General features: G+C 46.7%; 2 protein-coding genes, 1 long non-coding RNA gene and 1 other non-coding gene across 24 annotated transcripts in view; 1 reads left to right on the plus strand and 3 right to left on the minus strand.

Annotated features, from left to right (window-relative positions):
* Positions 1-14,663: 14,663 nt before the first annotated feature.
* c2cd5 (C2 calcium dependent domain containing 5) lies at positions 14,664-160,468 on the minus strand. Of its 19 annotated transcripts, XM_072471800.1 has the most exons (30): positions 160,158-160,466; positions 155,105-155,206; positions 151,141-151,227; positions 143,416-143,587; positions 123,930-124,025; positions 123,161-123,316; positions 120,864-121,065; positions 111,058-111,264; positions 110,304-110,455; positions 106,207-106,410; positions 102,951-103,036; positions 100,680-100,788; positions 97,820-97,885; positions 79,327-79,441; positions 75,118-75,306; positions 74,190-74,381; positions 73,904-74,090; positions 66,890-67,054; positions 63,628-63,768; positions 63,205-63,268; positions 62,899-62,960; positions 54,489-54,590; positions 51,067-51,156; positions 50,881-50,968; positions 48,564-48,665; positions 37,220-37,270; positions 36,965-37,066; positions 36,166-36,356; positions 20,903-21,049; positions 14,664-16,387 (listed from the first exon to the last, which is right to left on the minus strand). In XM_072471800.1, exons 2-30 carry the CDS (start codon positions 155,192-155,194, stop codon positions 16,256-16,258), a joined length of 3,747 nt encoding a protein of 1,248 aa, XP_072327901.1. In that variant the 5' UTR covers positions 155,195-155,206; positions 160,158-160,466; the 3' UTR covers positions 14,664-16,255. The 19 variants fall into 19 exon arrangements, 18 of the variants coding, with proteins under 18 accessions (XP_072327901.1, XP_072327890.1, XP_072327887.1 ...); XM_072471789.1 differs by lacking the exon at positions 111,058-111,264 and having other exon boundaries at positions 75,211-75,306; positions 160,158-160,465; XM_072471786.1 differs by lacking the exon at positions 111,058-111,264 and having other exon boundaries at positions 36,965-37,036; positions 160,158-160,465.
* Positions 23,788-23,985, minus strand: LOC140388690 (U2 spliceosomal RNA). The gene has a single exon (XR_011934252.1). It is a non-coding gene; the product is annotated as a U2 spliceosomal RNA (small nuclear RNA).
* A 19,860-nt stretch (positions 160,469-180,328) lies between the features above and the next one.
* On the minus strand, positions 180,329-202,848 carry LOC140388123 (uncharacterized). The gene is made up of 2 exons (XR_011934098.1): positions 201,966-202,848; positions 180,329-181,503 (listed from the first exon to the last, which is right to left on the minus strand). It is a non-coding gene; the product is annotated as an uncharacterized lncRNA (long non-coding RNA).
* A 50-nt stretch (positions 202,849-202,898) lies between these two features.
* etnk1 (ethanolamine kinase 1) overlaps positions 202,899-288,358 on the plus strand; it is a 103,185-nt gene continuing 17,725 nt past the window's right edge. The window contains exons 1-8 of one of the 3 annotated variants that reach the window (XM_072471806.1): positions 202,900-203,111; positions 218,510-218,769; positions 219,442-219,582; positions 242,302-242,444; positions 255,979-256,062; positions 258,048-258,208; positions 271,214-271,287; positions 273,223-273,371. In XM_072471806.1, coding sequence (XP_072327907.1) covers positions 202,965-203,111; positions 218,510-218,769; positions 219,442-219,582; positions 242,302-242,444; positions 255,979-256,062; positions 258,048-258,208; positions 271,214-271,287; positions 273,223-273,283 — 1,071 coding nt within the window. In that variant the 5' untranslated portion in view covers positions 202,900-202,964 and the 3' untranslated portion in view covers positions 273,284-273,371. Of the gene's footprint in view, positions 203,112-218,509; positions 218,770-219,441; positions 219,583-242,301; positions 242,445-255,978; positions 256,063-258,047; positions 258,209-262,412; positions 262,548-271,213; positions 271,288-273,222; positions 273,372-288,358 lie in introns of those variants that run through there. The other 2 variants (XM_072471807.1, XM_072471805.1) reach the window with 2 other exon arrangements.

A 288,358-nucleotide genomic window follows, 5' to 3' on the forward strand; every position in this document is an offset into this window, starting at 1 on the left:
CGCTGGATGATCTGAAAACATGACGGCCTGGTGGGGGGAGGGGAACGACGACATGTCATCATTGCCCATATCCCCTCCTCCCCCAGCCAGGTGGCATGGACCGCATGGGTCCAACTGTTGGAGGCTGGCACCTGGCCAGGTGGACCAACTCACTTGCCCTCCCATCCCCAACCTCCACCCCAGCACGGACACCCCCCCCCCAACACCAACCCCCCCCCCAACCTCCACCCCGGCACGGACCCCCCCCCCAACCTCCAGCCCGGCACGGAGCCCCCCCCCAACCTCCACCCCGGCACGGACGCCCCCATCCCCCTCCCCCTCCCCGGCACGGACCCCCCCCCCCAACCTCCAGCCCGGCACGGACCCCCCCCCCCAACCTCCACCCCGGCACGGACACCCCCATCCCCCTCCCCGGCACGGACCCCCACCCAACCTCCACCCCGGCACGGAACCCCCCCCCCATCACCCTCCCCGGCACGGAACCCACCCCCCCATCCCCCTCCCCAGCACGGACCCCCCGCCCAACCTCCACCCCGGCACGGACACCCCCATCCCCTTCCCCGGCACGGACCCGCCCCCAACCTCCACCCCGGCACGGACACCCCCATCCCCCTCCCCGGCACGGACCCCCCCCCCAACCTCCACCCCGGCACGGACATCCCCATCCCCCTCCCCAGCACGGACCCCCCCCCCCCAACCTCCACCCCGGCACGGACATCCCCTCCCCAGCACGGACCCCCCCCCCAACCTCCACCCCGGCACGGACCCCCCCCCAACCTCCACCCCGGCACGGACCCCCCCCCCCAACCTCCACCCCGGCACGGACCCCCCCCCCCAACCTCCACCCCGGCACGGACACCCCCCCCCAACCTCCACCCCGGCACGGACCCCCCCCCCAACCTCCACCCCGGCACGGACCCCCCCCCCAACCTCCACCCCGGCACGGACCCCCCCCCCAACCTCCACCCTGGCACGGACCCCCCCCCCCATCCCCGGCACGGACCCCCCCCCCATCCCCGGCACGGACCCCCCCCCCCCATCCCCGGCACGGACCCCCCCCATCCCGGCACGGACCCCCCCCCCATCCCCGGCACGGACCCCCCCCCCCATCCCCGGCACGGACCCCCCCCCCCCATCCCCGGCACGGACCCCCCCCCCCCATCCCCGGCACGGACCCCCCCCCCCATCCCCGATCCCCGGCACGGACCCCCCCCCCCCCCCCCCCCATCCCCGGCACGGACCCCCCCCCCCCCATCCCCGGCACGGACCCCTCCCCCCCATCCCCGGCACGGACCCCTCCCCCAACCTCCACCCCGGCACGGACCCCCCCCAACCTCCACCCCGGCACGGACCCCCCCCCCAACCTCCACCCCGGCACGGACCCCCCCCATCCCCCTTCCCGGCACGGATCCCTCCCCCCCATCCCCGGCACGGACCCCTCCCCCAACCTCCACCCCGGCACGGACCCCCCCCAACCTCCACCCCGGCACGGACCCCCCCCCCAACCTCCACCCCGGCACGGACCCCCCCCATCCCCCTTCCCGGCACGGATCCCCCCCCAACCTCCACCCCGGCACGGACACCCCCATCCCCCTCACCGGCACGGACCCCCTCCCGGCACTCCCCCGGAGCCCAGCCTACTCTAACCAACCCCCCCCCGCCGCACACACACACAACCCGAGACACACCTCTCCTCATGCATTCAGACTGCGGCCACGCCATCGCCTGCCCAGAGCCAATCCCCCAGGCCGTCACTCACCTCCACGCTGGTCGGCGTGAACCTGGAGCACAGGGTCACGCCGATGAAAAGGAGGTTTAATTTACGTCGACGTGAACGGTCAGCACATCGACGGGACTTCGGCCCATCGGAAGGGAGAATATCGGCAGGCCGAAAATCGGCTGCCTTGCGCAGACCCGTGACATTCTCCGACGGCAGCGGCGCCATTAACGCCCCGCCGACTTTTCTCCCTTCGGAGACTTCGGCAACCGGCGGGGGCGGGATTCACGGCGGCCAACGGCCATTCTCCGACCCTCTGGGGGGTCGGAGAATGACGCCCAAGGTGTCTATGGAGGGGGCTAAGACCAAGTGGAAGGAGAGGTTAGGGATGGCACTGGACTGTGATGTAAGGTGCTGCGGAGGGTGAATGCCTCAACCTTGTGCACAAGGCTGGGGTGATGCAGTTGAAAATGGTGTACAGAGTGTATTGGATGAAGTCCATGATGGGCCGGTTGTTTGAGGGGTAGAGGATACTTACGAACGATGTGGGAAGGGGCTGGCAAATCATGTGCAATGATCTGGTCCTGCCTGAAGTTGGAGAAATTTTGGGGTCTTTTTTCAGAACCATGTCTATGATCCTGCATGTGGATTTGGAGCCGGTTCCCCTGGGGGCCATATTCCGGGTGTTGGATCTGCTGGAGTTGCAGATGGGAGTGGGGACAGATGTCTTAGCCTTCGCTTCGTTGATTGCTCGCAGGCGGGTTCTGTTGGGGTGGAGGTCAGCTTCTCCACCTTGTGCTTCACGTGGCTGGGGGATCTAATGGAGTTCTGACATCTTGAGAAGGTGAAATGTGCCCTAAGGGGGGCAGATGAGGGGTTTCACAAGAGATTGGGTTTGTTTATTTTGCATTTCAGAGAGTTAGTTACCTTCAACTGTTAGGGGGATGGGGTTTGGTGCAGGGTTTATTGTATTCTGGGGTGTAATGTTTTTCATAGAATCATAGAATTTACAGTGCAGGAGGCCATTCGGCCCATCGAGTCTGCACCGGCCCTTGGAAAGAGCAACCCACTCAAGCACACACCTCCATCCCATTCCCTGAACCCAGTAACCCCAATTAACCTTTTTTGGACACTAAGGGCAATTTAGCGTAGCCAAGCCACCTAACCCGTGTCATGATATTCAAACACACACATCATGATGGACACACTAACAGGCAAATCAGAGTACACAACACCACAACCAATCACAGACAAGAACAATGTGGTGTTGGGTGTTCTAACACACAGAAGAGCCAACACAGTTGCATATGGTACAACACTTGTTTATTTAAACTCACTATTTACAACTTGGTCTTTGCACTCTGCACGTGGGGGGCTCCCTGCTTGTGGTGTTTCAACAGCTCTTTCATGCTTCCTTCTCCCCAGACCTACTGACCTCCAGGTGTCGTGCTCGTGCTTTTTATGTGGTTGGTGTTCTTGTCTGTGATTGGTTGTGGTGTTGTGTACTCTGATTTGCCTGTTAGTGTGTCCATCATGATGTGTGTGTTTGAATATCATGACAACCCGCACATCTTTGGACTGTGGGAGGAAACCGGCGCACCCGGAGGAAACCCACGCACACACTGGGGGAATGTGCAGACTCCACACAAAGTGACCCAAGCCGGGAATCGAACCTGGGACTGTGTGCTAACCACTGTGCTACCGTGCTGCCCCAAAATGACACAAGATGCAAAAATGTGGTGCAATTTTTGCCTTTTTATGTTTTGTAAAATGATTAAATGCCAAAAATTTAAATAAGAAAACTTTTTTTAAAAACCTACTTGGAGACATCAGCATTCAAAAGGCCCCATTGATATTTGTCTCTCCCAACAAGATTGGAAGGCCATTTAGATAACAATTAGGTGTGAATAACTTATGAGGAGAAACAGCTTATAGACAATTGGGAAAGCCACTGAGTTGATAGGGGCAGACAGCAGAACACACAGAAGGCATAGTAAAAGAGGAACAAAGGTATAATTGACCCGACATCAGAAGCCAGGTAACATCCAGCAGTCTCAGTAATCAGACAGGCCAGTTTCCAGCACCCAGCGAGCAGCCTAGAGGTGAAGTTTACATGAAAGAAGCCTCTAAGTTGAGCCAAGGCAGTGCATATCGACACTTTTTGCTGGACCAGGAAAAGACATTTTCCAGATTTGAATTTCATCCCTGTATTATGTGACAACTATTAGCTGGTTATTTAATTTGGATGTTGTTTGGGGAAACAGGAATACTTAGAAGAGTTTAACTCAGTTGGCCGGACAGCTGGTTCGTGATGCAGTGAGGCCAACAGCGCGGGTTCAATGCCCCGGCCTTCTCAACCTTGCCCCTCGTCTGAGGCGCGCTGATCCTCGGGTTAAATCAGCACCAGTCAGTTCTCCCTGTCAAAGGGGAAGGCAGCCTATGGTCAGCTGGGACTATGGCAACTTTACTAGTGACCGTATGCTATTAATTGCTTATAATAATGCAAGAAGAAAATGCCTTCATCCCGGGTTCATGCATTACACCTCTTTAGGCCTAGGGACAAATTGAGAAGGAAATTAAAATGTTTTCACAAGAACCAAGTGTTAAACAATGCAAATCAACTCCTTAAAGGTTCTTCCATTCAAATTGCAAAAGCAAATGTTGCAATTCTGATTCCAGTCTTTATGGCACAATGATATCAGTTGGATGCCGATTCATTACTTTCGCGCTTTTCATTTAGGTCAGAGATCTTTGTTTTAACCTTCTACCCATGTCCGGCAAGTGAAACCATGTTGACCCCCATCCAGGCCTGGCTTGCTTTGCACTTGGCAGACGAAAGGGCGAGAAGACAAAGGTCTTGCGTTTTCGTGTCCCACCTCTTTGATTTGTTGATCTTGTTGACAAGAACATCAAGCCCCTTTTCTGTAAAACACTGCGCCACGTAAATTTGCATTCGCAACATCTCAACTCAAGCAGCTTGTTCACTTATCAATAAATGGCTGTGCTGACTTATTTCACGCAAGAGATCATTCGCTTGCCAGGTGTATTTCTTCGACCGCATCTTGATTTGCTTGGATCCTACTCATCAAAATAGCAAGGGCCTATAAACAGCAATGAAATAAATGACCAAAGCACTTGTTTCAGTGATGTTGGTCGAGGGAAAAATATGAGAATTCTGGTTCTCCTTTCCAACTACTTGAGAGAGCAGATGGGGTCTCTATTTAATGACCCAAACAAAATACATTGCTGCAATCCCTGTCAGCCAGGTTTATAGGTCACTGATGTGCAACTTAAATCCACAATCTTCTGACATGGGGTTAAAGTGCTACCACTGATCCAAGTTTGATACCTACTATACTTACAACAGACAGAAAGCAAAACTGACCCAGAGTATTATTAGTTGTGCATTTATTTTCAGGGAAATGCTGATGTGAGGTGACGTCACAAGCTGTGAGCAATTGTGCTGATAATTAGACATATGTCTAAAAGCTGAATCGGGGGGCAAAACATGAAACTATTAAAAAGTTGAGCCAGATCCTGTCCTTTCCACACACACGGATTGGGAACTGTGTACAGGAGAATGAACAGTTCTCTCTCTTGTTGCCGTTCAACATAAGTGCAACTGACGAGTCTGAAATCCACACAGTTCTGATGGGGAGTCATCCTTCCTGAAACAGTAACGCTGGCCAGGTCTTTACACCCCCATCCACATGGGGGAATAGTCGTGGATGGGGCAGAAAATTTAACAGACGAGCAAAAGGTCCATTGCCATCGGGTGGGAATTTCCAGTCCCCGAAGTGGGATATGAAAATCCTGCCCTCCATTTTTCTCCTTAGATTCTGTCTGGTCTGCTGTTTATTTCCCTGCAATTTTCTGAGTTGATTTTAGATTTCCAAAATCCACAGGATCTTGCTTTTGTAGACAAGTCTAATGGTAGTGCAAGGGCCTTTCGCCAGAAGTGACAAGTGAATGATCCTATTAATAAAAGCAAATTACTGCAGATGCTGGAATCTGAAACGAAAGAGAAAATGCTGGAAAATCACAGCAGGTCTGGCAGCATCTGTAGGGACAGATGCTGCCAGACCTGCTGAGATTTTCCAGCATTTTCTCTTTCGAATGATCCTATTTGATCCCTCAGGATGCCCCCACCCTCACCAGAACCAGTGTTTGGCCTATTCGATCCATAGCAAAGGACATTAAGCATCAAATTGTATTGGATGCACAAAAGGCTGTGAGAGCACTGGCAACAATCAAACGATGGTACCAAAGACCTGTGCACCGAAGTTGGCAACTCACCTCACCAAGTTGTTGCGGTACAGGTATACTTGCAGTAAACCATCAATGCATATGATTGCCAAGATATATCCTATTCACAAGATAGAATAAGTCTAAATTAGTTACTTACCGCCATATTGGCCTCCTCTCACCAAGGGAATAAAATTGAGTCATTAAGTAACATCCTAGCATAGTGGTTAGCACAATGCTTCACAGCTCCAGGGTCCCAGGTTCGATTCCCGGCTTGGGTCACTATCTGTGCGGAGTCTGCACGTTCTCCCCGTGTGCGCGTGGGTTTCCTCCGGGTGCTCCGGTTTCCTCCCAGTCCATAGATGTGCAGGTTAGGTGGATTGGCCATGCTAAATTGCCCTTAGTGTTGATTCCCAAATTTCTTTCTCCGTCAGTCTGGCCTCAATAAAAGTTGAGATGGATTTGCACGTAAAAAGAAGTTATTTATTTAGCTTGCAAGCTTGATTCATCTTACAGAAACATAAGAGACATCCAGTCTCCTACACTCCAGAAAGCGAATGAACAAAGAGACAAAGGGATCTCTGCAAATCAATTCAAATGGTATCAAGTTTCACATACTCGACGCCCATAGGTCAGCCTATATCCCTCCTGACCTGTTTGATCTATTCTGATTGGCTCACTTCCAATCCCTTTCTCTGGCCCCTATCAATGCAGCATCACTCTCATAGACACACCTCTTCCTGCTTTTTCCATGTGGTCTCAATCCCTTTGTCTCTATCTGCCAGAATCAAAGTGGCTTATTTCTACATTACATTGACTAGTATCTCTAAAGTAACTATTTTATATCACATTCGTCATTCCCTCCTTTTATCATTCCATGATAACCGAACTACCCAATCCATAGCTACGGTTCCTCATCTAAAAAGATCCATCGCTGCATTTCCAATTCCTGTCTTAGCCCCCCTTCATCTGCCTCACCCTCATGGATTTTAACAGTTACATTTTTTTTCCGGTGATTGGGGCGGTGATCTGATCCAGTGCACCCCGCATTCTACCCATCACACATTTAAGGATGGCCAGGCCCACAAAGATGCAGCCGATAGCTACCACTAGATACATGGCCATATTTATCAACCAGTCCTTCCATCCTCCAAATCCCCAGTTACCCCAAGAGCCAGGATCCTGCATCCCGTCCAAGTGATCCCGTATGCGATCCATAAATTTAGTGATGTTAGCGGTCAAGTCCTGAACTCCCATGATACACTTGCCCTGTACTATGGCGCATACCCCACCCTCACGGGCCAGAAGATAGTCAAGAGCATACCGGTTCCGCATTGCAAACAACCGTAGTTGAGACAACTCCTTAGTTATTGCCCCGAGGGCTCCCAAGGTTTCATTTTCCAAGATGGTAAGGCCGCAAATAAAATAATTCCGATCACTGACGACTACCCGGGTTTTCCTCAGTTTGGCCTTTAATTAACTTAAGTGTATCTCCCGGTAACCTACGTTTCTATGTTCTATGTTCTATGTTCTAGCTGTACTTCCCTTCTCATACGCCCCATCCTCTCTCTAGTCCCTTTCTCTTTCTCATAGCCTCTTCCTATACTCTTCTGACAGCCTGATTTTACCTTTATTGTACCACTCTTAACACATCCAAAATCAAATTTACATGTATCCCAAAAACAAGGCAATGTCCATATAATGTTCCCTTCCCATCGCCGGGACCAGTGCAACTGCTTCATGACTCCTGCATTCTCCTTAACTTTGGTGACCTTCCATGAGTTGATACCATGTCCTCGTATATGGGGGCAGCGAAGAACATCACCTTTGCATAGGTGATGTATCCTTGTAGATTGGTTGGGGCTACACAGATACATAATATTCCCCTTTTCCATGTCCATCGCCAATAACATGCCAAGCGAAGTGAGGCCAAATATCAGACAGACGATGCGTAGCCACTCCATCATGCTCCACACCTGTAAAATAGCACTGGAGAAGGGAGGCAGGTTAGTATCCGACCTTTTACAGTAGTGGAGATGGACTCAATTTACAGTGATGTAGGTGGACCCAAGCACTTCGCCCCTCCACTTTAACTGCTGTGGGGGTGGTAAGGAGAACTTGGAAGGGCCCGTCCCATCGCAGCTCCGACCCCTTCCTAGTCCAATTTTTGACCATGACATAACTACCGGGCTGGACTTAAAGTGAGCTAGGTACTGGGGCAATGGCTGGTGAGCCGCGCGGACTTGGCCATGGAGTTCCTTGAGCACTTGCGTGAGGGCTAGAACATAGGTGGTCATTTCTTCAGTCATCTGATGAAACTGAACCAGTCTGGGAACCTGCAGGCTCCAGGGAGTTCTAAGAGGCCTGCCATAAAGAATCTCGGCGGGAGAGAGCCGGGCCGGTCCCGCAGGTGTAACCCGCAGCTGGAAGAGGGCAACGGGGAGCAACTTAAGCCATGTCAGTCCCGTGTCTGCTCTTAATTTAGCCAATTTAGTTTTGAGGGTCTGATTGTGTCTCTCAACCAACCCGGCTGCCTGCGGTCTGTAAGCACAGTGTAACTGCTGGCGTATGCCCAACTGGGAGCAAAACTCCTTGTTAATTTGTCCAATAAAATGAGGCCCATTATCAGAACTTAACTGAGCTGGTATACTGTACCGGGGAATGATTTCCCTCATCAAGACTTTAACCACAGTAGCAGCTTTATTATCGATAGTCGGATACACCTCAACCCATCTGCTGAACACATCCACAATGACCAAAACATATTTGTAACATTGACACCTTTCCAACTCAATGTAATCCATTTGGAGCGTCTCAAAGGGACCACTGGGCAACGGGGTTTGCCCCTTCCCACAAGGGATACCTTTTCCGGTGTTATATTGCTGACAAATCAAACACCGATTACTGATACTTTGGGCCAACCCCTGCATTTTAGGGTGCCACCAAGTGTCCAGCAACAAATCACCAGTCCCTCGAGCCCCACAATGAGTTGCAAAGTGTACACATTCAATGACCCATAAAGCCAGCACATCAGACATACAAGTCTGATGTGCAGGCGTGGTCCATAAAGAGGAAACAGAATCATATGTACAACCTAACCGTTTCCACATTTGTTTATCACTCTCAGGAGCGTCCTCCTGTAACCTTATGACGTCTTGGATGGTTGGCATTGACTTGTCAAAAGCAGACATATTTATAGTAGATCGTTTAGTCTGACTTAACATCTTCGGCACCATCACTTGCTGAATTTGCGCGGCTGTTCGCGCTGTACGATCTGCTCGTTCATTACCAACGTCAACTGGGGTTGTACCATTCGTGTGGGCAGCGCATTTAATAACGGAAATCTGCGCTGGCATAAGGAGGGCCTGCAGTAGGTCATTAACTAAACCCCGGTTGGATATTTCTGTGCCTGCCGAGGTAAGGAATCCCCTATTCTTCCAGAGTTGTCCGAAGTCATGAACTACCCCGAAAGCATATCGGGAGTCAGTGTAGATATTTACCCGGCCATCTCCCCCAAGTATACATGTACGGGTGAGGGCAAAAAGTTCGGCTTGTTGTGCTGAGTAAGGGGTCTGGAAAGCTGCCGCTTCTAAAATCAGACCATCCTGATCTATGATTGCGTAACCGGACAGTCTCCGGCCACTGGGGCTTACTAATGCACTGCCATCAACATACATAATCATGTCAGGTTGTTCTAACGGAATATCACTCAGATCGTCCCTTATTGTTGTAGTTTCCTGAATCAAGGCTAAACAGTCGTGACCAGGCGCGTCTTCATGGACAGGGGGACCGCTAAGAAAACAGGCTGGATTGATAGTGGTACAGTATTTAAATGTCAGACGTGGATTGTTCAAAAGGTATATCTCATACCTATTCTGACGAGCTGCGGTAAGATGCTGAGTCTGCAGTTGCCTCAGTAGTGCGATGACCGAGTGGGAGCTATACACCGTAATATCCTGTTGGAGAGTGAGAGCATGTAATGGCTATGCGATGGCATTGATTGAACGTAAATCCTGTACTAATTGGTACTGGTCTGGTTTGGCTGGTTTAGGCACAGCAAGTATGGGCGTGTTACATTCTGATTGGCAAGGGACCAAAATACCCTGTTTCAACAGCTCTTGAATTAATTTATCTATTGATGGAGCAGCTTGAGATTTCAGGGGGTATTGTCAAATGGAAGGTAGCTTTACATGATCCTTAATCATCACCTTAATAGGTGTAACATTCGTCTTTCCCACTTGTGATGGGTATTCCGCCCAGACCTGTGGATTGACATATTCCAACACATCATGTCCCCTGTGATGCTGCAGTCGAGTGTTAATCGTTTCAGGGACCTCAAAATATTTTATGGTAGTGCCGTCCGGCATGACTTGAAGTGCGTAGTCTGTTGGATCTGAATGATCCACTGCCCTCCTGACCATTCGCCCCATATCCCTGGCATGGTACTGGTCATGGACCTGACGTGTAATATGAGGGCTTACCGAAGCTGACTATGGCCATAAATGTGGTGATATTGTAACAAAATCGGCTGTACCTTCTTTTCCCGTGACTGTGGCTGTAACCTTGACTGGCCATTCGGTCTCAAGTAATGGCCGGTATTTGTCCTCCAACTCCCTGTTTCGTCCAGTTCTGTCATAGGCCAGGGTAACATGATGCAGTGACTGTTCAACGTCTAACGTCCACCACTGGGGGGTGATAGAAATATAGCACTGTTGTCTCATCCTCCTCTTCGCTGATCCACCCATCCAAAGTCACTATATTGGGGCTCCTGCTGGTAAACTACCATTTCTGCCGCTTGTTGGGGTCGCAGATCATCCTTTTTCATTACATACTCAGTCTTAACCTTTGTAACTGAGCCTCCTTCTTGGCCTACACCCTCCTTCCAGTAAAATCTGACTGCCCTTGCCATCTGGGAAGGGTCGTTCTCTGTCCAATTCATGTTATTACATTTCACAGCAGTAACCACAGAAGGTGGTAGGCAATGCATTAACATAGCACAGTATTGAGGGGAATTCTGACCATTTTGATACAGCAAATAGCCTGACTGCCCCCGGTAGATTTCATTAAAACGCTCCAGAAATTCCTCTGGCTCTTCAGTCTTCCTAGGTTTTAGGTCTAAGATAACAGAAAGATTTATGGGCCTTTGAAATGTGCTATTCAACGCATTCAAGATCTGTGTCCTTCTTTTCTCTATTTGCTCCTTTTTTTTTTAAACTTAAAAATGTTTGAAAATTCTAATTGAATTACTGCAACTTGCAAGCTTAGCTCTGATCTCAACTCAGAACTAAATTTACAATTTGCTTAACACAAACTTGTATAACATTTACAACTTAATTATTTCTTTATCTTAACAATTTTTCTTTTAACAAGTTTTTTTTCTTTTACATACACATAAGTATTAGCAAAATCAACTACCATCTCCAGATTGACACTTTTTAAAATGGTGTCCATGATCTTCTTTAAGTCTCTATTAATCTCCAGATAAAATGAGATAAACCTTATTTCAAGTAAGTAAAACTTAAGATTCTGGCAATTTCAATCAATTGCTTTCGAAAATAATAACTTTTATCAAAGAGGTGGAGAAACCCACTGGTTTCCTTTAATTAATTCAAAACGTAACTTTGCTGGAGTTCACTGACTCAAAGGAAAGGTATCCGATTACACTAGCGACTGGCGCTGTTATCTCAAGGCCTGAGTGAGAAGCACTGTCTGGCATGTCTTTGCCTGCTGCTGTTAACCCTTTGAGAGACTTCTGCTTCAACCAATCTGCAGCATTCCCCACAATCTCAACTAGCCCTCGGAACTGCGTTTTTCGCCAATACAGTCCAAGGAGACAATTTTAGCTTAATCAACTATATTTTTAACACACAGACATATAGAGGTGAACCATTTTCAATTTCAAATGTTACATCTACCTCTCATAACGTAACCCAACCGAATTAACTCACAAATAAAGTTGAACCATTTATATTTTAAATGTTACATCAACAATACAGCCTACCCCAGCCGAATTAACTCACAAATAAAGTTGAACCATTTATATTTTAAATGTTACATCAACAATACAGCCTACCCCAGCCGAATTAACTCACAAATAAAGTCCCATCAATTAAAATGCTAATCCCCAGACTGACCTGTGATTTCGTCGAGGCGGTCTTTCTGTGCCAACCGCGAGTGACCAGACTAATCAGACGATAAGAAGAGGGGAACAATCAATGCGCGGTCGTTTTCCAGTTCTACATTGAGGGCCCTTTGTTCCCCATCCTCCTGTTCATAATCAGTCTAATTCTGATTTCGCAGTTGGATCAGGATCGCCCTGAGAAATCCCGGTTTTCGGCACCAAATGTTGATTCCCAAATTTCTTTCTCCGTCAGTCTGGCCTCAATAAAAGTTGAGATGGATTTGCACGTAAAAAGAAGTTATTTATTTAGCTTGCAAGCTTGATTCATCTTACAGAAACATAAGAGACATCCAGTCTCCTACACTCCAGAAAGCGAATGAACAAAGAGACAAAGGGATCTCTGCAAATCAATTCAAATGGTATCAAGTTTCACATACTCGACGCCCATAGGTCAGCCTATATCCCTCCTGACCTGTTTGATCTATTCTGATTGGCTCACTTCCAATCCCTTTCTCTGGCCCCTATCAATGCAGCATCACTCTCATAGACACACCTCTTCCTGCTTTTTCCATGCGGTCTCAATCCCTTTGTCTCTATCTGCCAGAATCAAAGTGGCTTATTTCTACATTACATTAACTAGTATCTCTAAAGTAACTATTTTATATCACATTCGTCATTAGTGTCCAAAATTGCCCTTAGTGTTGGGTGGGGTTACTAGGTTATGGGGATAAGGTGGAGGTGTGGGCTTGGGTAGGGTGCTCTTTCCAAGAACAGGTGCAGACTTGATGGGCCAAATGGCCTCGTTCTGCATTGTAAATTCTATGATCTGCTCAGTTTGAGCTCCGCCACAACCCCTCAGCTCCAGACTACTCGACGGTGTATGGTATGAAAGAACTGGAGCAAAACTGGGGTCCAAGAGGAAAAGCCTCCAGTCGCTTGAGTTAACCTGAACGAAGGGAGATGGTCATGGTTGACTAAGGTCGAAGCTAGTCCTTATGGCCACATTACTGTAGGAGTAGGGTCAGGGGACTGAACTCAGTCGTATATCTTTAACAGTTCCCTCAATAACCTTAATTCTATTGAGATGCCAGAGGGTGAGCTCCACAGTGCTCAGCAACATTCATAACAAAATGAAGTCCATGCCTGCCTCAGAACATGTGGATTGTTGAAACTTTAACTCTGCTTCTCTGCACTGGTCCAGTTTTTCCAGTCCTTGTTTAAAGTTTGCAGCATCCAGTGTTTTTGCATTGTTGGTAGTTTGGTCAGGTTAGAATTTGCAGCACAAAAATGCTGGGCAATTGCTATCCCAAATAGAACACTTAGAAATGTTCCTGGACCTTCAAAAGTACCACCATCACCACCAGCAGGTTATTCACCAACATACATGCACTGTATCTCTAATTTAGACTTTATTACTTTCTCTCTTATGCTGAACTCACCTAATAACTTGCTATTTTTTTACTCTGGTGTCACCTGGCGATCTCAATATTCTTTTGCATCTTCGTCTCCTTCTCTATTATTACCTCCTGGTTCTCACTACTCTGCAAAGTTAGTTTAAACCCTCCACCAGCAAATCAATCCCCAAATAACTCACGTCCCCACTCGTTTAGTTGCGACCCATCAAGCTGTACAGGTCCCATCTTCTCCACAACTGATTTCAATGTCCCAAGCATCTAAAGCCCTCCTCCTCCTGCATCATCTTACCAGTCACGCATTCATCTAATCTGCCTTTTACAATACTCACTTGCACATGGCACCGAGAATAATGCAGTGGTTAATAGGTCTCGCTTGTGATTTTCCGACCAAGCACCCAAGATTTTGAATGCAGTACCACATCCCTCTTTCTACTATGTTGTTGGGCCATGATCATTAGTTGTTCATCCTCCAGGATGCTCTTCAGCAGTTCAGTGACATATTTGAGCCTGGCACCAGGGAGGTGACATATCATCCGGGGTTCACGTGTGCGGCCATAGAAGCACATGTTTGTTCTACTAACAATCAAATCACCCATTAATGTTCCTCTTGCAGTCTTCTTTTTGTCCCCTGGACAGCTGAGCCAGTTGTGCTGCCATACACTGGCTCTGGCTACACTCCTCAAATGAATGATCCCTTTCATCAATATTCAGAATTTAATACTGGTTAGTGAGTGATATGCGCTCAGGGGCCTTGCACAATATTTGCCTGTTAAGCGGTTATCCATTCCCTCAATCCCAGCATATTCTTAAACTGGAGGGTTACTACATTTACGAATGTGTTATCCTCAACCTCATGCATACACCAGTGATGTCATCTGCTGTCCGAGCTTCCAAATCTGGAGCTCAAGCTGCTGTGGCGGGCAACACTTCCTGCACATATGGTTAGCTAGAACACAGGAAATGCCCTGGAGTTCCCATGCGGAACAGGGTGCGTATTCCAGAGGGTCAGAGGTGCCCTGCCCATCTTCTATCTATTAGTCGGTAAAATGTACTACTTAAAAACTATTTACCCGTTACTCAGTTCTTCTGTTGTCACTTAATGTAGGGAAGTTAATTGAAAAAGTCAAGTAATATTATTAATAATAAAAATCTTTCGAGGAATATGGAAAGTTCCAAGCCAATTTATTGCAAGGTAATTTGAGGTTTTTTTTCACTCTCATTCAAGAGTTACAACATTCTCCGGCCTGTGGTCAATACTACTCAAAGAGAAAATGAGACACAATCAAAAAACATTTTTCAACTCTCAGCTCTGTTTCACAAAAGATCACAGGTGGTTGTGCTGGAGCAATTTATTTAGAAGCTGAATCTGGGTTCCTGGTTAACATTGTATTATTCACATGCCAAATATTTTTTGGTACATTACTTTGATTTAACAACTATACAAGCAGGAAATGACTCAATTTCAAATTCAGCTTACTGCAGCAGACCAAATAGAATTCTGAAGTTCTGAACATTTGACATTCTTTCAAAATGTGATAAATGTATCCACCAGCATAGTACCCATTGAGGTTGAGTTAAATAAACAAATTGGACCACTTCCATTGATTAACAAAAAAGGACCCATTTATAAATATTCATAAAATATTTATTTCCCAATGGAGTTAAGGGAACAATTTTCTTTCATGCTATTACTTGTTTGTTACAACCTGCAAAACTACTGCAACAGTGAATTTTGTTGTCATGCACTTAAGTGTGCAAAGCAAGTGAATTGTTGAAACCCTTACAAATTAAGTGTTCTGTACATTCAAGTCTTCAATTATGCACTAAATTTGAACAACCACAATCAAATGTCCTCTATATGCACTCTGGTTCTGCAATTTAACAAGTTGCAGATTAAGAACATTTTAAATGCTTTCATCTTCTTACAGTTCCACCTTGAGAATTATAAAAATACCATCTTTTTTGATTTGTAGAATTTACAGTACCATTTACTGGGTGTGGTAACTACAAATGTGATTAGGTACTTTATTCCTAAGCCCTCCAACATTTTCTAATTTTAACAATCTTCGTGAAACTGACAATTTCCTGAATAAAAGAAAACTTGTGGCTCCTTACATTAAAACATCTATGAAGGATGTACATATAGATAAAAGCTAAAACTCAGGCAGACTGGCACTCCCATGTTGATATAGCATTTTGATCGTGGCACTTCTAGTTTTCACTGAAGGCTAGTTTTTAAATTTACAAAGAACAGGACTTGCAAATGAACATCCAGTTTTACAGGTCAGCATTGGCTTAAAATATACTTTAGTACCATTTTGAATTTTAATACCCTTCTTTCTATTTGGTCTTGGTGCTTAGTATGAAACAGTACATTTCTTGAAAAGACATCTTCAACAGAAATAAACTGAATGGTTTTTATTTGTGCCATTCTTACGGTACATCTTCTAAATAATTTCTACACATCGAGCAAAAGCTCATCTCTCGTCTAATGCTCCAGATCGTAAATGGACAAGCAAAGTAAATTCCTGGGTAGCTGAATATTTGACAAGGTGACCACTATTTGTCCATGGCTATCACAAGTCTACAGATCGAGGACAACAGAGGCCATTTACATACTGTGCAATGCAGCGCGGCAGTTACGTACACATATCCATACAGAGGATTATGGCCAATGAGGATGAAAATACAAATCGATTGTCTTCCATCATTCCGAGGAGTACATGCACCGACAGCAGCAATCAATCTGTACCAGTTTCATGTGACTACGTCTCCACTACCATTTCCTATCTGTAAGCCACTGGTCTGTGGCTGAGAAGGTGCAGACTCCACATCAGCATCTCTAAAAAGGCTCACGGCATCGCCACTTACATTGATGAGGCACTGTGCCTAAAGAGAGACAGTAAAGTAACCATTATGAGCAAAATATGGAATGTTCATACAACATTGTCAAATAAGCAATCTTCAAAATGACAGAACTTCAAAACTTTCTTTTTTTAAATCTTTACATAAAAGCCAATGACAAATATCGCAGATCACCAAAAGCAGCAGTCTCTGTATTGCTGTCTTTGGAATTGCCACCTTAAACCTCGAGTTCTGTCTCTTCATTTGATGTTCTTAAAACATGCTTGACCTTAGGACTAGGAGACGATCATTCAGCCCCTTGGGCATGTTCCGCCATTCAATTGGATCATGGTTAATTGGCACCTTAACCCCATCCACTTACCTTGGTTCCGTAACCCTCAATACTCATGCTGAATATAAATCTATCAATCTCGATTCTTAAACTTTTAATTGACCTCAACAGCTTTTTGGGCGAGAGAGTTCCAGGTTTCCTCTACCTTTTGTGGCCTAGTTCTAATTTTAAAGTTATGCCTACTTGTTTTGGGCTCTTGCACCAGAGGAAATAGGGTAAATAAGAGAGGAAGCAGCAAATCCTTTAATCATCTTAACACTTCAATTAGATCACCCTTTAATCTTCTATATTCCAGGGAATGCAATCCTCGTCTTGAAAACCTATTTTCATAATTTAACCCCTTTAGCCCTGATATCATTCAGATGTATCTGTAATGGACTCCTGCTAAGATCAATACATACTTCCTGACATTCAGTACCCTGAACTGAATGCCGTGTTCCAGGCGGTGTCCCTAACTAGAGCTCTGTATAGTGTTAACATAATTGGCACCTCTTTAGAGATGAAGGCCAGTATTTCATTAACCTTTTAAATTATTTTTTGTCCCTCTCCACTCAGTGATTTCTATAATTGAGATTCCAAAATCTCTCTGCTTCTCCACAGTTTTGAACTTTTGGCCATTCAGAAAATACTCTCCTTTATCTTTCAATTTATTGGGGATGAATTTCAGAGTGGTTGGTCCCCTGTCCTAACTTGGTGCCAATTTGTGTCCGACAATGAAGCACCTGGTGATGTTTTGATATAATAAAGGCACTATATAAATGAAAATTGTTACTGATGTTATAGTGAAATACTGCATAATAGTATCTGATACTAATGCAAACTATCATCCCATCGTCAACCTCCCTTTCTCTTCTAAGTACCTGACTGTGTTGTTGCTTCCCAAATCTGTTCCCATCTTTGCCAGAACTCCCATGTTTAAATCACTACGATCAGGCTTCTGCCCTGCCACAGTATTGAAACAGCTTTTACTAAAGTCACAAATGACATCCAAAGCAACAATGACAAAAGCCAACTTTCTCTTCTTGTCCACGATGACTTCCCTGCAGCCTTACAGATAGCTGACCATGCCATCCTCTGCTCTCACTTGGTTCTATTCCTATCTCTGTAACCATAGCCACAGAATGGCTTGCAAATGGCTTCTCTCCTCCAGCTCCTGCACCATTACGTCTGGTGCCCTCCATGCATCTATCCTTGGTGCCCCCATATTTCACACTATATGCTGTCCGTCAACAACATCATCCAAAGATACAGCTTTGGTTTGCACATGTACACTGACCATTATTATGGGCCAGGGTTGAGAGAATACTAAAGTATATCATGGAGTTCACCTGACCCACAACTTTGAATAGATTTTGGTTATGGGGAGCACAAGGGCCCACTTTACAGGTGTTGCAACAGAGATCTAAACGTATTTTTAAACAAAAACAATGTTTATTCTATGAATCCAGTTAACATTTATAAACTCACAGTAAACAGTTTATCAACTGGGCATTTAAAAAAGTTTATTGGATAAACATAAACATATGGATGATAATGGCATAGTGTAGGTTAGATGGCTTTTGTTTCGGTGCAACATCGTGGGCCGAAGGGCCTGTACTGCGCTGTATTGTTCTATGTTCTATGTTCTAACTACCAATCCTGATAACCCACCAAAAGATACAGTATAGATAACTCTATAGAAAACCATTAATAACTTTCCAAACAACATCCATAAGTCAAAAAACCCTTTTTAACAAAGACAGTAGGTTTGCATTCCTTACAGAAACAGGTATTACTTTGAAATCATCAAGTGATCTGGAGACATTCTTTAGATTGCAGAGAGAGAGATCAATACACACATCTGCTTGGTTTGAATGCAGCTCTCCAGCTGAAAGCGAAACTAACCACAGAGCCAAAACAGCTCCCAGCTCAAAGCAAAAGTAAAAAGCAGAGCAGAGCTCAGAAGACAAAGATTTCTTAAAGTGACATTCATGTGATACAACATCCAGCCCTACCTCACCACCACCTCTCTCCACTCCTCCACTGTTGCTAAACTATCAGACTGCTTCTCTGACTTCCAGTACTGGATGAACAGAAATTTCCACCAATCAAATATTGGCAAACCTGAAGGCATTGTTTTTGGGACCTGCTCCAAACTCCGTTCCCTAGTTACTGTCCCTATTATCCCTATCCTTGGCAGTTATGTGAGATAGTATCTACACAATATTTGGTGTCACATCTGATCCCAACTTTAGCTTCTGACCTCTTATTTGTGCCATCACTAAGACGAAGTATTTCCACCTCAGTAATATCACCCGACCTCACCATTTACTGCTGAAACCTTCATTCATGCCTTTGTTACCTCGAGACCTGACCGTTCTAATGCACTCCTGGCAGGTCTTCCACTCTCTACTGCCATGTATTTGAGGTCATCCAAAGCTCTGCTGCCCGTGTCTTAATTCGCAGCAAATCCTAGTCCCATTTTACCTCTGAGCTCACTGACCTCCATTGGCATAAACAACACCTTGATTTTAAAATTGTCATCCTGGTTTCTAAATCCCTCTATTTAAAAAAAATTTAGAGTACCCAATTTATTTTTTCCAATTAAGGGGCAATTTAGTGTGGCCAATCCACCTACCCTGCACATTTTTGAGTTGTGGGGGTGAAACCCACGCAGACACAGGGAGAATGTACAAACTCCACATGGACAGTGACTCAGAGCCGGGATTGAACCTGGGACCTCGGCACCGTGAGGCTGCAGTGCTAATCACTTGCGCCACCGTGTTGCCCTCCCAAATCCTTCTATGGCCTTGCCCCTTCCTAGGTCTGTAATCTCCTCCAGCCCTGCAAACTTTCTGTGCGCTTCTAATTCTGACCCCTTGTGCAACCCCAATTTTAATTGCACCACCATTGATGGCCATGCTTCAGCTGCCTAGGCCCAAGTTTTGGAATTGTCACCCTACATCTCTCCTGTCTCAACTCAGTTTCCTCTCTTAAAACCAACCTCTTTGACAAAACTTTTGGTCATCTGACATCTCCTTATGTGGCTGAGTTATTCTTAATTTCAGGGTTTTTCAAACCATTCTGGACACGGAACTCTTTTGATCTCTCAAGGGCACTGAAGTCCCCAAACATATTTTTTGTGAAACAGAATGTAGAAAACAAATAAACAGAAGTCTTTTGTAACTAGGTGTATGCATTTATCATTTAAAACATTATTTTGTTGAAGAGTACTTAAGTCTGACCCCACTCATCACTCTCCCCCCCACCCAATGGCAATCTCTCTCCATGGCCTTCTACTCTCCAGTGCCCTCTTCATCCACCCAGTCACCCCTAAGGCCCTCTCCCACCCTACCCACCATGGTCCATTCTGCCATCTACCCACTCCACCATCAGTTTCCTGCTCCACCACCCTCTGGGCCTATGACCCGTCCCTGCTTTGGACGTTTAATGCTCACTTTAGCACTTTTCTGGCTTGTCCAATTAGAGGCTGTCTTCTCAGTGCACTGATAGGCTTACTGGTGCACCTACAAGGAGCCAACGCAGGGTGAAAACCATCTGTGATTGGAGAAGCTGAATGACAGCCTGTTGTCAAATTTTGAGCAATTGCTCCTGTGGAAGCCTCCCATTGAACCCAGTTTGGGAAACGCTGCTTTATTTTATGTGAAGCGCCTTGCCACATTTCATTACATCAAGAGTCATTACCTAAACAAATTGTTGCTGTTGTTACATTTCAGATAGGCCATTAGATTGGCCTACGGTACAAGACTCTAATTTATTCAAATAACATCACATCAATTCCATTTGTTTGTTGATTTGGTCATGACTGCAATTCAAGCATGAGAAATGGATAATGGACTGGTGAGTACTATTCTACATTCCAAAACTGCTCAGTAGAAATTAAAAAATGGAATTAGGTTGAAAACCTTTAAAGATAAACTGGCATCCAGGATGGTGGATCCGAAAGGATCATGAAGCACATTGGGGGTAGGCTTTTGAAGGGCATTCTCCTGGTCTCTCTGTAGCTTTGAGCTTCGGCAGAAATCCTCTTTGACAGTGAACAGATGTTCTCGGGGGGGACGGGGGGAGAACTGAGCAGTATTTGTTTATCCTGACTATGCAAATACTGTCATGATTTAATTTAATTTATTGCATTTCATAATTCTTCAGGAAACAAGTTGAATATTCCTATAAAACGGATGAGTAATTTTTCAAACTCAAGTACAGACCTGATTTTTGTTGGGATTTTCCATAAACACACACTGTTTCATTATGTAAGATACGACCGCATTCCCTCCCAAGGCAGCAACATGGGCACGCACCATAGCGAACACTTCAGCGATGAATGCATGAAGGAATCCGCTAACTCCTCCCTCCTGCACAAAATAGAGCAATTTTAAAATTAAAATGCTTCTGCCTCTATCTTCAGTTTTGTTTAACGTGTAATGCAACAGTTCCGCGCTCAGTAAGACAACTCACTGCCCAAAGTTATCTGGTTCATTCTTTCTTTCAAATGGGTTTTTGTAAAATGGGAATGAGATTTTAAGTGAGGTTCCAGGGTTTAAAAGGAGTGTAATACTGCACTCTTCAAACATGTCCATTCTTTTAAAAACACATTTCATGCTTCTCCAGAGTAAAACATCTTCCATATTCACAATAATGAAGCTGCACAAATTCTATCTCAATTTCCGTGTCCTACTTTTGTCCATTCTGTAAATTTGTTGGATGCCCAATTGAAACGTCGTTACCCTGGTAATATACTTTTTGGTTGTTCTCCATCACTGAAAACGTTGCAGCCAACTTGTATTGCACAATTGGGTGCTCTTAGATATGGCTGTAGCTCAGTGGTAGCTTTGAGTCAGGAGGTGTGGGTTCAGGTTCCAGTCTGAAATAAAGAACTAGGCTAACACTGCATTATTATTGAAAGAGTGCTGCTCTGTCAGAGCTGTTCATCCTATTGGGTGAGACATTAGCCTGAGACTCCATCTGGCCTTTTGGGTGGATGCACCAACAACAACTTGTATTTCTATAACTTCTTTAACATAATAGAACATCCTAAGGGACTTCATATGAGTATTATGAAATTTTAAAAAACAGATATTAAAGCAGAAGATGTAAGTTTTAAAGGCCATCTTAAAGGAACAGAGGAGGCGAGTTAGAGAGGTTTAGGGAAGGAATTCCAGAATTTAAGGTTCTGGCAGCTAAAGAAAGGCATGACCAATAAAGGAGCAATTAAAATTGGGGCTAGTCAAGAGGCCAAAATTGTAGGAGCATAAATATCTTGTGTGGGCAGTGGGCTGGTGAAGATAATAGAAATAAGGAGGGCAAGGCCTTGGCGGGATTTGAAAGCAAGCATGAGAATTTTAAAACCGAGATGCCGGTTAATCTGGATGTGGTGAAGGTCAAAGAGCACACAACAATTCAATGTATGTTTAGGCTGATACCTATCCCCTCAACCAACATTACAAAAGATGATCATCTGGCTGTTAGCACATTGCTGGTTGTGAGAGCTTACTGTGTGATAAAGTAGCAATCATGCTTCCTACAATGAAGCATGTGAATACACTTGAATAAAACACTTCATTGGCTCTAAAGCACACTGGGACATCCTGCATTCATCAAGCCTCCCATGGATGCAAAGTGAAATGCTGCCCGCTTTTTGAACAATGCGCACTCACCCCAACTTTAATGGAATACTCCAATAACTAGTGGGTGGCACGACCAAACATTGCTAAATTTGAGGTGCTTGTGAATTTTTCGACCATCACTACTTGGAGCTAGATTTAATTCCCAAATCATTTCATGTTGGTCAACATGGTCTGAGCTGAATTTAAACACACATCCCAAAGTAAAAGGTTAGTGTCATTCAAGCCCTCTCCAAATGATGTTGAAAAAAAGACAAGGCTCCCTTTATTGTAATCTTGCATACGTTCCACTTTAACCAGCAAGAAAGCGTTGAGATGACATAATACAAACAGACCCATCATTCAACACAACTGTCCACAATTCATTTTTACAATCTATTTTTTGCTTTTGTAAATGTATAAAATAATCAGAAAGATTAATAGCCCACACATAGCAGCTCTCGAGAATGGGAGATGTTTTAAACTTCTAGACTTTGGGCAGACATTCATGTGGGCTATAGGTTTGTGGCTCCAGTCTTCCATGGTTCCTAACCTCGTTCATGCCTCCCAGAGAAGGAGGCAGAAGCAAATTAAGCATTATCCTGAACCACAAAGAGAAAATGCTGGAAAGAATCAAACAGATCTGGCAGCAGCTGTGGAAAGAGGAACAGAGTAAATACTTTGTGTCCATTGACCTTTCTACAGTTCTGTAGAAGGGTCATTTAAAACTGTAATGTCAACTCTGTTTGTCTCTCAACAGATGCTGCCAGACTTGTTGAGTTTAGCCAACATATTCTGTTATTATTTTAAATTTCCAGCATCCACAATATTTTGCTGTTAATTTCCAGAACTAGTTGATATATTTTATATAACGCGTAATATATGTTAATGACCTCAGGGCATTCTAAAGTACTTCACTTGCAATTAAGTTGCTTTGAAGTGTAGTTGCTGTTGTAATGTATGCTGCAAATGAGTCAGTTTGTACATAATAAGCTCCCTCAACAGCAGTGACATAAATGACCACAATCTATTTTTACCATCGCTGGTTAAAAGGTAAATGTTGGCAAATCCATGTGAAAGAGCAGACAGAGAGTTCAATGGCTCATCTGAAACTTGGTACCTCTTGACAGTGCAGCACTTCCACAATACTGCAGAGGTGTCAGTACAGATTACGTAATGAGCCTTGAACCTACAGCTTTTTAACTCAGAGAGCTACCATGTCCTAGTCACTCTTACCACACATTATTATATAGAAAAACATGTTAAAAACAGCAGTGTTACCCTCAACTTGAATAAATTATTCAAAAAGTCATATGTCACATGGGAATGAATTTGAAGGAGGATCAGGTTGGCTCAGTCGGTAGAATTCACAAAACCCATGTCCGGGATTAGTTAATATAGGCAAATAACAAGCAATTCAATCTTGTGCAGGATAGTAGAACCAGAGGCCATGACCTGTACCTGAAGACTAAATACAAAACTACTTTTTAAAAAATTACTTTTTCAGAGTTACAAAGCCAGGGCTCAGAGTGTGGACGGGGATGAACCCCTAATCCAGCTCCTTGCCTGCTCCAAAAACCAATTCAAATTGAATCCAATTCATGGTCCCCACAAGAGACAAACCAGATCTTAGCCAAAAGGCCGAGCAGATACTACACTTGATCTTAGCCAAAAGGCCGAGAAGTGATGATTAAATACAAAACTAATCGGTGGAAATAATGCTTCAGTGAGTGACTGGTCGAATTACGGAATGGTTGCCTTCCGAAATCAGTTAGCATTGACTCATTCAAATGCAAAAAAGGTCAAATTTATTTCAAGAAGCATTTTGGAATACAATATTTGAGATTATGACATGGGTTAGTGTAGCATGCTCGGGTGGGAACGGGTGACCTTTGACCCTGGCTCCCAAAGCTTTTCACCACAGAGGCTATCCTCATGTCAGGGCTGTCTAGGTCTGATGTATTTGTGGACATTATTTGAGGAAAGATGTAGTGGCACTGAAGGCAGCTCAGAGCAGGTTCACTAGATTGATTCCAGCGATGGGGGGCTGGATACTCCGCCCCGCCGCGCTACATTTCTGTCTCACCCCGCTGGCGGGATGCTCCATTACGCAGGGTGCTCAATGGGGTTTCCCATTGTGGGGCAGTCCACGCCGTCGGGAAACCCCCGGGCTGCCGGCAAAATGGAGCATCCCACCAGTGGAGAATCCAGCCCGAGGGTGTTGTTGGGAGGAGAGATTGAACAGTTTAGGCCTATACTCTTTAGAGTTTAGAAGAATGGCCGGGGGGGGGGGGGGGGGGGGAAGAGATAAAATCAAGGTATACAAGATGTTAAACGGTATGGATAAAGTAGACGTGGAGCAGATGGTTCCTCTTGTGGGGCATTCTAAACGAGTTGTCATAATCTTAGAATAAGAGGAAGCAAATTTAAAACCGATTTGAGGAGAAACTACTTCTTCCAAAGGGTTGTGAATCTGTGGAATTCACTACCCCAGAGTGCAGTGATCCAGGGACAGTGAGTAAATTTAGGGAGGTGTTAGACAGATTTTTAATTGGTAAAAGGTTGAAGGGTTATGGAGAATGGGCAAGACAATGGAGTTGAGGCCAAGATGGGATCAGCCATGATCAGATTGAGGGTGTTTAGTCTTGGGAGGCTAATTGCCTACTCTTGCTCCTAGGTCATGTGTTCTAGGGAGGAGATGCTCTGGCTGATTTTGCAATCCAGCTCTTGGTCTGTAGCATTGTAGGCAACAGATGAGGAACCTATCAGCCATGATAGAATGGCGGAGCAGACTCGATGGGCCCAATGGCCTAATTCTGTCCTATATCTTCTGATGTAGGCCACTGATTGCTACTGTTCGTCACCAGATCTATTATCATTGCTTTATTTGACTCCCTGGATGATAGAAAATAAACCAGATGGACAACAGTACTTTTTCACCACATAATTTATTTTCCTAATCTAGGCTGACATTCAAAAGTAGATCTGATTTTCCACTGCATTGAGTAGCTCTGTACTGCAGGAGTGCTGCACCGTCAGATATACCATCCATTAAAAGAGACATTTAAGTAAGGTTTTGCCTGCCTGTTCAGGTGAAAAGGATCTTTTTGAAGAAACTATCTTCATACAATGGTTCAGACTAAGAAATTGTGAATGGTACTGAACATTGTGCAATCAACAGCGAACATCCCCACTTCTGACCGTATGATGTGCAAAAAGCACCGATGAAGCATTGACACTGGTTGGGCTGAGGACATTATCCTGAGGAACTCCTGCAATGTTGTCTTGGAGCGGAGATAATTAGTCCCCAACAAGCACAAGTCTCTTTCTTTGCGCCAGGTATGACTAACCAGGACAGTTTTTCCCTGATTCCCATTGACTCCAGTTTTGTAGGGCTCTTTGATGTCAGACAAGGGTAAATACTGCATTGCCGTCAAGGTCAGTCATAGAATCACAGATTTTACAGTGCAGAAGGAGGCCATTCGGCCCATCAAATCTGCACTGGTCCTTGGAAAGAGCACCCTACTTTAGCCCACACCTTGGCCCGATCCTTGTAACCTGGCCTAATCTTTTGGTCACTAAGGGGTAATTTAGCATGGCCAATCCACCCAACCTGCACATCTTTAGACTGTGGGAGTAAACTGGAGCACCTGGAGGAAATCCACAGACACGTGGGGAGAAAATGCAAACTCCGCACAGTCACCCGAGGCCGGAATTGAATTGAACCCGGGACCCTGGAGCTGTGGGGCTAACCACTGCCTCCCCACTCATGTGTCACCTCTCGAATTCAGTTTCTTTGTCCGTGGGTTAGGACTGAGGCTGTAATGCAGTCAAGTGCCTTTGGTAGAATCCAAACTGAGCTGGTGAACAGGCTTTTACTGAGTAAGTGCTACTTCATAACACTGTCAACAACACCTTCCAATGATACTTTGCTGATGACCGAGTAGACTGATGGGACGGTAACTGTCCAGATTGAAAGTCAGTAAAAACATAATCCCGCTATTCAAGAAAAACAGAGAGAAAATAGAGAACTACAAGCCAGTTAGACTGACATCAGCTATCAGGAAAATGCTGCAATTTCTTATAAAGATAGCCTCATCGATTCACTTAGAAAATCATGATGAGACAAAGTACACATAGGGATTTACAAAAGGGAAATCAGGTTTTACAAATTTAGATTAGTCTTTTGCGGATGTAGCTTTAGGTAAGATCAAGTTTATCCAATTGGCAGACTACAGAGCGCAGAAGCCGCTCTGTGTGGCCCACAGAGCCACAGCTCAAAGGCTGGCAAGGCAGGGCACTAACTCCAATCAGTGAAGAATTTGCCAGGTGCTGCTCCTCCAATCATCATGTCCCTTTCCAGTATTTACTGCTGATAAGCTCAGCTGTGAGCCTGGGTCTCAAGGTGCAGCGAGGCTGGGGCACAGGGAGCCAAGGCGCGGCGAGGCTGGGGCACAGGGAGCCAAGGCGCGGCGAGGCTGAGGCCCAGGGAGCCAAGGCGCGACGAGGCTGGGGCCCAGGGAGCCAAGACGCGACGAGGCTGGGGCCCAGGGAGCCAAGGCGCGACGAGGCTGGGGCCCAGGGAGCCAAGGCGCGACGAGGCTGGGGCCCAGGGAGCCAAGGCGCGACGAGGCTGGGGCCCAGGGAGCCAAGGCGCGACGAGGCTGGGGCCCAGGGAGCCAAGGCGCGACGAGGCTGGGGCCCAGGGAGCCAAGGCGCGACGAGGCTGGGGCCCAGGGAGCCAAGGCGCGACGAGGCTGGGGCCCAGGGAGCCAAGGCGCGACGAGGCTGGGGCCCAGGGAGCCAAGGCACGACGAGGCTGGGGCACAGGGAGCCAAGGCACGATGAGGCTGGGGCCCAGGGAGCCAAGGCGCGGCGAGGCTGGGGCCCAGGGAGCCAAGGCGCGGCGAGGCTGGGGCCCAGGGAGCCAAGGCGCGGCGAGGCTGGGGCCCAGGGAGCCAAGGTGCGGTGAGGCTGGGGCCCAGGGAGCCAAAGTGAGGCTGGGGCCCAGGGAGCCAAGGCGAGGCTGCGGCCAGGGAAGCCAAGGAGCAGCTGGAGTCAGGGAAGGGCAAATGATGTGGGGATGAGACAGCGTCCGGGTGAGAGTTTCTGTGAGCATGGGAGTGTGAGTGTTTGTGTTTGTGAATGAATATGTGTATGAGTGACTGAGTCAGTGTGTGTTTGCGAGTGTGTGTGTGTGTGAGAGAGAGAGTGTGTGTGTGTGTGTGTGAGAGTGAGTGCGAGCATGAGTGCGAGTGTGAGAGTGCGAGTGTGAGTGCGCGAGTGTGTGAGAGCGAGTGTGAGTGGGAGTGTGAGTGGGAGTGTGTGAGAGTGCGAATGTGTGAGAGTGCACGAGTGTGAGTGTGTGTGTGAAAGAGTGTGTGTGAAAGAGTGCAAGGGTGAGGAAGAGTGCAAGAGCGAGAGTGGTGGGGTACGAGTGTGTAAGAGTGCAAGAGTATGTGATAGTGTTAGTGGGGGAGTGAGAGAGAGTGAGTTTGAGTGAGCGTGTGTGGGCGAGAGTGAGTTCGAGTGAATGTGTACGGGAACTAGAGTGAGCATGTGCAGGAGCTAGAGAGACTGTGTACGGATGCTAGAGCGAGCGCCCCCAGGAGTTAGAGCAAGCACGCGAAGGAGTTACAGCGAGCACAGCAGTTACAGCGAGCGCAGGTGGGAGTCAGAATGAGTGTGCGTGGGAGTGTTTGTGAGTTTGAATGTTTGTGGGGGTGAGAGTTAGTCACGTGGGAGTGAGCAAGTGAATGAGAGTGCAAGTGGGAGTGAGTGAGCGAGCGCGTGTTGGAGTGAGAAAGGGAATGAGAGAGGCATTACTCTCAGTCTCAGCTTTCTCACTCATTCCCACCACCAAACACCACTCACAGAGTATGGATGAGACAGTGTGAGCCAGACACAATCACACACACTGACCCTCTCACAACTTGTTATTTTTATTAATTTCGCTTTTTGTTTTTAAGCGTAACAATTTATTGTTATGACACTGTTTTACTTTTGCTCAGGAATAGTTTATTTTTTAATGCCTCAACATTTTTCTTGAAACTCACGTTTATTGCAGCAAACCGTATCGTTCCAAAATTTGCTCATCAGCCCATTGAACCATAGAATCCCTACAGTGCAGAAGGAGGCCATTCATCTAGTCTTCTCTGACCCTCCGAAAGAGCACCCTACCTAGGCTCAATCCCCATAACCCCACTTAACCTTTGGAAAATTAGGGACAATTTTAGCATGTCAATCCACTTAACCTGCTCAGCTTTGGATGTGTGAAGAAACCGGAGTACCCAGAGGAAACCCAAGCAGACACGGGGGGAACGTCCAAGCTCCACACAGACAGTCACCAGAGGTCGGAATCGAACCTGGAACTGTGATGCAGCAGTGTTGGCCATTGAGTGAGAAAAAAATATAAATATGGCTCCCAGAGTGAAAATGTTGAACAAGCCTGGGTTAGTTAGAACTATCTACTGAAGTGATAGCTAACCAAGACATAATACACTTCATTTCCAAACGCACAAAAAGTTAATACAAACGATAAAGGCTCATGGATTTGAGGGTAATATTAGCATGAATAGAGGATTGGTTAATGGACAGAAGTCTGAGAGTAGGGATAAATGGGGCATTTTCAAGTTGGCAGGATGTGACTACTGGAGCGCTGCACGAATCATTGATGGGCACCAGCTATTTATAAGCTATATTAACGATTTAGACAATAAGAGCAAGAGTAATTCATTGATATTTGCCGATGATACACAGCAAAATGGAATGATAGATGTGAAGACACAACAAGGCTGCAAAGAGATATAGACAGGTTAAGTGAGTGGGTAACACGTTGGCAGATGGAGCATAAAATTGGGAAATGTGAGCTTGTTTGCTAATTAGAAAAGTGCAATTGTTTTTAAAAAGGTGTGAAACTTGTAAATATTGGTGGTCCAATTGTATAGGGTGCAGGTGAGGCCATATCTGGAGTATTGTGTCCAGTTTTGTTCTCCTCATTTGAGGAAGGATGTGGTGGCATTGGAGGCAGTTCAGAGGAGGTTCACCAGATTGATTTAGAGGATGAAAGGGTTGACGTATGAAAAGAGGTTAAATAGTTTGGGTTTATTCTCGCTGGAGTTTATAAGGATGAGATGGGAACTAATCGAGGTGTATAAAATACTAAATAGAATTGATAAAGTAAACGTCGATGAAATGTTTCCTCTTGTGGGGCAATCTAGAACGTGAGGTCATGGATATAGGTTGAGAGACGGTAGATTTAGAACTGAGATGATGAAGAATTACTTCGCGCGGAGGGTGGTGAATTTGTGTAACTCACATCTAGTGCAGTGGAATCTGAGTTATTAGATGGTTTCAAGAAGGAGGCAAGATATATTTCTGATAAAAAACGGGTAAAAGGGATATGGGCAACGGTGTGGAGGTGGATTTGAGACCAGGAAGAGATCAGCCATGATCTGATTGAATGGCAGAGCAGGCTCGAAGAGTTGAATTGTGCACCTCTGCTCCTAGTTCCTATGTTGAGGGACTTGGGTGTACTCAGACAAGGAGCAGATGGTACCTGTACAAGAAGGATGGGTTGCATATAAACTGAAGGGGCAGCAATATCCTGACTGGGAGATTTGCTGGAGTCACTCGGGAGGATTTAAACTAGTATGGCTGGGGAGTGGGAACCAGAGCGTTAGCTTAGAAGGCGTAATAACTGAAGGGGAAATAGAGAACAACAACATCGCCCTGTCTGCTCAAACGCAGTGGTCTGAAATGTATTCGTTTCAATGGCAGAAGTATATCAGGTAAGGCAAATGAACTTAAAAGCACTGATTAGTACTTGGAACTATGATGTTGTGGCTACCACAGAAACATAATGGTAGCCATTGGCAGCTGAACATTGGAGGATATCGAGGGGGATATAAAGGGGTGGGGGAGCAGCATTACTGGTTAAGCAAAATATTATAGCTGTTCTGTGGGAGGACACATACAATCTGGGGAGAGCTCAGGAACAGGAAGAATCACAATGTTGAGGGTTTAGGCCCTAACTGCCTGCGAGAGGAGGCAGATAGGTAGAGAGATTTTCGATAAGTGCTAAAGTAACAGGGCTGTTGTGGTAGGGCATTTTAACTTCTCCTATATTGACTGGGACTCACTTAATGCTAGGGGCTTGGATGAGGCAGAGTTTGAAAGGTGTCTCCAGGAAGGCTTCATGATGCAATATGTAGATAGTCCAGCTCGGGAAGGGGCAGTACTAGACCTGGTATTGGGGAATGAGCCTGGACAGATGGTTCGGGTTTCAGTAGGGGAACATTTTGGGAGTAGTGACCACAATTTCGCAAGTTTTAGGGTACTTTTGGATAGGGATGAGGGTAAGGTGCTAAACTGGGGATCGGCAAATTACGATAGCATTAAGACAGGAATTGAAGAATTTGGATTGGGTGCAGCTGTTGGAGGGTAACATCGGACATGTGGCAGTCTTTCAAGCGACAGTTGATTAGGATTCAGGAAAGTCACATTCCTGAAAGAACGAAGGATAAGTATGGGAAATTTAGGGAGCCTTGGATAACGAAAGATATTGTGAATCTCGTCACAATGAAAAAGAAGGCTTTTGTACAGTTTAGAGGAAGAAGGTACTTAAGTGGGAAATTAAGAGGGCTAGGAGGGGGTCACGAAAAGTTCTTGGCAAGTAGGATTAAGGTGCATCCCAAAGCTTTTTATTCATATGTAAAAAGCAAGAGGGTGGCCAGGGAAAGGATTGGACCAATTAAGGACAGTGGGGAGAATCGATGTGTTGTGGCAGAGGAAATGGGCGAAGTACTAAATGAGTACTTTGCACCAGGGTTCACCAGAGAAAAGCACTTTGAGGAAGATGATTTTTGGAATGGGTGTGTGGATCGTCTGTGTCGTGTTGACATCACAAAGGAGGTTGGGTGTTTTAAAATATATTAAGGTAGATAAGTCTCCTGGACCGGATGGGATTTACCCCAGAATACTGAGGGGAAGCAATGGAGGAAATTGCTGGGGCCTTGACTGACATCTTATATCCTCATTGGCTATGGGTGAGGAATAGAATAGCTATTGTGGTACCACTGTTTAAGAATGGTGGCAGGGATAATCCAGGAAGCCTCATGTTGGTAGTAGGTAAATTATTGGAGAGAATTCTCAGGGACAGAATTTATACCCATTTGGAAACAAATGGACTTATTAGCGATAGATAGCATGGCTGTGTGAAGGGAAGGTCGTGCCTCACTAACTTGATCGCATTTTTTGAGGACGTGTGATTGATATGGGGAGGGCGGTGGATGTTATTTACATGGACTTCAGTAAAGCCTTTGACAAGGTGCCGCATGGCAGACTGGTACAAAAGGTGAAGTCACCCAGGATCAGAGGTGAGGTGGGAAGATGGATACAGAACTGGTTCGGTCATAAAGGCAGAGGGTAGCAGTAGAAGGATGTTTTTCTGAATGGAAGGTTGGGACTAGTGGTGTTCCACAGGAAGCGGTGCTGGTGCCTCCGGTGTATGTAGTATACATAAACGATTTGGACGAAAATGTGGCTGGTCTGATTACGAAGTTCGCGGATGACTTCAAGGTTGGTGGAGTAGCAGTTAGTGTTGAGGATTGTCAGAGGATACAGCAGGACATAGATAGGTTGGAGACTTGGGCAGAGAAATGGCAAATGGAGACAAATGGGAGGTAATGCATTTTGGTAGGTCTAACAGAGGGGAAATATACAGTAAATGGCAAAACTCTTAGGAATATAGAAAGTGAGAGAGATCAGGGTATACAGGTCACAAATCTTTGAAAGTGGTAACACAAGTAGACAAGGTAGTCAAGAAAGCATATGGAATGCTTGCCTTCATTGGACGAGGCATCGAGTATATAAAAATTGGCAAGTTATGCTACAATTGTATCAACCTTGGTAACGCCGCACATGGAATATTGCGCACAATTCTGGTTGCCACACTACCGGAAGGATGTGGAGGCTTTGGAGAGTGTGCAGAGGAGATTTACCAGGATGTTGTCTGGTCTGGAAGGTGTTAGCTATGAGGAGAGGCTGAATAGACTTGGACTGTTTTCATTATAACGACGGAGGTTGAGGGGTGACCTGATAGAGGTCTACAAGATTATGAGGGGCATGGATAGAGTGGATGGGCAGGCAATCTTTCCCAGGGTGGAGTGGTCAGTCACTAGGGGGCATAGGTTAAGGTCCGTGGGGCAAAGTTCAGAGGAGATGTGCTAGGCAGATTTTTTCACACAGAGGATGGGAGTGCCTGGAATGCACAGCCAGGGGAGGTTGTGGAAGCAGATAAATTAATGGCATTCAAAAGGCATCTCGACAAATACATGGAAAGGATGGGTATGGAGGGATATGGAGGGTTTTGGCCAAGGGTGTTATCATGACCGGCACAGGCATGGAGGGCTGAAGGGCCTGTTTCTGTGTTCAAGTGTTCCTTGAACACAATAAGTGAGCATGCAAGTGCAGCAAGCAATTAGGAAGCCAAATGGCATGTCGGTCTTTATTGCAAGGGGATCAGAGTACAACATTAAGGAAGTTCTATTACAATTATGTAGAGCATCGGTCAAAGTGAGCGAAAGTAAGTAGCTTCATTGGGAACAGGGGCATCAAAGGTTGAGGTGAGGGTTTGGTTGAGCAGATCAGTGTTGTGGTGTACAAGGGGGCCTAAATTGGGATCTGGAGATTGTAGCTGAAAATGAATTGGAGAGAGTTTTCCCCAAGGATAGATAGAAAGGGACATATGATTTGGAAGAGCAAGCAAGATGTTGGGTGGAGAGCAATACAACAAAGTGATCAAAGATAGCCTTTTCTGTGATTGATATTATGCGTGCAAAGGGGTCAAGTGAAATGGTTGTGAGTCTTGTGGGTGTGGATGGTCATGATAATGGGTTGCAAAGTTGACATGGAACAAAATGGATAATGGGTTGCAGTTGACATGGAACAAAATGGATAATGGATTGCAGAGTTGACATGGAGGGCGGCACGGTAGCACAGTGATTAGCACAGTCGCTCCACAGCTCCAAGGTCCCAGGTTCGATTCCCGCTTGGGTCACTGTCTGTGCGGAGTCTGCACTTTCTCCTCCAGGTGCTCCGGTTTCCTCCCACAGTCCAAAGATGTGCACGTTAGGTGGATTGGTCATGCTAAATTGCCCATAGGTTAGGTGGGGGTACTGGGTTACGGGGATGGGGTGGAGGTGTGGGCTTAAGTGGGGTGCTCTTTCCAAGAGCCGGTGCCAACTTGATGGATCGAATAGTCTCCTTCTGCACTGTAAATTCTATGAAGAGATTAAGGGAACATAGGAGGGCTGTGCATTGAGCAGAAGAGGTAGACGCTGATGGATCAGATGAGGGTTGAAATCACGGAGGGTGATAAAGCACTTGGTGCATAGACTGATAGAGGATTGCAATAAAGCTAGCTCCTTGAGAAAATTGGCCTGGTACCTGGGTGGGTGGTAGAGAATGAGGATTTTAAATGCGGTGCAAGGGGTGAAACAATGCGAGGTACTCAAAAAGGGATATGGTGGCATCGGAGAAAGGTGACAAACCACAGTGTAAATTGGTCACAAGAGCCACACTGCCACAGTGACGGTCACAGAATCTTTACAGTGCGGAATGAGGCCATTGAGCCCATCGGGTTTGTACTGGTTCTCTGAAAGAGCATTCTACCTGGTCACCTTCCCCTGGCCTTATCCCTGTAACCTTGCATTTTCTTTCCAGATAGCAATACTCAGTTGAACCTGCCTCCATCACCCTCTCAGGAAGTTTGTTCCAGGCTCAAACTACCCTCTGGGTAAAAATACATTTTCCTTACATCACTTCTACTCCTTGACCTACTAATTGAATCTGTGACCTCTAGTTCTTGACGTAGTCTTGAGAAGGAACAGTTTCTCACTCACCATTTACTCTGTCCATACCCCTGAGGATCTTGAATATCTCCATCAAGTCTCCTCTTAGTCCTATTTTCTCCAACCTCTCCAATCTATCCTCATTGTTAGAGTTGCTTATCTTTAGAATCATTCTTGTGAATCTCTTCAGTACTTTTGCCAATGCCTTCAAGGTCCTTGCTCAAGTATGGTGCCCAGAACTGGACGAGGCAAATGGCGAAAGAGACAGTCGGGCCACGAGGTTTCAATTAGGGGGAAGGCGTCCATCATTCTTCAGTCAGGTTTTCGTCAAGGCTGTGATATCGATGCAATCATTCAAAACAAGCTAATTGATTGCATAGGCTTTATTCGCAAGGGAACAGACATTCTGGAGGGGATGTGGAGAGGATCGGTCCGCACCGGTAGAGTTCACAGGAACAACTCCCAGCCGGCAGACTGGCCAAGAAGATCAGCGAGGGAGTATAGGTCAGGGCAAAATGGGACTGCTGCTCATAAGAACCAGTGACTAGTGCCTTGACTAACCCTTCAGAGGTCATCTACCAAGGCATGGTGAGAAGCCATAGGCTTATCTAAGAGGAAGATAAGCCCGGCGTGGTGGCCGGAGAGTAGAGGGGTCGAGAAGTGCTGTAACATTAGGATAGCGATTCGGGAAGGCAGAGTGCTTGAGAGGTGAGAAGTGAAATACAAGCAACAGAGCATCAAATCCAAGGCAAAGCAGTAAATAGGTTGATATGCAAAATTATTTGTGAAAAATTGTACAACGGCCTTTCACATTGAAACTACAGGATAAATCTGCGTAAATTCACTAACATTTTGAAGGATTTGTCCCCCTAGCAACCTAGAGAGAATAAGAGAACCCAAAATATTTTCAAGTGAATAGAAGATGAATGAATGACAATTCTACTTCTTTCTGAGTGAGATAGCTGCTACTAACAAAGAGAAAGAACTAAAAATTGCATCCAACAGTAAGGGTAAATACAACAGAGCAGAGGAAGATATCATAACTTGGGCACGTATTTGATAAATTACTGTGCATCTTTATGGAGGATGACAAAAAAAACATATTTGCATTTGAAAGCTGAACTGATGAGGAAAACTATGGTCTCATGTGCCTTTCAAACACAAGTGCATATGTTTAGTGGCTTACATCACCTCGTACTATAAAAGCAGCCCTAGCGAGTGTGGAAGAGGTGACCACCTGGGTTTAAATTCAAACCAGATGATGAGAGGAGATTCCATGGGTCTATGGGCTGTATGACACAAACAAAGCTCAGTCATCTTCCAAGAGGAATCCTCTTATCTTATATCTTTTTACATAACGTGGCTTTAGAAAGGATAATGTAAATTAAAAATCAACGGTTTTTCTCAAATTGCTGTCAGGCAAGGCAATTGTATGGAAATATTTTTTTTTGACCAGAGGGACTGAATGAGGTGAGCTGAGTGTGTGTTTTCTAGGAAGGTTTTAATTCCCATGCTTGGGCATTCAGTTTTTAAAGAGTATTTTCAGTTTTCTCGATAGGTGAACCAATTGGCATGCATCACACCCAATCTACTTTTCCACATCCTACTAGTTCAGTCCTTGGGAAAGGAGTCCAATGGGATTGATGCAGTAGGCAGTGCACATTGGAAAAAGTTAGTCACTTCACAAAAAGCTACTTCTCCAAATAATGTTCTGATATTACTGCAACAGTTGTAAACAGAATTGATAGGAGGCCAATGCAAAAGATTCCTTTTTCGAATTAATTAAATAATTCTGTGCTTAATGTCACCTGGACAGGTACAACCCCACCCACCTCACATCCATCAAATAAGGGTGAAGGGGGAAAAAATGTCACCAGTAATTTTCTGGAAGGTTTCACAGTATGAAGGTAAAACACAGCCTAAAGTAATTTTTTCCCCTATTATGCAACACAACACAACACAAGAGACTTGATTTCATCTCTCTGTACAGCTCCCGCTCTCAGATTTGCTGCTCACCTCACGCAGTGAAGTGGTTTCCCGAATGAAGAACATGTTGATGATTCCAAGGTATTTGGCTATTTTGGCACCAGGAATGAAGGAGAGAGGGGTCATTTCCACAATAGTGACTGTGGAGGTTGTGCATGATATTGGTGAGCGATGGTGTGTATGGGCTTCAGCCAGTGGGCTCGCTTTATCAAGTGAAGCAACTACAATGGGTGGAAGAGAGACAGAAAAAAAGGAGAATGCAATTAGTAGTGAAAGACCAACTTGTTTAGATGTCTATGTGCATTGTCATACTTTTTCAAAGCAGCTGTAAAGTGATATTTTCAGCACCTGAAGCTCAGTGATGGAGCAGGCATGAGCTACATTAAAGAGTAGGTGATCATGCAGAACATGCAAAACAAGAGGCATAAACAGCTGGAATGGTTTTTTTTAAAAAAGGAAGTGGCATTCCATTGACAGGCGAATTTTTTCACCCACAAGGGAGCATTTTAATAGCGATGGCTGCATTGGTGGTACCTTAATATAAAAAGAAATCAAGGAAATAATTTATTTGCTGAAGGGAAGTTTTGATCAAGAGTGTGAAAGATGTTACTTTAGCAGAATGCACTATTTTCACAAGTTCATCCCAAGGTGAAAGTTAACTAATTTCTGTTAAACATTCTCTGGACAAAGGTGCAGCTTTCACACTCAAATTGCGTGTGTCATTGATTTGCAATGCCATTACTGGGTAGGACAGTCCATCCTTCACCACTGGGGATCATAGGCATGTCTCAGATTATTATCACCATGATAAACTGTAACTTGTGCCTACTTGTTTTAATTGATCCACGCCTTATGGTCTGAGCTTTCTGTTTAATGAACTCTATCCAGCTGCTGCATCTGTCTGCAAAGGAACTGTAATCAACTGAGGTGGCTAAAAACACACACAGAAAAGAAAAAGAAAAATGGATGACGTCTATTGCCCAGTGAAATGCTCCTATGATGAACCAATCATCACTGCATTAAGGGTCTGAGAAAGAGAACAAAGACCCTTTTCTTGGCTGAGTTGACAGCCTGGTTTACTCACCTCTTTGTGCTGCTGGAGTGACTTGTTGTAAATTGCCACTTTCTGTGATCCCTGAGGAAAATATTTAGTGGTTAAATATTGAATAATTTTTATGCGACAGCACACCAAAGGATTCGGTCATCATCTATATATAGATGATGGCAAAGTATAAGACCTTTATCACCATCTTGGCAAGCCATCTTAAACTACAATTCTACAGTTCTGAACTTTATAATTTAACTAAAAAATTCAAAATAGATTCAAAGAAAGTAATCAAATTGATTAGATAGAGGCGGTCAAAGAAAAAAAACTGTACATCATGTGATTGAAACTAATATGCACTTTGAACAGCAAATTTCAAGCATAAGACACTGCAGCCTTGTTTATGTCCTAAATGCAGAAACTGAGAACATAGCATTCCTTTTCATTCGTCATTTCCCGCAACAGCCTCCCCGAACAGGCGCCGGAATGTGGCGACGAGGGGCTTTTCACAGTAACTTCATTTGAAGCCTACTTGCGACAATAAGTGATTTTCATTTCATTTCATTTTCATTCATTTCATTTCATTCATTTAGGACTTACAGGTACACAGCTTAAGTTACATCACTTTTATTCAGTCACTAAGGAAATAGGGCAACCTGGAAAGATCAGTGATAAATGGCACATGTAATGAGTGTGCACCAGTGCTTTCATTCAGTGCTACAATTTTTCCAAAACACATTCTTTCTTATGTGTATTTTCAAACCATATTACTGGAGTGCCACCTATTGGTAATTTCAGTTGTCTACTTTGCAAAGCATTAGCACAGTATTTCCCAAGGAACATTAATCTAAAATAATGGAGGTGACGGGCGTAGTGGTAATGTCACTGGACTAGTAATCCAGAGGCCCAGGTTAATGCTTGGGGGTCATGAGTTGAAATCTCACCATGGCAAGTGGAGGAACTTGAAATCAATCAATTAATCTGATATTGAAAAGCTATTCTAATGGTGACCATGAAATCATTGTTGATTGCCATATGTTTGGTTCAAACATGGACAAAAGAGCTGAATGCCAGAGATGAGGTGAGAGTGACTGCCCTGGATATCAAGGCAGCATTTGACTGAGTATGGCATCAAGGAGACCTAGCTAAACTGGAGTCAATGGGAGTCAGAGGAAAAACTCTCTACTGGTTGGAGTCATACCTGGCACAAAGGAAGATGGTTGTGGTGGTTGGAGGTCAATCATCTCAACTCCAGGACACCACTGCAGGAGTTCCTCAGGGTAACGTCCTAAGCCCAACCATCTTCAGCTGTTTCACCAATGATCTCCCTTCCATCATAAAGTCAGAAGTGATGATATTTGCGGTTGACTGCACAATGTTCAGCACGATTCGCGACTCCTCAGATAATGAAGCAGCCCATGTCCAAATGGAGCAAGACCTGGACAATATCCAGGCTTGGGCTGACAAATGGCAAGTTACATTCGCACTGCACAAGTGCCAGACAGTGAGCATCTCTAACAAAAGAGAATCAAATCAATGCCCCTTGACATTCAAAGCATTACCATCACTGAATCCCCCACTATCAACATCCTGGGGTTTACCATTGATCAGGAATTCAACTGGAATAGCCATTTTAATACTGTGGCTACCAGGGCAGGACAACGGCTAGGAATCCTAAGGCATGTAACTCACCCCATGATCCCCCCAATGTCTGTCAGGAGTATAATGGAATACTCTCCACTTGCCTGGATGAGTGCAGTTCCAACAACACTCAAGAAGCTCAACACCATCCAGGACAAAGCAGCCCGCTTCATTGCTCCCCCTTCCACAAACATTCAAACCCTCCACCACCAACAAAGAGTGGCAGCCCTGTGTACCATCTACAAGATGCACTGCAGTAACTCACCACGGTTCCTTAGACAACACCTTGCAAATCCAGGACCACTACCATGTAAGAAGGACAAAAGCAGCAGATACCTGGGAACCCAACCGGAGGTTCCCCTCCAAATCACTCACCACTCTGACTTGGAAATACATTGCCATTCCTTCACTGTCCCTGGGGCAACATCCTGGAACTCCATCGCTAACAGCACAGTGGGTGTACCTACACCTCAAGGACTGCAGCGGGTCAAAAAGGCAACTCACCACCACTTTCTGAAGGGCATCTAAGGATGGGCAATAAATGCTGGCCTAACCAGCAACGCCCACATCCCGTAAATTAATTAAAAAAAATATATACATTTATTGTTCTTTGGAGAAGAAAATCTGCTGTCCTAACTGGATCGGCTGAGATGCCAGACACACCATGTGGTTGACTTTTAAATGCCCTCTTAAAAAGTCCAAGCAAGCCACTCAGTTGTATCAAACCACTGTGAAGTTTGGGGGAAAAAGGAACAAAAGCGGACGGACCGAGGCAGCAGAAAGGGCAACGGCACACCCAGCCCTGTTGACCCTGCAAAGTCCTTCTTATGAAGATCCGGGGATTTGTGCCAAAATTGGGAGAGCTGTCCCACAGGCTAGTCACGCAAGAGCCTGACATACCCATATTCACAAAATCATACCTTACAGACATTGTCCCAGGCACCATCATCATCATCCCTGGGTATGTCCTGTCCTACCGTTACAGGAGACCAACCAGAGGTGATGGTATCATGATAAGGAGATACTAGAAATTTGGGTTCAGAAATGGAGTCCAAAAATGAAGCAGATAATGTAAAGGTTTAAACAGATTGAAGGAAAATGCTGTTAGCCCAAACTCAAAGGGATACACCCATATCTGGCTGAGTTACATGCTCCCATTCAGACTTAAACTCGTTTGATGCATAATTTGATTCAAAAAGGACGCATAGTCATTCGTCGCGCGACATTCCTGCATGACCAGGCATTATCCCATTAACTGAATCTGATGACCTAATTGTCTATCAATGGAAGTTAGTTACATATGAATGGCATGGCTCTGGCCTTGTGTGTGTACGGGAAAGGGCTATCAGCAAAATAACGAGAATTGATTCAAGTTTGACCACCTATGGGGAGAAGCTTTGTTTTAAAGATTGGGTGGATCTTAGGGAGTTTGGGAACAAAGGCAGAAGCAGATGGGCAGCCAAGGAGGCAGGTTAGGAAACCTGGAAGCAGAAGGCGGTGGAGAGCAGACAGTCAGGTCATGAAGTATGCTAGTTAAAAGATGGAAGCAGCCATGGAACAGGTGATGCAAACTGCCACGGAGACAGAAAGCTTTGAAAAAAGGATTCTGCAAGAAATGTCGTAACAGAAGAAAGGTTGCTTCCAAAATGAAAGTGTTGCCTTTGCCTGGATATGTAAATGGAATGAGAGCTGTATTTTAATGTCAAGTGTTGTTTAATGGAACCTCGTATGTTAAATTTAAGAAGCTGCAGATAATCTGTTAATGTTAGAACTGTGAAGTTTGAAAGTTTAAATACTGATTTATTTTGTTTTGTTTTAATAAAGTTTTGTTTGTAAAATAACACTGCCCAATTTCTTATTATCACTCCCGGAATGAATCCATCTTTTCTGCACAGAAAAATTTAAAAATGTTATGCATCTGGTTCAGTATCTTCGTCATTGTTGAGGTCCGACCAGGCATCTGTAACAATGGCACCATAGTATACAGTCAGGAGGAGTTGCCCTGGGGTTCCGCAACATTAACTCTGGAGCCCATGAACTATCATGGCATCAGTTCAAACATGGGCAAGGAAACCTCCTGGTAATTACAACCTCCCTCAGCTGATGAATCAGTACTCCTCCATGTTGAACGCCACTTTGAGGAAGCACTGAGGGCACAAAATGTACTCTGGGTGGGGAACTTCAATGTCCATCACTAAACGTGGCTTGGTCATTCCACTACTGACTGGTCTGGCCTTGTCCTAAAGGACATAGCTGCTCGACTATGCCTCCGGCAGCTGGTGAGGGAACCAGCATGACAGAAACCCTTCATCGTGTTGTGTGGCAGTATCCCTGTGTTAAATGGGACAAATTTCGAACAGAGCTGGCAACTCAAAACTGGGCATTCATGAGCTGCTGTGGGCCATCAGTAGCTGCAGAATTGTATACAACCTCAACCTGTAACCCCATGACCGAGCATAGACCCCATTCCACTATTCCTATCATGACAAGGGAACAAGCCTGGTTCAATTAAGAGTGCAAAAGGGCACGCCGGAGCAGCACCAAGCACACCTAAAAATTAACTGTCAACCTGGTGAAGCTATAATACAAGACTATTTGCATGCCAAACATAAGCAGCAAGCAACAGACAGACCTAAGCAATCCCACAACCAATAGATCAGATTTAAGCTCTGCAGTCCTGTCACATCCAGCAGTGAGTGGTGGTGGACCATTAAACAGCTCACTGGAGGAGGAGGCTCCAGAAATATCCCCATTCTCAATGATAGGGGAGCCCAGCACAGCAGTGCAAAAGATGAGGCTGAAGAATTTGCAACAATCTTCATCCAGAAGTGCGAAGTGGATGATCCATCTCGGCCTTCTCTGGAGGACCCAAGCATCACAAAGCCAAACATCAGCAATGTGACAATGTCAAGCAGCACTCATTGGGCAAGAACCTGCTCACTGGCACTCAGTTTAGGTTCCTGACCTCATGACAGCCTTAGTTCAAACATGGACAAAAGAACTGAACTCCAGAGGTGAGATGAGAGTGACTGCCCTTGATATCAAGGATGCATTTGGCAGAGTATGGCATCAAGGAGCCCTAGCAAAACTGAAGAAAATGGGAGCTAGGGGTAAAAGCCTCCACTGTTACAAGTTTGTAATAAAATACATATTTTTTAAACCCTCCACTGGTTGGAGTCGTACCTAGCATAACGGAACTTGGCTGTAGTTGCTGGAGATCAATTATCGGAGTCCCAGGACATTACTGTAGGAATTACTTGGGGCAGTATCCTACACCCAACCATCGTTAGCTGTTTCATCAATGACCTTCCTTCCATCATTAGGTCAGAAGTGGGGATGTTCACTGATGACTGCACAATGTGCAATACCACTCAGGGCTCCTCAGATACTGAAGCAGTAATAATAATAATCTTTAGTGTCACAAGTAGGCTTACATTAACACTGCAATGAAGCTGTGAAAAGTCTTGCCCATATGCAGTAAGACCTGGACAATATACAGGCCTGGGCTGATAAGTGGCAAGTAACATTCATGCCAAACAAGTGCCAGACAATGACAGAATTTAACCATTTCCCTTTGGCATTCAATGGCATTGTCATTGCTAAATCCCCCACTATCACCATTTTGGGAGTTATCATTGACCAGAAGCTTAACCAGACAAGCAATATAAATACTGTGGCTTCAAGAGTAGCTCAGAGGCTGTGAATTCTGCGGAGAGTAACACACTTCTTGATTACAAAGCCTGTCGACCATCTACAAAGCACAAGTCAAGAGTGTGATGGAATATTTTCCACTTGGCTGGGTGAGTGCAGCTCCAACAATACTCAAGAAGCTCAACACCATCCAGGACAAAGCAGCCTGCTTGATTGGCACCCCGCCCAAATCTTCAATTTTCACTCCCTCCACTACTGACACACAGTGGGTGCAGAAACACAACAAGGCTTCTCTGACAGCACCTTCCAAACACGTGACCTCTACCACCTAGAAGGATAAGGCAGAAGATACAAAGGAACACCACCACCTGCACATTCCGCTCCTTGGCACTCACCATCCTGACTTGGGCTATAAGCTGTTCTTTCACTGTTACTGGGTCAAAATCATGAAACTCCTTTCCTAACAGCACCGTGAATCACCTATGACACATGGACTGTAATGGTTCAAGGCAGCTCATCACCACATGTTTAAGGGCAATTAGGGACAGGAAATAAATGCTGGCCTAGCCAGTGGCACCCACATCCCATGAACAAAGAATAAAAACAGGAACAAATTTGTTCCAAGTACAGCAAGTAGTGATATGGTGCATGTATTTTCACTGATTGAGGCTTTCTCAATGATGCACTCAGAAAATCCAGCCATGCAGATTTGGATTTTTTAATACATAACTCACTTTGGATGGCTAGGTCATTTCTGCAGTGGGTGCACTGTTGCAGAGCCGACCATTTCCAACATGCAGAACAAATAAATTGGGTTGTCATTCCAGGTCTCATACAGAACTATTTAATATGCATAAAATTTAAAAATGTTAGAAGATTGTGATTTGGGCTTCACATGGGCCAGCTCAAAAAGTCAACATTCCAAATTGGGATCATGGGCGGGATTCTCCGAAAACTGGTGCGATGTCCGGGACCCGGCGCCAAAATCGGCACGGATCACTCCGGCGTCGGGCCCCCCAAACAACGCAAATTCTCCGGCCCCGAATGGGCTAGCAGCGGCGTGATGCCATTCACGATGGTGTCACCCGACATTGACGGCTCAAAAGATGCGTCCCCTCCCCCACCCCGGAAGACCCGATAAGATGGCCGCCTGCCGCGCAGCCCCGAGGTTCCAGGACCGCGACATCGAGGCGCTCCTGGACGCAGTGGCGGAGAGGAGGGAGTCCGTGTACCCCGGACACGGCCGCAGGGTCGCCCCACGCCTCAGCCGGCGTCTGTGGAGGGAGGTGGCAGCTGATGAGAGGCCATTCACCGTACATGAGGAAAGGGCCCTGGAACTGGCTGGCGGACCCGAGGACCGGGAGGTTGTCGATGCAGAGGTCGGGGCCTACCAGCAAGTGAGCCACCGACAGCCCGTCCCCATATCCCCCCTCCCCATATCACTGCTCCCCATATCACCGCCTGCGTGTCTAACCATGCATGCTTCATTGTGTATTGCAGGAGCAAACGTCGAGGCATCCATCCCCGCAGATGCGACCGCCCACAGGATGCCCCAGGGCGACCACGGGATACGGAGATACCCAGGCCCCCTGGCACGCGACGCCCACAGGATGCCCCACGGCGACTACAGGAGACGGAGAGACCTGGAGCAATAGGGAGACGACGCCCCCTTCTCATGCGGGTGCGGCGCGCAGGCGTGTGCCACCCAGCAACGAGGGGGCAGCCGCAGGCCCCCGTCGCAGCCAAGCCACAAAACCACTACCCAGGACAGCCCTACCCAGGACAGCCCTACCCAGGAAACCGAAATACAGGACAGTGACACAGAGTGGATGGGTGGAGACGAACCGCCAACCCAAAGTAACATGTACTCAGAGTCGGACGATGCGCACGACACAACGCCTCTGCTGACTCCAACACCCTCCACCATCGCAGAAACACTCACCTCGGTTGGGCACTTCAGTGATGAGGCGTCTGGTACACTCACTGGTGCGCACAACACAGCCGTACAGGTACAGCAGATGGAGATAGGAGCAGCAGAGGGGCCGGGAGGTCGGAGGGCACCCTAGCGCAAGTGAACATCTGCCGCCCAGATGGATCCCGGGTTCCTGGAGTTACCACGCCCACCCATAGCCCCGATGCAACCACCGAACCTGGGATGAGTGAAGAGGGTGACGGTCGGCTTGCAGCGGCTGCAGTCGCAGGTGGAGGAGTGCACCCGCGTCCAGGAGCTGGGAATGGTGCGGGTCATGCGCGCCACCCAGGCCGACACCGCACGGGTGGCGTCCGCGGTGGAGGCAATGGGTGCGACGGTGTCAGACATGGGGAGCAGTATGCGAGGCCTCGGGTTTTCCGTGTAGGCGGCGTCTGTGGCCCAGGACATGGCTGCCCTCTCACAGGAGGCCATGAGCCAGCGCCAGCGGCAGATGGCAGAGGCGCTCAACGCCGTGGTCCTGTCTCAACAAGCCATGGCCTAGTCTCAGCAGGCAATAGCCCAATCCCTGCAGGCCATGGCCCAGTCTCAGCCGTCCATCGCTGAGGGCATCGGCGCCATTGCCCATGTGCTAGCCGGCGTCGCACAGTCAGACAGGGATGGCCAACTCCGAGCTCCATGGCTGCAAACCTGCAGACCCTTGTCGATACCAGTACGGGCCTCCAGGACTGGCAGCGCCAGGTGTCGGAGGGGCGTCGGATGGCCGGTCCGTTCTCACCCCCGACCCATATAGAGGCCTGGGGGCCAATGGGCACCCCGAGGGAGGAAGAGTTGCTGGCGCCCGTCCCTGGTCCCCCTGTAGGGGCGGTCCAGGAACACTGTAGCACCTCGGACCCCCCCCTTCCGTCCTAGGTGCATCGGGTGGGCAACGGGCAGGACAGGCAGGCAGCTCGCCATCCCAGTCGCCCAGGCCGCAGCCCGGCCCATCTAGGCCAGGACGCCCCAGGAAACGGCCGCCAAATGGATCCCGAGTCAGAGGGCAGGAATCGCAGGAGTCCACCTCCAGTTCTGCTGTACCGTCTGGGGAACCAGGCGTAGTCAAAGGGCCCGTAAGGCCAAACAATTAGACACTGAGTAAGTTGGCACGGGTGCAGGGCACAGACGAGTTTTAGGGGCGAGGGCACGTGTATGCACGGTTTGTTATTAAAATCATATTAACACCTACAGAAGCTGCCTTTGTGCTCTGACCGAAGCATGCGGGGGTGTCATGTACGTTGAGCGCCAGTGTGTGTGTGAGGGGTGGTCTTACGTCGGCCTCAGGTGAGTCTGCCCCCTTCCTCCTGGGCCGCCCTCACCATCCCCCCGGGCAGAGGATGGGACCGTGCGCTGCAGTGTCACAGCCGCATGCAGGGATGGTCCGGGTGGATGGTGGTACTGTGGCCATGGGTCAGACATCGTCCAACGATGTGGAGCCAGGAGCTCATTGCAGAGCGGGTTGTCATCATCCTCCATGGCCTGCAATAGACACGCTTCCAATGGCGTCCGTGAGAGCCCGGCCGTTGTGCGCAGGTGGATCTGCAATGGAGGGGTGGTGTGCATGCGGGTGGGGGTGGGTGTGGTTTGGGGGGGGGGGTTGTTCGGGTGTTGCCATGGTGTGCGGCCATACTCGCCGATTCCTACGCCCCCTAGTCTGTGAAGCGGGCGGCTATCAGCTTGTCCCGTGCCCGCTGGCCCAGTCGGTAACGGTGGACAGCCACCCGCCCATGACTAGCCCGTCTGCCCAGACCATTGTCCCCATCCCCCTCATCTGGGGAGGACTGCGCCTCTTCCTGCTGCTCCTCCACTCTGCGCTCCTCTGCCTGCGGAACATCGCCCCTCTGCTGGGCTATGTTGTGCAGGACGCAGCACACCACAATGATGCGGCCGACCCTACCTGACGGATACTGGAGAGCGCCCCCAGAGAGGTCCAGGCACCTGAAACGTATTTTGAGCACGCCAAAGCACCTCTCTATCACACCCCTTGTCGTTGCAAGGGCATCATTGTAGCTGTTCTCCGCGTCATTCTGTGGCCTCCGTATAGGCGCCATCAGCCACGACCGCAACGGGAAACCCTGTCGCCCAGCAACCAGCACCTCAGCCGGGGGTGGCGTCCCTCGTACATGCCGGGGATGTAAACCGCGACAGCACGTATGAGTCATGTACACTTCCCAGGTACCGGGCCCAGGATAATCATGCGGTGATCGCAGACCACCTGGATGTTCATCCGATATCTGCGCGATGCCGGACATGTCCCCACCTGGCATCTGGAATGACCCCATGGCATAAAGGTTCAGGGCCACCGTACCCTTGACGGACACGGGGAGAGGGTGTCCCCCCCAGTGCCACGCGGTGCCAGGTGTGCCACGGTTTCCCGGCTGATCCGAAGTCTCCTCCTGCATTCCCGGTCCGTGAGGTCCTGGTACGACAACCGGGGCCAGTACACATGGGGCTTCCTCGGGTGCCTCCGTTACCGTGGCGGCGCGACGTCATCCTACCTCTCCTCGTGTTCCTCCTCCACTACGTGCTCCCCCTCCTCGTCCTGTCGGGCAGGTATCCCTTCCGCCTGGGCGGCTGCCGCCTGCCCCTCTGCGGCATGCTCCTCTGCGGCAGCCTGCGCCACCTGTCTGGCATGCTCCTCCTCCTCCAGGGCAACATGGAGAATAGCGGCTGCCGCCATGGCGGCCAACATCGCTGGCTGATCAGGAAACATGACGGCCTGCGGGGGGAGGGGGCGGGAGACGACATGTCATTATTGCCCGTACCCCCCTCCCCCAGCCAGGTGGCATGGGCTGCATGGATGCGACTGTTGGAGGATGGCACCTGGCCAGGCGGACAAACTCCCTTGCCCTCGCCACCCCCCCCCACCCCCCGGCCTCAGCAGTGCGCAGGACCAGAGCGGAGCGAGGCAGACCGCCTCCTCCTGACCTCAGCGCGTTGACCCAGGAGCAGATTCCGGAGTCTTCTCTCCAGAAGCGGCGGCAGAGACTAGGCCATGCAGCCCATACACTGATGTTAGTCCTCTGGACGCAAGAGATTCCTCCATTTTGTAGCTGCCAGCAATGCTGGTGAGAGCTCCAGGGCCTCTGGTAAACAACCCATTAAGGAGAAGCTGAATTTTTTTTCTTTGTTTTAAAATAAATTTAGAATATTCAGTTCATTTTTCCAATTCAGGGGCTAAATTGCCCCTTAATTGGAAAGCAGGAGGCAAAGTTCATGTGTGTTATATACAGGGAAGTACTGGCAAATAAAAGATTAAAACCCTCAAAACTTCAAAGTCTGTGGAATTCATTGCCACAGAGGGCGGTGGAGGCCGGGATGTTGAGTGTCTTTAAGACAGAAGTTGATAAATTCTTGATTTCTCGAGGAATTAAGGGCTATTGAGAGAGAGCCGGTAAATGGAGTTGAAATCAGCCATGATTGAATTGTGGAGTGGACTCGATGGGCCGAATGGCCTTACTTCCGCTCCTATGTCTTATGGTCTTATTTGAAGACTAGACATGGCGGGCCATGTCCTGAGCAGAAATGTAACATTGAATGACAAAGCAAGTGAAATCGTGAGTACCAAGCAGGCTCTCCTGTCACAAAAAAGAGAAGCAAAAATGGTGAGTCACGAAGGTTGGCCGGTTGGTAAATTTTGGTCCCGGGCAAAAAAGTTTGGAAAACACTGCCTTAAAGCATCTTATAAAGCTACGTCTGCAAGATTAAACACATTTTTAATAAGGCAAGGTTTTCCTTCTTTGCTCTAAAGCATATCCCTTCTCACGAAGACAAGGTTGGTACAATCTACAGGCATCCTAGTATCAATCGCATTATCGTTCATCGGTTAAATTATATTTAACCGTTGAGAGAGAAAACATCTTTCTTCACCTGGCCACATTTTCCACATTGATCTGCTGGGCAAGATTCAAAAATAAACACTTACAGAGACTGGGACTTGAAATGAATGCTTTTAACTGGATTTCACCATTGTGGAAACCGGCCACTTGGAAGAACAGTTTCTAACAATTCTGGAGTGAAATGTGGTACTATAATGATGTTATAGGCCTTTAACATGCATTTGGATCACAAAAATATTCCATTTAAATTGCTTTTAAATCTCCGATGTGCAGTACACTGCCTTACCTACAGTCTTACAAGGTGAAAAGTGCAGCGCAGATTGACTGGACTGCGATTCCATGCAGAGTTCCAAAGTAAACTGGAGTTGGTCTTCATTTTCTACAGAAGCTTTAGATCAATGATGAAACAGAAACAATTAATTTCAATTAAGTGAAGATTTTTAAGGAAATCAAAATTGTGAGGAATACTGCTTCATGACCAGTTGAACAAATATCATAGAAGAATGCAGCACAGAAGGAATCCATTTAACCCAATGTGATTGTACTGACTTTGACTTATCCAATTGATCCCACTTCTATGCCCATTGCACGTAGCCCAGCAATTTTCTTTTCTTTCAAGTCTTTATACAATTCCTTTTGAAAGTTTTACTAAATCTCCCTCCAACAACCTTTTAGACACTGCGTTCCAGATCATAACTCAGTGTAAAGATATTTCCTCTCACCATGTTTCTGGTTCTATTACTAACAGCTTTAATCTATGTCCTCTGGGCTACACACCTGTCTGCCACTGGAAACAATTTCTCCTTATTTACTCAATATCAAAATATTTGAATACCTCTATTAAATTTCCCCTTAACCTTCTCTGCTCCAAGGAGAACAAATCCCTGCTTCTTTAGTCTCTCTAGATAATTGAAGTTTTGCATTCTTGTAAATCTCCTTTACATACTCAAGCTTTGAGGAGCTTCCTGAAGTGTGGTGCCCCGTTTTGGTACAATACTCTAAAACTGAGGCCTAACCGCTTTTGTACCTTACACCTCTATTTATAGAGCCAAGGATCCTGTATTCTTCTCCAACAGCTTTCTCAATTTATCCTGCTGGCTCAAAGATTTGTGTTCACACAATCCCAGGTCTCAGTGATCTTATACACCTATTTCAATTGTACCATATGATTTTTATTGTATCTCTTTTCAAACTGCATTATTTCATGATTCTTTGTGTTATACTGCATCTGTCATACGTCTGCCCATTTCATTTGTCTATCTATGTCCTCCTGACATCTACCACTATCGTCTTCATTTTTTCACTACATCTTCAAGTTTCATGTCATCTGCATCGCCTTGTATACCCAAGTCCAGGTCAACAAGAGCAGTGGGCTTAACAAGGACCCTGGGCAGCACCACTGGATACTTTGGGATTGCTTTGGATATTGCCTTAATGCCTTCCATTATAAAAAATATAAATTGATTCTATAGACAATACATTTTACATTGCGCTCAGAATACCGAATGACAGGGCAGCACAGTGGCGCAGTGGTAGCACGGCAGTCTCATGGCGCCGAGGTCCCAGGTTCGATCCCGACTCTGGGTCACTGTCCCCGTGACTCCCCGTGTTTGCGTGGGTTTCGACCCCACAACCCAAAGATGTGCAAGGTAGGTGGATTGAACACGCTAAAATTGCCCTTTAATTGGAAAAAATGAATTGGGTACTCCAAATTTATTTTTTTAAAAGAATACCAAATGAGTGAAACATTCTATGCCACAATTTAAGTGAAAACGTTACAGTACCTCAAACAATACATTACAGAAATTTTACACTGTAGACTACAAAGTTTTTTTCTTCCGATGTGAATGATCACCAGCAAACATACAGCAGAAAAATTGAGTCTCTGAACTACAGTGTGCGGTAATAGTGGAAATAAATATAGGGTAAACTAAGCAAGTTATGAGAATTTTTAACTTGCAAAACTACCTAGAGAACTTGGAAATGGGAACTGATGTTATCAGTTGTATAAAGGTTCGGGTAGGTTTTTTTAACCAGGTCCTTCTGAGTGGGCAGCACGGTGGCGCAGTAGTTAGCATTGCTGTGTCACGGCGCTGAGGTCCCAGGTTCCATCCCGGCTCTGGGTCACTGTCCGTGTGGAGTTTGCACATTCTCCCGTGTTTGCGTGGGTTTCATCCCCACAACCCAAAAGGTGTGCAGGGTAGGTAGATTGGCCACATGAAATTGCCCCTTAATTGGAAAAAATGAATTGGGTACGCTAAATTAAAAAGTTTCTTCGATGCTAAAATTCAATTGTATACTCCCAGATTTAGCCACAAAATCAAAAATGAATAAACTAAACAATTATACAGAGGGGATCATTATCTCTTCAAGGGTTTAAACAAAACCTTGGATTCACAGATCAGAACTTGATTGTAAATGACTATTTCCAAATTTTACATGATGTGGTGACACTAAATTAAAGAATAAGCTATCCAAGCAACTTTTTTGGTACATTGAGTACCAATATTCAAGTGTTTCTGGATCACATTGAGAAATCATTAGCATTGAATCTGACTCTTATTTAGTAACCAATATTATATCTTGACCATGAAATACTTCACCTTTCAGGATGGTCTTGTCTGTGCAAACCTTAGTCACGTATTGGGCTTGGTCCTTGTCATATGTTATTGCAACAGCTGTAACTGCAACCTATAAAAATAAACCAAATGTGAGTCATAGCCACAACCTAATTATGGAGGCTGGATCAGGAAACAATACTGTCAATGTCGGCCATTTATCAAACGTACCTGGATTAATTCATCCTCTGGTAATGCGACGTTGAAATTCACATGACAAAGACAGCAAGGTACCATGGATCGTAATTTAAAATACAGCGTCTGGAAAATTAGGGAAAACACTTAATTGATCAGATAGTCAGACAAAACATAGCTATGACATCATTTTCATGCAAAATATATCTAAAATTGTACAGCACCACTGTATTGTTTATTGTGCCATAACTTCACCTCGTCACAGGATAGCAATGGATCAGCATTCTTGTTGCACCACCTTGGGGAAGCCAATGATCCTCCCAGTAAATCAAAATCAACACGGCGGCAGTGCTTAGCACTGCTGCCTCACAGCTCCAGGGACCCGGGTTTAATTCCGGCCTGGTCTGTGTGGAGTTTGTATGTTCTCCTATTGTCTGCGTGGGTTTCCTCCGGGTGCTCCGGTTTCCTCCCACAGTCCAAAAATGTGCAGGTTAGATGGATTGGCCATGCTAAAATTGTCCCTTAGTATCCAGGGATGTACAGGTTAGGTGGGGTTACGGAGATCGGGTGGGAGAATATGCCTCGACTGGGTGCTCTTTCAGAGGGTCTGTGCAGACTCGATGGGTCTATTGGCCTCCTTCTGCACTTTAGAGATTCTATGATTCTTTTTTTAAAAATGTATTTTATTACAAACATGTATCAAAACAGGTTACAGCAAATAAACACCCCGGAAAACATATTTCCCAACAATCAATTATAGTTAGTCCAACTTTTTCACCACCCACCCTCAGTGACGAACAGCTCCTCAAATTTCCCCCACGTTTTCGTAAACCCCTCTGTTGAGCTCCTTAACTCATATTTATGAAATATTTATACTGTGGAGAGAGAATGAAAGATGAGTCGTAGCCACAGAAACCCAGGGAAACGGGATGCAAAGAGCCACAGAAAACAAAGGTTATTTCATGGAATCTCTATGGTCCGATATCACTCCTTCGATCTCTCAAATCTGCAACCCCTGCACCTCCAAGTACTTTTCCACCCGTTCCATCAAACTCTTCAGGGTGCCACAGCTCCTTCGATGGCCTTTGAGAGATCTTCCTGCATTTCCTTCCTCTGCTGGTGGAATTCCTCCTTAATAAAAGCTATCACTGCTCCATCTGGGGATTTCCACCTTGCACCAGCCCCCTCCCCCCCGCCGCCATTCTTACACCACCTGCTGTGCCACAGGTTTCCTCCAACTCTTTGGTCAGGTCTCTCACCGTCTTCTGCTGGGTTTGATAACCAGCGGACATACCACTCCTGGGGGAAACTACTCCTTCTACCTTCAACTTTTTCATCAAAATTCCACCCAATATCGGGTTTTAAAAAAAAAGCTCTTTCCAAAGCCTTCGAGCAGGAGCTGCCCTGTGTGTGACCACTCACACCATGGCCCCCACCGGAAGTTCCAGGTTCTATGGCTCTATGAACAAGTCTGAAACCTGGTACAGCCTAGAACTTCCGCCTCTGCTGGGTGGAAATGTTACTGCTCTCCTGATTTGGGTCAGCTCAGTATACAGTAATTCATTTCCAGTGTTATGCAGGTCCTGCCCAACTTTCCACACAGTCAACACATGAATGAAATTAAATGAAAATCGCTTATTGTCACAAGTAGGCTTCAAATGAAGTTACTGTGAAAAGCCCCTAGTCGTCACATTCCGGCGCCTGTTCAGGGAGGCTGGAACTGGAATTGAACCGTGCTGCGGGCCTGCCTTGGTCTGCTTTCAAAGCCAGCAATTTAGCCCTGTGCTAAACAGCCCCAGTCTGATCCACAATGGACTTAACAACCATCGACACAAGCTCAAAGAAGCAGTGGTGGAACCTGCAAAAAGATAACTGGGAGGAATATGGCAAGATGTTGGTACAAAGTATTCCAATGACAATATCTAGAGCTGGAATACAGTCACTTCTGCAGAGCCATCTATAAACCAGTCACCAGAACCATTCCAAGGGGATATTGTCCAATGTATATACCTTGCCTGGAAGAGGAGTCTGCTTCCCTGACTTTTCCAGAGACCCGGATATGGCAAACTATCTGAAGAAGCGATATCAGACTCTATGTTAACTCTGTTTTTCTCTCCAGTTTCCCCTCAGCATTTTCTGTTTTTAATTCAGATTTTATTATGGCAAACCATCTAATTGGATGGATTGTACTCGCTGGGCAAGATGGGAAGAGGCAACAAAGAACCTGGACATCACTCACTCAAATCAGAAATGTTGGAGATTTCTACCCCACCTTGGAGCAGCCCAGTAACCATCAATGCCAAGCTGCCCATCTGTTAATGTCAATTAGGTAGTCAGTCATCTCCCAGAGAGTGGTGGGTGCCTGGAACCCGTTGCAGAGGATGTGCTAGAAGCGGGCACATTTGCAAATTTAAGAGGCATCTCGATGGGTACATGAATCAGGAGGAAATAGAGGGATATGGACCGAGTAAGGGCAGAAGGTATTTTTTAAGTTAGGGAACCAAGATTGGCACAGGCTTGGAGGGCCGAAGGGCTTGTTCCTGTGCTGTACTTTTCTTTGTTATTTGTTTGTTCTCTGTTCACATGGGAAGAGCACTGCTGGGAAAAAAAAGGGTGAAGGAACAAACCTGGAGTGTGTGGAGATCTTTCCATTGGCAGCACAACTCCAGATTGGGATCCTTTACCACCCTGGAGTTGGACAAGGTATGACAAACCATCAAGCGAAGTACTACTGCTGGTTATGACACCATCTCCCCTTTGGCACATTGGCCCAAGGCCCAGGTCCTGGCTGGCCCAATTCTTTATAATGGCCACAAAACTTTATTATAATTACAATATCAAACATTTTAATTTCACACCCAAAAAGAACAGCTTACAATTTACACCGTAAAGACAAATACTCAACTTCCCATTAAACAAGGAAATGAACTTACAGATTTCAATCTATCTTGCTATGGGGGAATTGTAGACTCATCAGGCAGATCAGAAAGCAACTCCTCTCTCCAAAGTTTCTCCATCAACTCCTTCTCTCATGCTTTCAGAAAATTGTCTCTGACTTCCTTGGCTCCACCCAGAATGGACCTAATCTCCCCAAGCTCAAAAACAACTTATCGCTGCAGGCAGCAAAGCACACTCACTCCCCAAGGACTTCCTCAGGCAAACCACTATGCATTAGCCCAATCAGAATAACAAATGCCTTTGTCAATTTCACCTGCTGGCTGCTAAAACCACCCAGGTCCTGCAGAATAGAACCCTTTTTTAAACAAACACATACTAACCCCAGGCTTTTAACCCATACATTGCCCACTACACTTATAATCCTAACATCTTCCAATCATCACAAGTGTTTTGTTCTCACATCTCATGAAAAATGCCTCAAAGCGTTCAATGTCAAAGCAACTACATGGGTATAAATTATAGCTGATGTTGTTTTCCCCTCATTATTTTCAGCCTCTTACCTTCAACAGATTTTCACAAAGATCACTAAAAGCTTTATTGAGCCCATGTGATGTGAGACCAGTGACATTGTTCAACCGGAACACTCTCACTGAAGTGAACATCTGAAAAGGAAAATGAATGGGGAAAGCACAAGTTAGTCACAATAACAGGCACATTCAATTGGTGGCTAGAAATACAAAATTATAAATAATAATTGTTCAGGTCGTGACTGGTCATTTTCTAAATAACCCACTCTTATGCTCGTTGTGTTCATAAATACAGTGCCCTCAAATTTCACCGTTTAAAAAAAAAATTTTATTCAAATTTTCACAGAATATCAACAACAAAATACAGAAAGAAAAGAACAACCCCCCCCCCCCGTATACATCAATAATAAATTAACAGCCATCATCAACACAAAAGCAAATATACACACCCACTCAAGAAAAATGAACCAACTGCTGCTGCTGACCATCTTCTAACGCTCTGCCAGGCAGTCTAGGAACGGTTGCTACCGCCTGAGGAACCCTTGCACCAATCCCCTTAAGGCAAATTTCACCCTCTCCAATTTAATAAACCCTGCCATATCGTTGATCCAGGATTCCACTCTTGGGGGCCTCGCATTCTTCCACTGAAGAATAATTCTTCGCCGGGCTACCAGGGACGCAAAGGCCAGAATACCGGCCTCTTTCGCCTCCTGCACTAGCGGCTCCCCTGCAACCCCAAATATTGCGAGCCCCCAGCCCGGCTTGACCCTGGAACCTATCACCCTCGACACCGTCCTCGCTACACCCTTCCAAAAGCCCTCCAGCGCTGGGCAAGCCCAGAACATGTGGGTGTGGTTTGCTGGGCTCCCTGAGCACGTAACACACCTGTCCTCGCACCCAAAGAACCGGCTTATCCTTGCCCCGGTCATGTGAGCCCAATGCAGCACCTTAAATTGTATGAGGCTGAGCCTCGCGCAAGAGGAGGAAGAGTTCACTCTCCCCAGGGCATCCGTCCACGTCCGCTTGTCAATCTCCTCACCCAACTCCTCCTCCCACTTACCCTTTAGCTCCTCCACCAGACATGTTGCAGAGATCCTCCCCTCTCCAACTCACCCCCCCGACAGCACCCTGTCCTGGAACCTGCGTGATGGCAACAGTGGGAACTCCACCACCTGCCGTCGAACAAATGCCCTGACCTGCATATATCTGAAGGTGTTCCCCGGGGGGAGCCCAAATTTCTCCTCCAGCTCACCCAGGCTCGCAAACTTCCCGTCCACAAACAGGTCCCCCATCCTTCTAATACCTGCCCTGTGCCAGCTCAGGAACCCACCGACAACCCTCCCCAGGACAAACTGGTGGTTCCCCGTATCGGGGACCACACCGAGGCCCCCACCTCCCCCGTGACGACTCCATTGCTCCCAAATTTTGAGGGTAGCCGCCACCATCGGGCTCGTGGTATACCTCTTTGGTGGCCCAATAATACCCACAGAGGTTAGGCAGCGCCAACCCCCCCCCCCCCCCCCCCCCCCCCCCCCCCCCCGATCCCTGCACCGCTCCAGGAACACCCTTCTCACCCTTGGGGTCTTCTGCGCCCACACAAACCCCATAATGCTCCGATTAACCCTTAGGGATCAGGATGGGGAGGCACTGGAACAGGAACAAAAATCTCGGGAGCACCGTCATTTTAACTGACTGCACCCTACCCGCCAGGAAGAGTGGCAGCACGTCTCATCTCTTAAACTCCTCCTCCATTTCCTCCACCAGTCTCGTGAAGTTAAACTTATGCAGGGCCTCCCAACTCCTAGCCACCTGGACCCCCAGGTACCTGAAACTCCTCTCCGCCCTTTTTAGTGGGAGCTCACCAATCCCCCTCTCCTGGTCCTCTGGGTGAACAACGAACAACTCGCTCTTCCCCATAATTTAGCTTATACCCGGAGAAATCACCAAACTCCCTGAGAATCCTCATCACCTCTGGCATTCCCCCCACCGGGCCGTCACAGATAGCAGCAAATCGTCCGAATAGAGCGACACCCGATGTTCCTTCCCACCCCGCACCAGCCCCCTCCAATTCCTCGACTCCCTCAATGCCATGGCAGGGGCTCAATCGCCAGCGCAAAGAGCAGGGGGGACAGGGGACACCCCTGCCTCGTCCCCTGGTGTAACCGAAAATACTCTGACCTCCTTCTGTTCATGGCCACACTCGCCACCGGGGCCTCATACAGCAACTTAACCCACCTGACAAACCCCTCCCCAAACCCGAACCTTTTCAGCATCTCCCACAGGTACCCCCACTCTACCCTATCAAAGGCCTGCTCCGCATCCATCGGCCTCACTATCTCCGCCTCCCCTTCCACCGCCGGCATCATTATAACATTCAAGAGTACATTCGTACTCAGCTGTCTCCCTTTCACGAGCCCCGTCTGATCCTCGTGAATGACCTGCGGCACACAGTCCTCTATCCTCGTGGTTAAAATCTTCGTCAACAACTTTGCATCTACATTTAGGAGTGAGATCGGCCTGTATGACCCACATTGTAGGGGATCCTTGTCCCGCTTCAGGATCAAGGAGATCAGCGCCCAAGATATCGTCGGGGGCAAAGCTCCTCCTTCCCTTGCCTCGTTAAAGGTCCCTACCAACAGAGGGCCCAGCAGGTCCGCATACTTCTTATAAAATTCGACTGGGAACCCATCTGGCCCCGGTGCCTTCCCTGCCTGCATGCTTCCCATCCCTTTGATCAACTCCTCCAACCCAACCAACGCCCCCAGCCCCGTCACCTGCCCCTCCTCCACCCTCTGGAATCTCAACCGGTCCAGAAAGCGACCCATTCCTCCCTCCTTCAGTGGGGGCTCGGACCGATACAGTTCCTCGTAGATGTCCCTGAAGACCCCATTGATACCCACCCCACTTCGCACCATGCTCCCTCCCCCATCCTTAACTCCCCCGATCTCCCTAGCTGCCTCTCGCTTCCAAAGCTGGTGCGCCAGCATCCGGCTCGCCTTTTCTCCATATTCATATACTGCCCCCTGCGCCTTCCTGGTGGTCAACAGATCGAATTCGGCCTAGAGGCTGCGCCGCTCCCTAAGCAATTCATCCTCCGGGACCTCCGCGTACCTCCTGTCCACCCTCACCATCTCCCCCACCAGCCTCTCCCTCTATTTCTTCTCCCTCCTCTCCTTACTGGAGATCAGCTCTCCCCTGACCACCACCTTCAGTGCCTCCCAGCCCACTCCCACTTGGACCTCCCCATTGTCATTAGCCTCCAGGTACCTCTCTGCGCACCCTCGGACCCGCCCGCTCACCTCCTTGTCCGCCAGCAACTGCACCTCTAAGCGCCACAGCGGGCGCTGGTCTGTCTCCTCCCCCAGCTCGAGGTCTACCCAATGCGGAGCGTGATCGGAAATGGCTATCACCGAGTACTCAGTATCTTCCACTCTCGGAATCAGCGCCCTACTCATAACAAAGAAGTCAATCCGGGAATAGGCCTTGTGGACATGGGAGAAGAATGAGAATTCCCTGGCCTCGCAAACCTCCATCGGTCCACACCTCCCATCTGGTCCATGAACCCCCTCAGCACCTTGGCCGCCGCCGGCCTCCTACCCGTCCTAGACCTGGAGCGATCTAGTGCCGGGTCCAGCACCGTATTGAAATCCCCCCCCCATTATCAGGCCCCCTGTCTCCAGGTCCGGAATCCGGCCCAGCATACGCCACATGAAGCCCGCATCGTCCCAATTCGGGGCATATACACTGACCAACACCACCCTCTCCTCTCCCCCTGCAGCTTGCCACTTACCATCACATACCTACCGCCATTGTCTGCCACGATGCTCGACGCCTCGAACGACACTCTCTTCCCCACCAAAATCGTCACCCCCCCGATTCTTTGCATCTAACCCCGAATGAAACACCTGGTCTACCCACCCCTTTCTCAACCTTACCTGATCCGCCACCCTCAGGTACGTCTCCTGAAGCGGCTTTTCACAGTAACTTCATTTGAAGCCTACTTGTGACAATAAGCAATTTTCATTTCACATCTGCCTTCAGCCCCTTCAGGTGCGCGAACACCCGGGCCCGTTCAGTCCGGTTACGTTCCAGGTTATCAGCCAGCTACCCGCCCTCCTCCCCCACCGACTAGCCATATCCCCTCCTAGGCCAGCCACGTGCCCGCGTGGCCCGTTCCCCACAGCGGCAGACCCCCGCCCCGACTTCCTCTACCGACTCCAGCTCCTCCTTGGCCATTCCAGCAGCAACCCGGTTCCGCACCCCCCCCCCCCCCCCCCACCCCCCCTAGGTTCCCCCCTAGCTGCATCGTTCCCCCCATTGCACTCCCGTAAGTCAGACGACTCCTGCTGACCCCGGCCACTCCCTCAACCCCTCCCAGTGTGGAACTTCCCCTCCCCCGCCCCATTGCCCAGCAGCAGGCTCTCCCCCTTCCACTCCCAGCATGGGAAAAAGCCAGCGCTTCCCAGCTCCGGCCCCGCCTCCTCTGGCGCAGCTCCCTTTTCAGGCCCGGTCCCCTTGCCCCCAACTCAGGCCTCAAAACCACCCCCCCCCCCAACCCCCTGCTGGCCATCAACCCCCCAAGCCGTTTACCTGCCCCCCTCTACGAGCCCACCCGGCGGATCCAACCAAAGCAGTGCCCAACCAACCCCCGAAAAACAAAGAACCAACAATGAACAAAGAACCCCCCCTCAAAATACAACACAACAATCCCCAACCATCCCTTCACCGCGGCCCCCCGCCCCTCACCCTCAGTTCGAGTCCAATTTATGGGCCTGGACAAAGGCCCACACCTCCTCCGGGGACTCAAAATAATGATGTTGGTCCTTATAGGTGACCCACAGACGCGCTGGCTGCAGCATGCCGAACTCCCCCCCCCCCCCCCCCCCCCCCTGTGCAGCACCGTCTTCGCCCGATTGTACCCGACCCTCTTCTTCGCCACCTCCGCGCCCCAATCTTGGTAGATCCGGACCTCCACCTTCTCCCACCTGCTGCTCCGCTCCTTCTTGGCCCACCTTAGCACGCACTCCCGATCAGCAAACCAGTGGAACCGCACCAGCACCGCCCGCGGCGGCTCGTTGGGCCTGGGCCTCCTCGCCAGCACTCGGTGGGCCCCTCCAGCTCCAGGGGCCCCTGGAAGGACCCCGCTCCCATCAGCAAATTCAGCATGGTGACCACGTAGGCCCCCACGTCCAACCCCTCCAATCTATCCGTGAGGCCCAGGATCCGCAGATTCTTCCGCCTCGACCGGTTCCCCATCTCCTCGAACCTCTCCTGCCATTTTTTATGGAGCGCCTCGTGTGCCTCCACCTTCACCGCTCGGCCTAGGATCTCATCTTCGGTCTCAGAGACCTTTTGCCGGACCTCCCGGATCGCCTCCCATTGGGCCGTCTGGGTCTCCAGCAGCTTATCGATTGACGCCTTCACCAGCTCCAGCAGATCCGCTTTCAGCTCCCTAAAGCAGCGCTGAAGAAACTCCTGCTGCTCCTGCGCCCACTGCATCCACGCTGCCTGGTCTCCACCCGCCGCCATCTTGGTCTTCCTCCGTCGCACCTTATTTTGCTTCACTGCCACTTTTCTGATCGCCCCACTCCTGGTCCAAGCCATACACTATTGGGGGAATGTTGCTATCTCCTTCCCACACCGGGAAACGTCAGGCAAGCGCCGTTACGGGCTCTAAAAAGAGCCCAAAAGTCAGTTTCTAGTGGGAGCTGCCGAACGTGCGACTGAGCTCTGCATAGCCGCAACCGGAAGTCATCCACATTTCACTGTTTGAAATGCACTCCTGAAATGTACTACTCTCATTCCTTAGGACCACTTGAAATAATCATTGTGGAAAAATACAAATACTGAGTGGCTATTTTTATACACAAGAATTTGACAAGTACTGATGGAATTGCAAAACTAGCATTGTGACTACAAGTTGATCTGATTTCTTCCACACTCTGAAAAGCAAACAAATACTGTTACGAAACGTAAAATGTCAGAACTGCATGCGTGGGTAGCGGGGGGCTATAAAAATGCAGCTTTATTTCAACAGTTGCAGCACTGCATGTAGATAAATGGCCTGCTTGTGTCTTTTCATGGTCTAAATGCACAGCATTGTTTACTTCAAACAAACAATAATCTAGTTATTAAAAGAAAATGACTTCAAATGGCATAATACAAGAGAACCATTTTTGGGTTAGCAACATTTCTGTTCACATGCTACATTGTACTTCCATAAGTTTACTGCAGCTTCAAAATATTTTGATGCAACCGTCAGCAATTTTATACTAATTGTTTTAAAAAGTATATATTTTTTCTTATTCAAGAATGCAGTCAGACGGGTAGCACCGTGGCACAGTGGTTAGCACTGCTGCCTCATGACACCAAGGTCCCAGGTTCGTTCCCGGCCATGGGTCACTGTACATGTGCAGTTTCCACATTCTCCCCATGTTTGCGTGGGTTTCGCCCCCACAACCCCAAGATGTGCAGAGTAGGGGGATTGCCCCTTTATTGGAAAAATGAATTGGGTACTCTAAATTTAAAAAAAAAAGGAATGTAGTCAGACAGGTTCTAAGGAACTAAACGGGGCGGCACGGTGGCACAGTGGATGGCATGGTTGCATCACAGCGCCAGGGACCCGGGTTCAATTCTGGCCTTGGGTGACTGTCTGTGTGGAATTTGCCCATTCTCCCTGTCTCTACGTGGGTTTCCTCCGGGTAGTTTCCTCCCCCAAGTGCAGGTTAGGTGAATTGGTCATTGTAAATCGCCCCTTAGGGTGGGGTTGCAGAAATAGGGCGGGGGATTGGGCCTGGGGAGGGTGGTCTTTCGAAGGGTCGGTGCATTCAATGGGCTAAATGGCCTCCTGCACGGTAAGGATTCTATGATTCTAAATTGCCCCTGCAGGTCAAGTGAATTGCGGGCATAGGGCGGGTGAGTCAGCCTAGGTAGGATGATCTTTCAGATTGTCAATGCAGAATTGATGGGCCGACTGGTCTCTTCCTGCACTGTGGCATTTCTATGATTTTATCGTTCTAAAGTGAGCCCAAACAGTAGGTGGGGGTTAGGGAAACCTATACAGCTTGCTTAACTGGGATGAGGATGTTTGAATTATAAAGAGTTAAGAATCTTGAATAGGAAGGGAAAAAAAGATATGGGGCAACATATTATGGTAGGGGCTGGACAGATGGTTCATCATCTGGGAAACATGGTTGGCATGGAGCCCACTCCCTCCTGCATGCTGCAGGAGGGCTAAATAGCCTGCTGTGGGACCTCTGGTCACCCCCTACCGCCTTGTGGCTATTGGCCAATCAGACCGGTAGCAAACTCAATTGACCCTTGATTATTTATTTAAATATGCCATATTATGAGGGTGACCTAAGGGGTGGGCAGAAAGGTGGTGGGGTTTGCACCCGTCCTATTTTACGCGCCTCCCTACCGAAAACATGCCCACAAGGGCATGCAAAATCCAGCCCATGATTAACCTTACATGTCAGTCAGACAGACACACACTGATGCATTGTGAAACAAAAAATTCTAGTGCAGTATTAAAATCTTTTTTTTTTTAATCCATCCACTGTATGGTGTATGCAGACCAGTTGGATTTAGCTGGTTACCTGCCACTCAAATGCATAAAAACTCACAATTGTTGGCAAAAATTTATTTTCTAGCTGTACGTTACTCTGTTGGCTTTTATTTACCTCACTAACATGCTCCGCCAACTCGAAGACAGTTGCAATGGGCATTTTCCTTCAAGGATTGATACTTGACTACTCCCTTTATAGTATCTGCAATTGCTGAATTACCAATATTTCAAAACAAAAAGGCCTTCGTGTCCCAAAGCCTCATTCTTGGGATTTTTATTCATAATGTACACCTGTAAGCTTAATATTCAAGATATCCCACCTCTTGTTTTGCACTGGAGTTCTAAAACAATTGATCATTTAATGTCACCAACCTAAGATATAGAAATCTTCAGAATTGCCATATTGTGTCCGAATGTTAGATAATTTGCAGTCTGAACAAACCTCAGTTTCCATTACAATTAAAGATGCAATGAACTAAATGGAGAGTTTGGCACAAGAAGGAAACTGCACACAGCAAAGCAGCTTTGGCCAAATTAAGAATCATGGTGCAGATGCAGTTTACATGTGCTTCCACTCTGTGGAACATAACGTAGCCTGCTATTTTGCTGAACCATTCAGCTTCCACATACAAATGACTTGAGCTGAAACTGTGCAGCAAACTAGGGTGGGAACTCTCAAAGCCAAATGTTAATTGCCAGTCCGAAGCTGATAATCAGCTGTCACATCAAGACAGTGGTAGTCCATCAAACATGTACATCATTGAAAACATGGCCAGAAAGAAGCCTCTGGCACCCATATCATGGGCGCTCACCAGTGGGGCAGCAAACAATTTAATTTTGCAACTACTTTGCTTTACAAACGCTACCCAGGCTTACCTGTAAATCAGAGGTCCAATTGTTGATGCCTGGCATAATTTCTGTATTACAACTGTAAAAGCCTGTCAACATCAAATAAATCACGAGTGAGGAACACAAGTACAAATCTAATGAACAGAAAGCTCAGCAGAGACAAAGAACTTACATTCTATATCTGGGACACTCAACTGACCTTCAATTTCTGTCCATGTTGAAAGAAAAATATTATGAAATGGTACAGAAATCAGAAAACGATAAAAAGGTTTTTGTTTCTAAAAAAAACAATGTTAAATAATCCATTACATTAGTATCTTCCTGTGGCCTTACCAGCTGGTGTGGGAGTGTCTGTCAACAATGAGTGAATATCCTCAACAGCATCAGCATCATCAATCTGAAAAACAAAGCAATGTTATATGGCCCTGAGCTGGTTCAGTGGAACATTGCACAATGTTATTAAAAATTTCATCTGGGCCAGTAGAACAACACCACTTCTCTCTTATGTCCAATGGAATATAATGCAGTGGTATTAAGGTCTGGGCCTGGTTGGATAAACAACTGCATTATTAAAATCTTGATCTGGTGGAATATAGGGCACAGATATTGAAGTGAGCTTGGAGAAATATAATGCAGTTTTTTTAAGATGTTTATCTGGTTCAGTGAAATATAGTCCAATTAAAAAAATCTTCAGATGTCTCTCTTCATACTCTGAACAAGAGCCACAGGGTGGTTAACTAATAAACATTTCCTTACCTCCAGCACAAAGGCATCCTTTTTTCCATGTGAAAGATCCAGTTCTGAAACATCGTCTGAACTTTCTGATTGTGACCTAAATAGCCTGGAACGCTGCCTTGTTTCTGGGATTGGGGATCCAAGTAGCTCCTCTAGGATCTCCTATTGTCAGAGGTGTATTGGACAGGAAATAAATATTGCTGATAAAAAGATTTCACTATGCATTTCCTCTCCTACTTCATTAAAGTACAGATGTACTGCAGGGGTACAGTTCCAAGGGATCTGGTCACCCTTGAGTACCTCATGTAAGTAAATATCTGAGACTAGACATTGGATTGTATAACTGCCGCTGGAAGAATGGAGGGATCATCCATCACCCAACCTGATCCTGTCTTCAACTGGTTCCCAAGACCATGGACTTACACCAGGATCACTGTACAGTGATCAGAAATGGGAACCTCACCGTCCCTCAGCAGTGGTGCCGAGACGAACTGCACTCACCCAGTTATAGAGCTTAGATTGTCTCACATGAACTTCCGACCCTCCTGGTTTATATGGCTGTCCTGCTCATTGTTAACCACATGGGATTTGGTGCCATATTTCTTACAATTTACATTTAAGTTTGTCGAATCTTGGCTAGCCACTTCAGATTCTGCAGGATTACAGTCATTTTTGCTTACTTCCAAATTTATACAGAAGTCTTCAAACTTGTCTTGTAAAGTATTGTGGACCGATCATTTCCCAATTAAAAACATTCTCCACGAGGTTTTGGCAACCTCTGGTTCTTAGGGTGTTGAGCTCAAGAGTGATGGGTTCAGTGGGCCTACATCCACTAGGGTCTTTGCTGGTCTACGTGCAATTATATACTTAAATTGGAAAATGCCAACATTAGTTGTGGGTGATGTTGTGTTATGTTACAGCTAAATAGAGGGAAGCAGCTCTAAGTGAGAATGATGCATATTTGCCAGCTATAGTGAGCCTCTGACTCTTGCATGACGGAATAAATAGGCATTGCATTTTGGGACCAAGGCCAGTCACAAATCTGGTGGATCCCATTGTAACTGCTGTGAAACCAAAGTGGTTAAAAAAAGCTACTTTAAGGTGGTCTCCCACTGTTTCCAATAATCAACAGGGCACAAAGGTAGTCAACCCACAGGCTGTGGTGGTGCAACAGGAAAATTGCACGGAATGAAGGCAGGAAACATAGTATAACTGGCCTAGTAATTACACTTCCAAACTTTGAGAGATATTGCCACCTAGAACAAGCTTACACAAAAAAAGCCAGAACTATATTAACTCGATAAACTATTTCCAGACACATTCAGCAACCTTCTGCCACTTGTGTTCAATGTTCATGAGACAGGGATCTCCAACTGACATCAGGTTCTTATAGGAAAACTCTAATTCGAGATCACCACTACAGCCTTCAAGTTATATTAGGCGGTCGATGATCAATTTCAGCCAAGGGTACATAATGTGAATCTTTTTCTTTTTACAAAGTGATGTGTAAAGTGTGACCAGAAACTTGTCACATCACAGAGTTGCACCTCCTTTTGGAACATCTCTGGCTGCGAGTGTTCTACACAACTTAAAAACATGAACACACACAAAATTCGTTTTTGTTTTAACCAAGTCAGTCAGGTTTCCATTGCACCGCTTACTGTTCAACTTATTTTGCTGGGATAACATATAATGTGCAAAACATTTTTTCTGCACCTTCAATATGACATTAAAATAATATATATAGATATATATCCACACACACACATACATAAAAAGGGGCTATCCATGACCATCATTTTAATAAGGCTTCAAAATGTGTACTTTTGTTTATCTTTCCTGCAAGCACTTCTCCTTACTATTGGGAGTATAGAGTGCCTGCTTGTTGCTCAGTGATCCTAACGACAACCTGTTTTGCTATTCAATTACAACATGGCTGATCTATACCTCCCCTCCATTCATCTGCCTTATTTTTCATAATATCCTTAACCAACAAATATTTATCAATCTTGTTTGAGAACATTTTAACTGACTTACAGAATCAACCAACTTTTGGTAGAGGATTGCAAATTGAGAGGGATGCACAACTCCTTGCATGAAGTGGCCTTCTTCATGCAACTGGATCAGTGCGAACTGCATAGTATCCAGCCATGTGGTCACCACGAACCAGACTGCAACAATCTATTCCACAGTACATACTGCAGTCATCTTGGATTTCTGCCTATTTCAAGTTATTTTTTGATCCAACTTTTTAAAATTAGCTTATAGTTTAAACGGAGCTAAAATATAACAGTTTGAGTGAAGTTTTAAATTTCTGTCATTTCACTTCTCCCCACCAGTTGCCCTCTTAACTCCCAGATGGCAATCACTCTGCAAGGATTCTCTCCCACTGTATTTGGGGCGGGGCATTATGTGTGTGGAGGTATTTGATTAAGGATTAAGAATATATTTCATATATTCTTCCACCAAGGATGGCACAGGGGTTAGCATTGCTGCTTCACAGCGCCAGGGACCCAGGTTCAATTCTAGCCTTGGGTGACAGTGAGGAGTTTGCATATTCTCCCCATTTCTGCGTAGCTTTCCTCCAAGTGCTCCGGGTTCCCCCCCAGTCCAAAGATGTGCAGGTAGATGGATTGGCCATGCTAAATTGCCCCATCGTGCCCAAAAATGTGTAGATTAAGTGGGGTTACGGGAATAGGGTGGGGGATTGGGCCTAGGTGGGGTACTCTTTCAAAAGGTTGGTGCAGACTCGATGGCAAAATGGCTTCCTTCTACACTGTAGGGATTCTATAGATTCATTACTACTGCCCACGTTGTTCCAGGACCGGAAAACTGTAAGTGTTCTAACAAGGGATGAAGGCACTTTATTTTCTGGCTCACTGGAGGTCACACTGTTGATTATCTTAGAGTGTAGAGTATGCACTTGTAACCTCAGGACGTTGTGGCCTTTAATGTCACTTACCACCCAGTTACCACCATATTTCTGATTTTGAAGATGCCAAAGGCATCCAATATCAAGTGACATTGATATATGAAAGTACAGACCTAAACCTTTGATTTTAACTGCATTCTTATAATTATATCTTTAAAGATTGTAATTATGAAAGTTTTCACCAACAACGTTTACCCTTTAATAAATGGCTATGCAATTCTATCTAGTAGAATCGATCTGCTTGAAAATGAACAAGCTGCCAATACCATTCCGCACCCTCCCCATCCACAAAGTCTATGGGTGTTTCTCTTTGGTTCATACATACTCACACACAAAGATGCTCGTACTTACGGGAGGATTAATCTCATAGATCTCCCTGTTCTTTATGATCATATCATTAATCTTTTTCTGTATATTTGATATATGTTGTTCATAAGAAGAGTCATTTGGAGTCTTCCCTGCTATCTGTATACCACCTGGAGAGGGCAGTGCAGTCAGATATAGGCCAGTTGCAGACTAGAACAAGGGGTGGGGTTAGTGATGGTTTGGAGGGGCGGGGGAGGGGGGGGGGGCGGGGGAGTGGAAAAGAGAACACAAAAAATAGTAAGTATCAGGAAATATAACGGCAGTTTCAATTATAAATACGGACACGGGGTTTATAACAGAAAAAGGTGACGAGCAGTGTGCACAGATTTTAAACTCAATATGTTAATTTAAATTAAGAGTGCTTTCACATTGCCATTACAACATTGAAGCTGGAAGCTCAGTTTAGACAACTTATCTAATCTTAGATATCAACAGTGATCAACATGCTAGCTCTGTTTCCATATTCTTTTATTTTTTTTTATGCCCATCTCACAGATTCTTAAATGACGGTCCCACCCTCCCCCAAACACACATGGGAATCCGCACAGCTCTTCTCTGTGCATGCCTTTTTAAGACATATGTGGAACATTAGCCCATATCTTCCGTTCAGATGCATGACTTAAATCATTGGGCCGCCACACGCACAGCGCGACGACCCTAAAGTGTGGACGCACGGGCAAGCGCATGACATTTAAACGCCATGCCCGCTTTTTTTGACAGATCGAGTGAAGCGCTGCATGCAAATTAAAGGAACAGCACTAACTTGGTCGACATGCCCCGATGTTGGACAAGTTTTAATCTTTTTTATTAACACTTATTTCTTGGGCCCAGATCATCTATCAGAGGCAGGAAATATCGGAAGCCATTTTTTTGTACGTTAATGTTTTATATTATTAACGCTTAGCGTTTATAAAAATGTTAAAATGCAAATGAAGTGCAAGAAAGATACATCTTCCAAATTTTGTAAAGTTTGATTTGTCATGACGATGTTATTCCATTAACGGAACTATAATGAATAAAATGCGGTCATCACTCGCTAATGAGTATGATTATCCATCAAAGATGCTGTGTTACTGGACACGGGTTCTGTGGGTCCTTGCGTGGTTGATGAGCCTGATCCTAGAGTCACATCTTCAATCACTCACTTGGCTGGACTTTGAAAAAGGTGACACTGGTTCTTGGATGCTAAGTTGCAGGCATTACTTTCTCAGGCTCCTTTTCTGGGCCTCCTCCTGCCATCAGGTGCTCTCAAAGATTTGTGTCCCTTCAATCAAGAGGTTCCTCCAAGTATGTCTCTTCCGAGCAAAGGTCTCCCATGATTGACGTCTACGTTCTATTTTTGAAGTATGCCTTCACGGTGTCTTTGAAGAACTTGTTGTCCTCCTCATGTTCAGGATCCTTCCTTGTGCTGGGTGAAGATTTGCTTTGGCAGTCTGGACTCTGAGACCCTAAGCTTATGGACGGCCCAGTGGAGTTGGTTTTGAACGACCATGGCTTTGATACTGGTGCTACTGACTCATAACAAGGACACTAACGTTATTATGCCTGTTCTCACAGCCGATTCAGCACATTTGGATTTTGCAATGCCTTTTAAGTTGTGCTGTTTAAGAGTTTCCCTGATGTAAGGTTCATCCTTACAAGCCTCAGTGATCACTTCAAATGCTTAAATAAAGTTTAATGCCTTAGCTGACATATGCAAGCCTCCTGTAAGCTAATGTGAACTCTCCATCTCTCTCTTACAGGTATTGCAGAATCCAGTGCAGATTCAAAATCTGTAGTTATGCTTCACATCCACTGGGTCATCACACCAATAGCTTGGTTTCTTAAAATCCTTGAACTTCTTTTCAGATTTCGACATTGGCGCAGGGATCTTAACAGACAGGCTACATCTCTGACTGGCGAGGAAGCACATCAATTACCCAACTCTAAGAGTGTGCAGGCAAAGGACATCGCAAAATGTCAGAGGAGATGTGTGCCAGGCTACTGTGTTTCAGCAGCTGCTGCTTTTGGACTTGAGCTTGTAAAATTAACTGATATGCCTGAACCCTCTCTCGCGCTCTCCTTATCTTACTCCCTCCTCATCTCACTCACTCCCGCTCTCCCCTTCTACACCCCGCCCCTATCTTTGGGCACAATGGGGAAATTGAGCATGGTCAATCCACCTTACCCTGCACATCTTTGGACTGTGGGAGTAAACCGGAGCACCTGGAGAAAACCCACACAGACATGGGGAGAATATGTAAACTCCACACAGACAGTCATCCAAGGCTGGAATAGAACCCGGGTGCCGGGCGCTAAGGCAGCAGTGCTAATAACTGTGCCGCCGCCATTTCCTCCAGGTGCTCCGGTTTCCTCTCTCAGTCCAAAGATGTTGAGGTTAGGTGGATTGGTCATGATAAATTGCTCCTTAGTGTCCAAAGGTTAGGTGGGGTTACGAGGATAGGGCAGGGCCTCAGTAGAGTGCTCTTTCAGGGTGTCAGTGCAGACTCGATGGGCCAAACGGCTTTTTTCTGCACTGCAGTGATTCTATAAACATAAATCAAAAAAAAATCAGATGTTACAAGGACAGTGACCGCAAAAAGACATGGAGCGCTTTTAAAATCTTATGACCATAATCTAAATTAAAACACCCAAACATGTTACATGTAAAGTTACATAATATAGTGCAGATTTAAATAGTTTTACAGATTTAAAACAAATAACCAAACCTATGTTCACTTATAAATAATCACCTTTAATCATTAAAAAATTTAAATTAGTTTGAAAGATCCAATGACAACAGCAATGCCTGTATAAAGAGCAAAAAAACTTTCAAAAACTTCTACATATTTTAAAACATTTGCCAAACATGTTGTCTTCAATATCAATGTGCAGTTTAAATGCCTGCCCTCAATCGGCATTGCCAACCTGGCCCTGTCACAAGGGGTGGGGCTGCACTCCTCCTGCATTGAGCTGGAGCCTGTGCAGACTGTCACATCGGAGGCCCAAGACTGCCGCAGGGAGGGGAAGGTACGCCGTGATATCTGAGCGCAAGTAAGGGCACATTTTTCCATCTTGGAATCGGTGGTCCGTGGTTTCCGCTGCTAGCTAGTTTGTTTCAGTTCTTCACCCTTTGTCCAGTAAATTGAAAACAGTATAGGGGTTGCTTCCTCTTCTCACCTCAAACTAGAATATTTAATAAATTGTGTTCCCAATCTCCAATCTTCCACCATCTTCAAATGTTCATTGCCAGCCCAGGAGAGATTAAACAATTTGGGCTTATACTCACTGGAGTTTAGGAGGATGTGTGGGGATTTGATTGAGATATGCAAGATACTAAAATGGATTGATAAAGTAAATGCAGACCAAATGTTCCTCCTTGTCGGACAATCTAGAACGATAGCTCACAGATATAGGTTGAAAGGCAGTAGATGTAGAAATGAGATGAGAGGAACTACTTCTCGCAGAAGGTGTTGAATTTGTGGAACTCGCTGTCCCCTAGTGCGGTGGAATCGGAGTCATTAAATGGTTCCAAGAAGGAGACAGATATATTTCTGATTTTTTAAAAACTGGTTAAAGGGATATGGTGAACAGGTAGGGTGGTGGATTTGAGACTAGGAAGAGATTAGCCTTGATCTGATTGACTGGGGGAGCAGGCTCAAGGGGCTGAATTGCCAATGTCTGCTCCTAATTCCTCTGTTAACCGTTCCCATTCTAGATTTCTCCATCTCTGGCGATAGGCTGTCAACAAATAGCAGCGAAAGGCTACTAATTCCCAGAACTCCCTGAAGAACAAGCTCTCACACTGTTCCCCGTAAGGGCTCTGTTCCATTCTCCCAGTTTTTCAATCTCTGTAGCACTTGTTTTGAAAAAAAAATGTTCATGGGGTGTTGGCATCACTGGCTAATCAAGCATTTGTTTTCCATCCTTAATTGCCCTTGAGGTGGTGATGGTGAGCTGCCTTCTTGAACTGCTGCCGTCCATATGGTGCAGGTACTCCCACAGTGCTGTTAGGAAGGAGTTCAAGGATTCGGATCCAGTGACAGTGAAGGTGAGATCGTTCTAAGTCAGGATGTGAGTAGCTTGCAGGGGAACTTCAGGGTGGTGGTGTTCCCATGTATCTACTGTCCTGGTCTTTTTAGCTGATGGTGGGCAAAGCTTTGCAAGGTGCTAGCGAAGGAGGCTTGGCGGGTTGCTGCAGTGTATCTTGTAGATGGTACACATAGTTGTCACTGCACCGGTGATGGAGGAAGTGAATGTTTAAATTAGTGGATAGGATGTAAATCAAGCGGGCTGCATTATCCTGGTTGTTATTGAGCCTCTTGAGTGTTGCCGCAATCATCCAAGGAAGTGGAAAGTATGTCACCACACTCCTGACTAGCACTTTGTAGATGGTGGACAGGCTTCGGGGAGTCAGGAGATGATTTATCCACTTCAAAATTCCCAATATCTGACCTGCTTTGTAGTCACAGTATTTATATGGCTGGTCCAGTACAGTTTCTGGTCAAAGGTTGCCCCCTCAGGATGTTGATAGTGGGAAATTTGCAGCGGTAATGCCACTAAATTTGACGGGGAGATGGTTAGATTCTCTCTTGTTAGAGATGGTCATTGACTGGCACAGGTGCGAATGTTACTTGCCACTTATCAGTCCAAGTCTGATATCTGCAGAGTAGCAAACTGACCTTTGCGAAATCATCAGCAAACATCCCCAATTCTGACCTTATGATTGGGGGGGTGAGGGGACAGTGGGTGCAAGACTATTGATGAAGCAACTGAAGATGGTTGAAAGTAGGATATTACCCTGAGAAATTCCTGAAGCAATGCCCTGGGGCTAAGAGTAATAGCCTCTAACAACCACACCAATCTTCTTGATTGCTCGGGATGACTCCAACGAGTGGAGAGTTTTCTCCCATTCCCATTGATGTCAATTCTGTCCGGCTCCTTGAATAAACGCCAAACTTTCATGTCAAGAGTAGTCACTCTTGCCTCAAGTGGGGTTCCGCACTTTTGTCCATGTTTGGACCAAGGCTGTGATGGGGTCAGGAGCCAAGTGGCCCTGATGGAACGCAAACCAAGTACCAGCGAGTTGTCTTACACACCATGTATCTTCCTTTTTCCTCAAACAAGGATACTCTGCCTGTGGCAAACAAGAGCCCCCAATCTTGTCCCACCCTTTTAGAACAACAACAGCAGACTCCGTTTCTTCAACTCCACCCCACCAGTCGCCATATTAATTAATCACCCTCTGCCACCAGGAAACACATCTTACCCTCCTCTTTCAGCAACCCAAAGGCAAGTGCACACTTCCAAAAATTAAGCCCCCTTCCCACAGCACCTTTCCATGCAAGTGCAGGAGATGCTCATGATGCGGTCTCTTCTATATTAGGCAGATCAAACGCAGATTCGATTGCCTTGCTGAACATACCTTTCTATTCTGCAATCAGGATCCTGAGTTACTGGTTGCTTTCAATTTTGATTCTCTGTTCCACTCAGACCTTGGTCACCTATTGGAATACTGTTCCAATGAAGCTCAATGAAAGCTCGAGGAACAGAACCTCATTTTCTGATTAGGCATTTCACAATAGTCTGGACTTGACAATGAGTGAGAAAATTTCAGTTCACAACTAATATTTCCATTTTTCCAGACAGCAGGTGCTAGTAATAATTCTGTGTTGTCATTTATAGGTTCTCCAGATCCATCTTTTAGGTATTTACTTGCCTCATTACCATCCCATTTTATCTTGCACCATCATCCTCTTGCTAATTTAATCACTTTCATCTTATATCCTACCACAGAACTTTGCATGTCTTTTTTTTCTCCCCGTTCAAATTTCCCTGCCTTTGTGCTTGCTGAAATCCGCAAACACTTTCCAGTTCAGACAAAAGGTCCTTGACTAGATGCTGCCTGATCTGCTGAATTTTCCTTATTACCCGTGCTTACGGGTTTCCATTGGCACCCGGTCAGGAAACATCTCGACTTTAAAATTCTCTTCCTCGTCTTCGAACCTCTCCATGGTCTTGCCCTCCTTATCACTGCAATCTCTTTCCTACCCAACAACCCTCGGAGATAAATGTCTCCCACCAGCCCTCTAATTCTGGCCTCTTGTGCATTGCCAATTGTATTGCTCCGCCATTGGTGGCCGTGCCTTTACTTGTCTGGGCTCCAAGCTCTGGAATTCCCTCCTTAAATCTCTTCCCCAACATCTCCCCAACCTCCTCCTTTAAAGCACTCCTTAAAATCGATCTCTTCAATCAAGCTTTTGACATCTGGCCTAATATCCGGTGGCTCAGTCTCACCTCTTTTTATAATGTCCCTGTGAAGTGCCTTGGGATGTTTCATTATGCCAAAGATGTTGTACAAGTTATTGTTTTCTGTCTATTTTTCAGATTTCCAGCAGCACCAGTATTTTGCCTTCATATTTACCTCCCCTTTTCTGAACAATCAATCAATGGAGATTTAGTCCTGCTTGCTTTGAACTGTTGCATAATAATAGCTATTCTTTACCATCCCATGATGTGTCATGGAAATAGGTAGCTGATTTTTTATAATCTTTATTATAATCTTCATTATTGTCACAAGGAGGCTTACATTAACACTGCAATGAGGTTACTGTGAAAATCCCCACTCCAGCGCTTGTTTGGATACACTGAGGGAAAGTTCAGAATGTCCAATTCACCGAACAAGTAAGTCTTTCAGGACTTGTGGGAGGCAACCGGAGGAAACCCACACAAAGGGAAGAACGTGCAGACTCCGCACAGACAGTGACCCACGCCGGGAATCGAGCCTGGGATCCTGGCGTTGTGAAGCAACTGTGCTAACCACTGTGCTACCGTGCCGTCCACTTTAGTTTCTGAATTCCCTAAAAGCATAGCCAAACTTAGGCTTAAACACAGTAAATAAATGAGTTGTGGCCATTCCTGGAATGAATCCATGTTAATGGAATATACAATATTGGAATGTTCGTCTGCGCTAGGGGTTTAACACTATGTTCAACTAGATTCAGAGAAATATTTACTCACAGCAAGGCCCATCAACATGTTTTCACCAACTGTAATCTGAATCCTTAGACCAAAGAGTGCATTCATTCCTCTCAGTTTAAGTTTGTTCATCAGCTGGGTGTGAAGTTCATACTCCATAAATGGCAACAGATTGCTTATTGCTGTGGCATTGGCCTCACCCTGAGTTTTCTTCTTTTGACGACATAGCCTAGATCACCAAGATAAGCAGATGTCAGTACATCTTATTCTCAGCACCCAATGGTAAAATGCAGTCAGGTTGAAATGCTCTGAACTCTGAGGGCATTACCTAGCCTGAATTAAGCAGCCTTTTCCAGTTACTGCTGCTTCCAAGGGAGGTTCAATTGTGGTGAAGAGAACATCCGGAACCTTCTGCTTCCGACAAACATAACAATATGTGAGGTGTGCAGGGAAAGGCATATTTAACTCATCATATGGAATGTGACAGAAGCTGCAGCCCAGGGATGATGCATCATCCAACCTGGAAAACGGAGATACATTCTAATGAAATCTTAAACCACAAAATAAATGAACATAATTAACTTTTGAAATTATTTTGAAAACAGCATAGGAAGCCCTTCAAAAGTTGAAAACCAGGCAATACAACTATTCTGCGCCTTTTAAATTAAAAAACCCTAATTTTGTTGCTAACTTCCTGCATTTCAAAAGAAAAGATTAGCTGTTAATCTTATTCACCCATTCAAGAGGTATTTCCATCTACAACAATCCACAAGGATAAACCACATTTTTGTGCAGTCGTGTATACATCCAAAACAATTCTGCCATAGCTGTGTTGACAGAATTATATTCTGAAAGAAATGAGAACCCCACTTTGCTTTTTATAAATTATAGTGTTGTAAACAGATGAATATACTAGTTACTGTGGGACATACAGAAATACAGGGGCTTAACATGCTGACATTAAAAAAATCACGATTCTTTGCTAATGCATTATTGAAATCACACTTCAGTTTGACTTTCCTGAGTCTTTCATCAAAATCACAAGAAACACAAGACATTTTCTCCAGTTACAAAGTGGAAAATCAGTGAGCAATATTAAGTATGGTTAGTATTTTAGAGTTACCTTGATGCAAGATGTTAGGTAACAACAACAGCATTTCAATTTCTTGCCAAATCGATGCCAAATTTCAAACTTTGTTAGTAGAACGAAATGAATTGTTTGGACCTGCCCCCTCCACTGTAATAGTTTAACCTACCCTAATATAGAAGCACTATCCTGGCACTGAAGAAAAAAATCAAACTCTCCCTTCTCTGACCCTGTGGAAAAGAAGCTAGGCTGCCTTGACAACCTGTGTTCACTGCAGCCTTCCATACTGCAGTCTTGAAGCATCTTTGGATTCAGTACAGCCGCTGTGCCTGAAGCAGACAAGATACAGACTTCCTCACTGTGGAAAATAAATTAACAGAAAATTATTGGGATGTTGTATCAAAGCAAATAAAAAAAGTACTAATTTTCAGATCCAAAATACTTGCAACACTGTTACATATGCTTTTCTCAGGATACATGTAAATGATTATGGTGAAAAAATGTGTACAAAAGTAACTTTGGAAGCTGCGAAGAAAAAGCTATCCACCCTTAAGCTTGATACTGCAATCACCTACTATCCTATGGGCAACATAATCTGAGTATCGAGCTTCTCTTCTACACACTGGCTGACATTGCCGGGGTTGTCCCCTTTGCTATGACCTCTGTCACTGCCTCCCTCAAGTCTAAAGGACTTAGACTTAAACACGGTTAGCTGGTTTATCCGCACATTGCATCCTATGTGACTATGACAGTGGTAAACTAACTCTTCTAATTTTTCCTCAGTCTGTCAGCAGCCTTTAAGTCACTTGACCACACCATCCTACAGAATCTCTTCATCTGCACATCCAGCCAGTCATAGGTAAAGAATAATTTGCAATGGCTTCTCTTTACATTCCTGCACCATTATTTCAGAGAGATCTCTCCTATTTCTCATTGGCATCCTGCCACTCAACAATATCAGCTGAAAACAAAGGCGGGTTTCATATGTACATGGATGACAACCAGCTCTCTGTCACCAACCTAACTCTCAACTGCCCCCACGTTCTCTGCGTTATCAGACCATAAGACATAGGAGCAGAATTAGGCCACTCGGCCCATCGAGTTTGCTCCGATATTTAATCATGGCTGATATTTTTCTCATCCCCATTCTCCTGCCTTCTCCTCATAACCCCTGATCCCCTTATTGATCAAGAACCTATCTATCTCTGTCTTAAAGGCACTCAGTGATTTGGCCTCCTCAGCCTTCTGCAGCAAAGAGTTCCACAGATTCATCACCCTCTAGCTGAAGGAATTCCTCCTCATCTCAAAGATCATCCCTTTAGCCTGAGATTGTGTCCTCTAGTTCTCGTTTTTCCTACAAGTGGAAACATCCTCTCCACGTCCACTCCATCCAGGCCTCGCAGTACCCTGTAAGTTTCAATAAGATCCCCCTTCATCCTTCTAAACTCCAATGGGTGCAGACCCAGAGTCCTCAACCGTTCCTCATATGACAAGCTCTTCATTTCAGGGATCATTCTTGTGAACCTCCTCTGGATCCTCTCCACGGCCAGCACATCCTTCCTTCGATACGGGGCCCAAAACTGCTCTCAGTACTCCAAATGGGGTCTGACCTGAGCCTCATACAGCCTCAGAAGTACATCTCTGCTCTTGTGAACTAGCCGTCTAGACGTGAACGCTAACATTGCATTTGCCTTCCTAACTGCCGACTGAACCTGCACGTTAACCTTAAGAGAATCGTGAACAAGGACTCTCAAGTCTCTTTGTGGCTTATGATTTCCTAAGCATCTCCTCATTTAGAAAATAGTCTATGCCTCCATTCCTCCTTTATAAGACCACTTGTTCAACATCCAGTACAGAATTAGCTGAAATTTTCCTGAATTTATTTTTCTTCATCATTCATGAGATGTGGATACTCCTGACAAATCCAGCACATATTGCCCATCCCTCATTGCCCTTAAAGCACCTATTCCATGTGGTGGAGATACACCAACGATGCTGTCAGGGAAGGAGATTCGGGATTTTGACCCAGCAACAGTGAAGGAATAGTGATATTTTTCCAACTTTGCATCTGCTGCCCCCCGTGTTTCTGGGTAGTAGAGGTCACAAATTTGGACGGTGTCATTAAAGGAGCATTGATGAATTGCTTCAGCAGTACATAGTGCTCTATTGTGCACCAGTGGCGAAAGAAGGGTGTTGTTGGAGCTGCACTCACCTCGAAAAATGAAGAGCATTCCACACTCCTGACTTGTGCCTTATAGATATGGGAAAGAAGTTGGGAGTCAGGAAGTGCGCTACTCACTGCAGAACAACCTGCTGTTTAGGCCACAGTATTCATGTAGCTGGTCCAGCTAAGTTTCTAGTCAATGGTAAGTTCCAGGATGTTGACAGTGGTGAGGTATTCAGTGATGGTAATGCTATTGAATGTCAAGGGGACCAGGTTAATTCTTTCAGCGCCTGAGATTTGTTTGGCATGAATGTTACTTGCCAATTGCCATTCCAGGCCTATTGTCCAGGTTTTCTTTCATACGGGCACAGACTGTTTCAGCATCCGAGTTGAAAATTAAACTGCATGGCTTTTCAATCATCAGCAAACATCCCCACTTTTGACTTTCCATTATAGGGGAAGTCAGTGCAGTGAAGATGATGATTGGGTCTAAAACAGCATTGGGAAGATCAAAGCCCCTGCCTTTGGTCCTTGTCACAACTATCTTCCTGAGCCTCGTCTCCATCCCTTTTTCTGGTTACCGTCTGAAGCTGAATCTTGGATTCCTATTTCACCCCGAGGTGAACTTTAGAGCACATATCCATTTAAACCAAAATCACCTACTCCAACTCCATAACATCACCTCTCAATCACTGCCTGTGTTCATGTGCTGTGGAATCCACTGTCCCGTGCCTTGTAACCTCCAGACCTGGCTAGGCTCTCCTGGTCATTTCTCATCTTCCACCTTCCATAAACTCGAGCATATTCAAACTTCTGTTGTAAACTTGCATCCATCAGTCTTATGTGCTCCCCCCGCAACCTACATTGACATTTCTAGCCACAAATTTTACAAGTGTGTACTTTTTTCCCAAACCTCTCCATTCCCATCTCTATTCCTGGAACCTCCTCAGGTCCTACAACCATCTGAAATCTCCGCAGTCTTCCAATTCTGACCTCACAAGCATCTGATTGTAATTGCTTTATCATTAGCAGTTGTGCCTTCAGGTTGCCTAGAGCCTAAGCTCTGGAATTCTCTCTATAAAGCTCTCCTCCTCTCCAAAGCTTTCTCCTCATTTAAGACCCTCCGTAAAATCAAGCCAATCAAGCATTTAACCAGCTGTCCAAATATCTCATGTGACTTGGTATCAGATTTCTGACAACAGCGCTGCCTTGGAATGTTTTACTATGTCATTTTCCTGTGTACTATTTACTAATGCAAATGAAAATTGATGTTAAATTGACATTAAATTAACTTTGTGTGCCTTGTGGAGGTCAACAGTCGGTCCCATTTCCTCGGGAGCCAGCAAGTGGTGAATAATTTTCAGATCCGCACAAACGTTTTGAAAATTCGTGCAGGGGATGTGGGCGTCGCTGGCTGGGCCAGCATTTATTGCCCATCACTCATCTCTAATAACCCTTGTCCTTGAACTGAGTGGTTTACCGGGCGATTTCAGAGGGCTGCAAGCCAAACCAGTTACGGGTTGCAGATTTTCTTCCCTAAAAGATATTCGTGAACTTGTTGGGTTTTTAAGACAATTGACAACGGTTTCATGGTCATCATTAGACTTTTAATTCCAAATTTTTATTGAATTCAAATGTCAGCATCTGCCTTGGTGGGATCTCAACCCGGATCCCCAGAGCATTACCCTGGTCTCTTGGATTACCAGCCCAATGACAATGTCACTGCCTCCCCAAATGAATGACTGCTCTGAATATGCAGAACACCACCAAAATGGATGAACAAGGGGGCCACACTCAAAACGACCTTCCAAGAGAGCAACATTAGTAAAAATATATTTACTGTGCAAGATCAGACCGATTTTCTTTCATAGGGAATCAAAAGGGATTGGGGGGGGGGGGGGGGGGGGGGGGGCAATAATATTCTGCCCTCCCCCTAACCAAACCGGTCTTCTCTTTTAATGGGCCACTAATATTACACACAAAACTATAACGTTTGCAAATCTGCCATTAATTACATATCTTTTACATACACAATTACAGATACAAAATCCACACACAGAAGTTCTGTATTTCAACTTATTCCAAACATTAAATTGCAAGAATATTGGTTGTTGAGACAGCATTTATAGAGTGTGCATAGCAAAGCACAAAAACTTTCTGCAAGCTATTCCAAGGACATGCACTAAAGTTTCATAGAAAAAATAAAACACACACCAGATGCTGGTTGATTCACTGTATCCAACCACTGCATGGCATCCCAGAGCTTTGCCATGAGACTTGATTTCTTGTCGGATTTCTGCCCACCAAGCATCACGAGTTTCAGGCTCATCTAAGCAGGGAAAGCAAAAGAGGAAGAAAAAAAAAATCAATACACCGGCAAAATTTTTAATGTGGTACAAGATATAGGCACACAAATCTCTTACAAAATCCATTCCTTCATCCTCTGCAATATTTCTGACAAGATTTTCAGATCCTTAAACCTGAAAAGGCGGTAATCCAAACCGAGCAAGATATTCTCCAACAAAATATAGTTTGATGATGATGACAGAATACAGAAAAAAGATGCTGTCACTAAAAAATGGCCATTAAAATACTGAATTGTTGTTCAACTCCACACTGCAGAAGGGAACCCACTGTCATTACTCAGTCTGGTATATATGGGACTGCACCCCACAGCAATATAGTTAACTCTCAACTGCTCTCTGGCCGAGCAAGCCATTCAGTTGGATCAAATAAGCTTACAGTTCAAGAAGGTTGATCATTTGCAGGTAAAGTTAGGGATGGTAAATAAATGCCAGTGATGCCCACATCCTAAGAATGATTTTTTGAAAAATCTTGAAGCTTTTATTTCGACAGTACATCATTGTCGCAGAGTTAAAATCCTGGAACGTGCTACCCAACAACACTACAGGACTACCTTCAACACAGACCATTATGGTTCAAGAAGATGGTTCACCACTATCTTTCTCAAGAGCAATTAGGGACAGGCAATAAATGCTGCCTTTTCCGGTGACGTCCACACCCCATGAATAAATAAATAAAAATGCATTATTTTAAAAATTATACCATGAATAAAAAGCATACTTCAATGCCTCACCATCATTGGATTTAAGTCCATTCAGGCTACTGAAAATCACTAGCACAAATTTAGAATTGTATGGTAGGAAGGCATATCGGGCAACTTCAAAGGAACCAAAATATTAACTGATGTAAGATTGTGTCATGGGCACAATGGAGCAGAGAATTTTGGTAGTACCAAGTTGAGAGTAAACTTGGCAGCCGTGTTTCCTGCTGCTATGCTCAGCTACCAGACAGAATATCTGGTTCCAAGACATACTCCTTGTTCGGATAAGGAGCACAGGGCTATTTCTTACAGTCACAGAATGTCAAGAGACTCTGATGTTTCAAATTACTCTAAAAACTGAGTACAAACTGCAACATCAAACCAATAAAAACAAAATTAAGATGCAACTACTTGGAGTCACGGTAAATGGTCTGCAAAACTGAAAATCATAATGGCGAGATGAGCATTACAAAGCAGATATCACTGTTCGGTTCAACTTTATCTATAGTCAGTGAAAGAGCACGGAACTTTGGCAACATTTATATTAGTGGCTTGCTGATTTATAATACACTTAGGCAACTCAAAATATGATGAAACATTTAAGCAATGCACTTTCAGCTCTTTTTATCAATAAATATAAAAGACTACCAGTGTTCAACCATACACAACCATTCTATTGCAAGGCACCGCATAGGATCAAAGCAATGGAGGCCATTTGGCCTACTGTGACTGCACTTGATTTTGAGGAGCACCCAAACTGTCCCAATCTCCTGCTCCCTCCCCAAGTCCAGCACCTTTCTTCTTTTCAAGTATGTATCCAATTTCCTTTTGAAAGTTCCCATCAAAACAGTGTCCACCACCCTTTATAGAGTTGATTCCAGATCATCATAACTTGCTGCTTATAAATAATCTGCATCTCCCCATGCTTCTTTGGTAGATTATATGTGCCCTCTGGTCACCAACACTCCTGCGAGTGGAAGCAATTGATCCCTATCTACTCTACCAATACCATAGCAAAATAGAAAATAGGAGCAGGAGTAGGCCATTTGGCCCTTCAAGCCTGCTACACCATTCAAAATGATCATGGCTGATCATGGTACCACAATACCATACTCCAGCGTTCATACCCCTTGACACATTAAGTCTAGAAATCTATTTTTTATTTTTTAAAAAAATATATTTTATTCAAATTTTTCGGCAAAACAAAACAGTACAAAGGTTTTTCCCCTTTAAAAATCTATTTTGTTCTTAAATATATTCAGTGATTTGGCCTCCACTGCCTTCTGTAGTAGAAGGTTCCAGAGGCTCACCACCCTCTGACTGAAGAAACTTCTCTTCATCTCAGTCCTCAATCACCAGTATCCTGAGACTCTGTTCCAGACTCCTTCACAGTACTGGAGTGCTTGATTAAAACTATTCTTAATCTTTTCAGAGTACAATTCCAACTTCTTTGGTCTCTCCACATAATTGGTACTTATTTTGCAAAACTCCTTCTGTACTCTGTCAAAAGTTTAGACATCATTGTTAAAATTTAAGACTTAAAATTTCAGCTGAAGACTAACAAGTAATCAATAACAGTTTAGCATAACTTCCTTGCTTTTGCACTCCACCAGCTCGAAGGGAGGCATGATAGTAGAAATAAATGGCTGCCAAGGAGCATGGCTGGGACTGCCATCTCCATTTCCATCCATTGCCATTTTCCTGAGGATTGGGAAGGGAGGCTTGGCAACAGATATGCGCTTATTAATTAAGTACATCATTGTTGTCTCATTAAGCCAGTCCCCAGTAAATATTCTGCATTTTATCAAGTCAGCTAGACTTTAGCAGCGGTCAGGAATCAGACCACTCAATGGAAGCAGGGACAGGGTTGGTTTTATGCCCATGTGGCAAGCGGGAGGTTGGTTAGTTCACATGGCTGGACGGCTGGTTTGTGATGCAGAGCGACGCCAACAGCATGGGTTCAATTCCCGTACCGGCTGAGATTACCATGAAGGCCCTGCCTTCTCAATCTCGCCTCTTGCCTTGCCTTCTCAACCTCGCCCCTTGCCTAAGGTGTGGTGACCCTCAGGTTAACTCATCACGAGTCGGCTCCCTCTTTCAAAGCAGAAAGCAGCTGGTGGTCTTCTGGGACTTTGGCTACTTTCATTTCCACTGTTATGTCACAACAACTCGGGGGCTATTTGAGTTCAGTTGGCTGGATAGCTGGTTCGGAGGTTATGGTTGTCTGGGACTGTGGCAACTTTACACATATGACAAGATGCTGCTGGAGGTGGCACTTCAGGCATTGCACAGGACAAAGAGACCCTAACCCATTGTATAAAAATGTACCTATTTTAAGGAACGCATCAGCAGCACGGTAGCACTGTGGATAGCACAATTGCTTTACAGCTCCAGGGTCCCAGGTTCGATTCCGGCTTGGGTCACTGTCTGTGCGGAGTCTGCACATCCTCCCCGTGTGTGCGTGGGTTTCCTCCGGGTGCTCCGGTTTCCTCCCACAGTCCAAAGATGTGCAGGTTAGGTGGATTGGCCATGATAAATTGCCCTTAGTGTCCAAAATTGCCCTTAGTGTTGGGTGGGTTACTGGGTTATGGGGATAGGGTGGAGGTGTTGACCTTGGGTAGGGTGCTCTTTCCAAGAGCCGGTGCAGACTCGATGGGCCGAATGGCCTCCTTCTGCACTGTAAATTCTATGAAAAATCATAAGCTGACCCTGTCCTGGTTTCAATCCTCCCCCAGTCCTTCAAAAAGTGGGCAATTTTTAAACTTTGCCAACCTTTTTCCTGAAATGTTAATGTGCAAACAGACAAAGTAATTGCTGTTGAAGTGAGTTACAATGTGGCCCATGTTTTTACTGACTTGGCTCCATTCCCATGACTGTACCGGATCATTGGACAACTAACCTGCCAGATTAGACAATTAACACTCAAATTTGGTCAAAAATGCAGCTGCTTCCTGTTTTGGGATGGGGCAGCTTTACAATCCAGATTCAAACCCACTTCCAGATTCCCGCCTCCAATGGAAAAATCCAGGCCCCTCTCTGTAGAAAGCCCATAATTCCATTTAATTTCTGTCGAAGGCTTCTCAATTTAACTTGCCAGATTTAAAGAATTGTGCATTGAATTCACAGTCTCTATTCCTGAAACTACTTTAAAATTGTACTGTTTCATTTATGTTGTTTCTCCTTATTCTTCATTTGAAGATGCATAATCACTTTGCAGCAGTAGTAAACTGCATCTGCCATTTAACCAGACTCTGATATCTTGATGTCTGCTACTGCCCTCTTCATGGCTTTCTACATTTCAGAATGAGTCATCTGCAAACTTTGAAATTATGTCCTGTAAATCCAAGTTCAGGTGATTTCTATTAATCAGGAGAGAAGTGGCCCAATACTAACCCCTAGGAGATATCACTTACTCCATTTCAGGTTGGTTTCACTTCAATTATGTAACATTTCCTCAACAGAGCTGAGTTTGTAAACTTCACAGGATGCGTAGATGTGACAACATGGACACCAACTATTCCGTCCCAACAGTTCGCATGGGTTTTTATCCCCAAGTAGATGTCATCCTTGAATCGAGGGCCAGCTGCCGAATACTAATCCCTGTTCCCGCTCTGTTCCCTTATTCAATTTTGTTCCTTTCCTTTCATTACCTATCTAACCTATTCTTAAAATATTGTCATGCCTTCTGCTTTGATCACTTACAACCTTCTTCAAAAAGATACCCTTTCTCTCTGTCCTACATCTCTTACATTTAATTATACATTCGTATCCCTTTATTTTCACACCCTCAACCAGTGTTCCGACCAATTCTATCCCATGTTGTCTTCACTTCGAGCATATCTGTCAAATCTCGAACAAAATAGACCCAATAATCTTTTTTTAGACAAAATACACTCACCACTTAAATGAACTTAAATGTATTGCTTCCAAATTCAGCATGAAATTTAATATTTGTGCAGCGTGAAATTCCTAGCAACACATGCTTCTGATAGCAGCCTTCCTGTTTTTTCTCGTTACAATCTTAAAATTTAACAAAGTTGTTTCAATCGAAGAACATGAAATAAAACAATTACGGAAAATTATTCCTCTCGTAAATCTCAGGTGCTTCGGTACTTTATCTTACATGGAGCAGATTTTGAAACTTGCGACGAGACAATCATTATCTGAGTAACAGCATGAGTATGAAGCATGAAAAAAGGTTACGCTTTCCAACAATTAAAGCTTCCAACAAGTGCTTAATTTTTGTACCAAAATATGTTTTTACCTTCTTGTCCATCATCAGGTTAAAAGCAAGTTACATACACAATTTTCACATTAAATAATGGAGCTTTTGAAATTAAATATTAGGTCATAAAGAACGTGTCATTATTTAGCACCCTTCACAACCTCAGCCTCCAAAGGCATGTGCAGCTTTATCGAGAGACACCTCTTCTGTTCAACACCCCTCAGTATAACACTGCAGTATTAACATAGATAATGGGCTCAAGTCTCTACAGTGGGACTTTGGATGGGAAACAGTGTTCATTGTTGTCATAAGATAAAATACACCTCTGATTTACTTAAATAAATTGAAAATGTACACAAACATGAACTATCCACCGAGTTTTATTCCGTTATTTTTATTCCACACTCTCACATTTGTACTGGAATGATCCAAAACATAATCATTTTGCTGCCTGTCATTTTAATTTTGTTTCCAAAAGGTCTTTTCATAGTTTTTAATCAAAATAATTTGTGATTTATTTTTTAAATCGCCATTGATTTAACTCGACAACTCTCAAGTAGCATTTTGAATTTTGCAACTGGAATGAACTGGAACTTGGAATTTAAGAAACTAGCTCCCATTTATTGATGATTAGGAATTTATACATTAAATAAAATCTAGTTAGCAATTTTCACCAGATATTTTTTTAAAAAACATTCCTCCCAGATGTGCTTTACAGATTACTTTGCTTTAAAAAAAGGAATAACTTGGCCTTCCTGCTCTCCAAGTTAGCTACAGCGATGTGAAACAATAAAACTATGACATGTTACTGCACAGCTTGGGAAAGGCCCTCCTTATGCCCACATTCAAATTGAAGGCACTGCAGATAATCAATAAAGGATGTCCTCCGGTAGAATCCAAGGAATCCTTTGCAATGGAAATAAGGAGGCCAGTGTGATTACTGCTGCACGTACGCGAGGATATTTATTGCACTGAACCAAGTCATTGTATGAATGCAAGTTGTTGGAAAGAGAATGATTGAGGCTAAGATGATCTAAGAAACATACAGAAAATAGAAAGATTGGGGATGATCTTCTTTGTATCAACAGCTCAAACAATGTTTTTAACTGACATATTAATACATGTTTAGCCTTTTCCTGTGCAAACATTCAGAAATGTCAAAAGTATCAAGATTGGATGTTTAAAATGTTTTTACTCAATAAAAACTTCTACATGCATCAAACATACATGCAAGAATTTCTGGTGGCGGTATGTAGAGGGAGGACGTACATGAGGTGGCTCCCGTTAGGGTACTGTACTTTTAGTCCTATTCGCCCAGTTTCTGGGGGTATTTTTGTTTGAAATCCCACTGGATTGATGGTTTTATTGGTCAGAATATTGAATATGAGAGTTGGGACGTCTTGTTGAAGTTGTACAAGACATTGGTAAGATCACACATGGAATACTGTGTTCAGTTCTGGTCACCCTATTATAGGAAGGATATTGTTAAACTGGAAAGAGTGCAGTACGAAGTCTTACAACACCAGGTTAAAGTCCAACAGGTTTGTTTCGATGTCACTAGCTTTCAGAGCGCTGCTCCTTCCTCAGGTGAATGAGTCATTCACCTGAGGAAGGAGCAGCGCTCTGAAAGCTAGTGACATCGAAACAAACCTGTTGGACTTTAACCTGGTGTTGTAAGACTTTGTACTGTGCTCACCCCAGTCCAACGCCGGCATCTCCACATCATGGAAAGAGTGCAGAAGAGATTGACGAGGATGCTGTCAGGACTTGATGGTCTGAGTTATAAGGAGAGACTGGATAGGCTGGGACATTTTTCCCTGGAGCATAGGAGGCTCAGGGGTGATCTTATAGAGGTCTATAAAATAATGAGGAGCATAGAAAAGGTAGATCGTCAACATCTTTTCCCAAAGGCAGAGGAGTCTAGAACTAGAGGGCATAGGTTTAAGGTGAGAGGGGAGATACACAAAAAAGACCAGATGGGAAATTTCTTCACACAGAGGGTGGTGAGCAACTGGAACGGGCTGCCAGAGGCAGTGCTAGAGGCGGGTAAGATTTTATTTTTTAAAAAGCAGTTAGACAGTTACATGGACAGGGTGGTTATAGAGGGATATGGGCCAAATGCGGACGATTGGGACTGGCTTAGTGATAGAAACTGGGTGGCATGGACAAGTTGGGCTGAAGAGCCTGTTTCCATGCTGTAAACATCAACGACTCTATGTATAAGGGAAATGCCAGAAGGACCAGGGCGAAGAAACCTGAAAGCAGAAGTTCGTCGACCGAATCGGAGGCTTCTCAGGGCTCTTCGTGCAGAAAATGGCAAAGATAGCTTCTGGGACTGCGGCCACTTCAGTAATGGCTGAGATGCTTTGCAAGCGGAATTCGAGAAGCAAGGGCCTGTTGTGTCAGGGGATCTCCGTAAGTCGATGGAAAATGGCCTGGCTCCCATTTGGTCGGCGTTGGAGAAGACCAGTGAGACAGTAAGGGCGTATGGCCCTGCAATAAAGGGCATGGAGGTCTCTGTCTCTCTCTCTCTGTCTGTCTCTCTCCTCTGCATCTGCGTCTCTCTCTGCCTCGAGTCGTGGGAATGCCAGAGGAAATGGAAGGCCCACATCCCAAAGAATACTTTGAGGGTGTCTGGGAAGCTGGTGGGGAGGGTGGATTAACGTCCCCTCCCGAGCTGGATCGAGCCCATCGGACACTTCGACAGAAGTCCCACCCCAATAAACCACCTCAAACTGTTATTGTGAAGTTTCACAGCTTCCAGGAGAAAGAACGGGTCTTGCGATGGGCTAAAGAACATCGTGACTATAAATGGGAAGGCCACGCCATCGGGCTTTATCAAGACGTTGGTGCAGAGTTGACAAAGAAGCGGGTGGCGTTTAACAAGATTGAAGCAGCCCTGTATAAAAGCAGAGTTTGATTTGGGGTGGTGTACCCGGCACGGCTCAGGTCGGCTTTTGAGGTGAAAGCCTATTTTTTCAATGGGCCTTGGACGGATGTTAAAAAGCATGGGCTGGGTCTGAGTTGATTGAGATTTTTGGATGATGGGCGTGGGCATGTGGGGAGTTGTTGATTTTCCTTGCACATGTTTGCATTTCTTTGCTCTTGTGTGGGGTGGGTGTTTTGAAAGTTGGATTAGGGTGGGGGTTAATGTTATGGGGTATTTTGCTCTACGTGCTATAATTGTTGTGAGAAATATATAGCTCCCTGTTGGGCTACAATGTTTTACGGGATTTTTTTAATACTTTGTGTCTTTTTTCTTTACTCTGGGCAATGGCCGTCCTGTCAGCCAAAGAGTTAGTGAATGGAAATGGAGCAGTGGGGGTGACTGCAGCTCATTATATTATTTTTGTTTGGGTTTTTGTTTTGTTTGGGGTTATGGTTAGTAGAGGTAGGTTTTAGTGTTTTTTTATTCGCAGTACTGATTTTTTTGTATGTATTGCTTTGGTATTGTTTGAAGGCAGGGAGGGGGGGGGGGGGCGAGAGGCAGGATGGGGGAGCAGGAATAGCTTGCTGACGGTGGCTACAGATTTTTCCTTTTTGTGTCTTGTTCGTGGGTTTGGCAGCCATCTTGGGTGGGCCTGGTGCCTGTACTCTCCAAGTAATTATTGGACAGACTCTCTTGATGGAAATGGCTGACTCTGGATCGAGGGGGGATGGGAGGCTGCAATTTGTTTGGTCATATGGAATGTGAAGCGGTTGAATGGCCCAGTCAATAGGTCAAGGGTATTTATTCATCGTAGAAGTTTGAATGCTGATGTGGCGTTTTTGCATGAGACTCATTTGTGGGTCAGGGACCAGATAAGGTTGCGGAAGGGGCAGGTGGGATAAGTGTTTCATTGAGGCTTTGATGGCAGGGCCCAGGGTGCAACAATTTTAATCAATAACAGAGTTCCATTTTTAGTCGCTAGGAACTTGGCAAACCCTAATGGTAGACATGTGATTGTTAGTGGGTCCTTGGTGGGCATCTGGTTAATGTTTATGCTCCAACTTGGGCCAATACGGGTTTTATTCACAAGCTGCTAGCCTCCATTCCTGATTTAGACCGTGTTTAACTCTGTGTTCAGAGGATTGTAGTATAAAAACACAGAGGTTATGCTGCAGCTAGACAAAACCATGGTTAGACCCCACTTGGTGTACTCTAAGCAGTTCTGGGCACCACACCATAGGATATTTTGGCCTTGGAGCGAGTGCAACATTGGTTTACTAAAATGATACCTGGACCAGGGGGGTTAGGTTGCGAGGAGAGATTACACAAGTTAGGCTTATTTTCGTTCGGATTTAGTAGGTTAAGGGGTGATCTGATCTAAGTATTTAAGGTATTAACAGGGAAAGACAGGGTAGATAAAGATAAATTATTTCCACTGGTTGGACTAGGGGACATAGTCTAAGAATTAGGGCTAAACCGTTCAGGAGAGATGTTAGGAACCACTTCTTCACGCATAGGGTGGTAGAAGTTTGGAACTTGCGCCCACAAACAGCAGTTGAAGCTAGGTCAGTTGTTAAATTTAAATCCGAACTAGATAGATTTTTGTTCAGCAAAGATATCAAGGGATATGGGCCAAAGGCAGGTATATGGAGTTAGGCCACAGATCAGCCATGATTTCATTAAATGGCGGGACAGGCTTGAAGGGCTGAATGGCCTGCTCCTGTTCCGATGTGTTCTGGATCCAAATCTTTGACTCCATTGGGGTTGGCAAAGGCGTTGTTGATTTTCATGGAGCAGATTGGGGGGGACAGATCTGTAGTGTTTCCTTGCACTTGAGGGATAAAGATTTTTCTTTTTTCGCCCACGTCCATCAGGTTTACTCGCGTATTTACCTTTTTGGTGGGTATGTAACTCCTCCCTTGGGTGAAGAGGGCAGGGTATTTGGTGACACTGATTTCAAACTATGGCCCATATTTTGTGGCGTTGACACTAGAGTCAGGTATTTCCCAAAGTCCGCCATGGGGATTGAATATGGCATTGCTGGAGGACAAAAGATTTTGTGAATGCATGTCCTCCTCCATTGGGGAATATATTAAATTTAATAAAAGTGAGTCTATCACACCTTCTACTTTGTGGGAAGACCTTCAGGTGGTCATTGGGGAGGGGGGGGGGGAGATAATTTGTTACAAAGCACACATGGAAAAGACTGCGAGGGTGAAGCAGCAGGGACTGGTGGACTCCATCCATGAGGTAGACCAACAGTATTCGCTTGCTCGCTTCCGCGTAGGAAAAGGCTACAGAAGAAATTTGATTTCCTATCAACAGATAAGCCAGCTGCGACCTTCGAGTGAGTATTTTTTGAACACGGGGAGAAGGCCAGTCGCCTTTTAGCTCACCAGCTGAGACAGCAGGCTGCTTCCCAGGAGGTTGTGCAGATAAGAGGCTTGGGTGGCAGTTTGGTTTCTGCCCCACCGAAGGTCAGCACGGCTATTGAAACATTTTATCGGGATCTCTATTGTTCGGAGATTGGCCATGGTGGAGCTTTTGGATGGGTTATCCTGCCCATTGGTGGAGAGGGAGAATCATGCAGAGTTGGAATCCTTGTTGGGTCCCGAGGAAATTATGAAATGCATTGGGTTAATGCAGATAGGTAAAGATTCCCTATCGAGTTTTATAAGAAAACTCAATTGCAGGACAATTGATCTCTTTAACATTAGATATATTGAATGACTTCTTGTCCCAGGGTTCATTGCCCATCTCACTTGCGCAGGCCTCTATTTCTTTGATATCAAAGAAGGAAAAGTACCTTGTGGAATGTGGGCTATTTCGACCCATTTCACTTTTGAATGCAGACGCTAAATTACTCGCGAAAGTGCTGGCACTGAGTTGGAGTCCTGCCTCCCAAAGGTGATCTCGGAAGACCAGACAGGCTTCGTCAATGATCGGCAACGGTCAGCCAATTAATGGTCGGCTATTAAATACTGCACTTTCCCCCCCCTCTACTGTGCCCAAACCAGAGGTGATTGCTTACATGGACGCCAAAAAAGCATCCGATAGGGTGAAGTGGGGATATCACTTTGAGATTCTTGAGAGGTTTGGATTTGGGCAAAAGTTCATATCCTGGATTCAGTTACTGTATATGGCCCCCACTGGTGATGTTCGCACAAATGCCTTGAGCTCAGGTTATTTTCCAGTCAATAGGGGTACAAGGCAGCGATGTCCATTTGCTTTAGCAATTGAACTGCTGGCCGTAGCTTTAAGATCTTCCAGTAAGTGGAAGGGGGTAAATCTAGGAGGGAGGGCGCATAGGATGCCCTTGTACACCAATGATCTGCTTCTTTATATTATGGACCAAATGTCCACTTGGATGAGATAACGAAGCTACATAGGAGTTTTGGCTCATTCTCTGGGTATAAGTTGAATTTAGACAAAAGGAAAAACTTTCCAGCAAAATCCACAATGAGGGGAGCCGACCTGGCCTTTTCGCCTTGCCAGATCAAGTTTTCATTACCTGGGAATCCGGGCGGCCCACGATTGTACCTCGCTCCATAAATTAAATTATGCTCATCTGGTTAAGAGAGTCAAACCTGACTTGCAGGAGTGGTGTAACCTCTCCTTGTCCTTGGGGCTGGGTTTTCAGACTATTAAAATGAATGTCCTCCCAAGGTTATTATTTCTTTTTCGGTGTCTCTCCACTTTTCTCCCCAAATTGTTCTTTGTTAAGAGTGAACAAATTAGTATCCTTTTTCATTTGGGCGGGCAAGAGCCCAGGGATCCTCCAGAGAGATAGAAAGTCAGGTGGTCTAGCTTTACCCTTCGCAGGGTCAACTCCACATCCTCTTGTGCTCGGCTTAATTTAATCCAGTTCAAGGTGGTGCACAGGGCTCAGCTACCAAAGCAAACATACATGGTGTTTTTCTCTGGGGTGATGTACAGGTGTGAACGGTGTTTTCTGGGGCTGGCTAACCATACACAATGTTCTGGTCTTGTCCAAAGTTAGTAAACTTTTGAATACAGAACTGGCTCCGTTACAGGAGGCAGAGGGTGGTGGTAGAAGGTTTTTTTTCTGAATGGACAATTGTGACTCGTGGTGTTCCACAGGGATCTGTGCTGGGGCCTCTGTTGTTTGCAGTATAAATAAACGATTTGGAGGAAAATGTAGCTGGTCTGATTAGTAAGTTCGTGGATGACACCATAGTTGGTGGAGTGGCAGATAGTGTTGAGGATTGTCAGAGGATACTGCAAAACATAGATGGGTTGGAGACTTGGGCAGAGAAATGGCAAATGGAATTTAATCCGGACAAATGTGAGGTAATGCATTTTGGTAGGTCCAAGGTAGAGGGGAAATATACAATAAATGGCAAAACACTTAGGAATATAGAAAGTCAGAGACATCTGGGTGTATAGGTCAACAGATCTTTGAACGTGGCAACGCAAGTGGGCAATGTAGTCAAGGAAGCATATGGAATGCTCACCTTCATTGGACAGGGCAACGAGTATAAAAATTGGCAAGTCATGCTACAGTTGTATAGAACCTTGGTATGGCTGCACTTGGAATATTGCGCTCAATTCTAGTCACCACACTACCAGATGGATCTGGAGGGTTTGGAGAGGGTGCAGGGGAGGTTTGCCAGGATGTTGCCTGGTCTGGAGGGTGTTAGCTATGTGGAGAGGCTGAATAGACTCGGACTGTGTTCATTAGAACGATGGAGATTGAGGGGCGACTTGCTAGAGGTCTACAAGATTATGAGAGGCATGGATAGAGTGGATGGGCAGGCACTCTTTCCCAGGGTGGAGGGGTCAGTCACTTGGGGGGCATAGGTTTAAGGTCCATGGGCAAAGTTTAAAGGAGATGTGCAAGGCCGTTTGTTTTTTACACAGAATGGGGAGTGCCTGGAACGCGCTGCCAGGGGAGGTTGTGGAAGCAGATACCTTAATGGCGTTCAAAAGGCATCTTGACAAATACATGTATATGGGTGTAGAGGGATACGGAACTAAGAAGTGCTGAGGGTTTTGGCCACAGGTGGTATCCTGACCGGTATAGGCAAGGAAGGCCGAAGGGACTGTTCCTGTGTTGTATTATTCTTCCGTCTTTGTCTCTTTCTTCAATTCTATGTAAGCGATATCTTGTGTTGAACTGGAGCCATGTCCGCTAGTGGGCACTTTTGGTGTATTGGACTCGCTGTTGCTGCAGACGGGTAACGGTGGATGTCCTTGCCTTTGCCTCGTTAGTAGCCCGGAGGCGGGTTCTGCTTGGGTGGAGGTCTCCTACTCTGCCCAGTGCCTCGGCCTGGCTGAGTGACTTCATTGAGTTCCTACACTTGGAGATGGTCAAGTATACGATTAGGGGGTTGGCAGAAGGTTCTACCAAACATGGCAGCCATTCATTTCCTTTTTAAAAGATTTAATCACTGTCAATTATCATGGGGTTTTATTTTATTGTTGGGCGTGTTCTTGATAAATGGCTGTGTTCTTTTTACATTGTAAGTTGAAGCATGTTATATATTATGTTATTCTGCTTATCGTGAAAATGTTTTTTAAAATGCATGCTAACTTGATAGAAATAATAACATGCATTCATATTTATTAATGGAGTCCTGAGTGCAACTTTTAATTCTAATAAGAAAGCAAACAGCTTTGTTACTTTTGTTTGCAGGCTGGTCTTTGTGACCTCTCAACTGTAGTGTGTAATGTTGTTTCCCTATCTGTTTGAGACAGTACACCTTTCACAAAAAAAATATTTTGCAACTGATCAGTTTTATACAAATTCATTTCAACTGTCAGCTTTTATGACCGACATGAAAGTGTAGCCTGTCTAAGCTATTAGGTTCCTATAAGAACAAAATGCAAGTTAAATTATGCAACCCTTTCAAAGGCATCTTCACGTTTTCTTTCTTAGATAGCAATTTGCAAACTTGTGAGATACTGAAGAGCAAAGAGCACATGAGAACAGGAGAAATATCAACGTTGCTTCATTGCGTTAGGAACTTGGGTGGAAACTACAGTTTTCAACAAATACACAATTGTAAGAAAGATATTGAAATGCAATTAAACAAAATGTGCACTCTGCCACAAAAAATGAAAAAGTGCGAATTTAAAAATAAATCTTCAGAAACAGCAGCCTTTTCACAGTTCAAGCCATAAAGTTTCAAGTGGGCATGCAATTACAAATCCACAGAAATTAAGCTTGAAGCCGAAGAGGTAATAACTTAGGGTGCATGATGCTAAGCACCAAGCAGAGTTTGACAATACACAAGTCTTGGCATTACTATCTGAAGCAAAAATGTAAAAATAAGAAAAAATGGCAATACAATAGGAACTCTCTAGGTGAACTGTCGTCAAAAAATACTATGCATGTTGCGCCATGCTTCACTGAACGGGACAAAACAGACAGAAAACCATGGCAGCTCACTGAAATGGTTAAAGTAATGATCTTGACATTCTTGTAAAAGCATAGCGAATGTACGCAACATCAAATAATTTATTTTTTATAAACAGTATTAACACATTACTTCAAATACCCAAACCAGAAAATCAGCTTTTGTTCCTATGTTTTAAAATATGTAGTAATGAAGGGATAAAAACAATAAAGAAGATAATGTAATGATAGGGGCATTGGAAGCTATCCAAAATCTTCTCTGGAGGCTCACCCAAGCCAATTGCCACTCTGAACAAATTTGAAGGAAACCATCTCAGTCAACAGTTCTCAAATTATTCTTATGCAGGCAAAAACAGTTGAAGTAGGCTTGTCAAAATCTCCTCCTCATTATTTGCACCTCTCCTCCTCTACTTTAAAAGTTTTCTTCCATTCTACTTTTTAAAAATCTTTTATTTTTTACTTGTCTTCTTGTCACCTATCCAATACTTGGTTGGATATGGAGTGTTGTTCAGCAGATTTGCCTCAGTCTTGGTGAAGGTGCTGCTCTCTGCATTGTGATGGTGTACACCACCACAATCATGTACTTTGGGCTATTTTGTCCTTCTGCCATACCTTGGGGTCACTACCCCACCCTCTTCCTTGCATTTGGGATTTTTGCAATATTTCTTTATATATCTGTGTGGAGTTTGCACTTTATCCCCGTGTCTGCGTGGGTTTCCTCCCACAATCCAAAGATGTGCAGGTTAGGTGGACTGACCATGCTGAATTGCCCCTTAGTGTCCAAAAGGTTAGGTGAGGTTACAGGGTTATGGGGATAGGGTGGAGGCGTGGGCTTAAGTAGGGTGCTCTTTCCAAGGGCCGGTGCAGACTCGGTGGGCTGAATGGCCTCCTTTTGCCCTATAATTTCTATGATTTTATGTCCCAGTTCTAACTCAGTCTCAAAATTAAATATAGATAACTGTGAAGTGGTGCATTTTAGTAGAAGAATAAGGAGGCTACATATTCCTTCAAAAATTAATCGCTTAAATGGAGCTGAAGAGCAAAAGGATCTAGGGATACAGGTAACACAAATCGCTAAAAAGTCGCAATGCAGACGGCCATAACAAAGCAGAGAAATCATTGGATTAATTTCTAGAGGTACATATTAATGATGAACTTGTAAAGAAACCTTGGTGAAATCACACTTACAAGTACTGTGTACAGTTCTGATCTCCATACTATGAAAGGGAAATAGAGGCAATGGAGAAGGTGCAAAAAAGAATTACAAGGATGATGCCAGAGCAGAGTGATTATACCTATCGAGAAATACTGGACAGACTGGAGCTCTTTTCTTTCGGAAGGAGAAGACTGGGGGAATAAATTAATGGAAGTCTTTACTCCTACCCTATAAAATCTTTACAGAATTTTATCGATTTTTACACTTGTGAGGAAGACTAAACTAGGGGGAATAAATACAAGATACACACTAATAAACCCATTACAGAATTCAGAAGAAACTTCTTTACGCAGGGAGTGGTGACCTTATATAACTCACAACCACAAGGGATATTTGAGGAAAATAGCACAAATGCATTTAAGGGGAAACTGGATAATAATATCAAGGAGAAAGGAAACACAGTTACGCTGATATGGTTAAATGAAGGCTCAGACACAGCTCAAGTGGAGCTTAAAGCCAGAGGGATCAGTTGGCCGAATGGCCTATTTGTGCGCTGCAATCTTCTTACATACTCTACTTCCTTCCCCCTTCCCAGTTCCAATTTTTCTACAATCAACTCAATTCTACTCCCTAATTTCTCCCCATTTTTTCTTCTCCATTTTAATCTTTGCTGCCATTTCTATTCATGTGTCTTTTAGTTTGGTGTAGAGTATAAAACAAGGGAGCTTAGACTTAAAAATAGAATTGAGCAAATAGGAGGCAACGTCAAGTGGTACTTCTTCAAACAAAGGCCAGCTGGAACCTGAAACTTCATCCCTCGAAAATATGCTGAGATCAATCGAAAAATGGAAGACTGAGAAATATAAATTTTTGCAACCTAAGAGATGTGGGGCAAAGCCAGGTAAACAGAATTGAGATACAGATTATCCATGACCTAACCGAATGGCTGAACAAACTCAAGGGACTGAGTGGCCCACTCCAGTTCCTATGGAATTAGGTCATTCAGGCCCTTTGAGCCTGTTCCGCCAATACAACTAGGTCATGACTGATCTGCATCGTAACTCCACCTACCTGTCTTTGAGCTTCCTGCTCTTTACTGTGTCGCTCCAACACATTCACACCATGTCACCAGCCTTCCCGTCCGATGCCCAGACTCAGTACTCCCTTTGTCCAATTTCCACATGAGGCACCTTTGCCCAAACAAAGATGCATACTGCTCAAAGACGGTATTCAAATACAAAAACCAAAAAGGCACAGCGGTTCTCTCCAGCTCACTCTGACCCCAATGCCAAATGGTAGGCCCCAGAAATTGGTTGCATTACTGTTTTATAGTTTAGTGTTTTGAATCAAAAAAGCTATAACAGTAACAATAGCTAATTACATTTTTTCAAAATCTAACTAAATTTGATCATTCCAAGCTGTTGCTAACTTCAAACAATCTGATTTGGTCAGAAGGAAAATTAAAGTAGATGTCTTATGAAAAGAGAACATTGCTACACAGTGGGTTAAGACATTGGTCTTTCACCTTTGGGACCTGGACTTAATCCTGCTCAGATTATTGGGATGTAAATCTGCCGATAGTTCGAAGGGGTCTGACACTCAGCCAATGGCACGTAACTGCTCCTAATTTCCAAGCAATTGGTTTGGGGGAAGGGATTAACGTACTTGTTCGATAGGTTCTGAGGTTGGGGAAAATCTTGTTGGGGCACAGTGCAGAGAGCTTTGCTCTCAATTGAGCTGCATCATAACTAACCCAAGAGACCTTGATTCGAAATTAGGACTTAAAATCTTCATCTGAATAAACACTTAGTTTTAATGTTTAAAAGCTAATGTAATCAGGATAGAAATACTTGATATTAAACCTTTATAATGACAAAGATGAAGAAAAGACCCATCTAAGTGGTTTATTGCAAAGTTTTAAAATGGAATAAATGGGTCCTTTTACTTCAATGTGCAGGAATTAAATTAAATTCTTAAACTGTTACACCAAATTGTTGTTTTATTAATAGTAAATTTCATTATCCTAAATGACTTTGAGAGCAATGCCTCTATTTTAGACAGGAAAGCTGGATAGGCCAAATACGCAACTGCAATCCAATAACAGAATTCCCTGAAGGTAAGCATCAAAATTTAAATAATAGAATAAATGTTAAATTTCATCTAAGAGTACAATTGCTTATAAACCATCAACACTAGACTCGGCTATGCTGCTAGTGAACTTGATGCCATTCAGCGCTGTACCTGAACTAATACTGGGATAGCACTTAAATTTGACAAAGAAAGTTTTCAGTATTTTAAAGATTGCTTTCATTAGAGTCAGGCATTTCCAGGAAGGTTAAATATATTAGATCTCAGGCGGCACGGTGAAGCAGTGGTTAGCACTGCTGCCTCACGGCGCTGAGGACCCGGGTTCGATCCCGGCCTCGGGTCACTGTCCATGTGGAGTTCCCACATTCTCCCCGTGTATGCATGTGCCTCACCCCCACAACCCAAAGATGTGCAGGGCAAGTGGATTGGCCACGTTAAATTGCCCCTTAATAAAAACATATATACATTCAGTCACATAATGCTTCGAGAAGCAGTTTAAAATGTTTGCTTGTGTAACTGCATCTTTCTAAACTGTACAAAGCAACTAAAACTTTGGTTAGAAATGTCCGTTAAGTATAAATACAACTTTTGTAGTTGCTCGCAGCTGGACATTTGTGGTTTAAAGTAATTAAATAAAGTCTGCATATTAAAAAATGATTTATTCCCTAAGAATGATTCTGATCTATCCACTACAGAACATTTGATTTGGTTATCATTACTTTCACAAATGTTCAGTGCTTCCAAGCTCTGCAAATTATTTACTTTAGCAGATCATAAAGTTATGATGATAAAGTTATGGAAGATTACTTCACTGAGCTGCCATAATTTCGGTCAGTATGTGTAACGTTGAAGAAGTTATAAAATACCTGCATTGAAACTATTCCAGTCTAGCAGTTTGTATGATCTTGTGTTACCCATAATTCCGACAAAGGCTGAGTTCAAAACAGCAAGTTAGTAGATCAGTAATAGGAGCAGATCGGAGTAAGCAATACAGAGAGCACAACAAGGACAACACTACTCCACAGGAACTGGAAAGACACAGACAATAGAGTTAATAGAGGTTCATTCACCAGATAGGCCAGAGAGTAAGGACCATGCTACTGCAATCTAGTACCAGCATTAGCCATTATATATTAATAAAATAGAAAAAGACAGGCTGAAAACTAGTTGCAAATATTATTCGCTGTTCATTGGGAGTGTACATTAATTCACAGCTCTATTAATTGCCAATTTAAATTTATTGCCCAAAAGACGTTATCCCAATAATTTGTCAGCCAAACACAAAATTTGTAAAATCACTTCCATCAAGGAGGGGGAAACTGGGATGGTATATCCCATAGATTTTAATCATTTAGAGATTAAGAATAGATTTGAACAAACAAAATTTATAAATGGCAATGACTTAAGTCTATATAAAAACATCAACTTTACTATTGTTACATAATTAGGCTGTTGACAATTTTGTTCTCAAAATGCATTTTAAAAATATTTTAAACGAAAAACATCGAATGTTTTATATAGCTCCCAATAAAAGCATTATTGCACTAAAAAGATAAGCTTTGTTCAAAAAACCCATTCCAATAAAAATGTGCTGGTAGAAAAAGTTGTGGAAATCATTTAACGTCATTTAAAATGCTATGAAATGTACACCGTAGCATGCAAATGTAAGTAAGGCTAGGCTTAATTTTCAACTGCCAATATACATAATTAAAGGAGAAGCCAAAATGTAACATATTCGGGGTATAGCCTCCTAATACATGTGCAACACATCAGTGTAGATATATCACCAGCCAAAGGTAGCTGAGTTCGCGGGGTGTAAATATATGCTAGTATTTCCCAAATTTAGAAACGCTCTTAACTTTAATGATCTGAACAGTGAGTTCAAAAATGTTTTCAGACTTCCCGAGCCAAGAAAAAACAAGATTAATATTCCACAGGTAAACATTAACGTGGGAATAACTGCACTAGTAGCAATTCGTAGTGAAATAAGTTACGTGCTCTCCTTGGATACATAAGCGGAATGATTCATTCATCTAAATGAGGTTAGAATTTGAAAAAAAACATGCAGGCTGATCAATAAAAATGTTAATCCTATGCATTTGGTATTTCCAGTGCTTATTAACCAATTTAAATGTACCATCACATCAGTATGATTTTTTATTTTGCACAAACTCAAGTCCTCTTACAAAGTTTGCACCAAGCTCTTTTTTCAGAAAATGAAGCCAAAGTTCAATGGATAAGAAATTACCTACAAAATTGGTCGAACTTTAATATATTGATGCAAAGTTTACAAGTATGGTAGCACAGTGGTTATGTTAATGGACAAGTAATCCGGAGACTTCAACGAAGAATTCAGTTTGTGAATTTGAATTCATTTGAAAAAGTGAACTGGAAATAAAAAGCTAGCTGCTACAAGTGACCAGAAAGCTACTAGATGGTGACAAAAATGCAACGGGTTGCCTGATGTCCTCTGGTAAGGAACCTTGCTGTCCGTACCCTGTCTGAACTACAGGTGAATCCAGTCGCTACCAATGTGGTTCACTCTTAACTGCCATCTGAAGCTGTATCAAACCGCTACAAATGGAAATCCCTTATTATTAGTATTGCGGGAGTTTCTTGACTACATTGATTCTCAACAGTTCAGGAAAAGGCTCCCCACAGCCTTCTCATGAACAACTAGCAATGGGCAGTACATGGCAGGCTTGTCAATGACACCCACGTCCTAAAAGTTTAACCAAATAACCATAGCAGTGTTCCGATATACATAGCTTTGAAATTTAACAATCTTCATGGTCAACCAAACAGCGGAAGAAACCACGTTTCAAATTTTTGTTCCTTATCGAGGAAAGCGACTGTTTGTCAGGTGACAGTCATGGTTCCAAGTACAGAACATTAGAATATATGACCAAATGCAGTAGTTCCAAGATTCCTAATTTTAAAAGAAACTCAAATGTGAAAAAAATCTATCAAATAATGTGAACATTCAGAGAACTAAGTTAATGAGGTGATACATTGCCTCTTAAACACATGATGAGCCTGCCAGTGTATGCATGCACAGATGGCCACTTTCAACATAACTAAGTATTTGATGAGAAAGACAACATTTCGGAAGCTTAGATAAAATATGATTCTATATTTTTAGGTTGCTGGGACAACAAATTGGTATTTATAATCCTCTCGCACAAAAGATCCTTAACCCCAGTAAACTGAAGCAGGATCTCATCGTGAAATCAGCAGGTCTGGCAACATCTGTGGAGGGAGAAACAGAATTAACATTTCAGGTTGATAAAACTTTCATGAAAGCTCATGACCTGGAAAGTTAATTGTTTTTTCCCCTCTTAGGAGACTGTCACACCAGCTGAATATTTCCAGAATTTTACTTTTTTTATTTCAGGTTTCCAGCATCTACAATATTTTGCTTTTGTCACATTAAAGCTGTCCTGGGTATCAGTTACTCGTAGTATTTTCAATATAAACATCTGAAAAGAAAAACCAGCAGGCAAAATAAAATTTCCTTGTTAAATATTTTCGCAAGAACTTTGCCAATATAAAACTGCTGACATGTTACTTACAGTCTGTCTGCAGTCCTCATTTGTGTCCTCTTGCTTTCTGTAAGTAATTTCTGTAGGAAGCCAATACTTTGAACTTTCATTCCATAAACCTTCAAGTTGTGACCCCCTTTACTTTATCCCAACAAACTTGCACAATCTGACAGGTCCTACTTACCAGGGTTGTGGATTCGGTCCAGTAACTTCACAGATCTCGCACTGACCACACCACCAACATGAACAAGAAACCCAGGTGGGAAAGTTGTAAGGGTGAAGAAGGGGAATTCCTATGCAGCGAGAAAGAGTTGAAATAGTGAATCCACGTACAAAATTAAATTAGTCAGGTCGTCACATTTCCATATAAAATCTGGCATATATAACCAAGTCAAAGCAATTAAAAATTTGAACAAACTACTGGGATTTTATTTCTCGGGGTGCAGGATTCAAAAGTAAAGTTTTGTTAAACCTACATGGGACCGTTCAAAGTACTAGGCACAGTTTTGGTCTCTTATTCTACAAAAATGACTTGGAAATCTGGAAAAAGTGCAAAAATATTATTAGGATGGGAATAAAAATGAAAGATTAGAGTTATCAGGAAAGATTGAACAGATTGCTTTATCCCCCCCTTTGGAAACTAAATGGCTTTTAAAATTATACATGGGTATAGGTTGGACCGGGCAGATGTGAACAGAAAGTTTCCACTTGTGGGAAAATCCAAAACTTGGGGTCATAAATTCAGGACAGTTATTAATACATTCAATAGAGAAATACCTTTCCTCAGAGACTGGTCATAATGTGGTTGCGGCAAATAGTTTTGATGCTTTTAAAAATAAAATAGGCAAGGAGATGAGAGAAAAACAAATAGAAAGAAATGCTGAAAGACTGAGGTGAGGTAGATCGAATGAAACAGAGTGGTGTCCCTTACTTCGTAGAACCACCACCAGCTTGGACTAGTTAGGCAGAATGGCTGCTTATATGCTGCGTAATTCAATATCCATCTCCAAATCAAAAATTAATCGAATTAGAGAACTGGACTGAAAAGTAGGAAGGTGATGCTTCATCTGTACAGGGCACTTGTGAGACCACATTTGGAATACATTGTGCAGTGTTGGTCACCTTATTTAAGGAAGAATGTAAATGAATTGCAGGCTGTTCAGAGAAGGTTTACTAGACTAATATCTGGAATGGCCATGTTGCCTTATGGGGAAAGGTAGGATAGGTTTGATTTGTATCTACTAGAGATCGAAGATTGAAACATACAAGATCCCGAGGGGGTCTTGACAGGGTGGAGGTGGGGAGGATGTTTCCTCTTGTGGGAGAATCTAGAACTCAGGTCACTTTTTAAAAATAAGGGGCCACCCATTTAAAACGGAGATGAGGCAAAGTTTCTTCACTCGGGAGGGTCGGGAGTCTTTGGAACTTTCTTGCTGAAAAGGCCATGGATATTTTTAAAGCAGAGGTGGATAGATTATTGGTAAGCACGTGGGGGTAGCACAGTGGTTAGCAGTGATGCTTCACAATGTCAGGGAGCTGAGTTTGATTCCCGGCTTGGGTCACTGTCTGTGCGGAGTCTGCACGTTTTCCACGTGTCTGCTTGGGTTTCCTCCGGGTGGTCCGGTTTCCTCCCACAGTCCAAATATGTGCTAGGCTAGGCTATGCCAAACTGCCCTTAAGTGTCCAAAAATGTTAGGTGGGGTTACTGGGTTACAGGGATAGGGTGCAGATGTGGGCTTAAGTATGGTGCTCTTTCCAAGGGGCGGTGCAAACTTGATGGGCAGAAAGGGTTCCTTCTGCACTATAAATTCTATGATCTATGATAGGTTATCGTGGTAGGCAGAGTGCAGATTTGAGGTTACTAGCAAATCAGCCAGGATCTTATTGAATGGCAGAGCATGCCGAGGGCTTAATGGCCTACCCAGCTTTTAGTCTTCATGTTTGTATGAGACTGGCATGGCATATGACGGTTAAAAAGTGGTTATATTCAGTTAATGAAATTTGAGCCACATGAAGTAACCGTTGTAAACTAACTAATGCATGAGGAAATAAACTTTCTGATACCAATTGACTGAGTGGCAGTAAATAGTAGAGGTGAACAATTGTTTTTTGGAAGATTTGTGGAGTTCCCCAGGAGTCAGTGGTAAGACCCTTGCTCTTCCTCATATATATTTATGACTTAGACTTTGATGTAAGGGGACAATTTCAAAATTTGCAAATGACATGAAGCTTGAAAGTATTGTTCCAAAGGACATAGATTGATGGAGTGAGTGGAATTGTGGCAGATGAAGTTTAATGCAGAGAAGTGGCATACTATTTTCCAAAGTCAGATAAACTATATAGGAAGCTGAATATTGATACTGCAGTGTTTAGAAATGTCATATTCTTCAAAAATGAAGTCTGCACAGTAACCAAGTGTAAAGAGTCCTAAGTAAAAGCCATTCTGAATGCTTACCCTGTGCTCAAAAGCAGACTGGGTTTGCTGTCGACAGAGTGCTTTCAGCGGAACTCCATCTTTCCCACCACTCCCACTTCCCATACCTAAGAGATTATCAGGCAGGTGCATTATGAGCGGATCACAATACTCAACATAAAATTTTAAAAATTGAGCAACACAGAGACATATTTTTCAATCCCAAATAAGAGTTAAAGTGGTTATCAAAAAAATTGACCTGATGCCTATTTTGCATAAAACGATAGGGGATTTACACCCAAAATGTCAATACATATTTTCTGATGTGTGCAGACCTGTTTGTACCTCTTGATTTTTAAAATCATTTGAGGGTTTTTCTCCATTTACTACTCCTTCATTCACTAACTTCACCTGTTTATTGTGTCCTGCTTTGTTCTCTTTTGAATTGTTACGTTTTCTTTCATCTGAAACATTAATGTACACCTTCAACTGCATACCAATTACACTGTCTCCAGTTGGAAATCCCAAATCCGGAAACAGTTGTCCAAAATTTTATTACCCATCCCCGCACTCTCAGACTTGCCACTCATGATCCTGCAAGAGATCGCCAGCAAGTGTCCAGAAAGTGAGGAAAACAGTCGCCTAGCTGGGAAGGTGAGTGGGGAATTCAAACTTTGTTGCATTTCTGCTCCTATCTCCCGATTGCACAGGTTCCTTATCACAGACTGGCGACTGAACTACATACATGTGTATGTGTGTGTGTTGTGGGGGGAAAAGAGGCTGATTACTGTGCGCATGCTAAAATGTGGTCACATTGGAAAACAGTTTGGGAAGCACTGGTGTATAGTGGTACTGATTAACTAAAAGTTTGAGAAAACTGCAGGTGTCGTCAAATACATATAATGAATGCATTGGAATTTACAAGCTTCAAAAAACATTTATAAATGAGTGTTTCTTAACTGTTAATGTTCAACTTTACTCTGGACTCCTGTGCTTTGGTGGATCAGCCTATATTTTCAAATGCATGTATTTGGAAATGCATGCTTTTGCATATATTGTTGAAAACAGACATGCTGTTTTAACTTTTCATCTGGCAGTCATCAGGACAGATGCAAGAATGTCCAATTTCAAAGGGAGTAACAATATATATACTGCATGAAAAAAGTGCACTGATTGGTTAGCAAGTTAAGTCTGATTAATTGAAGCATCGCCTTGGAGACAACTGACCTCAGGCTTTTGCTTAATTCAAAAAAGGTACGATGCCCGGTTACACGTAGCTTTCAGCAAGCATAAGTGAGCCACATTGCAAGCCCAGCTGATAATATAAATTGAGACATTTTTGAGTCTTAACAGTAGTTTTGGCATCTTTTATGTCTCAGGTACATATTTATATCCGGTTCACACACTTCTGGTTAGGCATTTTAACTTTATTCCATGATCCAGAAAATTATGAAATCCAGAAATGCCTTGGTCCCAAGCATTCTACACAGGTGAGATTACACTATAAAGAGCTCTAAATCAAAAATGTTAGCCATTTGTCTGCTACGTTTGGATTCATACTCAATACTTAATTAAATTGAGTTAAGAGCCATGCCCACACAAATGCTTACTCAGAATCACATTGAATGACTCATGTTATTATAAATTTGCAGCCTAACCCACTAATTATACTGCTTCTGATTGTGATTGTCGACCTTTTACATGCACATGAGTTTCCCGAATTCCTAGACACACCTTTATAATGGAAACTGTTTATAGAAGCTTGGCACACTGCAACGACACCCTGGGCGGGATTCGCCGAAATGGAGGCAGAGTGTCCGCTCCGTTGTGAACACCGTCAGGGGTCCAGCACGGCGCTGGAGCGGTTCACGCCGCTCCAGCCTCGCTTCCCGGCGCCAACTGGGTGCCACGCCAACCCACACATAGTGGCGCCACACCAACCCACGAATGCGTGGGGGACTTCCTCAACGCACCGGCCCCCGATGCAACATGGCGCTAGAGTTCAGGGGCCGGTCGCATAACAAAATTGGGCCGGGGCTGGCCAGCCGATTGGTGAGCCCCGATCGCGGGTCAGATCCCATCGGAGGTTGCAGCGATTCTCAGGTACGGGGCTCGGAGAATCCCGCCCCCTATGTCAGTGTTAGAACATAGAACAATACGTAATTATGGTGTGACAAGTTCATATACGCAGTTTCTATAACTATGGTCATGGGAATTTAAATGGAAATACAAAAATACGGACAGTACAATACTTTAAAATGGGAACTATGGATGTGTGTGTAATAGTCCTTCCAACCCTGTTTTGCCTGAAATTAGGCTAGGTCCTGATTCTTAACTTTTATGGGAAATCTAGTTTTTTTGTCTGCTGTTGATTTTTGCAACTATAATTTTTTTCTACTGAAATCATTTTCTTTAATAACCACTTTCTCTTAATTTATAAACACTTACATAAATTATTTTATAAATTGTAGGGATAAACAGTATTTAAAGGACAAGCCTAATCTAAACTTCAGTATTAAATGTTTTAGCTGTGCCTTTGATAAGGAAACAGTGCAGACTTACCGATACTTCTGTACAGGCCTTTGATTCACATAAGCTAATTTTCTTTAAAGGAATAAACAGTACAAAGCAATAGTGCACACAATTTTATAACTCTTTTTACAGGAGAAAAATGAGCTCATGCGAGGTTGCACTGAAGAAAGGGCAATACAGAATTAAAACATACTACTTAAAAATCATGAAAGGAAACATCAGCCTTAACTGGATCAACACAAAGTGCATAACCAAATTAACAATTCACAAATGAATAAAGTAAGCATTGGACTGCACACAGCAATCAGAACACACAAGACAAATATTTAATGAACTATGTAAATGTGATGCATGAATGAAGCGGTTCCCAATAGCTATCAGCCATGACTCTTTATATCCATAACTTTCCCCCCCGCCATCCCATGTTATCCCCATTGGTAATCTCTCTGATACAAAGCATTTAACTTGGGCAAATTTGTAGGCGAGTTCTAAACTTTTGGGTCACTAGCAACTGTTAAGTGCAAAGCAAAAAAAAGTTTAAATTTGTCATTTACAGAAATGTACATTAGTTTGATTTGTTTTTCTTGAATAACTTCTCATTTGCCAATTAAAGAAGTCAGAACAATTTCCATTTTTGCATGCTTTTTTCCTTAATTTAGGCACAGTTGTCTTACTGTTTTAATGTTATATAAGCACAAAAGTTTTAGGTACTGAGCAAACAGGTTTTCTAAAAAGTAGTATTTTTGTTTACATTAATCAATCCTACCAGAGGCAGTTAGAAGCAACTCTTCATTGAAAGACACAGTTTTCCTCAGACAGACTGGGCTCGCATAGCCAGAGTGAGGAGGGGTAAGGCTGTGCAGAGCCTCCGAGCGAAGGAGTTGTGTACTTTTATGATGGGGGGAACCGGAGGAGAAGGGAGGGGAACTGGGAAAGAGAAAAATCCTAGGCCCCTCGGGGGAAGGTGCTGCTGTAGAAAGGTAGCAGAAAAAAGATGAAAAATAAGTTGGAGATTTAGAAGATCACGTACAGAAGGTGAAGAAAACACTGTATGGAAAGTCATATGAAAGCAAAACAAATTAGATATACATTTGGCAAAATGAACACATATACACAAAATACACAAATAACCAATGAAAACTTTCAGAGGCTGATGCAATCAATTAAAAAACAAATCACCTTTCTGCATATTGATTTAAAATAAGGCAATTGCAGTGGGCACTGAGCAGTTCCTATTTATTAAAAAAAGCTTACTCCTTTGGGTGTTTGTGAGCAACATACTGTCTATCAAAGGAAACATTAACAGCAAGGCTTCCTTGCAGTATTGAAAAACATCTTAAGCAAACTGAAGTGAACTGGCCGCCCCTTGTCAATTAGATGCTTGAACAGTGCGCTTATCCATATGCAGATAATGACACTGTCCCCAACGGGTGTATAAAATGAACAATCTTCCTCGAACACATTTCCCTCAGCTTTGCTCTATATACTTCCCAAAAGTGTTGAGAAACACCTGCTCAACACTTGTTTTCAGAAGCCGTGTTGCACTTAAGTATTTGTTATTCTCACTGAGTTACAAATCTAAAATTAAAAAAATCTACTTTCCCATTCACACTTTAACTATGGCACTGATTTAACTGGACCTTCAAAAAAAGTGTCTGTAAACAGGCTTGCAGCTTAGTTAAAAGGACATGACTAGCTAATTCACAATCTTTACATCCTCTTCACACTACAACAAATGCACAGACACTTAATAGAAAACAAAATTGTTTCAAATGTGGCATAAAAACAAGGGAAGGCACAAATTAAATTTGGTTCACAGGCCTTGTATTTCCTTAAAGAAATTTTTTTTCTCAGTTTGGGGGGGGGGGGGGGGGGGGGGGTGAGAGAGAAAGACTCCTGCTAAAGCAGAAAATCACTGGCCCACATTTTGTAGTTGTGATAACAGTGAAACTTGTCAAGTGTTTGTCCTCATTACAACTGCAAAACTTAGAGCAGCCTTGGCATCCACACATGAAATTCAACGTGAAACCCAGAATTTCTGTCAGAGATTGCTAGCTCTTCTAGTGTGTGAAGTTCCCGCAAATGGAAATCTTTACAATATCACTTGAATTGACACAAACTTCAACTTTTATGCCATTTGTCTAACTGCGAAAACCCTTGAAAAATTACTGTTGAATGAGATGTAACTGCGGTAACAATTTACTAAGTTCATAACTATTGTTGAAGTAAAAATTTATTTTATATTTGTGGAATGTCAAATGTCTATTAAAATTAAAAATCATAAAAAAAGTTTGCTTTTGATACTTCAGCTTCTACGTTAATCCTAGATTAGAGGGAGAAAGAAAATCAGCCCATTGTACTTCCACTGGCGGGGTAGACACCAACATTGCACCAGCCTTAAAAAATAAAACCAGACAAGACCATTCAGCTTGGTATGGAATCAGGGCATGACCTGTGCACTCTGCCTGGTCTGCAAAAGTTTTTTTTTTTCCGCCACAGGATGTGGACATCGCTGGCTCGGCCAGCATTTATTGCCCATCCCAAATTACCTTTGAGAAGGTAGTGATGAGCCGCCTCCTTGAACCTCTGCAGTCCATGTGGCGTGGATCCACTCACAGATCTGATAGGAAGGGAATCCCATGACTTTGATCATCATGGAGACCAAAAACAATGATTCTGGTCTTCCCAAAAGTCATCTGGAAAACATTTCTACTCATCCAATGTGGGCAAGCCTGAGAATTCAGAGGCAGGAACAAGAAAGGTAGTGGTGAGTTTGAGCTTTGTGGCATCAGCATACAGGATGTTGTTGCTAAGGGGCAGTATGTATTACAAATAACAGGGGCCCAGGATAGATCCCTGGGTGGACACAAGAGATAACAATATGGGAGCCGGAAGAGAAGTCCCGGATTCTTTGACTATAATTAGACTAATGTCACTGCCAGACATGAGAGGAATGTATGGGGATATGGTGTAGGAGGTGGTAAACAGGCAAGTGCTGCACAGCAAAGTTTTGGGAAAAGGACAGCTGAAAGTTGAGTTGATGGAGCAGCAAACAAAGGTACCTCAAGAGGAGCAGTTCCTCCAGAATGGCAACAAGGGAAGAGGCAAAGAATTGTTAAAATGTATATGGTATTGGGGAATCTTGTTGAAGAGAATAATGATGGAGGCACTTGCAGTGGGCACTGAGCATTTCCTATTTATTAAAAAAAGCTTAATAATGATAATAACCAGTAGAAGTGAATAAATTGGGAGTTTGGTATATCAAACATATGTGTCCAGCACTTGAATTTTCACCTTAAGACCGGCATCTGAATTCTTCTGTATTGTTTCTTCAATTTCTAGCCTGTTTCTTTGGTTAGGACACTGACTGTCTGAGCTATTTGCGTATTTCTTTTCAAATGTATTTCTCTCATCATTTAACAATTTCCTGCTTATCGTCTGAGCATATTGCAGTTCATAAAACTGTGAAAGAATTGAATCATTTTTTGTCATATTTTACTCCTTGTTTCTCCCCAACCTCTTTCTTCCCATCAACCCTTCCCCCTGAGGCAACCCCCCTCCCCAAGTCGATTAAAATGCTTATTTAGTTTTTGATTTTCAGTTCCCACAGCGTTCTAACCAAAACATTTACTTGTCATCACTCTTTACATTGTGTGTTCTCAGTGTTTCTTTTGTTATGTTTCTGCAGTTTACCACAGGAAAGTAAGGAAACAGTCTAGTATACAGTTTTCATACAATAAAGGGGATAAAACTGCTGCCTGAATTTCTCCAGTTGGATCATAAAGAACAAGTAGCATCCACAAAACAGAACAGCATCATTATTAGCTATCTGCTGTTTAAAGAAAATTTTTATTTTGTAAATAAATACTGCTCATGGTCAGAAAGGTGTACTTTAGTAGGGCAGCATAGTGGCTAACACTGCTGCCTCAAAGCTTCAGGGACCAAGGTTTAATTCCAACCTTGGGTGACTATGTGGAGTTTGCACTTTCTCCCCGTGTCTGCGTGGGTTTCCTTTGGGTGCTCTGGTTTCCTCCCACAGTCCAAAGATGTGCAGGTTAGGTGGGCTGGCCATGCTAAACTGTCCCTTAGGGTGGGGTTATAGGAATAGGTTGGGGGATTGGGCCTAGGTAGGTTGGTCTTTCCAAGAGTTGGTGCAGGCTTGATGGACTGAATGGCCTCCTTCTGCACTGTAGGGATTCTATGATTCAAGTGCAGAAGTGTCAGACCCAGAACATCGAATGTTAGAAACAAGATATCTGTGCCTGTGTCCATGATCTTACTTGATGGATCTCATTTTAGTCCTACAATCCATGCTTTTACTAGCTCCATTTACTTAGCACCATCTCAAGTCTACCGATTGGCTTCCTAAGCGCACTGATTTGAAATAGCACTTCATAAAAACAGACCCCTCTTGGCATAGTTTTTAAACTGCTACTTGAACATATCAACATAACTTTAAAAAGCACATACATCCAGATTGAACAGGGTGGACACACAATGCAACAGACTCGACATACAAGTGTTCAGACATTGGTAAACTGGATTACTGTAGACTCATTAGGGGGCAGAAACGTTTTTTAACCCAAAGAGTATCCAGTTCAATTTTTATTTTCTTGAAGACAGACAATAGCTCAGCTTTTGCATTTTAAATGTGCACAGTTATAATAAAGAAATAAATTTCCACAGCATCTGAATTCATTCATTGTGATTCAAAGACTTTAAAAAAAATTCTAGTCCAATTCAGTTTTCTGCTCTTCATAGTTCAATGAGAGGAATTAGGTTTTGACAAACAGAATGAGGTGCTTCAAGCGCAAAAAAACACAAATTTACAACAAAAAAAGAAGCGGGGTGGAGGTGTCTTACCAGTTTTAGGTGTCAAACTCAAGTCTGTGTCAGAAGAGGAGGACTGTCGACTGTAGGACTTGGAAGGTGAAAAGGAATAGGTTTGATTTTTCAGTGGGGTGGAGGGTCCAGATGAATGAGTAACAGGGTTAGGATCTTCACTGAAGGGAACCCTGCCAGAAGAAGCGGGAAACACATTCAGTAACCCTGTGCTAAGGATCTAAGCAATGACGGAATGATCCAAATACAGGGGAGACAGCAGTTGCTTCTATGTGCAGGCTGGGGACGAGGCCAAAAGGCAAGGAACTGCTGTCCATACACTGAAGATTCTGGGGAGATATTTGGCTGCCCAGGTTTACACACAGGAAACAGGTTAAAAATTCTGGAGCACAAATCAAACCATGTACTAGAACCCGTAGCGTGATGATTGTGTAAATAAAACAGCATGAAATATGACTTTTAATATACACAACGCAATTTAATTAGGTAACCAAAAGAAAGCTCGAGGATGCGGAACTGAAACTCATGTTTCCTTATTCCGGAACACCAAAATAGTGCATCACAGCTAAAAATGGAAACAAAAAGAGTTGGTAAGTAAAGCTTCTGCATGTTTTACTCAAGCCATTGGTAAACTAGAAACCAAAACTCCCACCAGTACTCTATCTTCAGAAATCCTATGTTTAAATCTACTAAAATTTGATCAAAATGTCTTGGTTCTGGAACTGGGCTATTGGTTAAGCTAAAATGGGGTTGAAATTTCATGCTACCTTCCTACACTGCCTGTCTGGCTTTACTCACTGAACCCCTTTGCCTGTAGCCCGTCTCTCCCCAGCTCTTCAGCCTGTGCAGTCTCATACCAGTGTAGATGAGTGTAGGAACAGATACAGAGAAGTTCTGAGTTAGTCTCGAGCCTGTAGCAGTGTGAATTGGGCTGTTGTGAGTCGAACGGCATCCATGGCTTGGCTGATGCACCAAAGGAGACCTGACAGAGAGAAGCAGGAGCCAGGAAAAAAAAATACGGTAGAACTGTAAACGTTAAAAAAAACAAATGTGAGGGAGTCAAGGTATTCAGTAAGTATTGTCACTTTTTGGTATAATATACAATTAGGATTACCAGAAACCATGTATTACCCAACAGGAAATATCTGCAGATATAACCAGCATGCACGCATTAAAGCAGTTTAAAGGTGACATGAAAAGCTGGGGAGATTGACAGCAAAATTCATGGTTAACACACATTTAAATGAGTTTTAAGATTATGATGTTGATTTTTAGATTATTATGCTCAAAGGCTGGTAGATCTCGTACAATTAAGTTAATTTTTTAAAGCTTCGTTCCATACAATGTTACAGCTTCCTAGAATCAGCCATGCAAACATTCGTGTTATACAAAAAAAAATTCTAAGAAAGAGTAAAAGGTCTTCAGAGTTTTAGAACAGTCGATTCTTCAGAATTGTATTCAGTGGGAGGAAATTTTAAATATTTATTCTAGTTTCTGATTCCATTTTGCTTATCTACCTCTCCTTGGGTGCCACACATTATGGGCCAACTATGAGACCAGGCAACTTGCTATTCTTTTTCTTCTAATGTTGCTAGGTTAGCTGTTGTGGCATACTCAAGAACAACTGCAGTTGACACATTCGCCGAATTACTTCACATCAATCAATAAAAATGCCTCCACTTGGTTGACAAAACTCAAAAAGGTGCATTGGAAAGGAAATACGCAAAATTTGACAATGGTAACAGGTCTCCCATTTTTCTCTTAAAAATTAAGAATTTTCAAATTGAAAGTCATATCAAGTTAATCTGTCATAATCTTAAAACATATTTGCCTCTTCCCAATTAATTTTTTGAAAACATTTTTTCACCCGAGCATTTCAATTAACATTTTGCGGAATTACATTAATTTACTTAACTGACACTAAAGTCCAAATTCTAACTCAGCCTCAAAGCATCAGGCAAGCAACCCCAAACATGACTGTTATGTTTCAGAAAAGTGTTGACCAAATTAGCTGTCATTCTCGGCCAAGACAATAGGTAGTCCCAAATCAACTGAATTAAGTTAATGGATGCAGGCAAGTAACACAACACTCCCAACAAAACTGATCGCCTGGCTATGGAATTGAGAGATGATAGCATCCCTAAAGTTATGATTTGGCCAACAACTTTTTTTTTAATAAGTAGAGTATCCAATTATTTAATTTTTCCATTTAAGGGGCAATTTAGCACGGTCAATCCACCTAGCCTGCACATCTTTTTGGGTTGTGGGAGTGAGACCCACGCAAACACGGGGAGAATGCGCACACTCCACATGGACAGTGACCCGGGGCTGGGATCGAATCTGGGACCTCAGCACCGTGAGGCAGCAGTGCTCACCACTCCTACAACATTTCTTAACTGCAATTTTTCAAAAAATAAAAATAAAAAATTAACCTGCCAATTGTGGTAAATTCCGCTTTTTCAACACATCCACAAAGTATTCTCTGGCAGACAGGGAGAAGAGCATCTTTTGCACCACTGCATTTCCAGAACAGATGCACAAGAATGGCTAAAGCTGACTATTGTACAGAATGTTTCTATCTAGTATTGAGCAAATATTGTCCCTTCAATTGATGTCTCCTTCTGACCACGTAGTCTTTGCTACAGAGATTAATGATTTGTAGATAATGCAGCCTGCCATTGGTGCACCAAAATGCAAACAGGAGTAAGCCATTAAGCTCCTCTGAACAGAACCTGTTCAGCCATTGAATGAGATCAGGGTCGCTCTGAACCTCAGCTCCATATACCCGCCATTGCCCTATATCCGATTGTTCTAGAGAACAACAATTCATAAATCTCAGATTAAAAATTAAAAATTGATCGAGCGTCATTTTATGCTTCCAACTATACTGCTTTACAATACCGCCCATCTTCGGTAAACTTGGATATGAGGTTTTCTGTCCCCTTATTTAAATCATCAGCAAGGTAAATAATTGAGGCCCGAACACAGATCTAACATGACACTACTAGTCACACTGTGCCAAACAGAATTCCAGCCTATTATACCTACCCTGTCTCCTAACACGCAGGTCATTTCCTACCCAGGTCAATTCCATGAGCTTCAATGTTAGTTAACAGTTCCCTTTGAGGAAATTTATCAACTGCCTCCTGGAAGTCCATAGAAATGTCAGCAGATATAAACTGTCCACTATTTCAGTCACCTCTTCGAAAAATTCTACCCGGTTCATTGGGCATAGGGTGGCACGATGACGCAGTGATTAGCACTGCTGCCTCTCAGCGTCGAGGACCCAGTTTCGATCTTGGCCCCAGGTCAACGTCCGTGTGGTGTTTGCACATTCTCCCAGTGTCTGTGTGGGTCTCACCCCCACATCTCAAAGATGTGCAGGGTAGGTGGACTGGCCACACTAAATTGCCCCTTTAATAAAAAAAGTTCATCGGGCATCGCCTGTTTTTTTACAAAGCCATAGTAGCTCTCTCTGATCAGCTGAAAATGTTCATGGTGTATAGTCACCCCATCTTTAATTATAGACTCAAATAATTTCCTGACAGCATATATCAAGCTAACTGGTCTATCACTGCCTATTTTGCCTGTCTCACCTTTCTAAAGTAGTGGAGTGGCATGTGCAATTTTGCAATCGATAGGAATGGTTCCCAAAGTGAGAGAACTTTGCAGGCACCTTCAATGTAGTCACTTACTTTGTTCAAAGTTGTGGGATGGAAAGTATCTATCCCTGAGAATTTGTTATTCTTTAAGGCCATTATTTTCTTCCATACTATTCTTTTTCTTACATTAATTTTGGCAATTCCTTTCCATTATGCAATTATAGTTTCCTTGTGATGTCCAGTATGCTATCCTCTATCTCAATTAAACAGTAACACAAAATAATTATTCAACATGTGCATCATTTCCAATGACAACATCATCGATATCAGTTTTAAAGAGCTCACATTGCTGATCACCTTCCTTTCTCCGTTAGGAAATCGTGATATGAAAAATCAAAGAAATCCAGTAATTGGCAATGTGTCCTGCTGGTTGTATGTTTTCTTAAAAATCATTTTAAAATTTAAGTGGTAGAGACAGTTTGGCTAATCGAACAAGTGCTTTTGATAAGTTGATGAACCCAACAACACGGTAAACAGGTGCTTACTCCAAGTTGGTAACAATGGGGAATAGAATGCCAGGGTTTGAGTAAAATGTTAGAGGTTCAAAGGAGATGAGGTGTGAACTTCACAATTACATTCTAAAAGATGGACTCACAAAATGAAGGTAATTAAGTATGACTTCTGGGGCGGTTAGTCCAGATAAGGGAAGATGAAAATGGAAAACTGCATTTCAGGAGCAAATTCAGCCTTTGTAAGTTAGTTATTTTGAGAGCTCAGCCCGCAACAGGAAAAACTGTGTGAATTCCCAGCACGCTGTGCCTGTAGAAAACGCTGTTTGAACACCCAGTTTTTCTGCCCTATGTTACAAGCAACCCTCAAAAATCTAAGTGCCTGGTGTGGTAACAATTACTGATTTTGCCGATCGTTTTTAAAACCCTATAGGATGATGTTTGGGGAGGGTTGGCTCTGAAGTTAGGAAAATAAAAGGGGTTTGGAACTGGGTAAATTTAGGGATACTGTGCATAGCCATTGAGTTTGTTAAGTGTGTTTCTATTTAACTTTCTTGTTGTGTACTTGATTGGTCAACAAATATTTTTGTTTAAAATCGTCACAAAGGCATCTGGGACATCCTCTAGTTTTCACATCTTTCCTCACATACCAAATTGCAAAAATGCAGTTGAGGTGTTTCAAGTTTCCCTTCAAGGATTTGGAATGTTCTGGTGTTTAGCATCAGCTGTACTCTTAACATTCCCAATAAAATTGTTTTAAAAAATTGTGCTCACTTTGATATCGCTTTCGCACTACCTTTTGTAGCTGTATCTCTGTCACTCTTTGCTGTTCTTTGTGTCTCTCCCGTTTTTTGTATCTCTCCCATTTGCCAGAATCTCTGTTTTTATTTATATGATTGTACTTTCTTTTAGTTTTAGGTTGTCTTGTTTTTGGTTACCAATGGCTGTGTTTTTTTAATTTTTGATCAGAAGTGCTCTGGCCTTGTTGGGTTATAAACTCTGTACCACATATTCTTTTTCAAACACCTCTCATTCATCTTCTGCAATGTTTTCCATTTGCAGACTCACTCAGTTGACTATGAACAGTATCTGTCTCAACACATTGAAGTCAGCCTTCCAAATCTACAATCTTAGTAGTTGTTTCACATTTATCCCATTTAAACACTACATTAAATGCAATCATATTATGATAGTTGTTGGATAAATCTGCACACACTGATTCAGCTGTTCATTAAAACAGGTTCATTATTAAATGTAACACAGACCCCACCCCCCTCCCCATCCCAAACACACAATAAATTCATTACCTTTCTGGCAAGTGCTAGTCTGCTTCTCACAATTTAACAATTTATCACAATAAAACAACACTGCCTTTTCTACAGTTGTCTGATCTCTGCAATCATGCATTCTACCACTTAGCAGATACTACCACAGGGACGAGACACAATTACCACGACTCTTTAATCATTTTATTTTTCTTAATTCTAGCCATAAAGTTTCCAATGTCTGCTTCATCATTTCCTCTTATCACTGAAATTATTCCATTTCCCTCCACTATTCCCATTTTCTGTGCAGTACCTTTCCCATAGACATTATAACCTGGTATATCTAATTCTTAGCCCTGATGATTTTGCAGCTGTGGTTCAGTAATAACTTCTATGTCAAACCGTTAATTTTAAATTGGAACCTGCAATTAATTCAATTGTTTTTATACTCTTTATGTATTCATATAAAGAATGCTTATCTGGGCTACACACTTAACCTGTCCTTCTGCTCGAATATTTTACTCGCATATTCTTAATTCTCTCGCTTGGTTTAATTATTTCTTTTAGCTTTTCCTTTACTTCCTTCCCTTGGGTTTGTTTCCAAATTAATATTTATACAATCTTTTCCACTTATTAGTTCAACAATGACTTCACTTGTCAAGTATGGAAATGTTATAATAGGCAATATTTCAAAAGGTATTTAGATTCGAGGTCTGAAGTCAAATTAGCAATGCTTTAAAGGATGCTTTAGTCTGGTATTATTTAAAGTTGTCAACCAAGCATCATACACTATGTCATGTACCATTCTAAGATCATAAAAGGTGCTGCATAAATGCACATGGCTTTCCTTTTAATGATTTACATAGTGGATACTACATATGGAACTTCTATTTCATGAAGATGTATAAACAATGCATCTTATTAAAAGGTTCAGGTGTCGGCAACTAGTGCACTGTATATCAAGACATCTCTGGGAGCTTGGATTCAAACTGCACAAGATGAACATTGTTCTCTAATAGCTGTAAACTAATTTCAAATGTTTTATTCTTCATCTTAAGAGTTGCAAATTTAACCAGATGATAGAAATTAGATTTGAATGCTGGCACAGAGATCAATTTATGTGTCTCCTGATACAAGCACCACTGCTAATAGAGTTCATTTCATAACAGTAGCTTTTCAGGTTCCCTTTAGACTCTTCTACACCAAACTAAAGTGCCGTTTAAGGAAAAAGCAGTGCATAAATCTCCAGCAAGCATTAATCCCTTGAGAACAATTATAGAGCAGAACACTGTAGCAAAAAGCATAATATGAGTTGGCTGCTTCTTCCAGTTTAAAGAAAAACATTATTCATACCTACCAAGTCTCATGATTTTTTTAAAAACTGGATGCAGGGAACGATTATGCACAAATTCAAACCGAAGAAATGCTTCAAAATCATGAAACAGTCCGCATGAATGAAGAATTTGATTCCTGAAGTTTAGCTGTTGACATATTTGCGATTTTTAAATTTAGCAATAGGCAATAGCAGAATATCATAAAACTTAGTGTGCAAGTCATATCCTCATGCACACTTTATACATAAATGCAATTTGTGTATATGAGATTTGTGCATACAATTTGATGCACCCATGCATAGTCAGCACTACTCAAATGCAGGTCCATTATTGCCTCAAATTAAACAATGTTCAAAGGTTTAAAGGTAAGAATTTAGAATGAGATTTATCTACAATGCTTGCAAAAACTAGATAACATGTCTTCCCATACTGTTTGAATGCTATTCAACCTCTACATAAAATTGGAATGGTCATCACCCCATATCAAGGAGCAGGGACATTAACAAAGGCAGTGGTAATCTCCCTTGCACAGAGAAGTAAAGCTCAAAGGGAAACACATTACATTCAATTAACATCACAGAAATATGCCATTCGGGCCTACTGCTCCATGTCTGTGCTTCTCCTCCTTCCGCCTAACTTCATCTCATCTCATCCGTTTAACATCTCTTTCTTCCTCAAGTACTTTCCTAACTTTGAAACATACATTCAAAATACTTGTTGCCTACTCGGTTGCCTTAACCACACCCCGACACCAGAGTCACCTTGGTTACACAACTGGCATGAAAAACCATCTGCATTCTGGCAATTTTCAATCAGTGTGGGGATTACAACTTTGTGCTCTGCAGATACCAAAGTGGAACTGCCCAGATCATGGGAAATCACACCACTGTATAGTTTCAAATGAGCTACCAAGCTGGACAGAAGTTGTATGCCACATTAATACAAACACAGCCAACCTATGTTCAGGTAACTCCTTCCTTCAGGCTATTGGCACCACTCGAATAGTTCTGGAGAGCAGGAAACCTGGATTCCTGTCAGAATGGTAAGTTGAAGGGAGGTATTCGGAAAATGGGTCCAGAAATGGGATCAAAGATGTAGCAGGCAATTTCGGAGTTAAACAATGGGCAGCACGGTGGCGCAGTGCTTGGCATTGCTGCCTCACGGCGCCAAGGATTCTATGATTCTAATCCTTTATTCAAACCTAAGTGTATCTCTCTCATTCATAAATGTTCTTGTTCTCCTCTCTTTTATTCACAAGGCTAGCTTTGCTCACTGAACTTCCAAAAGTTCAATGCACTTTGGTAGGTTTGTCAAAGAATGATTTGTGAACGGCACAAAAGTAAATGGGGTATTTTAATGGTTGACCTTCCAAGCACTGATTTGGTAATGCCCACTTGCTAAATTAAAAGGTTTCAAACAACAAAGGTTGTGGGTCTGCCACCAGAGAGGGTATTTGTGATGCTTTTTGCACATTTCCAAAGCAAATTCCAGCACAGGGCGACAGGCATAAGCATAAGACTGAGACAGCCTGAGTTATATCAGATTGAGATAGTGAAGTACATCGCAAAATATCAGCGATTCGACATCAGGAATTCAGAAGGACTTGCCTTTCCCATCACCAGAAAATGAAAGACTTACAAACAAATCAAATCTAAAACATGGCACTTGAACTTGCTCCAGTGACAATACAACTAACTTTGTTGACAATTGTAGGGAGTAATGAACAGTAGAACCTGTTCCCCAACAGGCTGTTGCACAGCAGTGTCCAAAACCAGAGAACCCGAAGGGGAGTCATTTCTTAAAGGTATAAAAGTGTCAACCTTAAGGAGATGGCAATTCCGGTTTGAAAATAGATATTCAACGATTGAAAAATTATTCTCCTCTCCGCCCCCCTCCATAAATCACCCACGCTTCATCCAACATCTCTTCAAACCTGGTTTACTTCTAAAATTTTCAAAACATTCAGCACTGCCAGACTGCTCTTTTAAAAATAAAACATATCATACCTTGGAACAAGAAAATCTTAACGTCCATGCTCCAATATAGTTGTAAAATTTCAAAGAATTGTACACAAGTTTACAAATGCTTAAAAAAAGACAGAATACAGTGTATACTGCAGAAACTAGAGAGAAACATACTAACTGGAACAAAATAAAAATCCATTTAATGTTAAAATACCAACAAAGATAGTATCACATAGTGTTGTACCAACCAAACTCATACAAGGTGCAGAATGAAATGATACATGACCTGGTCTACAATTCCAAGAGTGGGGTTGATATTCATTCTAATGATTGTGGCTGTTTATTACAGGAGACAAACTGGTCACAATCGTGAGCAGGAAATTTGGAATTTTGGGGGACTTACAGTACTTGTTTACAGCTTTTTTTTTAAATTTAAAGCAGAAAGATCCCAGTTCAACCTTTGGTCTGTGCTGACTTGAAAAATCCCCACTTGTAATGATTTACCTCAAGAGCCTGGGTAGGGAAGCGAAAGTCAGTGTGGATAATCTCGATGGTTACCTGCCAAGTGTATGGCTGTCAGTCAAGAGCAGGATGAGGCTGGAGAGTTATTATTTTTGTTATGGCAGTTGCCATTTAGTTTATATATTATTTATTTACTTGTTAAAACGGTCACTGTTATTTATATTGTTTTATTGTTGTAAAAAGGGAAAACCTTTGTATTGTTTTGTTTGGCCGAAAAATTTGAATAAAATATATATTTTTTAAAAAGAGCAGGATGAGGTGTAGTTGTGCTCAGACAACTGACTTCAGCTCACTGGACTAGAAAAAGGTAGAGGGTGCTAATTGGCCATGTTCTCCATGCCTGGTCACTGGCAAGTGATCCATGCAGAGAAAGTGTGAGCGCGTGCATATGCTGATATTGGGCAAGACCTTGTGGCATATGGGCAGCAATGCCTCCACCATTAATCGGCTGCCAGTAATTTCTGTCTTTGCTCACAAATGAGCAAGAAGTGAAGAACAAACCGTGTTCTTGGTATCATACCCTAGTACAGGTCAATGTCTAGAAGAAAAAAAACAAATACATTTGAAAGAGGATAAAAAAAGAGCAAAGGTACTTCACACTCATACAGCAGTGATCTGATTATTCTGCAGAACTAGACTGATTCTAGTTACTCCAAATTGTGACCAACAACACCACTTTAACATAATTCAAGGTCAAAATTAAAACCAGCGAATGCCATAGGCCTATGCTACAACGATTTGCTGTGTCACGTACATTAATCAGTTGTCTCCAGGATTACGTCCAATTTTCATCAAGGTTTGAGTTCTAAACAGTAGCGTGAAACACTTGTTGGATTGCTACAACAACCCTATACTGTGTTCTTCCCTAATTCAAGAAACATACTAAATGCTTAGAAATGTAGATATAAGGTTTAATGAAGGTTCTTGGATTTCTGGTAACAGTTAAAATAATGCATTGTGTCTAAGATGCCATACGTACCAAATCCAGCTATTTATTTACAAAACTTGGGACTCATGGGAAAGTCAGCAAAGTAAAATACATGCACTCAGTTTTCATAATTATTATTCTAGATTTAAAATACTGCACATAACAAGTTTCAAAGTCTTGAGTAAGATGGTAGCATTATCACAATGATTTCACGAATTATATTTTTCTGCTGTCAATTTATGCTTCAATGGACCTCCTGTGTTTAGCCTGCAGAAATTTGTTTTCTACGTCATGAATTTGAAAGCCTGTCTTTACTGTATTAGCAATAAACCTTTGTACTCAACAATGTTCAGATATCCTCGAAGCACAAATAGAACTGGCACATGAATTGTTCTTGCAACATAATAGAAAGTAATGAAGAGAAAGAAACTGCACATAATTGCAGCCTTGTACTTACTCTTTCAGGTCTTTGGATGGGGAACCACATGGAGGCAGGAGTGATGTTGCTGGGTTACTCAATTTATCGAGTGTACATGCTGTCCCAATAGCACGTACCACCAGTCCAGATTCACCTTCTAAGTCAAAACATTGCAGATAGCCCACCACAGCATTGCCTCCCATTTCAAGGACCTTTAGGCCAATTTTTCGCTGCAATTCCCCTGTAAAAATCAAATATTTATTGGCACTTAATGCAATTTATATCAAATACACAAACTTTACTGTGTGGCCATGCACCATAATATATAGGCCAAAATACAGTAACTCTTGAGAAAATGACCAAAATCAAAGGATTTTTTTTAGGTTCAATTTGCTGCAGGGATGAGCTAAATTAATCATTTTTGGTTCTGAATTTCCCAAATAAAAAATACATGGAATTTTGACAAAAGTGCAGAGCTAACTTTCCCATACCCAAATATGCTTTCTCAACAATATTAGTCATCCTGTTCCACACGTTTAATACAAACCTATGGTGTTAAAAACATTTTTCATTCAAGTACTTTGGATTATTTGATGAATTATCGTGCACATTACAGGGAGTGCCTGAATTCGTCACATTTCAGATAGTACTGTGGTGCAATATTTATCATTGCCAAATCACGGTTAATAGATATGTTTTGAGGAAAACTAAACCTGGGTTGCAAAGCAGTGATATAATCGAGCTGAAGATTTATTTTAACAGGAATACATATTGTAAATCAACATTTTGCCACAAGAAATACCAGTCATTGGAATGTGAAACACGCCTGGTTTATCCGTGGAGACAGGGCACAGTGACCAACATAACAGCAACAATTGTAGTTTTAGCATTGAAGCTGTGACAAATGCTTATACTCTTGAGGCTCAGGGAACAGATGGTACTTTGCTCCAGGGCAATAATGGTTAAGTAAACATATGTAAATAAGTCAGCCAAAAATTAAGAATGACAATTTTACAAATTAAAAATAAACTTCAAATTCTAGGCAGATCAAATTAAAATAAAACACAAAATGCTGTAAATACACAGCAGTTGTGATGAGAAACATGGAGTACAATTCCAATATTTACAATTATTTGAAAGCTTCTTAAAGGGCATCAAAAATTCAAATCAAGCACAGTAGCACACTGGTTTGCACAGTTGCTTCACAGCTCCAGGGTCCCAGGTTCGATTCTCGGCTTGGGTCACTGTCTGTGTGGAGTCTGCATGTTCTCTGCGTGTCTCCTCCGGGTTCACCGGTTTCCTCCCACAGTCCAAAAATGTGCAGGTTAGGTGAATTGGCCATGATAAATTGCCCTTAGTATCCAAAAAGGTTAGGTGGGGTTACTGGGATAGGTTGGAGGTGTGGGCTTAAGTGGGGTGCTCTTTCCAAGGATCGGTGCAGACTCGATGGGCCGAATGGCCTCCTTCTGCACTGTAAATTCTATGATTCTATGAAATCTGTATCATAATTTACAAACATCGCACAATGAGAATTTAGCAAATTGGATATTCCATGACTTGTATTCCTGATGGAGATAGACACCCCAAGTTTCAGTCACTGGATTTGATGAATTATCAGACTCACAATATATTACTGCATTGTAACATACTGCTAAACCAGCTCAGATTTCTGATGTTTCAAGCTTCTGGTTACTCCCATCTCTAACTGCACTAATCACATATCATAGCTTCTATAACCAACACAAAACACCCCCATATCCCAAAACCTCTGAATATGATGTATGCAGCACAGTACAAACTAATTTCTGAGCAATTACACTTCATGGGCTCTATTTAACGAAAAAGAAACAAAGTCCTGTTTTGGGTGTATTTTGCTAAGGTGTTCCTTGGCGCAAACAACCCCGCTATTAAAAGGGACACCATGCCTCAGCAAGGCGACACTTAGTTTCATCTCCTGCATTGACTGTCACCCTGATCTCCCCGATTTACCGATTAGGGGGTCACTGAGCCCCCCTCACAAGGGCAGGACACCCCAGGCCCCTGCCAGAGTGGCTATGCCACCTGGACACCATGGCAGTGCCAGGGTGGCACTGTCAGCATACTGGGGATCAGTGCCCAGGTGGCATTGGAAACATAATTTCTGATTGTTGTGTTCTTGTTTCTTTCCTTTTGTCTCGCAAGATGTCTGAGCATCGCAAATCTCGCGAGAGGCCTCTTGCAAGATTTACCGGCCTCGTCGCATCACCGAGGCGAACACAACGAGGTTGTACGATTGAAGCCTATTTAAAATACACCTATATTAACAAATAAGAGTCAAAATATAAGATTTTTTTTACCTGACATTAGTGATATTAACCTCTGTCTGGCTTCATTTGAAGCCCTTGGTGTGCGTATCCTATCAATCCACTGATACTCTGGATCTTCATTTACGACCAATTCTTCAACAAACCCATGGATTGTCACGGCTTTATAGCACTTAGGAATGGAAGTAGCTGTGGAGAAAAAATATACCTCAAAGCTTACTCTGCAAAAAAGCAAAATGGTTAAAGCAATTTAAACAGGCAGACAGCAGTGATATTGTAATTTGAAAAATTAACGTTGCTGCCTGTGAATTGAATCCAGACATTGTAACCATTGTGATTCTACAAAAGTTTCCTTTCTCTGCTGGTTTTGTGAGGTCCTACAGAAAATACATTTTGTCCAACTCAAACTCAACTTTCGTGGCTACCTGTCTATTGAGAAAAGCTTGATGGTTTGACAGCTTGGCAGTGAATACCTTCAGCAACAGTGCCGGTGTGAAAATTGAAAACATCCAGGAATACAGAGTAAACTCCAAAGTTGAGAGATAGACGGATCTTGACCACCTCCCATGTGGCTTTGCTACCTAATATGAAATCGCACAATGCTGAAAATGGGTGCAGAGAGTAGAGAAGTGTGTTATTCACCAGCAGAGATATCTATCACCTTTGCATGATCAAATGCTCCACAGAAACGTTTTTTAAAAACGTACCGCCAGACCATGCATGTTTGATTAAACTGAATTTGTGAACTGCATAATATGTATTGAGAATTTTAAAATCACTCACGACTTAGGACAAAACTTACTGCAGAAGAACTTGACTCCACATGAAGATTGTCTAAAGCGGTTCAAATCATTGAAGAGATCTACTTTCACCGTAACATTAATTTCCCCTCTGATACCTGTTTAAAAAATATACGATTTAAATATGACAATAAAATTATAGCGCCAAGCATGGAATCATACATGGCCTTCCAGTTAACACAACTTCATTGAATTTTGAAGATAGTAAAGTGAGTTAAATGAATTACAAAAACAAAGCTCAAATTTCATTGTTGTTTTGATGTTAGTCTTATTTTGCTTTGTTCTACTTCGGAGCTTATATTTGTTTTATTCAGCTGTAATCCATTTTTTTCCACCAGCTTAAACTACATGCAGCTGATGTTAGACAACACTGACACTGAAATATTAACTGTGTCATATCAGCATTGATTAAATGATAACCAGCATATATTGTTGCAATATGTCCCTCAACTGCACATTTGCGATATCAAAAATCTGTTGTTCTGTCACATATGGGACATCACACGGCAGATCTTCCTTCCGATAATGCAGGGGCTGAGAGGTAAATAATAGGATAGGTTGCATGGGCTAGGTTTGGAAACACAATTAAGGGATAATTGAGGTGTATATGGACCTGTTGGGCCCGTTGCTAGTTAGAACCTTCAATGAGGCAAGGGATGGGGGGCCTTTCCCCCCGACGATGTCCCGGGCACTGATCTCCTTGATCCTGAAGCGGGATAAGGATCCCCTGCAGTGTGGGTCTTACAGGCCGATTTCGTTGCGAAATGTAGATGCCAAGGTGCTGGCGAAGGTCTTAGCCACGAGGATTGAGGATTGTGTGCCGCAGATCATCCACGAAGACCAGACGGGGTTCGTGAAGGGGAGGCAGGACTTCCGGGTGCGGCTATGCAGAGCTAGGTCGCACATTCGGCAGCTCCTGCTTGGAACGGACTTTTGGGCTCTTTTACAGGGCCCCCACGGCATTTGTTCGACATTTCCCGGTGTGGGAAGAAGGCGGCAATATTCCCCCGACAGTGTCCCCCAGGAAGGGTATGTCTCTTGGTTGCCAGACACACGCAGAAACAGTGAAAGATTTGGCTGCAACTACAGGATAAACAGGGCCTCTTCCAGCATGCAGGCGGGGGAAGGGCAAGCTTAAAGCTGCAAGCTGACCTGAGGGCCTGTATCAAAGGTGAATTCTAGCAGCAGAGGGAACAACTGTGAAAAGACCTCATCAAGGCCACTGAAGGGACTTCCGGTTGCGGTGATGCCTAGCTAGCCGCACGCTTCGGCGGCTCCAGCTCCGACGGACCTTCGGGCTCTTTTAAGAGCCCCAACGGGGAATTTTTCGACGACGCAACCCGGTGTGGGGCGTGTGAGAAGGGAGTCCCCCCCAAACGAAGGAGGAAAAAACCGGCGGCGGCGGCTGCAGCGCGAGGAATCGTCGACCAAAGGGTCAGAAAGAGAGAAGTACAAGATGGCGGCGGAGAAAGCGCAGGCGACATGGGGGCCTGAGCATGAAATTGTGAGACGGTGCGTGGAGCTGCTGAAGAGGGAGGTGCTGACCCCGTTGCTACAGGCAATTGAGGGGCTCAAGGAGACATTAAAGACCCAGGAGACAGAGCTCCGTGTGGTGGAGCAGAAGGTGACAGATATTGAGGACGAGATCCTGGGCCTGGCGGTTAAGACACAGACGCACGAGACACTTCATAAAAAGTGTACTGAAAGGATCGAAGCCCTAGAAAATGGAGCGCGAAGGAAGAACCTTCGGATACTGGGTCTCCCTGAGGGTGTGGAAGGAGTGGACTGTGGAGCGTACGCAAGTACGATGCTGAGCTCACTGATGGGTGCTGAGGCCCCTACGGGCCCCTTGGAGGTGGAGTGGGCAAATCGGATTCCGGCGAGAAGACCAAAAGCGGGAGAACCACCCAGGGCGATAATCGTGCGATTTTACCGCCTTAAGGATAGAGAAGAGGTCCTGAGATGGGCTAAAAAGGTGCGGAGTAGCAGATGGGAGAATGCAGTGGTACGGGTATACCAGGATTGGAGTGCGGAGGTGGCGAGAAGGAGGGCGAGCTTCAACCGAGCCAAAGAGGTGTTGCATAAAAGGAAGGTGAAGTTCGGGATGCTGCAGCCGGCAAGACTATGGGTCACGTATCAGGAGAGACACCATTATTTTGAGACGGCGGAGGAAGCATGGACCTTCATCAAAGAAGAGAAATTGGATCGGAACTGAGGGACTGATGCTGCAGGAAATGTTATTGTTAATGTTACGGTGGAAGTTAATTGAGAAGTAAACAGGGAAGGGGGGAGACATTGGGGAAATGTGGGCGCCGGTGAGGGGGGAAAGACGGGACATAGTTGGAGAATGGGGAAGGGGAGGGGGAGGGGAAAGGGAGCTGCGCCATAAGAGGCGGGTCAGGTAAAGGGATGTTCCCGCACCAGAAAGAATAAGGCGGGAAGACAGGCGCAAGGCGGATGGGAGTTCCCCACATGGGGGGGGTCGAGGAGTGAGCAGGAGTAGCCGGGGTCAGTTGAAGTTAGCTGACTTACGGAAGTAATATGGGGGGAGCAATCAAGCTAGAAAGAGATCTAGCGGGGAGGGGAGGAGGGAGGGAGAAGGGGGGGGGGGACAACTGGGTTGCTGCTGCGGAAATCCAAAAGGAAATGGCTAAAGAGTGGGTGGGCGGGGATGGTGTGCGACGCTGGGGGAGCGAGCGGGAGCGCGGAGGCGGGATATGGGACTGGCCTAGAGAAGGTAATGGCTAGTCGACACGGGAGGGGGGCAGGTAGCCCCCTAGTGAGGCTGATCACGTGGAACGTGAGAGGATTGAACGGACCGATAAAAAGGGCCCGAGTGCTCGCGCATTTGAAAGGACTAAGGGCAGACGTGGTTATGCTCCAAGAGACGCACCTAAAGGTGGCGGACCAAGTTAGGCTAAGGAAAGGATGGGTGGGACAGGTGTTCCACTCAGGACTGGACGCAAAGAATAGAGGGGTGGCCATTTTGGTGGGGAAACAGGTCGCATTTGAAGCAAAGAACAGCGTAGCAGATAGCGGAGGTAGATATGTAATGGTGAGTGGCAGGCTGGAGGGAATGGAGGTCGTGTTGGTTAACGTGTATGCCCCAAACTGGGACGATGCGGGATTTATGAGACGGATGCTGGGGCGTATACCGGACCTGGAGGTAGGAAACTTGATTTTAGGAGGGGACTTTAATACGGTGCTGGACCCGGGGCTAGATAGATCCAGCTCAAGGACCGGAAGAAGGCCGGCAGCGGCCAAGGTACTTAAGGGGTTTATGGACCAAATGGGGGGAGTGGATCCATGGCGATTTCTTAGACCTAGGGCTAGGGAGTATTCCTTCTTCTCCCATGTCCATAAAGTGTACTCCCGGATAGATTTTTTTGTTTTGGGAAGGTCGTTGATCTCTAGGGTGGAAGAAGCTGAGTACTCAGCCATAGCGGTTTCGGATCATGCCCCACATTGGGTGGACCTGGAATTAGGAGAGGAAAGGGAGCAGAGAACACTCTGGCGATTAGATGTGGGACTGATGGCGGATGAGAGAGTGTGTGCAAGAGTGCGGGGGTGTATTGAGAGATACCTGGAGGTCAATGACGACGGCGAGGTCCCGGTGGGAGTGGTATGGGAAGCACTAAAAGCGGTGGTCAGAGGAGAGCTGATCTCCATTGGGGCCCACAAAAGGAAAACAGAGGCCAAGGAAAGGGAAAGATTACTGGGGGAGATTTTAAGGGTGGATAGGGAATTTGCAGAGACCCCGGAGGAGGAATTGTACAGGGAGAGGAGACGACTCCAGACGGAATTTGACCTTCTGACCACCAGAAAGGCGGAGGTACTGTGGAGGAAGGCACAGGGGAGGAGGTATGAATATGGGGAAAAGGCGAGTCGCCTGTTGGCTCATCAATTGCGAAAGAGGGCAGCAGCGAGGGAAATAGGAGGAATTAGAGACGAAAGGGGAGACACGGTGCGAAGGGCAGGAAAGATAAATGAGGTGTTCAAGACCTTCTATGAGGAACTGTATAGGTCTCAACCCCCAGAGGGAGAGGAGGGGATGCGGCAGTTCCTGGACCAATTGAGGTTCCCGAAAGTGGAGGAGCGGGGGGTGGTAGGCCTGGGGGCACCGATTGCCGATTGGGGTGGACGAGGTTATTAAGGGACTGGGAAGCATGCAAGCAGGGAAGGCCCCAGGACCAGACGGGTTCCCGGTGGAGTATTACAGAAAATATGTGGACTTGTTGGCCCCGTTGATGGTGAGGACGTTCAATGAGGCCAGGAAAGGGGGGACTCTACCCCCGACGATGTCGGAGGCGACGATATCGTTAATTTTGAAGAGGGATAAAGATCCGTTGCAGTGCGGGTCCTATAGACCCATTTCATTGTTGAACGTGGACGCCAAATTGTTGGCAAAGGTACTGGCATCGAGGATAGAGGACTGTGTCCCGGGGGTGGTGCACGAAGACCAGACAGGGTTCGTAAAAGGGAGACAACTGAATGTTAACGTGCGACGACTATTAGGGGTGATAATGATGCCCCCAGTGGAGGGGGAGGCAGAGATAGTGGCGGCAATGGACGCAGAGAAGGCATTTGATAGGGTGGAGTGGGAGTATTTATGGGAAGTGTTAAGGAGGTTTGGGTTTGGGAACGGGTTTATTAGCTGGGTTAGACTTCTTTATGGGGCTCCAACGGCAAGCGTAGTTACAGGTCGACATAGATCGGAGTATTTCCGACTATATAGGGGAACAAGACAGGGATGCCCGCTGTCTCCATTGTTGTTCGCGTTGGCAATTGAACCTCTGGCCATGGCGTTGAGAGACTCCAGGAAATGGAGAGGGGTGATTAGAGGGGGAGAAGAATACCGAGTCTCGTTATATGCGGATGACCTATTGTTATACGTGTCGGACCCAGCGGGGGGAATGATAGAGGTTATGCGAATTTTGAGGGGGTTCGGGGATTTCTCGGGGTATAGGCTAAACATGGGGAAGAGTGAATTATTTGTGATACATCCAGGGGACCAGAGTAGAGAGATAGAAGGCTTGCCTCTAAGGAAAGTGGAAAGAAACTTCCGATACCTGGGGATTCAGATCGCTAGGAGCTGGGGAACCTTGCACAGACTTAATCTGACACGGTTGGTAGAACAAATGGAGGAGGACTTCAAGAGGTGGGACATGCAGCCTCTATCGCTGGCGGGCAGGGTGCAAGCAATTAAGATGATGGTCCTCCCGAGGTTCTTATTTGTATTTCAATGTCTCCCTATACTAATCACTAAGACCTTTTTTAATAAAATAGACAGGAGCATCACGAGCTTCGTGTGGGCAGGGAAAGTTCCGAGAGTAAGGAGGGGGTTCCTTCAGCGTAGTAGGGACAGAGGAGGATTGGCACTACCGAACTTGGGCGATTACTATTGGGCCGCCAATGTGGCAATGATACGTAAATGGATGATGGAGGGTGAGGGAGCGGCGTGGGAAAGACTGGAGAGAAAGTCCTGTAAAGGGACGAGTTTAGAGGCGCTGGTGACGGCGCCGCTACCGATCTCACCTAAAAAGTTTACCACGAACCCGGTGGTGGCGGCAACATTAAATATCTGGGGACAGTGGAGGCGACAGAGAGGGGTGCGGGGAGCCCTGGTGGGGTCCCCAATCAGGAACAACCATAGGTTCGCCCCAGGAAGAATGGATGGAGGATTTCAGAACTGGTTCCAGTTGGGAATTAGGAGGGTGGGAGATTTATTTATAGATGGGACTTTTGCGAGCTTGGGAGCATTGGAGGAAAAGTATAAGTTGCCCCGGGGAAATTTCTTGAGATATATGCAGGTGAGGGCATTTACTAGACAACAGGTGAGGGAATTTCCATTGCTCCCGACACAGGGGATACAGGACAGGGTGCTTTCAGGGGTGTGGGTCGGAGAGGGCAAGGTGTCAGAGATTTACCGAGAGATGAGGGAAGAGGGGGAGGAGTCGGTGGGCGAACTAAAAGGAAAGTGGGAAGAAGAACTAGGGGAGGAGATAGAGGAGGGTATGTGGGCTGATGCCCTAAGCAGGGTAAATTCCTCTTCCTCATGCGCCAGGCTTAGCCTGATTCAATTTAAGGTGCTACATAGAGCACACATAACGGGAGCAAGATTGAGCAGGTTCTTTGGAGTGGAGGACAAATGTGGGAGGTGTGGCGGGAGCCCGGCAAACCACGCACATATGTTTTGGGCATGCCCGGCACTGGAAGGGTATTGGAAGGGAGTGACGGGAGTGATTTCGCGGGTGGTGAAGGCCCGGGTCAAACCAGGCTGGGGGTTAGCTCTATTTGGAGTTGCGGAAGAGCCGGGAGTGCAGGAGGCGAAAGAGGCCGACGTTGTGGCCTTTGCGTCCCTAGTAGCCCGGCGCAGGATCCTACTCATGTGGAAGGAGGCGAAACCCCCCGGACTGGAGGCCTGGGTAAATGATATGGCGGGGTTCATTAAACTGGAGCAGATAAAGTTTGCCCTGAGAGGATCGGCTCAAGGGTTCACCAGGCGGTGGCAGCCATTTCTCGACTACCTAGGGGAACGTTAGAGGGAAGACAGATGACCAGCAGCAGCAACCCAGGGGGGGGGGGGGGGGGGGGGGGGGAGGGGGGGTTTAGTTTAGGTCAAAGATAAAGGGGTTTTGTTACTTGTGTATTGTTTAAAATTTCTGTATTGTTATTGTTGCGTTTGCTTTGTAAGAGGGGAAAAATTGTTGTTTGGGAAAAAATTTTCAATAAAACATTTATAAAAAAAAATAAAAAAAAATAAAAAAAAAAGTGAAGGGGAGGCAGTTGAACGCGAATGTGCGGAGGCTTTTGAACGTTATGATGCCAGCGAGGGAGGGGGAGGCGGAGATAGTGGTGGTGATGGACGCTGAGAAAGCCTTCGATAGGGTAGAGTGGGGGTACCTGTGGGAGGTGCTGAAGAGGTTTGGGGAGGGGTTTGTCAGGTGGGTTAGGCTGTTGTATGAGGTCCCGTTGGTAAGTGTGGCCACAAACAGGATGAGGTCCGAGTACGTTCGGTTGCACCGAGGGACGAGGCAGGGGTGTCCCCTGTCCCCCCTGCTCTTCGCTCTGGCGATTGAACCCCTGGCTATGGCACTGACGGAGTCGAGGAACTGGAGGGGGTTGGTGCGGGGTGGGGAAGAGCATAGGGTGTTGCTCTATGCGGACGACATGCTGTTATATGTGGCGGACCCGGTGGGGGGAATGCCGGAGGTAATAAGGATCCTTGGGGGAATTTGGGGATTTCTCGGGGTACAAGCTCAACATGGGGAAGAGCGAGCTGTTCGTGGTTCACCCAGGGGACCAGGAGAGGGGGATTGGCGAGCTCCCATTAAAAAGGGCGGAGAGGAGCTTCAGGTATTTCAGGGTCCAGGTGGCCAGGAGCTGGGGGGCCCTGCATAGGCTTAATTTCACAAGGCTGGTGGAGCAAATGTAGGGGGAGTTCAAGAGGTGGGACGCGTTGCCGCTGTCCTTGGCAGGTAGGGTGCAGTCAGTCAAAATGACGGTGCTCCCAAGGTTTTTGTTCCTGTTCCAGTGCCTCCCCGTGTTTATCCAAAAGGCCTTTTTTAGGCGGGTCAACAGGAGTATAATGGGGTTTGTGTGGGCGCGCGGGACTCCGAGGGTGAGAAGGGTGTTCCTGGAGCGGAGTAGAAATAGGGGGGGCTGGCGCTGCCTAACCTCTGTGGGTACTACTGGGCCGCCAATGCGATGGTGGTGCGCAAGTGGGGGAGGGGGCTGCATGGAAGAGGTTGGAGACGGCATCTTGTGTGGGTACGAGTTTGGGGGCGCTGGCAACGGCGCCACTGCCGTTCCCTCCAAGGAGGTACACCACGAGCCCGATGGTAGCGGCTGCCCTCAAAATCTGGGGGATGGGAGGCGGCACAGGGGGGAAGCTGGGGCCTCGGAGTGGACCCCAATACGGGGGAACCACCGGTTCATAGATTATCATAGAATTTACAGTGCAGAAGGAGGCCATTCGGCCCATCGAGTCTGCACCGGCTCTTAGAAAGAGCACCCTACCCAAGGTCAACACCTCCATCCTATCCCCATAACCCAGTAACCCCACCCAACACAAAGGGCAATTTTGGACACTAAGGGCAACTTATCTTGGCCAATCCACCTAACCTGCACATCTTTGGACTGTGGGAGGAAACCAGAGCACCCGGAGGAAACCCACACACACACGGGGAGGATGTGCAGACTCCGCACAGACAGTGACCCAAGCCGGAATCGAACCTGGGACCCTGGAGCTGTGAAGCAATTGTGCTATCCACAATGCTACCATGCTGCTACCGTCTGTCCCAGGGAGAACAGATGGAGGGTTTTCGGGGTGGCACAGGGCAGGGATACGAAGGTTGGGGGACCTGTTTGTGGATGCGAAGTTCGCGAGCATGGGTGACCTGGAGGAGAAGTACAGGCTCCCCCTGGGAACACCTTCAGGTACTTACAGGTAAGGGTGTTTGCCAGGCGGCAGGTGGTGGAATTCCCGCGGCTGCTGCGACACACAGTACAGGACAGGGTGCTCTCGGGGGGGGGGTGGGTTGGAGTGGGGAAGATCTCGGAAACTTACCAGGTGATGCAGGAGGAAGAGGCGGCCTCGGTGGTGGAGGTGAAAGGCAAGTGGGAGGAGGAGTTGTGAGAGGAGATTGAGGAAGGGACATGGACAGATGCCCTAGGGATGGTGAACTCTTCCTCATCGTGCGCGAGGCTCAGCCACAGTTTAAGGTGCTGCACAAGGCACACATGACCGGGACAAAGATGAGACGGTTTTTTGGGGGTGAGGACAGGTGTTAGGTGCTCAGGGAGCCCAGCAAATCACACCCATATGTTCTGGGTGTGCCCAGCGCTGGAGGAATTTTGGAAGGGCGTAGCGAAGACGGGGTTGAGGGTGGTAGGATCCAGGGTAAAACCGGGCTGGGGGTTCGCAATATTTGGGATCGCAGAGCAGCCGGGAGTGCAGGAGGCGAAAGAGGCCGGAATTCTGGCCTTTGCGTCCCTGGTAGCCCGGCGAAGGATTCTTCTTCAGTGGAAGGATGCGAGGCTCCCAAGCGTGAAATCCTGGATCAATGATATGGCGGGGTTTATTAAGTTGGAGGGGGTGAAATTCCGTTCTTAGACTTCCTGGCAGAACGGTAGACATTGGTCAATGGCAGTAGCAACTGGGGGGGGGGTTTACTTTACTTTATCTTTATTTTCGTTATTTACATTGGAGGGTCTGAGGGGGTGTATATACCTGTTGTGTTAAGTCGGGGTGTCAATGTTAATTTATTATTTATGTACAGTGGGGAGGGGGCTATGGAGGGTTGCTTTTCTGGACTGTGTTTCGTGCTTAACCCTGTTGGGTTCCTTTTTTCATTTTGTTATTGATATTTTATGAAAACCTTAATAAAAATTATTTGTATAAAAAAAAGGGATAATTGAGGTGTATAAGATAATTAAAGAGCTTGATGGGATAGATAGAAAACTCTATTTGCTCTGGTGGGGCAGTCCAGATCAATGGAACACAACCTTAAAGTTAGAGCGAAGCTGTTCAGGGGTGATGTCAACAAGCACTTCTTCACACATAGGCTTGTGGGAGTCAGGAACCCCAACCCGAAGAAGCTGTTGAAACAGGAGATCAATTGAATATTTCAAAACTGAGATTGGTAGGATTTTTGTCGAGCAAGAGTACGAAAGGTTTATATGGTGGTTTCCCCATGTGGTGGACGGACGCTCTGGAGTCGGGAAAATGCCAGTGGAGACGGGAAGAAGCTCTTAATTGGCCACTTAAGTAACTCAATTAATCTCTAGGCAGTCATATGCTACCTACAACTGGCAAAATGCCATGTTGGCAGAAAGGCTTCCCAACCATTCAGCCAGCACTCTTGCCTCCCAGTCTATCCCCAAAGAGCACAGCAACAGGCCCTTCGGCCCGCCAAGCCTGTACCGGTCATGATACCACCCGTGGCCAAAACCCTCAACACTTCCTAGTGCCGTATCCCTCTATACCCACCCTATCCGTTTATTTGTCAAAATGCCTTTTGAACGCCGTTAATGTATCTGCTTCCACAACCTCCCCTGGCAGTGCGTTCCAGGCACTCACCCTCTGTGTAAAAAAACGTGCCTCGCACATCTCCTCTAAACTTTGCCCCGCGGAACTTAAACTTATGCCGCGTAATGACTGACCCCTCCACCCTGGGAAAGCCTGCCCATCCACTCTATCCATGCCCCTCATAATTGAACCCGGGACCCTGGAGCTGTGAGGCAACAGTGCTAACCACTGTGTCACCGTGCCGCCCCATGGCATGGACACCATCCTGACTTGGAAATATATCGGCCTTTCCTTCACTGTCGCTGGATCAAAATCCTGGAACTCCCTCCCAAAGATACTAATAGAATTCCAACCTGGAGGTGGACCTGCACAAATGGGCACTCATTTCACTTTGATCAAGTACGTTACTTCCAAATGTTAACCTCCTCCACCTTTCAGGACTGATCTGGACTTATTTTTTTTTTTTAAATATATTTTATTCAAGTTTTTTGGCCAAACATAACAATACGTAGTGTTTCTTTTACACAACAATAAAGCAATATAAATAACCGTGGCCAGTTTTAAACAAATAAATAAGTAATATATAAACAAAAACAAAAAAAACAAAACTAAATGGCAACTGCCTTGTCCAAAATAAATACTCTCCAAAAATACAATCCAACAATCCAATATACAATTACATATACCAAATACCTACACATATACAATAACAGCCCTGAGAGTCCGTCCGATTCCTCCCCCGCCCCCTCCCCCCTGGGTTGCTGCTGTTGTCTACTTCTTTTCCATTCCCTCTACCTTTCTGTGAGGTAGTCGACGAACGGTTGGACCGCCTGGTGAACCCCTGAGCCGAACCCCCTAACACGAACTTAATCCGTTCTAACTTTATAAACCCTGCCATATTGTTTATCCAGGTCTCCACACCCGGGGGTTTGGCTTCCTTCCACATTAACAATATCCTGCGCCGGGCTACAAGGGACGCAAAGGCCAACACGTCAGCCTCTCTCGCCTCCTGCACTCCCGGCTCTTCTGCAACCCCAAATATAGCCAACCCCCAGCTTGGTTCGACCCAGACCCCCACCACCTTCGAAAGCACCTTTGCCACCCCCACCCAGAACCCCTGTAGTGCCGGGCATGACCAAAACATGTGGGTGTGATTCGCTGGGCCTCTCGAGCATCTCGCACACCTATCCTCTACCCCAAAAAATTTACTAAGCCGTGCTCCAGTCATATGCGCCCTGTGTAGCACCTTAAATTGTATCAGGCTTAGCCTGGCACACGAGGACGATGAGTTTACCCTACATAGGGCATCAGCCCACAGCCCCTCCTCAATCTCCTCCCCCAGTTCTTCTTCCCATTTCCCTTTCAGCTCATCTACCATGATCTCCCCCTCGTCCCTCATCTCCCTGTATATGTCCGCCACCTTACCGTCCCCCACCCATGTCTCTGAGATCACTCTATCCTAAACTTCCTGCGTCGGGTGCTGTGGGAATTCCCTCACCTGTTGCCTCGCAAAAGCCCTCAATTGCATATACCGAAATGCATTCCCTTGGGGCAACCCATATTTCTCCGTCAGCGCTCCCAGGCTCGCAAACGTCCCATCTACAAATAGATCTCTTAGTTGTACTACCCCAGCTCTTTGCCATGCTCCAAATCCCCCATCCATTCTCCCCGGAACGAACCTATGATTGTTTCTTATCGGGGACCGCACCGAAGCTCCCGTCCCTCCCCTATGCCGTCTCCACTGCCCGCAAATTTTCAATGTAGCCACCACCACCGGGCTTGTGGTGTATTTCTTTGGTGAGAACGGCAACGGCGCCGTCACCATTGCTTGCAGGCTAGTCCCCCTGCAGGACGCCCTCTCCAATCACTTCCACGCCGCTCCCTCCCCTTCTCCCATCCACTTACACACCATTGAAACATTGGCGGCCCAGTAGTACTCACTTAGGCTCGGTAATGCCAGCCCCCCCCTGTCCCTACTACGCTGCAAGAATCCCCGCCTCACTCTCGGTGTCTTCCCAGCCCACACAAAATTCATAATGCTCTTCTCAATTCTTTTGAAAAAAGCCTTCGTGATCACCACCGGGAGGCACTGGAACACAAAAAGGAATCTCGGGAGGACCACCATTTTAACCGCCTGCACCCTACCTGCCAATGACAGGGACACCATGTCCCATCTCTTGAAATCCTCCTCCATCTGTTCCACCAACCGTGTTAAATTGAGCCTATGTAATGTACCCCAATTCTTGGCTATCTGGATCCCCAGGTACCGGAAGTTCCTTGTTACCTTCCTCAACAGTAAATCCTCTATCTCTCTGCTCTGCTCCCCCGGATGCACCACAAATAACTCACTTTTCCCCATGTTCAGTTTATACCCTGAAAAATCCCCAAACTCCCCAAGTATCCGCATTATCTCTGGCATTCCCTCCGCCGGGTCCGCCACATATAGCAACAAATCATCCGCATACAGAGGTACCCGGTGTTCTTCTCCCCCCCACTTCCTGGAACCCCTCAGTGCTATGGCCAGGGGTTCAATCGCCAATGCAAACAATAACGGGAACAGAGGACAACCCTGCCTCGCCCCTCTATGGAGCCGAAAATAGTCAGACCCCCGTCCATTCATGACCACGCTCGCCATCGGGGCCCTATACAGCAACTGTACCCACCTGATATACCCGTCCCCAAAGCCAAATCTCCTCAACACCTCCCACAAATAATCCCACTCCACTCTATCAAATGCTTTTTCGGCATCCATCGCCACCACTATCTCCGCTTCCCCCTCTGGTGGGGGCATCATCATTACCCCTAGCAGCCTCCGTATATTTGTATTTAGCTGTCTCCCCTTCACAAACCCAGTTTGGTCCTCATGGACCACCCCCGGGACACAATCCTCTATCCTCATTGCCATTACCTTGGCCAGAATCTTAGCATCCACATTCAGGAGGGAAATGGGCCTGTATGACACGCAGTGCAGCGGGTCTTTTTCCTTCTTTAGGAGGAGCGATATCGTTGCCTCTGACATAGTCGGGGGCAGCTGCCCCCTTTCCCTCACCTCATTAAAGGTTCTCATCAGTAGCGGGGCCAGCAAGTCCAAATATTTCTTTTAGAATTCAACTGGGAATCCGTCTGGTCCCGGGGCATTCCCCGCCTGCATGCTCCCAATCCCTTTCACTACTTCCTCCGTCTCAATCTGTGCTCCCATCCCCACTCTCTCCTGCTCCTCCACCTTAGGAAATTCCAGCTGATCCAGAAAGCACATCATTCTCTCCTTCCCGTCCAGGGGCTGCGCTTCATATAATCTTTCATAAAATGCCTTGAACACTCCATTCACTCTCTCCGCTCCCCGCTCCATCTCTCCCTCCTCATCTCTCACCCCCCCTATCTCCCTCGCTGCTCCCCTTTTCCTCAGTTGGTGGGCCAACAACCTATTCGCCTTCTCCCCATATTCGTACTGTACACCCTGTGCCTTCCTCCATTGTGCCTCTGCATTACCCGTAGTCAACAAGTCAAATTCTACATGTAGCCTTTGCCTTTCCCCGTACAGTCCCTCCTCCGGTGCCTCCGCGTATTGTCTGTCCACCCTCAGAAGTTCTTTCAACAACCGCTCCCTTCCCCTACCCTCCTGCTTTCCTTTATGTGCCCTAATAGATATCAGCTCCCCTCTAACCACTGCCTTCAGTGCCTCCCAGACCACTCCCACCTGTACCTCCCCATTATCATTAAGTTCCAAGTACCTTTCAATACACCCCCTCACCCTTAAACACACCCCCTCATCTGCCAATAATCCCATGTCCATTCTCCAGGGTGGAAGCTGTTGTTTTTCTTCCCCTATCTCCAGGTCCACCCAGTGTGGAGCATGATCCGAGATGGCTATAGCCGTGTACTCCGTCCCCGTCACCTTTGGGCTCAGTGCCCATCCCAAAACAAAAAAATCTATTCGTGAAAATACTTTGTGTACATAGGAGAAAAACGAAAACTCCTTACTCCTAGGTCTCCAAAATCTCCAGGGATCTACTCCTCCCATCTGCTCCATAAAATCCTTAAGCACCCTAGCTGCAGCCGGCCTCCTTCCGGTCCTGGACCTCGATCTGTCCAGCCCTGGGTCCAGCACCGTATTAAAGTCTCCACCCATTACCAACTTCCCCACTTCTAGGTCCGGGATTCGTCCTAACATACGCCTCATAAAATTGGCATCATCCCAGTTCGGGGCATACACGTTCACTAATACCACCGCCTCCCCTTGCAGTTTGCCACTCACCATCACGTATCTGCCCCCACTATCCGCCACTCTAGTCTTTGCCTCAAACATTACCCGCTTCCCCACTAGTATGGCCACCCCCCTGTTTTTTGCATCTAGCCCCGAATGAAACACCTGCCCCACCCATCCTTTGCGAAGTCTAACCTGGTCTATCAGCTTCAGATGCGTCTCCTGAAGCATAACCACATCTGCCTTAAGTTTCTTTAGGTGTGCGAGTACCCGTGCCCTCTTAATCGGCCCGTTCAGCCCTCTCGCATTCCACGTGATCAACCGGGTTGGGGGGGCTCTTTTACCCCCCCACCCCCCCCCCCCCCCCCCCCCCACTTGACGACTAGCCATTTCCTTCCTTTTTCAATCCAGCTCCTCACCCGGTTCCCACGTAGCTGTATCCCCCCCAGGCGGCGCCCCCCCGCCCCGACCCCCCCCTTCCATACCAGCTCCCCCTTCTCCCCAGCAGCAGCAACCCAGTTAACCCCCCCCCCGCCCCGCTAGATCCCAAGCTAGCATAATTGCACCCCCCATGTTGCTCCCAGAAGTCAGCAAACTCTGGCCGACCTCGGCTTCCCCCCGTGACCTCGGCTCACACTGTGCGAGGCCCCCTCCTTCCTGCTTCCCTGTTCCCGCCATGATTACCATAGCGCGGGAACAAAGCCCGCGCTTCCCTTTTGGCCCCGCCCCCAATGGCCGGCACCCTCAGCTCCTCATCCTCCCTCACCCCCTCCCCCACGACATGGGGAAGAGAGAGAAGTTACAGGGTCGCAGGTTTAACAACTTGGGAAGTCCTCTCTTCCCCCTTTTCCCCCCTTCATCCCACAAATTCACCCCCCCCACTTTTGTCCCAGACGTTCTTTTTCTGGCCCGCTCACTCCAGCTTCTCCTCGACAATAAATGTCCACACCTCATCTGCCGTTTCGAAGTAGTGGTGTTTCCCTAGATGTGTGACCCACAGTCTTGCCGGTTGCAGCATTCCGAATTTGACCTTCCTTTTATGCAACACCGCCTTGGCCCGATTAAAGCTTGCCCTCCTTCTCGCCACCTCCGCACTCCAATCTTGATATACGCGGATCACCGCATTCTCCCACCTACTGCTCCGAGTTTTCTTTGCCCATCTGAGGACCATCTCTCTGTCCTTATATCGGAGAAATCTCACCACTATTGCTCGAGGAATTTCTCCAGCCCTCGGTCTTCGCGCCATAACCCGATAGGCTCCCTCCACCTCCAGCGGACCCGTCGGGGCCTCCGATCCCATTAACGAGTGCAGCATCGTGCTCACATATGCCCCGACGTCCGCCCCTTCTGCACCTTTGGGAAGACCAAGAATCCTTAGGTTCTTCCTCCTCGCATTATTCTCCAGCACCTCCAGCCTTTCCACACATCGTTTGTGTTGTGCCTCGTGGATCTCCGTTTTCACCACCAGGCCCTGTATGTCGTCCTCATTCTCAGCAGCCTTTGCCTTCACGACCCGAAGCTCCTGTTCCTGGGTCTTTTGCTCCTCCTTTAGCCCCTCAATCACTTGTAATATCTCCTTCTTCATCTCCTTTTTGAGTTCATCTACGCAACGCCGCAGGAACTCTTGTTGGTCAGGGCCCCATATTAAACTGCCTCCTTCCGACGCCATCTTGCTTTGTGCCTGCCTTCCTGGCCGCTGCTCTAAAGGATCCACCGCAATCCGGCTACTTTCCTCTTTTTTCCATCCGTGTCCAGGGGGGCTTCCCTTCTGGATTACCGCACAGTGTTATTTGCCGTTAAAATTGCCGATGGGGCTCCAATTAAGAGCTCAAAAGTCCGTTCCACCGGGAGCTGCCGAAACGTGCGACTCAGCTGGTCATCGCCGCACCCGGAAGTCCTGATCTGGACTTATTGATATGGATTCTTTTCCAACAACCACATCAAACAAAGAAATGACAAAAACAGTTTCTGGGTCAAAAAAGAAGCTTTGAAGCTCAGTTCTAGGATCTGCTTTTTTAGTTGAGAGAGTTGGGAAGTTCAGAATGTGATTTTACAGTTGTAATGTAAATTAGATGTAATGTAAATTACTTGTTCGGTGAATTGGACATTATGAATTCTCCCTCAGTGTATCCGAACAGGCGCCGGAGTGTGGTGACTAGGGGATTATCACAGTAACTTTATTGCAGTGTTAATGTAAGCCTATGCGTAACACTAATAAAGATTAGTATAGACTGTGATACAAATCACACAGAAATTCTTGCTCTGCCCAAAGTTATTAACATTGGTACCACTGACCATTATTGTGTGATTCAATTACCATTAAAAAAAATTCTGATGACTTTTCAACCTTTTAAAAAAATAAATTTAGAGTACCCAATTATTTTTTTTCAAATTAAGGGGCAATTTAGCATAACCAATCCACCTAACCTGCACATCTTTGGATTGTGGGGATGAAACCCACGTAGACACAGGGAGAATGTGCAAACTCCACACGGTCAGTGACCCAGGGCCGGGATTCGAACCCGGGTCCCCAGCGCCGTAGACTGCAGTGCTAACCACTGTGACACCTGCCATCCTCATGACTTTCCAACATGACTGAAAATTAGATAAATGTTTCTTTGGTCTTGCGCATTTCATGTGCAAGATTTCAGAGGTAAATCTGAACTACATTGGCACAGAAACCCTCATGCTGCACTTCTAAGTGGCAAAGCAGTTTCGTACAAATCATCGCAGCATTGTTCCATTCTTCAATGATCCCTCAAGGATCAGTGTTGGGCCCGCAGTTGTTCACAATTTACATAGACGATTTGGAGTTGGGGACCAAGTGCAATGTGTCAAAGTTTGCAGACGACACTAAGATGAGTGGTAAAGCAAAAAGTGCAGAGGATACCGGAAGTCTGCAGAAGGATTTGGATAGGTTAGGTGAATGGGCTAGGGTCTGGCAGATGGAATTCAATGTTGCCAAGTGTGAGGCTATCCATTTTGGGAGAAATAACAGCAGAGTGTATTATTATTTAAATGGTAAGATGTTAAAACATGCTGCTGTGCAGAGGGACCTGGGTGTGCTGGTGTACGAGTCGCAAAAAGTTGGTGTCCAGGTGCAACAGGTGATTAAGAAGGCTAATCGAGTTTTGTCTTTCATTGCTAGAGGGATGGAGTTCAAGACTAGGGAGGTTATGCTGCAATTGTATAGGGTGTTGGTGAGGCCGCATCTGGAGTATTGTGTTCAGTTTTGGTCTCCTTACCTGAGAAAGGACTTATTGGCACTGGAGGGAGTGCAGAGGAGATTCACGAGGTTGATCCCAGAGTTGAGGGGATTAGATTATGACGAGAGGTTGAGTAGACTGGGACTGTACTCATTGGAGTTTAGAAGGATGCAGGGGGATCTTATTGAAACATATAAAATTATGAACGGAATAGATAGGATAGATGCGGGCAGGTTGTTTCCACTGGTCGGGGAAAGCAGAACTAGGGGGCATAGCCTCAAAATAAGGGGAAGTAGATTTAGGACGGAGTGTAGGAGGAACTTATTCACCCAAAGGGTTGTGAATCTCTGGAATTCCTTGTCCAGTGAAGCAGTTGAGGCTCCTTCTTTAAGCGTTTTTAAGAAAAAGATAGATACCTTTCTAAAGAATAAAGGGATTCGGGGATATGGTGTACGGGCCGGAGAGTGGAGCTGAGTCCACAAAGATCAGCCATGATCTCATTAAATGGCGGAGCAAGCTCGAGGGGCCAGATGGCCTACTCCTGTTCCTAGTTCTTATGTTCTACCAGACGTTTTTCTGATTTATTAGGTCAGCTTAATAGCTGCTCCAACATCAGTTATGTTATGCCAAATGGATGAATTTACTTAACATCACATATTTCCAGCTGTGCATTATTATAATAGAAACTTATGGACAAAGTTTAAAGTGAAATGAAAACCACGGATGCCTTTTTATTCAGGGCTTCAGTGATTCCTCCTAATCACTTTCTCTTCCATTAATTTCCACTAACTATGAAACACTGAAAATTTATCTTATGACAGGTCCAATATAAATGCAAATTACCACTGTGAGGGGGAAGAATCTCAATACATTAAAACATCATGGCCTCTAGGTTTGCAGGGAGGTGGGGAGTGTGCAGGGGAATGTGGAGAAACCCACTGACACCAGGGGCATAACATTCTTGCTGAATTTTTCTCTTTTGCTTGGTGTCAGTAACCAGTCAATTGACAGGTTCACCAGGCACTGGGTAGAAAAGCAAAAGTCTGCAGCTGGGGGAATTCTTGGGGACAAATCCTGGCAATATCAAAGCCTGCCGGAAATAAGCAGAGTAACGAGAATTAAATATTAAATTCAGTTAAATAACTGCGGGTTGGGGAGAGGTTGTCGACTGCAGCATCCACTTGCGTGGCCATGTTAGGCAGAAGTTTGGAGCCTTTCTTGTGGCGCAGCAGAGGGGGTAGCTATCATTCCTGCAGGGAACACTGTAAAAGGCATTGACTTGTTGGAGCTGGCTGCTCCTGCTTCATTTCATTTTACTGCTGGGTCTCCTGAGCCCTGGGAACTCAGGTGTCAGCTCTTAAATTTTAAATCATGATCCAATTGCAAGCTGGATGTGAATGTTAATAATGCCCTGCATTTCCAAGGCAGACTCTCATGACTCAAAACTGATTCCCATAAAAAGCAGCTTGGGGACGGTTTCATTGATTTTTAGGGTTTGACCCTACATTTTTGACCATCTCCCTCCCTTTGAAGTAGATGTTATTATTAGCCAGCACTCGAAACACCATAGAAATTCCTCCACCAGTGAGCTTTTACGTTTAAGTCTAAATTAAATTAAGAAAAAAAATGTATTAGATTGTTTTACAAAGATATGTGGACTTTGTTCTGAAATATTCCTTTAAGTTCTGTTTCAACATTGCAGAGGAAAGATTAACACTTGGCTCAGTTTCCCTTTTATTTGCATTGTAAATTTGAAAGAATTACGATACTGAATAAATTTGCACACAAACATGATCTAAAACAGAAGTGACCACACATGGTAACAAATAGCATTGATGGAGCCCAGAAAGCAGATTTTCAACTCAATTTATATTCAGAACTTAGTGTACTTAAGTAGTATTGCACTATAAACCATATGTATGGCAGCACTCACTGAAAACAGGCAGGTTAGCATGTGATGGATAGAGTTAAAGTATGTCAGTGGTCCTCACCAGAAAAGCAGACTACCAATAGAAAAATGATCATCACTTGTCAAAAAGCATACTCACCATGAATAGTGTCATAGATTGGAAACCAGCCTGATAGAATGGCTGCAGCTTCATTGGATAACAAAGGATCAATATCAATGTATACTTTTCCAATAGCGTCATTAGCACTGTAAGTGTCATGATCCAATACTGTGATCTGCAATGGCTCATCTTGCAAGTCTTCATCGTCAACCTGCAAACACATTTCCAGTTAATAGAATTGACTGGACTGTCCTGTAATTAAACTCAGGTTTTACAGGCAGCAAATTCTGCTCTCTGTAATATTCATGAAGAATTGAGGTATCAGTTAAATTTCTATGAGAATAATTACATTCATTGTTTTTGTTCTCATAACCACATGTTAAGAGTGCTTCTTTGGCATTACTCGTCAGGAGTCCAGAATTTGTAAGGACAAGAGCATTATACCTTGCAATGTATTCTTTTGTTGCGATGATGATGTTATGCACCTTCAAAGCTACAAGATAATTAAACAGATGTGAGTTAGTTGCAGGAGGGATGGCTAAACCCCGAAAAACTGCAATCTTCCTCGACCCAACATGTAAATATCTGCTTCCATTTATTCAGAGATGGGTGGTACAGTTTGAACAGTCTTGGAGAAGCATGGCATCTCATTGTTGTATGCAAATCAGGTTCCGACAGCACAATTGGGCCACTTTTATATCTACAGTCCAAGGAATATTCAATGTTATTTTCAAAAGTGAAGCATGCCCAGAAAATGCAATGATCTGGCTTTGTGGCTTCAGGATGGATTCAGCAACTGGAGAGCAGTGGAATGGAATTGAAAACAGGGCTGTCAGCGGTCGGCAGAGACGACAGGGAGTAAAATGGTGGTTGCAGGGGAGGAGAAAATGGTGGAGGAATGAGAGGAAAAGGCAACCCGTCCACTGGTAGAGGAAATATCAGATAACCTGTCTAATGTTAACAGATGGCACCATGAAAAATACATATAACTGGCTGGTGAATACTGTCATCAGGAATCTAGTTTCATCATCAAGACCTGCCAGGCCAGATTGCACAGCACAGCTTGAAGAAAACGTAAAGCTTCCTCCACACCACAAAACTTGGGCAAAGCATGTGTCATGTTCTGTAGACTGGCCGAAGTGAAAGAGGTACTACAGAACATGTTGTTTAAAATAATTTATTATAGAACAAACTGTGTGATAACTAGGATAAACGAACTAACAAACAACGAACACTAAACAACTTGTGGAACTGGGACTTCCGGGTGCGGCGATGACCAGCTAAATCGCACGTTTCGACACCTCCCGTTTTAACGGACTTTTGGGCTCTTATCGGGAGCCCCAACGGCAATTTTCGAAGGCTAAACCCACTGTGAGGCGACATAGAAGGGAGTCCCCCCGGATGTGAATGGACAGAAGAGATAATAGTGGCCAGATTGCGGAGGATCCTCTGGAGCAGCGGCAAAGAAGGGAAGTGAGAAGCAAGATGGCGGCGGAGGGAGGCCAGTTGGTATGGGGCCTGGAACAGCAGGAGTTCCTCCGGCGATGTGTGGAGGAGCCCAAGAAGGAGGTGCTGGCGCCGATGCTGCAGGCGATTGAGGGGTTAAAGGAGGCGCAGAAGACCCAAGAGATGGAGCTACGTGGAGTGAAGGCAAAAGCTGCCGAAAATGAGGACGAGATACAGGGCTTGGTGGTGAAGACGGAGACGCACGAAGCACTGCATAAGAGGTGTATGGAGAGACTGGAAGCCCTGGAAAATAGCTCGAGGAGGAAGAACTTAAGAATCTTGGGTCTTCCCGAAGGGGCAGAGGGAGCGGACGTTGGGGGCGTATGGGAGCACGATGCTCCATACCTTAATGGGAGCTGAGGCCCCAACGGGCCCCCTGGAAGTGGAGGAAGCGTATCGAGTCCTCGTGAGAAGACCAAAGGCAGGAGAAATACCTCGAGCAATAGTGGTGAGGTTCCACCGCTACAAGGACAGGGAGATGGTCCTGAGATGGGCGAAAAAGACACGGAGCAGCAGGTGGGAGAATGCGGTGATCCGCGTGTATCAGGATTGGAGTGCGGAGGTGGCGAGAAGGAGGGCGAGTTCCAATCGGGCCAAGGCGGTGCTCCACAAGAGGAACGTGAAGTTCGGAATGTTGCAGCCGGCAAGACTGTGGGTTACACACCAGGGTAAACACCACTACTTCGAGACGGCAGAAGAGGCGTGGACATTTATTGAAGAGGAGAAGTTGGACTAGATTGGAGAAAGAGTGTTTGAAATGAAGTAGTGAGGTGGTGGCAAGGGGCTGTGAATCAGATGGGGGGGGAAAAAAATTCCCCTCGAAGGGGGGGACACACACGAAGAAATGTGGGCGCCGGTGGGGAAGGGGAGGGGGAAGGAGAGAGGGAGCTGCGCCATCAGGGGCGGGGCCGAGAGGGAAGCGCGGGCTTTGTTCCCGCGCTATGGAAATTGTGGCGGGAAAAGGGGGCGCAGGAAGGAGGGGGCCTCACATAATGGGAGGCTAAGGATAATTGCTGCTGCTAAGGGGAAGGGGGAGCTGTTACGGGATGGGATGGTCGGGACGGGAGGGCGCCGTCGGGGGGATAAGCGGGTGCGTGGGAACCGGGTGAGGAGCTGGTCTAAAAAAGGGGATGGCTAGTCGACGAGGGGGGGGTAAAGAGCCCCCCAACCCGGTTGATCACGTGGAACGTGAGAGGGTTGAATGGGCCGATTAAGAGGGCAAGGGTACTTGCGCACCTAAAGAAGCTAAAGGCAGACGTGGTCATGCTTCAGGAGATGCACCTGAAACTGGCGGATCAGGTCAGATTAAGAAAAGGATGGGTGGGACAGACATTCCACTCGGGCTTGGATGCGAAAAATAGAGGGGTGGCAATGCTGGTGGGGAAACGGGTATTGTTTGAGGCGAAGACCATAGTGGCTGACAGTGGGGGTAGATACGTGATGGTGAGTGGCAGATTGCAAGGTGAGGCGGTGGTGCTGGTGAATGTATATGCCCCGAACTGGGATGACGCGAACTTTATGAAGCATATGTTGGGGCGCATCCCGGACCTGGAGATGGGAAAGTTGGTAATGGGGGTGGGACTTCAACACGGTGCTGGACCCAGGGCTGGACCGGTCCAGATCTAGGACCGGGAGGAGGCCGGCAGCGGCCAAGGTGCTTAAGGGCTTTATGGAGCAGATGGGAGGAGTGGATCCCTGGAGATTTACGAGGCCAAGGAGTAAAGAGTTATCCTTCTCCCATGTCCACAAAGTGTACTCCCAGATAGACTTTTGTCCTGGGAAGGGCGCTGATCCCGAAGGTGGCAGGCACGGAGTATTCGGCTATAGCCATTTCAGATCATGCCCCACATTGGGTAGATCTGGAAGTAGGAGAGGAAAAGGAACAGCGCCCACTCTGGAGATTAGATATGGGACTGTTGGCGGACGAGGGGGTATGTGTAAGGGTGAGGGGATGTATTGAAAGGTACCGAGAGATTAATGATGACGGAGAGGTCCAGGTGGCAGTGGTCTGGGAGGCGCTGAAGGCGGTGGTTAGAGGGAAGCTGATCTCCATAAGGGCCCATAAGGGGAAACAAGAGAGTAAAGAAAGGGAGAGATTGTTGAGGGAGATTTTGAGGGTGGATAGGCAATATGCGGAGGCTCCAGATGAAGGGCTATACAGGGAAAGACGGAGATTGCACACGGACTTTGACTTGTTGACCACGGGTAAGGCGGAGGCACAATGGAGGAAGGCACAGGGAGTGCAGTATGAATATGGAGAGAAGGCGAGCCGGCTGCTGGCCCAACAACTTAGGAAGAGGGGGGCGGCGAGAGAGATCGGAGGGGTTAGAGACAAGGAGGGAAAGATGGAACGGGGAGCGGAGAGGGTGAACGGGGTGTTTAAGGTATTTTACGAGAGGCTATATAAGGCTCAACCCCCGGAAGGGAAAGAGGGAATGATGCGTTTCCTAGACCAGCTGGAGTTCCCGAAGGTTGAGGAACAGGAGATGACAGGACTGGGAGCGCAGATTGAGGTGGAGGAGGTGGTAAAAGGAATTGGGAACATGCAGGCAGGGAGGGCCCCGGGACCGGATGGGTTCCCGGTGGAGTTCTATAGGAAATACGTGGACCTGCTGGCCCCACTTCTGACGAGAACCTTGAATGAGGCTAGGGAAAGGGGGACACTACACCCGACGATGTCGGAGGCGACGATATCGCTGATCCCGAAAAGAGACAAAGACCCGCTGCAGTGCGGGTCATACAGGCCTATTTCCCTCTTGAACGTAGATGCCAAGCTTTTGGCCAAGGTGATGGCGACGAGGATAGAGGACTGTGTCCCTGGGGTGGTGCATGATGATGAAACGGGGTTTGTTAAAGGGAGGCAATTGAATGCTAATATATGGAGGCTGCTGGGGGTGATGATGATGCCCCCACCGGAGGGGGAGGCGGAGATAGTGGTGGCGATGGATGCAGAGAAAGCATTTGATAGAGTGGAGTGGGACTACCTGTGGGAAGTACTGAGGAGATTTGGATTTGGAGAGGGGTTCAATAGATGCGTTCAGCTCCTGTACAGGGCCCCGGTGGCAAGTGTGATTACAAATAGGCAACGATCTGATCACTTCCGACTATATAGGGGTACAAGACAGGGATGTCCCCTGTTCCCGTTACTGTTTGCATTGGCAATTGAGCCACCGGCCATAGCGCTGAGGGGCTCTAGGAAATGGAGGGGGGTACTTAGAAGAGGAGAAGAGCATCGGGTGTCATTATATGCGGATGATTTATTGTTGTATGTCGCGGACCCAGTGGAGGGGATGCCTGAGATAATGCAGACACTCAGGGAGTTTGGAGAATTTTCAGGATATAAATTGAATATGGGGAAGAGTGAACTGTTTGTGATGCACGCCGGGGAACAGGGCAGGGGAATAGACGATTTACCGTTGAGGAGGGTAACAAGGGATTTCCGGTATTTAGGGATACAGGTGGCCAGGAACTGGGGAACCTTTCATAAGCTTAACTTGGCACGACTGGTAGAGCAGATGGAAGAGGACTTTAGGAGGTGGGAAATGGCGCCCCTGTCATTGGCGGGCAGGGTGCAGGCGGTTAAAATGGTGGTCCTTCCGAGGTTTCCTTTTGTGTTCCAGTGCCTCCCTGTACTGATTACGAAGGCCTTTTTTAAGAAGGTGGACAAGAGTATTATGAGCTTTGTGTGGGCTGGAAAGACCCCAAGAGTAAAGAGGGGGTTCCTGCAGCGCAGTAGGGACAGAGGGGGACTGGCACTGCCAAGTCTAAGTGATTATTATTGGGCCGCCAACGTGTCAATGATATGTAAGTGGATGAGGGAAGGGGAAGGAGCGGCGTGGAAAAGACTGGAGATGGTGTCCTGTAGGGGAACTAACCTAAAAGCACTGGCGATGGCGCCGTTACCGTTCTCCCCGAAGAAATACACCACAAACCCAGTGGTGGTGGCAACTCTGAAAATTTGGGGGCAGTGGAGACGACATAAGGGAGTGACGGGTGCCTCAGTGTGATCCCCGATAAGGAACAACCATAGGTTCGTCCCGGGAAGGATAGATGGGGGATTTAAATCTTGGCAGCGAGCAGGAATTGCGAAATTGAAGGACTTGTTCTTAGACGGGACGTTCGCGAGTCTGGGAGCACTGACAGAAAAATATGGGTTGCCACCTGGGAATGCATTTCGCTATCTGCAAGTGAGGGCATTTGTGAGGCAACAGGTGAGGGAATTTCCGCAGCTCCCGGCGCAAGAGATCCAGGACAGAGTGATTTTGGGGGCATGGGTGGGTGATGGTAGGGTGTCAGATATATATAGGGAAATGAGAGACGAGGGGGAGACGATGGTAGAGGAGCTGAAGGGAAAATGGGAGGAGGAGCTGGGGGAAGAGATTGAGGAGGGGCTGTGGGCAGATGCCCTAAGTAGGGTAAACTCTTGGTTCTCGTGTGCCAGGCTCAGCCTGATACAATGCAAGGTTCTACACAGGGCGCATATGACGGGAGCAAGGCTGAGTAGATTTTTTGGAGTGGAGGATAGGTGAGGGAGATGCGCGGGAAGCCCGGCGAACCACATCCACATGTTTTGGTCATGTCTGGTATTGCATGGGTTCTGGGTAGGTGTGGCAAAAGTGATTTCAAAGGTGGTGGGGGTCCAGGTCAAACCAGGCTGGGGGTTGGCTATATTTGGGGTTGCAGATGAGCCGGGAGTGCAGGAGGCGAGAGAGGCCGATGTTTTGGCCTTTGCGTCCCTAGTAGCCCGGCGAAGGATTCTACTTATGTGGAAAGAAGCTAAGCCCCCGGTTGTGGAGGCCTGGATCAATGACATGGCAGGGTTCATAAAATTGGAGCGGATAAAGTACGCACTAAGAGGTTCGGCTCAAGGTTCACCAGGCGGTGGCAACCGTTCCTCGACTATCTCGCAGAGCGATAAGGGAAAATAGGAAAGGTAGCAGCAGCAACCCGGGGGGGGGGGGGGGGGGGGGGGGGGGGGGCTCTCATTTGGGTCCTCAGGGGTTTTATGTGTGTGTTTATATATATTAGTTATTTATATTAGATGTTACGAAGTTACTATTTTAGTTACTATTTCTGTTGTTTCTTATTTTGTTGTTGGCAGTTGCCGTTAGTTAGCATATTATTTATTTAAAAAACGATCAATGTATATATTAGTACAAAGTTGTAAAATGGGAAATTTTTGTTTGATCGAAAAACTTTAATAAAATATATATTTTTTAAAAACTCGTGGAACTACTGCAAATACGTCTCTCTCCGAGCACGATCAGCCCCCGTCTCTCAGATCACATGGTAACGTGATGAGTTTCCAATGCCACCTTGTGATCGGAGGTCGTGCATAACATTATGTACAAACTTACATTATGCATATCATCACAGTATGCATTTGATTAAGATATCAAAATCAATTTAACTGCTGTGCAACCTCACAAATCACACGATTAAAGGAAGAATTGAGCTCTTATATTGAAGCTCAAGAATAGGGTAAAGTGAGTGCGAAAGAATATGTCAGATGAAGTATAATGTGGAAAAATGTTAACTTGTCTACTTTGGCAGGAATAATAGAAAAGTAGCACTCTTTAAATGGAGAGTTAGCAGTGGTACGGAGGAATCAGTGTCCTGGTACGCGAATCACTAAAGGTTAGCATGGTAAAGCAAGTGGTTAGGAAGGCAAATGGAATGTTGGCATTTATTGCAAGGGGAATAGAATATAGAAATCGGGAATATTTGCTGTAGGTCCTTGGCGAGACAACATCTGGAATATTGTGTGCAGTTTTGGTCTCCTTATTTGAAAAAGGATATAACTGTGTTCGCAACAGTTCAGAGAAGGTTCAATCAACTCATTCCTGGGAAAAGAAGCTGATCTTATGAGGAAAGATTGAACAGGTTGGGCCTATATCCATTGGGAGTCTAGATCTTACTGAAACATACAAGATCTTGAGGAGACTTTATGGGGTAGATACCTGGTGGATGTAGGGGAGATTAGAACTAGGGGACACTGTTTAAAAATAAGAGGTCTCACTTTATGAGAGATGAGGAGAATTATTTTCTCTCAGATGGTCCTTAGTCTGTGGAACTCTCTTCCCCAGAAAGTGGAGGCTGCGCCATTGAGTTCATTCCACAGTAGAGTTAGACAGATTTTTGATAGACAAGCGAGCAAGGGGTATGGGGTGTTCGACACACAAAATGCATATTCAACCGTGTCAGTCAAATTTTATCTTGCCTTACCTTATGGTATGATTAAGCTGTTATGAATCTTACCTCAAATTTAAACCATTCTGAATTCCACTGGGGGTTGAGAGATTTAGGGAACACATCAGTCTTAAATGTTGTATTACCAAATTTTACCTGCAAGAAACAAAGGTTGCAGTGAGTATTATATATTTCTTTTTAAACCCTACTAAGATACATTTCCTCCTTTAATCAAAGCAGAGGAAGATTTGGAGCATTAATTTTGCATCAATCTGGAGGCAGAAACGACTTGCTAATGACCCATTCATACATTTATATATAATTTTAAATGGCCTCAAATGATCTGAAGAGTCTTGCAGTCAATGGAATATTTTAGAAGTGCAGTTACTGTTGGGAGGCAGAAAATTCAGTACCAATCTGCTCACATCAAGGTTCCACCAACAGCAAGGAGATAAATGACCACAAAATTTGACTTTCCTTGTGCTGGCTGAGGGACAATGGAAGAACTTTGGTCTTGGCGTTTCCTCTATGTTTTGTGTCTGGGGCGAAAAATGACGATCTGCATTCATATAGCAACAAACTAAAAACCATCACAGAAGCATCATCAAACAAAATTTGATGCTGAGACACATAGAGATATTAAGGCAGATGGTTAAAAGCTTAGTCAATGATGATGGTTTCATGGACACCTTAAAAGGAGGAAAGATAGAGAGATTCAGGAAGGGAATTCCAGAGTTCATAAACATGGCAGCTGAAGGGACAGCCACCAATGGTGGAGTAATTAACACAAAATGTGCACGTGACTAGAATTCGAGTGGTATAGAGATCTCATAGGCAAGGCTGGAGAAGGTTAGAGTTATAGATGGAGAGGAGCAAAGGAGGGATTTGAAAATGAGGTTGAGAATTTTAAAATTGAGATGCTGTTGGATCAGAAGCCAATGCAGGTCAGTGCACATATGGGTGATGGATAGATGGACTAAGGATAAGGGCAACAAAGCTTTGGATTTGCTCAAGTTTATCGAAAGTGAAAGATGAAAGACTGGCAAGGGGAGTGTTGGAATAGTCAAGTCCAGAGTTACCAGAAGTCTGGATGAGCGGGCAGCACAGTGGAGCAGTGAGTAGCACTGCTGCCTCACGGCGTCGAGGTCCCAGGTTCGATCCCGGCTCTGGGTCACCGTTTGTGTGGAGTTTGCACATTCTCCCCGTGTTTGAGTGGGTTTCACCCCCACAACCCAAAGACGTGCAGGCTAGGAGGATTGACTATGTTAAATTGCCCCTTAATTGGAAAAATTTATTGGGTACTCTAAATTTGTTTTAAAAGAAGTCTGGATGACAGTTTCAGCAGCTGATGAGCTGATGCAGGGGCTGAGCCATGCAATTCGATGTTGGTGAAAATAAGTAGCCCTCGTGATGGCGCAGATATGTGGTCAGAAGCTTGTCTTGGGGTCAAACATGAAAGCAAGGTTGCAAACGGTCTTTCTCATTCTCAATGAGAAGGATGGAGTCAGTGGCTAGTATTTGTTGCGGGTACCAAAGAAAATGGCTTCTCCTCTATTTAGTTGGAGGAAATCGCTGCACATACAGCCTGGATATCAGATAAGCGGTCAATTAGAGACAGTAGAGGGATTGAGAGAGGTGATGGTGAAATAAACTGGTTGTCATTAGGGCAAGTGTAGAAACAGATGGTACCATTTCAGAGGGAGTCACTGATGCCAAAATGTAAAGATGAAATAGGAAGGTGCTGGGGATAGATCCTTGGTTCATGGTGTGGGAATGAGTAGAGAACACATTGTAAGTCATCTCTGGTTTCAACTGGAGAGGCAAGAAGAGCTTGTTATGGGCCAGGGTTTAGAGAACACCAAAGTATATCATGGAGTTCACCTGACCTACAACTTTTCATAGATTTAGGTTATGAGGAGCACGAGGGCCCACTTTACAGGTGTGATGCAACAGAGATTTTAAGTATTTTTAAACAAAACAATGTTTATTCTATGAATCCAGTTAATATTTTATTACACAGTAAACATCTTATCAACTACCAACACAAATACCCCCCAAAGATACAGTACTCTATAGGTAACCCTTAATAACTTTCCCAACAACATCCATAAGCTAAACACCCTTTTTCTACAAAAACAGTAGGTTTGAATTCCTGCCAGACAACAGGTATTACTTTGTAGTTATCAAGTGGTCTGGAGACATTCTTTAGCATGCAGAGAGACCAAAAATACACCTTCTTTGTTTGAATGCAGCTCCCAACTGAAAACAAAGCCAAAATACTCAAAGAGCCACAAAGCAGCCTCCAGCTCAAAACCAAAGTAAAAGACAGAATCACAGCCAAGCTCCACCCATACAGTGACATCACTGCAGCCATTGGATAAAACACACTTTTCTTAAATGGAGCATCACATGACAGTTCAAAGAGGCAAACAGGTCAAGAAGTACAAGGACAATAGTTTACCACGGTTACAGTCACATAGGATTTATTTCATAGCATTGCTCAGGGCTCTTCTCGTACTGTGGCAGGGTGGAAACCTGATTGTTGAGAAAGGTGGACATGGATTTGGGTGGTGACAGTACATTCAAGGACTTTGGCGAGGAAAGGGTACATGGAGCTGGGACTGTAGTTTGCAAGTCAGACACGACAGGAGTCACAGCAGGCAGTCTTGGTACAAATCACTTACACCCAAAATTTCATGATCGTTGAAGGCACACAAGTGGTTTTCACCCAGATAACATGTGTCTCGGCTACAAACAGAATTTTGCATGTAAGTGAGTTGTGTGTGCAACTAACTACATGTGCCCAAATCTCTGTGATCTTTGAACTGCCATCCATCAAATCATCTGACCAAACGATGCTCCCACAAAACAGGCCTGGCCAAACTCTCAAAAAGTGAGTATCTGACAAATTTACTTACTCGGAGGGTCTCTAAACAGGAGAACAATTTGGACAATTACGAAAGTAATTGTTTTGACATTTTAGCGTAAGTTGATTGTTTTGCTTCATTTATCAACACTGAGAATGGATTCATCTTTTCTTTCAGCCCAGAATTTTTTTACACTTATTAACATTCATTTTAGATTCAAGCAAATCGAAATATCACTTCCATCTTAGCAAATGATAAAATACATACGGTAGAGGAGCAAAGGAGTCTAAGGATATTGGTGAACTAGTCACTAAAAGCAACATCATTGATCAGCAAAGCAATTACAACTGCGAACAAAGCACTGATTTATTTCATGGGGTGAAGTTAAATTAAACTTGTATAATATCCAATCAGGCCACATTTATAGTCGAGTTCTGCCACAAAACTTCAAAATTACATCTTGTGGGAGAAGTTTGAACAGATTGAGGCTCTTTTTCTTTAGAAAACAGAAAGCTTAAAGGTGTCTTGATAGAAGTCCTTAAAAATATCAATTGGTAGGGTGCTCTGTCCAAGGGCTGAATGGGCTGAATGGCCTCCTTCTGCACGGTAAATTCTATGATTCTATGGTTGGAAAAGGTAGATGCAGAGAGAATGTTTCCACTTGGGGCCCATCTAAATTTGGGGGCCTTAAATGCAAGACAAGTTACTAATAAATCCAGTGGGAAAGGAGGAGAAATTTATTTACTGAGTGGTTAGAATGTGTAACTCACTAGAATGGGTAGTGGTAAAGACAAATAGCTGTGATGCTTTCTGAATAAATCTGGATGAACTTGAGAGAAAAGTTAATAAAAAGATACACAAAAACAGAGATGAGTTTGCTAGAATGGAAGAGATGTGTGTTGAACATAAATACCAGCACAAATTGTATGGGATGAATGACCTCTTTCCATGTTGTACATGCTACTTAATTTTACATGACATTTCAGAGAAATTGAGAGGATGTTTAGGCTAACTTGACATTGATAATGTTGAACACATTTCAGTGCAACGTCCAGGGAATAAACTCCAGACCTTCCGCACTTTTATCGTGCCAAGGGACTTTTTACACTTCCCAGAGAAGGCAGACCAGACTTCAGTTTAACACTTCAATCCAAATTTTTACAAACCTCTACAAATGCATCGGTTAGGTCACTGGCCCTGTCCATAACCGGCAGATGCCGGCCAGCCACAATCCTGACTTTCAGCTTCCCCGGCATCGTTAGTGTTTGCTAGAAGAGAATAAAGGCAGGTTACTTGGCTGTATCTAATAAATCTCTCTTCAAGTACTTGTTTTAACTTCAAAACCACCAAGAGATGCTCTACAATCAGAGCACTAAAGCATAAATTCAGAAAGAAAACCTCAATATTCCACTCAGTATTAAACCAACACACAAGTATTTGACAGAATGAGGTCAATTACTGTAGCTCTCAATAATGAAGGGGCATGAGGCTATCAAGTATTTTCTGATTCAGTTTAAGTGAGCAGCTAGAAGACAGAGGTGGAACTAATGGTCAAAGTGAAAATTTCAGGTGGGAGCCAAACAAATTGTCTTCTGATTTCTCAATAAGCTATGGTGATGTTTATCCAGGGCTTGAAACAGACTGTGAAACGACAGGCTAGGATCTTGGATGATAAAAAGGGATGTCTTTAAAACATATTGCAGGTGATCCCATGTTTGCACTTGTTGCGGAGGGATAGCACATAAAGGAAAAGATGCAAGTATATGATAATGCACAATATTCGGGTTTATAACAATTTTAATACTATCTGTCATTAAAAAAATCATGCTTCCAACAAGTTGATTATTAATAGACAGAGAACAAGTCTGTTCTACGCTATCTTCCTAATGGCTGGATTTTTTTAATTAGCGTGAGACATTAAATATAGCACTTCATTCAAATAAATCAGATAGTTACAAATAAGCAAGTGATTGCATTCAATGGCTCGCCGAGAGGGGCAGTGTGGGAGGATCCTCAATTTACTGACAGAGAAATTAATAAGAACTTGGTGAAAAAATGCAGAGAGGGATCTGAGAGGTGCTGCGCAATTACCTAGTTGCTCGATTGGTTTTGAGCAATTTTGCTGTGGAGATGTCAGCGCTGGACTGAGGTGGGCACAGTAATACGTCTCACAACATCAGGTTAAAGTCCAACAGGTTTATTTGAAATCACAAGCTTTCGGAGCGCAGCTCCTTCATCAGGTGACTTAAACCTGGTGTTGTGAGGCTTCTTATTGAACAAAGTAGACAACAGTCTCTTTTGTTCCCCAGACTAAATGTTAATATAATAAGCAAGTTATCGTGCAATCATCATTATGGGTGATGTGCAGTTTGTGGCTTTGACGTTGGGGGTGAAGCACATGTGCTTGATTTCCTGCTCTGAACGTAAATCAACAAGCAACATATAAAATAATTTTGAAATATTTGATATCTACTGTATATTTCTGGAACTTTTGAACACTGTTGGTAAGGAATGGGCAAATCAAGATGCTGGGAGAGAAAAATGTATAGACGTTGAAAGAAATTGTCTCTTGTATTGCTAAGTTTTTTAAAAATTGCAACACAACATAATTGGATAATTCAACTCACTCCACAGAAACAACATCAGAAGGGGCATGTCAACATAGCAATTTACAATGGTAAATGTTGATAAAGGTTGATCAAATGTGGCATTTCTAAACAGACTAGATTTCTGATATGCATACCAAATGTTTAGCAAACAAATCAGACACAAAGCTACAGGTGCACCCGAGTTACATCAGCTGGAAAGCTGGCTTATTTTCGATACCTGTCCAAATTGTTATCTGTTTACAAAATACCGAATGAAAATGTGAAGTATCTTGATCATTGCTGTTCGAAAATCAACAATGTTCACACTGCAATTATTTACAGTACTGAATAACCTCATCCCTGAATTTGTGGCTTTTCCACTGCTGGCTTATCGAAGGTTTAACTGCTACCCATCTGTGAAGTGTCAAGGTACCTTATATTAGAGTCACGATATAACTGCAATTTGAGTCGATGTACAATACTACTAGATTTTTAATAAAAGTGATTGCATGGCTAAGTACAAATCAATTCTGAAGTTACAACCATTCTCTGACTCATCATCATTCTATCAGTGAAAATAACAAGCTCTAGTTTGGGGTGAAAGGAGCTCTTGCAACAAGTGTAAATCACTATACTCGTTTTCAATCTTACACACTTTCATTCAACTTCTCTCACTCCAGCCCCTTGTTTGATTAAAGTTACAAAGCAGATATGCAAAAACACATTATCATGATAATCTTTATTAGTGTCACAAGTAGGCTTACATTAACACTGCAATGAAGTTACTGTGAAAATCCCCTAGTCGCCATACTCGGCGCTTGTTCGGGTACACCAAGGAGGAATTCAGAATATCCATTTCACTTAACAAGCACGTCTTTTGGGATTCGTGGGACCAAACCGGAGCGCCCAGAGGAAACCCACGCAGACACAGGGAGAACGTCCGCACAGACAGTACCCCAAGCCGGGAATCAAAAGTGGGTCCCTGGCGCTGTGAAGGAATAGAGCTAACCACTATGCTACCGTGCCACCCATCCTCATTCATCAAAAACTTTGATATGAATATTCTGCCCTGCACCAGTATAACTAGCATTGCAAATGTGGATTCTGCTTAATCCGCTTTGAAATTTAGTTCAAGCTACTTCAATCCACTCTGACATATTTGAGGATTGTTATGGGCCAGGGTTTAGAGAATCCCAAAGTTTATCATGGAGTGCACCTGACCCACAGCTTTTAATAGATTGTGGTATGGGGAGCACACGACCCACTAATGGAAAAGTATTTTTTAATGCAAAACAATGTTTATTCAATGAACTCAAGTTAACCTTTTAAAAACATACAGTGAACATCTTAGCAACCATCAATTCAAATACAACCCCCAAAGAATACAACACTAATTAATCCTTAATAACTTCCCAAACAACATCCAGAAGACAAAAGAAACACCTTTTAACAGAAACACATTAGGTTTACATTCACTACAGAGAACATTTATAATTTTGAATTCACCAAATGATCAAGAGATAGTCTTTTCATGGCAGAGAGATCAACAGTACACCTGCTGTGCCTGGCTTCAGCTCCAACACTGAAAACAAAACTAAAACACACCCTGCAGCAAACAGCCTAAAACAAAAGTAAAAAGCTGACAGACAGCCCAGCTCCACCCACACTCTGACATAACTGATAAACACCCATTTCTTAAAGGTACATTTTTTAAACACCCATTTCTTAAAGGTACTCTCACATGACAGGATCAATCATTATTGCATAAACATAAAATCGCTGCGGTGCAGACCATTCGGCCCATCGAGTCTGCATCAACCCTCCGAAAGAGCACCCTTCCTAGGCCCAATTCTCTACCCTATCCCTATAACCCCACCTAACCTTTGGACATTAAGGGGAAATTTAGCATAGCCAATTCACCTAACCAGCATATCTTTGGGCTATGGGAGGAAACCGGAGCACCAAGCAGACATGGGAAGAATGTGCAAACACCCGAGGTTGGAATCGAACCTGGGTCGCTGCCGCAGTGGGGCAGCAGTGCTAGCCACTGCCACCGTGCTGTCAGAATGAGAACTTGCAGGCAAGAACAAAGGGAAATAACTTTTAAACCAAACCTACAGAGTGAAGCTAAACAGGTCAGCAAGGTCCTGCATTTGATTCTAGTTCTAAGGAAAATAGCAGACTATCAACTAAGATACGCATGGTTGTGTTAAAATTAGCACCAGTAGTCCAGGGCGAGTGAGAAGAAAAAGTTACCAAAATGGAAGGAAACCAGTTAGTTTTTAAAATATATATATCCACACCCATGGTTGCTTCCTGCATTCAGTTTTGCTAAACATCAAAATGGTCAATCACTTCTAAACAAACATGCAATATGGGGTTGCCTGGGAGCCTAGAACAAGGGAGTAGCATCTTAAAATTAGATCCAAGCCATTCAGTGCTGTAATCAGAAAGCACTCTTTAAGACAAAGCAAAGCCGAAATCCACAATTTGCCTTCGCAAAGTTAGTGAATGATTGAAAGTTTTGAAACTGGAATTTTCGGTACGGTTAAGGAATATCAAGCATCATCCATGGTTTAACTGAATGGTGCAGTAGGCTTGAGGACATTTAAATGGCTTCCTCCTGTTCCTCTGTGCTACTAGTGTCCAGTTTGTTTGTCACTCAGCGTTTAGAAATAATGTCCCTTCACATGAATGTCTTTTGCAACCTCAATTCACCCAATGAAGTACTTTTGAAGAGTGGTCAGGATTGCCACGTAGGAGGTGCAGCAGCAAATCTGCACGCAGCAAGCTCCCATAAAGCGTAATGTGAGTAAATGATTGGATAACTTCTCTTAATGGTTGGTGCGGCAGCACGATAGCACAGTGGTTAGCACTGTTGCTTCACAGCGCCAGGGACCCGGGTTCGATACCCGGCTTGGGGTACATCTGTGCGGAGGCTACACGGTCTCCCTGTGTCTACGTGGGTTTCCTCAGGGTCCTCCAGTTTGCTCCCACTCGTCCCGAAAGTCGTGCTTGTTAAGTGAATTGGAGATTCTGAATTCTCCCTCAGTGTACCCGAACAGGCGTGCGGTGACATGGGGATTTTCAGTCACTTCATTGCAGTGCTAATGTAAGCCTACCTATGACGCTAATAAAGATTATTATAAGTATTGGCTTGGGACACTGGGTGAGAACTTGCAGAATGGTGTCACGGCACGGAAATGCAAAACATCAGTGCACCTGAAACTTAAATGGGGGGAAAGGAGAGATGAAGGGGGGAGGAATCTGAACAGCGGAGGAAGTCAGTGCTTTGCAATTCGGGGGGGGGGTAAAAGGCTGTTAGGTCATCCAAAACACAGCCCAGCAGCAATGTGAGTGAAATGACCCTCCTCCTTTCTGAATGGCAGGAAACCCATCACATTTCTACCTCTCTTCGGTTCCGAATGCGTCATGTCGGACATGGGACATTAATTCTTTTTTTTTCTGTCCACAGATGCAGTCAGCCCCCTGAGCTGTTCCAGCATTTTCTGTTTTTGTGTGTGGAGATGGTGAAGGGGGCGGAGTGCAAAAGGGTTAGGGTTTCTCACTCATATCAACCGCGAACCGCCTTCTCCATAAACCCGTTTGCAACAGGAGAACGAGTACGAACCAGGCCTCGGTATCCGGGCCGCCGCCGCCCCCGGCACAGCTCAAAGGCCCCCCATCCGCCTCTTCAGCCATAACCCCGGCCGAGGCATCGGCATGCGCCAGGCCCCGCGCCTCATGGACTCCCCCAAAAAAACACCACCGGCTCCCTGCCGACCCAGGCTCCTCACAATCCCCTCCTCTCCCTCGGATATTGTTGTTATTTGAGGAGGGTTCTCTTCCCCCTCTGCACCACCGAAAAAAAGATGAAAACAAAAGCGCGGAACTCCAACTCCTCAGTCGCTGCCCACAGAATTACTTCCGGCGTCACCTGCGCCTTCACTTCCGGGGCAGCCCAGTCAGTGACCCACCCTCAAACCGAAGTCACGAACATCTTCTCTCAGTGGTCAGAGCGACACACTGTGTCTGTGTGTGTGTGTGAGAGAGAGAGCGCGTGGTGGGTTTACATATTCTCAATGTTTATACTCCAACCAGGGGTCCAGTTACAGGCAACAAGCCAATGGCTGTGAGAGAAAGAGAATATTTGGATTATTAAATGAATAACAGACTAAAAGACTAACACAGGCTTGTGGAAAAGTACTGCTTGGACAAGGAAACAGATGCACATGAGGAAGTGGAAATAATGAAGAAGTAGGTATAGCATTAACAGAAGAGATAATAATATGTCTGAATATTGAGCAAGATAGATTGGGGAAGGCTTAGCAAAATAGATGAGTGGACAGTCTTAAAGACAAACAAGCCACTGAGGCTGCGCAAATGTCCAAGGGAACCACCCACTGGACAGAAAGAGTACATAAATGTGAACATATAATGTATGATGAAGCATGAATACTGATATGTAATGTATGATGAAGGCGTATAAGGAAGAATGTGAACCTCAGTGAAACCTGATCCAATCAGGAGGAGAGGGCAGGAGAATGATAAACGAACAAAGTGGAGATAAACAGACAAAACAAGCTATTTGGTGTGCTCCTGTCTAGGAGGCACCCGACTGCAGACTTGTATAAGGATAAATAAAACTCTAACTTACTTCCAGTGTTTTTGTCCTCAGTGTCAGTGATTGTGAGCACACATTCAAATCTCACAGCTGGATAAAAGCAAATTATTGCAGATGCTGGAATCTGAAAGAAAATCAGAAAATACTGGACAATCTCAACCGGTCTGCCAGCATCTGTGGAGAGAGAAGGAAGCTCACGGTTCGAGTCAGGATGACTCTTTGTCAGAGCTGGAGATAGGGTCAGATTTATACTGGGAGGAGGTGTGGCATGGAGCGGTGGGGCTGGATAGAGGGTCAACGATAAGTAGAGATTGATAAAGGTGACGAGAACTGAAAGGCAAGGGGAATGTAAATAGTGGAGATATGGACTATGGAGGGTGCTGATAGTGGCAGATTATGAGATCAGAATGTGTGAATGGCAGAACAAATGGGAGCAGTGTACCAAAGGACAACCAGGGACAGGGAACAGGTGGCACTTGTGGGGTGGGGGATGGTGAGGGGAAAACAGATCAATGAAAGAAATGAAAATGAATTGATAGAAATAAAAAAGGCGTGAAGATGGAAGCGTGTTCACAGTTAGAAGTTGTTTAACTCAATGTCAACTCCAGTCAATCAGGCTGACCACCTCTTATCAAAATAAAAGGGGCCCTTTGTAGGGTATGACCAACCCTCCAGGAATTGAAGGTCAGTCTTCAGATGCAGCTTTTTGCAACCTTGGAGAACAAAACAGTCATTGGGGCATTATAAAAATAGATTGGGATTTTCTTTAAACATTTTCTTTGAACGCTTCCCTTCAACAAATAAAAAGAATATTGAAAATGGTGGTGGTGGGGAGGGGGAGGTGGTTTATCTGACAGTCGAGGATCATCCAATCGGTCAATGAGTTTTTCTACCCCTACAACCGCTGTGGCAGAATTTCCATCTCCCCCACCCCGCCCCCGGCGTACCCACTCTCCGCCCCCATCACTGCAAGGTCCCCCCTCAATGTCCGCTTTCTCCCCACTGATCACTGCAAGGTACCCCCTTGCAGTGCTCCCTCACGTCTGCTCCCCTGTCACTGCAAGTTCCCCCCCCTCAGTGTCCACTCCCCCCCTCAATGCCTGCTCCCATATGCCCGTTCCGCCCCGTCATTGCAATTCCCTCTCAATGGTCGCTGCTCCGTCACTGTCAAGTCCCCCCACCCCACAAAGGCTTTGCTGGTGAGAATCTCATTTCCCGACTCGCGGGATTTTGCGCCCGCATTGCCATTCTCGCTGATGCCGAAAGCAGACACAAAATCATCCCCTAAATGCTGGAAAATGGGATTGTATTAGATAGGTGCTTGATGGCCAACGCAGACATGATGGACCAAATATTCACTTTCCGTGTTGTAAAATTCTATGACTCTGCTGGCCAACGAACTCACTTGTAGTCCTGATCGAATCACTAAAACGTACCCTGGGGACAGAAGATGTCCCTTCAGAGACAAAGGACAGTTAAAATAAGGAAAATCCCTTAAAATATGGGACCTTTGGTCATCCTGCAAGTCAACCCACCCTGCTGGCACATTCTGTTATATCCCCTATTTGAGTCAGGGAGGTCCAAGTGGAACCGTTGATGTTGATACTTGGGGTTATTGATGTGCCCTCATCTGGACTGGTTGACATGGGCTGGGACACTTAACATTTGGCCACAAATCATCCTCCAAGCGAACAATAGAGTTGATAGGCCCTGCAAAAACTTGTGTGTTAGATTATAGAACTGTTATACCAAAAATTCACTGTGAGAACGAGTGAACATTAGGCTTTAATATCCATGAACTCGCCTGCCAGCGTCGGCTGTACAAATGAGTGCCACCCATAGGTGGCCGGACTATATATGGCCCCGGTGAGGGCGGAGCCAGAGGCGGAGCTCACCAGGGTTCCAATACAGTACCTGGAAGTAGCCCGTATCATCCCTTCCAGGTCATGGGTCACATCATTACACAGACAGTACAGACAGCTTATGCATTAGGTGAAATACATTTACCACATTCACCCCCTGTTAAAAAAATCAAGTCTAGCAGGGGTGACGTGGGGTCATTAGAGATTCAGTCTGTCTGGAGGCCGAATTGTTCTTTTAGACCTCCTCAGCTCTGGCGATGCACCGGGTACGATCATTGCCGATGGTGACTCCGGGGGCATAGTGTCTGGAGCTTGAGCCTCAGTCCGGAGTGTCGGAGACGTTGGGGGTGGGGGTAGGCAAGGGGGTGGCGGGTGGTGGCAGTGCCGGCGCGGGCCAAGACAGGAGACCCAGGGGGGCGTAAGGGGCTGGCTGTAGGTAGCGGGGAGGGGGGTGCGTTGGCAGGGGAACCAGCTGGCGCAGATCTCGTAGGGAGACCGTATCATGCCGTCCGTCCTGGTGCGCGATGTAGGCGTACTGGGGGTTGGCATGCAGCAGCTGGACCCTCTCGACCAGGGGGTCGGTCTTATGGCTCCTCATGTGCCTCCGGAGAAGGACAGGTCCCGGAATTGTCAGCCAAGATGTAAGCGAGACCCCGGAGATGGACTTCCAAGGGAAGGGAAACAAGCGGTCGTGAAGGGTCTCATTCATGGCTGTGCAGAGGAGTGATCTAATGGAGTGGAGGGCGTCGGGGAGGACCTCCTGCCAGTGGGGGGGGGTCAGGAGACTTCTAAACCTGAGGGCCAGAAGGATGGCCTTCCATACCGTCGCATTCTCCCTCTCCACCTGCCCGTTTCCCTACGGGTTATAGCTCGTAGTCCTGCTCGAGGTGATGCCTTTGCTGAGCAGGTACTGACGCAGCTCATCGCTCATGAATGATGTGCCCTGGTCGCTGTGGACGTAAGCAGGGAAACCAAACAGTGTGAAGATGCTGTGCAGTGCCTTTATTACAGTGGCTGAGGTCATGTCGGGGCAGGGGACTGCGACGGGGAAGCGGGAGTACTCGTCGACGACAGTTAGAAAGTATATATTACGGTTGTTGGAGGGGAGGGGCCCATTGAAGTCCATACTTAGGCGCTCAAAGGGCCGGGAGTGGGTAAGCCGGGTGACCCCCGGGTGGCAGAGGTCATCATGGATAGCCCGAAGTCGGTCATCTTACGCGCTGACGCATGTGCCGCTGGACAGGGCATCTGGGGACTCGTTGAGTTTCCCAGGACGATACTTGATATCGTAATTGTAAGTGGAGAGTTCGATCCTTCACCTCAGTATTTTGTCATCTTTTATTTTGCCCCGTTGTGCGTTGTCAAACATGAAGGCGACCGACCGCTGGTCGGTGACGAGGGTGAACCTTCTACCTGCTAGGTAGTGCCTCCAGTGACGCACGGCTTCCACCATGGCTTGTGCTTCCTTCTCGACCGAGGAGTGGCGGGTTTCGGAAGCGTGGAGGGTTCTAGAGAAGAATGCTACTGGCCTACCCGCCTGGTTGAGTGTGGCAGCCAGTGCGATGTCTGACGCATCGCTCTCTACCTGAAAGGGGACGGACTCGTCCACCGCGTGCAAAGTGGCCTTGGTGATGATGTGTTAAGTAAGTTGGTTCAATGTTGACTGCAACTGGATGCAGTGAAACTAGAAACAGGCTTCTGACACAGGAGATGGTCCAACATTGTTTCATTGAACTTCCTGATTGCTGTACATAGTCTGCTGTGAGTTGGTACGCTATTAATCTAACTGATAACGTCCTACTGGCTTGACCAGACTAACTCTCTACCTCATGGTGATAGTGCTCACTAGCTTGTGCACTCTTACTATCTCAGCTGTGTCCTGTTGAGAGAGGGGTAGTCTTTTTGCCCTGTGTGCTTTATAGTGGTGGTGTCCTGTCTGGTGGTTGGTTGTTATGTGTCGTGTGTGTTCATTGGTTATCCTGTGTGTCAATCACTGCCTGTCTGCATCTCATTATGTACATGAGTGGATATTATGACAGGTGATGTCGACCTTGATGCGGCTGAAGGCCTTGAGGCTGTGGGGAGGAGGGAGTTCCGTGACAGGGGGCATACGGTCGGGGCCAGGCCCTCGGACTCCGTTCTCCACGACGTAGCCGAGGATGGCCAGTCGTGTAGTGCGGAAAATGCACCGTGAGGTGGTCAAGTACTGGAACATGGATGGCTGGAACAGTCGTCCTCAGGTTGCAGTTCATGAGCAGCTGCGCAGGAGACAAACCAGTTGACAGAGGGGTTGCCCTGTATGTCAACAGCGCCAGGTTGAAGTCCGAGGCTGAGTCTGCAGCCTTGCACAGCAACCGCTTGACAGTATGGACCCCTTTTTCGGCCTTCCTGTTTGATTGTGGGTAATGGGGACTGGATGTGATGTGACTGAAGTGGTAGGATCATGAAAAGTCGGACCACTCTTGGCTGTAGAAACATGGGCCATTGTCACTCATTACTGTGAGTGTTATGCCTTGCCTGGCAAACGTCTCTTTGCAGGCTTTGATGACTGACCTGGACGTGAGGTCCGACAGTTTCACCACTTCCGGGTAGCTGGATAAGTAGTCGACCAAGAGTACGTAATCACACTTCCGGGTGCGGCGATGACCAGCTGAGTCGCACATTTCGGCAGCTCCCTGTGAAACGGACTTTTGGGCTCTTGATAGGAGCCCCAACGGCAATTTTGACGGCTAAAAACACTGTGCGGTAAACCAGAAGGGAATCCCCCCTGGATACGGATGGAAAAAGGAGAGGGAAGTGGCCAGATTGCAGTGGATCCTTTAGAACAGCGGCAAGGAAGGCAAGCAAAAACCAAGATGGCGTCGGAAGGTGGCAGTTTAACATGGGGCCCTGAACAACAAGAGTTCTTGAAATGCTGTGTGGAAGAGATCAAAAAGGAAATGAAGAAAGAGCTGTTGGCCCCGATACTACAGGCGATCGAAGGGCTAAAGGAGGAACAAAAGACCCAGGAACGGGAGCTTCGGGTCGTGAAGGCAAAGGCAGCCGAGAATGAGGACGATATACAGGGCCTGGTGGTGAAGACGGAGACGCAGGAGGCACATCAGAAACGATGTGTGGAAAGGTTGGAGGCACTGGAAAACAACGCAAGGAGGAACAACCTGAGGATTCTTGGTCTTCCTGAAGGTGTGGAGGGAGCGGACGTCGGGGCATATGTGAGCACGATGCTGCATTCGTTAATGGGAGCGGAGGCCCCGGCAAGTCCGTTGGAGGTGGAGGGAGCATACCGAGTGATGGCGCGAGGACCGAGAGCAGGAGAAATTCCCAGAGCCATAGTGGTGAGATACCTCCGTTTTAAGGATAGAGAAATGGTCCTTAGATGGGCGAAGAAAACTCGGAGTAGTAAATGGGAGAACGCGGTGATCCGCGTTTATCAAGACTGGAGTGCGGAGGTGGCGAGAAGGAGGGCGAGCTTTAATCGGGCCAAGGCGGTGCTTCATAAAAAGAAGATAAAATTTGGAATGCTGCAACCGGCAAGACTGTGGGTCACATATCGAGAGAGGCACCACTACTTTGAGACGGCGGATGAAGCGTGGACTTTTATTGTGGAAGAAAAACTGGAATGAGCGGGTTATTAAAAAGAACGTCCGAACAAAGTGGTGGGGCGAATGTGGGGGGCAAAGAGGGGTTTTATGTACTAATCCTGCGATGCGGTAACTTTTCTCTCTCCCACAGGTGGTGATGGGGGGAGGAGGGGAGGTGGAGGAGATGGGGCGTTGGCCATTGGGGGCGGGGCCAAGGGAGAAGCGCGGCCTTGGTTCCCGCGCTATGATAATCATGGCGGGAATAGAGAAGCAGGAAGGAGGGGGCGTCGCACGGTGCGAGCCGAGGTCACGGGGGGAAGCCGAGGTCAGCCAGAGTTTGCTGACTTCTGGGAGCAACATGGGGGGAGTAATTACGCTAGCGGGGGATCTAGCGGGGGGGGGTGGGAGGGGGGAATTACTGGGTTGCTGCTGCTGGGGAGAGGGGGGAGCTGGTATGGGAGAGGATGGGCGGGGGGGGGCACCGCCTGGGGAGATACAGCTGCGTGGGAACCGGGTGAGGAGCTGGAAAAAGGTGATGGCTAATCGACAAGGGGGTAGGAAGCCCCCCAACTCGGCTGATCACGTGGAACGTGAGAGGGCTGAACGGGCCGATAAAGAGGGCACGGGTACTCGCACACCTTAAGAAACTTAAGGCAGATGTGGTTATGTTACAGGAAACGCACCTGAAACTGATAGACCAGGTTAGGCTACGCAAAGGATGGGTGGGGCAGGTGTTCCATTCGGGGCTAGATGCGAAAAACAGGGGGGTGGCTATATTAGTGGGGAAGCGGGTAATGTTCGAGGCAAAGACTATAGTGGCGGATAACGGGGGCAGATACGTGATGGTGAGTGGCAAACTACAGGGGGAGACGGTGGTTTTGGTAAACGTATATGCCCCGAACTGGGATGATGCCAATTTTATGAGGCGGATGCTAGGACGCATTCCGGACCTAGAGATGGGAAAGCTGATAATGGGGGGAGATTTTAATACGGTGTTGGAACCAGGGCTGGATAGGTCGAAGTCCAGGACTGGAAGGAGGCCGGCAGCAGACAAGTTACTTAAAGATTTTATGGAGCAGATGGGAGGTGTAGACCCGTGGAGATTGAGCAGACCTAGGAGTAAGGAGTTCTCGTTTTTCTCCTATGTCCATAAAGTCTACTCGCGAATAGACTTTTTTGTGCTGGGTAGGGCATTGATCCCGAAGGTGAGGGGAACGGAGTATACGGCTATAGCCATTTCGGATCACGCTCCACACTGGGTGGACTTGGAGATAGGGGAGGAAACAGGAGGGCGCCCACCCTGGAGAATGGACATGGGACTAATGGCAGATGAGGGGGTGTGTCTAAGGGTGAGGGGGTGCATTGAAAAGTACTTGGAACTCAATGATAATGGGGAGGTCCAGGTGGGAGTGGTCTGGGAGGCGTTGAAGGCGGTGGTTAGAGGGGAGCTGATATCAATAAGGGCACATAAAGGGAAGCAGGAGAGTAAGGAACGGGAGCGGTTGCTGCAAGAACTTTTGAGGGTGGACAGACAATATGCGGAAGCACCGGAGGAGGGACTGTACAGGGAAAGGCAAAGGCTACATGTAGAATTTGACTTGCTGACTACAGGCACTGCAGAGGCACAATGGAGGAAGGCACAGGGTGTACAGTACGAATATGGGGAGAAGGCGAGCAGGTTGCTGGCACACCAATTGAGGAAAAGGGGAGCAGCGAGGGAAATAGGGGGAGTGAGGGATGAGGAAGGAGAGATGGAGCGGGGAGCGGAGAGAGTGAATGGAGTGTTCAAGACATTTTATAAAAAATTATATGAAGCTCAACCCCCGGATGGGAGGGAGAGAATGATGGGCTTCTTGGATCGGCTGGAATTTCCCAAGGTGGAAGAGCAGGAAAGGGTGGACTGGGAGCACAGATCGAGGTAGAAGAAGTGGTGAAAGGAATTAGGAGCATGCAGGCGGGAAAGGCCCCGGGACCGGATGGATTCCCAGTCGAATTCTATAGAAAATATGTGGACTTGCTCGCCCCGGTACTGACGAGGACCTTTAATGAGGCAAAGGAAAGGGGACAACTGCCCCCGACTATGTCTGAAGCAACGATATCGCTTCTCTTAAAGAAGGAAAAGGACCCACTACAATGCGGGTCCTATAGACCTATTTCCCTCCTAAATGTAGATGCCAAGGTCCTGGCCAAGGTAATGGCAATGAGAATAGAGGAATGTGTCCCGGGGGTGGTCCACGAGGACCAAACTGGGTTTGTGAAGGGGAGACAGCTGAACACGAATATACGGAGGTTGTTAGGGGTAATGATGATGGCCCCACCAGAGGGAGAAACGGAGATAGTAGTGGCGATGGATGCCGAGAAAGCATTTGATAGAGTGGAGTGGGATTATTTGTGGGAGGTGTTGAGGAGATTTGGTTTTGGAGAGGGGTATGTTAGATGGGTGCAGCTGTTGTATAGGGCCCCAGTGGCGAGCGTGGTCACGAATGGACGGGGATCTGCATATTTTCGGCTCCATAGAGGGACAAGGCAGGGATGCCCTCTGTCCCCATTATTGTTTGCACTGGCGATTGAGCCCCTGGCGATAGCGTTGAGGGGTTCCAAGAAGTGGAGGGGAGTACTTAGGGGAGGAGAAGAGCACCGGTTATCTTTGTATGCGGACGATTTGCTACTATACGTGGCGGACCCGGCGGAGGGGATGCCAGAAATAATGCGGATACTTGGGGAGTTTGGGGATTTTTCAGGGTATAAATTGAACATGGGGAAAAGTGAGTTGTTTGTGGTGCATCCAGGGGAGCAGAGTAGAGAAATAGAGGACCTACCGTTGAGGAAGGTAACAAGGGACTTTCGTTACCTGGGGATCCAGATAGCTAAGAATTGGGGCACATTGCATAGGTTAAATTTAACGCGGTTGGTGGAACAGATGGAGGAGGATTTCAAGAGATGGGATATGGTATCCCTGTCAATGGCAGGGAGGGTGCAGGCGGTTAAGATGGTGGTCCTCCCGAGATTCCTCTTTGTGTTTCAGTGCCTCCCGGTGGTGATTACGAAGGCTTTTTTTAAAAGGATTGAAAAGAGCATCATGGGTTTTGTGTGGGCCGGGAAGACCCTGAGAGTGAGGAAGGGATTCTTACAGCGTAGCAGGGATAGGGGGGGGCTGGCACTACCGAGCCTAAGTGAGTATTATTGGGCCGCTAATATTTCAATGGTGAGTAAGTGGATGGGAGAGGAGGAGGGAGCGGCGTGGAAGAGATTAGAGAGGGCGTCCTGTAGGGGGACAAGCCTACAGGCTATGGTGACAGCCCCATTGCCGTTCTCACCGAGGAACTACACCACAAGCCCGGTGGTGGTGGCTACACTGAAGACTTGGGGACAGTGGAGACGGCATAGGGGAAAGACTGGAGCCTTGGGGGGGTCCCCGATAAGAAACAACCATAGGTTTGTCCCGGGGGGAATAGATGGGGGATATGGAATGTGGCAAAGAGCAGGAATAACGCAGGAAAGATCTGTTTGTGGATGGGAAGTTCGCGAGTCTGGGAGCGCTGACCGAGAAATATGGGTTGCCCCAAGGGAATGCATTCAGGTATATGCAACTGAGGGCTTTTGCGAGGCAACAGGTGAGGGAATTCCCGCAGCTCCCGACACAAGAGGTGCAGGACAGAGTGATCTCAAAGACATGGGTGGGGGATGGTAAGGTGTCAGATATATATAGGGAAATGAGGGACGAAGGGGAGACTATGGTAGATGAACTAAAAGGGAAATGGGAAGAAGAGCTGGGGGAGGAGATCGAGGAGGGGCGGTGGGCAGATGCCCTAAGCAGGGTAAACTCGTCGTCCTCGTGTGCCAGGCTAAGCCTGATTCAGTTTAAGGTATTACACAGGGCACATATGACTGGAGCACGGCTCAGTAAATTTTTTGGGGTGGAGGATAGGTGTGCGAGGTGCTCGAGAAGCCCAGCGAATCATACCCATATGTTTTGGTCATGCCCGGCACTACAGGGGTTTTGGATGGGGGTGACAAAGGTGCTTTCAAAAGTAGTAGGAGTCCGGGTCGAACCAAGCTGGGGGTTGGCTATATTTGGGGTTGCACAAGAGCCGGGAGTGCAGGAGGCGAGAGAGGCCGATGTTTTGGCCTTTGCGTCCCTAGTAGCCCGGCGCAGGATATTGCTAATGTGGAAAGAAGCCAAGCCCCCGGGGGTGGAGACCTGGATAAATGACATGGCGGGGTTTATAAAGCTAGAGCGGATTAAGTTCGTCCTAAGGGGGTCGGCTCAAGGGTTCACCAGGCGGTGGCAACCGTTCGTCGAATACCTCGCAGAAAGATAGGCAGAATGGGAAAAAGAAGGCAGCAGCAGCAGCCCAGGATCGGCGGGGGGGGGGGGGGGGGGGGGGGGGGGGGGGGGGGAGGGGGGGGGGGGAGAAGGAACCAGAAGGACTCTCAGGGTTGTTAATATATACTGTATAGTATGTATAGGTCGTTGCTACAGATAATTATATATTGGACTGTTAAATTATATTTTTGGAGAGTGTTACTTGTGACAAGGCAGTTGCCAATTAGGGCTAGTTTTCATTTTTGTTATTTATTATTTATTCATTTTTTGTTTATAAAATAGGTCATTGTTATTTGTGTTGTTATAATATTGTGTAAAGGATGCACAATGTACTGTGTTGGTTGACCAAAAATTTTCAATAAAATATTTAATTAAAAAAAAAAGAGTACGTAATCACGCCCATTTGTGTGAAAGAGGTCTATCCCCACCTTGGACAACAGAGAAGTCACAATCTCGTGCTTTTGCAGTGTTTCCTTGGGCTGAGCTGGTTGAAGCATCTGGCATGTTGTGCTGTTGAGGACCGTGTTGGCAATGTCCTGGCTGATGCCAGGCCAGTAAACTGCCTGCCGAGCTCTGCGTCGACATTTCTCGACCCCAAGGTGACCCTCATGGATCTGTCTGAGCACCATGGTTTGCATGCTTTGGGGAATGACGATTCTATCTAGTTTAAGAAGGATACCCTCGACAACCATTAACTCGTCCTTAACGTTGAAGAACTGGGGGCACTGCCCCTTTTGCCAGCCATGGGCAAGGTGTTGCATCACGCGCTGCAGTAGAGGATCTTTGGCAGTTTCTTCGCGTATCTGGACAACTCGTTCATCAGTGGCTGGGAGGTTGCTGGCACACCTGTGCCTCGATGTGGCGAATGAAGTCAACCTGTTCACAAGGCATGGTGATGGATCGGGATAGAGCACCGCGACGATCAGCTCCTTGCCCAGCGTATAGACGAATTCGAAGTCATATCGGCAGAGACGAAGAAGAATTCGCTGCAGCCGAGGTGTCATGTCATTTAAATCCTTCTGGATTATGTGCACTAAAGGCCTGTGGTCTGTTTCCACCGCGAACTTCGGCAGACCGTATACGTAGTCATGAAACGTGATTCCTGTCAGGAGACCCATACACTCCTTTTCGATCTGGGCATACTGTTGTTTGGTCGGAGTCATGGCCCTGGAGGCATATGCCACTGGAGCCCAGGACGAGCAATCGTCTCGCTGGAGGAGGACCGCCCCAATGCCGTCCTGGCTTGTGTCTGCGGATATCTTGGTATCCTTGGTTGGGTCAAAGAATGCCAGTACTGGGGCTGTGGTGAGCTTTGCCTTCAGCTCAAGCCACTCTGCTTGATGTGCGGGAAGCCACTGGAACACTGTCGACTTTTTAACGAGATGCCGGAGGGCTGTGGTGTGGGATGCCATGTTGGGAATGAATTTTCAGAGAAAATTTACCATCCCGAGGAAGCGGAGGACTGCCTTTTTGTCCTCTGGTGTCTTCTTGGCATTGATTGCCAGCACCTTGTCGGCGTCAGGTTGCGCACCTTGCTGTGAAATGTGGTCACCTAAAAACTTGATAACGGACCGCCCAAACGAGCATTTGGCCCTGTTGAGCTGGAGGCCATTTTCATGAATCCTCTGGAAAACTTGTTTGAGGTGAGCAATGTGATCCTCGGGCGTCGTGGACCAGATGATCACGTCGTCCACATAGGCTCGCACCCCCTCGATGCCCTCCATCATTTGCTCCATTATGCGATGAAATACTTTGGAAGCTGATATGATACCAAAAGGCAAATAGCAATACCTGCCGAACGGAGTGTTAAAAGTGCACAGCTTCCGACTGGACTCCTCCAGCTGAATTTGCCAGAAGCGTCCAGCTTGGCGAAGAATTTGGCGTGAGCCATCTTGCAGGTCAATTCTTCATGCTTCGGGATCGGGTAGTGCTCTCGTATGGTGTTGCGATTCAGGTCTTTGGGATCAATGCAAATGCGGAGTTTGCCAGAGGGTTTCTTGACGCAGATCATGGATCTGACCCAGTCTATGGGTTCCGTGATCTTTGAGATGATGCCCTGGTCTTGGAGCTCTCATCGCTGCATTTTCAGACGATCCTTGAGAGGAGCCGATACCTGGCGTGGTGCCTGGATGACTGGGGTGGCATTCGGCTTGAGCAATATCTTGTAGCGATATGGGAGCATGCCCATCCCATCAAACACACTGTGGTATTGTGTGAGAATGTCGTCTATCTCAGCCTGGAGATTCGCAATGGGCGAGGCAGTCGCCGGTGTCGAGGACATGGCATAAACCCGCTGTACCAGATTTAGGAGTTTGCATGTGTGAGCACCGAGCAGGGATGCCTTGTCAGGCCGGACGATCTTGAATCTCAACGTTACCTTGATTTCCTTGTGAGAGACACCTAGCTGACACGACCCACTGGCAGCTATGGCATTACCATTGTAGTCAAGGAGCTGGCAGGCTGGAAGAATGCTAGGTTGGTGTCGGATGCTGTCGAGGTCCGACTGTGATATGAGGTTCGCAGACGTGCCAGTGTCCAATTTAAATCGGATGCGAGACTGGTTGACCTTTATGACGGCACACCACTCGTCGTCAGGATTCACACCGAGGATCGAAAGGCGGTTGGCAGGCACGGTAGAGACCAACTCACGTGTGGTGATGATGCCCACCTGATATGGAGACTCGAAGCAGTCAGCATCGGGGTCCGTCGGGCTGTCTGGATCAGAATCTATAGTCCATCTATAGTTCGGTGGAGCGGACCTGCAGAAGGCGTAGTGGCCAGGCTTTGCACAGAAATTCGACAGCCACTGCGACATTGAGGTGAATGAGAGCTTTGAACAGTACATCTTCCAACAGAGGCTTCAGGGTAAGGATGAACATTTTCAGTCCTTCTTGACCCATTGCTGCTTTAAATGGGCGGAGACACAATTCGGACACGTCATGACACTGACGTCTGCACGTTCTGTGCGCCATCGCGCATGCGCAGTGCGGTCGGCCGACGTTCGCGCATGCGCCTCTGGGTCTTCAGCCTCATCGTCCACTCGGTCGTGGCGCGCATGCATGTGGACCCGAGAAAAGCGCGCAAAATGGCCACTCTCCTCGATGCTCAGGCCTTGCATTTTGGCTATGGCCTGCACCCTTTCTGCCTCGTGGGAGGCCAGATTTGCAGTTTCTGCCGCCCTGGTGCGGGAGTAGCGATTTCTGGCATGCTCATGGACAACGCACATTTCGATGGCGACGGAGAGGGTCAACTGTTTGATTTTGAGGAGCTGCTCCTGCAGGGAGTCGGACTGGACCCCGAAAACGATCTGATCCCGGATCATGGAATCAGTCGTCGAGCCATAATTACATGACTGCGCTAGGATGCGGAGATGGGTCAAGAAGGACTGAAAAGCTTCATCCTTACCCTGAAGCCTCTGTTGGAAGATGGACCGTTCAAAGCTCTCATTCACCTCAATGTCGCAGTGGCTGTCGAATTTCAGCAGAACTGTCTTGAACTTTGTCTTGTCTTCGCCATCGGCAAACGTAAGCGAGTTAGAGATGTGGATGGTGTGATCCCCCGCAGTCGACAGGAACAGTGTGATCTTTCTGGCATCCGATGCTGCCTCGAGGTCGGAGGCCTCGATGTACAGAAGGAACTTTTGTTTGAAGACTTTCCAGTTGGCGCTGAGGTTGCCGGAGATCCGGAGTTGCGAAGGAGGCTGGATCCTTTCCATGCCACTGGATGGCTGTTTGCTGGTCGTTGCAGATGCACTCGAGGTAGGTTCGCTAGGATTATTAGCACTCTGGTACCATGATGTGTTAAGTAAGTTGGTTCAACGTTGACTGCAACTGGATGCAGTGAAACTAGAAACAGGCTTCTGACACAGGAGGTGGTCCAACACTGTTTTACTGAACTTCCTGATTGCTGTACATAGTCTGCTGTGAGTTGACACTCTATCAATCTAACTGATAGCCTCCTACTGGCTTGACCAGACTAACTCTCTACCTCATGGTGATAGTCCTCACTGGCTTGTGCACTCTTACTATCTCAGTAGCTGTGTCCTGTAGAGAGAGAGAGAGTCTTATTGCCCTGTGTGCTTTATAGTGGTGGTGTCCTGTCTGGTGATTGGTTGTTGTGTGTTGTATGTGTTCATTGGTTATCCTGTGTGTCAATCACTGCCTGTCTGCATCTCATTGTATACATGAGTGGATATTATGACAGATGATGTTGGCCTTGATGTGGCTGAAGGCCTTGAGGCTGTGGGGAAGAGGGAGTTCCGTGAGGGGGCGCATACGGTCGGGGCCGGGCCCTAGGACTCCGTTCTCCACGAAGTAGCCGAGGATGGCCAGTCGTGTAGTGCGGAAAACACACTTCTCTTTGTTGTACGTGAGGTTGAGGGATTGGGTGGCCTGGAGGAACCTCTGAAGGTTGGCGTCATGGTCCTGCTGATCATGGCCGCAGATGGTGACATTGTCCAAGTACCGAATGTAGCCCGCAAACCGTACTGGTCCACCATTCGGTCCATCGTTCTCTGAAAGACCAAGACTCCATTCGTGACGCTGAAGGGGACCCTGAGGAAGTGGAAGAGTTGGCCAGCCGCCTCCAAAGCAGTGTAGTGCCGTTCTTCTGGGCGGATTGGGAGCTGGTGGTAGGTCGACTTCAGATCGACCGCTGAGAACACACGGTACTGTGCGATCTGATTGACCATCTCCGCTATGCGGGGGAGGGGGTACGCATCCAGTTGCGTGAACCGGTTAATAGTCTGGCTGTAGTCTACAACCATCCGGTTCTTTTCTCCAGTCCAGACGACCACCACTTGCGCTCTTCAGGGGCTGTTGCTGACCTCGGTGATCCCTTCACTCAACAGTCGCTGGACCTCCGACTTGATAAAAGCCACATCTTGGGAACTGTACCACCTGCTCCTGGTGGTGATGGGCTTACAGTCGGGAGTGAGGTTCGCAAAGAGCGAAGGTGGAGGAGACCTTGAGGATCGTGAGGCTGCATACCGTGATGGGGGGGTAAGGGTCCGCCGAACTGTAGGGTCAGGCTTCGGTGACTGCATTGGAAGTCTAATCCAAGCAGTAGGGGGGGCGCAGAGGTGAGGGAGGACGTACAACTTAAAACGGGTGGACGCGGTGCCCCGCATCGGGATGTTAGCGATACAGTACCCCAAATCTGGACCGAATGGGATCCAGAGGCAAAGGAGATGGTTTGGGATGCGGGGTATATGGGAGGGAGCAGCGCCTTACCGTGTCAGGGTGAACAAAGCTCTCCGTGCTCCCGGAGTCAAAAAGGCAGAGGGTCTCGTGCCCGTTGACCCGGACGACCATCATTGAGTTTTTCAAGTGCTTCGGCTGCGACTGGTCGAGGGTGACTGCGCCCAGCTGCAGGTAGCCAGCGTGGTCGGCGGTGTCGGGTCACAAAATGGCGGCCCCCATGAGTCGCACGTGTCGGGCTGGGTTGAAGATGGCGACCAAGATGGCCGCCCCCACGAGTCGCACGTGTCGGGCCGGATCGAAGATGGCGACCAAAATGGCCGCCCCCATCGATCGCACGTGTCGGTCGGTGTTGGAGCCAGCGGGCAAGCTGGCGACCCCCACGAGTCGCAAGGGGCGGATGACCGTCTGAAGGGGACGTTCCAGGCAGGCACGCAGCCATGTTGCGGGGTCTGCGGGCCTGTGAGTCCACGGGTAGGGCCTGGTGAGTGTTCAATTTCTGGGCTTTAGGTCGGCCCAGACAGACTCTGGCAAAGTGTCCCTTTTTCCCACAGTTGCTGCACATCGCTGTGCAGGCTGGGCAACGTTGCCGGGGGTGTTGACCCTGACCGCAGAAGTAGCACTGCGGTTCCCCGGGCTGGACTGGCAGCCCAGACCGGCACAGGCCCACGACATAGTCGGGTCCGACGGAGGTCGCGACGGTGGCGTCCACGAGGGGTTCGCCGGGTCCGCGGGGAACGCACTGAGGTTCTGGTAGGTCACCTCTAATGAGGTAGCTAGCTTTACTGTGTCCTGCAGGTCAGTGGTCCCGTTTTCCAGCAAGCGCTGCCTGATGTAGTTCGATCGGACCCCAGCCACGTAGGTGTCCCGGATCTGTAGGTTCATGTGTTCCTCCGCCGTCACATCCCGGGAGCTGCAGTTCCTCGCGAGTAGGGTCAGTTTTACCAGGTACTCATCTAGCGATTCCCCAGCGCGTTGATGGCGAGTCATGAGGAGATGTCGGGCGTACACCTCGTTTTCAGGCTTCACGAAATGCATCTTGAGGGTTGCGACCACCGCCTCGTACGTGGCCACTTTCTCGATCATCACGGAGATTCGATGGCTCACTCGAGCGTGGAGGAGTCGCAGATTGACGGTTTCAGTGGGAGGTATTGTGGAGGAGTCGAGGTAGGCCTCGAAGTAGCGAAGCCAATTTTCGAAGATCTCCTTGGCTTCCGATGCGTGTGCGTCGAGTTCGAGCTTATCTGGCTTTAGAGCGGCTTCCATGATGCTGTCGATGGATATTAAATTGTTATACCGTCAATTCACTGTGAGAGCCTGAGAACGAGTGAACATTAGGCTTTAATATCAATGAACTCGCCTGCCAGAGTCGGCTGTGCAAACGAGTGCCACCCACAGGGGCCGGACTATATATGGCCCCGGTGAGGGCAAAGCCAGAGGCGGAGCCCACCGGGGTTCCAGTATAGTACCTGGAAGTAGCCCGTATCATCACTTCCAGTTCATGGGTCATATCATTTTACAGACAGTACAGACAGCTCATGCATTAGGTGAAATACATTCACCACAAGAACTTATAGGTTTATACAGCAAGGACACAGGCCCTTCAGCCCAGCTTGTCTATGCCGCCCAGTTTCTATTACTAAACTAGTCCCACTTGCCCGCATTTGGTCCATATCCCTCTATACCTACCCTGCCCATGTAACTGTCTATCTGCTTTTGGAGAAACTGCTAGTGCAAATTTCTCACATTTTGACTTTGACATTTAATCAACTCTTAAGTATTGGGTTTTCACAAATGCCACGATGATGGACAGACAAAATGAGTCATTGCTGGCTCTGACATGTATCGTTCATTGACTTAAAAAATAAACCTGCATCATCATGACAAAATCGGCCACCTCAGTGTGCAGAAAACACATTAACACAGCGTTGTGACTTAGAAGGGAAGATTTAGCCGGATGTAGTCAGCAAAGCTGGAACAGACTGGATCAGTATTGCTTAAAGAAAAGCTCAGAGTTTAGATTTATGCCTAGGTAGTTTTAAAAAAAATTGTTGCTGTTTATAACAACACAGGCAGCATATTTCACTACAGCTAAAAATGTGGTCATGGGATGTTGGCTTCATTGGCAAGGACAAAATCTTTTGCCCAACCCTAAATGTCCTTCAGAAGGTGATAGTGGACCACCAACTTGAACACATAAACATGAAAATTAGGAGCAGGAGGAGGACACTCGGCCTCTCCAACCTGCTCTGCCATCCAATAAGATCATGGCTGATCTATTTGTAACCTCAACCCGACATTTCTGCTTAACCCTGATAACCTTTCACCTGCTTGTTAATCAAGAATCTATCCAGCTCTGCCTTTAAAATATTCAGATTCTGCTTCCACTGACTTTGGAGGAAGGGAGTTCCAGAGATTCATAACACTCTGAGTGAAATAAATTCTCATCATCTTATCTTAAATGAGTGACCCCTTTTCTTAAACAGTCACCCTGGTTCTAGGTTCTCCAACAAGAGGAAACACACTCTCCACATCCACCCTCTCAATACCCCTCAGGACCTTAAAGGTTTTGACCAAGTGCCCTGTAACTCTTCTAAACTCTTGTGGATACAAACCTAACCTTTGCAACCTTTCTTCGTAAGACAACCCGCCCGTTCCTGGTATTAGTCTGGTAAACCTTCTGTAACCTGTGTGCTGAAGATACTTCCGCAGTTCTGTTAGGTACTGAATTCCATCATTCTGATGCAGCAATGATGAAGGAAGGTGATATAGTGCTGGATGGGGTGTCAACCGAGTGGTGTGTTTTGGACAGTGTAGAGCTTCTTGAGTTTTGTTGAGCTGCAATCATCCAGGCAAATGAAAAGTATTCCATTACACTCCTGACGTGTGCTTTGTAAATAGTGGGCAGGTTTTTAGTCAGTCAGATGGTGAGTCACTCACCACAGAATATATCCAGTCACTGATCTGCTCTTGCAGCCACAGTATTTATTCAGCTGACCCAGTTATGTTCCTGGTCAATGGTAAGCATGCAGGATGTTGATAGTGAGAGATTCAGTTGTGGTAATTTTGTTGATTGCCACGGGGAGATAGTTTCACTATCTCTCGTAGGAGATGGCCATTGCCTGGCACTTGTGTGGCACAAATGTGACTTGCTACTTATTAGCCCAAGCCTGAAAGTTGTACAAACCTTGCTGCATGCGGGCACAGACTGCTTTATTACCTGGAAAGTCAGAATGAAAATGATCATTGCAAACAGCAGCAAACATCACCACATCTATCAACATAAAAGAGGGAAAGCCAATGATATAGCACAGTTAGGACATATCCCTAAGGAATTCCAACAAGGAAGCCTTGGGGTTGAGATGATTAGTCTCCAATTGCCACAACTGCCTTCCTTTGTGCTGGCATGACTCCAACCAATAGAGTTTTCCTCTGATTCTCATTGACTTCGATTTTGCTTGGGGTCTTTGATGACACATTCAATTATTTGTTGCCTGGATCTAAAGGTCAGTTATTCTAACCACATCAAAGAAATCAGCTCTTCGGTCATGTTTAGGCTAAGACTGCAATGAGATCAAAGTCGAATGGTCCTGATGGAACCCAATTGAGCGTTGGTGAGCAAGTTATTGCTGCGTAGTCCGAGACTATTCTACCTGCCTCAAACAACACCTGCTTATTGATCAGGATCGCAACCCCTCTAGTCTTTGAGTCTAGTCCCGAGTGAAAGAACTGGCTGACCCAGCCTTTCCTCAATCTAATCTGGTCAGTTACTCTAAGGTGCGTCTCCTGCAACATTACCACGTCTGCCTTCAGTCCCCTAAGATGCGCAAACACCCATGCCATCTTGACAGGCCCATTTAACCCTCGAACATTCCAGGTGATCAGCCTAGTTTTGGGGCTCATTGCCCCCCCCTTTCGCTGATCAACCATCCCCTTTGTGTCCACTGTACACTTGGCTCTACCACTCATCTTAGTGTCATCTGCGAACTTTGGCACATTACACTTGGTCCCCAACTCCAGATCAGCTATATAAATTTTAAACAATTGCGGACCCAACACTGATCCCTTAGGCAGACCACTAGTCACTGATCGCCAACCAGAAAATACCCATTTATTCCTGTAGGAGCATTCTGTGTATTGCGTCAGCTTTCATGTGGGATTCTTCCTTGTGGCTCAACTCAGTACAGAGAGCAACAGATACATCAACAAGCTGGATAAGACGGTTTTATTTTCTCAAGCTTGAGTTCGTGTACACGAGATGAGATCTGGATCGTTGCCAAGATCTAGCTACTAAACACTGATAAAAACACATTAATTATACAATTTCCAAAAATCAATAGCCCACCCCAGTTGGACTCGATCCAATCCCTGAAGCTGTCATGTTTAAACTTTATCCAATAAAATTGCGATCAACCCATGATTGAGCCTCATCCTGTTATCTGTTGAAAAGCTTTATTGTCAATCTTAAGTTGTTTTCCCCATCCTAGCATCCTGCCGACCATTTGTTCAGTTAAAAACAGGATGACAGAACTGGCATCCTTTTTACTCCGTGGATTGTTTCAGAGAGCCAGGATATCAAAAGTGGCTTCCTTTTCACTTCCAGAGGATATTGGGGGCCACTGATAAAATCTTGCTTACTATGTAATCTGCTGATTACACATCTCCTGTGACTCAAAAACTTGGGCAAGTTAGCTAGCCTAAATCCCATCATGCATTGTGGCTATGCTTGTAGCCAGAGTTACATGATTATCACTGCTATGTCCCAAAATACAGGTTTAATGGTTAATAATAATTACCCAGTGTATAATTAATCTCAATCCTTAATAAACTAATTTATGTAAAACTACTCTAGTGGCATCCTAGCTATTCAGTTTTAAGAGGTCTCATCACTGGACACCCCCTTCAATCACCTCTTTTGCCCCTTGGCTAGCCCAAGAATAAGCCATTAACTAGACATACTGAACTTGTCGGAGTCAGGCCTAGGTGTGGAATGGTCAACAGGTAAGAGCTGTAACAGTTCCCTTTTATCTAGGGGGCAACTGTCTGTCTGCCATTCCCTAATGCGGCGTCTGAAATAGCTGCAAAATGACAACAATGTGTGACATAATACATATCCATGGATGGATATTGGTATTCAGTCCCCAATTCCATGTTTTAGAGACAAAGTTCTGTGATTTAAACAGTTCCTCAGCCTTCTCGGCGTGAGTCTCGATGAGCTCCCACTCGTTGTTCCAGAGGTAGTCAATTTGCGTTGCCTCCTTCTTAAGTCCTTCCCAGTCGGCTCGCAAGCGTGAGATGCGTGTAAGTCCCTTCTGGATGTATCGGTGAATCCATTGGTCATCATCAGTTCACTTGATGTCATCTGTTTCCACGATGGACACCTTCCTGTATGGAGACAGTTCATGATGGCTAATGGTAATAGACGCAGATAAATTGGTCAGAACAACATTATGCCCAGGCAATTCACACACAATGCCACGCTTGGTATAGTTGTTGTACAATGTCACAATGTAGTAATTGACCAAGTATTGAGCACTATTAAACACAGTCTGGTTGTTTACTTTGACCGCTAATGTGCAGTTCTCATAGGTAGTGTACCCGCAGTAATCTTCCGTACTAATGGCTCTCTCTGAGCACAACCAGTTATTTCCCCCTCCTTTGCATACCTGGAGGTTGATAGAGTATATCCTATCTGCCCTTTGGATTGCATGTTCAGGAGCATCCTTCAGTTTAACTAACACACCATTCGCATAGTGTCCCAAGTTGTTCAACTGAAGAAGTTCATGAGTACTGTTCTATCCTGCCTTGGGAATATGCAACATCATTCCCACGAGGAGGGTGTGGTTATCATTGGTAAAGGGAACGCGACTGGTCAATGTCAACTCCCTTAGGCATTCAGGAGCTTGGTGGGCCGTTTTTACCCAAGTCTCCAATTGATCGTTGCTCACCCAATTAGGTACTTGGTGTGCATCCAGCTGGAGTAGATTGGCCTGAAGGCTTTGTAATAAGTGTGTTGCATACCTATTACATGCCTGCATGCGGTACACTTCCTTTGAGACAGCACTCTGTCTATCAATTAACTCATTAATTGTGGTCTGATGTGGTTGCAACTGTTTAAGTTCTTTCCACACAAGCTGATTGACTGCTGTCTAAGGTCAATAGCCATTTCGGCATCCTGGTATATGTCCTTAACTGCAGTTCTCGTTTGCCCTTTCATAACCTCAATCTCTTCACTTATCTCAGCAATGCTAAGGGCATTGACAGTCGAAACTCCTACCCATATCCTCCAACTGCCAGTTGCACTATGTCTCTCTGTTGTCGCTTACGTGTTGTCAATCCACTCCCATCCAAAATCCCTCTTTCCAAGGCTACAAACAATCCTTGACCATAGCAATAAGCTGGTAAGTGTGGGCTGGCGAAATTAATCATAACTTTCACATGTTAATATCCTGGTACTATCGTCACTGATTCATCAGTGGGGGTCAGAACTAACCCGTGTCCCACAGTATGGCTGGTGATATGCTCATCACATTCGGGCTTGGGGTTTGTCCTTGGACTCGTGGTTGTAACCGAGCCAGAGTCCGCCGGTGTCACAGTGGTGGTGGTAGGCTTCTGCCTGATCCCCACCCTTATCCGGTGGGGTCCTTGCTTCCTACAATATCCCACCCAATTCTCGGGCTCCTGTGCTGACTGGCTGCCTACCGCACTTCCCTGATACAAAGCTGTTAATCTATCACATATCATCTCATGCTTTTCAGTACGGTTAGGTGCCTGGCAGGGATCTATCCAGTGAATTTCCAGACGGTCCCCTATAACTTTATATTTCACAATTGGGCGATTTGAGCCATTGATGGCATTTAACGTTCTCTGATCGGTCATTTTAAAAAACAATGTCATCTTGCCTGGGGGCTAAGGTCCTGCGTCCCAGCTTTCCATATCATCTGCAATTCCTTTGATCCTGGGTTCCCAACTGATATAGGGCATAAGTATTTCGTAATTGCAAGTAATTCGTATAAGCTGCCCCACGGGGACGTATAGAGTCCCGTTTGTGCATACGTCCTGAGCCCCATCATAATAAAAACCTATACCACTCCTCCCCTTTGTATATCTCATAACATTTACAGCATCCCAACACACCCGCATGACATTAGTATACATTCGATCATTGGTTTTTGTTTCAGCAATGTCCGGCTCCTTCCGTGTCCATGGCAAGGTGGTCGATGTTGATGGCTGCAACCAGAGATGAAGTGGGGCCCCAAAGTGTGCTAGCAACAGAATCCTTGCTGGACAAACATGTGCCTTAATAGACAAGAAACCTTGTTCGCGGTGGCGGCACTGGATGCAGTTGAAACCATACCCTCATGGGTAGTCCCATAGTCACAAGGATTGAGAGAACCCTCCGTTGGGTATAAACAAACACCGTCCGGCGCTCAATTAGTATTATATCATTCGCATCATCTCCACTCCTTCGTCGTATACATCCTCTCCGTGCCTTTGTCCCATTTCCTGAGCCACTCTGGTGGCCCATCTACAAATCCAGATAATTCCTATTACAAGTGCAGAAGCAGCCAATGCCAATGTCCTCCACTGGAGGTCACAAACCCTCGCCTACTCTAAGCTGTCATATAATCCTGAACTACACCAAAAGCGTACCTACTGTCAGTGTACACATTGATTCGCTTTCCCTTGCCCCATTCCAGGGCCTTCGTTAAAGCTATTAATTCAGCTATTTGTGCTGAGTGGTTCCCAGGGATCTGTTCTCCTGCAATCAACTCACCTTCAGTATCCACTACAGCCCATGCCGTACGGGGCTCTCCTCCTATATACTTCCTTGCTCCATCCACATATAAGTCGCTCACGCCCTCTCCCACCAGTAGCTCTTCTGCCAAGCCTCCACTAGTGTCCTCCTCTACTTGCACAACGCAGTCATGCTCCGTCCCGTTCTTTCGGGCCATTGAAACATGGATGCCTCCTGGTGCTAGGTCTTCGTCTGCTTGTCCTGGGATGAGTGCACAGAGGGTGGGCTTTAAAGTCACCATGGGGGGGTTGTCTACCGTGTTTTAAAAAAAATCTTTTTCTTGGCATTTTCAAAATTATATATATTGCCGTTCCTTTTCATTTATTGTGCAGTACCCAAAGGCTCCTTCTTAGGTTTCTCTATTTACAGTCTGTCATCTACTGGCTCAGCATACAATCGTCTCTACCTGCCACCCCCCCCCCCCCTCCCTGACCCCCCCCTCCCTCCTTCACTGCTGCCCCCCCATTCTTTCTTTCTTGCTGGGTTTTGCTACCTCACCATGCTCCCCCCCACCCCCGGTCTCCCTCGCTTTCCTAGTTCTGGCTATTTCTCCCTGGCTACTGGCTATTTATTTATTTATGTGTGGCCACAAACAGGTCGCGGAACAGTCGGGTGAATGGCTCCCATGTTTTGTGGAAGACCTCTTCCGACCCACGGATGGTGAATTTGATTTTCTCTATTTGGAGAAATTCCGATAGGTCGGACAACCAGTCTGTAGCTTTAGCTGGTGCTGCTGATCGCCAACCGAGCAGGATTCTATGGCGGGTGATCAGGGAGGCAAAGGCAAGGGAGTCCGCCCTCCTCCCCATGAAGAGATTCAGCTGGTCTGATACCCCAAGACCGCCACTTTTGGGCATGGCTCCACCCTCATCCCTACCACTTAGGACATTGCCTCGAAGAAGCCTGTCCAGTACCCAGCAAGTCTGGGGCAAGCCCAGAACATGTGGGCATGGTTGGCCGGGCCACCTTGGCACTGTTCACATCTATCCTCCACCTCCGGGAAGAACCTGCTCATTCGGGTTCTGGTCAAGTGGGCTCTATGTACCACTTTTAGCTGCGTTAGGTTGAGCCTCACGCATGTGGAGGTAGAGTTGACCCTGTGCAGTGCTTCGCTTCAGAATCCCCACCCTATTTCGAACCCCAAGTCTTCCTCCCATTTCCTCCTTGTCGTGTCCGGTTCAGTGTCGGCCCTCTCTAGCAGTTTTTCGTACATGTCACTACAGTTCCCTCTGCCTAGGATGTCTGCGTCCAGTAGCTCTTCTGATAGTGTCTGTCGTGGTGGTCGCGGGTATGTCCTTGTATCCTCCCGTAGGAAGTTTTTAAGCTGCAGGTATCTGAGTTTGTTGCCTTTAGCTAGTTGGAATCTCTGCGTCAGATCTTCCAGTGTTATGACCCTACCAACAGTATATAGGTCCCTCACTGTCAATGTCTCCCTGTCCTGTCTCCACCTTTTGAAGGTGGCGTCAGTGAGTGCTGGTGTGAACCTGTGGTTATTGCAGGTGGGGGCTTTGTCGGACATTTTGGTCAGTCCGAATTGCTGCCGTAGTTGTCTACCATGTTTTTTGATTGGTGGATGACATCTGCCTTTTGGCCAAGATCAAGTGTTGTTGTGGATTTCGATGTGGATAGTGGAATGAAAAAGGCAGCAGATCAGAAGACACAGAAGGAGACAACATTTGAGCTCTGCTGCTATTGGTGGATATTCTACTGGTTTTAGCTTCTGGATTGGACCTCATGCCGATACTGCACGACTCAGCATTTGAGTTCTGGTTGCAACAGCTTCTCGAACACCAGGCCAAGGGGTGTGGATCACTGTCCGAATAACAGTGAAAAAAATCAGGAGTGTGGTGATATGTATTAGGGGTAATACGGTACACCATGAATGCCGAGGAGCTATTGGAGGACAGATGCTGGGTCCCGATTGGATCTGCCGCCTACTGGGCTCCACCCAGATAGGCGGGGTATAAGAACCCGGTTTGCTCCCAGCAGCTGCATTCTGTGACTGAGCTGCTGGGGAACAAGTCTGCTCAATAAAGCCTCGATTGAAGTTCTCTACATCTAGCCTCGTGTGTGATCGATGGTGCTACAATTTATTGAGCAGACTTAAAAAGGAATATGGAGCTCCGGATCGCCCCGGAGTGCCTGCGAATCGGCCCCCAAGCAGCTAACGCAACATCGGCGTTTAAGCACTGGCTGGCGTGCTTTGAGGGATACCTCCGAACGGCCCCCGGCAGACCAACAGAAGACCAGAAGATGCAGGTCCTGCATTCCAAGGTGAGTCCCGAAATCTACTCACTCATCGAGGACGCGGAAGAATTCCCAGCGGCGATCAACTTGCTGAAGGAGATCTACATTAGGCCCGTCAACCAGGTCTATGCACGCTACCAGCTCGCGACGAGACGACAAATCCCCGGGGAAATCGCTGGACGAATTCTTCAATGCTCTAACGATCCTGGGAAGAAACTGCAACTGCCCAGCGGTTACGGCGAACGAACATACGGACCTCCTGATCAGAGACGCTTACGTAGCAGGTTTGGCATCGTCGCAAATTCGCCAGAGACTTTTAGAGAAAGACTCTCTCGGACTCACAGAGGCACGGGCCCTTGTAGCGTCCCTCGACGTGGCCTCCCAAAACGCCCGCGCCTCTGCCCCCGACCGCGCTACAGCCCCTTGGGCTCCGTGGACCCCCACCGCGACCGACCCCCGGCAACCCCCCACCCCTCCGCAAGCGTGCGCGGCCAGAATCCCAGACCACCTGGGGGGGCCCCGCTGTTTTTGTGGGCAGCCAAAGCACCCCGCCAGATCTGCCCGGCCCGCTCGGCCACCTGTAAAAGCTGCGGTAAAAAGGGGCACTACGCAGCGGTGTGCCAGTCCCGTGGGGTCGCCGTTATCTCCGGGGAAGAAACGGGATCAAGGACTCAACCCCCCCAGCGACCCACGGGCGTCCAACGGGCACCGCCATTTTGGACCCCGGACATCACGAGGGGGGGACGGGCGCCGCCATCTTCCTACCCACGGGCCGCGTGCGATCCATGGGAGCGGCCATTTTGTCCACCCCCGGCCGCGTGCGACCCATGGGCGTGGCCATTTTGTCCACCCCCGACCGCGTGCGATCCATGGACGCCGCCATCTTGGCTGACAGGCAAGGACCCCAGTGTGGACGGCTCCACACTGCCTAAAGACAACGATCTGATGCACCAACCACGTGAGACATCGGTGACCCTCGACCAGTCGCGGCCCCGGACGCTCCAGACGACAACGACAAAGGTGCTGGTGAACGGGCATGAGACGCCGTGTTTGATCGACTCGGGGAGCACAGTGAGTTTTATTCATCCGGACACGTTAAGACGCTGTTCCCTTGTAATTCGGCCAAGCACCCCAAAATATTTTCCTGGCGGCGGGGTCCCACTCCGTTGCAATCAAAGGGTTCTGCATCGCAAACCTCACGGTGCAGGGGAGAGAGTTCAAAAATTACCGGCTGTATGTCCTCCCCCACCTCTGCGCTCCCACCCTCCTGGGGTTGGACTTCCAATGCAACCTCCAGAACTTAACATTCATATTTGGCGGCCCTATACCCCCACTGGCTATCTGCGGCCTCGCGACACTCAAGGTCGAACCGCCCTCCTTGTTTGCGAACCTCATCCCGGATTGCAAACCCGTCGCCACTAGGAGCAGACGGTTCAGCACCCAGGACCGGACGTTTATCAGGTCCCAGGACCGGACGTTTATCAGGTCCGAAGTCCAGCGGCTGCTGAAGGAAGGCATAATCCAGGCCAGCACTAGTCCCTGGAGCCCAGGTGGTAGTTGTGAAGACAGGGGAGAAGCAGAGGATGGTTGTAGACTACAGTCAGACCATCAACAGGTACACGCAGCTAGATGCGTACCCTCTTCCCCGCATATCCGACATGTCAATCAGATTGCACAGTACAAGGTCTTCTCCACCGTGGACCTTAAGTCCGCCTACCACCAGCTCCCCATTCGCCCCGGTGACCGCAAGTACACTGCCTTCGAAGCAGACGGGCGGCTATACCACTTCTTAAGGGTTCCATTCGGCGTCACGAACAGAGTCTCGGTCTTCCAATGGGAGATGGACCGAATGGTTGACCAGCACGGTTTACGGGCCACGTTCCCGTACCTCGACAACGTCACCATCTGCGGCCACGACCAGCAGGACCACGACGCCAACCTCCGCAAATTCCTCCAGACCGCTAACGCCCTCAACCTCACCTACAACGAAGAAAAATGCGTGTTTAGCACCGACCGTCTAGCCATCCTTGGCTACGTAGTGCGTAATGGAGTGATAGGCCCCGACCCCGAACTCATGGAGTTCCCTCTCCCCCACTGTGCCAAAGCCCTGAAACGTTGCCTGGGCTTCTTTTCTTATTACGCCCAGTGGGTCCCCCAGTACGCAGACAAGGCCCGCCCACTAATCCAGTCCACTACTTTTCCCCTGTCGACAGAGGCCCGCCAGGCCTTCAGCCGCATCAAAGCGGATATCGCAAAGGCCACGATGCGCGCCATCGACGAGTCCCTCCCCTTCCAAGTCGAGAGCGACGCATCCGACGTAGCTCTGGCGGCCACGCTCAACCAAGCGGGCAGACCCGTGGGCCTTTTTCTCCCGGACCCTCCACGCTTCAGAAATTCGCCACTCCTCAGTAGAAAAGGTGGCCCAAGCCATAGTGGAAGCTGTGCGACATTGGAGGCATTACCTGGCCGGTAGGAGATTCACTCTCCTCACTGACCAACGGTCGGTAGCCTTCATGTTCGATAATGCACAGCGGGGCAAGATAAAAAAACGACAAGATCAAACGGATGCTGTTCAAGATCAAACTCTCCACCTACAATTATGAGATCTTGTATCGTCCCGGAAAGCTGAACGAGCCGTCCGATGCCCTATCTCGCGGCACTTGTGCCAACGCACAAGTGGACCGTCTCCAAGCCCTCCACAAGGACCTCTGCCACCCGGGGGTCACTCGTTTCTCCCACTTCATAAAGGCCCGCAACCTCACGTACTCCGTCGAGGAGGTCCGAACAGTCACCAGGAACTGCAAAATCTGCGCAGAACGCAAACCGCATTTTTTCAGGCCAGATAGAGCGCACCTGATAAAGGCTTCCCGTCCCTTGGAACGCCTCAGTGTGGACTTCAAAGGCCCCCTCCCCTCCACTGATCGCAACACGTACTTTCTTAACGTCGTTGACGAATACTCCCGTTTCCCCTTCGCCATCCCCTGCCCCGACATGACCGCGGCCATGGTCATTGAAGCACTATGCACCATCTTTACCCTGTTCGGTTTCCCCGCCTACATCCATAGCGATAGGGGGTCCTCCTTCATGAGTGACGAGCTGCGTCAATTCCTGCTCAGCAAGGGCATAGCCTTGAGCAGGACGACCAGCTACAACCCCTGGGGGAACGGGCAGGTAGAGAGGGAGAACGGAACGGTCTGGAAGACCGTCCTACTGGCCCTACGGTCTAGGAGTCTCCCAACTTACCGCTGTCAGGAAGTACTCCCGGATGCCCTTCATTCCATCCGGTCCCTGCTGTGTACCACCACGAACCAAACGCCTCACGAGCGCCTCCTTGTCTTTCCTAGGAAGTCCGCTTCTGGAACGTCACTTCCGACCTGGCTGGCAGCCCCGGGAACCATCCTGCTCCGGAAACATGTGCGGGCGCACAAATCAGACCCACTGGTGGAAAAGGTACATCTACGCCACGCAAACCCGCAGTACGCCTACGTGGCGTACCCAGACGGCCGACAGGACACGGTCTCTCTGCGGGACCTGGCGCCCGCCAGAGTTCCCCACACCCCCCAACACCAATCACCACCCCCTCACTCCCGCTGGTGCACCCCACAGCCACCCCCTTCCCGGGGGGATCGGTTCTCCTCCCAGGCCCGCCCAGGAGTAAGGAAACAGAGAGGAACAGCGCGATGCTCCCAGAGTCGACCGGACCCGAGCCAGCACCACCACCACCACCGGGGCTGAGACGATCGGAAAGGGCGACCAGAGCACCATCTCGACTCATCGAATCGACTTAAGATGTATATAATTCAGTGGCCCAGTAAAGCGGCATTGTTGTAAATAGTTAACGCTGCTAATCGGGTAAAATGTGAATAATTCAGTGGCCCAGTAAAAGCGGCATGATTGTCTCTAGTTCAATGGTTAAGGCACCGACCCTGTAAACCCCTACCACCATACCACCCCGCCGGGTTCTTTTTTAACAAGGGGAGAATGTGGTGGTATGTATTAGGGGTAATACGGTACACCATGAATGCCGAGGAGCTATTGGAGGACAGATGCTGGGTCCCGATTGGATCTGCCGCCTACTGGGCTCCACCCAGATAGGCGGGGTATAAGAACCCGGTTTGCTCCCAGCAGCTGCATTCTGTGACTGAGCTGCTGGGGAACAAGTCTGCTCAATAAAGCCTCGATTGAAGTTCTATACGTCTTGCCTCGTGTGTGATCGATGGTGCTACAAGGATATCAGGAGAAGAGTCCCCTATGCATTGAACCTATTTCATGAAACGGATGCTGTTCAAATGCTGCAGGTTTAAAGCGGCAGATATCTGTAAATATAGTAAATTTGGAAGACCCAACCCCCCCTGACTGCCGTCCTCTCTGCAACAGCACCTTCGTAATCTAGCCACCTTCCCCCCGCCCTCATATAGATGAGGTAATTATCTTTTCAACCTCCCTGAAAAATGCCTTTGGCAGGAAGATCGACAGGCACTGAAAAATAAGCAAGAACCGCGGCAACACGTTCATTTTAATTGCCTGTACCCGACCTGCCAGCAAAAGAGGGAGACCATCCCACCTTGTCAGATCTGCTTTCACCCTACCCACCAAACTAGTAATGTTATACTTACGGAGTCCCCTCCCAATCCCATGCCACCTGCACCCCAGTGAGTCCCTGTCTTACGGAATGGTAGTCCTCCACCCCTGGCCGAGACACCATAAAATATTCCCTTTCCTCTAAATTACGTTTATATCCCGAAAAAGATCCAAATACTCGAAGCAACTCCAATATGCCCCCCATCGACCCGATGCATACAACATCAAGTCGTCTACATACAAAGATACCCTAAGCTCTATCCCCCCCCTGCACTATCCCTTTCCTCACCTCCGAACTCAATGACAGGGGGGGGCATAGGACATCCCAGCCTGGTCCCACGTTCAGAGCAAAATATCCCAAATTCATGTTACTCGTGCGGACACTCACCCTCAGTTTCCTATAGATTAGCTTTACCCAATCTACAAATCGTGGCCCATCTCCAACCACTCCAGAACTGCCATCAAATACCCCCATTCTACTCGGTCAAACGCCTTCTCGGCGTCCAATGCCACAACCACCTCTGTCTCCCTCCCTTCCGCCGGTGCCATAACCACATTCAATACCCTCCTAATGTTCGAAAGAGCTGCCTCCCCTAGACAAACCCAGTCTGATCTTCTCCTTTCACATTCGGAAAGCCCTCCTCCAACCTACCAGCCAATACCTTCGCCACCATCTTTGCGTACACATTCAAAAGTGATATGGGCCTATATGTCCCACATTCTGTCGGATCCTTATGCTTCTTTTAAAAAAAAAATTTAGAGTACCCAATTCATTTTTTCCAATTAAGGGCAATTTAGCGTGGACAATTCACCTGCCCTGCACATCTTTGGGTTGTGGGCGAAACCCACGCAAACACGAGGAGAATGTGCAAACTCCACACGGACAGTGACCCAGAGCCGGGATTGAACCTGGGACCTCGGTGCCGTGAGGTAGCAGTGCTAACCACTGCACCACCGTGCTTCCAGGATCCTTATCCTTCTTTTAAAAAAAAAATTTTTTTTTATTCTCCTCCTTTTTCACGTTTTCTCCCACATTTACACCCATCAACTATAAACAATAATCAGCAAGATATGTCCGTCCCCATAATAACAACAATCCCATCCGCCCTCCAACCCCCAAACCTCAACCCGCCTGTTTACATAAACAAATGACAAAAAGGAATCAGGGATTACCCGTAGTCACCCTTAATCTACACGGCTCTCCACCCCCTCCCCAACCACCCTCTAAGAGAGTACCGTACATGATACCCCAAAGTTGTACCCCCCCCCCCCCGCCGCCCCAAGTCGCCAGCTCCTCCCATCCAATGCCTCTTGTAAAACTCCTCCTCCCAACCTCGGTTCCCTCCCCCAACCTCGGTTCCCTCCCCCCAACTTTCCACCCCGGCTAGACCACTCAGACCCCGTTCTGTCAGGCTCCGATGGCCGCAGCCCCTCCCCCCACCTCACTCCCGTTCACTGGCCGGCTTAAACCGGCCAGCGTGGAGGCCCCCGCCCGGGTTCCTTTCTTTCCCCCTTGCCCGGCCCTAGGAAAGCCCAAAGATCCCCTTTTAGCACACAAACCCCGCATATCCACCTCCACCCCAAAGAGCCCTCCTTTCGAGTGAAAGTCCCGTCCCTTCCCTTGTCCAAATATATGCAACATTGGCTCCTTTAGCCTCTACACCCGCGCGCAGTGATACAAAAACAAAAGAAGAAAATACAGTCATGAGGTTACATCGGCACATGACCATTCCTCAATTTGTCAGTTCTGCCACAGTCCTTCTGCCTTCGCAAACTCCTCCGCTGCTTCCGCCGTTCCAAAATAAAAGTCCCTGAGCTTGTAAGTCACCCTCAGCTTCGCTGGATATACAATGCCGCACTGCACCTTGCCAATGTACAGTGCACGCTTCACGCGGTTGAAGGCAGCCCGCCTCTTCGCCAGCTCCACCGTAAAGTCCTGGTATACACGTATACCAGCTCCAGCCCACTGCACCACCCGCTTCTGCTTGGCCCAGCACAGGACCTTCTCCTTCACACTGTACCTACGGAAGCACAGAGTCACTGCCCTTGGCGGCTCACTCGCCTTTGGTACAGGCCTCCACGACCGATGAGCCCGACCCAGTTCATATCGGGAGGGAGCCTCCCCCTCCCCCAGTAGTTTTGCCAGCATCGGGGCAAAATACTCAGTCGGCTTCGGTCCTTCAACTCCTTCGGGCAGCCCCACGACCCTCAAATTCTGTCGCCTGGATCTGTTTTCCAGATCTTCCATTTTTCCTCTCAGATTGTTGTTCGTGTCCATCACCTTCCGCATCTCCTTCCCCATCGAGGCAAGTTGATCACCGTGCTGCAATACCGTCTCCTCCACTTCCTTCAGCGCCTCCCCTTGCTCTCGCACCTCCGCCACTGCGCTCGCCACTGCCGTCTTCACCGGGGAAACCGCCTCCTCCACCAGCACATTCAAAACCTCCCTCATCTCCTTCCTCACCATCTCCATACATTTCTCAATCTGCGCCAACTGCTTTTGGAATTCCGCAGCCATCACCTTAGTTAGTTCAGCCGTAAGCACTGCGGCCTCCCCTGGTGCTCCAGCCTCCATTTTCTTTGTTGACCCCGCGGTGACCTTTCCCCTCTCCAGCGGACTTTCAGCCGCTTGTTTCCCGGCTGTTTTTTTGGTGATTTTCGACATCCTTCTTCTCCTTGCGCTATCCCCCGACTTTTACTGCCGTCGCTGGCCCTAGGACCGGGCGTTACTCCGCGAAAATGCCGTTCCCGAACGGGAGCCTTCCAATGTGCGGCTGCCTCCCGCCCGCCGTCACCGGAAGTGATCCTTATCCTTCTTGAGCAACAGAGAGATCGATGCCTGCCCCAAAATCTGTGGCAACACCCTCTTCCCTATCGCCTCCTCGAACATCCCCACCATCAGCGGCGCCAACTTATCTTTAAATTTCTTGTAATACTCCACCAGAAACCCATCTGGCCATGCTTCCTTCCCCGACTGCATCCTCCCAATCACATCTTTTATTTCCTGCTCCGCTACTGCCCCATCCAATATGTTCCTATCCCCCTTCCCCAACCTCGGGTATTCCAAACCATCCATGAATTCCTGCATCTCCCGATCCCCCTCAGGTGGCTCCGACCTATACAATCTCTGGTAAAACTCCTCACTCTATTAATCTGATCTGGAGCCAGCACCAACTTCCCTGCCCTATCCCGCAACTGAACAATTTCCCTCGCCCCTGCCTCCCTCCGAAGCTGGCCTGCCAACATACGGCCCACCTCTGCCTTAAACGAGATCACCTCCCCCCTCACCATCTCCTTTAGAGCTTCCCAAACCACCGCCTGCAAAACTTCCCCCGTACAATTGAACCTCACATATTCCTCAATTACTTTCCCAATATTATCACAGAACTTGGTCCCCCAACAGCCCCACATCTAATCTCCAGCACTGCATTTCTATGGGTGCGATCTACCGGCTGAGTCTTGCCGGAACTGGGATGCAAAGTGGCCAGCAGATCCTGGGAGAGGCTTCCCCAGGGATTCCCAACAGCTATTTTAAAAAATATATATATATTTTATTAAAGTTTTCAAACACAATTTTTTCCCTTACAATTCAAAGAAATAAAAATAAAAGTAACATGATAACTGCAATATAACATTTTGTAACTAACATAGTAAACTAACCAAATAACACGAAGTAATACTCCCCCCGCCCCCTCTCCCCCTCCAAAAACCCAAACAATTTACCCCCCCCTCCCCCTGGGGTGCTGCTGCTGGTCATCTATCTTCCCTCTAACGTTCCGCTAGGTAGTCGAGGAACAGTTGCCACCGCCTGGTGAACCCTTGAGCCGATCCTCTCAGCGCAAACTTCATCTGCTCCAGTTTTATGAACCCCGCCATATCGTTTATCCAGGCCTCCAGCCCGGGGGGTTTCGCTTCCTTCCACATGAGTAAAATCCTACGCCGGGCTACTAGGGACGCAAAGGCCACGACATCGGCCTCTTTCGCCTCCTGCACTCCCAACTCATCCGCAACTCCAAATAAAGCTAACCCCCAGCCTGGCTTGACCCGGACCTTCACCACCTTCAAGATCACTCCCGTCACTCCCCTCCAATACCCCTCCAGTGCCGGACACAACCAAAACATATGTGTGTGGTTCGCCGGGCTTCCCCCACACCTCCCACACTTGTCCTCCACTCCGAAGAACCTGCTCAACCTTGCTCCCGTTATGTGTGCTCTATGCAGCACCTTAAATTGGATCAGGCTAAGCCTGGCACACGAGGAAGAGGAATTTACCCTGCTTAGGGCATCAGCCCACAAACCCTCCTCAATCTCCTCCCCGAGCTCTTCTTCCCATTTTCCCTTCAGTTCGCCCACCAACTCCTCCCCCTCTTCTCTCATCTCCCGGTATATCTCTGACACTTTGCCCTCCCCGACCCACACCCCCGAAAGCACCCTGTCCTGGATCCCTTGTGTCGGGAGCAGCGGAAATTCCCTCACCAGTTGTTTCGTGAACGCTCTCACCTGCATATATCTAAAGAAATTTCCCCGGGGCAGCTTATACTTTTCCTCAAGCGCTCCCAAGCTCGCAAACGTCCCGTCTATAAATAAATCTCCCACTCTCCTGATTCCTACCTGGTGCCAGCTCTGGAATCCTCCGTCCAGCCTCCCTGGGGCAAACCTATGGTTGTTCCTGATCGGGGACCACACCGAGGCTCCCAGCACACCCCTCTGTCGCCTCCATTGCCCCCAGATACTTAATGTTGCCGCCACCATTGGGTTTGTGGTAAATTTTTTTGGTGAGAGTGGTAGTGGCGCCGTCACCAGCGCTTTTAAACTCGTCCCTTTGCAGGACTTCATCTCCAATCTTTTCCACGCCGCTCCCTCTCCCTCTATCATCCATTTACGAATCATCGCCACATTGGCGGCCCAGTAGTCGCCCAAATTCGGCAACGCCAGTCCCCCTCTGTCTCTACTACGTTGTAGGAACCCCCTTCTTACCCTCGGGACCTTCCCTGCCCACACGAAGCTCGTGATGCTCCTATCTATTTTTTTAAAAAAGGCCTTAGTGATCAGTATAGGGAGACATTGGAACACAAATAGGAACCTCGGGAGGACCATCATCTTAATTGCCTGCACTCTGCCCGCCAGTGACAGCGGCTGCATGTCCCACCTTTTGAAATCCTCTTCCATTTGTTCCACCAGTCGTGTCAGATTAAGTCTGTGTAAGGTTCCCCAACTCCTGGCTATCTGAATCCCCAGGTATCGGAAGTTTCTTTCCACTCTCCTTAGCGGTAGGCCATCTATCCCTCTACTCTGGTCCCCAGGGTGTATCACAAAAAGCTCACTCTTTCCCATGTTAAGCCTATATCCCGAGAAATCTCCAAACTCCCTCAATATCTACATGACCTCTGTCATCCCCCCCACTGGGTCCGTCACATACAGCAGTAGGTCATCCGCGTAGAGTGACACTCGGTGTTCCTCTCCCCCTCTAATCACCCCTCTCCATTTTCTGGAGTCTCTCAGCGCGATGGCCAGTGGTTCAATTGCCAACGCGAACAGTAATGGAGATTGCGGGCATCCCTGTCTTGTTCCCCTGTATAGTCGAAAATACTCCGACCTTTGACCACACTTGCCGTTGGGGCCCCAGAGGAGTTTAACCCAGCTGACAAACCCGTCCCCGAACCCGAACCTCCTCAGCACCTCCCATAGATACTCCCACTCCACCCTATCAAATGCCTTCTCTACATCCATTGCCGCCACTATCTCTGCCTCCCCCTCAACTGGGGGCATCATTATCACCCCTAATAGCCGTCACACGTTGACATTTAGTTGTCTCCCCTTTACGAACCCTGTCTGGTCTTCGTGCACCATCCCCGGGACACAATCCTCTATCCTCATTGCCAGCACCTTTGCTAGCAACTTGGCGTCCACATTTAGCAGTGAGATAGGCCTATAGGACCCGCAGTGCAGCGGATCTTTATCCCGCTTCAAGATTAGCGATATCGTCGCCTCCGACATTGTCGGGGGTAGGGTCCCGGCTTCTCTGGCCTCGTTAAAGGTCCTTACCAGCAGCGGGGCCAACAAGTCCACATATTTTCTATAAAATTCCACCGGGAACCCATCTGGTCCCGGGGCCTTCCCTGCCTGCATGTTCCCCAGCCCCTTGGTAACCTCGTCCACCCCAATCGGCGCCCCCAGGTCTTCCATCTCCTGCTCCTCCACCCTCGGGAACCTTAATTGATCCAAAAACTGCCGCATCTCCTCTTTTCCCTCCGGGGTTGGGACCTATAAAGTCTCTCGTAAAAGGTCTTAAACACCTCGTTTATCTTCCCTGCTCTCCGCACCGTAGCTCCCTTTTCATCCCTAATTCCCCCTATCTCCCTCGCCGCTGTCCTCTTTCGCAGCTGATGGGCCAACAGGCGACTCGCCTTTTCCCCATATTCATACCTCATCCCCTGTGCCTTCCTCCACTGTGCCTCCGCCCTCCTTGTGGTCAACAGGTCGAACTCCGTCTGGAGTCGTCGCCTCTCCCTGTATAGTCCTTCCTCCGGGGCCTCCGCGTATTCTTTATCTACCCTCAAAATCTCCCCCAGTAGTCTTTCCCTTTCCTTGGCCTCTATTTTCCCCTTGTGGGCCCTGATGGAGATCAGCTCTCCTCTGACCACCGCCTTTAGTGCTTCCCATACTACTCCCACTCGGACCTCCCCGTCGTCATTGGCCTCCAGGTATCTTTCGATACATCCCCGCACCCTTCCGCAGACTCCCTCATCCGCCAGTAATCCCACATCCAGTCGCCAGAGTGAACGCTGCTCCCTCTCCTCTCCTAGTTCCAGGTCCACCCAGTGTGGGGCATGATCTGAAACAGCTATGGCTGAGTACTCAGTTCCTTCCACCCTCCAGATCAGTGACCTTCCCAAAACAAAGAAATCTATCCGGGAATACACCTTGTGAACATGGGAGAAGAAGGAGAACTCTCTGGCCTTCGGCCTAACAAATCGCCACGGATCCACTCCCCCCATTTGGTCCATAAACCCCCTAAGCACCTTGGCCGCTGCCGGCTTTCTTCCGGTCCTAGATCTAGATCTATCTAACCCTGGGTCCAACACGGTGTTGAAGTCCCCCCCCATTATCAGGTTTCCTACCTCCAGGTCCGGGATACGTCCCAGCATCCGCTTCATAAATCCCGCGTCATCCCAATTCGGGGCATATACGTTAACCAACACGACCTCCATTCCCTCCAGTCTGCCACTCACCATCACATATCTGCCTCCGCTGTCTGCTACAATGTTCCTAGCTTCGAATGACACCCGTTTCCCCACCAGTATGGCCACCCCTCTATTCTTTGCATCCAGCCCTGAGTGGAACACCTGTCCCACCCATCCTTTCCTTAACCTAACTTGGTCCGCCACCTTCAGGTGCGTCTCCTGGAGCATAGCCACGTCTGCCCTCAGTCCTTTCAAGTGCGCGAGCACTCGGGCCCTTTCAATCGGTCCATTTAGGCCTCTCACGTTCCACGTGATCAGCCGAACTGGGGGGCTGCCTGCCCCCCTCCCCTGTCGACTAGCCATCCCCCTCTCTAGGCCAGTGCCACGTCCCGATTCCACGCACCCACCCGTTCCCCAGGCGGCGCATTCCCGCCCCAACCACCCTTTCTTTTACCAGTTCCTCTTCGATCTCTGCAGCAGCAACCCAGTTATCCTCCCCCCTCCCCCGCCCCCCCGCTAGATCCCCATCTAGCATGATTGCTCCCCCCATATTACTTCCGAAGGTCAGCTGACGTCAACTGACCCGGCTTCTCCCGCTCTCTCCTTGACCCCCCCGTGTGGGGAACTCCCATCTACCTTGCGCCTATCTTCCCGCCATCATCTTTCTGGCGCGGAAACAAGAACAGTAAGCCCCGTGTTCTCTATAGCTGTCCCGCCCCTTGTGGCGCAGCTCCCTCTGCCGCCCCACTCCCATTCCCCATCCCCCGCCTATGTCTCTTCTTCCGCCCCACCGGCGCCCACATTTCTTAGTGTCCCCCCTCCCCAATTTACATCTCTATATACATCGGCATTGTCATTTCTCCTCTAACATCAGTCCCTCAGTTCTGATCCAGTTTCTCGTTTTTAATGAAGGTCCATGCTTCTTCCGCTGTTTCGAAGTAGTGATGCCTCTCCTGGTGCGTGACCCACAGTCGCGCCGGCTGCAACATCCCGAATTTCACCTTCTTCTTGTGTAGCACCTCCTTGGCTCGATTAAAACTTGCCCTCCTTCTCGCCACCTCCGCACTCCAATCCTGGTACACCCATACCACCGCATTCTCCCATCTACTACTTTGTACCTTTTTGGCCCATCTCAGAACCACCTCTCTGTCATTGAAGCGATGAAATCGCACGATCGTCGCCCTAGGTGGTTCTCCCGCCTTTGGTCTCCTCACAGGGACCCGATGAGCCCCTTCCACTTCCGAGGGGCCCGAGGGGGCCTCAGCTCCCATTAGCGAGCGTAGCATCGTGCTCACGTAAGCCCCGCCGTCCGCTCCTTCCACTCCCTTGGGGAGACCCAGGATCCGAAGGTTCTTTCTCCGTGATCTGTTTTCTAGGACTTCAATCCTTTCAATGCACTTTTTGTGGAGCGCCTCGTGCGTCTGCGTTTTGACCGCCAGGCCCAGGATCTCGTCTTCGTTGTCCGTCACCTTCTGCTCCACCACGCGGAGCTCCATCTCCTGGGTCTTTTGTGCCTCCTTAAGCCCCTCAATTGCTTGTAGCATCGGGGCCAGCACCTCCTTCTTAAGCAGCTCCACATACCGTCTCAAAAATTCGTCTTGGTCCGGCCCCCATGTCGCCTGGACTCTCTCCGCCGCCATCTTGCTCCTTTTTCCTTCTGCCCCTGTCCTCGAGGATTCTTCGCGATCTGGCCGCCGCCGCCGATATTTTTCTTTTTCGTTGGGGGGAGGACTCCCCGTTGTCTCACCCCACACCGGGTTGCGTCCCGAAAAAATTCCCCGTTGGGGCTCTTAAAAGAGCCCGAAGGTCCGTTCGAGCTGGAGCCGCCGAAACGTGCGGCTTAGCTGGTCATCGCCGCAACCGGAAGTCCCCCAACAGCTATTAAGCCTCACAAGATCTAACCAGATCTCGTGAGATGTCGCGGTCTGGGTCCCACTTATAATGGGTAGGACCCAGTCTTGCACAGCTAAGCAAGTTGAAGAACCCACTTAGTCATGTTCACGCCGGATCTAACAGCCACCCGGCATCTGTTGGCCTCACTGAGGAAACCCTAGTAGTCCGCCGTTCAGTCCTGGTCCACACAAACGGGGTCCGGAAGGAACGGTACTGGGGGGGAGGGGTGGGGGGGAAGTCCTCTGTGCAGGGTGGCACACTGGCACTGGTGGTGCCACCCGTGCATCTTTAAAAATGGCGTCCCGGTCTCTTTCTACATTGAGGAGCTCCACTCGTTGGAGCTTCTCAGTGCAGAAAATAACGGTGAGTGCAGCCTTGGTGGGGCATTCCCCGTCAGGGCACTAAAAAAAAATGCCATTACAAAACGTGGTAGCGCCGGGAGCGACCCTGCTAATCCTGCCCAGAACACACCTTTTCTTCAGTTAGAGCCCAATATCTTGCTATGTCGCCTCTGTGTGTTCTATCTGTAAATAAATCATGACACTGCGGTCAAATAGCATTGGATTTACTGCCTGGTCACTTGGATCCCCAGGTACCTGAACTTGGTTTGGGTCATTTTAAACGGTAGTTCTTCCAGCTCCGCCCCTCCCTCTCGGGGGTTCACCGGGAAGATTTCGCTCTTTCCCAGGTTGCGTTTGTAACCTGAGAAGGCGCCAAACTCCCCAAGGAGTCCAGTTATCTTTCCCATGCTGGCTAGGGGGGTTCGACATGTAGAGGAGCAGATCATCCGCATAGAGCGACACTTTATGCTTCCTGTCCCCTCCCAGAATGCCCATCCACCAATCCACTGATCTAATGGCGACAGCCAGAAGTTCGATTGCCAGCGCGAACAGGAGTGGGGATAGCGGGCACCCCGCCTTGTTTCCCTGTGGCAGCTGCCACCAGCTCGCTGTATGAGCGCTGTACAGTAGCTTCACCCATGTGGTGAACCCTGCTCTGAACTCAAACCAGTCTAGCACCTTCATGAGATACCTCCATTCTACTCGATCAAAGGCTTTCTCAGCGTCCAGGGAGAAGATCATATCGGGATATATATTCACCAAGACTACTGGGGAAGGTCAAAAAGGAATATATATTCATCAAGAGGGGCTCCTTCCAAGGTCCTGCTAACCATCATGTACCCCCCGTCCCCCGGTTCCATCACCCTGTTCATTGCCGTGAATGATACAGTCCTGTTGATTAGTACGGCCACTCCCTTTGTCCTGGTGTCAAAACATGAATGAAACTTTTGTCCCACCCAGCCCTTCCTTAGCCTCAGTCAGTCCCTCTCTCTTAGGTGTGTCTCCTGTTGGAAAGCTACATCCACCCTCAGATTCTTGAGATGAGAGAGGACTCTGAATCATATCACCGTCCCGTTGAGATCTCACGTTCCATGTTACTAGCCCCTGTCCTTCCTCTGGGGTTAACCACATCACCTGTGGTCCTGGCGCTGGTTCTTCCGGGCCTGCCCTTGCTCACGGACTATTCAAGATGGGCGCCGACTACTTCCTCTTTTTCATCATCTCCACGCGTTGTCTGCTGCAACCAGCGCTCTACCCTTCCCCCTGTCCTTGTGCTCCGCCCTCCTAGTCCGCCTTCCCCCCTTGGCTTTAACCCCTTTTCTGCCACCCGACCCCCCCTCTTATTGTCCTTTGCTTCTCCTGAATTTCTGTTTTTCCCCTACCTTCTGCCAGGCACTCTCCTTCCGGGAGGCACGCCGCAGCATGGTCCTTTGCTGTACTCCCATACACCCGCCTACTCGCTAGTTCCCCTATTTAACCCCCGTCTACTTCTGTCCCTCCCGCCCCCGCTTTCACCACATCTTTGCCTGTGTTCGCCCTGCCAGTCTAGTTTTTTTGCCTGCTTTCTGGCCATTGCCCTCTACCATTGTTTGCCCAGTCCATTTTTCTGGACAATCTGGTTGGCTTCTTCCGGGGCGTCAAAGTAATGTTCCTTACCCCGGTATGTAACCCATAGCTTGGCATGCCAAACCGCACCCCACATTTGTACAGGGTGGATTTGGCACTGTTGAATTCAGCCTGACCTCTTGATACAAGCGGATGGAATGTCCTTCCCATTTGCACCTTCTTGCGCTCTTCACCCACCTCAAGATCTGCACTTTATCCCGGTACCTGTGGAGCCTTGCGATTATCTCCTGTAGTGATTCCCTCGTTCTAGGCCGCTGCCGAAGAGACCTATGGGTGCGGTCTTCTTCCAGGGACTTGGCGAAGCTCTCCTTGCTGATCAGCTTCCTGAGCTTCACTGGTAAGTACTCGGTGGGGTTTCTCCGCTCCGTTCCTTCCAGCAGCCCAACAATTCTTCCTTCATTTAAGTCCCTTCTTAAAACCTACCTCTCTAATATCTCCTTTGTGGCCTAGTTTCAAGCATTGTTTTGATTCCTTAATGGCAGCTAGGTCAGCAATTATTGCCCATCCCTAATTACTCTTGAGGTGGTGGGGAGCTGTCACCGAGGCCCATGTGTTGCAGGAACACACAAAGCGTTGTTAGGGAGAGCATAGAATCGTAGAATACCGACAGTGCAGAGGCCATTCTTTTTATTGTTATTATTCGGCCCATCAAGTTTGCACCAGCCCTGCAAAGGAGGACCCTACCTTGACCGGTCCGACCACTATAATCCCACCTAACCTGTATATCCGTGGACAATAAGGGGCAATTTATCATGGCCAATCCACCTACCTGCAACACATTTTTGGACTGTGGGAGGAAACCAGAGCACCGGTAGGAAACCCACCCAGACACCGGTAGAAAATGCAAATTGCACACAGGCAGTCACCGGAGGCGGGAATTGAACACAGATCTCTCGTGCTGTGAGGCAACAGTGCTAACCCCTGTGCCACCCAAATTCAGGATTCTGGCTCCTGCAAGGTGTTGAATTAAAGGGGCTCCATGAATATACGTAGTTGTTGTGCAGATAATTTTTCTTAGCCCCACTCCCTCCTTGAGGCAGCTCCCAGAGCTGCAGCGCCTCGCGGGCAGGACGCCCTGAGTGACGTCGGCAGACGGCTGGCGTTGCCGGCCACCGCGCACGCGCGGCTCTTGGAAGCTTCCAGCAGCCGGGCGTCGAGCAGGCCTGTGGCGTCTCTATGGCCAGTTACATCCACGTCCCCTTTGCGGTGCCAGCCGTCCCCAGCCTGCACATCACCGTCGATCAGCAGGACGTGGAAGCCGGCTCCAGGCGCCTCATAAAAGAAATGAGGCCGCACTGGGACCCGGCTCAAGTTAAACTGAAGGTACATTTGTGGTGAGGGCTGGGGGCGTGTCTGCGCCGGCGGTCTCTCCAATATGTAGAATGTATTATGGCGCAGGGGTGGACCTCCTGGATGATGGTGATCTGAGGCTTCATCTTTTTTTCTCCCCCTTCTAAAATTCAATATATAACTGCGTCGTCGACATCCTGTAGGTGCGAGGCTGTGGTTTTGTGGAGGTCGGGGTTGGGACATTAGGGAGGGGAGGGGAGGGTGGATGGATTCGCACACCCAGGTTTGAATCTCAGGATCTGACAACTGAAATATAAACAATGGTGATGGAAGGTCATCGACCTAAAAAGTGTTAACCCTTTTACTTCACCCACAGCTGCTGCCTTACCCATTGGAGTATTTCCACTTTCCCCCCCCCCCCCCCCCCTTCCAAAAGCAGTATTTTGCTTTGCTGTATCTTACCAGAGCATTGAATAACCCTAACGAGGGCTAATGCCTGAAGAAGTGTCTGAGAGCCCTAATCAGGGCTCTTCTGATTAAGGAGCTACGCTCTGAAAGCTGGTGATTCCAAATAAACCTGTTGGACTTTAACCTGGTTTTGTAGGACTTCTTACAAAGTCTACTGTGCCCACCCCAGTCCAACGCCGTTCCACATCATCAGCCCTAATGAAAGCACAGATGGCACCTGTTAAGATTTGTAACATTCCTGCATTTTTCTCCTGTATTTTTCATGAACCATAACATTTCATAGTCAGAGTTGTACAGTGCAGAAAAGGCCCACCAAGTCTGCACTGACAATAACTAGCTGTAATCTCTTGCTAATCTCCAGTTACTAGCATTTGCCCCATATCCTATGGGTGACATGGTTAGCACTGTTGCTTCACAGCTCCAGGATACCAGGTTCGATTACCACTTGAGTCACTGTGCGGAGTCTGCACGTTCTCCCTGTGTCTGCGCGGATTTCCTCCGGGTGCTCTGGTTTCGTCCCACAAGACCCGAAAAACAAAAGACATGCTTGTTCGGTGAATTGGACATTCTGAATTCTCCCTCTGTACCCAAACAAGTGCCGGAGTGTGGCGACTAGGGGATTTTCACAGTAACTTCATTGCAGTGTTAATGTAAACCGACTTGTGATAATAATAATAAGACTATGATGTTTCAAGTGCTCATCTAAGTGTTTTTTTAAAGGTTGTGTGGTTTCCAGCCTCCACTTCCTTCCCAGGCAACGCATTCCAGATTCTCACCACCCTCTGAGTGAAAATCTTTTTCTTGAATCCCCTGCTCCTCGCCCTAAAACTATGACCCCTTGTGATTGACCCCTCAATCAAGGGGAACAACTGCTTCCTGTTTAGCCTGCCCAAACCCCTCAATCTTATACACCTCAATCATGACCTCACTCAGCCTGCTCTAAAGCTCTGCTGTGACAAAAAACTCTGATCTCTGGGTAAGAGTTCTCCAAGGCGGCCTTCAGGACGCGCGACAACGCAAAATCACCGAGCAGAAACTTATAGTCAAGTTCCGCACACATGAGTATAGCCTCAACCGGGACCTTGGATTCATGTCGCATTACATTCATCCCCCACCATCTGGCCTGGGCGTGCGGAATCCTACCAACTGTCCTGCCGTGAGACAATTCACACCTCTTTAACTTGGGGTTACCCCTCTCTGGATCTGTAAAGACTTAATTACCTGCAAATGCTCGCATTTCAAGCATTAGTCTTGCATCTTTGACTTTGTCTATATATATATATATATATATATATGTTTCTGGAACATACCTCTTCACTGTGAATTTTCAATCAGCTTTAAACAGGCTTCTACTTGTATGCACTTGCAGCTGGAGCTTGTTAATTAGTTAATTGGATTAGGCCAGTTTTCAGAGGCTAGATTCACAGTATAAAAGTGATCCCCTACAGTGCAGACTTTGTTTGCACTGAGTGCTGAATTTGGTGCATTTGAGTGCTATAGTAAGAGTTTGGTGACCGAGGGAGTGCTGAATTTGGTGCATTTGAGTGCTATAGTAAGAGTTTGGTGACCGAGGGAGTGCTGAATTTGGTGCATTTGAGTGCTATAGTAAGAGTTTGGTGACCGAGGGAGTGCTGAATTTGGTGCATTTGAGTGCTATAGTAAGAGTTTGGTGACCGAGGGAGTTAGGTGAGGAGGGAGTAAGGTGCTCCTTTCATTTTGTTTCCGACATTTCCGCAAAGAGTGAGAAGAGAGCCAGGAGTTTACAGAAAGTGTAGCTGACTGGGAGCAGAGTTGGAGGGCGGAGATCTAGTTAGTCCACAGGGCAGCTATATACTGTCAGGTAAGAAGGGATGGAGGCTAGGCCAGTTGCATGCTCCTCCTGTAGGATGTGGGTGGTGAGGGATACCACCGGTGTCCCCGCTGACTATACCTGCGGGAAGTGCACCCAACTTCAGCTCCTCAAAGACCGTGTTAGGGAACTGGAGCTGAAGCTGGATGAACCTCGGATCATCCGGGAGGCAGAGGGGGTGATTGAGAAGAGTTACAAGGAGGTAACCACACCCAAGGTACAGGACAAGAATAGCTGGGTTACAGTCAGGGGGAAAAAAACAAACAGGCAGACAGTGCAGGGATCCCTCGTGGCCGTTCCCCTTCAAAACAAGTATACCGTTTTGGATGCTGTTGGGGGGGATGACCTACCGGGAGAAGGCCCTAGCGGCCAGGTCTCTGGCACTGAGTCTGGCTCTGGGGCTCAGAAGGGAAGTGGGGAGAATAGAAAAGCAATAGTTGTAGGAGATTCAATGGTTAGGGGAATAGATAGGAGATTCTGTGGTCGCGAGCGAGACTCCCGGAAGGTATGTTGCCTCCCGGGTGCCAGGGCCAGGGATGTCTCGGATCGTGTCTTCAGGATCCTTAAGGGGGAGGGTAAGCAGCCAGAAGTCGTGGTGCACATTGGTACCAACGACATAGGTAGGAAAAGGGGTGTGGAGGTAATAAACAAGTTTAGGGAGTTAGGCTGGTAGTTAAAAGCCAGGACAGACAGAGTTGTCATATCTGGTTTGTTGCCGGTGCCACGTGATAGCGAGGCTAGGAATAGGGAGAGAGTGCAGCTGAACACATGGCTGCAGGAATGGTGTAGGAGGGAGGGCTTCAGGTATTTGGATAATTGGAGCGCATTCTGGGGAAGGTGGGACCTGTACAAGCAGGACGGGTTGCATCTGAACCAGAGGGGCACCAATATCCTGGGAGGGAGGTTTTCTAGTACTCTTCGGGAGGGTTTAAACTAATTTGGCAGGGGAATGGGAACTGGATTTGTAGTCCAGCAACTAAGGTAGCCGATATTCAGGATGCCAAAGCGTGTAGTGAGGCAGTGGGGAAGTGAACACTGACAAAGGAGAGTACTTACAGGCACGGAGATGGGTTGAAGTGTGTATACTTCAACGCAAGAAGCATCAGGAATAAGGTGGGTGAACTTAAGGCATGGATCGGTACTTGGGACTACGATGTGGTGGCCATCACGGAAACTTGGATAGAAGAGCAGCAGAAATGGTTGTTGGAGGTCCCTGGTTATAGATGTTTCAATAAGATTAGGGAGGGTGGTAAAAGAGGTGGGGGGGTGGCATTATTAATTAGAGATAGTATAACAGCTGCAGAAAGGCAGTTCGAGGAGTATCACCCTATTGAGGTAGTATGGGTTGAAGTCAGAAATAGGAAAGGAGCAGTCACCTTGTTAGGAGTTTTCTATAGGCCCCCCAATAGTAGCAGAGATGTAGAGGAACAGATTGGGAAACAGATTTTGGAAAGGTGCAGAAGTCATAGGGTAGTCGTCATGGGCGACTTTAACTTCCCAAATATTGAGTGGAAACTCTTTAGATCAAATAGTTTGGATGGGGTGGTGTTTGTGCAGTGTGTCCAGGAAGCTTTTCTAACATAGTATGTAGATTGTCCGACCAGAGGAGGGGCAATATTGGATTTAGTACTGGGTAATGAACCAGGGCAAGTGATAGATTTGTTAGTGGGGGAGCATTTTGGAGATAGTGACCACAATTCTGTGACTTTCACTTTAGTAATGGAGAGGGATAGGTACGTGCAACAGGGCAAGGTTTACAATTGGGGGAAGGGTAAATACGATTTTGTCAGACAAGAATTGAAGTGCATAAGTTGGGAACATAGGCTGTCAGGGAAGGACACAAGTGAAATGTGGAACTTGTTCAAGGAACAGGTGCTACGTGTCCTTTATATGTATGTCCCTGTCAGGCAGGGAAGAGATGGTCGAGTGAGGGAACCATGGTTGACGAGAGAGGTTGAATGTCTTGTTAAGAGGAAAAAGGAGACTTATGTAAGGCTGAGGAAACAAGGTTCAGACAGGGCACTGGAGGGATACAAGATAGCCAGGAGGGAACTGAAGAAAGGGATTAGGAGAGCTAAGAGAGGGCATGAACAATCTTTGGCGGGTAGGATCAAGGAAAACCCCAAGGCCTTTTCCACATATGTGAGAAATATGAGAATGACTACAGCGAGGGTAGGTCCGATCAAGGACAGTAGTGGGAGATTGTGTATTGAGTCTGAAGAAATAGGAGAGGTCTTGAACGAGTACTTTTCTTCTGTATTTACAAATGAGAGGGGCGATATTGTTGGAGAGGACAGTGTGAAACAGATTGGTAAGCTCGAGGAAATACTTGTTAGGAAGGAAGATGTGTTGGGCATTTTGAAAAACTTGAGGACAGACAAGTCCCCCGGGCCTGACGGGATATATCCAAGGATTCTATGGGAAGCAAGAGATGAAATTGCAGAGCCGTTGGCAATGATCTTTTCGTCCTCACTGTCAACAGGGGTGGTACCAGGGGATTGGAGAGTGGCGAATGTCGTGCCCCTGTTCAAAAAAGGAACTAGGGATAACCCTGGGAATTACAGGCCAGTTAGTCTTACTTCGGTGGTAGGCAAAGTAATGGAAAGGGTACTGAAGGATAGGATTTCTGAGCATCTGGAAAGACACTGCTTGATTAGGGATAGTCAGCACGGATTTGTGAGGGGTAGGTCTTGCCTTACAAGTCTCATTGAATTCTTTGAGGAGGTGACCAAGCATGTGGATGAAGGTAAAGCAGTGGATGTAGTGTACATGGATTTTAGTAAGGCATTTGATAAGGTTCCCCATGGTAGGCTTATGCAGAAAGTAAGGAGGCATGGGATAGTGGGAAATTTGGCCAGTTGGATAACGAACTAGCTAACCGATAGAAGTCAGAGAGTGGTGGTGGATGGTAAATATTCAGCCTGGATCCCAGTTACCAGTGGCGTACCGCAGGGATCAGTTCTGGGTCCTCTGCTGTTTGTGATTTTCATTAATGACTTGGATGAGGGAGTTGAAGGGTGGGTCAGTAAATTTGCAGACGATACGAAGATTGGTGGAGTTGTGGATAGTGAGGAGGGCTGTTGTCGGCTGCAAAGAGACATAGATAGGATGCAGAGCTGGGCTGAGAAGTGGCAGATGGAGTTTAACCCTGAAAAGTGTGAGGTGGTCCATTTTGGAAGGACAAATTTGAATGTGGAATACAGGGTTAACGGTAGAGTTCTTGGCAATGTGGAGGAGCAGAGAGATCTTGGGGTCTATGTTCATACATCTTTGAAAGTTGCCACTCAAGTGGATAGAGCTGTGAAGAAGGCCTATGGTGTGCTCGCGTTCATTAACAGAGGGGTTGAATTTAAGAGCCGTGAGGTGATGATGCAGCTGTACAAAACTTTGGTAAGGCCACATTTGGAGTACTGTGTACAGTTCTGGTCGCCTCATTTTAGGAAGGATGTGAAAGCTTTGGAAAAGGTGCAAAGAAGATTTACCAGGATGTTGCCTGGAATGGAGAGTAGGTCTTACGAGGAAAGGTTAAGGGTGCTAGGCCTTTTCTCATTGGAACGGAGAAGGATGAGGGGTGACTTGGTAGAGGTTGATAAGATAATCAGGGGAATAGATAGAATAGACAGTCAGAGACTTTTTCCCCGGGTGGAACAAACCATTACAAGGGGACATAAATTTAAGGTGAAAGGTGGAAGATATAGGAGGGATATCAGAGGTAGGTTCTTTACCCAGAGAGTAGTGGGGGCATGGAATGCACTGCCTGTGGAAGTAGTTGAGTCGGAAACATTAGGGACCTTCAAGCAGCTATTGGATAGGTACATGGATTACGGTAAAATGATATAGTGTAGATTTATTTGTTCTTAAGGGCAGCACGGTAGCATTGTGGATAGCACAATGCTTCACAGCTCCAGGGTCCCAGGTTCGATTCAGGCTTGGGTCACTGTCTGTGCAGAGTCTGCACGTCCTCCCCGTGTCTGCGTGGGTTTCCTCCGGGTGCTCCGGTTTCCTCCCACAGTCCAAAGATGTGCAGGTTAGGTGAATTGGCCAATGATAAATTGCCCTTAATGTCCAAAATTGCCCTTGGTGTTGGGTGGAGGTGTTGAGTTTGGGTAGGGTGCTCTTTCCAGGAGCCGGTGCAGACTCAGGGGGCCGAATGGCCTCCTTCTGCACTGTAAACTCAATGATAATCTATGATTAATCTAGGACAAAGGTTCGGCACAACATCGTGGGCCGAAGGGCCTGTTCTGTGCTGTATTTTCTATGTTCTATGTTCATTCACCTGAGGAGGGAGCAGTGCTCCGAAAGCTCGTGATATGAAGCAAAACTGTTGTACTTTAACCAGGTGTTGTAAGACTTCTACTGTGCTCACCCCAGTCCAACGCCGGCATCTCCACATTGTGAAAAAAACAATCCAAGCCTATCCAGTCTCCCCAGCTCAGATGCTCCATCCCAGGCAACACACTGGTGAATCTCCACCATGCCTTCAGTGAGGTGACCAGCATTACACACTACTCCAGCTATGGCCTAAGCACCGTTTTGTACAGCCCCATCATAACCTTGTTGCTCTTATATTTTCTGCCACGACTGATGAAGGCAAGTGTCCCATATGCTTTAACTACCCTTTTCATGTTCTCCCCGTGTGTTCCGGTTTCCTCCCACAGTCCAAAGATGTGCCGGTTAGCTGGATTGGCCATGCTAAATTGCCCTTAGTGTTCAAAAAGGTTAGGTGGGGTTACTGAGTTACGGGGATAGGGTGGAAAAGTGGGCATAGTGCTCTTTTCAAGGGCCAGTGCAGGCTAGATGGGCTGAATGGTCCCCTTCTGCACTGTAAATTGTATGGTCCCCTCCCCCTGCCAAACTAGTTTAAACTCCTCCCCAAAGCACTAACGCACCTACCTACCTGCAAGTATGTTTGTCCCAGTGTGGTTCAGAGGTGGACCATCCTTCTTGTACTTGTCCCATCTTTCCCAGAAACGGTCCCAGTGACCCTAGAATCTAAAACCTTCCCTCTGGCACCAACTTTGGAGTCACCCGTTCATCTGCCCTATTTTTATACTCGCTAGCATGTGGTAGCAATCCAGAGGTCCTGCTTTTTAATCTACTACCTAACTCCCTGAATTCTTGATGCAAGACCTCATCCTGCCTATATCTTTGGTTAACAACATGAATCATGGCATCTGACTTTTCACCCTCTCCCTTTAGGATGCCCTGCAGCCAATCAGTTACATCCCTGGCCCTGGTACCAGTGAGGCAGTACACCATGCTGAATTCACATCTTTGGCCGAAGAAACCCCATACTAATGAATTTCCCTATGACCATTGCTCTTTCTTTCTTTCTTCCTCCCCCTCCTCCTTGCTCTCTTCTCTCTCTGTCTCTCTCTTCTCCAACCCCCCCCCCCCCCGGGTACAGTCAAGCCGCTTGTGGTACCAGAAGCTTGACTCTGACTGCACTCCTCTGAGGTTGCTATGCCCTCAACTGCTTCCAAAATGGAATACCGATTTGCAGGGGACTCCTGCACGACCCACCTATTCTTCCTGGACTGCCTAGTGGTCACCCATTTCCTTTTTTCTTCTTGTCACTTGAGCTATGGCGTGACCACCTCTCTAAACATACTATCCATGTAACACTCAGCTGCGTGGATGCACCACAGTGTCTCCAGCCCGCTGCTCAAGCCATGAAACTCAGAGCTCAAGCTTCTGCAGCTGGGAGCACCTCCCACACATCATCTTGGACACTGATAGGGTCCAAGATTCCCCACATGTGACAGGCCACATATTTCACTTGGTTGTCCCCACTTAACATGTCTTTAAAAAAAATTACGCATTAGACTAGAACACATCGAGAAGTAATACTTCTCCCAACAAATAAATAATACATTTTTTTTGCTTCAGCTATTTGGACACAATTTCTGATGAATTACTCACCAACCAATCAGCTTCTGCGTTCCTGTGACATCACTCTTGGATTTTTATTTCAATCTCAGCTGCCGCCTGAACAGTGGTTGCAGGCTCGGTGCTCTCCGTTGCCCCTGAGGGCCCCAAGCCTCACGCTCCCTTTGTCCTCCGTTCCCAATAGAAGGTGAGTGAGGGCCCTTTCCTCCATTCCCTGTAGGGTCCCTCAGTGGTCCGGTGCTGTCTGCTGCCCATAGATGAGTGAGGGCCCCAAGCCTCACGCTCCCTTTATCCTCTGCCTCCAGTAGAGTGTCCCTCGCTGGTCCAGTGCTCTGTTGCCCGAAGATGAGTGTTGTCTGTTGTTGTCGTCTTCCGCGGTGCTGTAGTCTGTGTCCCGCTCTGCTTACCACTGATTTTACTAACATTCCTATCTACCCTATTGTTGCTATGGAATTTCAAGCACAACTTCCTGTCTCTGAACTATTACTGCTGGATCCCCCTACAGTCGAGGCTTGGCATCTTTTTGTGCTGACTTTTGGCAATATGATCTGCAGGCATGGTCGTAAGCTTCCCATTCACCGTGACAAAATCCAGCTCCATCTTTCCACCACCGTTTATTTTTCCACTGCCTGTGTATCAGCCTATCAAATAGGCAGCAATTTTCTTCAATTAATTTTATGTACAATTGACATTGATTTATCTCCTGTGGCTTGCTGTCCAGTTTTTATTTATGTCTCGGTGGACTGACTTGGGGCATTGTGATGTTAAAGACAGTACCGTTGCTAACTTTAGGTTGGTTCAATTTGCTCTGTTTTATAACCTTTGCTCTAGAGTCGCCAGGCATCTTTATGATACCGCCATGAGGTTCAAGTACTGATCAATAACTCAACACACCAATTAGTAAGATTCAAATCAAAACACATTTATTATACACAGTCAATTGTTACTCATGCATAAATTCTACTTAACAAACTATCTCTATCACTAACAGGCCTATACTTAGCTTTGGACTGGCCCACCAGGTCAGGGGAACAAATGGCCTTTCGTTCGGGTTCTGAAACTGCAGGATTCAAAAGCTGGTATGGACTGGTAGCTAGGAGCGCCTATCTCGTAGCGTGCGTTGACTGGAGACCTACTTGGTTGATGCGGCAGCTTGGGCAGTTCACTTTCAAGGGTTGATTCGCTGCTGAGTGACCCTGCCAAGAAGGACGATTTGAACTTGGGGACTCTATTTTATAGTCCCCAGGGGCTTCCCGCCCCTTTGGGCGCACCCCGTACCTGGTTCCAAGTGATTGGACTACGTTCCGATCACTTGGATCGATTTCTCCAGTACTGGAGTCGTTCCCTGATCGCTGGGCAGTCCCTCGGTGTCCGTTGGCCTTCCTTTGTCTTGGCTCCTGCCGGCGCCGAGGAGTCTGGCTTGGCCTTATTCGCCTTAAATGTTTTGATTGTTCCCGGGGATCGCTCATTAGTATGCAGATGGCTGTGAGTTTCAGTGCTGTCTTGGCTTTTGCAAGTTCTAATACACAGCATTTCTGCACTTGCTAGTTTTTGCCTGTGTTGGCTGAATTTCCCTTTAGTCTTTGTGGTTCTCCATTTTAAGTCGGGAAGTGGCCAACCCAGGTGGCTACAGTACCTAAATACAGTTTGTATATGGTGAATATTAACTGGAGCTTTGATGCACTCTGAGGCTGAACTGTGCCATATCCTGTCCAGGCTGACCAAGGGGGTTTCTTGGTGTTTCTGATAACTGCTTCCCTGTGAACTGCAGTAACATGTCAATGGACTAATGTATAATAATTATTGCATTCCATTGAAACAAGCCAGAGAATCATCTGCAAATCCTCGCTGGTCCGACTGCTTGTCCGACTTGCAATACCAGATGTGCAGAAGTTTCCTCCAACTAAATATTGGGAAGACTGAAGCAACTGCCTTTGGACCACACCACAAACTCTGTTCCCCAGCAGCTGGTGTCTTTCCATGGCAAGTCTTTGAGGCTGAATCAGACTGTTTGCAGCCGTAAAACTTTCCGACCACACATCTGCACCTTCATCAATGCTATTCCCAGTTCTTTCATATTACCCACCGTTGCTCATTTAACCCTTAACCATCGCTTTGTTGCCTCCAGACTTGCTTGTTTCATTACACACCTGGCCAGTCTTTCGAAACTTGATCACCCAGATTCTGCTGTTCCTGTTTTTTTTTTAATGGGCTGTGGGCATTGCTGAAAATGCCAGTATTTGTTGCCCAACCCTAATTGCCCATGAACTGAGTGGATTGCCACACCATTTCAGGGGGCAGTTAAGAGTCAACCACATTGCATCAAGTCTTGGTCACACAACAGTTCTGTCCTGCATTGGCTCTCGGTTAAGCAACATTTCAATTTTTAAAATGTCATTTTTATTTTATAATACCTCTGGAACCTTGCCCCTCCTTACCTCTAACCTTCTCAACCCCTACAAGCCTCCTTGTTAACTGTGCTCCTCCAGTTCTAGCCTAGAGTATCCTGATCCCCCTCCCACTCCCTTTGCCCCTTGAAGATGCTCCTTAAAACCTAACTTTTTGGCCAAGCTTCTGTCATTTGATATATCTGTGGCCCTATATAATCAAATTCTGTTTGACCCTTTGTAAAGTGACTTAGAATTCTTTTTACCATCTGAAAGGTACTATATACAAGTTATTATAGCTGAGTGGAGAGGAACTAACAGGACTAAGAAGAATCATTGTCTAGTATCTCAGTTGCAGAATTGTTGGTTGTGGTCTGTCCTACTCCAGCAGAGGATATCCACCATGGACCTTTAACGAAACAGAGAATGGTGTAAAAACTCAGCAGGTCTGGCAGTATCTGTAGGGAAAGAAAATAGAGGTAATGTTTCAAGTCTGTTTGACTCTTTAGATCTTTAACATCTGGACAGACTTTTTAAACAAGCGGATCTTGGTTGACAAATCCATTTGATATGGTCTAACTGAGTGCCCTGTTACGAACCTGTTGGGATGGGGTTGTTTAGGCAAACCATGTAAGAACAGAATATTTGAGCCATTGTTTTATTATATTTGGATTTTCACTACAAACTGTCCAGTAATTTGTATTCTTGGGAGTGGATTGTAGTTGCTAAAAATCAGCTGCTGCAGGAGTACCACTTTTGTTTCCTTAATATCCATTCCAATGTCACTTTTTAAAATTACTGATTGTAATCAGTTATCAATCAAGTGCAATTTAAAAAAAATATATATTTTTATTGAATATTTAGAATATATAATACAAAAATACAAATCAAATACATAACCCCCATAAATCACCCCACCCCCCTAGCTTTTGATGGTGACCAGTTCCTTGAAATATATGACATATGACTGCCATCCTGTGTAAAACCTCCCAATCAAACCTCTCGATGTGTATTCAATTTTCTCAAAGTACAAAAATGCCATGAGATTCCCCCAGCCCCTGCCGAGGCACTGGGTGGAGAAGATGACCTCTACTCAAACAGAGGCTGCCTGCGAGCAATCAGCGATATCTGTCCCCGCACCAGCCTGCAGCTCCAGCAGGTCAGACACCCTGAAAATGGCCTTTAGAGGACCAGGCTCCAATTTCCTTTGTAAGATCGCCAACATGGTGCTAAAGAAGGAACCCCAAAAGTTTGCTCGCTTAGGACACGCCAAGAATATATGTACATGATTTGCTACGCCCCTCCCACTACTCACACCTATCTTTTTTTTTTTTAAGTACCCAATATTTTTTTTCCCAATTAAGGGGCAATTTAGCACGGCCAATCCATCTAACCTGCACATTTTTGGGTTGTGGTGATGAAACCCACGCAGACATGGGGAGAATGTGCAAACTCCACACGGACAGTGACCCAGGGACAGGATTCGAACCCGGATCCTCAGCGCCGTAGTCCCAGTGCTAACCACTACGCCGCGTGCCGCCCTTCACACCTATCTTCTACCCCCTCAATCCTCAACTCATCCTAACCCTTGTGAAATGTGCCCGATGCACCACGTTCAGTTGTAAGAGCCCGAGCATTGCACACAAGTGGCATTCACCCTCAGCCGGGCTTCAAACCATACTTCCTCCTCCACTCTCCTCCTCCTACTTGGCCTTAATCCCCTCCGACGTCGTTGTGTCCACTGCTAGAACCCTCCCATAAATTCCGGAAGTACCCCCCTCTTCTGCCCCCGCCAACGATAGCACCCGCTCCACCAAAGACGAAGGCGGCAACACTGGGAAGGTCGGAAAAATCTTCCTGGAAAAATTCTGAACCTGCAAGTGTTGGGCAGCACGGTAGCACAGTGGTCAGTACAATTGCTTCACAGCTCCAGGGTCCCAGGTTCGATTCCCGGCATGGGTCACTGTCTGTGCAGAGCCTATACGTTCTCCCCATGTCTGCGTGTGTTTCCTCCGGGTGCTCCGGTTTCCTCCCACAGTCCAAAGATGTGCAGGTTAGGTGGATTGGCCATGCTAAATTGCTCTTGAGTGTCCAAAACTTTGAGGTGGGGTTACTGGGTAAGGGTGGGAGTGTGGACTATGTGGGGTGCTCTTTCCAAGGGCCAGTGCAGACTTGATGGGCCGAATGGCCTTCTGCCCTGTAGATTCTATGAACCACCCTGACCACACTAACCCGTACTTCTCCGCTAACTCCTCCAGACTTGCAAACCGCCCCTCCAGGAATAAATCCCCCATTACTGTCTCCCCCTTCTTCTCCCAACCTCTAATGCTGGCATCCAATCTAGCCGGTTCAAACATGTGATTGTCCCTAATTGCAGTAACGAGTGACCCCCCCCCACCTTAAAATGCTGCCGTAATTGCCTATTATTTTTAATGTGGCCACCACCACCGGATTCCCTGAAAACCATCTGTGAGCAAACGGCAGCGGAGTTGTCAGTAATGCCCGCAGCCATGTCCCCTTACACGACCTAGCCTCCATCTTCACCCATACTGCTTCCTGATCCCTGCACCAACCCAACACCACCTCCCTGTTTGCTGCCCAGTAATAGTACATCCGGTTCAGCAGCACCAAACCCCCAGACTGCCAGTCGCTCTGTCGGACCCTTTGGTAGAAACACTGGCAGGCATTGGAATAATAACAAAAACCATGGCAAAGTATTCATCTTCACTGATTGCACTCGCCCAGCAAGAGACAGGGAGATTGTTCCACCTCTGCAAATCCACCTTAACCTTACTTGCTAAGCTCGTAAAATTTAACTTCCGTAGTGCCTCCACCCCCCAATCCCGAGGCACATAAACCTTAATTATCTAAAATGAGAACTCGTCAAACAAAACGGCAGTCCCCCAAGTTAACTCTGTTCCTCAGCGGAGTAACCGGAAAACATTTCTTTTCCAATTTCAATTTGTGCCCAGAGAAAGCCCCAAACGTCCTTAACAACCCCATTATGTCCCCCATTGTGGGAACCCCCCCCACCCCACATTATCCTCCTCCATTTATCTGAATTTCTCAATCTGATGGCCAATGGCTCAATCGCCTATGCAAATAGGAGGGGGTTGGGGGGGGGGGGAGGGGGGAAACAAAGAGCACCCATGCCTCATTCCTCTATACAACCGAAAATAACCTGAGCTAACATTATTCGTCCGAACACAGGCCCTTGGTTCTTTATACAACAGTTTGACCCATGGCACATACTTGCGCCCTATCCCGAACCACACCAGCACGGCAACAAGTACCCCCACTCTACCCTATCAAAAGCCTTCTTTGCATCTAGCGCCACTATCACCTCTTGTCCCCCCCACCTCTGCCTGAAGAGGATCACATTCGGTAGGTGCCACACATTGGAAGATAATCGGCTACCATTCACAAACCCCGTTTTGTCCTCTATGACCACCTGCGGGAGACACCCCTGCAACCTGAATACCAGCATCTTTGCCAGAACCTTTACATCTATACTTAAAAAGCACAATTGGCTGGTATGACTCTTGTCCTTTTTCAACAAAAGTGAAATGGCTGTCTGACTCATCGTCTCTTGAGTGTGAGCCCCCCACCCCATAAAATCTACCGGAAACCCATCTGGCCCTGGGGCCTTCCCTGACTGCATACTCCCTAATGCCGTCCTAACCTCCTCCACCCAATGGCTCCTCCAACTCTTATCGATCTTCCTCCTCCATCCTGGAACACTCCAACCCTCCAAAAACTCCCACCATGTCCGAATCATCTTCCCGACAGCTCTGAACTGGACAACCTCTTAAAACGTTTCAAACACTCTGTTCACCTGCACTGGCACCAGCCGCCGCCTCCCTCCCGCCCCCATGAACCTGGATGATTACCCAGGAAGCAGCCTGCTTCCACAACTGGCTCACCGGCAGGCGGCTTCTCTTCTCCCTGTGCTCATAAACTGCCCCCTTTGCCCGTCTCAACTGCTGCACTGCCTCATTCGTGTACACCAGATCATATTGTGTATGGAGCAGCTTCCTACTAGCCAAAAGCTCTGGATTAGGATCTTCCAAATACTTCCCCACCATCTCCAATATCTCATTCTACAACCTCTCACGTTCCTCTCTTGTTTTCCTATCCACCCGCACCTGATATGCAATTGCTTTGCCTCTCACCACTGCCTTCAGAGCCTGCCATACTACCGAGGGCGAAACATCCCCATTCTCCCTATATGTACTCATCCGTAAAATGCAATTTATGTTTTTTGATTTCTGGGCTGCACAGTGGCAGAGTGGTTTGCGCTGCTGCCTATGGCGATGAGGACCCACGTTCGATTCCCGCTCTGGGTCACAGTCTGTGTGGAGTTTGCACATTCTCCCTGTGTCTGCGTGGGATTCACCCCCACAACCAAAGATGTGCAGGTTAGGTGGCTTGGTGACGCTAAATTGCCCATTAATTGGGAAACAAAAATTGGGTAATGTAAATTTATTAAACATTTTTTTTTCTGATTTCTTGATTTGGATAAATGCCTGGTTTCTTTCCAAGTATTTCAGATTTAAAATTTAAAAATCTGTATTGTGTGCTCAGAGGTTGGAAATAATTTTTAGCATTTGTCAACCGTTCAATATGAACAACAGTAATTACTGGAGAAATTTCAAGATCTGGTAGCTCCACAGAATAGTGCATGCTTGATTGTATTTGTCGTCACTTTTAATGGGTAATACTAGAATATGATCAGAATGGAGAATATTAGCAGAACAGTAGCTCATGTTGTGCAATGAGTTATTTACCCAGTTGAAAATATTTTTTTCTTGTCATAAATCTTTATTTTGATTCAACAGGTATTCACAGAGGGTATTACAAACAAACTTGTTGCATGTTCTGTTGATGATTCACTCGACGATGTTGTTTTGGTGAGGGTATATGGTAACAAGACGGAGTTATTTGTTGATCGTGAAAATGAGCTGAAGAGTTTTCATGTGCTGCATGTTCATGGCTGTGCACCGCGACTATATTGCACCTTTGAGAATGGATTCTGCTATAAATTTATAGAAGGCAGTGCATTGGATCCAGAACACGTGAGGAACCCCTCCATTTTCAGGTACGCATATTGCTTAATTTTTATAAATACCTGAAAAAAATAAAGAAAATAAATATGATTAATTTTGCTATTTCACTGTGTTTATGATGTAACCCCAGGTTACTGTGGAGTTTGCACAGTCTCCCCGTGTCTGTGTGGGTCTCACCATCACAACCCAAAAAGATGTGCAGGGAAGGTGAATTGGCCATGCTAAAGTGCCCCTTCATTGGGGGAAGAAAGAATTGGGTATTCTAAATTTAAAAAAAAAAAAAGAACAACAATCTACTGATTAAATAATCTGCAATTTTATTTTGGATTTGACGTTGATTTAAAACTTCTTGTAAAAGTCTCCTAGTGACTCGGTTACAGAAGTTAAAGTTTAACAAGATGTGTATCCAATGCAGAGATGACTAGATACATTGCAGTATTCTGATTCTTTAATGATGTGGAAATTTAACTTTTTAAATGATAACAATTCATTCTGGTCTTCGAAGTTCCTTTCTGTCTTTGTCAAATTAAACGAGAAGAGACTGAAGGGCTTTTTATATTTTGAAAATAGCACTGACTTGGAAGTGATTTCTAAAGAATGTTAACGGTAGTAAGTGAATGCATTTTTAGGTTGCAAAATAGTGCAATGTTAGTTTTTGGTTTAATTTGGTTCCATTTAAAATGTCATTGTTTACTGTGTCTCAGGCTTATAGGCAGACAGCTCGCAAAGATTCATTCAATTCATGCTCATAATGGTTGGATTCCCAAGCCAAATCTTTGGTTGAAGCTCGAAAAATATTTCACTCTTCTTCCCAAAGAATTTGAAGATGAATGCTTGCATGCAAGGTACAATTTATTCAATAAACTCAAATTCTGTTTTGTAATCTGTATTACAGTAACATCAATTTTGTAATTTGCTTCCATAGATGTCTATGAGCAAAATGTAACTATGTGGCAAATGAGATAGTGTTCATCAGTGCTATATCTGATTTTTGCAAACAACTCTGATGGCTGGGCTTCTCCAATTCTAGTGCCTTGTGTATCCCTGATTTCCATCACATTATCCAGGTCCCAAGCTCTGGAATTCCCTCCGTAAACCTCAGTATCTCTCCTCCTCAAAAGCTTTTCTAAACTCTTTAAGTGCCTTATATGTCAAATTTTGGCTGATGATACTCCTGTGAAGTGCTCTGGGGCATTTTTTACTATGTTAAAGGTGCTATATAAAGACAAGTTGTTGCACACTGGGTCTGTACAATAGGTGAAAATCACCAAACCAGCAAATCATATTTACAGGCTGAAACTATAATTTAAATTTTCTAACAGACAAAATACAAAATTACAAAGGTACAAAAAATATAAAATCCGAGTTCTGATACTTCACTGCTGTACAAAAACATTTGGAATACTGAGTCCTTTCTTAAACTTTTTAATGTAAGTATACACCTGTGATCAGATGACATCTGGTTACTAGGTCAAACGAGTTAATCTGCATTCTTGCGGACAGGAATTAACTATTCTCGTGAAGAAATATTGTTTCCATTTGATGTGCTTTCGTCTTTGATGGGACATAGGTGTCTCTGGCCAACATTTGTTGCCCATCCCAAATTGCTCCTGAACCGAGTGGCTTGCTCGGACTTTTTGAGGGCAGTTAAGAGTCAACCACATTGCTGCTCTGAAGAAGACTCATGCGGACTTGAGACATTAACTGTGTTTCTCTCTCTGCAGATGCTGACAGACCTGAGCTTTTCCAGCATTTTCTGTTTTTATTTCACATTATAGTGGATCTGGATTCACATGTAGGTCAGACCAGGTAATGACAGCAGATTTCATTCTCTAAAGGACATTAGTGAACCAGATGTTTTTTTTATGACAATTCTTGATGGTTTCATGGTCTCGTTACTGAGACAAGCTTTTCAATTCAAGATTGTATTTATGGAACTTAAATCCCACCAGTTGCTGTGGTGAGATTTGAATTGATGTCCCCAGTCTATTAGCTTGGGCCTCTGAATTACTGGCTCGGTGACATTACAGCTTTGCCATCATCTCCCTTAGTTAACCGAAATTAATTCATACTTATTCACATTTCCTAGCAAAAGTGTGTTGAGGATGAAACTACAATCCTTGATGCATCATAGAAAATTGTGTAGCAATTGCAGTTTGTGGTGTTGAAAGTGTTTGTGATATGGTAACTGCTTTGACTATTAAAATTCTACATAACTACAGATATCTGTTCTGAATGTAGAAGCTCTTGTGAAAGAATGATACAAAAGCAAAATAGTGCAGATGCTGGAAATCTGAAATATAGAAACAAAATACTGAATAAACTCTGGTCTGGAGGTGCAAGCGAATATTGCTTGACTTGAAATGAGAATTTGGGCCCTTGAACAGTGAGGAAGGAGGAGGTGAAGGGACAGGTATTGCACCTTCTGCAATTACGTGGTGGCACAGTGATTAGCACTGCTGCCTCATAATGCCAGGGTCCTGGGTTCATTTCTGGCCTCGGGTGACTCTGTGTGGAGTTTGCACTTTCTCCTCGTGTCTGCATGGGTTTCCTCCCACAATCCAAAAATGTGTAGGTTAGGCAGATTGGTAATTCTAAATATCCCCATAGTGTCCAAAACGCTGGGTGGGTTTACTGGGTAACGGGACAGGATGTGAGCCTCGGTAATGTGCTCTTTTCAGAGGGTTGGTGCAGAGTCGATGGATTGAATGACCTCCTGCACTGTAGGGATTCTATAATTCTATGATAAAACGGAAGGTGCCATGGGAAGGGAATGAGTCGTTGGGGGCGATGGAAGTGTAGATTAGGGTGTAAAGGAGGGAGTGGTCCCTACAGAATGCTGACGCTGATGGGATTGGGGGGTGGGAAGGAATGTGTTTTGTGGTGGCATCATGCTTGAGTTGGCGGAAATGGTAGAGGACGATTCTTTGAATACAGAGGCTGGTGGGTGGGAAGTAAGGACAAGGGCATGGTTCTGGTAGGTATGGGAAGGGGTGAGGGCAGAGTTGTTGGAAATGGGTCGAACCCGGTTGAGTGCCCTGTCAACTACAGCTAAGGTGGGGAGTGAGAGCCTCTGATAAGGAAAAAGGCAGACCTGCCAGAAGTGCCATTTTGGAAGGTGGCATCATCAAAACCGATGCGATGGAGGTGGAGAAACTGGGATGGAGCCCTTATCAGGAAGCAGGGTGTGTTGTGCTGTAGTCAAGGTAGCTGGGGGAGTTGGTGGGCTTGTAATGAATATTGATGGTCAGTCTATTACCGGAATTGGAAACCAAGATCAAGGAACGGAAGAGAGATTTTTTAAAATCCAAAATATTTTATGTTCCAATGCAAAATGCCTCTCCCCCACTGGGCCATTTGTTACTTGTCCTTGAATTTTGCTTTCTCTCAGCATTGACCTTCGTTCTCCCATTAATACATTCTGCTATCTTATCTTCATGCCATCATCAGCACCTTTAGCTCTTCATGCTGCCATTAATGTTTCCTCTGTCTCATGCTCTACACATTTTTGCAATCAATCCTTGTTCCCACTTTATCACTCACCTTCTATTCTGCTCCACCTCTTCGACAGCATATAATCCATTGCATTTCTCCCCCTCTTTAGCGCTAAAGCGTCATTCGGACTTGAAAGTGAACTGTTTCTCTTCACAAACGCTGCCAGACCATTAAGTTATACTTAGCATATGATAAGGTTACACAAAGAAGACTATTTAAACTCAAAACCATAGGGATTCAGGATAACCATGGGAATGGATAAGAAATGGGATCAAGGTTAGAAAGCAAAACATGCTTGTTTGGGAATTACCTCAAGGCGGTGGATGGTGCTGAGTTATGCTTAATAGCACGATCTTGACCCATTGCAATTTTTGCAAATTTCCATTGGTTAACATTGCATTCAAAATCTCCTTGCAAAGTAGTCAACTTTGCATCTGCTAAGGCCAGTGGAATTGGCAAAAATTCAAATTATGAATTAGGACGAATGGCAGCTGAAATTCCAAGCAGCCAAGGGCAAAGTATTGCACACCGAAAACAAAATTAGACAACTTGGGCAGAGTTTCTGTTAGTTTGTGCTAATTTAATTGGCACAGTTAAGGTGAAAGCAGATGGTTGAATCAGTGTAAATGATCAGGAATTTTAAGGATAAGTTACCAGGCATAAGTTCAGCTTCTGCAAACTTTATCACTGGTTTAAACATCCTTTCACTTGAAGTCAAAGATGGCTCTATCCCAAATTGAGCTAATGAGGATTGGTGAGTTTCCACTATTTTCAGTTGTTCAAGGAAGCTCTTTGCATTGAGCTCACTTGTTTTTTTTAAAATTTAGAGTACCCAATTATTTTTTCCAATTAAGGGGCAATTTAGCGTGGCCAATCCACCTAACCTGCACATCTTTGGGTTGTGGGGGTGAAACCCACGCAAACACGGGGAGAATGTGCAAACCCCACATGGACAGTGACCAGGGCCGGGATATTAACCCGGGTCCTCAGCGCCGTAGGCAGCAATGCTAACCACTGTGCCATGTGCCGCCCCTGGAGCTCGCCTCTTAACGTGCAGGTGGTTTTGTATTTGCATATTAAAATGTTTATTTAACTGAGTATAACAATGAAACCAGCAATAAGTTCAAAAATAATTGTTTTGAGGTAAGGGTAGTTTTCAGTGACTTAAAATCAGGTTACTCTCAGGTGGAGGAGAAGACACAGATATTTTGTTGTTAAACCCATTTTCAGTAGTTTTTAAAATACAGTAACAAGTGATCACTCTAGATCAATAAATATTTTTAATTCAATCAAGGTGAACATTTTTAATTCAAGGAATAAAACCAAAACTATAACTTTTGACTGCTTTGGTTCATGGAAGATTCTGGGCTAAATTCTGGGTAAATGGCTGCGAGATAGCCCACAATCTTCTACCAATGTTGGGGGAGGAACAGTTACCTGCCCCCAAGCAGCAGATAGCCAATTGATCCCCTTAATTGGCCCTGAGGTACCATGCAAACGCGGACTGGAATTTTCCATTTGGGCGGGCTCCCCACTGAGATTGAATCCCAGTTGACGAATGAAAGCGGCCTCCCGGCAGCAGGCTGCACAAAATTGATGACCGGCAGTGAAATAACTGAGGGAAGAAGCTGGAAGAAACCCACGAGTCTTAGACTTCAGCAACAACTTGCAGATATATAGTACTTTTTAATGCAATAAAACATCCTAAGGCACTTCACAAAAGGATTATAATACAAAATATGATGGCATGTGAGTAATGGGATTTTGTGCAAGTAGGGCAAGGGCACCAGAGTTTTCAATGACCTCAAAGTTATGGAGGAAAAATGTGGGAGGCCGACCTGAAGTACATTAAAATAGTCCAGTCAAGAGGTGACAAAGGAATGATTGAAGGTTTCAATGGCAGAATAGGTGTTGTGGGGCAGAATCTGTAGGCAGCCTTCTGCCAGTGCAGATTTGTTGTTGAAAACTCATCTCTCGGTCAAATACAACACCCAAGTTGCAAAACAGTTTGATTCTGCCTCGGACAGAGAGAGGGATAAAGTTAGTGGTACGGGAATAGTGGGGAATTGTGGTGGGTCCAAAGACGATGGCTTCAGTCTTTCCATTTTCAATTGAAGGACATTTCTGCTCTTCCAGTATAAGATGACAGATGAGCAGCCTGACAATTTGGAGGTGGTCATTGGGTGTTATCAGCATATGTGGAAACTGACATCTTGATGTTACTGAGGGCTGACATGCAGATGTGAAATAGGAGGGGTCAAGGAAAGCACCATTGGTAGCTGTGGAAATGGAAAGAAGAGACTTTGGTAATTGTTTTGCTGCCATTAGATAAGAATGGAACCAGGTAAGTTCAACACCGCACAGCTGGACAACAGCGGAAAGACATTAGAGGGATGATGGTCAACTGAGTCAAAAGGCTTGGCGCAGTGGTTAGCACTGCTGCCTCACAGCATCGAGGTCCCAGGTTCGATCCCGGTCCTGGGTCATTGTCCATGTGGAGTTTGCACATTCTCCCTGTGTTAGAACATAGAACATTACAGCGCAGTACAGGCCCTTCGGCCCTCAATGTTGCGCTGACCTGTGAAACCACTCTGAAGCCCATCTACACTATTCCCTTATCGCCATATGTCTATCCAATGACCATTTGAATGCCCTTAGTGTTGGCGAGTCCACTACTGTTGCAGGCAGGACATGCCACACCCTTTCTACTCTCTGAGTAAAGAACCTACCTCTGACATCTGTCCTATATCTATCTCCCCTCAATTTAAAGTTATGTCCCCTCATAGGGGTGTTTGCGAGGGTTTCACCCCCACAACCCAAAGATGTGCAGGGTAGGTGGATTGGCCACACTAAATTGCCCCTTAATTGGAAAAAATGAATTGGGTACACTAAATTTGTTTTAAAAACTGAGTCAAAGGCTGCAGATTGGTTGAGATGGGCAAAAGGGATGGTTTGTCTTTGTTACAGCCAATAGGATGTCATTTATGACCATGATAACTGTTTTGATACTGGAGCGGAAACCTGATACGATGATTGAAAGATGGACGTGAATTTAGGAGGAACTTCGACTAAAGATGCCCAATGCAGAACAGCAACAGAATGAAGTACAAAGCCCAAACGGAATTTGAGTTAGGAAGCTACAATCAAACTATATGTTGTTCTGGTTAGACTACCTTGAATGATCCATGTCTGATGATCAAGACACAGGGAGACATGAGTGCCCTAGAGACAACATAAACAAGACATAACAAAACTTGGGATTTTCAGCTTGAAAAGGAAGAATTTAAAGGCCAATCTGCTAAAGCTGTATAATATAAGTTTTTTTTTTAAAGTATGTGTATTGAAGTTTTACATAAAATAACAATCAACCAACAAAAGCCCAACAGTACAAATCAAACAATTACACGCAAATCTAAGACAAAAACACATAATTAAACTTAAAGTAAAGTCACCACAGTCCCAGATGACCATAGGCAACTTTCCACTTTGAGGGGGAGAACTGACTAGTGGTGATTTAACCGTGGGCAGCACGATAGCATTGTGGTTAGCACAATTGCTTCACAGCTCCAGGGTCCCAGGTTCGATACCAGCTTGGGTCACTGTCTGTGCGGAGTCTGCACATCCTCCCCGTGTGTGGGTGGGTTTCCTCCGGGTGCTCCGGTTTCCTCCCACAGTCCAAAGATGTGCAGGTTAGGTGGATTGGCCATGATAAATTGCCCTTAGTGTCCAAAATTGCCCTTAGTGTTGGGTGAGGTTAGTGGGTTATGGGGATAGGGTGGAGGTGTTGACCTTAGGTACGGTGCTCTTTCCAAGAGCCGGTGCAGACTCGATGGGCCGAATGGCCTCCTTCTGCACTGTAAATTCTATGATAATCTATGAAACCGGAGGATCACCAAACCTCAGGTGAAGGGCAAGGTTGAAAAGGCGGGCCTTCATGAATAACATCAGCCGGTATTGGAATTGAACCTGCATTGCTCTGCATGACAAACCAGCTGTCCAGTCAACTGAGGTAAACCAACCCCCCATTAAACTTAAACACTAATTAGATCCTTAAAAAAGGAAATAAATGGTTGCCATCCCAGGTAATCCTTCACCACTGACTCCCTGATGGTGTTTTTAATTTTCTTTAAGTATAGGAAATCATTAAATCGCCCAACCAGGCAGAAGCACTGGGTGAAATGGGAGATCTCCAACCAAGCAATATTCGCCTTCAGGCTATCGGTGATGCAAAGGCGACAATGTCTGTCCCTCACCCAGAGTGAAATGCTGGTGAACCTGAAACCCCAAATATGGCTAACAAAGGACATGGATTTAAATCCACCCGGAGTATCGCCAATATAGTGCTAAAAAGGAAGCCCAGAAGCTGGCAAGTTTGGGGGCAGGACCAAAACATATGCAAATGGTTACTGGAGCAAGCGAACAGCGATCATATCTGTCCTCCGCATTTGGAAAAAACCCACTCCTCCTTGCCTTGGTCAGGTGCATTCTGTGTAACCTTGAACTGAATTAGCTCAACCGGGCACATGAGGACGTGGAGTTGATCCTGTAAAGGGCCTCCCTCCAAGCCTCACCAGTAAGTAGAGACCCAGCTCGCTCCCATCTTGCCCTCACCCTGTTTAGTGGGGGTGGGGGGGGGGGGGGGGGGGGGGGATTCGACCAGACAATATGGCCATAAAGTTCCGGAATAGACCCCTTCCAGGCCGAGCCAAGGATAAAATCCTCTTCAGCAAGAAGGAAGGTGGAGCCAAAGGAAAGGAAAGGAAAACCGTACAAGAAAAATCACAAACCTGAAAATATGAAAGAGCATCGAGTTGGATGGCTGAAATTTGTTCGCCAGCTCTCTAAAACTGGCAAACCTCTCCTCTACGAATAGGTACCTAAATCCTCAAGTCCCTTTGCTTTCCAAGATTTAACTGATGGGTCCAAACCAGAAGGTAAGAGAAGGTGATTGTTACAAATAGGAACCAATGAAGAAAGGGAAAGGAGATTAAAGTGCTGTTGAAACTGTTTCCAAATCCTAAGAGAGGAGACCACCACCGGGTTTGAGGTAAATCTAGCGGCAGAAAAAGGCAAGGGCAGTAATATTGGCATGGAGATTACAAATAGTACACCAACGAGCCTCCATTAGTCCCCAAATAGAATCAGGGTCACTAATCCACACCAAAATATTTTGCATGTTAGCAGCCCATGAATTATATAACCAGCGGATCCAAGGGGCAAATTTATGGGCGCATCCAAATCTCCTGAGAATCTCAAATAAACATTCACATTTCATCCTACCAAATGCTTTTGTCCGCCTGTCCCTATGGAGTAGAACGCTGCAAATTCTGGGATTGTTACTTGCCCAAATAAAAGCAGAAATCAATTTCTTAACCTTAATAAAAAAGAATTTGGGCAGAAAAATGGGGAGACATTAGAAAAAAATAGAAACCTAGGAAGTACATTAATTTTAATTGTTTGGATCCTACCTGCCAGAGACAGCAGGTTGTTCCACCTCGTGTTCAGGTTCAGGGGTGGGGGAAACAATGACATTTAAAAGGTGACATATATTGGCCGATAGCTGTCGGCCTTTCGCAAAGCCTGTTTGATCCTCCAAACTTTACTTGGGAGGTAAGGCCAGAGTGCCAGAGCCTTAGCAAGCAACTTAACATCCGCATTTAAAACCCGAGATGGATGATTATGAACTGCACTTGGTCGGATCCTTGTCCCTCTTAAGGAGCAAGGAAGTGAGGGTCGGAGGCAATGAACCCCACGACAGGGAGTTCTTAAACATATCCAGTAACAAGGGTACGAGCTGCTCCGAGAACTTCTTTTAAAAGCCAACTAGGCCCAGAGCTTTGCCGGACTGCTTCAGCCCAATACATTTTAATATCTGGTCAGGGCATAACGGGGAGCCCAACTTGTCGTCCTCGCTCATCTCAACAGTTGGGATGGGCAGGCCATCAAGAAAGTCAGCCACAATCTATTTATCTGCAGAGGGCTCTGATTTATACAGGTCGCAATAATAAGATTTAAAAGCCACATTGACCTGGACTGGGGCGGAAACAAACTTGCCGCCTGAGTTGAGTATCCAAGGGATCTCGTTGGAGGCCGCTTGTCTCTTGAGTTGGTGAGCCACAAGAGACTGGGCTTCTCCCTATATTCATAAAATGTACCCCATGGTAGCTGTAACTGACGTGTGCAGCCTTGTTAGTGGACACTAGCTTGAACTGGATCTGTAATTTTTTCCTGCTTGCCAGTAGCTCCGGAGTAGGGTCGAGTGAGCATTGGTGATCCACCAGTCTCTGCTGCTCCAACTTCGCCGTCTTCAGCATGAACATTTCTATTAGAAATAGTCTCCCCCACTAAGGACGGCCTTAAGAGTCTCCCATTGTGTGGAGGGCGATATTGAATCGGACTTGTTTTATGCAGGCGTCGAGGCAAACGCTCGCAAAGTTTTATTTTAATCTGCCAGCAGAGTACTATCTAATCTCCAGGGTGGGTGTTGGGTGGGGCAGGACTTCAGCAATGTATGTGGAGCGTGGTCAGAAATAACAATTGCCGCCGCTACTGAAGGGAAGAGAGCCCTATTCAAAACGTTAAAAACTCAATGCGGGATTGTGCATGATGGACATGTGGAAAAAAAGGAAAAGTCCCTATCGTTTGGGTTCAAAAAGTGCCAGGGATCTACCCCCCACACCTGTGCCATTAAATAAGACAAAGCCCTGGCCATCCCAGATGGGACAAGAGGTTTAGGTTTGGGGACGCTCCAATTTAAGGTCCAAAACACAGTTCAGGTTGCCTCCTAAAATCAGCTGGTGCAAGTTTAGGTTGGGGAGAGAAGAAGTATCCCCATCCTCAATGATGGGGGAACCCAGCACCTCTGTGCAAAAGACGAGGCTGAAGCATTCGCAACAATCTTCAGTCGGAAGTGCGAAGTGGATGATCCATTTCAGTGTCCGCTGGAGATCCCCAGCATCACAGATGTCAGTCTTCAGACAATATGATTCACTTCACGTCATATCAAGAAACGACTTAAGGCACTGGATACTGCAAAGGCTATGAGCCCTGACAGTATTCTGGTAATAGTATTTAAGACTTGTGCTCCAGAACTTGCCGCACCCCTAGCCAATCTGTTACAGTACAGCTACAACACTGGCATCTACCTAACAGTGTGGAAAATTGCCCAGGTGTGTCCTGTACACAAGAAATAGGACAAGTCCGTCCAGACAATTACCGTCCCATCAGTCTACTCTCCAGCAAATTGATGGAAGGAATTATCAACAGCGCTATCAAGCGGCATTTACTCTGGAATAACCTGCTCACGGACGCTCAGTTTGGGTTCCGCCAGGGTCACTCCGCTCCTTATTCATTACAGCCTTGGTTCAAACGTAGACAAAGGATCTGAATGCCACAGGTGAGAAGAGGTGAGAGTGACTGCCCTTGACATTCAGGCAGTATTTGACTGAGTATGGCATCGAGGAGCCCGAGCAAAACTGGAGAAAAATTCTGCTGGTTGGACTCACACCTGACACAAAGGAAGATGGTTGTTGTTGGAGGTCAATCATCTCAGCTCCAGGACAGCACTGCAGTAGTTCCTCAGGCCCAGCCAGCTTTTGCTCTTTCATCATTGACCCCCCTTCCATCATCAGGTCAGAAGAGGAGATGTTCGCAGATGACTACAATGTTCAGTACCATTCGCGACTCCTCAGATAACGAAGCAGTCCATGTCCAAATGCAGCATGACCGTGTCAATATCCAGGCTTGGGCTGACAAGTGGCAAGTTACATTTGTGCCGCACAAGTGCAAGGCAATGACCATCTCCTACAAGAGAGGATCTAACCATCGCCCCATGGCATTCAAATCTGTTAGAGTTCTTTGAGGAGGTAACAAGGAAGTTAGACAAAGGAGGACCAGTGGACGTGATTTATTTAGATTTCCAGAAGGCCTTTGACAAGGTGCCGCATAGGAGGCTTAAATAAATTAAAACCCCATGGTGTCAAGGATAGGATTTTGGCATGGATAGAGGATTGGCTGACTGGCAGAAGGCAGAGAGTGGGGATAAAGGGGTAGTTTTCAGGATCGCAGCTGGTGACTAGTGGTGTGCCTCCGTGGTCTGTGCTGGAGCCACAACTTTTCACAATATACATTAATGATCTGGAAGAAGCAACTGAAGGCACTGTTGCTAAGTTTTCGGATGATACAAAGATCTGTAGAGGGTCAGGTAGTATTGTGGAAGCAGGGGGGCTGCAGAAGGACTTGGACGGGCTGGGAGAGTGGGCAAAGACGTGAGCCAGATGGAATACAATGTGGAAAAGTGTGAGGTTATGCACTTTGGAAGAATGGAGGCATAGACTATTTTCTAAATGTGGAAATGCTTAGGAAATCAAGCACAAAGGGACTTGGGAGTCCTTGTTCACGATTCTCTTAAGGTTAATGTGCAGGTTCAGTTGGCAGTTAGGAAGGCAAATGCGATGTTAGCATTCATGTCGAGAGGGCTAGAATACAAGAGAAGAGATGTACATCTGAGGCTATATAAGGCCCTGGTCAGACCCCATTTGGAGTATTGTGAGCAATTTTGGGCCCCGTATCTAAGGAAGGATGTGTTGGCCTTGGAAGGGGTCCAGAGGAGGTTCACAAGAATAATCCTTGAAATGAAGAGCTTGTCGTATGAGTAACAGTTGAGGACTGATGTCTGTACTCATTGGGGTTTAGAAGGATGAGGGGACACCTTATTAAAGCTTACAGGATACTACAAGGGCTGGGTAGAGTGGACGTGGACAGGATGTTTCCATTTGTAGGAAAAACTAGAACCAGAGGACACAATCTCAGACTAAAGGGACGATCTTTCAAATCGGAGATGAGGAATTTCTTCAGCCAGAGGGTGGTGAATCTGTGGAAATCTTTGCCGCAGAAGGCTGTGGAGGCCAAACTATTTGAGTGTCTTTCAGACAGAGAAAGATAGGTTTTTGATCAGTATGGGGGTCAGGGGTTATGGGGAGAATGGGGATGAGAAAAATATCAGCCATGATTGAATGGCGGAGCAGATTGTGCAGCACCTTAAACTGTATGAGGCTGAACCTCGCGCACGAAGGTGAAGAGTTCACCCTCCCTGGGGCATCTGCCCACGTCCCTTCCTCAATCTCCTCTCACAACTCCTCCTCCCACTTGCCTTTCACCTCCACCACCGAGGTCTCCTCCTCCTCCTACATCACCTGGTAAGTTTTCGAGATCTTCCCCAGTCCCGCCCCCCCACCCCCGAGAGCACCCTGTCCTGTACTGTGCGTGGCAACAGCTGCGGGAATTCCACCACCTGCCACCTGGCAAATACCCTTAGCTGTAAGTACCTGAAGGTGTTCCCCGGGGGAAGCCCATACTTCTCCTCCAACTCACGCAGGCTTGCGAACTTCCCGTCCACAAACAGGTCTCCCAACCTTCGTATCCCTGCCCTGTGCCACCCTGAAAACCCTCCATCTGTCCTCCCTGGGACGAACCGGTGGTTCCCCCGTATTGGGGTCCACACCGAGGCCCCAACTTCCCCCCTGTGCCGCCTCCACTGCTCCCAGATTTTGAGGGCAGCCGCCACTACGGGCTCGTGGTATACCTACTTGGAGGGAGCGGCAGCGGCGCTGTTGCCAGCGCCCCCAGACTCGTACCCACACAGGACGCTGTCTCCAGCCTCTTCCATGCAGCCCCCTCCCCCTCCATCACCCACTTGCGCACCATCGTTGCATTGGCGGCCCAGTAGTACCCACCGAGATTGGGCAGCGCCAGCCCCCCCCCCCATATCTCTAGTCCGCTCCAGGAACACCCTTCTCACCCTCGGAGTCCCTCGCGCCCACACAAACCCCATTATGCTCCTGTTGACCTGCCTAAAAAAGGCCTTCAGGATAAACACGGGGAGGCACTGGAACAGGAAAAAAAACCCTTGGGAGCACCGTCATTTTGACTGACTGCACCCTACCCGCCAAGGACAGCGGTAATGTGTCCCACCTCTTGAACTCCTCCTCCATTTGCTCCACCAGCCTTGTGAAATTAAGTCTATGCAGGGCCCCCCAGTGGCCGCCTGGATCCCCAAATACCTGAAGCTCCTCTCCACCCTTTTTAGTGGGAGCTCGCCAATCCCCCTCTCCTGGTCCCCTGGGTGAACTGTGAACAGCTCGCTCTTCCCCATGTTGAGCTTGTACCCCGAGAAATCCCCGAATTCCCTGAGGATCCTCATTACCTCCGGCATTCCCCCCACCGGATCCACCACATATAGCAGCAAGTCGTTCGCATAGAGCGACACCCTATGCTCCTCCCCACCCCGCACCAACCCCCTCCAGTTCCTCGACTCCCTCAGTGCCATAGCCAGGTGTTCAATTGCCAGTGCGAAGAGCAGGGGGGGACAGGGGACACCCCTGCCTCATCCCTCGGTGCAACCGAAAGGAATCAGACCTCCTGTTCGTGGCCACACTCGCCATCGGGACCTCTTACAACAGCCTGACCCACCTGACAAACCCCTCCCCAAACCAAGACCTCTTCAGCACCTCCCACAGGTACCCCCACTACCCTATCGAAGGCTTTCTCAGCGTCCATCGCCACCACTATCTCCGCCTCGCTGGCATCATGGTAACGTTCAGAAGCCTCCACACATTCGCGTTCAACGGCCTCCCCTTCACGAACTCCATCTGGTCTTCGTGGATGACCTGTGGCACACAATCCTCAGTCCTCATGGCTAAGACCCTCGCCAGCACCTTGGCATCAACGTTTAGCAACAAAATCGGCCTGTAAGACCCACACTGCAGGGGATCCTTGTCCCGCTTCAGGATCAAGGAGATCAGTGCCCGGGACATCGTCGGGGGGAAAGCCCACCCCCCATCCCTTGCCTCATTAAAGGTGCTAACAAGCCACGGGCCCAAGAGGTCCATGTATTTTTTATAAAATTTGACCGGGAAACCATCCGGCCCCGGTGCCTTCCCCGCCTGCATGCTCCCTATCCCTTTGGTCAGCTCCTCCAGCCCAATTGGGGCCCCCAATCCCGCCACCAGTCCCTCCTCCACCTTCGGAAACCTCAATTGGTCCAGTAAGTGGCCCATCCCTCCCTCCTCCAGTGGGGGCTCGGACCGATACAATTCCTCGTAAAAGTCCCTGAAGACCCCATTGATGCCAACCCCACTCCGCACCACACTCCCTCCCCTGTCCTTAACTCCCCTGATCTCCCTAGCTGCATCCCGCTTCCGGAGCTGATGCACCAGCATCCGGCTTGCCTTTTCCCATACTCATAAATCGCCCCCTGGGCCTTCCTCCACTGCACCTCCGTCTTCCTGGTGGTCACCAGGTCAAATTCAGCCTGGAGGCTGCGCCTCTTCCTCAACAGTCCTTCCTCAGGCACCTCCGCATACCTCCTGTCTACCCTCACCATCTCCCCCACCAGCCTCTCCCTCTCCTCCCTCCTCTCCTTGTGGGCCCTAATGGAGATCAGCTCTCCCCGAACCACCGCCTTCAGTGCCTCCCATACCATCCCCACTCGGACCTCCCCGTTATTGTTGGCCTCCAGGTACCTCTCTATGCTTCCTCGGACCCGCTCGCTCACCACCTCGTCCACCAGCAGCCCCACCTCCAACCACCACAACGGGCGCTGGTCCCTCTCCTCCCCCAGCTCTAAGTCCACCCAATGTGGGGCGTGATCTGAAATGGCTATCGCCGAGTACTCAGTATCCTCTACTCGCTATCAGCGCCCTGCTCAAAATAAAAAAGTCAATCTGGGAATATGCCTTATGGACATGTGAGAAGAATGAAAATTCCCTAGCCCCCAGTCTTGCAAATCCCCAAGGGTCCACCACTCCCATCTGGTCCATAAACCCCCTCGGCACCTTAGCCGCTGCCGGCTTCCTACCCGTCCTAGACCTGGAGCGATCCAGTGCCGGATCCAACACCGTGTTAAAGTCTCCCCCCATTATCAGGCCCCCCACTTCCATATCTGGCATCTGACCCAACATGCGCCGCATAAAACCCGCATCGTCCCAGTTCGGGGCATACACATTGACCAGTACCACCCTCTCTCCCTGCAGCTTACCACTGACCATTACGTACCTACCGCAATTATCTGCCACAATGCTCGACGCCTCGAACGACACCCCTCGATTTTTGGCATCCAGCCCCGAATGAAACACCTGACCTACCCACCCTTTCCTCAATCTTATCTAGTCTGCCACCTTCAGGTGTGTCTCCTGGAGCATGACCACATCCGCCTTCAGCCCCTTCAGGTGCGCGAACACGCGGGCCCGCTTGACCGGCCCGTTCAGTCCCCTTACATTCCAGGTTATCAGCCGGATCAGGGGACTACCCGCCCCCCTCCCTCGCCGACTAGTCATCACCCATCCTCGGCCAGCCATGCGCCCGCACCTGACGCCCGGCCCGTTCCCCACGGTGGCAGACCCCCCCCCTGCACTCGCTCCAGCTCCCCCTTGACCAGAGCAGCAGCAGCCCCGCCCCCTCCAGTCTTCAGCGCGGGAAAAAGGCTGCGCTTACCACCTACCCGGCCCTGCCACCTCTGACGCAGCTCCTTTTACAGGCCCAGTCCCCGCACCCCCGACTCGGGCCTCCCCCTCCCCCGCGGGGCCCCATCACACTGCCGGCCATCCACCCCTGTTCCATTTGCTTACCCCCCTCCAAGAGCCCCCCGACCAACCCAACCAAAACCGCGCCCAACCTGCCCTAACCACCCTCACCCAACCAGAAAGAAAAAAACAAGAGCAAAGGACCCCCCCTCAAAGTAACATATCAACGCAATCCCCAAACGCCCATCCCGACCCTCAATCTGTGTCCAACTTCTCGGCCTGAACCAAGGTCCACGCCTCCTCCGGAGACTCAAAATAATGGTGTCGGTCCTTGTAGGTGACCCACAGTCGCGCCGGCTGCAACATGCCAAACTTCACCCCCTTCCTGTGCAGCACCGCCTTCGCTCGATTGTACCCGGCTTCTTCGCCACCTCCGCACTCCAGTCCTGGTATATTCGAACCTCCGCGTTCTCCCACCTGCTGCTCCTCTCCTTCTTGGCCCACCTGAGCGCACACTCCTGATCAGCGAACCGATGAACCCGCACCAGCACCGCCCGCGGAGGCTCGTTAGCGTTGGGCCTCCTCGACAGCACTCTATGGGCCCCTTCCAGCTCCAGGGGCCCCTGGAAGGACCTCGCTCCCATCAGCGAGTTCAACATGGTGACCACATAGGCCCCCACGTCCGGCCCCTCCGGGAGACCCAGAATCTGCAAGTTCTTCCGCCTCGACCGATTCTCCATATCCTCGAACTGCTCCTGCCATTTCTTGTGGAGCGCCTCCACTTTTACCGTCAGGCCTAAGATCTCGTCCTCGTTGTCGGAGATCTTTTGTCGGGCCTTGCGGATCGCCACCCCCTGGGCCGTCTGTGTCTCCAGCAGCTTATCGATAGAAGCCTTCATCGGCTCAAGCAGGTTGTTCTTCTTCCCTCGCACTTTCTTCGGGTCCACCACCACTTTTTTAGTTGCCCTGCTCCTGGTAAAAGCCATATACTGTCGGGGAACTATTGTACTCTCCTTCCCACAGCGGGAAACATCGAAAAAATGCCGTTGGGGGCCCTGAAAAGAGCCCAAAAGTCTGTTTTTTGCGGGAGCTGCCGAACGTGCGACTTAGCTCCGCACAGCCGCAACCGGAAGTCGGGTGAGTGCAGCTTCAACAACACACAAGCTCAACACCATCCAGGACAAAGCAGCCACCTGTTTGCTACCCCTTCCTTCCACAAACATTCAATCCCCCCACCACCGACTAACAGTGCTAGCCATATGTAGCATCTACATGATGCACTACAGTAACTTGCCAAGGTTCCTTCGGCAGCACCTTCCAAACCCACAGCCACTGCCATCTAGAAGGACGAGCAGCAGATACTTGGGAACCCACCATCTGCCAGTTCCCTTCTAAGTCTCTCACCACCCAGACTTGGAAGTATACTACCGTTCCTTCACTGTCGCTAAGTCAAAATCCTGGAATTCCCTTCCCCACAGCACAGCGGGTGTACCCACATTTCGGGGACTGCAAAGGTTCAAGAAGGCAACTCATCACCACCTTCTAAAGAGCAACGAGGGATGGACAATAAATGCCGGCCTTGCCAGCGACGCCTACATCCCGTAAAAAAGCCAAGAGCGAGTTGATAAAATTCATATCAACCCAGTTAGGGCCATAAACGTTGACCATGACTATGAGAGTGTTCAAGAGGGAGCCACAAACCATGTATTGACCATTTGGGTCAGCGATAATCTGAGAGGAGGAGAACTGGACTCTCATTAATTAAAATTCCTGTACAAACTGGAGTGAAAACCTGCCTAACCCACTTTCCCCCAAGAAAACAAGAGTTTCGGCTCTTACGATGGGTGAATGCCCTCGACCATTTTACTGGTCCACTCAAACCCCTAACATTCCAGGTAACCAACCGGATTGGAGGTCTCCCACCACCCCTTCATCTGGAGTCAGCCATTCCCAAAGAGAGAGGGATACTGAAAAGATAAGTAAAATGATCCAACCACGATGGCCACCGAACCAAATCAGATGACTCGATAAAGGAAAACCAACAAATTAACACTAGCACAATGCTGAAAGTTCTCCCCCCCCCCCCCCCCCCCCCCCCCCCCCCCTAAATACACCATATTGAAACAGTGGTATACAAGGTTATCCTAAAGCCAAACGAATGGGCCAAGACCTCTTCAATTGATCTTTTGAGATCCACTGACCAGCTTTATCGGTGTTTATCTAGCTCACTCGCCAAAACGCTGCTGAGGGCCTCGACCTTTAGTGGAGTGGTCGGAGAGGAAAAATTAATCCCCGGCATCTTACCTCCAGATGAATCGTGAGAGGCTTCAGAGTCAGCTGACGGAATGTGGTTTGAATTTTTCTTTGCTTTGCATCCCTTGAGCATCTCGGAGAAGGGAAGGCTCTATTCCGCTAAATTACAAGAGTTCCTGAGAAGTACAAGGTCCGTGGTGCCATAATAAAGGGCAAAAGGATCAGCTTTCCAGCTTTCCTCGTACTCCTCCTCCCAGAAAACTAAAATATAGTTAAGGAACTGGAAAAGGTAGATGACCGAAAATGATGAAAATAGGTTAAGGGTACTTGGTCCTCAATTTACCTTTCATTAATTTCAATGTACACTCGGAGTTTTGAATGTTTAACAGGTAGACGAGGGTTGTGAAACAAATGGTGGCTGATTTGAGGCCTATTACAGTCCCTGGCTGATTTTCCTAACCATGAATTTTAATGTGTGTTTATAACAGGTGGCCGAAACACAACCACTTGCTCTATGCTCTTGCTGAAGTTTTATGTTCCATCCAGGAATGGAATTCCAAATAGTGGTGGAGGTAAAAACCCTGCAGACATTTAAGTAGAAATGTTGAGACTGCAGGATCTATCTGAATGGCTAAATATAGAGGGGTTTTCCTAATTGCTATCTTTGCAATCTTGCACAAGCTTGAATGAATTTTAGAACCAAGTCTGAGGTAATCTTTCACACATTTATTGAATTCTGGAATCCCTGTTATAAATCCCTACAGTGCAGAAGGAGGCCATTTGGCCCATCAAGAATGCACCGCCCCTTGGAAAGAGCATCCTACCTAGGCCCAACCTCCACCCTACCCTCATAACCCAGAAACCCCACCTAACCTTTTGGACACTAAGGGGCTTTTTAGCATGGCCAGTCCACCTGTTCTGCACATCTTTGGACTGTGGGAGGAAACCGGAGCACCTGGAGGTAACCCACGCAGATACGGGGAAAAAGTGCAATCTCTGCACCGCTGGAATTGAGTCCCTGGCACTGTGAGGCAGCAGTGCTCACCACTGTGTCACCATGTTGCCCTTTAGTAGAAAATAAATCGAGAAATACATTGTAATGATTTGGATGTTTAAAAGCATTAAAGCAAATAACTAATCTTTTATAAGGCAATAACAATTCAATATGCTTTTTCTTAATAATTTGGTATCACTTTTAACGTAATTAACCCAGAACGTGGCTGATTCGCAAAACAACTTTTGTTCCCTGAGATAAACACATATTCGGCTTGAAATTATGCTGTAAATGACACTGTAAATATCAGAAATAGATCAATGAAAATGGAAAAACTCCAAATGCTTGAACTTTGAAATAAAGATTGAAAATATTGAAAACATGCAGCAGTTCATTGGGTCGCTATAAAGCAATTTACTTTTTCACAACCAATCATCATTGTTTCTCTTTTTATCTAGAATTGTAAAACTTCAAAAATTCTGAGTGAACTGTCTTGATTTCTTCCTCCCTGTCTCCAGCTGTTTTCCCCCTCCACATCAACACCACCCTTTCTGTGGAGCTTTGAGCAGCTATCCTAAAGGAATACAATTAGCTAGGGATGTTGTACAGCTGATATAAAACTTTGATTGGACCACACTTGGAGTGCTGTGTACAAACTAGTTTCTAGACTGCAGAAAGAGCAATGAAACATCTAAGAGAGTGCAAAAATAAATTATACAGCTATTAACTAGAATTAAGAGGATGGTGAAATTGTAGCATGAGTGGATAAGGCCAATAGCATAAATGGATTTGAGGGGAACTAGATAACCACAAGGGAGAAAGGAACAGTGGTATTTGCTGATAGGGTGGAAGGAAGCTAACGTGGAGTATAGATATTGACATGAACGTGGTGGGCCGAATGGCCTCTTTCTGATCTGTTAATGCCAAGTTATATTAGGATGCAACTCTCAGGAAAGATTAAGCAGACTGGGGCTCTCATCTTAAAATTATTAAGGGCTTTGTTGAGGATAGACCAGACTTTATGCTTGTGGGTAATTCTGGAAGTGGGCAAATAAATCTGACGTAGACGATAACAGATAAAGCTTTTAGGAGAAATTGAGAATGTGAAACTCACTACCACATAGTTTTTTTAAAAAATCATTCATTGGATAAGGGGTTTGCAGCATTTATTGCTCTACCCTAATTGCCCTTGATAAGATGGTGGTGAGTTGTCTTCTTGAATCGCTGCGCTCATCGAACCATAGAAAAACTGCAGTGCAGAAAGAGGCCATTCAGCCCATCGTGTATGCACCAGACAAAGAAAAGATCCCATTTTCCATCGATAATAAAAGCAAATTATTGCGGATGCTGGAACCTGAAAGAAAAACTGAAAATACTGGACAAGCTCAGCAAGTCAGCATAGAATCATAGAATTTACAGTGCAGAAGGAGGCCATTTGGCCCACTGAGTCTGCACCGGCCCTTGGAATGAGTACCTCACTTAAGCCCATATTTCCAACCTATCCCAGTAACCCAATCTATCCCAGTAACGCTACCTAACATTTTGGACACTAAGGGCAATTTAGCATAGCCAATCCACCTAACCGCCACATCTTTGGACTGTGGGAGGAAATAGGAGCATCCAGAGGAAACCCACGCAGACACGGGGAGAATATGCAGACTCTGCCCAGACAGTGACACAAGCTGGGAATTGACTGGGGACTTTGGAGCTGTGAAGCAACTGTGCTAACCACTGTGCTACTGTGCTGCATTTGTGGAGAGAGAAGGGAGCTAATGTTTCGAGTCTGGATGACTCTTTCTAAAGCTTTGACAGAGTCATCCAGACTCGAAATGTTAGCTCCCTTCTCTTTCCACAGATGCTGTCGGACCTATTTTCCATCGCCTGATCTGTAGCTGTGCAGGGTACAGCAGATGCAGGTCCAGTGCTGTTTGTGAGGAACCTTCCATGATTCTGACCCAGTGACAATGAAGGCATGGTGATATATTTCCAAGTCAGGTTGGTGAGTAGTTTGCAGGGGAATCTGCTTATAGTGTTTCCATGCATCTGCTGACCTTGTCCCTCATAGTGGTACATTTTGCAGGTTTGGAAGGTGTTGTTGAAGGAGGCTTGGATAAATTGCTGCAGTGCATCTTGGAGACATTACACACAGCTGCCACTGCATTGGTGGTGGAAGGAATGGGTTTTAAGGTGGCAGATGCGGCGCCAATCAAACGGGCTGCTTTGTCCTGGATGCTGTCAAGCTTCTTCACTCTTCCGGTAGCACAGTGGGTAGCACTGTTGCTTCACAGCTCCAGGGTCCCAAGTTTGATTCCTGGCTTGGGTCATTGTCTGTGTGGAGTCTGCATGTTCTTCCTGTGTCTGCATGGGTTTCCTCCGGGTGTTCCGGTTTCCTCCCACAAGTCCGGAAAGACCTGCTGTTCGGTGAATTAGGGGAACAGGTCTACTTGTGACACATTATTATTATTATTGGAGCTGCACGGAACCAGGCAAGTGGAGAGTATTCCATTACAGTCGCTTTAAAAAAAAAAGAATATTAATAATGGTAGCACAGTGGTTAGCACTGTTGCTTCACAGCGGCAGGGTTCCATTCCTGCTTGGGTCTCCTTATGTGCGGAGTTGCAGGTTAGGTGCATTGGCCATGCTAAATTGCGCTTCATGTCCAAAACGTTAGGTGGGGTTTCTGAGTTACAAGGAAAGGGTGGAGGTGTGGGCTTCGGTAGGATGCTCTCTCCAAGAGTCGGTGCAGACTTGAATGGGCTGAATCGCCTCCTTCAGCACCGTAAATTCTATGATTTATTATTGTCACAAGTAGACTTAGATTAACACTGATATGAAGTTACTATGAAAATCCCCTAGTCGCCACATTCCGCCGCCTGTTCGGGTACACGGAGAATTCAGAATATCCAATTCACGACTTGTGGGAGAAACCAGAGCATCCAGAGGAAACCCATGCAGACACTGGGAGAACGTGCAGTCTCCGCACAAGGTGACGCAAGCAGGAATCAAACCTGGAACCCTCTGCTGTGAAGCAACAGTGCTAACCACTATGCTCCCGTGCCACCCACCTGACTTGTGCCTTGTAGATTGTGTGCAGGCTTTGGGGAGTCAGGAGCTGAGTTCACCATCACAGGTTTCCTAGCTTCTGACTGACTCTTTAACTACAATCTTTACATAGCTGGTCCAGTTGAGTTTATGGTCAGTGGCAACCCCCAGTTATAATGGGGGATTCTGTGATGGTGATACCATTGAATGCCATGGGGTAATTATTAGATTCTCTCTTGTTGGTGATGGTCATTGCCTCGCACTTGTGCAGCACGAATGTTACTTGGCACTTCTCAACTCAAGCCTGTACATTGTCCAGGTCTCGCTGAACATGGACTGCTTTTGTATTTGCGGAGTCGCAAATGATGGTGAACATTGTGCAATCATCCTTGAGCATTCAAACACCTGATGCTGTGTTGGAAGGAAGGTGGTAGGTCTAAGGGCACTACCCGAGGAACCCCTACAACTGCAACCATCTTCATTTGTGCTAGATACGACTCCAGCAGTGGAGTCCCTATTTCTGTTGACTCCAGTTCTTGCCTTGATGCCACATTTAAATGCAGCCTTGATCTCTTGCCTTTGCAACTCGGCTTTTTTTCCCATGTTTTTAACCAAGGTAATAAGGTTAGGAGTTGTGACCCCGGTGGAATGTAAACTGTGCGTCAGTGAGCAGGTGATTGCGAAATGAATGCTGTTTGATAGCACTGTTGATGACCCCATCCATCATTTTACTAATGTTGGCGAGTCGGCTGATGGGCGGTAATTGGTTTTGGGTTGAATTTGTCCTTTTTGTGTAGAGGACATCCCTGGATAGATGTCAGTGTTTTAAATGTACAGCTTGGCTAATGGCACGGCCAGTTCTGGATGTCACGTGTAGCAAATCTAATTGGCTGAAGACTAGCATCTTTGTTGCTGGGAATCTCCGGAAGAGGCTGAGATGGATCATCCACTCGACACTTGTGGCTGAAGATTGTAGCAAATGTTTTATCTTTTACACTGATGTGGTAGGCTCCCCCATCATTGGCAATGGGGATATTCAGTCCTTTCGATTCTCTGCAATTACTTTGGACTGGTATGAGAAGAAAAGACTATTGTTCCCATGGTCTATATTTCTATCCCAGGTGTGAATAAAATATATTGCAAGAACAGCATAATCAGGAACCTAGTTGGTTGGTCCAGCTACATTGTAAATTACAACATTTGTAAATTTGTAAATATTGCTAACTGATTGTCTTCTAATTTCATGTCAATTCTTGCAGATTCTTAACGGAGGTCCCTGCTCATCAGGAGCTTGAAAAAGAATTGGCCTGGTTGAAGAAACACCTTTCTAGTCTTGGCTCTCCAATCGTGCTCTGCCACAATGATTTGTTGTGTAAAAATATTATCTACAATGAAAAAGAAGGTAAAGTTCCAAAAATAAAATGTGGTTTAAATTTGCCTATAAATTAATCACTGCGTTTAAGGAATGAGTATAGTTGAAGTTTATTAATTTGGATGGCCCAATAGCAAATACGTTGCCTGATTTTTACCTGGATTTTGCAACTGTTTTTGTTCAAATTTTCAAAAGCAGGAAAACAGGTTTTATTAAAGTTGAGTGATAATTATCCTACCAGTGTGATATTAATGCTATTTTTAATTGACCGACGAAGAACAAATTGTAAATATATAATGAAATTGCCAATGGGTCCCAATATTAATAGGTCATTATTGGATGGCCCAGGAAAAATATGTAAATATTTAATGTAATTATGCAAAGGATATTTTGCATTTTGAAATTAATGGGGAAGAAATTAATAGGACAGTATTCTTTCTTCAAAGTAGGGAGGTGATTAGATTATGCGGTACCTGATTTTTAAAAGTTATTTACTGCATTTAACAGAGACGCAGTGTTTTGACTCTACTGTCCTCTTTAATCACTTTGGCGACACAAGGATACTTCCTCGAATAGTGCCACACACATTTGAGTGAAGACTGGTCTGGAGCTGTAGAAATGTTTTTTACCAGCTGAGTATGTCCCAGTTGCCAAGTTCGTTTTCTTGGACTTGACAGTTCCATATCGGCTACAATGTACCAGAGCATGACCTTGCCCAGGGAAACAAATAGAGCTTCAACAGTGACAACATGCTTCTTTCAAGCAGCACACTGCGAAATTTCAGACAATGCTTTGCAGTTAAGTGTTAGTTGCCATCAACTGATGCCTTCTCCATGGCAATATTTCTACCAGAGTCCACTTGCCAACCAGCACACTCTTCTTGTACAGTATAATTTATTGATTACCTTTGTAGTATATTCTTCCAATATATCCTGATGCATGCAAGATGCAATCTTTCATGAAAAACTGATTTTATTTCAGCAATACAAAAGTTATAGTGTGAAAGAAGGGGCATAAGATATTGTAGCATTGCCCTCCACTAGTTATAGAAGTGGAGTGGGCCCTTTTTTTGAAAAACAGAAGGAATTGTTCGACTTAATAACCACGGATGTAAGAGAGATTAACTGTTACATTAGTAAACCACTAGACTCACTACTGCCGACTTGGGTTTATCATCCTATTGTGTGCAAATATTCAAACTTCATCTACAGTCTTGAGTAAGGACACATGCTTTTCACTCTGTGTTCCAACTTTTCTCTGCTAGGCTCCTGGGAGAAATGTTTTGCAGGATTGTTGCTGAGACACATTGCTGAAAGTGTATGCCACCTATTGGCCAGTATGGTGCATATTTGAAAGCGTGTCTTTAAGTTGGATTGGACTGGATTTGTTTATTGTCACGTGTACCGAGGTACAGTGAAAAGTATTTTTCTGCTGTTGCCGATTTTGATGAGTGGAATACTATCCCGCTATTGTCACTAATAACTGTTGCCAATTCTGCACCGGAGACACCAATAATGTTGCCCTTCTTAATATCGAGTAATATTGCTTTTCAGAGTTGCCAGGTATCAGATGATACCACCACAAGATTCAACCGGATATTGATCAAAGACCCAACAACTAGTCAGTTAGTTCAAGTTCAATAATGGTTTATTTACACACCAGATTAACTCCCACATGCAACATAAAAACACTACAAGCTAAACTGCACCTAACACTACAACAACCTGTACTTTAACTTTCAGGCACCCGGCTTTGGCAGAGGAACAAGGCCTTTGTTCAAATCTGGAGTGGCTGGGTCTGGAGAAGTAACTTCGGTTCTGCTGGGCTCATCCGTCTGGTAGCGATCGTTGATCTTGAACTTGCTTCTGGTTGTGGTTCTGCAGTTGGCTTCAGGTATAGGCCGGGCCGAAGAGTGCTGGTGTGCCGGGGCCAAAAGAGATCGAACACATGGCAGTGTCTCTTTATCCTTTGGGGTTTCGCGATCTTTTGGGCGGTCCTTCGCTTTGGACCCAATAATTCGCAGGCCTCGATCACTGCCTTTGATTTGAGCCAATAAAAGGGTGTCTTGCGAGAGTGCCTTTAAGAACTGGATGTTTCAGCAATGTACCTTTAAGAAAACAGTGATGTCATAGAGTGGGTGGAGCTCAGCTCAGTTCAGCCATTTTGCAGTTGGGTTTTGCAGTTTGAAAAGTGCCTGGCTGGTTTTGCTGAGGGCAGTTTAAAAGTGCCTGGCTGTTTTGCTGTGAGCTGATTAAAAGGAGAAAGCCAGTTTGCGACAGCAGCTTGAGAAGTTCTGGTTTGCTGTGAGTTGCTTGAAGGGAGAAAGACAGTTGGAAAAAGCAGTTTGTGTCTGTGTGTGTCCAGAGAGTTTGCAGGAAGAAAGCAAGGTGCTGGAGCTGAAGTCAACCAAGCATATATATCTCTGCCATTCTACAGAAAATATATATATCCTTTAACCTGATGTGATACTTTTTAAAGGTGTTAAGTCTCTTGGAAGTTTGAAGGAACATTTTTAGGAGTTATTACTGTTGCAATATTTTCTGAGTTATCTTTGAAGTAAGGGGTGTTAAGAGATCCAATGTTTATTTAAGATGTTAAGTTGAGTTCATGGAATAAACAGTGTTTTGTGTTTAAAAACCCACGTGTTCATAATTGTAATCCCACACCTAGGGAAAAAGCCATGTGCTGGAAAAGCAACAAATACATTAAAGGGAGTGGCGGGTGCCTTGATGGCTGGGCGTGTCCTGAGCGGTCATTGACCGTGGCTGTTAGGGCTTCCTAGGTGAAGGGAGTGGCACCAATGTGTCTGGAATTGTATCTGATACCTGAGTACCAGTCCTTTGTCCTGGAAAAATGGGTCATTAGAATGCAAATCGGCTAGGGGTTTCGATACTGTCTGGTTCTCTGTTAACAAATATACATTTAGGCTCTGGGTTTGCCTGAATCCTGTATTGGCCATATTTCCCTTCAGTCTTTGCAAGTATCCATTAAAAAATTTTTTGTTTTAGATTACCCAATTATTTTTTTCCAATTAAGCGGCAATTTAGCATGGCCAATCCACCTACTCTGCACATTTTTGGGTTGTGGGGGCGAAACCCACACCGATACGGGGAGAATGTGCAAACTCCACACGGACAGTGACCCAGAGCCGGGATCGAACCTGGGACCTCAGCGCCGTGAGACTGCAGTGCTACCACTGCGCTCCGTGCTGCCCTCACATTCATAAATTATAAAGGGGCACAATAACATTTCATCATTACACAGTTAACTTATTTACACAAAAGGGGAACCACTAACTGTCCTTACCTAAACTACACTTATGCTGCTAGCTAATAACGAGAAAGAACTTAGATTACAGTACAAAAATTTTAAACGATCGCAGCATCACTTTCCTACTTAACTTGTTACATTTACCGAAAACCCAAACTTTATTCATCAGAAAGAATTCAAAAAGAGTGTGGGGTCTGTTGAAGTCCAACAAAGGGGGTTCGGAGTGTATGTATCAGGGAGCGGGAGGCTCTCCTTCGCCATTTTCGAAGTCTCAGTGTCTGAACGACACTGCAGAGTTTTGCAATAACTAATAGGGCTTCTACCTTGTATGAGACGGGAATACCATTTTGTGAGCTGCTGCTGTCGACCGAACTTCATCTAACGCTCCGCGAGATAGTCTAGGAACGGTTGCCACCGCCTAGAGAATCCCCGCACAGACCCTCTCAGGGCAAACTTTATCCTCTCCAACTTGATAAACCCTGCCATGTCATTTATCCAGGCTTCCACACTGGGGGGCTTTGCATCTTTCCACACTAACAAGATCCTTCGCCGGGCTACCAGGGACACAAAGGCCAAAATACCGGCCTCTTTCGCCTCCTGCATGCCCAGCTCGTCCGCTACTCCAAATAATGCTAGCCCCCAACTTGGCTTGACCTGGACTTTCACCACCTTAGATATAGTTCTCGCAACTCCCCTCCAGAACCCATCCAGTGCTGGGCACGACCAAAACATATGGGCATGGTTCGCTGGGCTTCCTGAGCACCTCCCACATCTGTCCTCCACCCCAAAGAACCGACTCGGCCTCGCCCCCATCATATGTGCTCTGTGAACAACCTTAAATTGTATCGGGCTAAGCCTGGCACACGAGGAAGAGGAATTAACCCTACTTAGGGCATCAGCCCACAGACCCTCCTCAAACTCCTCCCCCAGCTCCTCTTCCCATTTATCCTTCAGCTCCTCTACCAAAGCCTCCCCCTCTTCTTTCATCTCCTGGTATATCGCCGACACCTTGCCCTCTCCGACCCATACGCCCGAAATCACCCTATCTTGAATCCCCTGTGCCGGGAGCAGCGGGAATTCCCTCACCTGCCGCCTCACAAACGCCCTCACTTGCATGTACCTGAAAGAGTTTCCCGGGGGTAGTCCAAACGTCTCCTCCAGCGCCCCTAAGCTCGCAAACGTCCCATCGATGAACAGGTCCCCCATTCTTCTAATCCCTGCCCGATGCCAGCTCTGAAACCCCCCGTCCATCCTTCCTGGGACAAACCGATGGTTATCTCTGATTGGGGACCACACCGAGGCTCCCATCGCACCCCTGTGCCGTCTCCACTGCCCCCAGATCTTTAGCGTTGCCGCCACCACCGGACTCGCGGTGTACCTTGTCGGCGAGAGCGGCAACGGTGCCGTCACCAGCGCCCCCAGGCTCGTTCCTTTACAGGACGCCATCTCCAACCTCTTCCATGCCGCCCCCTCTCCCTCCGTCACCCACTTACGGATCAGCGCCACGTTGGCTGCCCAGTAGTAGCCACCCAGATTCGGCAACGCCAGCCCTCTATCTCTACTACGCTCCAGGAACCCCCTCGGGGTCTTACTCGCCCACACAAAACCCATAATGCTCCTGCCTACCCTCTTAAAAAAGGCCTTGGTGATCACAATTGGAAGGCATTGGAATACAAAAATAAACCTCGGAAGGACCACCATTTTAATCGACTGTACCATACCCGCTAGCGAGAGTGGCAACACGTCCCACCTTTTAAAGTCTTCCTCCATCTGCTCCACCAGCCGCGTCAAATTAAGTTTATGCAGGGTCCCCCAGCTCCTAGCTACCTGGATCCCCAAGTATCGAAAGCTCCTTTCCGCCCTCCTCAACGGTAGGTCGTCTATCCCTCTTCCCTGATCCCCCGTATGCACCACAAAGAGCTCACTCTTCACTACATTGAGCTTGTAGCCCGAGAAGTCCCCAAACTCCCTTAGGATCTGCATGACCTCCACCATCCCCTCCACTGGGTCCGCCACATACAGCAACAGGTCGTCTGCGTACAGCGACACTCTATGCTCCTCTCCCCGTCGAACCACCCCCCTCCATTTCCTGGACTCCCTTAATGCCATGGCCAAAGGTTCAATTGATAATGCAAACAACAAGGGGGACAGGGGGCACCACTGCCTCGTCCCTCGATACAGCCGAAAATACTCCGACCTCCGCCGGTTCGTAACCAAACTCGCCACCGGGGCTCTATGTAGAAGCTTAACCCAACTGATAAACCCTTCCCCAAACCCAAACCTCCGCAACACTTCTCAGAGATACTCCCACTCTACTCGGTCAAAGGCCTCCTCCGCGTCCATAGCTGCCACTATCTCCGCCTCTCCCTCCACCGATGGCATCATTATCGCGTTTAGGAGCCTTCGCACATTGGTATTTAGCTGCCTGCCCTTTACAAATCCCGTCTGGTCCTCGTGAATCACCCCCGGGACACAGCCCTCAATCCTCGTAGCCATCACTTTTGCCAGCAACTTAGCATCTACGTTGAGGAGCGAGATCGGCCTATACGACCCGCATTGCAGTGGGTCCTTATCCCGCTTCAGGATCAAAGAGATCGTCGCCTCCGACATTGTCGGGGGCAGGGTCCCCACCTCCCTTGCCTCATTGAAAGTCCTTACCAGCAACGGGGCTAACAGGTCTACATACTTCCTATAGAACTCCACCGGGAACCCATCCAGTCCCGGGGCCTTCCCTGCCTGCATACTCCCCAGTCCTTTAACCAGCTCCTCCACCCAGTTGGCGCCCCCAAACCAGCCACCTCCTGCTCCTCCACCCTCGGGAACCTCAGTTGGTCCAAGAATTGTCGCATCCCCTCTTTTTCCCCCTGGGGGCTGGGACCTATACAGCTCCTCGTAGAAGGCCTTGAATGCCTCATTCACTTTCACCGCACTCCGCACCGTAGTTCCCCTTCCATCCTTGACTCCACCTATTTACCTCGCTGCCATCCTCTTACGGAGCTGATGTGCCAGCATCCGGCTCGACTTCTCCCCATACTCCTACATCGCCTCCTGTGCCTTCCTCCACTGTGCCTCTGCCTTCCCTGTGGTCAACAGGTCGAACTCCGCCTGGAGACTTCGTCTCTCCTTGAGTAGTCCCTCATCAGGAGCCTCTGCATATCTCCTGTCCACTCTTAAAATCTCCCCCACCAACCTCTCCCTCTCCCTGCTCTCTCTCTTCTCCCTGTGGGCCCTGATGGAGATTAACTCTCCCCTGACCATCGCCTTAGCGCCTCCCAGACTACCCCCACCTGCACCTCCCCGTTGTCATTGGCCTCCAAATATCTTTCAATGCACCCCCGCACCCGCCCGCACATCTCATCCGCCAATAATCCCACATCTAGACGCCACAGCGGGTGCTGGTCCCTCTCCTAACTCCAGCTCCACCCAGTGCGGGGCGTGGTCTGAGATGACTATGGCCGAATACTCCGTTCCCTCCACTTTCGGGATTAGCGCCCTACTCAAAGAAATCTATCCGGGAGTAGGCTCTGGACGTGGGAAAAGAATGAAAACTCCCTGGCCTGGGGCCTGACAAACCTCCATGGATCCACTTCCCCCATCTGGTCCATAAACCCCCTAAGCACCTTGGCCGCAGCCGGCCTCTTACCCGTCCTGGACCTACATAAGAACTAGGAACAGGAGTAGGCCATCTGGCCCCTCGAGCCTGCTCCGCCATTTAATGAGATCATGGCTGATCTTTGTGGACTCAGCTCCACTCTCGGGCCCGTACACCATATCCCCGAATCCCTTTATTCTTTAGAAAGGTATCTATCTTTTTCTTAAAAACGTTTAAAGAAGGAGCCTCAACTGCTTCACTGGGCAAGGAATTCCAGAGATTCACAACCCTTTGGGTGAAGAAGTTCCTCCTACACTCCGTCCTAAATCTACCTCCCCTTATTTTGAGGCTATGCCCCCTAGTTCTGCTTTCCCCGACCCGTGGAAACAACCTGCCCGCATCTATCCTATCTATTCCCGTCATAATTTTATATGTTTCAGTAAGATCCCCCCGCATCCTTCTAAACTCCAATGAGTACAGTCCCAGTCTACTCAACCTCTATCATAATCTAATCCCCTCAACTCTGGAATCAACCTAGTGAATCTCCTCTGCACTCCCTCCAGTGCCAATATGTCCTTTCTCAGGTAAGGAGACCAAAACTGAACACAATACTCCAGATGCGGCCTCACCAACGCCCTATACAATTGCAGCATAACCTCCCTAGTCTTGTACTCCATCCCTCTAGCAATGAAAGACAAAACTCGATTAGCTTTCTTAATCACCTGTTGCACCTGCACACCAACTTTTTGCGACTTGTACACCAGCACACCCAGGTCCCTCTGCACAGCAGCATGTTTTAACATCTTACCGTTTAAATAATAATCCATTCTGCTGTTATTCCTCCCAAAATGGATAGCCTCACACTTGGCAACATTGAATTCCATCTGCCAGACCCTAGCCCATTCACCTAACCTATCCAAATCCTTCTGCAGACTTCCGGTATCCTCTGCCCTTTTTGCTTTACCACTCATCTTAGTGTCGTCTGCAAACTTTGACACATTGTACTTGGTCCCCAACACCAAATCGTCTATGTAAATTGTGAACAACTGCGGGCCCAACACTGATCCTTGAGGGACCCCACTAGTTACAGGTTGCCAACCAGAGAAACACCCATTTATCCCCACTCTCTGCTTTCTGTTAGTTAACCAATCCTCTACCCATGCTACCACTTTACCCTCAATGCCATGCATCCTTAGTTTATGCAGCAACCTTTTGTGTGGCACCTTGTCAAAAGCTTTCTGGAAATCCAGATATACCACATCCATTAGCTCCCCGTTATCTACTGCACTGGTAACGTCCTCAAAGAATTCTACCAAATTAGTCAGACACGACCTACCCTTTGTGAACCCATGCTGCGTCTGCCCAATGGGACAATTTCCCTCCAGGTGCCCCGCTATTTCCTCCTTAATGATAGATCCCAGCATTTTCCCTACAACTGAAGTTAAGCTTACCGGCCTATAATTACCCGCTTTCTGCCGACCTCCTTTTTTAAACAGTGATGTCACGTTTGCTACTTTCCAATCCTCTGGGACCACCCCAGAGTCTAGTGAATTTTGATAAATTATCGCTAGTGCGTTTACAATTTCCCTAGCCATCTCTTTTAACACTCTGGGATGCATCCCATCAGGGCCAGGAGACTTGTCTACCTTTAGCCCCATTAGCTTGCCCAATACTGCCTCCTTAGTGATTACAATCATCTCAAGGTCCTCACCTATCATATCCTTATTTCCATCAGTCACTGGCATGTTATTTGTGTCCTCCACTGTGAAGACTGACCCAAAAAACCTGTTCAGCTCCTCAGCCATTTCCCCGTCTCCTATTATTAAATCTCCCTTCTCATCTTCCAAAGGACCAATATTTACCTTAGCCACTCTTTTTTGTCTTATATATTTGTAGAAACTTTTGCTATCTGCTTTTATGTTCTGAGCCAGTTTACTTTCATAGACTACCTTACTCTTCTTTATGGCTTTTTTAGTAGCTTTCTGTTGTCCCCTAAAGACTTCCCAGTCCTCTAGTCTCCCACTAATTTTTGCCACTTTGTATGTTTTTTCCTTCAATTTGATACTCTCCCTCACCTTAGATATCCACGGTCGATTTTTCCCCTTTCTACCATCTTTTTTGTTGGTATGAACCTTTTCTGAACACTGAAAGATCGCTTGGAAGGTTCTCCACTGTTCCTCAACTGCTTCACCATGAAGTCTTTGCTCCCAGTCTACCTTAGCTAGTTCTTCTCTCATCCCATTGTAATCACCTTTGTTTAAGCACAAAACACTAGTGTTTGATTTTACCTTGTCATCCTCCAACTGTATTTTAAATTCCACCATATTGTGGTTGCTCCTTCCAAGAGGATCCCGAACTATGAGATCATTAATCAATCCTGCCTCATTACACAGGACCAGATCTAGGACCGCTTGTTCCCTTGTAGGTTCCATTACATACTGTTCCAGGAAATTATCCCGGGCACGTTCTATAAACTCTTCCTCAAGGCTGCCTTTACCAACCTGGTTAAACCAATCGATATGCAGATTAAAATCTCCCATGATAAACGCTGTACCATTTCTACATGCATCCGTTATTTCTTTGCTTATTGCCTGCCCTACCATCCTGTTACTATTTGGTGGTCTATAGACTACTCCTATCAGTGACCTTTTCGCCTTACTATTCCTGATTTCCAGCCAAATTGATTCAACCTTGTCCTCCAGAGCACCAATATCATCCCTTACTATTGCCCGGATGCCATCCTTAAACAATAAAGCTACACCACCGCCCTTACCGTCCATTCTATCCTTTCGTATAGTCTGATACCCTTGGATATTTAACTCCCAGTCGTGACCATCTTTTAACCATGTTTCAGTAATGGCCACTAAATCATAGTCATTCACAATGATTTGCGCCATCAACTCATTTACCTTATTTCATATACTACGAGCATTCAGGTAAAGTACACTTATGCTGTTTTTTATGTCTTTGTTATGAATCCTAACACCTTGATCAGTAACTTTTCGCGATTTATTTTTCCTCTTACCCTTTCTCCTAATTTTCCTTGTCTTTGAACCCATATCTCTACATAATAACCTGTCACGTAACCTGCTGCCTTGATCTCCATTAACCATTATACTGTCCATAGCTTTACACTTCCCTTCCCCCCCCCCCAACTTGCTAGTTTAAAGTCCTTGTGACCAACCTATTTATCCTATTCGCTAGAACACTGGTCCCAGAATGGTTCAGGTGAAGACCGTCGCAACGGTACAGGTCCCTCCTGCCCCAGTACTGATGCCAATGCCCCATGAAATGGAATCCCTCTTTCCCGCACCACTCCTTTAGCCACGTGTTAACTTCTCTAATTTTCTCAACCCTATGCCAATTGGCACGTGGCTCGGGTAGTAATCCAGAGATTATAACCCTGGAGGACCTGCTCTTTAATTTAGTCCCTAGTGTTTGATAATCCCCAAACAGGTCCTCTTTCCTAGTCTTACCTATGTTGTTAGTCCCAACGTGGACCACAACAACTGGATCCTCCCCCTCTCTCTCCAAAATTCTTTCAAGCCGATAAGAGATGTCCCTCACCCTGGCACCGGGCAGACAACATACCATGCGGGACTCTCGATCTGGCTTACAAAGGATGCCATCAATCCCCCTAATTATAGAATCCCCTACAACTACCACTTGTCTTTTTGCTCCCCCCTCTTGAATGGCTTCCTGTACCATGGTGCAGTGGTCAGTCAACGCATCCTCCCTACAGCCTTCTTCCTCATCCACACAGGGAGCAAGTACCTCATACCTGTTGGACAAGGTCAAGGGCTGAGGCTCCTCAACTCCTAAACTCAGGATCCCCCTATCTGCCTCCCTTGCAGTCACACCACTCTGTCCCTGACCACTGTCCGAATTAACAGAACTTATTCTACCGGGTGTGACTGCCTCCTGAAACAAAGCGTCCAGGTAATGTTCCCCCTCCCTGATGTGCCGCAGTGTGTGCAGCTCGGTCTCCAGCTCATCAATTCTGAGCCGAAATTCCTCGAGCAGCCAACACTTGCTGCAGATGTGGTCACTGACGGTCTCAATGGGATCCATCATCATACAGCAACAGCACATCACCTGTCCGGCCATATTCAACTAGTTAATTAATTGAATTTAAAAAAAAAAAAAATTCTTTATAGAACCTCAAGGATAAACCCGAACACCAACAAAAACACAGCCCTCTCTCGCCACTCACCCGAACTCAGTCACTCACCTAAACTCAGATGCACTCTGTTCCAATCAGCACTCCGTGACTAAAGGCACTCCTGCCACACCTTTTGTGCACTCACCTCTCCCAGCACTGTCCCGGCTCTCTCCTCCCGCGCTTTTTAAATCTCCCGGCTCTCTCCTCTGGTGCTGTTTTCGCTGTCCCGGCTCTCTCTGCTCCCGTGCTGTTTTCGCTGTCCCGGCTCTCTCCTCCCGCGCTTTTTAAATCTCCCGGCTCTCTCCTCCGGCGCTGTTTTCGCTGTCCCGGTTCTCTCTGCTCCCGCGCTGTTTTCGCTAGAGCGATCCAGTGCTGGCTCCAGCACCATGTTGAAATCCCCCCCATTATCAAGCTTCCTACCTCCAGGACCGGAATCCGACCCAGCATGCGTTTCATAAATCCGGCATCATCCCAATTCGGGGCATATATGTTTACCAGTACCACCCGCACCCCCTGCAACCTACTGCTCACCATCACATATCGACCTCCATTATCTACTATAATATTCATTGCCTCAAACGACACCTGCTTCCCCACCAGTATTGCAACCCCTCTGCTCTTCACATCCAACCTTGAATGGAATACCTGTCCTACCCATCCCTTTCTCAGCCTAACCTGATCTGCCACCTTCAAATGTGTCTCCTGGAGCATAACCACATCTGCCTTCAATCCCTTTAAGTGCGCGAACACCCGGGCCCTCTTGACCGGCCCGTTCAGGCCCCTCACATTCCAAGTTATCAGCCGGATTGGGGGGCTGCTCTCACAGTCTCCCCATCCAATCCCTTCACCCATCCCCATCCAGCACCCAAACCAGAGGAACATTCCCTAAACGTAATAAACACTATATACACAGTAAACATCCCCCCACAACAAACCCTCAATTTGAGTCCAACTTTTCAGTCCGTATAAAACTCCATGCCTCATCAGGCGTTTCGAAAGTGCCGCACTTGGAACGTGATGCACAATCGCGCTGGCTACAGCATACCGAACTTCACCCCCTTTCGATGGAGCACCGCTTTAGCCCGATTAAAACCCGCTCTCTTCTTAGCCCCCTCTGCACTCCTGTCCTGATAGATTCGGATCTCCGTGTTCTCCCACTTGCTGCTCCGCTCTTTCTTGGCCCATCTCAGGACACACTCTCTGTCCATAAAGCAGTGGAACATCACCACTACAGCCCTTGGCGGCTCGTTGGCCTTGGGTCTCCTTGCTAGGTGAGCCCCATCTAGCTCCAGAGGCCTCGGGAAGGCTCGCGCACCCATCAGCGAATTGAGCATCGTGCTCACATATGCCCCGACATCGGGCCCCTCCACTCCTTCGGGGAGACCCAGAATCCGGAGATTCTTCCTCCTCGACCTATTCTCCAGGTCCTCAAATCTTTCCGCCCACCTCTTGTGCAGCGCTTCGTGCGCCTCCACCTTCACCACCAGGCCCAAGATCTCGTACTCATTCTCCGAGGCTTTTTGCCGCACCTCCCGGATCGCCGCCCCTTGGGCCTTCTGGGTCTCCACTAGCTTCTCAATCGCCGCCTTTATTGGCGTCAGCATTTCGGTTTTCAGCTCCTCAAAGCAGCGTCTAAGAAACCCCTGCTGCTCCTGCGACCACTGCGCCCATGCTGCTTGGTCTCCACCCGCCGCCATCTTGTTTTTTCTCCCTCTCACTTTTCGCTGCTCCAAGATCACTTTTTTCACCGCTCCACTCCAGGTCCAATCCATATAATGTCGGGGGGACCTTTCTGTCACCTTCCCACACTGGAAGCCGTCGAACAATTGCCGTTGGGGCCCCTCTAGAGAGCCCAAAAGTCCGTTCCCGGCGGGAGCTGCCGAACGTGCGACCTACCTAGGCATAGCCACAACCGGAAGTCTCCATCACACTTCTGACTTGTGCCTTGCTGATGGTAGACAGGCTTTGTGGAGTCGGGAGGGGAGTTACTCTGCAGAATTTCCAGCCTCTGACCTACTCTTGTAGCCGCTCAACCTCCCTACTCTTATATGGCTGATACAGTTCAGTTTTCGGTCAGTGGTTACCTCGGGTTGTTGATAGTGGGGGATTCAGTCATAATCTTTATTGTCACAAGTAGGCTTATATTAACATTGCAATGAAGTTACTGTGAAAAGCCCCTAGTGCCACATTCTAGCGCCTGTTCAGGTACACTGAGGGAGAATTCAGAATATCCAATTCACTTAACAAACACAACGTTAGGGACTTGTGGGAGGAAACCGGAGTACCCGAGGAAACCCACGCAGACACGGGGAGAACGTGCAGACTCCGCACAGACAGTGACCCAAGCCGGGAATCGAACCCGGGTCCTCAGTGCTGTGAGGCAGCAGTGCTAACCACTGCGCCACTGTGCTGCCCAACCTTGTAATGATATGTGGCATTGCACAGCTCACGTTAAAGCTTAGTGGAGATGCTTTGAATTTGTTTTTAGTAAAGCATATTTTAGCCTACTCATTGATTCAATTATTTTGTTTTCTGAATAGGTCGCGTGAGATTTATTGATTATGAATATGCAGGCTACAACTACCAGGCGTTTGACATTGGGAACCATTTCAATGAATTTGCGGGTAAGATACATAAGGTAATTCAGAGGTTCACAAACTGGGATCCATACAAGACGGTGCCCGTGGGAGGGAGGGGAGGCGGAGGGTAGAGGCGTGGAGCGGAGTGCGCCCCAGTCCTTGGGATGGGGGTGGGTGGAGCGCAGCTTGCCCCCTGCCCTTGGGATTGGGGGGGAATGGGGTGGAGCGGAGTGTGTCTGTGGAGGTGGATGGGGAGGCGTGGAGCAGCGTGTGCATGTGTGCCATGGTTGGGGTGCGGGGGGAGGGGAGTGTGGAGCAGAGCGTGCCCCCTGCCCATAGGAAGGAATGGAGTGGAGCATGTCCCCTGATGGGGAAGAGGAGCGGAGCACGCCTCCCGCCTTTTGGCGGGTTTGGGGGGGGGGGGGTGGTTTGTGGGCGGGCGGTGAGCAGAGCATGATGGATAAGTTTGGAGCGGTGCGCCTGCACACCCCTGTTAGCGGGTGGGGAGTTGTGTGCCCCCCCCCCCCCCCCCCCCCAATAAGATTTTGCTTACTGGCACAATAGCTCTCCTGGCTGCATTTTAAGTATTTTAAGTCCACCCTCTCTAAACCTTTCACACTTCAACTATCCTTGTTAATATTGGGATAGTTGAAATCCCCTTTTATACTACCATACTATTCTTATATTGCTCACAAATTTGCCTACATATCTGCCTTTCTATCTCTCCCAGACTGTTTTTGGAGGCCTATCGTATACTCCCAGCAACACCCCCTCCACCTCTGTCTCAAGTGAATATTCTATACTCTGGAATATGGAGCTGCCAATCCTTCCCCTCCCTCAATCATGTCTCTTTGATTTCATTGATATATTACTCCCATGTGTTAATCGACACCCTCCACTCCTCTGCCTTACTTGCCAATGTGAGTCACAACCTCTGTCTGTTCGGTCTCCCCCTTCTGAATGCACTATAGCCGTTCAGTGACTTCCCTGGCACCAGTGCGGCAAAGCACCAACTCGACTCCTATCTGGAACTGCAGAAACGCCTGTCTGCATCCCTCACTCTTGAGTCTCTTACCAGTAATGCTCTTGCACACTTGCGCCTCCCACCTTGTGCAGCCATGTCACCCACAGTGACGTGAACATGGCTCTGACTGTGCTCCCCAGAGGAACTGTTGCTCTCGCTGTTTTCCAACATAGAAAAATGGTTCCTTTTTTTTTGGTAAGTTTAGAGTACCCAGTTATTTTTTCCAATTAAGGGGCAATTTAGTGTGGACAATCCACCTACCCTGCAAATCTTCAGGTTGTGGGGGTGAGACCCACACATACAAGGGGAGAATGTGCAAACTCCACATTGACAGTGACCCGGGGCCGGGATCCAATCTGGGCCCTCAGCGCCATGAGGCAGCAGTGCTAACCACTGAGCCACCGTGCCGCCCCCAGAAAAATGTTTCTTGACTGAGATACATTCTGGGCCTTTTCATAGAATCCGTACAGTGCAAAGTGAGGCCATTTGGCCCATCAAGTCTGCACCGACCCTCTGAAAGAGCACCCTAACCTGGTGAAGCTGCTAAATTTGGCTTCTAAATTAAGCCACACTGTTCAGATGCCACTCCATTTCAGAACTGCTCTGTGTGTGAACATGTGAGGGAGTGTGTGCCGATGTGTGTGTGGCGCGAGCGTGTGTGTGAGTGTGGACATCTGCTTTTGACATGCATCTGTGCAAGTGTTTTTGTGTCCATGTATGTTTGTGATGTGTGCGCATGTGAGGACAAGGCATGTGGGGGCTGTGTATTTAATACTGTGTGCCCTAATATATGTATAGATACAGTTAGATAAGAGTTGTTTATATTTGATTTTTGTGTTGACACCTATTTCACGGCAAAGAAGGGCATCGACATTATGAGAGTGCTTGTGATTCCCTGATGCACTTGGTCATTGGGTTCCGCAGCTCAAGATTTGGGGAACCCTGATGTAATCCATGCGGCAGTTGTTGCATAACACATATTATCTCATTTCCTTTTCTACCTTAGGTGTAACTGAAGTTGATTACAATTTGTATCCAAATAAAAATGTCCAATTGCAGTGGTTGAAATCCTATCTTGAAGCTTTAAATAAATACAAAGGACTTGGCACAGAAGTAACTAATGAGGAAGTGGAAGTACTTTATTTTCAAGTTAATCTGTTTGCACTGGTAAGTTTATTGCTCTAAGTTTATTGCTCAAGTATGGCAAGTAATATCCTCATTGAAATTATGGATAATGTGGTCAAGTTCTATTATTTAACATAATTGAATGTATACTTTAATTTATTTGAAACGTGCAATTAAAGCTCAGGTTTGTTGCACAAACTAGACATAGGCAGGACCAGGGTAATAAATCATGTCCGTCCTGTTTCTGGCCCCTGACTCCCCCCACCCCCACCCCACCCCAATCCCTTTAACCCTCTCTTTATCAAGGCATCTAACCACCGACCGCCAAACTTTGCATCAGAAGTGTGTGTATGTGCTGCAAACTCCATTTTGGACTTTTAAGGTGCCTTAAGCACCCAATGATCCAGTTTTGCCCCTAATTAGAGCATTTGGTCCTTTCTGTTTGTGAACCTTGCCAAGTGCAAATTGTGTGGCAGAATTTCCTACATAACCACATTGACAATAGAATTACTTTGCTGTAGCTGGAACTCCTGAGAGAACCCCTTTTGCAAAGCTGTGAAAGGCACTCTATTAACGAATTGGCAGGCAAAGTGGAAACAGGAACACAACCGGGGAGAGGGGGGGCGGCAGGGGGGGTGGGGGTAGAAATCAAGTTGGGGGCCACATGATCGAGAGGAAGGAGGTTGAGGGGCAGCCAGGGAATGGAGGTGGTCGGTGGGGGACCATGCCATCAGGAGGCAGGAGTCAAAGTGGGGTGGTAGATGCTGGGGAAAGGGCCACACACTGTCAAGAAGGAGGGGGCCTGGCTGGGTGGTACCCTTTGGGGATATAAGTGAGGCACAAGGTGCTTTACCTTACCTTGCGTTCCTGCAGGCTCCAGCTAGGTCCAATATGAAGAAGGTTCCAATAGAGCAGACACACAACAATCCTTGCATGAGGTAAGTACAAAAGGTTTGGCTGAGAAATCTAGAATATCCCACTTGGCCAGTGAATGCTGTTGTTCTGCATAACAGCAATCATTGGCAGAATAGCCAGTCAATCGGTATGCTCCAGATTGGTCATTGTGCAAAGCAGCCATCCAGATTGACAGGATGCGTAGCCGTTGAGCTCAGGTTCCCCTCAACGGGCCTCCTCTGGGCATGGACTCTGGTGATTAATACAGTGTGTACCCCCCTCACCCAGGCTCTGGGTAGAGGCAACTGACAGTAATGTGTAACAGTCTTCTTGCATCTATTAAGAATTGATATTTTCATGTTGTGCATATGATTCATGTAAAGCGAATAGATAAAAAGCAGGAATGTTCATTTAAATTTAATAGAATTTCTGATGACCTAATTACTTCAGTGGTGTATAAACTTATTAAATTGTCTTAAATCCACTGTTAAACATCAGTCCGATATTTACTTGTGCGAAATAAACTGATTTTTAGTTCTCATATTTAGTACCTTTTCCTTGATTAACTGCTAATCTTTACATTGGTAATTTGTTAAAAGCAGTATGCAAATAAAAAGCAATGAATCATAGAATCATAGAATTTACAGTGCAGAAGGAGGCCATACGGCCCATCGAGTCTGCACCGGCCCTTGGAAAGAGCACCCTACCTAAGCCCACACCTCCACCCTATCCCTGTAACACAGTAACCCCACCCAACCTCCTTGTACACTAAGGGCAATTTATCATGGCCAATCCACCAAACCTGCACATCATTGGACTGTGGGAGTAAACTGGAGCACCCGGAGGAAACCCACGCAGACATGGGGAGAAAGTGCAAACTCCACACAGACAGTGACCCAAGCCGAGAATCGAACCTGGGACCCTGGAGTTGTGAAGCAACTGTGCTAACCACTGTGCTACCGTGCCCCCCTAAATGGAATAATATGATTAAAATTGCATGGCAAGCCAGTGGAGAGGTATTGTCAAAGGGATGTATTATAAAGAGAATTTTAAAGGAGGAGAGGAGTTGGAGAAATGGAGTACTTTGCAAAACATTTTGAATGTGGAGCCTCAGTAGATGAAAGCACATCTACCAAGGAATATTGTGAACAGTTTTGATCTCCTTATCTAAGGAAAGATATACTGGCATTGGAGGCAGTCCAGATAAGATTCACTAGGTTGACCCTAGTATGGAGAGATTTTCCTATGAGGAGGGTTTGAGTAGATTGGGCCCATACTCATTGGGGTTTAGAAGAATGAGAGGTGATCTTATTGAGGTATATAGGATTCACAAAAAGGATTGATAGGGTAGATGCTGAAAGGTTTTATCCGCTATGGAGAGTCAAAGACTAGAAGGCATAATCTCAGAATAAGGGCTCACCCATTTAAGACCGATGAGGAGGAATTTCCTCGCCCAAGAAGGTAGTGAATCTGTTGAATTCTTTACCGCAGAGAGCTGTTGAGGCTGAGATAGACCTATTTAATCAGTAAGGGAATTGACAGTTACGGGGATAAGGTGGGAAAGTGGAGTTGAGGATTGTCACATCAGATCAGTTTTGATATCATTGAATGGTGAAGCAGACTTGATGGGCCAAATGGCCTACTTCTGTCCTACTTATGGCCGCAGGTAAGGAAGTACATTGAAGGCCAACGTCAGTAGAACAGACCGTTGAGAGGCTTGTTGTAAGACAGAGGTAGAATACAAAGATGGGAAGGGATGAAACCATGAAAGATTTGAAACACGAGAATGAAAATTTAAATTGAGATGTTGCAGACTGAGAGCCATGAGAAGTCAGAAAGATAGCTGGCAGAGTAGCAGAGTTTGGTGTCATCAGTTTGAAGTAGATCCTGAGTCCAGGAATGATGTGGCCAAGGAGATTACAATAGATGTAGAACTATGCATAGATTCTTGGAGAGCCTCAGAAGTAACTTGGGGATGGGAGGAAAAACCAGCGACGACGATGCATTCATTCTACATTGGCAAAAGATTTGATAGCTTTCATATGAATGTACCAATGTTATTTGTACTAGGAGCACCTCAACAAGAATATGCATTTATGTAGCCCCTTGAGGCGAACGCAGTCTGAGAATGCAATGCAGGGCAGCACGGTGGCGCAGTGGTAGAACTGCAGTCTCACGGCACCGAGGTTCCAGGTTCGATCCTGGCTCTGGGTCACTGTCTGTATGGAGTTTGCACATTCTCCCCGTGTTTGCGTGGGTTTCGCCCCCACAACCCAAAGATGTGCAAGGTAGATGGATTGAACATGCTAAATTGCCCCCTTAATTGGAAAAATTGAATTGGGTACTATAAATTTATTTAGAAAAGAGAATGCAATGCAGTTGGAGAGAGAACGGCCCAAGCATTTAATGCAGCAGGACAGGTTGTGTGGGGCAATGAGAGCCAGAGCAAACTCAAAGTAATGTCACGCACAAGGGAGGGCTGGCAGGGTAAATTACAGTTAAATATTTTTAATTTACCTGTAATTTAAATTTGATTTTTTAAAAAATAAGCTGAGTTGATTTAATTCGTAAAGTTCAAGTAATTGGATACTATTCTTTACAACTACAATCAGAGGTTCAGGTGTCAAGGTTAAGAATGACATCTCATAGCTGCAGAAGACTCCGTAGAATCATAGAAAAGATACACCACAGAAGGAGGCCATTCGACGCATCTTGTCCATGCCAGTCCATGGACACCCAGGTGCCCTTTCTAATCTTCCTGCACCCAGTCCATAGCCGTGTAGCTTCCTGCACTTAAGGTGTAGATCCAGAGTCTCTGCCTCTGCCATCAACTCGGGCAGCGAATTCCAGACTCCCATTGCCCTCTGCGTAAAAAAATGTAATTCCTCATGTACCCTTTACACCCTCTGCCACTTATCTTGAATCCGTGTCCTCTGGTTCTAAAATTCTCCATCAAGGGAAACAATTTTATCCTGTCCACTCTTATCTCTTCCCCTCATAATTTTGGACAATATAATTAATCACCCCTCAGCCTTCTTTGTTCCATGGAAAATAACCCCAACCTATCCAATCTCTCCTCGTAGCTACACTTTTCTAGCCCTGGTGTCATGGGTGTGTCCCTTTCAGAAAGGTTTTTGTCTTATCACATGGCTTCAATGATGTCATTGTGTGGGTGGAGCTGGGCTGTGGCTCTGTGAGCTGTTTTTGCTTTTGCTTTCGCTTTCAGTTTTGACTGCTGTGGACTCAGACAAGAGAAATAAGTGTTTTGGCCTGTCTCTCTTTTCATTTTAAATATCTGTTGCAGTAAAAATCACCTTGGTGGTGGCTTTTAATGTAGTTTGCTTTCCGGAAGGGTTTAAACCTGCTGATGAGATGGGGTCAGAATCTCAGGAAAAGCCAGCCTTATTCAAGTGAGAATGCAGAGTGCTGGGCCAATCCCTTGAAAAGTGGTTTTTGGTTTATGGGATTTTGAATTGGAACAGGTAAGGGGAATTTATCAAGTGTTATACATAGATTACTGTAGCCGTGGGGTGTCTTTATGTTTGTAATTGATACAAATTCTTGCTGTGTGTTTATATAAATGTTAGCTAAGTTCTTAGAATAAAGCTTATTTTAATTAAAGTGTCTAGGAAGACTGTTGAATCACACGTCAAGTGAAGGCTCTTGTGCTCATCCTAGCCAAATTCAACAAAAAAGTTATAGGTCAGGTGAACTCCATAAAACACTTTGGAGTTTCTAAACCCTGGCCCTGAACACTGGCAACATTCTTGTAAACCTCTGCACTCTCTACAGAGCAGTTATGTCCTTCCTGTAATGTGGTGACCAGAGCTGCAAACAATACTCCAGATGTGGCTTCATCATTGTTTTATACAATTCCAACGTTATATCCTTACTTATATATTCTATACCTCTGCCAGTGAAGGAGAGCATTCCATATGCTTTCTTTACAACCATGTTGACTTGAACTGCTGCCTATAGGAACCTGTGTACTTGTCCGCCAAGATCTCTCACTTCATCTACTCTTAGTGTATTCCCATTTATTGTGTGCTCCCTGTAACTACCTGACCTCCCTAAATGCACGACCTCACACTTCTGTGTTAAATTCCATCTGCCACTTTATCGTCTCCTCCACCAACCCACCTATATCATTTTGGAGATATAGCTATCCCCTGCGCAGTCCACCACTCGGCCAATCTTTGTGTTGTCTGAAAATTTCCCAATCGTGCTCCCCACGTTTACATCCAAATAGTGAATATTTGACACAAACAGTAAGGATCCCAACACCGAACCCTGTGGAACACCACTTGAAACAACTTCCCAATTGCAAGAGCAGCCTCCGACCATTCCCCTTTATTTCCTGTTACTGAGCCAAATTTTTATCCAGTTTGTGACATTGCCCTGTATCCCATGGGCTTTCACTTTCTTGACCAATCTGCCATGTGGGACCTTGTCAAAAGCCTTGCTAAAATCCACGTATCCAACATCCACTGCATTACCTTCATCACTCTTCTTGTCACTTCCTCAAAGAATTCATTCAAAATTTGTGAGGCATGACCTTCCTTTAACAAATCCATGATGACTATCCCTGACTCGTCCATGTCTTTATGCAACAGTTATCTCTCAGGATTGATTCTACTAATTTTCCCACCACCGACTTAAGACTAACTGGCATATAATTGTTTGGCATTTCCTTTGATCACTTTTTACACAATGGAACCATGTTATTATTTCTCCATTCCACCCGTACCTCCCCTGTATCTAGTGAGGATTGGAAAATCATCCTCTGAGCATCTGCTATTTCCTCCCTGACCTCCTTCATTCGCCTTGGAAACAATCCATCTGGCCCTGGCGACTTATCAGCTTTCAAGCATTCCAACCCTTCGAGTAATTCCTCTCTCTTTACGATTATCCCATCCACTATCTGTGTTCCTCCTGGACTACTATGTCTGCATCATCCATTTCCTTTGTAAACACAGAGACAAAATATTCATTTAAAACTCTTCCCACAACCTGTGCATCTACACACAAGTTCCCTTCATCTTTGATAGGTCCCACCTTTTCCTTAACTAACCATTTATCATTAATATAATGGTAAAACATCTTTGTTTTAAAAAAAACTTTACTTGCTAATTTTGTTAACCTGGGAGGGAGTTGGCATGGTCTCCATATAAACTGACAGGTAGACTTGAGCTATAGAGTCGAAATTTAAATGCAAAGTCTCACATTTGAATTGTTATCTCAGCACATGAAAAAGGGCTGAGGGAAGATTAGGGATGTGATTCAGCGGATTCGAGTTAAAATCTAGCGGGAGTGTTTCTTGGTGCCTGCAGTGCTGAGAAAGAACCCGCTATTCCACGGCACCTAGCCAGTTTTATTGGCCTCGGCAAGGAACTCCCCATCGAGGTCACTCTTGAGTTGTTCGCCGGTGCAGGAAGACTACTCTCGGATCTGGACGCCACTTTTTTTTTAAAAAATGTTTTATTCTCCCTTTCACATTTTCTCCCAAATTTACACCCAACAATAATCAGTAATGAATGTAATGTCAATCCACATATCAATAACAACCATCCCATTCTCCCACCAAACCCTAGACATGGCCCGTCATGTTAACATAAACAAAAGACAAAAAGGAATCAGGAATCACCCATAGTCACCCTCCCCCCAACCCTCCCAGCCCCCAACTCCCCTAATGTTCGATGTGATCCAATTCTCAAAAGTGCATAATGAATAACCCCCATGAATTGTAGAACCCCTCCATCCTTCCCCTCAGTTCAAATTTGATCTTGCCCCGCCACGCCAGGGCACAGGGTGGAGAGGCTGATCTCCACCCTAACAGGATCTGCCTTTGGGCGATCAACGAGGCGAAGGCTACAACATCTGCCTCCGCGCCCGTTTCCAACCCCGGCTGGTCCGACACCCTGAATATGGCCTCCCGAGGGCCCGGGCCCAGTTTCACGTGCACCACTTTAGAGATTACTCTAAACACCTTCTTCCAGTAATCCTCCACCTTTGGACAGGACCAAAACATATGAACGTGGTTTGCGGGGCCTCCCCCGCAACGTTCACACACATCTTCTACCTCCTCAAAGAGCCGGCTCATCCTCGCCCTTGTGAGGTGCGCTCTATACACCACCTTCAGCTATATCAGCCCCAACCTCGCACACGAGGTGGAGATGTTCACCCTCCGGAGCACCTCACACTAGAACACCTCCTCCATACCCTCTCCCAACTCTTCCTCCCACTTTGCCTTGATTCATTCAAGCGGCGCCTTCTCCTCCTCCAAAATAGCCCCGTAATCCACCGATACTACCCCCTTCTCCCGTCCCCCTGTCATCAGCACCTCCTCCAGCAATGTGGAAGCCAGCTTTACTGGGAAGCTCTATATCTCCTTTCTGGCAAAGTCTCGAACCTGCATGTATCTAAATATTTCCCCCTGCTTCGCTCCCAGCTCCTTCAATCCCGCAAAACGACCCCCAAGAAATAAATCTTTTAGTGTCCTAATTCCTTTCTCTTCCCATCTCCGAAAATTTCCATCCCACTTCCCTGGCTCAAATCTATGGCTCCCCGATTCGGCATTTCCCTTGACCCTGCTCCCAACCCGAAGTGCAGTCGAAACTGCCTCCAAATTCTCAACGAAGCTATTAATACCGGACTCCCTGAGTATCTCCCGTTGGCCATCGGGAGCGGCGCTGTCGCTCGCGCCTTCAATCCCGACCCCCTACCCAAACTCTCCTCCATTCTGACCCATTGGGAGTCATCCCCTCTGACCCAGCTCCGTACCTTCTCCCCATTTGCCGCCCAGTTATAATACATCAGGTTCGGAAGACCCAAACCCCCTGCCTGCCTTCCTCTCTGTAGTAGCACCTTTTTAATTCTGGCCACCTTCCCATCCCATATGAATGAGGTAATCATTCCTTCAATCTCTCTAAAAAATGCCTTTGGCAGGAAAATCGGCAGGCATTGAAAAATAAACAGGAATCGCGGCAGCACATTCATTTTAACCGTCTGTACCCGACCCGCCAATGACAGAGGGAGACCATCCCACCTTGCCAGATCAGCTTTCATCCTCCCCACCAAACTATAAATGTTGTACCTACGGTGGTCCCACCCCAATCTCGGGCAACCTGCTCCCCCAGGTATCTTAAGTGAGTCCCTGCCTTACGGAATGGCAGCACCCCCACCCCTGGCCGAGACACCACAAAATATTCACTCTTGTCTATATTTAATTTGTACCCTGAGAAAGACCCAAACACCCGAAGCAGCTCCAGTATTCCCCCTATTGACACACTTGGTTCCGGCACATATAATAACAAGTCATCAGCAGATAAGGGCACCCTGTGCTCTATTCCCCCCCCCCCGCACTATCCCTTTCCACCCTCCGAATGTCTTAATGTGATGGCCAATGGCTCAATCGCGAGTGCAAACAGCAGGGGGGAAATATGACAGCCCTGCCTAGTCCCATGGTGGAGAGGAAAGTATTCTGAGCTGATGTTATTTGTGCGGACGCTGGCCCTCGGCTCCTTATATAATAGCTTTACCCAGTCCACAAACCTGGGCCCAATTCCAAACCGCTCTTGAACTGCCATCAAGCACCTGACATTCTACCTGGTCAAACACTTCCTTGGCGTCCAATGCCACAACTATCTCTGTTTCCTTCCCCTCCGCTGGTACCATAACCATGTTCAATACCCTCCTAATGTTCGAAAAGAGCTGCCTGCCTCTCACAAACCCCGTCTGATCTTCACCTATCAACTTCGTGAGGCACTCCTCTAGCCTACCTGCCAGTACCTTCGCCTATATCTTCGCGTCCACGTTTAAAAGTGATATGGGCCTATACGACCCACACTCCGTCGGACCCTTATCTTTCTTAAGTAAAGGGAAATCGATGCCTGCCCCAAAGTTTGTGGTAACAGCCCCTTCCCTATTGCCTCCACAAACATCCCCACCATCAGCGGTACCAGCTTATTTTTGAATTTTTTATAATATTCCACCGGAAACCCATCCGGCCCTGCCACCTTCCCCGACTGCATCCTCCCAATCGCATCTTTTAGCTCCTGCTCCATTATCGTCCCCTCTAATGTAGCCCTGTCCCCCTCCCCTAACCTCGGGTGCTCCAGCCCATCTAGAGGTTCCTGCATCTCCCGGCCTCCCCCAGGTGGCTCCGACCTGTGCAATCTCTCATAGAATTCCTTAAAGACCTTGTTAATCTGATCTGGAGCTACCACCAACTTATCTGGACGCCACTTTTAAGGGCATTCTCCCCTCAGCGTTCCCAACTCAGGCTTCCGGACTCCTCCCTCCCCCCGCTTCACCCTACTTCTTCTGGGGTCCTTGACCCCACCCCACCTCCCCTGGGCCTGACCGCTGGTACCTGACCTCTGGACCCGACAGTGCCAGGCAGACAGTGCCCAGATGCTGAAGTGTGTTAGGGTGCCACACTGCCCAGTCGTCAACCACCTGGGGGCCTCAAATCCCCAGCGGGACCCCCTGAAGTTCCATCATGACTGGTTCATGACTTTGTGAACCAGTGCCAATGGGCGCCTGGTTGAGGCCTCACTGACGAATCTTGCGCCCTGGTGAATTGGGCAAGTGCATATTTAAATGAGCCTTATGGATCATGGAGTCTGCACATCCTCCCCGTGTGTGCGTGGGTTTCCTCCGGGTGCTCCGGTTTCCTCCCACAGTCCAAAGATGTGCAGGTTAGGTGGATTGGCCATGATAAATTGCCCTTCGTGTTGGGTGGGGTTACTGGGTTATGGGGATAGGGTGGAGGTGTGGACCTTAGGTAGGGTGCTCTTTCCAAGAGCCAGTGCAGACTCGATGGGCCGAATGGCGGCCTCCTGCACTGTAAATTCTATAAATTCTATGATATGGATTAGAAACGGGCTATTTGGCCTAATGTGCCTTCTCTGCCATTCAGTAGGATCCTGGCTGATCCAATTGTCGTTTCAGTGCCACTTTGCCCATCAACCCTCCATCCCCTTTGACTCCCATGTTAGTTAAGAATCTATCTATTTCTAGCTTAAAAATATTCAAAGACCCTGGGCAGAATCCTCTGTCCCAGAGGCTAAGTGCGGCGCGGAAAACCTGTGGCAGTTTCACGACTGGGAAATCGGCACAAAGCCCTCACCGATTCCGGTCCGACCAGTGAGGGGCTAGCACCGGCGCCACGTGAAACCCCCGCAAATTGCGCGGAAAACAGGCGGAGAATTGCCGGGTCCCAGTCCGCGCATGCAAATGTGGCACCGGCTGTGTTGGAACCCTAACCCGTCAACCCTGACCTCACAACCCACTCCCTGTCCACCCTGCACCATTCCCCCCAGCCCTGCCAGAAGCCCCCCGGCCAGTGGCACGGATCTCGGACGGGTGTGGAGACGCTGGACACTGTCCGCAGCCGGCATGCCAGGTTCCTGACCACTGAGACCACACATGGCCCGTGCCATTGGGAATGCGGCCCATCGGGGAACGGAGCATCGCGGGTGAGCCGGCCGATGACATACCAACAGTGTTGCAACTCCATGCAGCGCGCATCCCGATGACGCCGGTTTGGAGGGGGTGAAGCATCGCGGACCAGCATCAAACTGGTGCTGCCCCGATTCTGGTGTCGAAGGCCATTCTCTGCTCTATCTCCAATCCCATTTTCGGCATCGGGCAACAGAGAATCCAGCCCCCTGTCTCTACCACTCTGTTGGGAAGACAGTTCCACAAACTCTCAAAGATTTGTCCTCATCTCTGCCTTAAATGAAGACTTCTTATTCTAAATGTAGTCCCCTAGTTCTAGTCTTTCCCACAAGGGAAAACACCCCATCAGTATCCACTCTGTCAATCCCCCTCCAGTTGTTTCAATAAGATCACCTCTCAACCTTCTAAGCTCCAATTGATACAGTCCAACCTGTCTAACCTTTTCTCATAAGATAACCCCCTCGTTCGAGGAATCATTACGTCCTTTATTAAATAAGGAGACCAAAACTATTTTTTTTCTTTTTAAGAAATTTAGAGTACCCAATTATTTTTTCCAATTAAGGGGCAATTTAGCATGGCCAATCCACCTACCCTGCACATCTTGGGTTGTGGGGTGAAACCCACGCAACACGGGGAGAATTTGCAAACTCCACAAGGACTGTGACCCAGGGCCAGGATTCGAACCCGGGTCCTCAGTGTCGTAGGCGGCAATGCTAACCACTGGGCCTTTGAATATATTTTTATTAAACTTTTAACATTTTATATCAAAATTTTACAAATCAAAACCAATATATCAAAAACGTACAAATGAAAACAGTAACAACTCCAGTAACAGAAATATGTAGCGTCCACCCCCGCACCCATCCTCAACTCCGGCTGGTTTGACACCTCAAATATAGCTGCTCATGGACAGGGCTCTAAATCAACATTTAGAATTGCTGATATAGTGCTAAAGAAAGACTATCAAAAACCCATTAATTTGTGACAGGACCAGAACATGTGCGTGTAGTTTCAGGCCCCTTGAACAACGCTCACACCTATCTTCAACCCACGCAAAAAATTGACTCATTCTGGCCTTGGTGTGGTGCGCCCTAAACACTACCTTAAGCTGGAGCAAGCTGAACTTCTCGCAGGATGATGTAGCATTTACCCTGCGGAGGGACTCATTCCACACCACTTTGGGTCCCAGCTTCTCCTTCCACCTGGCCTTCACCTCTTCTACCGAGACCTGCACTCTCCCCAAGATCGCTCCCTATATCCAGATGTGCTGCCCTCTTCTGACCCCGCAAGAGAGAATCCTCTACAATAAAGTGAATGGCGGTGATACCGAGACTGTCGGAAATGTCCACTGAACAAAATCCTATATTTGGAAGTACCTGAACCAATCCACACCCCCAAGACCTGCTTTCTCCTTCAACTCCTCCAAGCTGGCACATCGCCCTTCCAAAATCAAATCCCTCACCCTCTCCACCCCTCCCAGGAAGACCAAAACTATCAGGACAACCATATTCCTCTGTACTTCACTTTTGTCATCTCTCCAGTTAGATAAATGCTGCTTTTTTATTCTTCCTGTAAAAGTGGACAAGTTCACATTTTCCCACATGTTACTCCATCTGCCAAACTTTTGCTCACTCGCTTAACCTATCTATAATCCCTTTGCAGACTCGATATGCCCTCTTCACAACTTACTTTTACTTATCTTTGTGCCATTAACAACTATACATTTAGTCCTTTCATCCAAATCATTGATGTTGATTGTAAATAGTTGAGGCCAGCCCTGATTCCTGTGGCACTCCATTCGCACCAACCTGAAAATTCCCATTTATGCCTACTGTTTCCTATTTGCTAACTAATCTCCTACCCCTTCTAATCATAGAATCCCAACAGTGCAGAAGGAGGCCATTCAGCCCATCCAGTCTGCACCGACCCTCCGAAAGAGCACCCTACTTATGCCGACTACCCGCAGCCCTGCAACTCCATCTAACGTTTGGACTCTTAAGGGGCAATGTAGCATGGCCAAACCACCTAACCGCACATCCTTGGACTGTATTTTACTCCTACACCATGAGCTCTTATTTTGTGTAGTAACCTTTGACGTGGCACCTGTCAAATACCTCTGGAAATCGAAGCGCAGCTAATCCACAGATCCTCCTTTATCTAAATTGCATGTTATTTCCTCAAAAGAACTCAATGATGATTAAATTCATCAAACACCATTTTTCTTTCACAAAACCATGTTGACTCTTGAATGCATTGAGATTTTCAAAGTCCCCAGTTATGACCTTAAAATCGATTCTAGCATTTTCCTGTGCCTAATGTCAAGCTGGGTTTCCTGCTTTTCTCTTCCACTGGTTTAAGATTTCTGAGACTGACGCAGCTTAAATATATAATGTTGATTATATTTTTATAAATTTAAAGTACCCAATTAATTTTTTCCAATTAAGGGACAACTTAGCATGGCCAATCCACCTACCCTGCACATCTTGGGGTTGTGGGGGCGAAACCCATGCAAACAGAGGGAGAATGTGCAAACTCCACACGGACAGTGACCCGGAGCCGGGATCGAACCTGGGACCTTGGTGCCGTGAGGCAGCAGGGCTAACTCACTGCACCACCGTGCTGCCTCCATAATGTTGATTTTTTTTAAAAGAATTCCGCTAATTAAACAATTTTTCTATTCTGTTTATTTAGGCTTCCCATTTCTTCTGGGGTCTTTGGGCATTGATTCAGTCAAGATATTCAACAATTGACTTTGATTTTTTGGGGTAAGTTTTAAGAGATTTTAGTTTGCTGTAAAATTCATCACCATTGTCAAATGTGATAACATGGCTAAAATCACTAATTATTGGGTATGTTCTTGTAGAGCACTTAACCTTTTGCTTAAAACTTATTTTGTGTAGTGTCATGGAAACTCTGATTTATCTTCGCAAGTTAAGTTGGGCAAAATTTGTTTCTTTGTAGTCTGTTGCATTCCTATGTCCTCATAAGTTTCTCCATAATAAAATTGTGATTTTAAACTTCATGGGGTGAATTTTCCGATCCCACTTGCCAGTCCCCAGGCCAATGGAACCAGAAGATTCCACCACATAGAATCATAGAATTCCTACAGTGCAGAAGGAGGCCATTTGGGCCATCAAGTCTGCACCGACCCTCCAAAGAGCACTCCACCCAAGCCTGCTCCTCTGCCCTACCCCAATAACCTCTTAACATACCTACACACCTTTGGACACTAAGGGGCAATTTAGAATGGCCAATCTATCTAACCTGCACATCTTGGGATTGTGGGAGGAAACTGGAGAAATCCCACGATGGCACTGGGAGAATGTGCAAACATCACACAGTCACCCAAGACCAGAATAGAACCTGGGTGCCTGGCACTGTGAGACAGTATGAACCACTGTGCCGTGTTTGAGATTCTTGAAATGGAGTGACTTATTTTGTGTGCTTTAAAAAATGCCTGAGACATGCTGTGCTTTTTTAATGAGCTTTCAGCTCAAGTCTTGGTGCACTCCCCATATGTAGACTTTGGATCTCTTGATCTGAAGAGACCTTTTTTGAATTTTGTCCCCTCTGAAATGTGGCACCATTAGGACTCTCTCACATCCCAGTTGTCAATATTACAGCAGTCTAGCTTTGCTTTGCACTGGACAGGAGAAATGCCAATTAATTTTAGGCTCCAAATTACCTTTGATTAATAAAAACACACACAGAATTGCATAGTTCTGCAGTTAACTGGCTAATAATCATATAGCCCTTTAATGAACTCTAAGCTTTCAGTCATGAATGGTTTATGGTTTTTCCTCAACAAAAGCTGCCCTTCATTCCAGCACCAACTTGACGAAGGTTCTCCTACTTTTAATTCCTTAATTCTTATTTAAAATTCTTTCACATGGTGTAGGCGTTATTAGCTAGGCCATCATTTTTTGTCTATCTCTAATTGAGCGTGAGACGGTGGTGGTGAGGCACAATTCCCTTTAACAGTCCCTAACCTGCCATAATATGTATATTTCCTAGTGAACAGAGTGAATTCCCTTCAAATTGAAAATCTAATCTGTCTTTCTGATGATGCTTTGACTGAAATTAATTGAATATGACATATAATATGTTTCATTTGCACCTTGAAATGGCATCTTCCTGATTTTACTAGTACGTTAAATCAGTCTGAAGATGGAGAACAAGAGCATTACCTTTTGGGAATATCTTAATGTTTCTAGCAACAAGGTGTCGTTCTTTTAATGTGTGTTGAAAAAATAAAACCTATTGTTAGTTTTTCTAAACACACTAAGGGTCCTTCCTGTTTATTCCCTTATTTCCCTTTTATTTCGCCGTTAATATTTTTGACCTATGGATGATTACAGGACATGTATCTTTAAGGCAAGCAGCATAATTCAGAAGTTACCCTAGTTCCTGCTAGTTTAAACAGGAGGCTTCAGAAGTATTGGCACCAAAGAGAGAGAGATGGGTTACGACTCGGTTTGATTGATTGGCTGGTGACCAGTGAATGGGCCCAAAAGGTTGTACTCTGCCTGGTAACAGGTGGTGATTAGACCCTATCCCAGTGGAATTCTTTTCAGAGTCCCAAGGAGTTTCAGTTTGACTCCTGGCAACTTCGAGAGAAGTCTTTTTCCTCTGTGTTTTTCTCCAGAAAATCTTGAGTGTATTTCTGAATCTACAGAGTACCTGAATTAATCTATCTACAGGAAAATCAGTACAGGCTGCAAACAAAGAGCAGAACTTCTACTCTCGCCAGAAAGGCTGTGACTGCTGTACTTCCAGAATTGCAGAGAACCTGGATGAATGAATCTACAGAGGGGACTATTACAAGCTGCGGGCAGAGACTTTAACTTGAAAGTTTGCTGTGAAGGAAGGTGTGCTTAAAAACTATCATCTGAAACAGAGTATTTTTTCTTTTGTTTATTATTTTTACCCCTTTCCACCCTCTGAGTTTGTCTGTTGTGGGGTGAGAGGAGCACTGAAAGCAGGGGTGAGAGGAACAGCAGCAGGGACAAGAGCAGCGAAAGCAGGGACGAGACTGCAAGAACTGAGATGAGGAGGAACTACTTCTCACAGAGGATGATGAATTTATGGAGCTCGCTGCCCCATAGTGCGGTGAAATCTAAGTCATTAAATGTTTTCAAGAAAGAGATAGATATATTTTTGATGATAAACGGGTTAAAGGGATATGAGGAACATGTTGGAAGGTGGATTTGAGACCGGGAAGAGATTCGGCCATGATCTGATTGAATGGCGGAGCGGGCTCAAAGTGCTGATTTACCTACTTCTGCTCTTAATTCCAATGTTCCTATGTCACTGACAGGAAGGCTGATGATTGGAGGATGATGAGTGTTTATTAGTCCCGTCCTACAACAAAGCCTGGGTCATCTCTAATTCCCTGCGACTGGGCCAAGACCTTACTCCGCTGGGACCATGTGGTGGTTGGCATTCAACGACCAGCCCACGTTAAAAGAATCGTTGCACAGGCATCTTCCACTCACCCAAATGAACTTCAGGAACTTATGGACAACACCACAGCAACAGACCTGAACATTGCACCGCCACCATAGCCCGGGAACTCTAGCGACGTAACATTGAAATTGCTGCCCTGAGTGAGACACAACTGGCAGGAGAAAACCACCTTAAAGAACATAGTGGCAGACTGGTTCGACGAGAACAATCAGGAGATCCAGGATCTTGACCGCAAACTCAGGGTGTTCCTGAACTGGCAGGAAACCAACGTACAGGCAACTGAAGGCTGAGGTGACAAAGAACTCGCGATCTAAAGTACAGATGGTGGGTGAGAAAAACGCAGGAGACTCAGCAATTCACGCCAACCACAATGTGAACGGCTTCAGCGCAATTAAAACAATTGACGGTCCAAGTATCCAGGGACCCACCCCACTGAGAGCCAAAAACAGGCGCTCATCAAAGACAGCGAGGCAGTCAACACCCGCTGGAGAGAGCACTTTGAGGATCTCCTCAACCAAGACACAGCCTTCGACGCAAGCACCCTCGACACCATCCTGCATCACTCTACCATCCAACCATCTCAGTGTAACCCCAGCTTTCCATGAAATCGAAAACCCATATGACAGCTGAAAAACAACAAGGCCTCTGGTGCAGATGGAATCCCTGCGAAAGTATTAAAATGCAGCGGTGACACACCTTTGCCATGGATCCACAACCTCATCAACCCTTGTCTGGAAGGAAGAGAGCATGCCGGGTAATCTCAAATCCCTTGATTGTGATCATCTTCAGGAAAGGAGGTAGGTCTGACTGGAAATTAGAGGTATTTCCCTACTCCTCAGCACTGGAAAGGTCCTCGTGAGAACCCTCCTTAACTGTCTCCTCTCAGTGGCTAAAGAGCTCTTTCCTGCGTTTCAGTGCGGCTTCCGCCCATCAAGAGGCACAATGGACATGATCTTCAATGCACGACAAATCCAAGAAGAGTGCAGGAAGCAGCATCAACCTCTTATGTGCCCCCCTTCAATTTTGCAACGGCCTTCGATTCTTGTCAACCTTGAGGGATTGTGAAACATCCTCTTCAAATGCAGCACCATTCTGATCCTTATCCAACAAAACCACCACAGACCCAAGACGTGTACAAACTGGGGTCAAACAGGGCTGTCTCATCGCACCAACACTCTTCTCCAGCTTTCTCGCAGCAACACCACCCCATCACCTTGAAGCCCCCTGCTGTGGAATGGAGCTAACCTACCGGACAAACAGGAAACAGTTCAACCTCTGCCTTCAGGCCAGAACCAAGATCAGCTCAAAATCTGTCATCGAGCTGCAGTATGCCGATGATGATGTATGCGCATACTCAGAGACTGAGCAACAAACCATTGTCAATTCATTCACCAAATGAATCAAAGCATTTTAGAGAATGGGCCTCAGACTAAACATCCAGAAAACAAAGGTTCATTACCAGCCTGCTCCTGCCACATCCCCAACCATCAAGATTCATGGTGAGCCACTTGACAATGTGGATCATTTCCCATATCTCGGGAGCCTCTTCTCAGCGCGAGCAGACATCGAAGATGCTTAAGTAGGGTGCTCTTTCCAAGGGCCGGTGCAGACTCGATGGGCTGAATGGCCTCCTTCTGCACTGTAAATTCTATGATACTATGAAATCCAGAATCAATTCCATTGTTCCAGTGCAGTCTTCGGACACTTGAGAAACATAGAAGACCAAGGCCTCAAATCCAGCACCAAGCTCATGGTCTGTGCTGTTAGGTAATTTGGACATTCTGAATTCTCCCTCTGTGTACCCGAACAGGTGCCGAAATGTGGTGACTGGGGGCTTTTCACAGTAACATTGCAGTGTTAACGTAAGCCTATTTGTGACAATAAAGATTATTGTTGTTATTAAATGCAGCCGTGGTCCATGCTGTGATATGGACAATGTACAACAGACATTTCAAATGCCTGGCGATATATACCAAAGTTGACTCCGCAAAATCCTGAAAATCCACTGGTAGGATAGGTGTACCAACGTGAGCATCCTCTCCCATGCCAATATCCCCAGTATTGAGGCACTGGTCACACTCAACCAGCCTCGATGGGTGGGCTGCATTGTCTGCATGCCCAAAACGAGACTCCTGAACCAATGGCAATCGATTGCTGGGAGGGCAGAGAAAACTCTGCAAGGACACTCTGAAAGTCTCCCTAAATAAATGCAATATCCCTCTTGACTCGTGGGAAACGCTTGCCTTGGAACGCACAAACTGAAGAAGCAGCATTTTTTATTTTTTAAATTTAGAGTACCATTGATTTTTTCCAATTAAGGGGCAATTTCGCGTGGCCAATCCACCTACCCTGCACATATTTGGGCTGTGGAGGCGAAACCCACGCAAACATGGGGAGAATTTGCAAACTCCACAAGGACGGTGACCCAGAGCCGGGATCGACCCTGGGACATTGGCACCGTGAGTCAGCAGTGCGAACCACTGCGCCAGCATGCTGCCCTGGAGAAGAAGCATTTGGAAACGCGCCAGTAAACTTGAGTGTCACAGGCTGGAGCATGAGGATGCCAATCATTAACAGTGGAAAGAATGCAGAATCCACAGTGTCCCACCCACCTCATCAAACACCAGCTGCCAAACCTGTGGCGGAGTCTGCGGATACAGGATTGGGCTATTCAGCCACCGCAGAACCCACCTCCCGGAGTGGAAGCAAATCATCTTCAACCCTGATGGTTTGCCCATGAAGAGGTTTGACTTGTATGTGTGTGTAGAGGGTGGGGGCCAAATTAAAGTGGGGAGTTAGGAATTAATTAATAGCTAACCAGTTGAATTTGCTGCATAGTTCATTATAATTCTTGTTATAAATAAACCGTAATTGTGTTTGAATTTACAAACCTGGTGAATATAATTATTGGCCCATCAAGGGTCAAAGACTTTGGGTATTTTTATAAGAATTATTGGTTAATTAACTTGTGTTACGACTCCGGGCCAAATGTGGCAGAAATTGACCACGCATTTGCCCAGGGTGTCGTAACATAATTTGGGAGCTCGTGTCCTGGATCTTTGGAACAGTCGGCAGCGAAGTTTGGGTTGCACTATAAATTAAAAAGAGGCACTAGGTCTGTAGTGATAACACAGGATGGCTCTGGAAACTGCTAAGGGTTTTCTTAAGGTGGACGACGTATCTCTAGTTTATTGAAAAGAGCTTTGAAAGACGAGCAAGTTTAATTGGCTGGGGAATTATAAATAGAGGTACCAGCTGAGAAGGTGGAGATTATTGAAATGATTGCTCGACATTTAAATTTGAAAGAAATGCTCGAAACACAGAGCCCACGAGGTAGTGTAGCATCAAGGATATTTTCTGGTGGGGAAATTGAGCTGGAGATAATTTGGTTGCAGTTTGAGCATGAAAAGGAATTATTTAAAAAATTGAAAATGAAGCAAAAAGAAATGGAGATGCAGCAAGGAGAAATTGAGCTAACGCAAAGAGAAAAAAAGAAATGGAATGCAGCCAAAAGAAATGAAGAGGAAGCATAACAAAAAGAAATAAGAAATGGAGATGGAAATGAAGTTGGAATTAGAGAGAGGAAAAAGCAAAAGAGAAAGAGTTCCAGATTAGGGCACTAGAAATTAGAGGGGAGCATACTCCTAGAACAGAACCCAGTGGCGATATGTTTAAATTGATACCGCCTCCAAAAATTCAAAGAGAAGGAGACCGAAACTTTGTTTTTGAGCTTTTGAGAAAATAGCAATCCAAATGGGGTGACCAAAAGAGAAGTGGACATTACTCATGTAGAGTCAATTGACGGGGCAGGCACAGGACGTTTATGCTTCCCTGTCAGAGCGGGTGTCTAGGAATTATGACTAGGTGAAAATAGCTATTCTGGGTGCATATGAATCGGTTCCTGAAGCATATAGCCAAATTTTTGGAATTTAATGAGACAGTCTGGACAAATGTATGCAAATTCAAAAGGATATAAGCATTGGGAGTTGCAACTACCTTTGAGGCTCTGAAAGAGGTGATTTTCTTGGAGGAATTTAAGAATTCCCTACCTTCAATGATAAGAACCCAGGTTGAAGATCAGAGGGTCCAAAAAGGGAACAAAAGTGGAGAAAACTACAGGGTAGACTTACTTTAACTGGGACTTGGGAGACCTGAGGTAAATACTGCTGTGGGAGCAGGTGTGAGCAATGAGGTGGAGGAGGTATTTGCTGGGTTTTTGTCTAAGGGGACGATCACCCAATTTTTCTCAGCTGAGGTAGCCAAACCCATAACTGTTTCAAGGGACACAGATGCGATTCAAACTCTCTTACTGGAGAAGAATTTGGTTTTCCCTCCAGAGAGCTCAATGAAAGCTACGGTATTGGTGAATGGAATAAGCAGGGATTATATCCCAGTTCAATTGTATAAAATATAACTGGAGTGTGATTTTATGTCATGTCCAGTAGTGGCCGGGGTGGTTTAGAAATTCCCAATGGACAGAGTAGACTTACTTTTGAGGAATGATTTGGCGGGAGTAACGGTGGTAGCTTCACCTATGATTACAGAGAGTCCGAGGGAAGTACTGCAGATAGCACATGAGATACCAACGGGAGGGGTTGTGAGAATTAGGAAAACTCATTGGGCATTAAATGATTCAAAGAATGAAATGTGGACATGCATTAATCACCTATCGAATGATAATTGCAATGAATCTGATTCTACTGATACTGATGAAATTATCTCCACGTGAATCACAGAGATTTGTCGAAGATAAAAGCTAGTGGAGAACCAGATTCTGAGAATTCTGAAGAGACCATAAGAAAGAGGAATCTGAAAAATTCAGTAGAATAACAGTGATGGAGAGTCAAACGCGAGTTCTGAATCAGATTTCGGTTCTGGTTATGAAGTAATAATAAACAGCTACTGAAAATACCTGTCACTGACTGATCTTGAACAAATGACAAGTTACTCTTCCAAAGCTAGGAGGGAAGACAGCAAATCATGTCCGTATTCCTCTATTTCCTCCCTATTCATGTACCCATCCAGATGCCCCTTAACTGTTGCTAATATGCCTACTTCCACCACATCCTCTGGCAGCCCGTTCCATGCATCCACCACTTTCTGCATGAAAAACTTTCCCTGCACATCTCCCCTAAACTTTCCTCCTCGCAGGGTAGCACTGCAGTCTCATGGCACCGTGTTCTCAGGTTCGATCCCGGCTCTGGGTCACTGTCCGTGTGGAGTTTGCCCATTCTCCCCGCGTTTGCGTGGGTTTCGCCCCCACAACCCAAAGATGTGCAGGGTAGGTGCATTGGCTACGCTAAATTGGCCCTTAATTGGAAAAAATGAATTGGGTACTCTCAATTTTTTTTTTTTTAAACTTTCCTCCTCGCACCTTGAACCTGTGCTCCCTTGTAATTGACACTTCCACCCTTGGAAAAAGCCTCTATCTACCCTGTCTGAGCCTCTCGGTTCTCCCCATAGCCTCCATCTTTCCAGTGAAAACAATCCTAGTTTGTTCAACCTCTCCTCATAGCCAACACCCTCGAGACCAGGCAATATCCTGGTGAACCTCCTTTGCACTCTCTCCAAAGCTTCCAAGTCCTTCTGATAGTGTGACCAGAACTGCACGCAATATTCCAAATGCGGCCTAGTTAAGGTTTTATATTGCTGCGACATGATTTCCCAACTCCTGTACTCAATGCTCTGGCTGATGAAGGCAAGCATGCCATATGCCTTCTTTTTTTTAATAAACATTTTATTGAGGTATTTTTGGTATAGAAACAACAAAATAGACAAGATACATGAAACCATAGACATAGTGCAAAAACCGTTGACCTTTCGTACAGGTCTCACCCTTATTGACCCCCATCTCTAACCTAACCTTCCCCCCCCCCCCCCGATGATTAACTTTCCGCAAGGAAGTCGACGAACGGTTGCCACCTCCGGGTGAACCCTAACGGTGAACCTCTCAAGGCGAACTTAATTTTCTCCATACAGAGAAAGCTAGCCATGTCCGATAGCCAGGCCTCCGACTTCGGGGGCTTTGGGTCCCTCCATGCCAAAAATATCCATCTCCGGACTACCAGGGAAGCAAAGGCCAGAATATCCGCCTCTTTCTCCTCCTGGATTCACGGATCTTCCGACACACCGGAAATCGCCACTTCTGGACCCAGCGCCACCCTTGTTTTTAAAACTTTGGACATGACGTCCACAACCCCTGCAAAATCCCCGAAGCTTTGGACACGTCCAAAACATGTGGACATGGTTCGCAAGCCGTCCCGCGCATTTTGTGCACCTGTCTTCCACCCCAAAGAATCTGCTCATCCGGGCCACTGTCATGTGAGCCCGATGTACAACCTTAAATTGTATCAGGCTGAGCCTGGCACATGTTGCAGACATGTTGACTCTACTCAACGCGTCTGCCCATAAACCATCCTCCATCTCACCTTCCAGATCCTCCTACCACTTAGGCTTCAGCTCCTCGGTCTGCGTCTCCTCCGACCCCATAAGCTCCTTATAGATGTCTGAGACGCTCTCCTCCCCGAACCACCCTCTGAAAATTACACTGTCCTGAATCCCCCTCAGTGGTAGGAGCGGGAAGGTTGCCACCTGATTACGAAGGAAGTCCCACACCTGCAAGTATCTGAATTTGTTTCCCCTCGCCAGCCAAACGTTTCCTCCACGCCCTCATACTCTGTAAACTCCCCTCTATGAACACATCCCCCATCCTCTCAATCCCCGCTCTCCGCCATACACTGAACCCCCCATCCATACTCCCCGGGGCAAACCGGTGGTTATCACAAATTGAGGCCCAAACCGATGCTTCCACTGCTCCCACATGCCGCCTCCACTGGCCCCATGTTCTCAGGGCCGCCACCACCACAGGGCTGGTGGAGTACCATGCTGGCGGGAGCGGCAGAGGCGCAGTTACCAACGCCCCGAACTGGTGCCCTTACAAGAAGCCGCCTCCATATGCACCCACACCGACCCCTCCCCCACCACCCACTTCCTGATCATGGCTATGTTAGCCGCCCAGTAATAATTGCTAAAATTTGGAAGCGCCAGCCCGCCTCTCCCCGGCTACGCTTGAGCATTACCTTCCTTACCTGCGGAGTCTTGCCCGGCCAGACAAAACCGGTGATCACCCTGTTGACCCGCTTAAAAAAGGACCGCGGAATAAAAATGGGGAGACATTGAAATACAAATAGGAACCTCGGGAGGTACGTCATTTTCACCGTTTGTACCCTCCCGGCCAGCGACAACGGGAGCGCGTCCCATCTCCGGAAATCGTCCTTCATTTGGTCCACTAGCCGGGCCAGATTCAATTTATGCAGCCGGTCCCATTCCCGCGCCACTTGGATGCCCAGGTACCTAAAACTACTCCCTACTGACCTAAACGGCAGCTCCCCCAGTCGCCCCTCTTGTCCCCTCTCCTGAACCACAAACATCTCACTCTTATCCATGTTTAGCTGATACCCCGAAAACCGGCCGAATTCCCCTAAAATCTTCATGGTTTCCTCCATCCCCTCTACTGGGTCTGAAATGTACAGAAGCAGATCATCCGCATAGAGCGAAACCCTGTGCTCCACCCCCCCGGACCAGTCCTCTCCAGCTCCTTGAAGTTCTCAGAACAATTGCCAAAGGCTCTATAGCCAGCGCAAACAACAGTGGGGAGAGGGAGCATCGCTGTCTCGTCCCCCGGTACAGTCTAAAATAGTCCGAAGTTGTCCTGTTTGTCCGCACACCTGCCACAGGATCCTGAAGGAGATACTACTGATTGATAGGAGGTATGCGGAGACCCCAGAGGCAGGGCTATTAAGGGAACGGCGGAGGTTGCAGACGGAGTTTAGTTTGCTGACCACAGGGAGCGCGGTGGAGCAGCTGAGAAAGGCGAGGGGGACGATTTATGAACATGGGGAGAAGGCCAGTAGAATGCTCGCACAGCAGCTTAGGAAGAGGGAGGCAGCTAGAGAGATAGGGAAAGTAAAGGACGGTGAGGGGAACCTGGTTGGTGATTCGGTAGGGCTGAATAAGGCGTTCAGAGATTTTTACAGCAGGCTGTACAGGTCGGAACCCCCTGCGGGGCTGGAGGGGATGAGGCGCTTCTTGGAGGGGTTGAATTTCCTAAAGGTGGACGGTGAGCGAGTGGAAGGGCTGGGGGCCCAAATTGGGCTGGAGGAGATAGTGGAGGGCTTGACGGTCATGCAGGCGGGTAAGGCCCCGGGTCCGGACGGGTACCCAGTAGAGATCTATAAAAAGTTCTCGGGGATATTGCGGCCAGTGTTGTTGAGGATGTTCAATGGGGCAAGGGAAAGAGGGGTGCTGCCCCCGACGATGTCACAGGCAATGATTTTGCTGATTCTTAAGCGGGACAAGAACCCGGAGCTGTGTGGGTCCTACAGGCCGATCTCCCTGCTGAATTTGGATGCCAAGTTGCTGGCCAAAATCTTGCCCTCCAGGATTGAGGACTGATCCGGACTTTATTGGGGAGGACCAGACGGGGTTTGTTAAGGGCAGGCAGTTGGTGACCAATGTAAGAAGGCTGATAAATGTGATCATGATGGAAGGTAGGGTGGTTGAGGCTGTGATCGCAACGGATGGAGAAAAGGCTTTTGATCGGGTAGAATGGGACTATCTGTGGGAGGTACTGGGACGGTTCCGATTTATAGAATCATAGAATCATAGAAGTTTACAGCATGGAAACAGACCCTTCGGCCCAACCAGTCCATGCCGCCCAGTTTTTAACCATTAAGCTAGTCCCAGTTGCCCGCACTTGGCCCATAACCCTCTATACCCATCTTACCCATGTAACTATCCAAATGCTTTTTAAAAGACACAATTGTACCCGCCTCTACTACTACCTCCGGCAGCCCATTCCAGACACTCACTACCCTCTGAGTGAAGAAATTGCCCCTCTGGGCCCTTCTGAATCTCTCCCCTCTCACCTTAAACCTATGCCCTCTAGTTTTAGACTCCCCTACCTTTGGAAAAAGATGTTGACTATCTACCTTATCTATGCCCCTCATTATTTTATAGACCTCTATAAGATCACCCCTAAGCCTCCTACGCTCCAGGGAAAAAAGTCCCAGTCTATCCAGCCTCTCCTTATAACTCAAACCATCAAGTCCCGGCAACATCCTAGTAAATCTTTTCTGCACTCTTTCTAGTTTAATAATATCCTTTCTCTAATAGGGTGACCAGAACTGCACACAGTATTCCAAGTGTGGCCATACCAATGTCTTGTACAACTTCAACAAGACGTCCCAACTCCTGTATTCAATGTTCTGACCAATGAAACCAAGCATGCCGAATGCCTTCTTCACCACCCTGTCCACCTGCGACTCCACCTTCAAGGAGCTATGAACCTGTACTCCTAGATCTCTTTGTTCTATAACTCTCCCCAACGCCATACCATTAATTGAGTAGGTCCTGGCCTGATTCGATCTGCCAAAATGCATCACCTCACATTTATCTAAATTAAACTCCATCTGCCATTCGTCGGCCCACTGGCCTAATTGATCAAGATCCCGTTGCAATCCTAGATAACCTTCTTCACTATCCACTGTGCCACCAATCTTGGTGTCATCTGCAAACTTACTAACCATGCCTCCTAAATTCTCATCCAAATCATTAATATAAATCACAAATAACAGTGGACCCAGCACCGATCCCTGAGGCACACCACTGGTCACAGGCCTCCAGTTTGAAAAACAACCCTCTACAACCACCCTCTGCCTTCTGTCGTCCAGCCAATTTTGAATTCAATTGGATTTGGGCGGGGCTTTATTGACTGGGTCAGATTACTGTATCAGGATCCTGTGGCATGTGTGCGGACGAACAGGACAACTTCGGACTATTTTAGACTGTACCGGGGGACGAGACAGCGATGCTCCCTCGGTATATATGTGCATAAGCTTGGTTTAGGAAAGGGATTGGGTCACAGGGTGTTGTTGCTGGGGGGGGGGGGGTAGAGAGTTAAATGGGCCGGTCAAGCGGTCCAGCGGAGATTCACACGGATGATCCCAGGAATGGTAGGCCTAACATACGATGAACGTCGCGAGGATCCTGGGATTATATTCATTGGAGTTTAGGAGGTTGAGGGGAGATCTAATAGAAACTTAGAAGATAATGAATGGCTTAGATAGGGTGGATGTAGGGAAGTTGTTTCCATTAGCAGGGGAGACTAGGGGGCACAGCCTTAGAATAAAAGGGAGTCACTTTAGAACAGAGATGAGGAGAAATTTCTTTAGCCAGAGAGTGGTGGGTCTGTGGAATTCATTGCCACAGAGGGCGGTGGAGGCCAGGACGTTGAGTGTCTTTAAGACAGAAGTTGATAAATTCTTGATTTCTCAAGGAATTAAGGGCTATGGAGAGAGAGCGGGAGTTGAAATCAGCCATGATTGAATGGTGGAGTGGACTCGATGGGCCGAATGGCCTTACTTCCGCTCCTATGTCTTATGGTCTTAACCAGTCTGTCCGTCTCTGCCCATTCAACCTTCTCCCTATGAGCCCGGATCGAGATCAGCTTTCCCCCTTACCACTGCCTTCAGTGCTTCCCAAACCACCGCTGCCGAAGTTTCCCCTGTGTCACTGACCTGCAGAAAGTTCTGAATGCATTTCCTCAGCCGCTTTCACATCCCTTCATTCGCCAAAAGTCCCACATCCAACCTCCAGTGCGGGCGCTGATTACTGTCTTTACTAACCTGCAGGCCAACCCAGTGCGGTGCATGGTCTGAGATTGTGATCGCCGAATACCCCGTGTCCACTACCCCAGCCAGAAAGACACTGCTCAAAATAATAAAATCAATCCGGGAGTACACTTTATGCACGTGTGAGAAGAAGAACTCCTTCGCCCTCGGCTGCCCAAACCTCCATAGATCCACTCTCCCCATCAGCTCCATAAACCCTCTTAGCTGCTTTGCCATTGCTGGTACCCTGTCCGTTTTTGAGCTTGACCGGTCGAAGCCCGGGTCCATAACTGTATTGAAGTCCCCTCCCATGACCAACCTGTGCGAGTCCAGGTCCTGCATCCTCTTTATGAACTCCACATCATCCCAATTTGTCGCATGCACATTTACTGATAACACCTGCACCCCCTCCAGTTTCCCACTAACCATAATGTACCTACCTGCCACATCCGAGACTATTCTACCCACCTCAAACACCACCGCTTACTAATCAGGATGGTGACCCCTCTAGTGTTTGAACCTAGCCCTGAGGGAAACACCTGGCTGACCCAGCCTTTCCTCAGTCTAACCTGGTCCTTCTCCTGCGACATCACCATGTCCGCCTTCAATCCCCTAAGATGCGCAAACACGTGCCCTTTTGACCGGCCCATTTAACTCTTCCCCACCCCCCCCCCCCCCCCCAGCAACAACACCCTGTAACCCAATGCCTTTCCTAAACCAAACATATGCACCCCCCCCCCCCACCCCCCCCCCCCCCCCCCCCCCCCACCCCCACTGAGCTTCCAAGAGCTAGCTCACCCAGCTAGCTTGGTGGCCCCCATCCCTGGTGTCAGATAGTCTCCCACCTATTGTTCGTTCTCTCTCTCTCTCTCTCTCTCTCTCTCTCTCTCTCTCTCTCTCTCTCTCTCTCTCTCTCTCCCCCCCCCCCCCCACCCCCCCTCATGCAAACAAACTCCAACATCAAACAATCCCCACACAATTGCCCAACAGAAAAACACCCAAGATCAAAACTAGTACACCTCCACCCCCAACAGTGCAAATGAAAACCTAAACTCACCCAGCTCTACTGCTGGTTCCAAGCAAAACTAAAAACTTTTTACAAAAACAGAGAAACAAAACAGAAACACGAACGTTGCAGCCAAGTTCAAAAAGTTCTCAGTCCTTCGTCAGCCCTTTCTTTCTTGCAAAGTCCAACGCGTCCTCAGGCGACTCAAAGTACAAGTGCTGATCCTCGTGCGTGACGCAGAGACGGGCTGGGTATAACAGTCCAAACTTCACCTTTTTCTTGAAAAGGATCGTCCTGATCTGACTAAAGCCTGCGCTCCTGGCCACCTCCACGTTCAGGTCTTGGTAAACCCGCAGGATGCTATTGTCTCACTTGCAACTCTGGATCTGCTTGGCCCACTGCAGAATAAGCTCCTTATCAGAGAACCTGTGGAATCTCACCACCACAACCCTCCAGGGATCTCCCATTCGCGGCTTCTTCGCAGGTGCTCTGTGAGCCCTATCCACCTGCAAGGGCTGGGAGAATGCCCCGTCCCCCAGCAGCCTCTCCAACATACCTGCAACGTATGCCCCAGCGCCCGTTCCTTCGGACGCCTCCGGGAGCCTGACAATTCTTAGGTTCTGCCGGTGGGACCTATTCTCTAGGTCCTCCACAATCTCCAGAAGCACCTTTTGCTGGTCCCTTAGCACCCCCACCTCCAGTTCCACCGTGATCTGATGCTCCTCCTGCTCAGCCAGCGCCTTCTCCACCTTCTGGATCGCCCGATCCTGGGTATCCAACCTGAGCTCCAGCCGCTCAATCGATGCTTTTATCGGGTCCAAGCAGTCCCGTTTCTGCGTAGCAAGTCTTCTTATTTCTGTCCTTACGAACACTTCTAATCCTTTTCTCCATGCACCGAAGTGGGAATTCAGTGGAGAATTGCAACTGACATCCGTTCTGGAATTCAAGTCCGTTAAAAGATCGGGGGAAAAGGTCCAAAAGTCCAACAAGAGCGGGAGTCACCAAATGTGCGACTTACTCCTTCATAGCCGCCACCGAAAGTCGGCAAATGCCTTCTTAATCACCTTGGCCACCCTTGTTGACACTTTCGGGGAACTGTGACCTGCACTCCCAGATCCCTCTGTATGTTAATGTTCCTAAGGGTTCTGCCATTTGCAGTATAATTCATACCAAGAAGAAATTGACGTGGACTTTCCTGAAAGTTATTTGTTCCCGCCTTTTGCAGTAAACCCATTGCCATTCACTTCAGGTGCAAATATTTCCCAGAGCATGCCTGCTTTGAAGGAAAATATACATAATAGCATGCCATTAGTTGTTCAGGGCGGGGACAGCAGGGACTGTGACGTGACATCAAGCGAACAACTGTTTAAAAGTCGACAGTGCCTCTTCAACGTGAAAGAAGCAAATAGCAAAGGAAATGAAATAATCAGCAATCAATTTCTTTTAAAAAAATTTAAGAGCAAGGTGGATGGAGAACCATGTAGTGGTTCTGCCACCGCATTTGTTAACAACAACCAGAAAGTTAATGGGGCCAATAATGTGCTCTCCTCTGATTCGGAAAATGAAGAACTCTTGAAATCTGGAAAGCACAAACTGTTTCAGTCCGTATTACTAAATGGAGATAAGGGGCGAGATTCTCCGACCCCCCGCCGGGTCGGAGAATCGCCGGGGGCTGGCGTGAATCCCGCCAGTTGCCGGATATTCGGCGGGGGCGGGAATTGCGCCGTGCCGGTTGGCGCCCCCCCCCTGCGATTCTCCGGCCCGAATGGGCCGAAGTCCTGCCGTTAAAATGCCTGTCCCGCCGGCGTAAATTAAACCACCTACCTTACCGGCGGGACAAGACGGCGCGGTGGGCTCCGAGGTCCTGGGGGGGGGCGCGGGGCGATCTGGCCCCGGGGGGTGCCCCCACGGTGGCCTGGCCCACGATCGGGGCCCACCGATCCGTGGGCGGGCCTGTGCCGTGGGGGCACTCTTTCCCTTCCGCTTTCACCACGGTCTCCACCATGGCGGAGGCAGAAGAGACTCCCTCCACTGCGCATGCGCGGGAATGCTGTCAGCGGCCGCTGATTCTGCCGCGCATGCGCCGCCCGGAGATGTCATTTCCACTCCAGCTGGCATGGCACCAAAGGCCTTTTCCGCCAGCTGGCGGGGCGGAGTTTAGTCCGGCGCCGGCCTAGCCCCTTAAGGTTGGGGCTCGGCCCCCAAAGATGCGGAGCATTCCGCACCTTTGTGGCGGCGCGATGCCCGGCTGATGTGCGCCATTTTGGGCACCAGTCGGCGGACATCGCGCCGATACCAGAGAATTTCGCCCAAGGGCTGCGATTACGAAGACTCCAATGAAGAAGTAAAAGCTGTAAAACAAAAAATGGTGCATATAAAGCCAACCAACTCTGTGAAGGTTGAACCCTCAGCTGTACTAGTGACTGACAGTATCCATGTGAGGGAGAAGAGTGACTATAAAGCTAGAGGGGTTGAAGAGTGTTTGTTGATTTAAAATGAACATAATATTTCTCACAGCATTGTGGGCACTGCTTGTAGTTTGGCTGTGGAAGATCCTTGAAATTTGGATAAAGATACATTGGGCAATCAGAAAAGACTGGTTACATTACACTTGATACTGAAACAGAGTTGTAGGAAACCAGCAGGGGGCTGGTCAACTAGTCATGTTATAGACATAAGAAACTCAGCCAATAA

The sequence above is a fragment of the Scyliorhinus torazame genome, chromosome 13 (assembly GCF_047496885.1).
Source record: "Scyliorhinus torazame isolate Kashiwa2021f chromosome 13, sScyTor2.1, whole genome shotgun sequence".
Lineage (NCBI taxonomy): Eukaryota > Metazoa > Chordata > Chondrichthyes > Carcharhiniformes > Scyliorhinidae > Scyliorhinus > Scyliorhinus torazame.

Bases quoted from the DNA above. Each gene is read 5' to 3' on its own strand.
- c2cd5 (XM_072471800.1), bottom strand. From the start codon at position 155,194: ATGCCGGGGAAGCTGAAAGTCAGGATTGTGGCTGGCCGGCATCTGCCG. The intron at 74,091-74,189 runs GTAATGCCCTCA...TTGGTGATCTAG, and splicing joins GGCTGCTTAATTCAGGCTAG to GCTATGTCGTCAAAAGAAGA. The intron at 62,961-63,204 runs GTAAGGCCACAG...TGATGTTGACAG, and splicing joins AGACACTCCCACACCAGCTG to GCTTTTACAGTTGTAATACA.